General features: G+C 36.3%; 1 protein-coding gene across 1 annotated transcript; it reads right to left on the reverse strand.

Annotated features, from left to right (window-relative positions):
• Nucleotides 1-4,172: 4,172 nt before the first annotated feature.
• Nucleotides 4,173-210,470, reverse strand: SNTG2 (syntrophin gamma 2). The gene is made up of 16 exons (XM_030945918.1): nucleotides 210,027-210,470; nucleotides 119,709-119,846; nucleotides 106,239-106,295; nucleotides 106,094-106,151; nucleotides 95,575-95,618; nucleotides 95,424-95,465; nucleotides 79,862-79,949; nucleotides 76,477-76,568; nucleotides 64,278-64,405; nucleotides 54,521-54,650; nucleotides 46,752-46,790; nucleotides 37,877-37,993; nucleotides 27,632-27,703; nucleotides 24,033-24,242; nucleotides 8,496-8,588; nucleotides 4,173-4,418 (listed from the first exon to the last, which is right to left on the reverse strand). Exons 1-16 carry the CDS (start codon nucleotides 210,096-210,098, stop codon nucleotides 4,176-4,178), a joined length of 1,623 nt encoding a protein of 540 aa, XP_030801778.1. The 5' UTR covers nucleotides 210,099-210,470; the 3' UTR covers nucleotides 4,173-4,175.
• Between the last annotated feature and the right edge of the window lie 77,888 nt (nucleotides 210,471-288,358).

Consider the following 288,358-nt stretch of genomic DNA (forward strand, 5'->3'; position numbering starts at 1 on the left):
TGAAAGTTATTACAGAGCTGAAAATCAAAATGTGTGGCATATATAAGCATTCCTCATGCAGTTTAGCAGCTGGTCCACCCCTCTTGTCTCTCACATCTTCACTATTTTATGTTAGGTTTGTGCAGGGATGAGCAATCCTCAGGGATCATAAAACAGGAGCAGAGCTCTGGAGATGTCTTACAGGCCTCAGCTAGATGTGGCCGCCCATGGTGGCATCAGAAAGGTGGGGCTCATCTGAAGCCTCATGCACCAGAAGCTTCTAGAAATGTAGCTTATAACAGTAGTATTTGATAGTATTTGATCAAGAAGTCCACTAATGGGGTAAGGCTGTGGAGCTTTGTGTCTGAAGGATGTTTAATGCCTGTTCTGGCTGCCTTTGCAATCCTGCAGCCTGCTAGTCAGGTGTAGATAATGAGGAATGGTCGCACATAACCAAGGACAAGCTGGGGTAAGGATTTGCTGATATGTTGATTACAACAGGGAAAGGGAAAGAGGGGGTTAATTTGAAAATATGGATTTAGTAAAAGATAAGGATGGCTTTTTGACTTGGGAAAATGCAGCTGTTGCACAGTCTGAAGACTGGGACACAATATGTCTCTTTGCTATCTTGAATATAGTTTTATAGATGGAAATGAAGCCTCTTTAGCTTTGGAATGCAATATGAATTCTTCCTAGAAAATAACACCAATGACACTTCTTTCAAACAAATACATTGCTCTGATAGTTTATTTTTTTTAAAGTAACATTTGTCTCTGTAGTCAGTCAGGCAGATGAGTAACTGATCATTTTTTTTGTGCTATACCATCTAACAGCACCCTTATGTTTGCTTTCCTTCTCTGAGCTTGCTGCTTTTTTCTTTAATTGAGATTGTCAGTTTTTAAGGAGAATCTGTGCATGTCTAATATTTCAATAACCAAAGATCTTTCAGTTTACTGTATGTACCATAATAAGTAGATTAAATATAACAAAGGCACTGGAAGGAAGACCCTGGGAGAAGAATACAAAAGATTGGATTAAAGCAGTGGGAGGACAAGATTGCAAAATTTCCTGCTGGTACTGAAAATACAAAAAATGAGCACAACGCACTGACCTCTTTCACTGCACGCGCACAGCCAAGGAAGAAAAATATATGTTCTTATTTCATCTACCCACTAGGAGAGTTGGATTTATTACATGTCATAAAGAGCTTGACAGGCCTGCTGCATTATTACCATGCATGCAATTTTATTGAGAACTTCTGAGAGCTGTTGAATCACTGTTTGAACAAGACATGAGCCTGTATCACATGAAAGGCAAATAATGGAGATGCTGACAGATAGTGTTGTGCCCTGTGCATTTCATGACTTTAGGGACACTGGTAAGTCTCAGTGTATGTTATTTGTTGAGAACTCTTACAAGTTCTGGTATTGCTCAAGATATGTTTTCCAATCAGATTGATTTTTTTTAGTTGTTGTGGGGGTTTGTTGTTGTTGTTTGTTTGTTTCTTTGTTTGTTGGTTTGGTGTGGTTTGCATTGGGGTTTTTTTTTCAGGTTAAAAGCCCAAATAAAGATATTCAGGTTTTAGCTGCAGACAACATCAAAATGGAAACCAAAATTCTAAATTTGATTCTATATCTCAGCAAATATAGCAGGGCTTGGTTGCCATACCATGAATGAGAAGAATATGCAGGGTTCTTAGGTTATCTTCTCGTAATAGACAAGAAATTTATGAGACCAGCAACATCTAGCTGAGACTTCAGTATGGCTCACAATACTCTATTGACCACAGTGATTTCTTATCGTTCTTCAATAAATATTTAAGACTAAGTAAGGTGAAAAGAAAAGGGAAATGCTGAATTCAAATAGGCTTGGTTAAAAAGTCATTTTTTTCAGATATATAGCTACAGCTTAGCAAAGGGAAATAAAGCATCAATGCAAACATGGAAGTGTTAATCTTATTTTTTTCTTTTTTATGAGAAACCTTGACATTTTGGGTAAAGAATATCTACTGTTAGTAAGATTACTTGTAATTTCTCAATACTAAAGGCAGGGTAAGTTCAGGGAAATACTGAAGTAGGAAACTATAAGAAGTTGTAGGGAATATGAAGAATCTGAAGGAGAAAAAACTGTCAGGAATCTTTTCCTTATTATCTTCTTTCAACAGAAAACTTTTTAAATGGAGGAATGTACTGTTCACCTAAAACTAAAGTGCACAGGAAGAAGTGCTTGGCTTAAGATTTAGAAGCCAAAATAAGAGAAGAAACATCACATCTGGCTAGTAAATAAGATACAAAAATAGAATTCCCAAGTGCGATTTTTTTTTACTCCCAAGAATTCATAATAATATAGAATTAAATATAGTTTGGAAAATTCTTGTGCAACATTGACTCTGTTTTCCACCAAGGGAATGTAAGTCATCTGCATCAAGCTTCTTTTGTGCATAGTGGTTCATTTACCCAGGAAAAATGAAACTTCTATTATTTGATAACATTTTTATTTCTTGTTATTGGCTGCATTTCACCATATAGCACCATCTGGCCCTATGAAATCTCTTTCAGTGCAATAAGCAGAGGCAAACACTGGATTGTACTATGAGCATTAGTGCTGGGAATTTTCCAGCCAGCCTGTAACTCTCAAGTCTAAGAAGTCATTCCAATTAGGTGGTGGGCATACAGTTGATGATATATACCAGTTATCTGAAGTGGAAAGGCTGCACAGCTGTGTTCCAGTCCCATTAAATGTGAAATCCTAGTGGCTACATTGCACTTTGCAGAGGCAGTTGTAAAAGGTGTAATCACTGAAATTCTGACAAATCCTCAGCTACTTAGTATCAGCCTTTCCTCTGGCCTTTAATGAGCTTTTTCTGGGATCTTCCAATAGTTGCAACACATATGTACTTTTGGGTACATAGATATTAAGAATTCTGTATGAACCAATCCCATATCAACTTCCATCTGATACTTTCAAGGTGAATTTTGCCAAATGCAAGATGTTTTCATTAGAGGTATGTAAAAGAATAATTTTTAGTGTTTTAACAAATCTGTCTCTTGAACAAAATTTACTGCAAAATTATAATAAGGATTCACCTATAATAATTTTACAGATAACCAAATTTTAATAAAAAATACTAAAATTTACAATTTTTCTATCAAAGAGTAAAATTGGGTAAAACCAATTAGAAACAATCTAATTTGCAAAAAAATAAAAAGAAAATAAAATTTAAAAAATCAGATTGTTTACCACAACAGAAAGATGAATGATAGAGTATTAAAGGAATAGAATTCCATTAAGAGTGATGGAATTGCAGCCCGTAGCTAATCACACACTGGGACTATCTAAGGATTTAATGCACAGAGATACACAAAGTAGTTTATGCATGAGTACAATCTTCCTGTCTGACCTGAAACAAGTTATGTAAGCTCTCAGCAACAGATGATCACATATGAAATGAAGACACTAGTCCTTTTCTGTCTCCAAGGACTACTGTGAGAAATGAAGTGGAAATGGCCTGCTACTGGATAAATTATTATACATCGTAACTTTTGTAGCAGATATTATAATATCTTTTACAGTAGAGCCAAGAGGCAACTCGGGTCAAGCTTGCTGATCAAATCCTGAATAATTTACTAATACAGATGTATAAAGAAAGAGATATTGCATGTACTGTAACTTTGTGACAAGTAAGGAAGGTTATGGACTTCTTCCTTACAATTATTTTAAACATTAGAAGGATAGGTAACATATATCTTTTGTGTATGGTCAGTATAGAAAAAATATTACTTTATAAGTGACTTTAACCTGTACAACTCCAGGTAAGAGTATTTGGAAACTTTCATAGGTCTTCAGATACTTTTCTCTTGTTTCACTGGCTTTTGTCAACCAAAACCCAATTGAACCTCAGCCTTATCTTCCTTTTCTATGTCATATCATGCCAAAGTTCTCCTTCTTTTTAAAACCACATAACTGAAAAACTGTCTTTTTTATTCAACAGCAAGCTGGGGATCAAATTTTATTTTTACTTTATCTTTTTGAACACAATTTTTTAGACATATCTACTCTATGTTGACAGAATAACTTCAGAGAAATTATCTTTCTGAAAAAGTAAAATACTATCATAACACAACTTAATAACTGGCTTGTAGAAATAGTGCAATATATCTATGGGTATTACATTGCTTCCGTTTATTGTGGAGTTTCTAAAGAATTGGCAAAAAATGATAAGCTGTGATGTGTTTACCATATCTGTGTCCCAGTAAATGGGATTTCTGATGCCTTAACGGTAATTTTGTGTCATGTTTAACTAAATTGAAAAAGAGGATGTTGCTTACCTTTGTCTCAATTTGTTTGGTGTCTATATTTTGAAAAAGCAGCTTTACTCTCGTTTTCCCATCATCTGATGAGCCTTTGAGCTGAGAGAATTTAAACCTCCACAGCACATTCTAAAGAAAAAGAAATTTGATTAAGGACTCTGCTACATGTTTTTAACTAGAAGTATAGAAGGATGATCGATATCCATGCACTAAAATAAAGCACTACAGCAGTCATGTAATACATGGTAACAGGCTCTTTGCAGAGCAATTAAAATTAACATTCCTGTACCCTTTGTGATAGCAAAAGATGCAATATTAAAATTCATTAATTAAACTATTTTGAAATTCTCTGAGATATAAATGTTTCAATTGCCTACATCACATAAAGTTGGCAAAAGCTTAATTCCATAAAGATCCATGAGGACATTTGTATCAGTTTCTTTAGGAATACGATTCCATGCCATATCTTGATTTTCATATTTCAGTTGGCTCATTTGCATAATGTAGATAATTGTGACTTGCACAGATATTGCAAAGCTGAACTTACTGATGTGTGAAATGTGTTGAAGTTCCCAAAAAAGCTACAGAAATGCAAAAATATTATTATTGAACATAGTCTCAGAAACCACAAAAATGTGTCTTATATTACATAATGCTTTGTAAAATATATGACTTCTAAACTTCTTGGTCTCCCACAGGTTTATCCATGGCATCGTAGTAGTGCTGGCAAACCCTAGATTGACAGATATGCTTTAATATTTATGGAGATATTTTGTAAAAACAAAAATTGGGAAATTATTTTTGAAATCAAGGTTGTTTTCTGTATTTATCTGAATGCTTTCTATTCATCACCTGAAAATGCATCATTAAAAAAACCCACAAAGGTTTTAAAAAAAACCCTTAAAAAAAAACCCCACAAGGGTTTTTTAAAAAAAAAACAACCCACAAGGTAACAACTTGCACTTGGACTTCCTGTTGATGTTTCCTCTAATACCTACAATCTTAATGAAAATTCTCTGCACACATTGAGGTGGGCTTCAGTTCCTGGACACTGCTGAAGAAACACAATTTAAATACTTGGGAGCTTATTTCAAAAGCACTCATGGAAAAGTTTACTCTGTTCCATTTTCCAACATGCCCCTTCTCCCCCTTCTCAAAATACTTTTGTCACGTAGACCGGTGCTACCAGTGGGCTTCAGAACCCTATTCCTCGTTTAAAATGGAATGTCCTATAAAAAAACCTATCTCCTGGTTCCCTGCAGACATAAATGTCACTGAGTTCTTAGAAAGATATAACAGAGGCAGAAAAACTGAAGTATGCTACAGCACCATGATGGTGCTTAAACTTTACATTCATGAACAGATTTTAACTGGGTCCAGAGGGCCTAATTACAGCACCTGAAAAGTGTTAAAAGCTTAAATGAGTTTGGCTCTAAACAGGATAGATGAATGTTTGCTATGTAAGAACTGCTAAGGTGGAGATGAATCTTAGGAACAATTTAGTAATAATAAGCATTGCTGGAATCATCATCTCTCTCAACAGTTGACACCGAGTGGGGAAGAAGAGAAGCAGAGAGAGCTGGAAGATGGCAAAAAATAAATGCACACTTTGGGATCCCTTCATATTGGAGGAGTGGCTGCAGGCACAGGATGGGGAAGGTGAACCAACCAAGCTGACAAGATAAAAAGAATCTCTACAATGTGATAAAAAGCAGATGCAGGCTACAGAAGTAGCTCGGTGACGAGCCCAAAAAAGATAAAAGCTGAATGAATTAAGACCATCAAGAGCCTGGAATAGAATATGCAGGAAAATAAACTGTTTGAGAAAAATTCTTTGAAGATATTTTTCTTGTGCTGGAGAGATGAATGAGAATATGGGAGAGAAAAAGCTCTGCAGACACCATGGTCAGGGAAGAAGGGGGAGGAGGTGCTGTTCCTGAAGGACCCACACCAGAACAGTTCATGAAGAGCTGCAGCCCGTGGGAAGGACTCATGCTGGATTCTGGAGGGGTGTCTCCTGTAGAGGGGACTCCATGCTGGAGCAGGAGAGGAGTGTGAGAAGTTCTCCTCCTGAGGAGAAACGAAGGACAGAGACAACATGAGGTGAACTGACTACAGCTCTCATTTCCAACCTGCCAGTGCTGCTGGAGAGGAGGAGATAAAGAAAATTGGGAAGCAAAGAAGTTTGGGGGGAAGGTATTTTAAGATCTGGTTTTTATTTCTCATTACCATACTCTGATTTGACTGGCAATAAATTAAACTGATTTGTCCAAATGGAGTCTGTTATGCCCACGATGGTCGCTGGTGAGTGACCTCTCTCTGCCTTTATCTGGACCCACAAGTCTTTAGTTATATTTCCTCTCATTTGCCTGACTCATGAGGAAGCCAGGATCAACCCCCCACACTCCAAAGAAAAAATTGTTGTGCTTTTTATTTACATTTATATACTTGATAATAAGGCCCTTTTAAAATTGTTTTTCAAAGTGTAAAAAAGGCTGTTTTTCAATGACTACACGAGCTGGTTGCCCAAAATTTGAAATCCAGGTTTAAAATCATAGAGCAGACAGGGGACTAACCTTTATTTTAATAATCCTCTTTGACCACCTGCTGGGGTGTAAGAAAATTCTTTACATCAATAGAAGACCTTATTTTTTTCATTAAATTCAAGAAAAAGATTCTTCAGTAAAATTTCTATGTCCCTAATGAACTGTTAATTGCTTGACCACTTTAAGAATCTTTTTTGCATTGGTAGAAAATATTCTAAAATAGCTATGCATATGGGAAAACACAGTAAACTTCAGCTGACAATTATGGGAAGAAAGATGAACTGCACGAGTCGCCCATTACTGCCTCACTCAGGCTTGAGGATGCAGAGAACATCTCCTTCTCTCACACAGATGAAGAATAAATGTACTTGAGCTCTTCAGAATTTTTACTGTTTGGCAATGGAATCAGTCTATCTGCTGATATTCTATGTTTCTCCTTAGGTAAGAAACAGTAATTCACCTAAATCCTCCTAATTATCAATACTGAAGGTAGGTACTGTGACACAGAGTCCTATTAAAAGAGTAAGGTTATAATTTTAAACATGAGAGTAACTGCAATCATTCTTCACATTCAAAAGAAACCCTTTCTATAGGATATAGAGCTTACTTCTTACAGTTAATTTGTGGTTACATGCAAAATATGTACACTTGTGTAAGAAGCGGGATTCCAGAATGCAGTATCACCTGAGGGAGAAAAGTGTATACAAAAGTGTGTTCTGAAATTCTATCCTGCTACATGGGATGCACACTTAATTAGTCTAAATTCTCATGCAATTTTGGTCATTATTTTTCTGCACTAAGATTTCAATAGATTTGAAATTTGGGGGCATTTTGGTCCCAAACCCACAAAACACCAACATGCAAAAACTAGATCCTGCATCACTATTTCAAAATGCAGTGCGTTCCCTATTTTCTCAGAATGATTGACTGAAATTTTAAAAAATATTTGAGAAGACCAACTTTCTACTGAACAGTTCTATTAATGCAGAAACATTTTTTGTATATTTGTTTTCTTCTACTATCAAAAAATGTTAAAATCCACTTAGAATAATATACATTAAAGTACTACTAAATTATACAGAAAATAGTAGCATTATAGACATAGCTTGGAAGTTGGCATGTATCATTAGCCATTCTCTGTAAGCACTTTCTATATAGCCACTCTTTTGCAAGATAAGTGCATGTAATCTTTTAGATTCTGACTTTGAAAAACATTTGCCTTTATTCTGTTTATTTTAGACATGACCTAAATTTCTTATGATGGAAGAATAATTAATCCTATTTTATATTCATAGCTTCAAAACAAATAGAATCAGGCAACATTTCATTTTTTTCATGACTTGTAATCTTTTATAAATCTTTAAGTTTCTTCACTAAACCAACTTCTCTGCTAAATATGATTTTCCTTTCCTTTTATTACTTGAAAAGGAAGTTACTTTTTTAATCTTTTTCTTTAAAGTGCATCTTTACATGCTATACAACTAAAATCGCCCCTTTGAAGTCCCGAACTGACTACATTTCAGTAGGGGTAAATAAATAATTAGTACAGTATATTGGAGGAATAAATACTGGACATAAACATAAAGAAAATGCAACAGATTATTACTTCAATAACTATAAAACAATACAGAGTTATATTTTCCTTTTCTTTTACTCTTACCTTCGTTTTACTGTCAAAACAGGTAAATCCTAGAGCAAAGTCGACTGTGAAACAGAGGGTATCCCCTTGCCAACTGCACATATATGTTTTAGACTGAAAAAAAAAGGTATGATCTTTGAGAGGACAACCATCACTGTAAATTATCATATTCAAATAATATTTAATGCAGGTATCTTTGGCTGGGAAGACACTCAGCTGACAACACTGGTACTGCTTTATATTATTATGTTTGAAAATGGTCGTAAACTTGTGACTGTAAATCAGTGTCACATCTGTCAGCTAGACATTAACTGGAGGCCTTTTATATTTCAAGTCACTCTTCTACAAAATTAATATACTCTTTAAAACCAACCCTTGCAAAATGCAACACAGAACAAACAAAACCAGATCTGACTACTCTAAACTGCTTAGACCTGAACTGTTAATGACTTCTGATATCACTTCCAGCAAATGTGCATACAACAGCGCCTAAATGCTTAGTCATTGCAACCTAATTATAGAAAAGCATTCCGCCTGCTTGACCTCTCCATCTGACTTTAACTTTGTAGAGAATCTTTCTATTTTACAACACTTTTTAATTTGGGTCTGGTGACATGCTGGCGCAGCCCTATGCTAAAATTAGTTAATGTAATTTCATAGTAAGACCTAATAGCTATCATGTCTTGGTTAGCACTGATACCTGCCAGACACTGCTATCTATTCACCAATTCCATTATAAGCTTTCAGATTAGAAAGTAAAAAGATTTGTTTTACTAACAAAACTGAGAAGTTCTGGTTAAAATTATGAATCAGCTTTACAGTAAAAAGTCAGTTAACTCTTTCCAGGCATTTTTAAGGCTCACTAACTCAGGCATGTGACAGATTCTGGAAAGACATGAATGAGATTTGCTGTAATATGGAGCAGCCTGATGACATTCACTGTTGACAGCCATAATAGCAAAAAACCCATTGCCTTCAGCAGAAGTAGAGATCAGATCCTGTCTCCAGGCTTTCCTTGCCGCATCTTACTAGCCATTTTTAAGATTATACCCTCGTGCCTTATGAAATTGGGATTTTTTTGTTTCTTCCAAGGAAGCTTTACTTCACTGTCCCTGATATATCATAAATCTCAATGTTGCCTCATGCTTAGACATTTGTTTACACAGAAGTTTTGTATCTGGATAAAAATTTAATTATTTTAATTAAAAAAAAAAAAACCAAACCAAAATGATTTTACACACAAGAATTCCCTAGAGGAGACTGAAAGCATTAATAAAACCTGATTAAAATGCAAACTGCTATTTGAATTGGTTTTTTAAAAATTTTTACTATAGTCTAAAACTTCTGGATGATTGCAAAGGTTTCCTCACTCCAGTATTAATAAAAAAAGTTAGTCATACTAAAATAAGCTTTTTTGAGTTACAGTTATGACATTTTAAAAAGGATTTTGAAAGGGCTATGAGTAATATCAGTTTATAAGTGCAGATTAGTATTATAATCATCTCCATAATAATGGAGATGTATAATACTTCTGAATAAATTAATTTGCTCATTGGTGTTCAAAGATCATGTTATTTGGCATTTAAAAATATTTCAGTGATTGATTTTCAATTAGAATGACATTTACATATCCTTACATTTCATTCAGTAATTAAAAGGTGGCATTAAGCACCAGCCATAACTTATTCTCCATTATTCTCCAATTAAAAAGGTCATACTAGCTGAGCTCTGACTGAGCAAAGCAATTTTTAAAATGAATAAAATTAGATTCCCCTAATGGGTAAGCATCAAATTGCTCAGCCACAAATAGTGAATACTAAAATGAACTATGGACTCTCGGGGTCGGCTGCTTGTTCTCTGCCCCCGAGGTGAGTTGGGTGGTCCAGGGAGCGACCCCAGGCTCTGAAGAATGAGACTGGACTCTCTGTTGTTCAGTCTTCAGGTTGTTTATTAAGTCTTATCTACAAAATTTTCTTCCTGGCAGACAGAGGTCTGACCAGCAAGGCAGCCATGACGCTCTCCGACCGCTCCCAAGGCTGCGCCGTCTCTTATACCACAAATTACGTATATCATATTTACCTTTACCTCCCAATACCTATCACCCATGTTGGACAGTGCACCCCTTCCCCAAACCAATCCCTGAGTGCCAACATCACAGCAGAAGATGGAGAACAAGAAGAAGAAGGAAGAAGGATGAGACACGCCTTGTTCCCTCCATCTTGTCCCCGTTACCTTTATACAAAAATTTTTAAAACTTATATTTTCACCCTGTGTACACCTTATAAAAACACCCTTTAAACCTGTGACACCTTCCAGCCCTCATACCAAACTGGCAATTCATTTGCAGGATCAAAATCCAGCCACCAAGTGTTCCGGGCATCATGCCAAGATCTCCGAGCCCCCTGACGGGGTTTCGGCTCTCGACGTGGTCTCGGGGGACTCCTCACATCCGGAGTGATGTGCAGAGTTCCCACAATGGACAAATAATGAGCTTGGAGTACTTTAAAAATATTCACTACTGGGAAATAATGGAACCAATTTTGAAATTATTCTTAAATACTAGAGAAAAACATAATATGCTTCATTTTCACTGTTATTAAAAATATATATGTGTTTTGTACTTACAAAACTCACAGGGTTTTCTTTACAACAGAATTAGTTTGTATTTTGCCATATAAATTTAAAATCCTGCTCCTGGCATCTCCTCAGTGACTTTGAACAGATTCTGAGAAAGCTCTATGGTAAGAACCTCATCTTGACTCATCGACTCTAGGAGAGAGCCTTATTCCTTTCCATTTTTGCCTTTGGAATAAACTTCCCATACACTTGCAATTGTAGTCATCCTTGGCTATCTACAACAATTGTTTACAACAGCTGTGGAAATTTAACATCAGAGGTCTACGTTCAGGTGTCTTTAAGTGAATTTGAAAAAAAAAAAGCACAAAAAGCACTGAATATCAGCCAGCTTGCTAAATCACAATTTAACCAACAGGGAGAAGAACAGGCGTCATAGTGCAATAGCTAAGAAAATTGTACTATACGACCTAGATCAATCATCTGATGTTTCTGAGCAATGTAAAGATCCATAGAATTTTATATTTGTAATAAAAGACAATAAAAAAAACTTTTACCTATGTAATGTTCAGGTATCAGCATCTCAATGTATATTCTTTTAACTCATAAAAGATCATAAAGTTGATAATACCACTGCTCAAATACCAAAAGAACATTGACTCATTTACGACAGAATTCCTCAGACTGCCTGCCTGTTGCTGATCAAAAGCATGACTCCTGTCTGTCTCTGGCTCTGTCATCTCTCCTCCAAGACCCTGAGAGGGCTTAATAGTTGCAATGACCACGCATACACACTCATTCTTATTCCCACAGACAGAGATTTCTCTGAAATAATTCAGCTTTGAACTATGTTTGGTGGTCAAGAAGCATCCAGGCATAGCACTTGGTCTATGTGGTTCATGGTCTAGTTAACAAGGGGGTGATCAGTCTGGCTGGACTTGATGATGTCACAGGTCCTTTCCACCAGTTTTTACAAAAGGGCAAGGACATGGAACAATTTGCTTCAGTACTCTAAAACAAAGACTGATATAGGATTCTGTCTAACAGTAAAAGACACTACAAATATAAACAATGACAAGCCAATTAATTCCAAAACCAGCTTTTATCTTTATGAGTTACTATGACTCTTTCCCTCATGAGAGCGAATGTGTTTGTACACGAATGTGTTTAGATCAGCTAACACAAAAAGAAGGGCTTTGACTTGGTTTATGGGTGTTAGGGACCCAAGACATGTTTACATGTGAGTAAACATTCAAACTGGAAAGTGAATGCATGGGAAGAGATAACAAGAGGGATTTATTTCCACTCAGAGAGGAGAGCACCAATATACCTCAGATATGTGTGAGAGACAAAGCCTGAGGGACAAACAGAGAGAGGAATCTCTTCATGGGGAGTCACCAGGCTGTGATGAGGCTGAAGCACAAAGACTGGGTGGGTAGTAAGCACCACTGCAGCCCAGACACAGAGGTCTGGGGAAGGAAAGGCAGGAATAAAGAGGAACCCTCCTCTTCCTCAGCTTCCTTCTTTGTGTTGGTGTCCTTGTCCCCTTTAAGCTGAAGTACGATGGCATAAGGAAGCAAGAAGGCCCCCTGGATCACAGAGAGGCCTTCTGATTTCTCCACACATGTGGGTCTCCCATGTAGGGTAAAGCTGTAAGTACATTTGGTTTCTTCTGGGACTGGGAAGTCCAAAAGCTTCTAAATAAATCATGATATGCAATAGATTTTTTGGCAATAGACTTTTGCTGGAATATGAGTTTATTGCAGTGCTTTGGATGGAGGGCTTAGATTTGCCCGTGCTCTGCCACAGGCATCCAGTGTAGTATCTCTGGATTCTTTTTTGAAGACACAGAGTCCTAATGATGTGGGATTGTATTCTGTCCAAGAAATAGGGGTTCAACTTGCTTTTGTTTTTCAGTAAAATTATTTAAAGTCAAGATTAATAACAATAACTTTCAGTTGAGATAGCATATTCTGAGATCATCAACAAAGATTCTTAGTAAAAAATACCATTTCACATAACTTTTAAGAATCAGGGCACCAACCTTTTCAGTCAGTACTCCTTTTCCTAAGTTCATGGCAGTAAGTTTTCTAAGGATCAAGTGAGACTCAGTGATGTTGCTCATCTAAGTGTAACACAGAAAAATGACACAGTGTATATTAATTTCAAAGGATATTACTTTTACAACTCAAAGGGATTTGTAAAAGTAATGTTGCTGTTGGTTCAAATGTCTCATCAGATTTAGAGTTCCAAAAATTCAGCTGGTGATTGGCTACATTGCAGTTAATTATTTTCTTGCATGAAGGAAACCCTCATATTGCTTTAACTACGGCACTGATATGCAATGTATTCATTAATTTTGGACTCAGCGATGTTCTACTGAGCAGGAATTTTAGTGTTTTTAATCAGCCAAAATGCAGAAATAATACCTACCTTCTAGTCTAAGTGAATACAAATTGGGCATGTACATGATTTTGCTTGTTTATTTTCCAAAAAGCAATTAGAAAGTTGGCAGTACCATTACACTTTCCTGCTTGAACTATATGTTTTCCCTGCTATGCTGTTAACTATTTTATAGATAAAGATATACATTTGCTCTAAGATGAGCTGTAAAGGTTTATTACATGTAAATGGGATTACAGACATTATTTCTCACTATAATCATGATACAGAATTTAACACACATTTTCTAAAACTAAATTCTAACCAGACAGAACAGCATTTAGGCAATAGCCATATCCATGCAGTGCACATACTGCAAACTGCATTCACTTACTCACTTTAAGTTAATGTGCTATGCTTCTGTGTGGAAATAATATGTCATCAATGTAAAAAATGCTAAATCTTTCTGAAAATTTGCCTTTTCTTAGAAAAAGTATTTACATTAAAATTAAATTATACTATGGAGGCAAAGAATTTATTTTTGGAGTAGAAGACTCCAGCATTGCCAATTTGAACTGATAAAATTTTAGCATCCTCCAAATATCACTTCTATTTGTTTCTTTTTATTTCTAAGACCAAATCTCTCATCACCTTACATTTAATATTTTTCTTCATCTTTCTGCCAATGTCAGTAAAAACTGGAAGGAAATTTGTAGGACTTGTTAGAGGAACTTAAATGCATGAAAGAGAGAAGGACCTAAATGATGTGTTTTTTTCTGCATTAGAAATAAAAATAATGTACACCAGCATTTAAGATACAGTGACAGAGAGGGAAAAAATTGTTTGAAACACAGGTTCTTGCATTAAGACTTTATATGGCAGTTTTTTAAAAGCTTCTAAATCATACAGGAGCGACAGGAATACGGTGTCTTAATACATCCCATGTCTTTACAAAAATATCAAGTTTGGTAAAAGCCTTAATATGGGACCAGGTATATCAAAAAAGTCTTTCTGAAAAGTCCCCTTTTAGCATTAAAAAAAATCCAAGCAGGATGTGAAAATAAAGATAAGATCAACCAGACTTATTATGGTAGTACTGAGAAATATATATCAGCCCACACATAGAGAGAGTACTTAAAGGCAAAATTAAACCCTTTAATCCTGAACACAGACTGCAAAACCTCTAAGAATCTTTTTGCATAGAATGAATAGTGCTAAACTGAAATGTTTTTTAAACCCTTTGAAATAGAGGAATCAGTGAATTAAAAATGTAGATGCTTTGGCTTTCTCATATTTAAAAAAATGGGTTTTTAGCATAAAATATTTTATATATAGTCTTTTTTTTTAAAACGAAAACTTTCAGAACATGTTTATACAGTACACCAAAAGCATTGTTACTCTGAATTCACATTAGACATGAGAAAATGAAGCTACAATGAAATCCATCATTCACCAAAAGCATGAGAGTTTTCAGAAATTTCATCTAGAACAGACTCCCAAAGCTCAGGTGTATTCCTGTTTCATATATCAGTAAAAAAGAATCAGTGGAATAATTTCAGTGAGAGTGATGAAATTAATATAATCTTCACTTAAAAACCATGGCAGATCCACTCATTTGCCCAAACTTTTATGGAATTCATCATGTCACAAAAGGTTACAGAACTTTGATAAATATGGACAGATACAAATAAAACCACTTCATCTAAACAAATGAGATCTGATATAAAATCTTGTATATTCTTTCAAGATCTGCTGTTCCTGCTGCCAAAGAAATTACATCTTAATATCCTAAAATTACTCTTTTTCGCATTCCTTGCTGGTATTAGTATGAAAAGTGCATTCTCTTATAAAAGATGAAACTGTAATCTGATGATTTTAAGAAGGTTATAGTTGTTTTTTTAAAACATTTATGCACATTTGTGGTTCAGCATATATGTATACAAGAGACACTCTGGCAGTAAAAGTAAGATTTTTCAAAGTACTCAAATGATGGCTCATTATATTTTCACTGAATTTTAAAGAAAGTTTCTATTTATTTCAGTAGAAGTAGGACTAGCTCAGTGCTTTAGAAAATAATAAGTGGGTTTAATACATCCATTTTTTAAATGCTAACTTTCTTAGGATACTGCTCAACTTGAAACTTTTCCCTTTAGGTCATCTATTGAAATAACTATCTGATCTATTTGTAATTTTAAATTTTTAATGCTCATGACATTATAGCAGCTAACTGCAAAAATGGTTGCTTAGAAGAGCACTCATTGGACAGACTGTCTTTTCAGTAACTTTCAGCATCACTGAGATAAAGCATTAAACCAGCATTCAAATATTAGGATCACATTAATGTGGGATTTTAGGATTCAAATATTAGGATTACATGTATGTGTGGGATTACATGTACAATTGAATTTTACTCCACAAGGAATTGTGTTCCTGTAGGAAGACTGAGGTGAACCCATAGGTTCAGCTATATCTTGGCAAGACAGATAATGCAGTGGTGGATGCCAACTCTTGGCCATGGCACTCGGTGATATGAACCTATGGCTAAAGTAAATCTGATAGAAGAAAAGACTTGTTGACCTCTTTGCTGAACAGACAATGGATTAAAATGCTTGTAGGAAAAACAACGAGCAAAATGGATGCAGGAGGACAAAATCTAAGGGTAGCAACTAAGAAATGGTTATCTTCTAGCAGGGAAAATTCAAATTGTGTTCTTTAGCCTTCGCTTATGTCAGAAAGAGATTGTGCTTCCTCATCTCTGTGTCTGAGGAATACCTTCATTGTTTTGCAACAACTCATCTTTCCATAAGGAAAAGCAAGAATCAACAGTGACTTCAATGTTGAGCTTCCTACATGTTTTCCTACATTTCCTATTTGTTTCCTACATGTCCGAAACATAATTTCATAAACCTGAGGCAGATTCTCAGTGGTAAACACAGTAATCAAGCTGACACTGCCTGATTTAGGAGAACCAGTAGACCACTACTGGCTTACTTCAGCAAAGACAACGACCTCATTTTGACGCAGTTTGTTATTACATAATAATTAACATTTTTCTTCTCTGGTGATCTGTAAATTCTGGAATTTCACTGTTGAAAAGGGAATTAATCAGCAAATATCATCAAGAGACATTCCTGAGTACACAATTCAGTTATGAATCAGTGGCACTTTCACTGGGATTTTCTTCTTCTGCCTGATTCTTATAAATCATGGGTGGAGAATGACAGGGAACACAAAAATTATAACCATAAAATCCAGCATCAAAATTCTAAGGTAATATTACTCTATAAATTTGAAGTTCCATGAAGTAAATTTCTAAGGTAATATTACTCTACAAATTTGAAGTTCCATTACAGTAAATGCTTCACAGCAAATTCTTGACAGATTTAAAAGGACCACAGAATGGTTTGAGTCGGAAGGTTCCAAAATGGGCCCAGCCACCATAGGCAGGCACACTTTCCAGTACAGCAGGCTTGTCAGAGCCCCATCCAACCTGCCTTGGACTCCTTCAGAGACAGGGCATCCACAGCATTTCTGGGAAACCTGTTCAGTGTCTCACCACCTTCCTGTACAGAATTTATTCCTAATAAATTCCATGTAATCTAAACCTGCACTCTTTCAATTTAAAGCCATTCCCACTTGTTCTATCACTATGTGCTCTTGAAAAAGTCCCTCTCCAGCTCTCTTGTGGTTTCTTCCTTATTCCAGTCTATAAGATCCTCTGGAAAATAATAACAAACCTAGATTCCCATGACATGATTTTTATCTAAATATTTAGATTTAGAAATAAATATATGTAATATAAAAATATTTATTCTTTTAATATAAATAAATGTAATTTTAAGAATACATTATATTTTCAGAAATAATGGTCATTTTATACTAATCATGTCAAAAATACAGAATATAGAAACAAGTTTGAGTTCAATAGCCTTGAAAATTGGTACATTCTCTTACTGTTTTAAAAATTCTAATAAATGCATTGTTTGACTTTCATCTGTCATGTGAATGGTTGAATTATTAATAATTATTGAAAATGTATTTATTATTAATCTGTATGGTTCTCAGAACCTTTCTTTGTGCTAGAGAATGGTGAGTTTTTTGCATCAGTGTGGAAATGAATTAGAATCTAACACCATTTCTAAAGGTGACCAGTTAAATTGTAATTGTAATTGTAATAAGCTTTCTGTGCATAATGAAAACAATCTAAAACTTAATTGTGTAATTAAACTGAGTGCTTCTTGTAACAAACTGGAGAGTATCTTTTAATGACACTATAAATCTCACCTAATCTAAATGCTATTTAATATCTCGCCTGAATATAAGGAGAATATTTCCTTTGCTTAAATGTTTGTCTCAGAAATAAGTTCTGAAATTAGCATGTGGTGGAATTTCCATTCTTAAAGGGACTCCTACATGTAACTCTGTTTCATATATGCTTGGCAATCATCACAGAATAAAACAAAAACAAAAACCAAAAACTTGGCCAACTGTATTTAATATTTTTGCAATTCAATAGAGTATTTGCAGCTCACAAGGCTTACACTGTGATCAACCAATCATGATTTATTCAACCTCCCAGGTCACCATGAAGAATTAATAAAATCATAAATGTCCAATAATGGGTCATAGAAATGAAGATTACTTCCTATTGAGATTACCTCATTTCTGCTAGGTTTTGTTTATCTAAGTGGACTTCTTTTGGCTCAGTCTCCAAGGGTGGTTTAGTCTCCTATTTCTGCAGCACCACTTAATTCCCAAAGATGCCCAGAAAGGAGTGTGTTTGTTTTGATGTCAGCCTTACTGAGAAAGCCAAAGTTCTGAGAATCTCAGGAGTCAGGTAGTTGGAAGACTTAAGTAAGCTGTGGTAGATAAGTGGAAACATAACTAATCTCTGAGTAAGTTTCAGTGGGGACACAGTCTCTAAAATCTGTATCATTTCAAAATGCCACTAGTGAATGACTAGAAAGCAAATTATGTAAAATGTTGCAGGAAGGAGACACAGGAACTGAACTTCTTATATGCCATCTTGATAGGAGTATCATAAACTCTTCTGTTTTCTCTAAATCCAAAATCTTCAATTGAACTTGTACCTTTCATGCTAAAAAAATAATTTCAGAAGGGGTTAATTCCACATTTCCATGCAGTGTGGCTTCCATACGCTGGGAATGCAAGGAAACCATAACCCTGACCAGCACACATCACTATTTATATTGGTGACTTGTTGAACACTCAGCATTAAGCAAATATGAAGGCATATTGGTACAATATGCATAGAAATTCAGTTTACAAAAAAAATTTATTTAGAAGCCATTTGAGCTTCTATGTAAGGGATTTTCTCCGTCTGGCTCCTAATTTTGAAATCATGAGGAATTTATAGTTAACTCCAGTGGACAAAGAATAAATGTCTAACTAAATTACTTTTAGCTCTTTCTTGAGCTGCTCAAGATATGGGAGCTATTTATCCATTAATTTTGTGAAAATGTGAAGTCTTAAAATATCAGTGCAATTTTGTGCAGCTCTTTCTTTTTGATCTTTCAACATTATGTGGTTTTACATATCATAGAAGCAACTATGTGATTTGAAATAGAAACACTGTTTTTCATGTTTGTAACTGGTTAGTAAGTAGCATATATGCATACAGTCACTATTATACTGTTATTTTGTACAATATAGTCAGCTGAATGCTTTTAAAGGGAAATTATGACAAAAAAATGATTTCCTTGAAAGGTTGTTGAGGTCAATTGGAAAGAACTATTCACTTCTCTATGTCTTAAATTAATTGTAGTGAACCCTTTAAGAAGATTTTAAACAGAGATATGCATCTAAAATTAAGTAATGGTCTTGAACAAACAGCAAACATGGGTTGTAATGAGGAGGTTGCACAGATTATTTTCTGAGCTGAGAAGGAATGATGAGAAGGAAGCATTACATGGTCAAGTTTTATTAAAAAAACTTTAAACCCATAAATCTTTACTAGAAAGCCAAGAGGTGAAAATCAACACCTGTCAACAGTATTCTGAAAGGATTTGTACAATGAACAATATCTTTTTCATGGAAAAAAACCCTTCATTTTCTCAGATGAACATATTATGAATACATTAGAAATTAATTCAAACTGATGAACTTGTAAAATCTATGACAAAGTATTATAAAGAAATTAAAAAGATGGATAGAAGAGAGGATACCAAAGATAACCAGGACTAGATAATTAATGAAAAATAGTCCATCAAACAAAAAGGCAGAGACATATAAAGCTGAGGAAAGGTTTTTGAGTCAAAATAGTTATGTGACTTTTTGGTAGATTGGTTGGTTTTAATAATCAATAACATGATTGCGGATTCCTTAGGTACTTCATACCAATCAGCCAGAAGAAGACACGGTGTCTAGGGGGAAATGTTAAAGTGGAACAGGAAGATGGTGAAATAAGCATTGTGTAAGCTGTGTCACTCTCATGTCTGTCACCTTTTTAAGCATGGAAGACTCAAGTTCACAGAGGAAAGCAGTAACTAGCTGGAATAACTAATCTGCAAAAGCAATTAATTGTTGCTTACAAAACAAAACAAAATTATCAATTGCGCTTATCTATTATAAAATATTTTAGGAATTTTCATCGTGGTGTTTTAGCAGCACAATATTTGTAGAGAGAAAATTAAAAGTCTAATATGAGAATCCTATAGAAAAGAAGCTCTAGGTCTGCATGCACAATTATACCCAATAATTATTTTTGCTTTATCCAGGAACAGACATAATCTGTTTGAGAGCAATTCTGAGTCACAATGATTCTGAGTCATATATGCAGCATCAAGAATCCTTCTATAGAGAATGGTTTGGTGTTAACTTCTCAGAAAATAAAGACATATTAAAAATGCATACAAAAACATAAAACATCCACAGAATATGTGATTTAGGTAAACTGATTTTAAAAGAGGGAAAACACAGGAAAAATGCATCATACATTTATGTTCATTATAAAATGATTTCGGATTTCCAATTGTGTTAACTGAAATAAGTTGCAACATTCATTAATCTTCATTTGTTTACTTTGCTTGTTTTGTTTACTTTGATTTTATTAGTAATGTATATTCTTCACACGAGGAGCCCGTATCATTCCAGGAATATTAATTTCACTGCTAACATTTTTCTATATATTCATATCCTTGACTTAAAAAATAAATAATAATTGTATTTCAAGGGTTTATTTCTCTGTTGATGTTAGTCACTGAATCATGGAACAAAACAGAAAAAAGTTAACTAGAAGTACTTACCTTAAGGCATGGAAAATAATGAGGTACCAAAACTTCTTGATTATTCTGTTATAACTCAATGGGATCCAGCCTATTTTAATTCTTGGAGTAACTCATATTAACCAAATATTTTGTCCAACCAACAAAAATGGTTTCAATACAGTAGGTTATTCAGCTGTATGAGGATTGGAAGGAACTTGCAGCATCTTCATCACAGCTGGAAGTATGAACGGAAAACTTTCTTTTGTGTTAGAATTGCTAGTGAGGAGAGTATGCAACCATGTCTTATCACTATATACCCACTGTAGGTACTTTAGAAACACTGTGGTAGATTATTTTCCCACTGCATGGTTTTTTTTCAGTCTCCTGATACGTCTTTCATGTGTAAAGAAGATTCCTCTCCTCTGTCCTCTTCCAGCCATCAAACAAAGCTTACATGTACAAAGTTTCAAGATGACAAAACTGTTGGTCTAGTTTTTCTAGAGCTAACAGTAAAATACATTACTGTCACTCTTTCCTCTGTCCACTATTCCAGTATTCTCTTCCATCCTCCTACTGAACAGAACTCATCCAAATCATCCCTTTGAGATGTTTCTGCATTAATTTAATAACCATATCCAAGACTCAGATGAGTCAAAATAATTTCCTTTGGAAAAACTAGTCTGAGGCAAAGGAAGAACACTGATTTAGAAATTTAAAAAAGATGTCATTGAAAAAAATGTGGAATAATATCCTATGCTACTGATAAGACCAACCTGAAGGGTCAAAGAATTAGTAAGAGCTCTGGAAAATGTACTAGTCTCTTATTTTTGAAGATTTTCTACACCATAAAAATCTTGAAAAAAAAAACCAAAACAAAAATTACCTAATATGAGCATCATTTATTCATCTTGCACTGTTTAGGATGTTCCATGTGAAACAAGCATTCATGCTGGGATTTGCAGGAGATGATTTAACTTCAATACATGACTGAGAGGATTTCATTGCTTATCTTCCACTATTGCAATGCTGACTTTTATTACCTGCCTCGTGCAAATACTTTTCAACAAAACTTTTTCTCTCTTTCAATTGCCTTTCTGCCTCACTTCTCCTGCATTTTTATAGCCCCCATCTATCCAAGTTATGCCATCAGCAACCACAATAGCTTTTCTAGGAAAAAAACCCATGTATTTCTAGCACATGGATTCAACATCTGTTTGTTTTCATTGTCTGCAAATAGATTAATTTCACCAGGGTCACTGAATTTCAGAGTTTCCTAGTAAAATTTTTGTAAACAATTGCAGTTAGAAATAGGGATTTAAGATAGCTAAAAGGGGAGCAATATTTTGAGGGGTGTTTCTTCCTGCTTTATTGCATTCTTTCTGTCATCTACTGCTGCTGCCATTTTCAAAAGAAATGTAAAAAAATCACACAACACCAGCAGATAAAATTCAAAATGACCACCTCACCTTAACATTTCTCTTTATGGACTGTGTAAGGACAGAATCTTCTCAGAAATACAGCTCTTATTATAGAAACACCAAATACAAAGGGTATGTATTTGGAAAGGGTTAACAAAAACTCACAGGCAAGATCCTAACTACACTCGACATCAAACAGGACCAAGCCCCATTTAAATAAGAATGGCTGAAATGGCACAATGCAATCCAACAGCTGCCATGAATCTTGCCCAATCATTTATGAATAAAAAATAATTTCCAAAATTCTCCAAAAGAAAGAACTTTTACAGACTGACATACCAGTGAAAAGCTTGAATTTTCTGGGTACTGGAATGCCAATTCTTTTTCTAGGACTTGAAATATTCTATGTAATATTAAATTGCACCTCATTCATGCTGCTCTTGACATCGTTCTGAAAAGAAAGGCACTCACAACAGAATTTATGCTTTGAATGGAGAAAGAAAATAGTGCAGTAAAAAGACTTCACTGCTGGAGACTGACCACAGTACTCTGAACTCTACTGACATAGTAGTTTACAGTAAATTTGGATGTATCCAACTATGTGAGAGAAAATGAAGACATAGGAAAACACATATGGAGACTTGAGCACTGTAATCAAGATTGTATTCGAATTACTTTCCTGGAGGTTTCAGATAGGTTAAACCACAGCTGCAGGAAATTTAATGTCTTTTGTGTGAAATGAGTCTCGATGACTGATTCAAATGACAAAAGATCATTCCACAAGCAAAGTATCATTCCGTAATTTTAAGGGTGTAAAGGAAAAGCAAGCTTTGAGATTTAACAATAAATATTCAGAAATTTAATCAGATGAAGAGACAGCTAATCTGCACGCTTGTTATACTTAATTTCAATTATGTTATCTGCTTTTATATGGATAATATATACAAGTATCAATTTTTTCCTGAAGAACTGCATTCCTTCTCAGGAATTCAGTATTAAGAACTGTTACAAAATCTTTTTGTTCCTTCATCAGTCTAAAGAGTCAAATAGAAAGGTTCTAATTAAGTACCTTGTAAGAACCCAGAAACCTGTTTAGAATCCCAGAGATTTGAAAATTTAGATGAGCTGATTAACCACCTGCGATAGGACTCCTGCTCCTTGCAAGTCATGTTAATATAATGCTGTGATCCAGTGTTCTCAGTGTTTCAAATGTCTTTAGGAGGCTCACAGGACACTGGAAACCTGAGCACACCAAATCAAGTTCGCATTTGTGTTAAACTGTGCAAATATATTTTTAATTGGAGGAGGTCTATAGTCTCAGTGAATACACTTCCATAACATTCATCCAGTTCACTTGAGAGTATGGATCTAGATTTACTAGCGAGCAGAAAGTGAAAATCTGCTGTTTAATTTTGAGAATTCAAGACTATTACAAACTTCTTTTCACTTTTATACTGTCTTCAAACTCTTCCAATGTTAACAAGGACAATCCCAATTCACAATTAATGATATAAGAGCAAAATATTTCTTCTTTGAATGCAGAAGCATCATGTAAACCATATCATATTTACCTTATGTGAGAAGAAAATTAGCTTTCTGGAAGAAAATGTTCAAGTTGGACTAAATAAACTCCTGAGAGTTTTCCAGTGGTAAAATATATTAATTTCCAGTGTTTAATAATCAAGGTGAACTTGATTATTACTTTCAATTAAATTATTATTAAATTATTACTTTCAATTTTCAATCTGTCATAACATGCTCATTGACTGGTATTACACAGTCATTTACAGAAAAATATTGTGATGATGAAGCTTTCAGAAGTCTTCAGTGTATTAAATGTACTCAGATCCTTAGTCATGGAGGACATCAATTGAATGAAATTATTAAACATAAAAATAATTAAAAATCTTTTTATACTTATTTTACAGATTAAATGATTTAAATTGTTCACTACTTACCCCTGTTCTTTGAACTTCCAAGAAAATTGCTCTTTGGAATGATTTCTCCCACACTGCCAATTCACTGCCCAGCTCTACGTTGAAATAGTGGCTCTTGCCATGTCCAACCATAACACTGAAACAATATGGTCTCTGGTCTTCAAGATCAAAGTCCTGGTGAATACCTAAATACAAGTTTGCTTGTAGCCAGCAATCATCAGCAAGCCAGAGCTGAAAGATATGTTTCAGTATATGATTCTTCATCTGGCAAAACCAAACAATTGAAGCAACAGTGTCTTCGTAAGTGATGGGTACTTGGATATACAATGCCATTATGTCAACAATTGTGCTGAAGAAATGTTCTAGGAGTTAAATAATTATGTCAAAGACAGCTTCTCTCTTTGCTTCTTATTTGCTTTATTCCCTATCTTTTAATCCAAGCTACTCCTGCAGTTCCAAAATACTGTCAAAATTACCTAAGGAATACATACATAATCTAAAGGGAGTTTGTACAAATACATTGCTTACAGTGAAAAAAAGAAGGAAATCCCTGAATGTTTCAACACTCCTGTGTACCAGCTCTACAGGAGACTATAATTACTCCATTCTACTTGGATTCCAATATGCTAAACCCCAAGGAATGCAGTAATTTATCAACCACCCCAGGGTTAATTCTAGAAATGACAACAGGAGCATGTCCTCCAATAGCTGTCAATGCTGTTCTGTAACTACAAGGAGACTAAAACAAGATCCTGCCATCACCTTCAAGATAAAGCAGAGAAACTTTACATTAAACTTTCATAATACCTGCAATACAATGTTTTGTAAATGTAAACAAATTAATACAAGAAACTTCCCTAATATTTCAGGACTTCATTGATTAACATAAATATAGAGGAAAATAAAACAAAATTAAAAAGCTACAACTTATACTTCTAAGTACTTTCACAGCTTGAATTTTCAAATTACACATATTTTTATTTTTCTGTTTTTCAGATAGAATCCTTCTGTATCCCATTTCTCTGTGATATCATGGGGCAGAAAAGACTGAAACCCCAAAATAATTAGCAATGATTCATGGGGCATCTTGGGAGCACCACATATTGCCACCAGGGTACAAAGCACTGTGTTGTCAAAATTGGCCCTGCTACTACCTGAGGAGAAAACAGACTTGATGAAGCTCAGTTATTTTACAACACCCCTTTGCACTATTGAAAAGGAAGTTGAACAAAATTCCTGCATATATTCTGGTGTTCAGTAGCTATGGAGTGACAGATATTACATCTGCTTCAAGACTCAGTGCTGCATATCCTGGCTTTTAGACTACTATGTTAGCATTTTTTAAAAATTTTCGTGTGAAAATACCAGACAATAAAAGAAAATAAAATGTTTTTAAGACAAATTACTTTTAAAAATGTACAGGATTACAGTAAGAGTTTGAATTATGAGACAAGCTATAAGAATAAATACATGCAATGCAAGACATTACATTTCAAATCATCTGGCTGTTACCACCACATGAACAGAAATATGCAAAGGCATATTATATATATGAATTTTAATTCATATATTTCTGTATTTATATTTATGTATACATACATCCAAATCTAAAATATATCAAATATTCTAAGTTCCATATTGGATTGATATTTTCCCTGTTTAACTCTTGCATCATAATAAACATAGATGAGAAGTTTACAATTAGGTGTGTAACAAGAACACTTCTCCTTAAAATCCATATTTCGTGAGAAGATACAAAACACACTCTCCCACAGTTTTGCACTAGTTCTAACCAGCTTCTGAAAATCCTTAAGAACCCCCTCCCTAAATGGCAGCTTTTACAACATAAGTCTATCATATCTAATGCAGAAACCTTAATCTCTTAATTTTTTGGATTTGTTCTGTCTGCCTCATTGTCATTTATACCAAAGAATCAACAGAAAAGAGGTTAAGAAGTTCAGTTTGAGCTTTTGCGCTTTAGCTTACGTATTCATGAAGACTGGCAATTAAGCATTCATTTATTAAAATGTCAAGAACATTAAAGAGTTGAACCATGAGTAGTTTATTTCCCAACTTCTTTTTCTTAATGAAAAAGTATTGCAGAAGCTGCAGAAAGACAGAATATCCTTGAAATTACCATAATATTCCAGGAACAACTGAGTTTTAGCAGCAACAACTATAGAAGAAAAACCAAAACCAAAACCCAAGCCACAGGAAAATCTTCCCAAAAGGCTTAATGTCTATATATTTCACTGGTGCCTGACTTATTTATGAGCCAAAAGTAAAATTATAAAAAATATGAAAGAGACTAAATAAATGATCTGTGACAGAACATCTACTTTTTGTTGGTATGTTAGTGTGATGGGAAAGACCTGAATTTGCCCATATGTTCCCAGCTGGAGACATGGTCACACAAAAACAATGCCATGACTACAAGAATATGGCTTTCCTCCTGTGCATCTGGAGCCAAACTCTAGTCCTGAACTCCAGGACTACTGTTTTCCTGGTATGGCACTGCCAAAACACTTCCTTCCCATGTCCTGAAAAACCTGCATCAGAAAAAACCCCAACAAATAAAAAACCCCTACAACACAAAAAACCCCTACACACCTCAAACAAAACCAAAGTGAAACCAAAGCAAAGCAAAGCAAACCAAACCAAACAACCCCCACCAAGACCAAATCAAAAACCTTAGGCACTTTTGCTTCAGTGCAGGATCTGTTACAGGTAACAGCAACAACCTGCCTTTTCCACCACATCAGTGTGTGGTCAAAGAGAAACAGCAGAGAAGGGCAGCAGCTGGTGAGAACTAAAGATGAGCTTTAATTTTTCATTGAAATACAATTTTATCTGAAAAGATAGGTTTTCTGTCGGAAAATATTCTTTACTCTCCTAGACAAATAGGCTCTCACAGTAGCCTTATCTCACCCGCAAAGGTTTTGTTTTAGTTGGAGAACAAAATTAATCTATCTGATGCAATTTATTAGACTATATATTCCATAAGTTAATTACTTACATAAAGTGCTAATATTTTGATGCAAATCTTTAATTGGAACAAGCTAGACAGAAAACACAACTTTTTCTAGTTGGTGAAAGAAAATTAATTCTATGGGAAACAAACCTGACATGTTGCCCCTTATAAAGAAAAAAACACTACAATACTTGATACAACAATCAATACATATGATACAACAAGGACATAATTTTATATTTCTAATTTCTAAAATGAAAATATCTTTATATGGATCAAGAATTACAGCAAAGGTATTTTTCACCATGTTTGCTTGAAAATCTGACCCACTAAGAAAAAACTAATATCATTATGCTTAGCAGTGTGTCTCACTGATACTTCATATTGAAGTATCATATCCAGCTCTAATACCGAAAACTTTCTTCAATAAGAAAATGTGTTAGTAACTTGTTCACTTGGAGCTTAACCTATTTTACATATTTTCTTATACTTGCACAGCTAATGCCCTAGCAATTGCAAATAGATTTTATAACAACAGATGAACTATTTGAATACCAGTTATTCCTAGTTAAGATTAATTTGAGCTTATCATCAACAGGAAAAGGTTAACTTTACTAAATAAAATCACTGGAACCATTGGGAAACCTACCTTGTGAATTTTAAATAGAACCTCACAGAGGTTATAGATTTTTTCAGCTCGTACCCAATCTAGTGTGCTCACCTATAATATAAAAAAAAAATTATTAACACATTTTTTTTATTTAAAAATAATGTTCAGATAAAAAAAATTGAAAAGATTTCACCCATCATTATTCTACTGGATCTTTTAAATACAGGCACATCACTACATTTAATATCCAGCATTTAGAAAAGACGTCAAATAGTATTAAATTTTTGCAGAAACAGGAATTAAAAGGTGTTAAATAATTTACTTTTTCTTTTCCTAGTATGATGGAAACGTCTTTGTAATCTCTGTGGTTAGTTACATAAGCATTTTTATTTCTCGAGATGCTAACACAGAGAACTCAGTCTCAAACACAGTCATTCAGCTTCATGTCTCAATATGAAAAAAATCTTACAATCAATAGATCAAGATGTATTCCCAAATTCAGTTTTGAGTTTACATGCACTAGGGAGGCAATAACTCAATACATATTCTAAAACTGGAAAAGGACTATGTGACTGCAATATTTAGAATCAAGTGTCACAGTTTGACGCTGGCACAATGCCGGTGCCCCTATGAAAATATACTCTCCCTGGTGTCTGCTATGACATGTGACCAGGAATAGAGCAAAGCAGGTTCCAACTTAGGAATGAAGAAGAAAAACTTTATTAACCTACTACTATATATAAAGAGAAACACACACAGAACTCGGAATGAAAACCTTCCAAAAAACATTCCTCCCCCCCACCAAATTTCCAATACATCCACCCCTCCGATCACCAACTCCTGGTCCATCACCACCCTTTAGATAATCAATTCTCAGGTCATCAAGGAGTGAGGAGTCCCTCTTGTGCCATAGGCTTCCCCAGAAAACACAGTTGAAACCTCTTGTGTTTCCACGTCACACGTGGCACCGCCCGGAGATCATCTGCCATTGTGACATCTTCCTTCCATGCCCAGAGCTCTCACCACTGCACATGGACCAGAGCTGCTTCTAGGGTTTTCCTTTTAAGGGTGCTTTGCCCAGTTCCAAAAAAGAGCAGTCTCTCACTTTCAGAACACCTGTCCCCCCCCAGATTCACCCCCGAGGGGTCTTGAGAACAGAGATCTTCTCCTTCATTGAAGATCTAGGGCACCACCACCCTCCTCACCCGTTGTCTCTGTTCACACACTCCTTCACATAACATCACTGCACTCTCTTGGCTCCAAGCCATTGCCTCCCCCTAAATGCAGCCTCTGTGTCACAGGAAAAAATGGTTCTGTCCATGGCTATACAAGACCAAAGGCCCCTCCATCACCTCCTCCCACCCAAGATTCTTCTCTACTTCTCTCATGGCCCATTTCCTCTTATCTCATCTCTATCTCTCTTCTCATTCAGATCCAGGAGGATCAGCATTTGTAAGGTTTCCATCATCCAAAGAAAGGGTTAAAAATCTCAGGCTCTGCCTGTCCAGAACTCCCACGGCTGCCCTGCCAGGCACCTTCTAGCCCCACCCCCCTTATCCTCCTCGGCGGGCCATGTTATCACATTTCTTGTCTCTCTCTCTCTCTCTCTCTCTCTCTCTGTTCCTCCACCCTTCCATCCTGCAGGGGCCTTTGGCCTTTACCTCCCCTCTCTCTGTCCAAGGCCCGGCCTACCTCACCCGGCCGCATGGCTTCCCCTCCCCCGCCCAGCCAGCAGCCGGGCAGGGGAGCTCTGACCTCTTTCCCCACCGCAACCCAAGAGGAGTTTTCCTGGGACTTCTCTGCTTTTAACCCTCCATCATGCTCTCAGAGGTGTATCCAGGTCCTCAGTGGCCACACCAGGTGCCAATATTCAAATTTGAGCGCCTATTTGTTTGACCACAGCATCCCAAAAAACCCACTTCCTCTCAAACCAGGACATCAAGAAAAATATCATCAGTGTGCTCAATAATATGAAAACACCTATATTTTGTTTTCTTTTGATTTCATTACCTAATCCTGTTGACATGACAGGCTGTTAAAATCTGAATAGCAAGAACGATTGAAGTTTTTACCAAAATTCTACTTAATGATATGATGTGATAATCTGTTTTCTTTTAAAAACAGTACCCAGCCTACATTGTTCAAGAAAAAAAAACAACTCACACATAGGAAAAATTCAATGGAATTATGTATCATTTTTGCTTATATGTTTTAGATTTTGTACAAAATCCTAGCTCTTGGGGAATGCACAGGAGTGGCTGCATACATAGTTGAAGGATTTGACTAGGTTGCACCTCTGAGGCTTTTAGGATACGGAAATAAGTATTATGGTAACTTTAATAGTAACTTGAATAATTTAAAATTCTAGGGCTTATACAACTTTGTCCTATTTCCACATCCCAACCAAAAGGAAGAAAGCAGAAAAATAAATTAAAAGAATTAACATAAAGGAAAAGCTTTCTGTCAAACATCTGGCTTATGTGGATGAAACTTAACTAGAAAAAACTATGCAATGCAATCACAGATTCTTTTTCTCTGTGTTCATAGTAGCACATAATTTTTTTTTAATGTAGTATTTCTCCTGATGATTTGCATGCAGATATAAACATGTTTTCGTTCTTTTAAAATTTATTTAATGTTTCATTTTCAAGTCTCTTCAAATTCTAAGTTAAACAGAATTGTAATAACTTGATGAGAATCCAAACCACTACAACACTTACAGGCCCCTAATGGAACATCTGTTAGCTATGAAATGTAACTTCAGAGTCCTTTGGAGGGGTAATGTGAACTTGGATTTAGTTTTTTTCCTAATCTTAACAAAGTTAATTAATTCTTAATAATCTAATTATTAAGAATTAAATCTAATAATCTAATCTTCTCCTTACTTCTCTTAGGTTTAGATTGGTTTGTTTAGATTATTAAATTTAGATATTATGAATCACCTACTGAAATGGGACTGAAGAACTCCAGAAGTTCTAGCACCACATCTTTTCAGGATATAGAGGGACTCATTCGAGGATTTTCCATTTCATAGTTTCTATATCTTAACAATCAAATGGCAAACATCACTTGAATACAATACATCCACTACGATATGTAAAATATATTATGCACTTTGTTTTACTATGAGCAATGTCTCAAAAATTAAAGCTCAAAACATTACATACAGGTAATTTTAAAGCTACATGATAAAAGCACATAGTAAATCTTAAACTTTTTCAAATTAAATCTGATGTCAGCTGGTTTAGAAAAGAAATGAAAAGAAATTTTAGGTACTATCTTGTCCTTCCATCACTTTATAAAAAGGTAGCAATTTTTAAAGACATATCTTTCTATTTTTTAGGTTTCCATTTCTATTTATCTTCTGGTAAGTCCATTCAATATTATATTTGAGTTTGCAATTTAATTATTGTACAAATAAGAAATTACCTAAGTTTTGAAACAATTGAAACAGAGGACTTATAAATTTAATTCATAAAGAAATGTAGATTTAAAGAGGCTCAGAATAGAGTAAGCACTGCAGGTCTTTGCTTAATCTTACATCCAGGGAGATATTTTGTACTTTGATGGCTGTTTTGAAAAGAAAATAATTAAATAATACATGTTTTGACCCATTATTGGTGATCCTCCAAAAGGATATCCATGCTTCTTGGAAAATAAGGTTTAGACTAGAATGGAGGCTAGTTCATTATTTGGTCTTGAATTTTTCAAAGGGAAAGGATCTTTTCCATCTCAGTTAACAGCAGGAGAAGCCTTTATTGCTGTAAGTGGCTAGACATAGAAGCATAAGCACTGATTCATTTGCTGTTTATGCCACTGCCTTTGGTGACATAGGCTATGACCTCAAAGCTGTTGAGATATGAATGGACTTTCATTTGCTCATATATATTGTTTTCATTCCTGAAGAACTATTTTAACTGTTGGGGATCTTTGCACTATTAATGATGGATGGAGGTGACACTGCTGTGCCATTAAATTTACTCTGAGTACTTCAGATTTCTTCCCATTATTCCACACATCTCTTTCATCTTTTGATGCTGTGTAACCTCATATGACTTTTTCAGCAGAGGCAGGCAGTGATAGTGACAACTGTTGTCACCTATATAAGCCAAGGTTTTCTTTACCTGTGTATGTCAGAGAAAGGTTACCACACTTAGAGAGGGAAACAGTCTCAATACCACTGTGTGCAAGGTGCTCAGAACACAAAAAACATATTGAGAGAAATTTTAAGGAGGCAAAATAAACATATTACAAAGGAATACTAGAATCTAAACAGACAGCTGACATTATTTATAGTTTTATCAGCACTATCATAGAATGTCTAAGTTTAAAATGTTACTGTTACAGACTGCTTTACTTTTAAAACCCCACAAATAACCATATACTCCTAGCCAAGAAGAAAAGCTGGAAATAATCAGGAAAGTTCATGAAAATTGCAATATCCTTCATTTTATTTAAAGAATATTCCAGTTTATTGCAGGATATCCATCATTACACATGTAATAACTGGGTAACAAGTACCTAAGATAAATGAGATACCCAATTATATTTCTTAGTCAATAAAGTAGTTTTTCCTCATTATTTCCCCTTGGACTTATTCCTGCAGGTATTCTGTACATTGCAATTTCTTGGCATGACAGTGTTATTATTTTTATGAAGCATTTGACAAAACAGTTCAAACAGCTCCATTCAGAATAGACATGCTTGCAGTCATATGAATTTAGTTCAGACAGTTTCAGAAAGAGTGTCAAAGCGCATGAGAGTTTCAATTAGAATTCAGTAAGCCTCTACTTTAATTTGTGTTCATATACTATATGAATTTATGACCAAGAGGAGCTGAATGTTGTTATTTATATTATTGGCAGACCACCTCCATAGCTAACCCAGTGTAGTATGTGTTGAGTGCTTGGTTCTGTAGACATTTAGCTGTATTAATCCTTTCAGGATAAATACATTGCAAAACATTGCAAATGTTGCAAAACCAAGACATTTGTAAACTCACAGCTAACACTGAGCTGATCAGAAAGATAATAAGACAAACAGGGTTACAAAAAATAGGAATCTGAAATTACAATTCTAAATCTCTGATGAGAGACTAAAATAGGTACATAGAGTTACAAAAGTTACAAAAGTTCCAAGTGTTGCAGAAGTACTTTCTACTTTTGCACGAGTTTTCGCAATTTCTTCATGGTTTAAAAACAGGCATTACAGTGGAGTTCTGAAAATAAACAAACTGAAAAAATCTAGCTTTACATAGAACAAGTGATCTCATCATCAGTTCAAACTCAAATTCCAAATATACTTACCTTTAAATATGTGAGTTAATCATTGGCTTTTCTTAAAAAGTTATGATTTAAAATAGAGAGAAAACAATGAAGTTAAACTCATTTTGACACACACAGTAAACAATTAGCTTATAAAATTACTCCCTAAAAAAGAACTCCGCAATTATAAAATAGGTGTTGGAGTTCTGGATGCTGAGAATTTTAGACTTTCTATGCTGACAGACTCTGACTCCCAAGAGAGCACTGCATTTGACCTGAGGCTGTGGAGAAGGCTTCCAAAATTGATAGCACTGAGATTACGGGTGTGTAGTTTGATTAGAAGTGTGTAACATCACAGGGTGTAAAACTTAAGAGTTTAAGGTTTTAGAATACAGTAATATATCTGGAGAAAGATGGAGGTTTTAGGGTAGAGGCTGGTCCTCCTTCTTTACCTTCTTCCTTCTTCTGTATGGGTTTGGGTGGTATTTTGTAATTGGACGGAAAAGTCTGCGTTGCAGACTTTGAGTGATTGGTTATTTGGATAAAAGTGAAGATAATTTAGGTACCATTTCTTTAATTTGATAGGTTAGCCTTAAAAGACCTTGTAACAAATGACAGTTAGCCATTTTGCACCTTGTTAGTGCAATACTGCAGAACTCACTGCCTGTGAGACTGTAACATAGATAAGAAAAAATAAACACCTAAGTCTGAACACAAAATACCATCTCGAGTGCCTTCAATCCTGACCCCAACATAGGCAGAGAAAAGAAACCAAGAACTGGCAATAGGCATAAAAGACTCCATGCCTGCTCAGAGATCACCACTAAATAAAGAAATATGGTGTGAATGTAAAAGAGAATCATACTTCAAAAATCACTGAAATCAAATTAACACAACATACTCTTGGACTTTCTCTGAACACAGAATCTGATTCTAGAAGTCTCCAGAGCCCCCCAAAATATTAAAAATATTTGAATAAATGTAAAGGGAAAAAAATTAAAGTGCTGATAATATTTATTACTGGAATACAGCAAAGGCTCCATTATCTGAGAATTCAGCAGAATCATCCCACCCGCCTAGAAGTATTAAAAAGATCTAAGGAGAAGACAAAATACTTCTAGGTAAAGAGTAATTAATTTCACTGGTCTTTTTGCTCCTTAATGGGAAAAAAAAACCAAAACAAACAAAAAAACAACAAAAAAAAACCCAAGAATTTTTTTAAAGGAAAGATTATTTTTAGTATTTAGAAATTACATGACAGCATTAAAAACACTGTTTGTCTTAATTACATTGTGCAGGCTTCTCTATACTGTCAAATGTGGAAGTATTTCTGTTACTTTCACAATATTCTTCTATTTGTTCTTTTCTTAAAATTATAAACAGCCCATGCAGTGATTGTCTAGCTGCCTTTATGTTAAATCACAGCAGTGCTATTTATTTAATTACATTAAAAAAGATAGTTTTGCAATTAAGGGTTACGCAACAGATCTAAGGTTATGGCTAATTCAATACTTTAATGTAAAAATCATAATGAACTATAAGGGAAACATAAAAAAATCAAATAGTAGAAATCTCCCTTCCATGTAGCCCATATTCCATAAAAACACTGAATTATTTTCTGGAAATTTTCAACGATATAAAAAGTGGTTTGATTTTGAATGATAATTTAGAATATTTTTTTCCTCAGTTTTTTCTGGGAGACGAATTTAGAACTTTTCCAATACCTGAAAATTGACAGAAATTTTAGAGATGCTTTTAGAATGTAATAAAGTACTGCTTGTATATTAAAAATGACACAAGAATAATTTCTATTGGTTCAGTGGTGTTTTTCAGATATTTAGTTTTTAGAAATGGGTCACATTTGTAATATAGCAGTGTGTAAATGAAATCTGTAAATTTCTTAAATACAATCAGATAAGCTACTTCAGGGATGCAAAACAACCCTTCTCTGTTAATCACATGATTCTTGATATTTACTTCTGTGGTGAAGTCTCTACATTTCTGGAATCACCATCTGAGATATCTTAGAAATAGCATATAAATAGAATATTACTTGCCATAGTGATTTATTTCATAGTATAGTATCCACTTTTTTCCACAATTTTCTTTATTTTTGCACATATATAACTATGTTTTCCATTCTTATGAAAATTAGCAGCTGTATTTACAATCACGTCATCTTTTACACACAATGAAATAGAAAAAGAGTGGAAATTGTACTCCATCCTTTTACAAGCAGTTGTAAAATTATGGATAGCAATAAGTGTAGAATTTATAGATCATCTGCTCTGTGCACACTATATTGATACACTGATATGTAACTGATTCAGATTACAAATAGCAATAGCAACATCTCTGAAATAAAAATGTTAAACTTATATCTTCTAAAGATCAAGCAAGTTGAAACATTTTTATTTTGGTGATTGAACAATCTTTCTTTTTTTTTTTCTGCTTAAAATAGTAAAAAACCCAAACCATGGTAGGAGCAATGGGAAGAGCGGTAGCACCAAATATATCTAAAAGCAGTGGAAGAGCTTTATGCACAGTTTTGTGGGGGTACCAGTGTTTCCAGCTACAGAGCTGGGACATGTGGCACAGAACCAGGGCCATGGGAGCTGTCCAGGGTCTGTCGGGGCAGGGACCCTGCCAGAGAGGTCCCAAATCATGGTCCTGCAGTGGATTGACCTTGTCATACAATCAAACACCCACACAACCCCTCACTAACTCCCCAGTCCCCTGCTATGGGATGGGAGAGACAATAGGAAGAGCAAAATTGAGAAAATGCATGGGGCAAGAAGACAACAGTTTAATAAGTGATGGAAAGGGGAAGAAATCAATTCATGCAAAGACAATTGCACACTGCTCACCCCAAGTAGACCAATGCCCAGCCATTCTCCAAGCAATGGCTACTTTTGAAGACCAAATCCTCATTTTTTATTGCTGAGCATGATGTTTCATGGTACAGGAAATCCCTTTTGCTCTCTTTAAATCAGCTGTCCTGGCTGTGTCCTCCCCAGCCTGTTGAGCCCCAGCAGTTTGCTGGGTGAGCAGAGAGAATGGAAAGGCTGCGCCAGCCCTGCTCAGCATCAGCCCAAACACGGCTGTGTTAGCTCTGCTTTAGCCCCAGGTAAGAAACCACTGCTACATGGGGTGCTCTGAAGTGGTGACCTCCATCCCAGCAGGGCCCAGGCAGCAGCAGGGCAGCCATGGGGACTGGGGCAGCCCCAGCTTGGGGCACCAGCTGTGTCCCTGGGAGCAGTGACAGGCTGAGGCTGGGCTGGACATAGGCCCCTGGGTAGCCCTGACTTGTGGGACCATGGCTGGGCAGGGCAGGGCTGTGGAGCCCGAGACTGGCCCTGCTGCACTGCAGGGCTGCACTGCAGGGCTGCAATGGGATCGTGGAGTGAGCCACAGGGAAGGGCATCAACAAAAGCCAGGGTTGGAGGCCTCAGGAGAATGATAATCAGCTTCAAATTGTGGCTTTAGATCCAGGTTTGAAGTCTCCAGATACGAGGTTGCTGGAAACTGTGAATTTGGTCTTTAGTTTTTGGGGGTTTTTCTCTTGATGAGAGATGTCTGGGGAATGTTAAAAGAGCGAGAAAACCAGTCAAGTTTTATGATTTATAGACTCTTTCACATTTACTGGTGCATCATAATATTGAGGTGACACAACACATTGATCAAAGGGATCCCCCATCTCCTTAGTTCATTTTTTGAAAGCCAAGGCTCCTACAAAAAGATTTGTAAGAGGATAATAGATTCTGTCAGGTAATTTCTACTACCAGTCATCCCCACTTGTCCGTTCTTAGTAGAGTGCTGAAAATAGTAAATGAAGAAGTTTATCCCAAAATAGTATAATGTAGATGTACAATTTTAATTTTATAAAAATATGTCCTAGAAGCAGGTCTGAAGACAACAATTAAAATTTATAGATGAAAAATAATTCATGTGATGTGTTATTTATTTCTTTAATACTTCTGCATAGTTTTCACTTTTTAATTAAATTGTTGTAATTTCATGAAATTTTAGTTCCTTGGCTTAACATATGAAACCCCCAATTTTCAGAGGGAGAATGCCCTGCTTTTCCCACATGTGTTGTCTCATTTTAAAAAGAATACTATTGGCCGTTTTAGAATGTTTGAAATTAATTGGAAGCATTGGATTAATAATGTCAATCTAGAGAGAGGGAAATTTTACTTATTGCATTTCATTGAGGTTCACAAATAACTTTTGAAAAGTTTGTACTTCCCAATGGTACTGCAGAGAGTACACATATAAAGGATCAGATTTGCTTTGGACCAGCAGACAAATTTAGGAGACTGAGCAAAACTGTAAGCAAGTTGTATAATTGAAATATCATGCTAAGTCCACATTTTATTCTTTTATGATTTGTTTAAAGCAATTTTTTTTCTGGTGAATAAAGAAAGGATTAAATATTACCATATGGTAAGTATGGGTAATTTTTAAGCAGTTTAGAATTCTACAGCTCATTTTCATTTCAACCTTCTAAATTAATTTTTAGAGAAATATTAGATAAGGCACCTGTTGTGAAACAGAATTCTTGTTATGAGGTATATAAATTATCAAAGCAAGACTTGTCCAAACTGTACACTTAGCACTTTAATCCCTTGCTTGTGTGAAAAATCCACAAGTATCATCTAATAGTATGGATGGTTTATTTCATGATGCATCTTGACTTTCAGAAAGCAGAGTAACTACCAACTCATTACATCTACAAAATATACCTTAAAATAAATAAGGGAAGAAATATTAGGCCTAACCAACCAAAATAAAACCTGACCTTGACAACTTCAAAAAACAAAACATACAGCAAGCTTTTCAGAGGACCTTGAAAGAGGCTAAATATCTACAATTTATTGAAATTCAGTGGCATCTGTGACTTTAACTTACATTGAAATCTCAGCTGAAAACTTCACTTGATAAAGGAAAACAAACCCAGACGTAACAAACAGGTTTCCATTTACAATGAAACTGATACAAAAATATCAATTTTTTTTACCGGTGGAGTGCTGAAAATGTAGAAGGATGAACCCTTCAGGGCCAGAAACTTGAATTTGTAGAGCTGAGATGAATCAGTTCCTTCAAGTCTCTCATTTACCCATCCCATATGTATGACCTGTAAAAGAAAATAATTGAAAATTAAAGTTCTCTTTCTCAGCGGATCATGAGTGGTTTTAGTAGCATGGGATGCATCATCTATTTCACATTTGCCTTGCAACCATTTCCATATTCTTGAAGCATACAGTATAATGCCAGTGTGTCAGAAGTCCTTGAAGAGACTTAAACTTGTAGTAGAGGTAGTCTGAATCTTATCTGAATCCCTGTTTTAAAAGCCACCTATGCAGGTCAAAGCAGACTCTCATTTGAGCCAGCAGAAAATCTACACGTACCGATGTAGTTCAGTAGTTCAGCAGTTTATAAAACCATAATACCTTAACTATAGCAAACTTGGACATACTGATATTTCTATTACACAAACGTCTAAACAAATCACCAGATTTATCTGAAATCAAACAGCTTTCACCAGGCTCATGTTTGCAACTGTTAAAGTCTTTGTCACATTTGTTGTCGTTCAAAGTTTGTACATTTCCATCTATGCTTTATCACATTTATGTTTTCAAAGAATTAGGTGTCAAATCCAGTAGGTACACAACGGTAGCAGTGTTGCAATGCATGCCTTTATTTTCCAGATAAATTAATGCTAAGAAAAAATGAAATGAAGAAGTAAAATTGTATGCTTCCTTTCTGAGGAAAATACAAATTTATAACAAAATGCCATAAATAAGAATGCCATGGTATGGTAGCAGAATATCATGAATGTCTTTACTGAAAAATAACAAAGCAAAAATATTCCAGGCTCCATTTTGCATACATTAAGAGGAATATATTGCTCTTGAAACAGGTACTTAAATCTAGAGTGAATCACCAATCTGAGTGTACAAGTATTGCTGAGCAGCTTGCTCATTTTCAACTAAGGCTACATTTACAGAAGGAAACGATTTACAGGGGGAAGGAACGTCAAAGCCCTCACTAATAGTATGGATGAATTTTCATACTTATATTATGAAGACCTCACAAATTGTTTTCTAATGTTGGTATTTAATGTATAAATTATGTCTTTTGTCAATCAATTTATCAATAAATGAATAATAAATCAGTATGTTGAGCCAGACAATCCTTCTCCATACTGTTCTTCTGAGCTCCAGCACTAACATTTTAAGGAGATGTAAGAAACAGCAAAATAAACACAGTAGTCCTTCCAGTTCTTGATTCGCTGTTCTGTAAACTGAATAACTCTCACCAAAACATTGTTTCTATAGTAGTCAGCAAAAGTGTTGAAGCAGGATATTCAGACATCACATTGCTTTAAAAGAATTACTATATTATTGTTGCTACTCTACTACAATGATATTATATATTCAGTTTATCAGGGTCTTAATATCAAATCACACAGATAAAAAGAATTATATCCAATATAGTTTTAGGGGTTTTTACTTTCTTTCTACATACTGACTGGTTTACTTAATGGTCTTTTAGATTTCAGAAATGGAGAAAGAATTATTATTCAGTTCAACAAAATCTGTATGGAACAAAAGCAAACAAGTGTTGGTACTTAATTACAAGCTGTCTGTGGCTTACTGGGTTACTAAGATTTTCATATGATCTTAGTATGTGGGTGGGAATGTAAGTCTGGGATAAAAAATATTCTGGTTTTTTTTTGATTGAAACCTGCCATTTGGAGTTTTCAGGAGTGCTCACAAGGCATTATACTAGAAACTGTCCCTTCTCAGCACTGCTTTAACTACATCATACATCATTGATATATTATTAAGTTTCTAACATGCTTTAATACACTTTCCAAAAGTTCCTGTAAGAAGAAAATGAGCAATGGCACTCATTACAAGGAGATAAAACAAGTCACTAACAAAATGTAATCCAATCACAGCAGATAAATGAAAGTTCTTATTTGCACTTATTGTTTTCTTGCAGCAATAAAGCATCTAGATGCTGCAATTACTGGAAATTTAATGTGTTAAATTTAATAAAGCAGTCAGTAAATTTTGTATATAGTATTTCAGTTAAATACTTATGAAAAGTAAATGATGCAAAACACTCAGGAGGGAATTGAAGAAAGAAAATCAAATAGATGTCTGTGTATGACACATCAGAACAGACAGATACACTTATGTAATAAAAGTGGGATAAGAATCTACAAGAGATGCCAGACTGACCTGCAAGTTAAGAACCAGTGTCATACCATGAGGTACACTGGAACTACAACAAATTAAGAAAGCAAAGAGAAGTACATCTTGAGGTATCCCAAATCATTTTGGGGGGTCTTTTCCAAAACAAGTGGTAGATGGTATATTTTGAAGAAAACAGCTATTGGGGAAGGACTGGGAGGGGGGGACAAGCAGTCCTTACACATACATAAAGTTTAACTGAAAGTAAAATAAAAGTAAAAAATAAGATTGTAATGCTGTAAGTTTTGATATATTACATTATTGTTTTCCATTGTACACCAGTCGCATTCAGTTATGTCTGAATGGCTACTATTCAAAACAAATGTTCTAGAGAGCAAAGCATAGAGGAACTTAGAAATTATTACACAAGTGGTTTTTGTGCTTTAGTTCAAGAACAAAATGTATAACTCCGAGGTGGGCACAGTTTAAACACCACAAATAGCAACACATCCACACTATGCTGAAGTGAACTATGAAGATAGGTATGTACCTGAATTCATGCATCTTCCCAGGCATTTTCTTCCCTGGCAAAATTTAGATTACAAGTCCTTTTGGGTAGCAATAAGAGTTTCTTCTCTTTGTTTTCTTGTTTCAACAGGAGGCTGATAAATTGGACTTGATGTCTCTCACCTTTACTCATTACAGCCTTCTTGTTCAAATTAGGATGCCAAGCACAAAACTCTATCTTGAAGACAGCTACAACCAGTAAATTGCCTTATGGTTATGCATTCTTATAGCAGATCAGTAGCACTATTCATGCAGCAGGAATTAACCAAACTAAAGAAAAATTGAAAACATCCTTCACAACTTCTTTTTTCTTATATGTCTGCTTTGTATTTAAGCAATATTACAACAATAAGTGGAAAAATAAAGAAGAAACCATTTCAAACTATAGCTGTTTATCTCACAGAGCATCTATATCTCACAGCACTGCATATCAGCTGACTAGGGGTTTAAAAGCTCAGTATTTTTAAGTGATTCTTCTTCTGTTAAAGTTTTTTCAGTTGAGGATCTGAGGTGCCAGAAAAAGTCTCTGAAGCTAATCAAGGCAATTTCATTAGGAAATAAAAGCTGCCCTCCCACATAAATAAAGCCAAAAAACCAAAGATCTAAATTCTATCTCTATGTGGTCTCTTTATGCTTAAAGGAATTTAGTCCTGCTCCCTTTCTACAGGTGTAAATTGTAAAATTGTAGTCTTCAAGAGCCTAACTTTTCCAGAATAACCATTAGGATAAAGTAATTTTATTGCTATATGTTATATTTTTAGAAACATTTTTCTCTTTTTTGAGAAAAAAAAAAAGAGAGAAAGAAAAAACTTTCAAGAGTGGGTGCAGGGCCTCTTGTATGCTGCAGGATGAAGTCAGGCAAACGTGTTTATGGCACACCTGCAGCAGCAGTTCTTCTATGAGGAACAATGAGAAAACCCTTCATATTTGAAAAGCTTCTTATTTAAAATTATGATTTTATAATTATACAACATAGAGTAGAAAAGAGGCTTGTGGAAAACTTATTATCCTACCCTCTTAAAAATGCAGTAGCCCTGATACCTATTTTGTTTCTAAAAATGCTTCCTTAATGTTTTCACAACCTCTCCTATAGTGGAGGCTGCCTATTTTCTCTCAATAATCTATTCTAGCACTTTATTTCTCATGTCAAGCATGAATCAGCCTCACTGTAATCATAATTACTGCCCTATCCACTAAAGATTCAAATGGTTTTCACCTTTAAGTGGAAGAATTAAAAAACTTAGTTCACAAATGGAGCAAAAATTGACACACAAGGATATGTAGCTGGTGTAGCCATCATTCTTTGCTGCTTTTCGCATGTTATTCTCTGAGCAAAAAGTTATCATTACTGCATATTTCTTTCATACCTCTGTATTTTTCTCAACCTGTCCACAGAGGCCATAGAAAACCTCTGGTCACTAGCTTTTCAGAAACACAGTGCACAAAATCAGAGGCAGTATTCCGGCCAAGGCCTTACAGCAACAGGAAGGCTTAGCATGTTCTGCAGTAGCTGGCTTAGGTACAGCCCACAACGCCTGCCTTTCTCAAAAGCCACCATGGTTGTTCTGGCATGCAGGTGAGCAGCCAGCCTGGCCTGATGTTAAACTGACAGGTAACAATGTGAGAAACTGCTGGACATTGCTCGTGATGTGAAGGGAGGAGTTGGCTGGAAGCTGAAGCCAACAAGAGGGTAAACATCAATAAGGGGGTAAACCAGAAGGTGAAATTCACTAAAAGAAAGTGAATAATGGGTGCAGAATGCCAAAAGATAATGAAAAAGGGGACTGATAGGCAGAAGCTGTGGTGCTATCACAGATTAAGGCTGAAATAGCCAAATGAGCATGTAAAATTCAGAAAAAATAAGGGCCAATGGAGAAGCAGTACAGTGTGGGTGAATTCCCTATTTGCAAGGGGAAAAAGGTGGAGAAAAGGAATATTAGGAGTACCAGAGGAATGCAAGTTTTTGGGGTGTCTGTTGGTCAACCCTGTACTTGATTACAGCATGCTGATATAATAATAAACTGTAATAATAAACCATAGTAGTAAGTCTTTAAAATGAACCTGTCTTTCATATTATCTCTATCTGACTGGCTCCTGCAGATAAGGTCATCTCTCAGTTCTAGTAAAACAATGGGGGATGAACCAAACCTTTCTAAAAGAATTTATCCCTCCCCCAGAAAACCATCAAGAATTTTGCAGCAACAACCTCTTCAGTTTTTCCGAGTCTTTTACATATACTTAATTGTTCTTGCATATATGCCATGTACTAATTGGCTTCAATCCTGGTTTTCAGACTCACTCTTCAATATGGCAAGATCATTCATATGTTTAACATGGTGTTTTAAAGCCTAATGTCTGCAAAATTAGTAGGCTTATTTTTGCTAATGCACCATAAAGGCAGTATTCAAGGGAACTGGATCCAGGTCAACTCTTCAGCACTTCTGGTCAATATGTCAGTTTGGAAAGTGAAACATCTATACCTAATATTGGATTATCCAACAAAATCTGTACAACCAAATCCATATAATACTTGTTTAAAATATTTTAATGTCAGAAGTTGTCAAAAACCTTGCTGGAATCAAGATATGTTGCAGCAACATGCTGTCACACATCCACAGGATATGTTACATGTTCACAAGAGAAAATTAGATTGGTTGTAATGATTTGTATTGAAAAGCCCTTCAGGGCAGTCAGTTGTCAGCTTTCTGCTCCACACAGGTATTTTGTTTATTTATTTCAAATTTCTTTACAGGGATTGAAGTCAAATTGAGTAGTATCTAATTGTTCAGTTTCTCCTTCTTTATTCCATTAGCAACCATAACCTTTGCCCTTTCCTAATGTTTACATAAACCACTTGACAGACACAAATCCCCTGAAATAATCATGATAAAAGTTTTTTATGTTCTTTAAAACATAAAAAACTATCCAGCAAACAAACCAAAAAACATTGCAAGTATTTTTATCTGTACAGAGAGAGAATTGGCTAATTTACTTTCATAAAAATTAAAAGCCAATCCAGCAGCATGTATTTTTTGAAAATTTAGTCCCAAACTTAACAAAGAATCAAGTGCTTTCAAATCTCTAGAGTATTATAAAAAAAGGATATCAAGCAAAATCAAAAGTTATGATGCTTAGATGTTGTGTGTTGCATCATTAACACAGGTTACACAGACACTTAGAACCAGAGCTTCAGCAGTGCCTTTCAAATTTGTGTAACCCCTGAATATTTCTTAAAATCTTGTAGTCCTTGACTTGGAGTAACTATCATGACATGTCCTAGTATAACTAGAACTTGCCAAACAATTTCCACAGATGGTCTGGGATTTTGGATTTGGTGGAAATAATTTCCAATAGGCAGTTTAAATGCAAACACCCTACTTTGGTGGGAAAAAGGAATTTAGAAGTGTGGAAGTAGCCAGACCAATTAACTTCATAAGCTGGTACTGTCAATATAAATTGATATGTTTAACAATATAAACATATCAATAATAACTACAACTTCTACTACCTTGCCTAATACCTCTAACTTTGGGTCATAGACACAAAGCAAAGTCATAGAATCAGAGAGTCATAGAATATTCTGAGCTGGAAGGGATCCACAAGGATCATCAAAGTCTAAATTATGGCCCTGCACAGGCTAAGAATCACACCATATTTGTTTGACATCTTTTGGCAAAGAGACCCATAAAAAAAGCTGGTTTAGACCCAAGAACCCATATCTTAGTCCTTAACCTTTTTCTTTATTTAAATGTGTACAGAATTCATTATGTTCTGGAGATTCAGTTTGCAAAAAAAAAAAAAAAAAAAAAAAGTCAGAGGCAATATAAAAGACAAAGAAGAAAGCCAGGTTTAACAAAATAATTTTTTACATTCTTGATAACCTTGTATCCTAGTTTTTTAATGGCCTATGAAAACCAGGATCTGAATGAATCTATCCACATCCAACCTTCTCCCTTTACGAAAGATTAAGTTGGACTCTAAAAGCAATGGAGAAAACTCACCGCAGGCAACACAGTAATGAAACTCTAAGGACCTGTTTAATTCTTCAGGAATGTCCATGCTCAAAAGGAAAGATAAATTTGCAGCTATCAAAAATTTTACTTCAAGGCAGTTCTTCAAGTGACCTTCAATCTCTTAAGGTTATACTTTCTCTAAATTTTAAATCAATTGCCTTAATAAGAGCTATTTGGGTCTGTACAAATATTATGTAACTGACACTAATAGGCTCCATTAATCTAGGTCAGAAAAGGTTCTCTTCTGCTTTCAGTTATCATTGCCAAATTTTATATGATGCCTTTGTGATATGTATATCTGAGAATTCAGATTTTCATTGCTTTTAAAGCAAATTTTAACAGGACATATAAAGTCTGAGTTGATCACAATTGCTCTTTTAATATTTTTATGTTTTCTAGTTTTGTTTACTTGATCTGCCCAAATTCATTACAAACTTTCCTCACTTTTTGGCAGAGAACAATCAAATGTTTGTAGCTCTCAGTTGTGCCTTAAATTTTCAACTTCTGAAATTAAGGTCCTAATTGTCCTTCTTCTCATACTCGGAATGGAAAAAGTGAGATAGATTTGTACTGCCTAACTTTAGATGGTAGGCCGAGGCAAGTCAAGATTAGCAAAAGTGACTCATCTAAAGGATGATTTAAAGCACTGATACCAAGTTTCCCACTTAAACAGTTCTCTGGAACAGAATAGGTTTTAATCCACACTGATTATTTAGGCAGTTTGTGGAGACTAGGCAATTAATTTAGGAAATCAAATTATGTATCTAGTGATATGTATATAGTTGTATGACTGTCTCCAAGATTTTTTGAAAATTGAGGGAGAGTATGTCTTTTTTTTCAACTGAACTCATTATGTGTGCCCAAACTGATAAGGAAAAAACTTTGAATAGTTACTAAAGCACTTGCAGTAGATAGTTAATCCAATAAAAGATATACAAATCCAATACCTTTTCCCCTGACATTCATAACCACCTGTTTTTCTTATTGGTTTAATTAATAATTAAAAGCCATGACAAAGAGAGCAATTAAATCACAGAATTATAGAACAGTTTGGGTTGGAAGGAAGCTTTAAATGTAATGGAGGTCAACCCCACTGCAAAAAGCTGGCACATCTTCAAATAGATCAGATGGCTCAGAGCTCCACTAACTTGACCTTGAATGTTTCCACAGATAGGGCATGCATCACCTATCTGGGCAACTTTTACCAGTGCTTTAATGCCCTTAACGTAAGAAAAGCTTCTTTTTATGGCTAAACTAAATCAACACTCTTTCAGTTTAAAATTAGTACCTCTTGTCCTATTACAATATGTTCTGCTAAAAGTTTGTCCCAGTCATTCCTATAGGCCCCCTTTAGATACTGAAAGGCTTCCATAAGGTCACGCTGGAGCCTTCCCTTCTCCAGGCTGAACAGCCCCAGCTCCCCCAGTCTCTCCTCACAGGAGTGGTGTTCCATCCCCCTGATTGTCTTTGTGGCCCTCCTCTGGATCTGTTAGAGCATGTCCTTCATATTTTGAGAGCCTCAGGGCTGGATCCAGAGGTACAGGGGTCTCGAAAGAGCAGAGCAGAGGGGCAGAATCACCTGCCCTGACCTACTGAGTCTACTTTTGATGCAGCCCAGGACACAATAGGTTTTCTGCTCCCCAAGTCCTTCCCTGCCCTTCAAGTGCCTTATCACAACTTTTAGGAGGATCTGTTCCTTGATCTTCCCAGGAACATGGATGAGGCTGACAGGACAGTAGTTTCTGGGTTCCTCCTTTCTACCAGTTTTAAAAGCGGGTGCAATGTTTCCTCTCTACTTCTCACCAGGGGCTTCACCTGACTACTATGGCTTTGCAAACATCATGGAGAGTGGCTTGGCAACTACATCAGCCAATTCTCTTAGGATTCTGGGATGCATCTCAACAGGTCCCATAGACTTAAGCATGTTCAGCTTCCTGAAGTGGTCACAAATCTGACAGTGGGAGGGACTTTGCTCTCCCATCACTGATCTTGCAGTCCACCCACTAGTCAGTTTTAAAATTGACCAGATGTGTATATGCAAGCTCTACAAATTTTCCAGCAATGTAATCACATGAATTAAAAAAATTGGATAATATAATGGAAATCTTACCTGGTCAGAGGGAGAACAGCATTTATTTGCCATTTTCATCTATGAAAGAGAGAGGGAAGAACACACAGAGTTATTGGTATGCTGAAGAGTTTCTGTGATGGAATTAGCATTGATTGACTTAGTTATTGAATACTATATTAATACTTCCAAATTATATTTGTAAGAAATTTTATCATTCAGTGCTTAAATAGTAGATTTTTATTATTATAGCGAATTTGCAAAACCAAGGACCTGAAAGACAAAAGCTTTCAATCAGTTTTCCTTAAATACCTAATCAAGATTTGCATTTATGAATTTAACTTTGCCAGTCTGAGTGAAAATACTATACTGTACTGTAGATATCTCACTTAGGTCTAATTAAACAATTGCTTAAGCAGATTCTTAAAAGATGTCTGCAATTAAGTCCTTGTGACCATAGAGTGTAAGATGTATTTAAAGATGAAATGAAAATTGCATGGGCTTTCCTGTTAGTTTACTCTCCAAGACAAAGTTTTTCCTTTTTGTTTAGGTAATGAAGAGTTTTGATAATTTTGATTTTTGTCTGGCAGTCATAGTTTGCACATATGAGTGGTGGACAAATACTGACATATATAGTACACAAATACTTCTTTAAAGTTTAACATTTTTTAAAGTGCAATTTTATAAAGTGTAGATAAGAATTTAGAAAGAACTATATTAGAGTGTAAAACCAGACTTCCCTACATGCTAGGAGGAAGCTGAAAACTGTCGTAGAGTTGATGAGTACTTCCAAAGGACCTTGTTGTCAAAAAGCTTGTTTTATTGGAAATTAAAGGTTTGTGATGGAAGACCGAAACCCTACACCTGTGAACAGGGAAAACTCCAATTGCCATAGGAAATGAACAGAAGAATTCCAGGGCTATTGTTTGTATCCTGGGCACACCAGATTTTTAAGATCAAACCTGTGGATGTAACTCCTGTTAATATGGTGATGCCATTGACTGCTGTGGTGGGTTGGCTCTGGCCAGAATCTAAGCACCCACATAGGTGCTCACTCCCTCCTCCCTGCCAGCAGGAAGGGTCAGAGATTGGGAAAAGCAAAAGCAAGAAAACTTCTGAGTCAAGATGGACAGCACTTAAGTGAAAGAAACAAGAAAAATTCAAGTGATGTAAATGCAATCACTCTCTGCCTCCCACAAGCAGGCTTCAAGCAACAGCCATCTTGGAAGACAAACCCACACCTCTTTTCTCCATGATGTCATTTCAATTGCTGGGCACAATGGTCTGGAATATCTCTTTGCTCACTTTCCGTCAGCTAACCCATCCGTGTCCCTTCCTAATTCCTTGTTCCATCTTCTGCTGAGGTGGGTGGGGTATGTCAGAGAGAAAAAGTCAAAGCCTTCATCCTGTACAGGCACTGTTCAGCACCAATCAAAACACTAGTGTGTTGTTAATGCTGTTCTAGCCACAAATACAAAACACAGCACCTGCTGCTATGAAGGAAGCTCCCCCCATGCCAGCCAGACCCAGCACACCTGTATGGGCCAAGACTTTGTGTTATGGTAGTGGCACAGGCCTCAGGGTTTATACACACACACTCTTGCAGCTAACAGAGGACAATAACAACTCATTGAGTGAAGTATATATGATCATAAACAAAATAGCCTTAGGAAAAAAAGGCAATGTGGAGGGGTAGGATGACAACAGGAATCTTGACTGTATGGACAAGAGGGCGATAGCAATGCTCAGGCTGTAGGAATCAGTCCTAAACCATCATGGGCCATCAGGGTTTCTTCTCCCTCACACACTCACTTTTGCAGCCCTTTAGAATTGAAGTGTGCAGTGAAATGGTGCAGGTGTGCTGGTGGGTCAGACAGCTGGGGGTGACTGAGGGTCTGAGGTACAGGTGGCCAAGCTGTTGGGAGCCTGGGGCATCTGTCAGGCTTGGCTGTGTGTTGAGAGATCCTGCCAGGCTCTTGAAGTGGCTCTAACAGCTGCTGGCCACCCTAGAGGAGGAGCAGGGATTACCACAACAGCGGTGGGTCACAGGCTGCAGGGCTGGCACCCACTGCTTAGCACAGGCAGGGAGCAACCAGGAGGATGGAACTGGAATTTGGCTGCTGACTGGACAGAGTGGCCCCGGCAAGTGGCAGGTGTGTCCACGCCAGGTGTGCCTTCCTCAGCCTGGCACAACTGCAGGGATGCATTGTTCTGGAGCTGGCCTGGAGCACTGGCTGGGAGAAGAGTCCCCCACGGGGCTCCATCAGTAACAAACCAGCTGGAACTCAAGAACCTCACCCTGTAACTTGGTTAAAGCAAATTGGTGAAATGGCCAGTGTTGCAGAAGGAAGCAGTCAGTAGTCTGATTTGGTGGTGAGCTTAATCCTGCTAGAAGAATTGTGCAGGACATAATGAAAAGTCACCTGGAATACTGCAATGTCAGTAGAAATGCTGGTACACCCTGCCCATAGTCAAGACCCACCTTTCTCCTGTGCCTCAGACACAAATACATACACAAAGTAACTACAGAAAAGCCATGTTAGACACACAGAAAATATAATTTCCTTTCAGCTGTCCAAAACCATACTCAATAATATGATTATTATAACACAAACCAGTGCAAGTAAATGGGTTCAAATGTGCTTGGAAAAAAGCGTGTCAGACTGGTTATGAAGGTTTTCTGCACCAAGCAGGTAGAATATTTTGAAGAGCACCCTAATAACCAGCTCAGCTTCCCATTGGAAAGGATAATAGGGAAGAATGCTTTGGACTCCATGGTTTTTCACTGCACAGGCAACTCATTCCCTATTCCAAGCAGGATGGCTGCAGCCCTGATGTTTCTGTGGGGAGAAGAAAAAGATCTGCTTCTATATCATATTACATCCCAGTGTCACAGGGCTGAGAAGTACGAACTCTTCACTTCACCCAGCACCATGTGTGCCCTTCACATGTCTCCACAGCTGGTGCAGACAGGCAGGAATACAAATGGGATACATTTACCTTGCTAGCACTGCAGTATCGAACTGTGAGCTGGACACAGCAGGGGAGATAAAACAAAAAACCCGGGTCTGCAAAGACTGCAGGCTACCTGGAAAAGGAACTATTAAGCAAATTGTAATTCCTGTGCTCTGTTCTAAATGGCAGGAACTAAAATTATTCAGAACCATTCATAAATCTAAATGCCTCCCAGGCTGGGATTTGTTTCACATATAATATACCTGTGTTCTTTTTCAAGAAAACAATAAAGGATCTTGACAGGCACCTATTTTTTTTCCCTAGCTATATTAGCATCCTATGTGACTGCTTATTGCTTGGCCAAGTTTAGGGGACATGGGTCCTATCCCTACTGACTTCCTTTTACAACCTCTACAGTTTGAACTGTGGTACTTTCAACTGGCAGTTTTGCATTTAAAACAACAAAAAAGCAGCAGTGAAGAAATATTATGCATTCTCACCCTGGGAATAGAACTGTTTGTATAATCATTGAGGCAGTCGAATTTGTATACTGCTTCCTATACACAAGGATTTTGTTTCCATCTACATGTACCCCACAATCTGCTGTGTAAAGAATGCAAGACCTCCTCAGTCTTCTTTCATTTTTGTTAATGTATGTTTAAAGCTCATATTTCATAAGTTTCTCCCTATTACAACAGACATTTCACACAACTGCAACGCAAAATATCCCCAGATACGTGTTTACACAAAGAAATAAAAGAGAAGGTTTACAGACTATGACATATACAATTAAAAAAGATGTCATGGACATAAATGTGATCTGGATTAATAACCCCACTTTAATATAAAATTTTAAGTCTCTACCATCCTCCAATGAAACTGCTGGAATGATTTATAAAAATCATAAATAATGTTTAAAGTGGAACAAGAGCATCATAACTTGTTCTCTGACCTGTTTATGACCTACTCATTTATTTACAAATTTTTTTAAAAACAATAACACCATTAGAATTTACTGTGAAAAACCACAAAACCTTGAGAAAGTTTTATATATAAGAAACAAATCTCTATAATGTAAATGAACTGACAGCATTACGTTTAGGTGCTTCTGCTGATTATGACTGAAATTATGCTCAGTGCTATATTTCAAAGACAATAATTAAGATCCATGAGAAAACCTGCATAGATCTTATAGCTGTCAATCTGAATGGTGAAAAACAGAGAGAGAAATACAAATTATCCCAAAGACCTTTCTCCTAGAAAGTCATAGACATTACAGCACTGTCACTTCAGCCTACAAAGAACCCTTCAGCTGAAGAAATTAAGAACAGGAGCAGTGAGAAGCACAGGCAGAATAATTTATTTCCTGGGCTTCTTAATCATGGAAGATTCACTGCCAGTTTCTGTTAGTTGTCTTCCCTCAGTTTTTTCAACTGCACCTCCTTCTGCAAGAAAAGAGGTGTATGAAGAAATAAATCTGAGGTGCTGATTCACCTGCATTTATTTCTGCCAAGGATAAATGCAAAAAGCTTTGAGAATATTGAAAATGAGGACTGAATCACAAAGGAAGATGATAGGGTAGTTTCATGCTGGTAGAAAAGTATGTGAAAAAACAGAATATGTGCAGAGAGATGAATAATTTGGGGCAAGGGTCCTCAGAAATGCATGCTGCTTGTAAAGCTGACTGTAACTAGGAGATTTTCTGAGCTAAACATACAAAACGTGTATCAGCAATGAGGACTGAAAAGACACTCTTAGGTTTTTCTCCACATTGCAGCATTCCCTGTGCTCTTCTGTCATCTAAGAATTAAGTCCAGGCTGGTACCAGAATCATTATTTCTCATCTACCAAGTAACACTCTCTAAGTATGTACAGGGACAGCACTCCTATGCAGTGACAAGTTCTCACATCTCCGCTGCTGAAAGATGACTCCTCCTATACACTTGATCCCCAGAGAGCTTGCCTTTGTATAGAAGTTAGATGTTTCACTAGTACTTCAAAAGAGTAGTCTGACATTAGCAGAAGTGTCACATTGTGGCAGAGCTATTTTTGCACTACCTACACTAGGAGTGTCTCCTGGCATCATCAGGAGATCTGACAAAGAGCTGCTGAACATGACTTTATTAGGGTAAAATAAAAAAAAAATAAAGTATATTAGGGTAAAGTGATACAGGAAAGATTGGGTGCACTGTACAAAAAATCCCTATTAAGAGCTCTTTAAGAACTAAAATTCTAAAAGAAATTATTTAAAACGTCATGCAAATATGTAGGGTAAAAAATGTAGATAAGAGTAACACAAATAGGCACAGTTTAAGTAAGAATGACTAAGGTACAAGAAAAATTGCTAAAGTCATGAAACAAGTACCAGCAAAACAAAATGTAAAAATGTGTGGAAGTAAAACATGAATAATGGTAAGTATTGCTTAAAAACCTCATAATAGCTCGGGTAAGAATGCTGACATTATGCCAACAGTGTTAGCAAAAAAGTCCATTGTGACCACGTATCTAGTAATTAATTTCCATACTGAGATGATGGTGTGGGACAGAATAGGAAATCAATAGTTTAACTATTTGGTGAAGCAACTGAACTTTGAGTCAGCAAGTACTCATGAAAATAACCCATAACCAGATAAGGAGTTCTCTGAAATAATTTCTGAATGAGTAATGATTATCTGTGGTCCTGGAGAATGGGGAGATACTCTACAGAAGTGGAGAAGTAAAGAAACAGGAAGAAGCTCTGAAGGAATAACAGATTAATTCCCCAATGTCAGTGTCAGAGGTTTGATAAGAAAATAATCATTTTTTGAAATTATAAGACAAAGGTAATCAAAAGGATTCCAAATGGACTTCCAAGAAGCTGGATTCAAAGGCCTGTCCTAAGCACTGTGGACGGTGCTCTGTGTTTTCTGGCTGCTCAGAGGCAGAGAGCTGTCCAGCCTTCTGCTGTACTCCAGCCTCTCAATCCCCATCTTAAAAATAGTTTGCAGCAAAAAGGATTCCCACTGACTACTGCATCTCCCCTTCTGATGATCAATAATTAAATAAATGCTGTGGCCTGACCTTTCCAGTTGTACCACAGGCTGCACGCCTGACAAAACCTGGAAAGCCACTGTCCAAGCAAAAAAGTTTACATGCTTCTCATATGAACTCATATGAGTTTGCTTTGTAACTCACTAAGAACACGAAACATGGATATTCATCATGACTGTTGCTTCTCAGGTCCTCCCTGGGAACTGCCAGTTATATGAACACCAGATGGACTATTTTATTGACAGAATTCACTAGTAAAAGATAGTGGAGAAGACTAAGAAAGTCCTCAGTTCATAATAAAATATTGCAGCTGACAGGTCACAGCACAGTGAAGATACTGTGTCAGGACACATAATTACTGCACATAATCCTTTGGAAAAAACTGACTAGCACCCTATGACTAACAAAAGCTGCCTGCATTTATTTTTATCCTTATTCACTTATATCATTGGAATGGCTTTTATTCGGTGAATTTCTCTAGAAAGAAAAAAAATTAAAAAAAGGCTTAGTAACTATGAATTGGAATTTCTCTAGAAATATTACCATACATTTTCTTAGAATCATTACATAATAATACCCTGTACGTTATGTGAGTCACTAAATAGTATTTAAAAAGTACACGTCATAAGCAAAAATGTCTGATTTTGGCAAAGAGATTGTTTAAGCAATTGAATATTTTAAAAGAATTAATGGAATAAATTAATATTTTAAAAGAATTAATGGAATAAAATGTGATTCATGTAGCTTTTGAAGAATAGGAAAACAAATTAAATTTTAAGTCTGTTTTAACCAACAGACTTAAAGATTTATGTTGAAATCTAATACAAATTCTCCACAATATAATCTGGAGACCTAAGCAACAGTACATTTAGAGTACAAAGCACAAATAAAAGTCAGGCTACTAAATCATAATTTATGAAAGAAGTTAACAGACTATGCACATGTAGAGAAAGAAAAGATTAAAACCTGCACAGGCAATTTTTTCAGGGACAGCTGTGCTATTGCATTTTCATCACTGAATTTTATCATTTCTTAAAGACAAATATACTTTCAAAATTGTACATTTTTGAGTTCCTTATTTGACTTCATAGTTAATTCCACAATTATCAATGTTTTTAGCTGCTCTTTGATGGAATAATAGATGTGCTGTCCAAATAGTAATTTTCTGTTTCTCTGGGGATTAGTTAATACTTCTGCTTGCAGAGGCAATTGTTACTTATTAATTTACAGGAGTAACTTAAAATAGCATAAGCATCTTTATACTTCTAGCAAGTGAGATGGAATAACGTGCCCTTAAATAAATCAACTCTTAGACAACTTAGAGATGTAATATTACTGTCTCCAGTAAGTCTCAGTAAATCATTCTTCACTAGCTACAGAATTTTCACATGCTTTTTTCAAAATAAACAAATCTGACAAAGAGCTCCGGAACATGACTTTATTAAGGTAAAATAAAAAAAAATTAAGCAACAAATGCTAATTTCAAGCACGGTTTAACTACAAAAATGTGAAAATGAAATATTTGGTCACATCTAAAGCTCTGTGAAATGACCAGTACCGATACATATTTTGACCTAAAAATCTTTAAAATAGTAAATGTAATCTGATTTTTTACTGGTTTCTGTTCTATGCTAACACTGCAAGCCTTGAAAACTTCTTGATACTTTTGATCAGGCAACCTCTCCCTATTTTGTCCTTTCTCCTTTTTCACCCCATACACAAGCATTTTATATATTGTACTTAAAGGTGAATTGTTTTTTACCCTTTGAAAACTAGAAATAACTTTACAATAGCATAAACAAGAAAATATGCAGAAAGTAACATACATTTTGAAGTGTCAAATCACTGATGTTAGTAGACATTGCTCTCAGCCAGTCAGCACTCTCCTGGGCTGTATAAAACTGAAGTATCCCAGTACTAACTCCATCGAGTGCCAGCACTTCAAATGCATTAGATCTGCAGTAAGAAGAAATATATCCGTAAAGGAAGATATGTCAGTTTTCTGAAACTGCCCAATATTTATCAGTGTTCAAGTGATGTTTATGCCTTTTGACAAGTTTTTGAGTGTTTAATTTACCAATCAATAGAAAGGCAACAAACCCAAGGATAATAGGGCAGTACCAAGAGTAACAGATACAATAAGTACTTTCTCTGTACCAATATATACAAGTGCTGATGATAATTTACTTCCCTGGGTATACATATTATGTTCATAATTATTGAACTTAAGGTAGTGTATTCAGGAAATATGCATTGGGCCTTTTTGAAAAAAAAAATAGTGTTTTTTAAAACTAAAATGCCAATTTTATTTATTGCATTTTGGCTTCATTTACTGGGAATGTATGAAAATTCAAAGCACTGTCTTCCCTAGCTTCCATTTCTTGGATTCCTAAACATTTTTTATGTAGCATTCAAAGCAATGCTTACTTCAAGCACTTTTATGTCATAGGAATTTGAAAAGCGTTCTTAGAAACTTCTTCAAAAATTTTCCCTGAACAGTCTTGTCAAAACAGCATTGGCACAGGCTAATTTGCAACCACATTTTGTTAACTTTTAATGCAACTTTTAGGTGTTTATAGCAACTTTATTCTGCAAATACCAATGCTTTCCTTTCCTGACATCAGCAGGAAGTTAGGCACTGCATATATAACTTTGAAATCCCCTACATCTGAATGCTGGTGGGATATGCTTTTTTAACTCTTAAAATTTTCCTATAGGAACCACAAAAGCTCATTAAGTAGTGGCGTGAAAGTACACTGGTCTAAATTTTAAAAAAAGTGACACACAATAGTTGCAATAACTAAACTTCAGAAAGATAACCAGATTATTTAAATGTCTATGATTGCCAGGAGAGTTAGATTTTAGTTATATACTCTTGTGAAAGACAATTATAATTAGCTCAATGATTTTGCATATGTTTGTTTTGTGTATAATATGGAGAATATCACCACTACCTTATACATTTGTAAATTAGATATTTATACTTATATGCTATATTGCCCCATTTTTGGTACCAACCTAGAAGAAAGCTAACCAATGAATCAGAATACTGGTCTATGAAGTTGCTGAGTCTCCCTGGGGATCTCTGATGTAAGGAAAAATCCTCTACTGTTTAATTGATGATATATGTCAACATTCAAAATGACATATAGTGGTTAATGTGCAGTTATTCATTCCTGATTTAGGGAAAAGGTTATTAACATAACCTTTGTCATTTGTAGGGAGTTTGATGATGAACATGAATACTGAACTCTATATACTTGCTAGAAAAGGTAATATAAACTTCCCATCATACACAATATAAATAAGACAATGTATCTGAATAGATATATGTGAGATGCTTTGCTTTTAAAGGAGTTGTAAAGCATTATATCTGCTGTTTGCAAAAATTAACATGCTTGGCCTGAAGACTTAGATATGTATCAGCCAATTGTCTATTTTCCTTTTGTGATTGAATAATCATGGGAACTACTAAAACTTGATGGCAGTGGCACAATTCTGTGTCACTTTCATTCCAGTAATCTCTTTCACCTCTTCAGAAAGAAAAAAAAAAGATTTTAAAAATCCTTTTATTGCCTTCAAGTAAACTGAGTAAAATAATAACCTCCCAAACATATTGTTCATTTTACCTAAGGTTCTGACAAAGATCCCAACAGTGCTGTAATAAAATTACTTATGGTATGATCTGCCCAACATTCCACTGAGACAGTGAGAATCTGTCAGCCCTTATGCATTGATACACACTGGTGCCTGCAAACAGACTTAATTTAATGCTGTGAGGAGAAGCCCTTCTCAATGCCCAGCTTAGATATCCCATTCAAATATCAAAGCTAAGATGCTAGGATCCTTACACAGCAAGAGGGCTGTCCAGAGCATTTAAGAGAGCCAAGCAATAGTATGTGCTCTCCATGGAACCACAGGGTGTCTAGATACTAACTCAGCTTCTGCAGACACACAAAGACCTGAATGCCTCATCCCAGTGGCACAAAGTTCCCTAAGTGGCTGATGAAAGATCACAGAAGGGAACTCCCCGATTAACAATGGAGGCAACCAAAATAGGCAATCAAAATTAAAAATAACAACTTGTATTATAAAAATTACCGAATATTTTATCATTTGAAACAGGGTGCTGGTGGTAGAGTGGATTACACTAAAACTCCTTTTTAAAATATGGTAATCAATTACAGACAGTTAATAATATTCAATATTCATGTAGAGATCTAACACTTCACTAACACGATATTTGCACAGAATCAAATAGGGTGTGAGGGATCCTGCAAGTCCCCTAGTCCAGCCTCCTCACTAACTTGAAATACAAATCTTTTCCACAAGAACGCCAAAACTGGACACAGAGGGAGCTACCTCAGGTGTGGCCTCAGGAATGCAAGTACATGAGAACAGATGAGAACAACCATTTCCCTTGACTATGTTATTGCTAACACAGCTCCTTATATGGGACTTCATCACTGAACCTGTGCTCAGCTGACTCCTGCTCAGTGGAGGAGTCTGCCAATGTCCCCAGGCCCTGCTTGCAGAGCCTGTTCCCTTGCTTCAGCACACTGACACCAGGACATTCTTTTCCCAGGGCTCAGGCTGGTTCAAGGCTTCTGATGGGCCAGTGGTGGTCACATTGCCTGGCGCACAAGACTGAGACCTTTGGGGCACCGCTGTCCCCACTGGGCTGGCTTGGCAGGAAGGTGGTTTTACCAGAAAGCAGCTCAGTGTAAATGACATAGGATAAAAAACAGCCAGTGCTTTTCAAAGTTCACATGTGGGAATCTACAAAATTAGAGGGTTTTAGGAAAGCTGCAAAAGGCAGGCTTCAGAGACAGTAGAACTGTGACTTAGTAGAACTAAGCAGCAGCCATGAGACAGGTCAGCAGAAGAATTATTTAAACTGTAGAAAAGCAAAGACAAATAGAACAATGATCTGTGTATTAACGTTTGTCTAGAATGACTCCCTAAGCTACAGAAAAGTTTATCTAGCAAGATATTAGGAAAGTTGAAGCTTAATAATGGAGCTCTGTGCGTTGTGTTTTAAGGCTTACAAGTAGGTATTGTATTTGAAATAAGCAAGCACTGTTTTAACCAAAGGTACTTGTGCTTATAGTGATTGGATAGAACTACTGTCAATATGCTTTTGCTTTGTGTGATTGGTCAAAAAACTTATAAAGTAAGTTGTAACATTAATATCTTGGTCTGCTGCCTAAGATGTGAGCTGCTGGCATCTTCCCATTGTCATAATCATGTAATGAGACTGATGCTGAAAAATAAAGCAGCTCAAGGCACGTTCCACAGCAGCCCCGTCTCGTTCGTGATTTGTACATAGCCCTTGGCCAGTGTCATTTACATATGCCAGTCATGGTAGTAACACAGTGTTTTTGCCCTGAATCTTAATCAACTTTGCTATCAACTTTACTTTATTTCTCGCTTTCAGTTACAAAAGTTTCTCTCTGAAGATCCCATAATATATTGATATTGTTCCATGTACCACACTGTGTTCTAAAAAGCATAGTGTGCAGAAGGCTACAAGTAAAAACAGATATCCAAACTAAAAACAAAAGCTTAACAAAATAAATCCTAAGGCCTTTGTTTTAAGTGAAACAATCAAAGCAAGCACCAAGATGGCACTGGAATTCACAAGAAAATAAATCCTACAGGCTTAAGTGACATGCATTTCTCTCTGTTATTTCCTCAAAACAGAGAAAAGAAAAAAGTAGACACAACAAAGCACCTACTCCTGTTAGCTGTCAAGGAGCAGCTTTCCATTTAATACCAAATAAGTTTGAAAGGTTTCAAGATGCTATAAAGTTGCTGTAGGTTTTTTATTTTCTTTGTTGGTTTGTATATCTTTTTTCCCTGAGGCCCTAAGATGATTTTAAAACACAGACAGAGGAAATTTCTACATCTTCTATTACTGAAGTTATGCTACTGACTACTGCAACTAGAGCAAGAAATTAATATTTGCATTCCCTAAATACTAGAAATTTGTGTTGCACTGCCATCACATTTCTTACTTTGAGATTTGTCTCCCTATCTGTAAATTTGTTTCCTTCAAGCATTTCTGCTAAGGAGCATGAGGCACCATTTTCAATACTCAGTGTCTTTCTATCTCACTTTCATGGTGAAATTATGAATAGATATGCATTCCTGGTCTCTTCTGGAGTTTGTTTATGGCATTAATTTCTTGTAAAAAAATAAACACTATCTTTGTGAGCATGGCAGTCAGAATAACAGATAAGACTTTAGGTTCTCTTCTTGAAATTGACACCTTTAAACAAGTACTACTAATTAATATTAGTAAGGAAATTTTTCCATACAAGCAGTTTGCTACTACTGAGGTGTTAAATCCAAAGACTTTTCTAAGATAAAAAGTATTTTCAGAGCCAGCTGAAATATGAAGAGCTGAACTTTTACTTTACTGGAGGCTAAGAATTCCAGCAAAGCATATATTTTTATTTTTTAGTATCTGTGGCATGTGAAATCATCTCTCTTAGACTTATATAGGTATTTTATTATATAGATATTTCTACAAAAACATAGATGTAGGCTTGACTGCAAGTCTTTTATCTTTACTACCAGGCTGATACAGACAGATGGATTTGATCAGCTTTGCATCTTCCCAGGTCCTGAATCAGTACTCCCTCCTGTTTGTATAATTTCTTTTTTATGTTTGAGTTAGTTTTTATTGCTTTTGTTACAACATTTTATTGTGGCTTGTTTATAATACTACATGGCCCTCTTGCCAGAATGTCTACTTAGACTGAAGTTTTAAGGACTATGGGTAGATCTGAGTGGAAATTCTCCAAAAGGAAGGATCTGAATTACTTAATCTCTTTGAAATGTCATGTTAGAAGTAATGGGATTTTGTGTTGTAAGTGTCACAGAACCTTGTACCTTACAAAATGTTTAAATGTGAGCATATAACTGGACTATCAACAGCAACCATGTAGCTCAGAAGATATCAAAACATTAAACATAAACTTGATTTGCATTTTATGTTTGTGGTTTTGGGGGGAACATTTTGATTCCAGTATTGTAACTTTTATTTTCATTACACTTATAGAAACCAAATAAGATAACTGAAGTAACACAGACATATATACTTCTACAGATATTTTCTAACTGATGTGTCAGAAAACTGTGAGAAAGTTCATTTAGTTTTGTAACTCAGTGAGATTGTACTTAATTTCTAGATTTTTTCAAAGTGGTTCATTCAATTTCCTAGTTTTCAATTTATTTACCTAATTAAAGGCATTTTGTTAACTTACTAAAATGATAAATGGAAAATACCACTCTTCACAAAAAAATCTATTAAGAAACCAGTGAACACATTAAAAAACATTAAAAATACACAATACTTTGGAGTAATTGCAATGGTCAGAATATCAAGAAATAAAAATAACACTAAATCTAATTAGGTTGTTTTGTAATTGACATCACAGCTACATGGGCTCATAGCTACTGGGCGTGAATTACTTCCATTCCACTCACTATTTCAGTCTCTCATATTCAAAATAAGCATTTTTTCTTTAGTGTCTAAACTCATAATGTTCAAGATGTTATATGCACTGTACCTTTACTCAAAGCTTCTGCCAATACACTGTATAAAAACTATTATACATTACTACCAGTATCAGCTGTAAGGACTAAAAATATCAATATCTGCTTTTCCCCAAATAAAAATTCCATAACAAAAATGAAAGACTACAGTACATGAACTGTGTTCCTCACCTTCTAAAAGACTACCTATCTTTACTTTTCTATCTTAAAAAAGAAAACCACTTCAAACTAGAATATGAACCACAAATTCCTTTGGGTGAGAAAAACATACTGATATTATTTCTCTGTTAAGCTTACATCACATTTATTGATCAATTCAATCCTCAACAGTCAAAAAATGTTTCCATTGCCAACTAGCAATTAAGAGTATTCACAGCAATAGCATTCTCACTACATTTATATTGCCTTACTTCTTACAGAGAAAAATTACATTGATGGATTAGTGAGAAGTCTAGAATAATAGAAGCTGTAGTGCTATATAATAAAGGCAAATGAATAAAAAAATTATGAATTTCCAACTAATCAAAAAGACTAATTAGCATGCTACATATATAAACACCTTCAGACAGACTCCAACCATATCCAGAAGGCGAAATACACTAATTCAAGCTGATTTCAGTAGTTGATACAAAGTTTAATCTTTCATTCAGAACAGGAATGACATCTACTATGTTTCTTATCTTTCCTTTGAAATATTAAGAGGAATTTTTTTTGCTTTTGTTTTGTGGTATTGATAAACATATTTCACATGCCCAGTGCGCAGTATTTTCAGCCATTCCTTTATACGGAAGGAAAATACCTATCCCATTTTTTCTTGCTTCTGTTAATACATATGGTATTAAAAGAATTAAAAATATATGAAAAAATATTCTTGTGTCATTAAGTCAGTCTAAAGACTTCCTGTGAAAAGTACAATAAAAATTCAAGTGAAATGAAAAGCCAGACGCAAGTTGCCTTTCTTTTCACATGAACAGCAAATAAGAATCAAACAGATACATGTGATCTTGACCATCTCATGACACAAGAGTATGCTGAAAGTATGCCTTTTTTTTTAGGCAAAGGTACTGGAAAACTCAACTGAAGTACAGAAGAATTTAAACTGCACAGTTTAACCACAAAGGAAATAATACAGCCTAAGAACGTGCAGGAGACACGTTACAAGTTATGACAGACTCATGGACTCATGTAGTACAGGAAAAACAAACATGCTGTCAACCCATGTATGAAAATAGGCTCCAAATAAATACTCAGGTTATGGTAAAATTAGAAAATCAGTCAGAAGAATCTGTGATCCATTCATGGAAATTAATTTGGGCTCACTCCAATGGCTTTAGACTGATGGCTGCAATGTAAAAGGGAACAAAGACATGTAGATATGGTTGAAAGTAGGATTTTTATCTAGACTGATCAGAGGTTTTATTTCATGCAGAGAAAATATTTGATTTTAGAGACTAATTACAGAAGACATATGTTGGACACTATGCATATATGAACATGGGGAAATGCAAAAAAAGGTACAAGTTGGATAATAGTAAAAATACATACATGCATTTCACAGCACATGGTAAGAGCAGTCTGGTGTCCCTCAGGCACAGAAATCCCACTTTTAGTAAGAATATGGGAAATGCCTCATCCACAGTTAGCCTCAAGGCAATCATACAGCTGATTTGTTGGTTCACCAAAGAAAGCAAGGAGCACTTACTCTACAGGTAAAGTATCATGGGATGACAGTAGGCTTTATGGCATTATTTCATACTCCTTCAGAGTGTCTACAACAATAATAAAACACCCACTAATAATAGAAGAGAGGAATATATACTAAATATACATGGGAGTGAGATACATCAGAAGAGAATATGTCTCTCCAAGACAAAACTGAAAGCACTAAGTTCCTCAAATCTTACACAAAAAACATATCTGTGATGGGTTGATCTCAGGCCAGCAGCCAGGCATCTACACTGCCATTCATTCCCCTAGCCCTCTCCAGAGGCATAGCAGAGAGGATACAAAGAAGAAAAAAACCTCATAAACTGAAATAAAGGTAGTTTAATAAACAAACAGAAGGGGGAAAAACCTAACTAATTAAATTACAACAAAACAGGTGATGCAAAAGCAGCCACTCACTATCTCTCACAAGCAGAATGATGGATGTCCTGTCAGTCTCCAAGAAATGGCTCCCTTTCCCCAAGCCCTCTCTGCTCAGTTTTTATTGCTGAGCAAAGATGCTACACCACATGGAATATTCCTTTGGTCAGTTTTGGTTCACTGGTCCTGGTTGTGCCTCCTCTTAAATTCTTGCCTACCCTGGGCCTATTTACTGTGTAGGAGCAGACCAAGAAAAAGAGAAAGTCTTGATGAAGTGCAAGCCTTGGTCAGCAACAACCACTATACTGGTGTGCTATTAATATTGCTTTAGGCACAAATCAAAACACAGCACCATATGGACTACCATAAAGAAGATAAGCTCCATCTCAGCCAGACCCAGTACAAAGTTGAAGGTGTTTTATTTCAAAGAATTCTCAAAATTCACGTGCCACTCTTCTGAGAACTGGAATCCCTTGGGATTTCTCCATCTAATGTGTAAAGTGCACAGCATAGGAATGAAAGTGCTTCAAACTATCAGGGTGGAAACTGAAGTCAGAGGTTTAAATGTTCTATCTTCTTCTATTTATCCTTTAGATTCTAGAACACTGATGATAATTTGATGCCTAAATGTGAACACTGAGATTTTTTTACTTAATTCACTGAATGTCTAAGCCTTGAATGTTTGGAAGTCTGTGATTGGATAAGTCTGGACAGCATGAACTTGTCAGTTGAAGTAGGGAGGAAGAAAGTGGTGGAGGAAGCGATGAGACATTAAGTAGAAGAGAATTAAGAGTTCAAAGGAAGTCTGTGGAAGAAGCTAAAACTTTTCTGGAAAATTTATCATTATTCACCTGTGATGCTTTAACACAAAGTCTGGGAGAGGACCTGCCAACTGCCTTAGAAGATGAATTGCTGTAAGTTAAAGCAGTATATCTGTCCTACTAGAAAAATAATGCTTTTCAGGTAATTTTGAGGAAACAGGTAAAAAATCTGGCATAAATCAAGAAAGGTATTCACATGAATTTCTGGTACCTCCTCATTGCAGGTGACCTGTATATTGATTCTTCAATAGAGATTCCAACTATCTCCTTAATATGTATTAAAGGCAAATAAAAATAGGGCAACCCATAAAGACCATAGAAAATAATGACAGTGAATGAACTCCTGTTCTGATACATATGGAGAACTATGGACTGCTTAGCCTACAACTACTGGTAGGTTTGAAAGAGTTGTGCTACAGAATGGTTTGCAGAAAAAGGTTATGTATGCTGCAACGTGTTAAACTTTCTCAAGCATATTATTTATCGAAGCTTTATTAAATTTCACTTTTGCTTTTATATTTCCTGAAGCCCAGTAAAATAGCCTCTGACATCCTATTCCACAGTTGCTTTATGAACCATTAGTTATGTCTCTGAAATGCAAGAAAAATCTATGATCAAAAATACAGTATTTTGTACCATGTACTTTGCCAAAATCTCATCAATATGAGTTTCTTTATGACACTGATGAAAGCATATCTATATGACATGATAGCACAGGCATGACGATTATGCACTGTGTTATCATTTATAATGAAAAAGGAGAGTTAATTGACAATATTAGAATTGGGGAATATAGAAGTATCCTATTAGGTACACTGAAGGAAATGTAGTAGCTTCAAAATTCATTCGCATAACACCAGGATTAACTTTTGTGCTAGCTGCTGATGCTAACTGAATTCCCAAGATACAACAGATTATAGAAATGTATTTGTAGGAGCCTTACTTTATCTTTGGTAATCACCATGAATACCATTAATCTTAGGAGAAGATGAACTGCATAGCTTTTAATAAGAAGAATTTCATATCTCCACTCAATTCTTATAAAGCCAACAATCCACAGCAAAACACTAGGTACAGCTAACTAACCCAGTGCCTCCCCTTTCAGATTACAAACCTTAATTTATCTGTTCCGGTTTTGTACCTTGAGATTCGAGCCATCGACAGAGGAACTGATAAGGCGTCTAGCCAGCGCTTCTCGTATTTTTGTTCATTAGCTATGGGTGAAGAAGGTGATGATGGAGCCTGTGCAGAATAAATGAGAAACAGTAGGAGAGCTTATAAGACAATATAGAGAAAAACCCATGAATATGCATCTCTGCCTCTGTTTGTCTCAGAAGTGAATAATCGTCACAATAAAAGTATTCAAGAAACTCAGAGCAGGGTAGAGAAATGAAAACCTGTATGTTACCCATCTTAATATTTTGCTCTTGATGCAATTTCAGTATTACTTTAACATTAAACACATCTAAATTTTTGTTAATATAGATAACTGATACTAGAAAGTAAAGAGCTTTCAGTCATAAATGCCATGATTTTATTCTAAATGCAGCATAATATACATTTGTGGTTTAAATTACTTTGTTCTGTATAACTCTTCTGCATCCTTCTATCTTCAGAGAAAAGGACATAAATAATATCCTAATTAACTACTACACAGAACATTTATTTGTGCATTGTGCTCTTATATAATTTAAGAGTAGATTTAAAATTCTAATTCCTGTGTTATCATACTATAGATGGATGACTTTCGAAATTTTATCTTTGAAGTCTTTCTTCAAATGCATCTACTAGAAAGGCAAGAGTTGAGCATTTCACTCTTTTATAAAGATACCAGTAAAATTTACACAAAGTTGGCTGAGAAAGGTTTACAGACATACACATTTAGGTCAAAGGTAGGCATCTGTGCTCTTTCTGAACCAAAATTTTTTATCCTGCACTGAGTGGAGAACTTTTCAGTGAAAACAGAGTTGAAAGTTAGTTATTTTTACATGAGCTGTAAATAAGCACTGAGTAGTATTTATGAAAGCAAAGAAACCACAGAATGACCCAAATTCAGTTCTGTTCTGCCAGGTGTTCAAAAGCCATAAAACTTACACATAATAAAAAGCATTCTGGGAATTGTCTATTTCGTTTTCTCGCTCATAAGGATTTAGGATTTTTTTCCCCCTTAAAGCCCCTTCTTACAGTCAACAAGGGCTGATCTATTTATTTCTTTAAATAAATCAAAATAGTGAGTTTCAAGTTCTAACAGGATGACTGAGACTTAATGACAGAAGTATAATTTCCTAGTAAAAGAAAAAATTGTAATGAAATTGCTGGAGTTGGTTTCACAAAGGAATGTTTTAGACAGAAATCATTTTGGGGACAGGAATTTCATTTAGAGCATTTACTGTCCCCTAGAACCATACAGGTCTCATTTGACTGAGATGTACTGGTGTTTTTGCAGTATGAGTATTTCATAATGAAGTCCACAGACTAATTTTGTTTTATGAAATTAGACACAAAAGGCTAAGGTGTCTTTAAAATCTAGAATAAATTTATTAGTATCACAATGAAGAATCTGACACATATTACAGAATTCTGCATGAACTACAATAATTGAGAGAACCCCATGCAATCTGAAGTTGAAAAGGATCAACATAATCTAACATTGTCTGTCTGGAAACCAAAATGTCTAGGAATAAAACAGAAGGTAGCTTATTGCAGTCAAATATAAATACTTGATTATGATCGCTGAATCCAAGAATGAGAAAATAAAGTAACATAAAAATTCTTGCAACAACATCTATTGTTCCCACCCTCTAAACTCTCGAGATGCAGAATACATCTAGACAATTTAAACATAAAAATATTTTTCTTATGAACTATTGCTTTTAATTCTTTTATCAGGTTATTGAACAACCTGATAAATATTCTGTAATATTCTAGGTAATTTAAGAGCATTTGGCAGGAAAAAAAAAAAAAAAAAGAGTAGGTCACATAGGCAATTTAATTTTTTCCATTTGAGTCCCTTACACTTCAATCAAATGCTTCAGTAGGGTATCAGCATAAAGAAAAAGTATCTCAATGCAAGAAAAAGCTAGAATTTTAGAAAATGTACATCACAGCTATTCATTAGGTTAATGAATGGAAGGGGGAATTTGGCCAACTTCACTTGGTCAAAAAATCTATTAACCCCAAAGCTATGAAACTGCAGCATAGAAATATTCATGTCAAAATGCTAAACTGTTAAAACTGCTGCGAACTCCTAAAACAAATGGGTCTTCCCCAGACAATTTCAAAGATTTGATATTTGAAGAGTACACTAGAAGGAGTAATTTGGTTTTTTTTCCCACAGTTCCAAACTACTTATATCTGCAGAAACCCTACTGCATGATCTGAACATTAATGGCCAAGAACAGCAAAAGGGTAAGAAGGGGTCAAGCTAGTCTAAGTTTCAAATATGTATTTCTTATGAAGCCATACTCTACTAACCAGTTTATGGTAGAGGATAAAGTTGGAATTACCCCTCTTCATCTTCTTAAGGACAAAACAGGGAATACGTATGTCCGTAAGACCATTGCATCAAAACAAAACACTACCATAGGAACAGCAGCTCATTTTGTTCTATTTAACCTATAATCTATGAATAATTCAATCTGAGACTCCTTGATATATTCTCTTCAAAACACATGGATAAAAATAAGAAAATGAGAAGGAAGAAGTAAAAAAACAAGAGAAAGGGCTGTGGAAGAAGCTCAATATACTGAATGAGAGATAAAAGAACTGCTAAAAATATAGTAGATAAATGTATAGCAATGCACATGAAGAAAAACAATATTAACTTTTCCTACACTGTAATGGGATATGAACAGGTGATTACAACTCAAAGTTTAGATCTTGAAATTTAGACGTTGAACAGAATTGTTTTTTAACAATTAGATTAAAAAAGATTCATTGGTCTGGAAAAGAAACTGCTGAGGGAATTGTATGACTGAGATATGTAAAAAAATAAATAACAGAGAAGGGGTTAAGAAACAGTGGTTCACTTGGCATTTTCACATAAGAAGCAGGGGTATTGATTAAAAGTAAAAGACGTAGGATAAAAACAGAGAATGAACGTGTTAGTTTAGATAACAAACTGGTTCCGGAAGCACCTATGTCAGAAGTCACCAGATGTGCAGGAAATATTCCCTAGAAATAACTGTACATATTTCCTCTGTTCTTGCATTCTCGTGAGGGCATCTTCTGGGAACAAGCTTTTTGGCTGGATGGTTCTTTGGTCTGACCAGTGTAGTGAGCTGGCTGACCTTCAAGGCATTTCTCCACTAAACAGCTGCTGCTGCTAATCTTGAAAACTCTTCACATCATTCTTCCAAAGCACTAAAATAGAGCTCATCTCTGTAATCACAGCTTTTACGCTCTCGATAATTTTATACCGTCAGTTTTTGCTGAGGTCACCAACAATGCTGCCAATTAATGCCAATTTGCTTCTAACACCTGCCCATTAAGAAATGGATTGAACACAAAAACCTCGTTTTTGACAGAACAATGAACAAGAATCAAGTTTTAATGACACATAATCACTACCTACCTGGGACAGCTGTATACTGCTGACGTGGAGGAGGGCCTGACTCTGTATTCCATTAGCAATCACTGACCTATGAATGACACTGTATGCAAGTGCTTTAGTGCTTTCTTAAACAACTATATAACTACTCATTTTGGAGCAACCAAAAAGTCTTCCAAGAGGTAGAATAAGTCCAGAAAGTCCACCACTAATGGGGAGATGTAATCAGACATGTCTCTATAATTAAGTTTACACTAAGAGCATAGGAAGGAAGGGAAAAGATCCCAGCTGGCTGGGACTGTCAATTTTTCCTCTTTTTGTGACATATAATTCGCAGAGTTTGGGAAACTCAGTTATTTTACCTTTCATTTAAACTGTCATTGATTTTAAATCTCTGCAAGAAAAATACCATGTCATCGGAAGAAAGTCCTCCTGAACATTCTCTAGTAATTTAATTTCCAGCTGCTGCTAGGGCCCTACCTTGAAAGCAGCCATAGTGTTATTTTAAGTTGACACAGCTTTTACATTAAAAAAAATGGCCTTCAGGAAGGCTGAAGCTGGGTTAATTTACTTGGAATCAGCAATACTCAGGGTCACATTATTCAGCAAGGTTAAACTTGGTTTTAAATGTGTTTTTAACCTCCTATTACAGTCTCTGCTTTGCAGAAAGGCAAATGATGCCCCATCTTTGGAAGTATCCAAGGTCAGGCTGAATGGGCCTTTGACCAGCAATCATGAGTGCTACCATGTGGCACATGCAGAACAACCAGCTGATCAGGTACAGCCAGCATGGGCTTAGGAAAGGCAGGTCCTGCTTGACCAGCCTGATCTTCTATTACAAGACTGAGTGGATAAGGGAAAGGCTGTGCATGTTATCTACCTGGACTTCAGTAAAGCTTTTGTTATTGCCTCCCAAAGCATTCTCTTGGAAAAGCTGGCAGCCCATGGCTTGGAGAGGCACACCCATCACTTGCTAAAATCTGGATGGATGGCTGGGCCCAGAGAGTGCTGGTGAATGGAGTTATATCCAGCTGGGAGGCAGTCACAAGTTGCGATCCCCAGGGCTCAGTATTTGGGCCAGTCCTGTTTAACATCTTTATTGGTGATCTGGCGGAGAGGATCAAGTGTACCTCCAGTCAGTTTGCAGAGGACACCAAGCGGGGTGGGAGTGTTATCTGCTGGAGGGTAGAAGGAACTGCAGAAGGATCTGGACAGACTCTATCCATTGTATGAGGTTCAACAAGGTCAAGTGCCAGATCTTCCACATGGGTCATGATGGTCCCCTGCAGTGCTATAGGATGGAGGTAGAGTCCCACAGTGGGAAAAGGACCAGGATGTCCTGTTTGGCAGCTGAACATGAGCCTGGGTGTGCCTGGGTGACTAAGAAGGCCAGTGGCTGGAGAAAAGGCAGCTTTGGGGCATCCTTATTGTTCTCTACAACTACCTGAAAGGAGGTTGTAACCAAGTAGGGATTGGTCTCTTCTCTCAAATAACAAGTGATAGAACAAGAGGAAATGGCCTCAGTTCCACAGTTGCACCAGGAGAGGTTTAGGTTGGATATTAGGGAAAACTTCTTCACAGAAAGGTTGTCAAGCATTGGAGCAGGGTTCCCAGGGAAATTATTGAGTCACTGTCCTTGGAGATATTTAAAAGATATATAAACAGGACACCTAGAGACATGGTTTGGTGTTGGACTCAGCCATTCTTGGTTAAGTTCGGGTTGGATTTGATGATCTTAGAAGTCTTCTCTAACGTAAATGTGTCTATGATTATACCATTTTATGAAATAAGAATCAAGTGTGACATCCATTAGGAAAAAATATAACCTTTTACTGATAATTTGAACTTTATCAATTTTCTGCTTTAGAGGATTTAATATTTCAAAGTACATCATTAAAGCCTTGATCCTCCTCCGTAAATTTATATTTCTACAGAGCACATGTAAGAGGTATGACTAATCTTGATTACTGCCTTTGTCAATACTGGTTCAAAAAGAGATGATAACGATGACGCTGTTATTTATTTCTCAAAGTAATTTTTGCTGCTTCCATTTTAGTGAGCATTGCTGAGAATTTCTGAAAAGAATATAAAATATCTCTCTGTAAAATATGTATATGAAAATGGTAGCAACATTAACATATTTGATATTTATATATTGATATATTTTTATGATGTAAAAACAGCTCTGTGGTTTAAATTATAGAAACATAAAACCACAGAGTATCTCAAGTTGAGGGGTTCCATAAGGATCACTCAAATCTCCTCTCCTCACAGGACTACCTAAAATTAAATCATATGACTAAGAGTGTTTTCCAGACATGCCTTAAACTCTGAAATGCTAAAATAGCTTGGCATAGCTTCATTGCCTTAAGCTATAACTGAAAACTTTGGCCATGAAGTTTCAGTGGATTTCATTACAATCTCTTAGATTAGAAAATACTAGCTTTCATGCATCTTTTTGATGCCAACTGGAATGTGTTTTGTCAAAGCTCCATTACTAAAAATGTTTCAGCATACTCAAAAATAGCCTTCAATATAATATACTTTTCAAATAGACAAATTTGTTGTACACTTATTCTAAAAAAAGAGAATTAGGGTCACATAATTTCTTGCAACAACACCCAGCAACATTCAACTCAGAGTGAATTCAATGTGGTCTCTCTACAGTTTTTAGTCTGATCTGTGATTGAAACATATGTATATATACATATATTGGCAGGTTGATTTTCTGTATATCAATGAACCTACCTGACCTATGTATGGCTGAGTGTTTGCTAATACTTATTACAGGGACAGACAGAAAGCAGGGTCTCTCTGTTGATTGGAGAAGAAAACATGACCGCTCCATTTAGCAATAAGAATCTCAGATTAGCTTACTTTAATCATTGAACAACACAAATACCAAATTTATAGCTAGGAGTAGAGACATGAATGAAACTCTTGTGATGCCCAAACAACAAAATAAATTATGGTGATATCTACTGTAGATAGGAGTCAGAGCTTTCAACTTGTCTCAGAATTCAGAGGGATTTAATTACGATATCAAAATACCTGTGCATCCTTCGATGCAGCATGAATTCAGAAGAGGGTCTGTATTTATTTATTTTTAATGGAATTCATAGATGCAGGTGCACAATTCTGTGACAGTTTTAAGAAGACAGTAATTATCTGGTAAAGTATGCATCACCAAATCATTTAATAGATAAAGGCTTCTATAGAGGGAACATGCTGTTTCAGGTGAAGTAACAATTTGGAGGTGTAATATGATGTCTTCAAAATTCACTGAAAGCACCTTTTAATTACACAGATCTATCTACAATATTTTAATCGACAGATGTTTAATTAAATGGAAGGTGAAAAAGCATGTGAAAAACTCCTCTTTTCCTACCAGAGAAAATAAATACTTTTAATTCTAATGTTGCATCAGATACACGCTTTTGAAATATAATGACTGCTCTTTAAGACATGTAATTCTTTTTAATTAATAAATGAGTTTCCAGACACTGAGAACCTATATATGATGTTTACATAGAGCCTGTATAGCAGTACATGCTGGGGACTTACACTGCTTTATTCACTACAATAGCTAGGCATTTAAATCAATTGGATTACTATTCTACCAGTGGGGAACAAATGAAAACCCTTTCAATTATATAAATTTCTTTAGAGGTGATTTACAATGGAAATACTAATGAAAATTTCATTACATCTGTGCTGCTAGCTGCTAATACATTATTATTTTTTTAATGAACCAATGGCATAAAAGCTTGAGTAAGATATTTTTAGAGAATACATATGGACTATTTGTCAGAATCTTGCACCTTTTTCTTTGTTTCCCTTGAGCTAGTATGTAATTGGTTTCTGAGTAACCTCAACAACCTTGCCTGGAACACCTTTCCAGATAAATTCTTCCTTTGGGGGTAGGAGACAGAGACCAGAGTAGTTTATATCAAATATCAGCACAAAAAGTAGAAAGTAATTATGACTGCTCAAAAAATACAATAGCAGTCTGAAATCAAAACCTAACATTAAATGTATATAAGGAAAATAAAAGATACAATGTTGAGATCATTATAATTTTACACTATAAATGCAAGTTTACCCGAACTTCAGCTGTTAGAAACAGCTTTTGGCAGCCTTTTATATCCCCAAATGGGGCATGCTGTCCTTGCTTAGAAAAATTAGCTCAAAGTTTGGGAAACTCTTTGAATTTCACACAGTCTGCACACCCCTCAGGATAAATCTGAGCCTTGACTCTTGCTTCTCTCTCTTAGATCAGTGTCAATTTGTTGCTGGAACTTGTGGAAAGACACAGCTTAGAGGGAGAACTTGTTACCTCAATTTTACTCTCAGTTTTCTCTATAAGCCCATACATGTGTACCTGGGCTGCCAAGGTACCTAAGCTAACATCAAATTTAGAAACGTTTTCTTTTTTGCTGCTGCTGCTGAAAACTTGAAATGAGAAAATTCATAAGAACTGTAAAAAACAATGTATTTACATGCAAGGGCTGTGTATGGGTAAAATATATATAATTAAGAACTAAAACCAGATACCTCACAAACTGGGGAATTTCTGTGCAGAAGATCAAGCTGATCAATCAAATGTTAATTTGATTAATCAAATACTGGAAGAAATAACTCTGCTGAAAGGATTAGCAGTGACTGTGGACATTTATAAAAGGAAAGGATGAGACTTTTAAAGATACTTTTTATTCACTTCATTAATATCATAGTGAAAGTCCCAATTAACTCTAATCACAATTAGAAAAACTGTACTTCTGTACAGTTAAATCTAAACAAACATTTCAATCCAAAAGATTTTCCTTACAACTCTGTTGTAGTAAAGTAGGAAGGTGTTATTTAAAAGTTTGCTTCCAGCTTCTATTGCTGTGATTTCTGAGAGGTATAATCAGAAACAGAAAATCTGGATTATCCTTCTCTGAGTCATTATAATAATTTCATATTTTATTAATTGAGGAAAACTTATTTTCAGTGTGTTCATCTCATTTCATAAAGGTCTTCAGCACAGCAGAAGTCCAAACTACTGAAGTGCAGCTGGCTGTGTTTAATCTGTTTTATCTTTCTCTTCCGCAAAAAATGGAAGACATGATGACAATTCATGAGTAACAATTGTGTGCCTCTATGTGAGATATTTTTGTATTTATTACATTAATAATTTTATGAATTTACATTGCCAAATGATACACTGTGAACTGGAAGTCAGTTCAAAGTTACCTTGCTTTCATACTACATGAGAAAATAATGGATTTTCAGATCGAGAGTTGGCAGAGGCAACTGAAACCATGAACACATGAAATCATTCCAAAAGAAAGGATATTGAACTGAAATTCTGAAGTTTCTCTTCTTAAAGCAAGCTACAGGGTGATAAAAACTAAAGAATAAAATAAGCTTTAGGAATAGTGTGTTTATACTAAAATGGAAGACACTACAGGAATCTTCAAAAAAGCAAGAGTGTTGAAGCTTTCATACGTAGGACATCCATTCAATCTCAATTCAATGTTCTGGTCAGACATTCCCCAAGGGTGTCCACCTCTCTGTCTTGAATCCTCTTCTCTTTTTGTCATTTAGTGCTTGGGATTGAGTCGTATAATTTTCTCACTCTTGAACTAGGACTACCATAGACATTAAAGATGTAGCATTCTACTGGTCCCATCAAGAGCTGAGCATTTGTATTTTTTTCTTTTTTAAAAACTTGATGATGAAGTAGGCAATGTCTTTTTTAAAGCAAAACTATTTAACTTAGCAGATAAAACAAAGGCACCAAAGAAAAAATATTTTAAAGCAGTTTAGAAAAATGTAGGTGCCTGTTTAGCTTAATCTAACCAACTAACCTTAACATACACTATCAAAATTAGAGTTCTCAAATTACACAAACACACAGAAAACAACAATTTGCTCTGGTCTCACTTCAATCATTAGAACATCACTTTTAGACATTCAAGGAAGGTGGATTCTCAAACAAATGAAAACATAGTATATTCTGCCTTTGCATTGTAACTGTCAAATTATCCCATGGTGTCTTAAATAGTAATTTGTTTTATTTACAATATTTTTCTCTACCACTAATTTCTCCAGAAAGCTGGCCTGGATGTCTAGGATATTTGGACATCTGGTAGGAGATCTCTAAAGCACTTTCTTTGTTTTAGAGTTAGAACTCTCCAGGTAAACAACCTGTACTCACTAGCCTTGAAACCACCTCCTTTGTATGTTTTATGTTCCCTTCTGGAAGCTTACATTGTGTTCAATAAACTCCTTATAAGGTACAGATGAATGTGACTGCCACTGTCAATCCCTGTAGCATTTGTCACAGTAGTGCCCAAGAACAAAATAATCAGGTGTGAAGAGAGCACTTCAGCTCATCTCTCTGGGTTTCAGAGAACCCTGTTAAAGTCCTGTACTGCAAACTGCTCTGATATTACAAAAGATGTATATAAATCCTGAAGATGGTATCACATCACATACAGCAGATGCTCCACAGCAGAGGTGACAGAGAATGGTCCAACAGAGGCAGGACAGCACCAGAACTGAAAATGGTACAATCGTATTAGGCAGAAAGAGCTTGCTGCTAAGATGGCTAAACTACCGCCTCTATGCTACAAGCCATCAAAAATGTCAGCTTGGTAAACCTGGAGTAACAGTAATTCTTTAGCTCTCATTCCTGTCCTTTCCTTTACATGGTGTGCTTTTTAGAGTAGAACTTCCACTTATAAATACAGGTGCATTGTCTATTATGGCATGGATCTGAGTGTGGTTAGGAAGGTACATAAAACTGCAACACAAACTTGCAAGATGCAGTGTTCAAAGTGAGTCAGATCTCCCCTACCAGGGCAATGTAAAAACAGGATTTAAATATCATTAGTCTTATTAGGCAATAGCATTACAGGAAATGTCAGTTCTGCTTTTACTTTACCATGAACCTGAAAATATTTAATTGAATAAAATAGAAGTGCTCACTAGATGGTAGCTGAAACACCTTCATAACCACTTTTCAAGATATGATCACAGCTCAGTTACACTCACACTTTGAGAAAAGTTTAACCATACAATGCATCATCTCAAAATCCAGTCATTCCTGCTCAAAATACATAGGGCCTTGCTTTTAAGTTTCACAATAAGATTCTAGCAATTTTTCATTTTGTTTTCTGTGAAGGGGGATCATGACTTTTACAATCTATGGTGTAGATTGTCCCGTTTATTCCACTTCAAGGTCATAGTGTCTATTTTATACATAGCTCTTCACATGAGTTTATGTCAGGTTTCAGAAAAATTAAGTGCTGTATAAAATCAACCCAGTACCATACTATTACATCTTTTTTAATTTTTGTTTTTCTGCTTATATTTCAAGCCTATATCCAGTCTTTTGTGTGCTATCTCTAAATTACTCTGTTACAGGTCTACAAAACTCCAGCCACGTACTTATATTTTTATAATATGAGAAGTCACAAGTGTGCAGTTCCCACAGCAGACACAATGATTTTTAAAATTCATCACAACACACTCATTCTAGCATTTAGTAGGCACGAATTTACTAAAATGTGCTAATGCAATCACTGCCATAGCCCTTTTCTTATCATGTAAGCTCTTTGCAGAAAGGACTTTCTTTTCCTGCAGAGAACCTGGTAGACAGGCATTGCAGAATGCTGGATCCTGAGGTTTGGATTCTTTAGTAAGACAACAGTACAAGGCAATCCAAATTAATAGTCATTTGGAAAACTGCAAACAAATAAACATGAAACCTTTCGTATCTATGGCCATTTTGGACACCAAACACTGAGGTACAGGTATCAGCACAGAAAAGCATGTTTATTTATTTATTGTACATTATGCCTTTATATACTATCATACACGAATATATTTTTAGCAGATGAAAACAAGGTTTAAGGAGTAGTATAGAGAGAGACAGTGGTCGAAGACGTGCAAAGCTTGAGACAAGTACAGTAAGCATCAGACAATTTTATTACTGTCTGAGAAGAGAGGAGAAGCCTTCTGTCCATTCAGTGGGTATTCTGTCTGTATAATTTAATATCCAAGTGAAAGACTAGAGCTGAGATTTTTTAGGTGTCAAACAAGTTTTGAGCATGAAGGTCCATGTCCTTGTACAGCCAGTATTTATATCTTCAATCTTCATTACTGAAAGGGCAGCACTCTTGCTTACTAAGACACCCTATGTTCTTTGGTGACTACCACTTCTCCTGGAGAAAAAGTTTTTTTCTTTTCTTTCCCGACAATGCTGCAGTTAATTTAATCACAGTTGTTCATGCAGAAAGAAGAACTGAATATCCTCTGGGTTAAAGAAAGAGACTTTTTTTTCCTCTTTTATTTCTTTCTCTTTCTCTCCCTATCTTTCCTATTAAAAAAAGTTTTCTTCAAGAATTCAACCTTACATTATTTTCTTAATTTCACCTGCATTTCAGCATCTCCAGGTGAATTAAATTAAACAGTATAATGCAACAAAGTATGACAAAAGTTCACATGAAATCATGTCTAAATAATGATTAAATCTTACTGTGTTGCCTCTTCCAAATGTCTCAGCTGTCCCAGAGTAAAAACCTAGCAGTTCACAGCCATGTGTTGTGGACTTTGTAAGTACAGAATTTTACAGTATAAGCACTTAAAAATCAATCAAAGCAAACAACAAAAAGAACAAAGCTAAGTTAGTCTTACTCTAGCATTTTGAAGCTCAAAATGGGAAAACAACTTATAGAGCTCACACCCACCATGCTTTTATTATTCATTTGCATACCGTGTTAGTTGAGTTTCCATTTAAATGTAAGCCACTGTCAAAGAGAGGTGATGAAGTTCCACTGCTGTGATCACTGGATGGTCCAGGGGAACCTGGAAATCAGTTCAAGAAAAATACCTGCTGATGTTAAAAATATATGTATATATCAGACAATATCTATTACAGCTGTAAAACACAGGAAGAATTTTTAATATAATTCCCCAACCAAGACAGAAATACTACTTGTATTTCAGAAAGGCAGACAATTAAATATCCATATGCTATATTTAAAGTCTAGAAATGAAAAAGGTTTCTAGATGTCATCTGAGAGGGGCTGTGCTTGTAGGGTCTATTTGTATGCTTAACTGTCTTCAGGATTAAGCCTTTTTTCACTGAGAATGAGATATTCAAAACAAGCAGTCCTTGTCTCATCCTTAAGTGATACTTAATCAGTATCTACAAATAAACCCATGTCAAATTCTGGGGTTTTTTGTTGGCAATAACAAAGGAGTTGAATAGAGAAAAAATGCTGTGAGAACTGTAGGCAGACATTTCCATGTTATGACATTTTGCCATGACATGAGATGGTGTAGGGAAGGGAGATGTATAAGAAGGGAGCAGGGGAGGCAGATGCTACTCCTGATGCTGTGCTCATGGTGAAGATATGGGTTGATGGGAAGAGACAGTATGATTGCAGTTAAAGTGAACTCAGCACAGCATTAAAACTGCCAGCACAGCAGCTGGTCTGACCAAATGCTGGAAGGTAAGGGACCAAGTGCCTGAGCCTTCTGGGATGGCCAGAGTAGCCAAGATACTTCAGAATTATGCATGTATGCACTTAAATCCTGCCTGCAGTATGATTTGGGAATTTTTTTATTGCATAATGGAATTGCTACTTAGCTTTCTAAATGTGTCATGATGCTTCATGACTGGAATTCCCTTTTGTGCACGGACTTGTGAAAAGCTCTTCTTGAAATGGGGTGCTATTCTCTGTAACCCATTACTATTCTCTGTAACTCCAGTTTATATATTTTATTAAATCATAACTATTTTCCATCATTTTATCCACCTTATTTGCTCATTTTCTCACTACAAGAATGAATATTTATAGCAAGCCATTTACCAGCGATCACTTGACTCATAAACCTTGGTTTCAGCCTCTTTTGAATGGCTAAATTCTAGAGAGGTGAATATAAACTCCTGTGGAGGTCCAGGTTCAGTTTAGGAGAAGGGTCATTTCTTAAGTTTCTTACATGTCCAATCATACCTAATAAGTTCTTTTTTTGAGCATGTGGTATAAGGTTGGGGTCATGCATGGGACTGGGGCAGGAGTATAATGCTTGCAAAAAATTTCCTCATGCTCTGCATAAAGGAAGTAAATCTGATAAGCTGCCCAAAATAAGCAGTTTGTGCACAAGATGTCTCATTTCAGAAGCACTGCTGCGCTCCTTGATAGTCTAGTAGCTTGTCTAAAAATGGCACTGTCATTGTTATTCCAGAAAAGGTTTTCTTTGAACAGTAATCAGGGGCAGAGCCCAAAAACTGCTAGCTGGTCCCATTGAGGTGGGAGATGGCCTCCCTGATGATAACTGCTTTCTGTATTTAGAAATGGCACTTTATGGAAACAGTGCCATGATCTCAGGCTCCCAGACAAAGATGCTGCAGTATCTCCTGATGAGAAAGCCAAGATCCCCATGATGTACAAAGAGGGCACCAATATTGCTGGACCTACTTGTGAAGGGGGCAGCCAGCTTGTGTAGTGTGTACTAAGTCTTAGTGGCAAGGGTTTATGGGCTGGGATGTCTCCAGAAGTGGGAAGTGGTTGGAGCTGCCCTGTGCCAGACACAGACGGATCCAGCCAGGTCCCACATCACCACCAGGCTGCGCAGCTGAGCCGGTAGCACCTCTGGGAAACTAACAAAGGGCAAAATGCAGAAGGGCAGAGACAATAGTAAGGAAAAGAGTGACACAAAAATCAAACTGAACCTCAAGGTCAGTGAAGAAGGTGATGGACAATATATTTGTATTTGTTTCTCATTGCCTGATTCTATTTTAATAGGCAATACATTTATCTAAGTTTCCCAACATTGCCTCTGCTTTGGCCATGATGGTAATTAATAGCCAATCTCTTTTTTTTGTTCTATTTGCACACCACGTTCTGTCTGAGAACAAGGAGTGAGAGAGTGTCTGAATGGGAGTTTGGGTCTTAGCTAAGGTTAACCAATGACGGGCAATACAGTTCAAGTGTGTGATGTCAGTCTACAAGATGAAATACAAGTTCTAGTAGCACTGTCATAGTCACAAATGAACATGCCCAACGACACAGACGCTACTGGTAAGATGCAGCTAATTTGCCAAAATCATGTTTAAGCTTGGACACAGTTATCCAAGGTACAGTCAACAAAATTTTAGACTTGCCTGATGAGCTATTAGGAAAAGTAGGAAGACCAAACCTGAAGACTCATTATAAGAAAGACTGATCATATATTTTCAAATGAAAATGGTAAGCAGTATGCAGTGAAAGAAGGGTTCTAGCATGATATGCATAGTTCAGCTTAGTAGAGGCCTGTCAAGTTGGCTTTTGACAGGTATAAAAATCTAGATTAAATGACTCACACTCTTCTAGTGGCAAGGTCTAAACTATGACACCTATGAGCCTGCTGAAATTAGGAAAAAACAAGTATATAGTTGAGTGCAGTTTAAAAAAATAAAATCTAAATCAATCCAAAGAACAAGACACATTTCAAAACTTTTTGCTTATTTTGGACAGAAAATAATCTGTTAAAATAAACTGGGGCAAAATTATTAATTTGATTAAATAAAGTGATTTATTATGAACACTTTTCTACCTGCAACACTGATCACAACTCCGCAACTTGAATATTTTATCTGATAACCAAAAGAGCCCCAAACTTCCCTGATCTGTATTGTTCATACACTTTTTAGTATTGCTACTGTTAAACTACTCAGCTGTCTCAAAATAATTCTGCTGACAAAACCAATCAAAATAGTAAAGTAATTTATGAAATATACATAATTAATGTTATCGATTTGTTTGGTAAGTGTCCTCAAAGTAACTTTCAGTGTAAATGTATGATTCAAATGTTTGCAAACACTATTTTATTGTATTCAGGCAAAGCTTCTATTGAAAAACTTTCAGCTATCATCCATTACTGTACTGCATTTTAATGATTTTTTTCAGTTTTATTTTGAATAAATTATACGTAAGCAGTAAGGCAGTATGCATTTGATTCTTATATGTTAAACAGTAAAGTAGACAGACAATTTTCTATTTCTTCCTGTGAAGCACTCAAGGATTGAATTTCTATTTCTGTCACTGTCAGCTTATTACAAGAATACTGCAAAGAGGAAAACAAATTACTCCCATTCACTAATTTCCTCTTACCTAATGGGAGCTTTAAAAATGATGGAGCTTCCCTGAGGTATTGAACTGTGATGGTAACTTCATCGCCAGCATTTCGCAGTAGGTGTACCTGTCAAGTGTGACAAATAACAGCTACTTTAAACCAAAGAAGAATCGCTCATGGAAAGCACATTACTTACAATGAAATCAACATTCCTGTTCATCTATAATAAACTCAATGTAAGCATTTCTGACTTAGAATGTAGAATAGTTGAGGATCAAGCCACAGCAACAATGGAAAAGAGTAGGCAAAGACCAGTGTAGAACAACCTGAATAAATAATTTGCTGGACAACCTGATATTACATACCAGCTGAACACAACTTCCACTAACTGATTTTATAAAATTGACATAGGATAGTAGGGAAATATGTGTTTATGTAGATATAATACATTACACAAACAGAAAGACACATGGAAATACATTAATACATCATACACATCTTGATCTTAAGTATTTGGTTTGGTTGATTTGGGTACCAAATTAAGCACACTTCTGTGTTTTAAATAGAGTCTTGAGTTTTGTGTCTTTATTGTTTGTAAGCATTTGTTAACCAAAAGGGAACACATACACACACACACGTGTATAGACATGTTTTAATCATCAGAATTCACTTTGGGGAATAGCATGCTATCGCATAAAGTGTTTTTTAAAATGCAGAACTACAAATATTATCTCTGATGAAACTCAGTTCTGATTACAGGGCAAAGGTGTTCTCCAGTTTTATATCTATGACTCTCAGGAAACAGGTATTGTGTTTGGTTTGTATGTGGCCTGTACCCACAGGGCCTGCATATCCCTGATCCAGTTTGTCAGAAATGGATGCTACAGCTTGTGACGTCTAATTTGAGCACAACCAGTGCATTCATCCACCAAGCAGAAAAGTAACTAACTGTAGCAAACTGACTTATATAGATGTATTTAATGGTTTAATGTGCTGGGAGGAAGCTGGTGGTTGTGTTGTTCCAGACCACTGTGTTAGCACAATGCCACATTGGCCAACATAATGAGATTCAGGATTACCTCAAACATTTTAAGTTTTCTACTTGTGTACATAAAATAATGCTTACACCAGAAACTGATGTATTCACTTACATGAAAACATCAAGCTTATGTCTGATGGAAACCAAGAACCTTTTTTCTTTTTTTTCTCCCACCCTCATCTCCCCCCCTCACTCAATCTGCTCTTAAATGATTTACTATGAAAAATTCAACAGTCAGTGCTACCTACTCAACCCCAGAAATCTGAGTGTTGTGCTTTTGTGGACAACTGACTATAAGAGAACCTAATTTTTCCCACAATGAGGTCTCATTGTGGGAAAAACACTGGAGAAAAATAATATGATCACTGATTTCTGACTAAACCATTTGAAGATGGTCACAACAGGAGCAAACAAGAATGACAGTGTAGCAAACTTTGCATGCTTTTCTAAGGTCATACAAAAGTATGTTAGGGCTGCAAAGCAAACCAGTGCGTCCTAAATTCTAAGGTGCAAGAAAACTATGTCTCTTGAAATCCTCTGTCCCTTATTTCCTGCAGGAAATTTCCTATTTCCTAGTTTAGACATTATTTATTACTTAATAAACACTGAAGATTGGTAGTTTTACTAGCCTCACTCTACTGTTAGAAAGATAGGACAACCCTCTACTGTTACAGGGATATTCCCTTCCAAATTAAAAATGTCAGAAAGTATCAGGGCAGGGAGAAGTCACAGTTGGCAAAAAAACCCAAGATCCTATTACCAAGTGCTGCTGTTCTTGTAATACCATTTTACTTTTCACTGCATGGTAAATCTATTAAAAATGCCAACTTTAGTTTATAATCAGTACAGAAACAACAGTGTTTTGCATAATTAAATAGAAAATTTCAAACCCAACAAATTTTAACTGTAGTCCTGATATATCTAATGGGAAGAAATATAAACCAAATAAAATTAATACTGAAAATTCACATTTTATTAATGATTGCCTTTTAAAATAAGGTAAAGAAGTGAAGTAATTTTATTTTACCTTCGGAATAACAAGAAAGAATTTTAATTTCTTAATTGAAATAAACCTTTCGCAAACACAGAAGAACAACTATGTTTCCTCTTAATTAAGCAAGGAATGTTTGCACACAAACATTTATATTTATCAAGAGATGACAGGAGACAGCATGACAGACATATTGTCTAATGTACTTTTGGAAGACATTAGTCAAATTTTACAAAAATAAATCCAAAAATTGTTGGAACAAAACAAAACAGTAACTAGAAACTGTTGCAGAGTATGAGATTTCATTTTTTATTTCAAATTATACTTTGAAAAGGAAATAACTCAAATATTAATGATTTGGTTTAAAATTTCCAAGCATCACTAGTCTCTTAAAAGATATTCAAACTGTATCATACTCTCTTCAAGCTGCTTAGTATTCTTTGGGTAGTGCCTGAAGAGGCCAGAGTGTTGAACCACACACATACTAACAGAACTAAATCAATTTCAGTGATCACAAGAAGGTCTTAACAGTCAGAAGGTCACTAAATAATGCACTGCTCTGTGATGATGAAGCTTTTGCAAAAGTCCACTAAGTCCAAAAAAGACAAAACCAGTATCTATGGAGCAACATTCACTGCTACACTGTTGTAGAAAAATTATTAAAAGAGAATTGCAGAAGTGAGTGAGTTTGATGTTTTTTAAAGGTTGATTAAATGCATTTAGTGCAGCTGACTCTGTGTGGGTGTGTGGATGTGTGTGTTCACGCACTTACTCGTGTTCATGTGTATAAAGGAAAAAAGGGCTTCAGCTGAAATGCTTGCTTTTCATGCTGGCTCCAGTTTGCAGGCTTTGCTTATCTCTAAGAACATTTATCAGCCCAGGGTTTATTATGCTTCTCTTTCTCACATGCATTTCTCAGGAACAGAATGAAGAAAATGTTACAAATATAAATAGGAGATTCTATATCTCAACTAACTACAGCAGAGAGTCTGTAGAGGAAAATATTACTTATATCTTAGAAAAACCTGAAGACCTTTGTCATCTCATTTTTACTGTCAACACCCAGTTAAGGGAAATTCTATATACTTCTATGCAGACAAGCCAATGGCACAATACAAAGCTGCTGGCATTCTTTTTAAATTCTGGTTCTTTGTGTTTACTGTGATTTGATCTAAATCTTCAAACATATCTGAACATTAATATTCACACTGCTCAGAGATTTAGAAAAGGTTTTGGCTGTTTGAAACAGGCTCTGTTTTATTAAGAACAGCACTTAAAATTGAAAATGAGAATGTTTTTGATTAATTATTTCACCCATATGGCCCCTTAGCCAATATCTGTTCTGAGTGCAGATGTCAAATCATTTCACTGCGGCCATTTAAGAGATTCAACTCTAAAGTATTTGCTAATATATTTTCTAGAAATCAGTAAAGATCTTAGGATACAAAGAAATCCTCATTTACAGATATGTATCTCTAAATACAAAGAATCTGGATGATAACCTTACACTTTAAACATAGGAAGTTAGATGAAATTAATCTTATCTTGCATGCCTTGAAGAATATTTAGGTACATAAATCAGACTAAAAGTCTGAAGCAAAAATTCTGAAGTAGAAGGATATGAACCACCTGATGAATGCCTGAGCTTGAGGTACAAGCATTTCCCAAATAAAACACTTGAAATTCACACAAAGTGCAAGTTTTGGACTTGAAAAGTATCTGGGTGGAAGGTTATGTACAAGCCTGCAACAAAGCAGACAAAAAACTGAGATGTGGTAAAATATACGAAGAATTAGACCATAACATATCATTGTAAAAAAACCAAACAAAAACAAAACAAAACAAAACCCCAATGAAATATAAAAAACTAAAAGTTTTAAAAAATTCTTCACTTTTCAGACAGAACGATAATATTTAACACTTAAAAATGCCTCCTAAGCAAAAGTATACTTTGAGGCACTTTAGGAAACTTGGCAATTTCAGCTCAAAGCATAAATACAGGGCTAAAAAATCTGGTATTGTGCTTATCTGTCTATGAGTAGGCAAGGGAGATGTGTGACAAAGAGACATCTTGCAGTACAGGTAGATTTTAAAATGATAGTAGACACAAAATGGCTTTAAAAATAGTTTTTAAAATTAAAATTGGATTTCAATTCATATTGGAAGATCATGAAGCAGAATTAAGTTACTTCAAGAAACAATGATTTCTTGATACTTGTCTCTTTTCCAATGGTGAAATATGGAATGGTTTCAAATAAATATTTTTTATTCTTCTTTTCCTTAGCTTTGCACTATTCAATGAGCAATAATCTCTTTCTAAATGCTTAGCTGGCTAATACAAAGCAAACCTTTGTGTCTGAACAATTTATACAAATATGCTAGGAAAAACGGCAGTCAATGTAGCCTTTGGAAATTTTCACAGATTTAAACTAAACTGCAACTTCTTAGCTTACTCATGTCTTAATTCTAAATTCTAAATTAAGTAATTCATTACTTAAACTTCTTAGTTTACTAATTTTTAACTTTTCTCTAATTTCTGCCTATAAATATAGTAAAAGATATTTTGACAGATAGCTTCAGTATCCAGTTAAACAAATAATGCTGCTTCTGTATGATATAAATACCAGGCATTATGAACAAAAAATAATTTTTTTCAATTTTTTTTTCATTATTCTGTACATATTTTTTCTATTTAATCACACATTCTAAGTGTAATTAGCATTGTGGAAACAATGCTTGCAAAACTATCTGGAAGATCAAAGGTGCTGTTACATGCTGTGCATTGGAAAATAAATTTTGAGTCAACTCGGCTGTTCCCTGAAGCAATAAAAGTTTAAATAACATTTGCTTAAGGATAACTATTACCTCAAATATGAAGACCCATTCCTAAGAAAGTAACATTTTCAAAAAAATCCAAGAATATCAGAGCATTACGGGGACTTCTTTCTGGAAATGAAGGTCAGTCTCAGCTGTGATCAGTGTGCTATAAACAAGAAGGGTTCAAAACCACAGAACTCAAAATTAAAGAACAAGCAGTATGTTTTACTGCTTATGTACTGTTTTGCTTCACTTGTAAAAATAAAGAATTGTCTCAGGTATCAAAAACTCACAACAGAGAGATGCACATATCTGACTACATGCGATTGCAAACGCATATGGTAAAGTGGAATCAGTAGCCATAGAATTGCAAACATTTCTGTCACAAAAACCCATTTCTGCAGTCCTTTTCAAGCAAAGAAATTGGAACAGCCTAACCCTGCAGGTCCATAATCTTCAACTATATATAGAAATTTTTCTAGATGATAGTTAAGTGGTTGAGTTTATACAAACTCAAAGGAGCATAGATTGAGCTAAAAAGACTAAATGCAGGTTTTCATGTAGCCATTACTTTCCAATTTTCTTTGTTGTTTGCTTGTATCTGTAACGCCTGCACAGCTCTCAGAAACAGATTTTATCTGACCTGAAGTTTCTGAGGAGAGAGGTATTCACCAAAAACCCCTGCCAGCAATGGTATAAAATGATGATAAAGGTAACTTCAGCTGAAGGATTGGCAATACTTAATAAAGGCTGTCTTGTGCTATCAAATATAAAAACAAAACCAGAAGGTTTTGGAGTTGTCAAACCCAGCAGGTCATATGCTGCATTCTCTGATTTAGAAATTACTAACAATTTGGACACGTCTTCCTTTTCTCACAGCAAACTTTTCCACGATGATCCCTTTGATCTAGGTCTTCTAGCCTAATCTAGAGTTAATACAGGATTAAAGATAGGAAGCACCAAGAAGTGCTTTTGTTGCCTACACGTTAATTGATGAAGTACAAGCTAGAAGACCCATGGAGTGACCAGTCTAACGGAGTGCCCTGCAGTTTGAATCAGCCACAGAATTTCTTTATAATCACTCATATGTTCATCCTTTCAGAGTTGAAGAACAGAGGCACCTAGAACACAAAAACATTTCTCCTTTACTAAACTCCATACTGTTAGAGAATAGATTGTGGGAGAATAGAAATGGGGTTATGGCAGAGCCTCATCCCTAATGGGGTGCAGCTGTATAAGACAGATGAACAGCATTAAAGAAGTGTGGAAAGCTGATATGTATTGACCCATCACAAAAGACTAAAAGAGCCTGCTAGTGCTATGCATGTGAGAAAAGAGGTATAAAAAGTGGTACGGGGGAATAATAAAGGGCTGATGCTTGCCACCATTTTTGGTGTCAGTCATGTGTCCACTGCCACCTTACAGCATGTAGGTGAACATAAAAGAATAAGAGGAATACCTACAGATAAAGTTCAGCACTATTTCATAGTAGTAGTACCCCTCTATGCTAGTCGTTAATGCTTTTGTTTCCCCAATACCACAGACATGAAAGTGCTACTATCACCATAAACCTGCAGATCATCTGCAATATTCAGCACACATCAGAGAGAAATCTTTTTTAGGGAAAGTCCCATACCTGAAACTTCTTTATACTGTCTCAGGACTGTAGTCCTGAGAACGATTATAGACCTGTTAATGATTCCTTGTACTTTTGCTGCTGTATAGGCTTATATTTATTCAGCATAGACCACCATAAAGTATATTATTTTATTCAATACTAAAAATTTCCTTCACTGGGAAAATAACATGCTATTTGGTAAGGGGAATAGCATTCAAATCCCACTGTCATGTTACAATCTTCTGAATTGGTTTCTCTTCCCTCAGAGTACTGATTAAATTCAGAGCCATAACTGTTTAAATACAGGGCTATACTTTTTCTACTAGACATTTTTGTATTAGACTTTTTAGTGCCTAATATCATATCAGACAGAAAAAAAAACCACCAAAAAACCCTTTTGATTTTCTAATCCAATCCTTTAATACTTTTTGGATGCAGTGTGCTAGAATATTTGGCACTTGAAGTGTATGAATACGCTTCTGCTCTATGACTGTTTTGTCTGCTCTCTACAATAAGGAACAAGCATAGGTGCCATTATTCATGCTCAAGTCAGCAGCTAAACATGAGTCTGAAATATTAGTGATACCTATAAGATCTATTCACTTATTTAGATCACAATCCTATTAAGTCAATAACTTTTTGAAGAGAAATAGTACTTATGTACAATATATACTGTGATCTCAAAGGAGTTAATCCCTCTTGTGATCAGAAATACACCAATTTTATTAATGGGTTAATTTTATGTGGTTGTAAGGCCTCTATATAACTTATATTTCCCTTTCCATTAAAAAACAAACTTAAAAAACCACAAAATAACTGAGTTTCACTTATGTAACTTATGTAAACAGCCTAAGTCTAATCTTTCACAAACATTTATTTAATTAATCTTTTTGGAATCACCAGGGTGCACACTAACTCTTTATTAGCCTGCAGCTATGTTATGTTGATAACATTGAGCTAGAGCACTTCAAAATTCTCTATACCTTGATGAAATACTGAAGGTCACCTAATATAAGGCAGTAAATTAATGAAAAGCAGAAAACACTGTTTAGATAGGAAAAGGAAGGTGTAAGAGAGAAATGAGATGGAGGTGATACTGCTTAAGTTAGTTTAGCCAGAGTGGAAACTGAGCAGAGTGACTAAAAGGAAGAGATAGAGTACTTTGGGCACAGGAATAAGGATCAAAGGAAGCAGGAATCTTCATACTAATTACCAAGGATAACAAGGAACATAATACAATATTGTTCATAAAGCTATAAAGTAGCTTTTTCTTTTCCTACCAGCCCTTCCAAAGACAATTCCCCCCCATCTCTCCCACCCTCCCCACTGATTTACCCACAGATAGCTTACACCCTTTTGTTCTTATATCAAGTCCGTTCTTTGTTCACGTATTTAACCTACCTCTATGGTACTCAGTTTTGTACAGGTGGGAGGTAGAACAGGAGATGGAAGAAAGTGCCCCTCTACTTATGAATGTGGCTGGTATAATTTCTCATAAATCCTTTGTATGTCTTTCAACACTTATTAAAGAAATAAATAGAAATTTAAAAGGGTTAAAAGAAACGCCTTTTAAAAAAAATTTAAATATCTTAACTCCTTGTACCCTTAGAAATTACCTTAAATTGTAGCTCTCCAGCCACACTGTTGTGCTTTACCTAAGTGCTACATTTTGCATCCATAGCTTTACAAAGATTTCAATTCTTCCTAAAGCTCCATTGTGTGAGGTATCTGAATTCTTCCATCAGTTTTAATTATAGTAATTCTGCTTTTGTGCTCAAAGATTATGCACATTGGAAATGCTCATAATGCCAGCGTACTTGCTGCTTCTCTAACGTAGGAAATGAAGTTCCTGTGCAATGATGGAGGTAAAATAGCAGTGCTGAAATATGAACCACTTAATGTAAATACTTTCTTAACATATTTAGAGCTTGAAATAAAGTTGATTTCCACAATTACATTACAAAAGTTGCATAATATTTTGAGGTGTACATTTTACGCAGGTACTTACGTTACTCCATTTAAAAAAAAAATCTTTCTCTGAAATTTTGCTATCTCCTACAAAAGCACAGTAAGGGGGCAAATGGATGCAAATTTAAATGGCAAACTCATGTTTTAAAGCATGTGAGTTTTATCATTTGCATGTGAAAGACACTGGAGACCAAAAGTATCCTATAACTTGTTTCTTAGTGAGAAACGTTGCCAGATGCATTCAGTGAGAAAATAATCACACTTCTTAGAGCACCTGGAAACAATGAGGATGAATTGTACATTCCACAAAATTGTAAAGTTATATTACAATTTGATGATTTTATGTAGCTTTATCTTTATGTGGTGCTGGGATACAGAATACTTATGGGAATTTAGCACCTGGAGAAAGGAAATTAAATTTAGATAGTTTTCATCCAAGCAAGGTGAAAAATTTTTAAAATTATTTGTCTCACTGTCATGATAACTCCTGTTCTGCTGTGACTAAATCTCCATGAAAGAAGATCAGGAAAATTCTCTGGGGTAATTGAAAGAAAACTATGTCCAACAAATATCACATATTAGCCTTTTTGCTATTGATGTTTATTTCTGCCCACCTACATAGCAGCAGCAAATTTTCTGAAATATACAGTACTTAATGAAAGTGACTACACTAAACTCATTAATAAATGCTGTTCAACAAAAGAGTTTGTTCACTTCTCCCAGTTCCTGCCTCAGGTCTGATTCATGCAGCTGTTCTGCAGATATACATTCAACATTAACAGGTATTTGCTGTCCACATTATAGATGACTAAAGCATTTTTTTAGAACTGACTGAGGCAATGACAAGTGAACAATGAGAACTACTACTAAGATAAGGTTAAGAAAGTAAAATCTTCAAAAGATTGATAACTTTTCTTTGATGTGTCTGTAGTCCTATAAATATATAACAATGCATTAACTAAACATAAAGTTAATGAAAGTTTCATGTGTAAAGAGCTTCTCAGTAAAAACCAGCCTACAGAAATGATGCAGTTTCTTGAACAGCTGTGTGTCAAAACTGCATTGTGCTTGAAAGTAACCTACAAACAGTTTCAATTCTATATGCTCACAGTGGCTGATACCAAATATAAGTCTCCTAATAATAAAGAAAGCAAGGGGTCAGTCTGAGATTGTTTCAGCAAGCTCCCTGTTAATAATACTTCTGGGTGATGGATTCTACCCATGAGCTTTCTGTTCACACGCCTTTGGGTAACTGGAGACACTCTCATAGTCTGGAGCACATCAAAACCCTAAGCCAATCGAGATACCCTTACTCCACACCCCAAACTGTCTATTTAAAGAAAATGATAACAGCACCATATTGGGAAGGCAATATGTGTAACCAAAAACAAGTGAAAGTTCCTTACACAGAAATTAGTGATAGAAAAATTGATATGTAGAATCCTCTGAAAGTCTTTTTGAATACCTAATGACAATGTAGGTCAGTGTTGGAAATTAGCTAGAGAGAGAAAAGTTTAAGCTGTTAAAGGTTTTGGCTTAAGCTCTAAGCAGAAATAGTTTACTATAATCTAAACCACCTAAAAATCCAAAAGCAATCTACGCAATCTAAAAGCAAACCCTGGAAATTACCAAGAAAATGTGAGAGCCACGCAGTTGAAGAAAGAAATCAAATGGTTTCATGACATGCAGGGGAATCACATAATCGTCACATGAGGTGAAAAAACCTCAGTTACTGGTTCCTCTGAATCTGGTAGAATTACCCTTCCAAAATTAATAGAGTACTTCTTTTATGCTGAGAAAACAAAAAAATTGTAGTACAAAGGACAAACTCTTGAAGTAAATCATGCAGAGCATTGCTAAACGTACTGTGAAGTTTCAATATTACCATTAAGATAGACTTCCAAGAAATGAAACACACATAGTTTGTCTACATAGAAAAATATTAATTTTACCTTCATTTAATATCCATTTTATACTTGTTGAACTTGAATTATACTCTTCCTTTTTTTACTTATTAACATCTTTTCTGTTGGGTGAAAAAGCATGTTCATACAAAAAAACACCCCACAGGAAAAACTTCAGAAATTCAAGGAGTAATTTAAAGTTAATAGCCAGTCTAGAGTCAGAAATATGTGTAGGTCAGTAAGGGCATCTATACATGTTAGCAACTACCTGGGCAATTTAGCTAAAAAATTTCCTTAAGCTTTGATCTGTATTACTGACTATTTCTAGCAGTAATCTGAAGTTTTTAAACCTTCTGTATATATCAAATAAAAACTTTTTTTTTCTCTAAATGTCACAAAGCTGTTGCCTCGAATATTAATGATTACATATTCCAATATTAACATGTGGTTTAATCAACAGAGCATAACACTGTAATTTTCACATTGTAAATACATATCTTAATTTGTTTGAAGATTAATTATTGTAATAAATCAATAAAATCTACTTATTAATATAGTCATATTAGTAAGATATAATTACACAGTAAAATTTGTAAATAAAAATTATTTTTGCTACTTCTCAAGCATTTATCTGAAAAGCTATTTCACAATTATTTTCTATAATTATAGTTTATATATATATAGTTATTTCATAATTATTTTAATAATCCATCACTAGCTCTATGTTTTTTATTATTTTATTAGTTTTGATGTATTTGTTGAGTAGTTAACCATTATGTGCCTATTCTAGTTATGCATTCTCCTCTGTTTTTCTATTTGATCTCTTTTTTTCAGATATTATATGGATAAAATTCATAATCTGTGCTCCACCATTTGGAACTGAATTCCAGAAGAACATGCAGAGAACTTCAATTCCAAAATAGCTAATTCAAAAATGAAAATAAAATCTCAGTATCTCAATGAAGATAAACAATTTTCAGGTTCAATTCTTGTATCTCAGTTAATCAGTTTAATGAAGAACATGTTCATCACTGCCAGCCAGACATGTCAATGACATATTTAGTAAACATCTGAAGTTGTGGCATTCACCTTCTTGCAACAGAGAGAGACATAATTCTCTCAGGGTTTTTCCTGGAGAAGCACAGAGAGAAGAAGAGAAAACAATTCTTATCTTTACTTGCTGCTACTGTTGTTTTTGCGCATGTGGAATGGGTTATGGATATTTTTTACTGAGAGTGAGTTCTTAATTGGATTCTGGTGACGGTTGTTTATATTAATTGGCCTATTAGGTCCAAGCTATGTCCTGGCTGTCTCAGACAGTCACAGGTTTTTCTTTAGTATTCTTTTAGTATCTCTAGTATAGTATCTCTTTAATATAGTATAGTATTAATGTAATATAATATAGTTTTAATAAAGCAATTGTTCAGCATTCTGAATCAATGGAGTCAGATGCCAGTCATTTCCAGACACTGGGGTCGCCCTGAATTCGATACGAAGTATTAAATATTTTTAAAAAATTAATTACTATCAACTAAAATCTGTTCAAATTCTGAAAATCTAAAATTATTCATACTGAATATATTCTCTGTTTTAATGGATATTGTTTATTTAGCAATGTCCTTTGTAAGAATATTCATAAATAAAAAGAAAAAAATGTTTCCAAGTACTTTCCTGGATCACTGATCAAAATTCCAAAGAAATTAACATTTGTGCGGAATACTAAAAATGCGTCAAAAATACTAATACTATAAAATACACGAATAAGATATAGTAAGAAAAAAATAACATGCAACACCTACTTTTCCATTTTATATCTTAACACCCTTTCCTGCATTTTCTAGTTAATGGAAATGATCAGTTTATTAATCCTTGAAATAGGATTAATTTCATACAAAATTACATTTGAACTAATCATAGATTCATCTAAAACAGTCTTCATGAGAGATTATGTAGAAACCTGTCCAATTCCCCTTTGAAAGGCAACAGAGATGGTTTTTCATCACATTTTCTACAATTTGGTTATGGTGGAAACAAGCAGGTACTTCTAGTGCTTTGCAGCAGAGGGCAGTGCTTACCTCGGGGACTCACAAAAATCTTTCTCAATCTTATTTTTCTCTTTCACTAAGAACAGGGAGAGAAAAGTACTCAGACTCACGCCACAAAATGCCAAGAAGTCTGCTCAGCCCTGTGATTATCAGGTGGGCCAAGAAGATGCTCAAAGGACTGGAGCACCTCTCCTATGATGACAGGCTGTGGGAGTTGGGGTTGTTCAGCCGGGAGCAGAGAAAACTCAGGGGAGACCTTCCAGATCCTAAAGGGGGCTACTAGAGAGATGAGGAGAGACTTTTTACAAGAGAATGCAGGGATAGTTCAAGGGAGAACAGTTTTAAACTCAAGAAGAGGAGGTTTGGAGTAGATATTAGGAAGAAATTCTTTACTGTGGAGGTGGTGAGGCACTGGAGGAGGTTTCCAGAGAAACTAAAGATGTCCCATCCCTGAAGTGTTCAAGGCCAGGCTGGATGGGACTTCAAGCAACCTGGTGTAATGGAAGGTGTTCCTGCCCATAGCAGGGGTGTTAGAAGTAGGAAATTTTCAAGATCCCTTCCAAACAAGCCATTTTCTGACTCTATGAATCTAAAAAATTCTGTTGAATCAGAAAACTGCAACCTCATGTTTCATTTCCCTTCACAGTTTATTGTATTTATATCCTGAAAATTGAAGTCCCAGCCAAAGAACACCAAGTGGTATATCTTTGTGAACTTCAACCAAAATATTCCTTTATCTTTGCTTCCCTTTTTCTCTCCACTCAGGAGATCTGACTGCTCCTTTCATGTTATGCACATTGACAACCTGATTAGCCACCAGGGAAAGAAAATTAAATTGTCTCTGATACACAATACAGAAACTATATTAATCTCTGAGTTAACATTTTCTGCATTCTCCACACCAGTAGACTATTTCTAAGAATAAACTTAAGTTTCTGGGAAAAGAAATTATTTTCAATTTTCCACACTATTGTATTACCTACTACAAAAGCAGAATTTTTCTTGGCACTGATTCTGAATTATTTATTCTATCCATAGCCTTAGCTATGATAGAATAGTGATAGTAGCAGCTTGAGCAATTGTGGAGAAAACAAATTCTAGTATCAGAAGTGAAAAACAGAGAGCCAGCTTGTTGTTAAATTGTTGCTGACAGAGTAGCTAATTGTTTGGCTTGCCCAGACGTAATCACCTTTTAACACTGCTGAAGTTCAAGGGTCAAGAAACAAAACTCCCTATTTGGTACAATCAGGACTAGCTAACTCCATAAACATCTCAGGAGGGAAGATGGTAGGTAGCAGGCAGAACAAACTGTCCTCCTTTCCTAAAGTTCTCAGATTTTGTAGCCTTCTCTCCCATGTATTAACCCCAATGGGTTTTAGGCCTTTAACACCTGTGAGCCATACTGATGTACAATTACACTTAAGCTTCAGTTTTGTAAAAGAAAGGTTTTCTGAGTGTGTGCTGACTGCGTGCACCTCCTCACATCCTGCAAGGGTGAACCAGCAGACATTCTAAAATGGCAGAAAGTAAAAGAAAACAGAGAAAAAGTCTGAACAGCAAGGAATGCCATTGTGAAACAAACAAAATAAAAAACTGAAACAAAATTTTTGAAAACATTTGTTAGAGTTACAATTTAAAAAATAAAATAATCAAACCACAACAAGGCAAACAACAAGAAAAAAACATCAGTTCAACACCAAAAAAAGTAAGAAACATATTTGCTTCTGCCCCTTAATGCCAGATGCATATAGAGCAAGCCAAAAGAATGACTCAATAATCTTTGACAGACTTCCATTGTATTATGTTAACAAGGTTGTGTAAACTTGAACCCAGAGTGGATTAAGAATACCCAAGCCTCACTGATGAATGTGTTTTGAACAAAAGTGCTGGAGCACCTCTCATTTAACCTGACTGACATTTAGGGCATCCTTTACAGAGAGAGAAGATGTAGGCATGATTTTCTAAAAGAAATGAGTTCTTCATCCTTAACTTCCTGTTTTTTGGGCAGCTACCCATAATCACTACATTACTATATTACTAGCTTAATACATTGTAACAAGCTTAATATGTTATATACCTTCTTCAGTGGTGTTTCTGGTGCCCAAACCTTCTTTTTTAAAGCATTTCCTTCAAATTGCAAACCTACCACGTTCAAATAAAGAGAACTTTGCATTTTTATGAAATAATGGTTGAGATAAAGACATAATTTTGATAAAAGAAGAAATAATAAATCTTCCATTCTCTGAGGAGCTTTGTCAACAGCCCACCTCATCAGATAGAACCAGTTCTTATCTCTACTGCCTGACACATTCTTCAAACCCTATTCTCATCATAGTAACAGGCTGTGGTAGTAGCAATTATGCTTAATGCTTCTACTGAATTCCCATGTACAGGGAAAGGAGCAGCACTATGCATTTCTCTCTCATTCCTCATCTCTGTTGTGTTACACTGACAGTTCTGGACCACTTCTTGGTTTTTACAAACAATCCTTAAGGGAAGTAGCTTACCATTTTGTGAGGAGTAGCTTTCTGGAAGTTTAATTTTTTTTTTTTTTTCTGTGCAGTAACAACACAAGCAGCAGGAGGGCAGTTCACCAATACACAATAGATCTAGCTATTACTGAGACTGTCTGTAAGAGAGTCAGCTTGATAGTATTAATCAACACCAAGAAAAGGACTGCAAAATCATGCAGCTGCACTTTATCTTGACCTAGAGAGATCACCTTCAAGTAATAAAAGCAAGTTTAGTTCCTTTGCCCATGTAATTTCTGCCCTGCTGATAAGACTGCCAAAGCCCATGTCATTTATGGTTGCTACAGATGTTATTCCGAGATACTGCCAATAAACAGGAAACAGGGGTAACAATTTTTATCTATAAGGCCTTGCACTGCAGACCAGAAAAGCACTGCACATCGAGTAAATGTGAACTGGCTTTGTCCTCATACAGTCAGTCTGATAAATGAAGCAAATCCGTAAAACCTGACCACTGTTCAGTAAATTATTTTGTTTTAGGTTAGACCAAACATCATGGCAAATTTGATTTCAAAATGGAATTAAATAACTGGAAAAGTTTTAATAATCAAATATATGATAAATTGATAAATAGCACTGTCTTTATAGTAAAAAAGAGTAAATTCATTTGAAACAAGACCAGAGACAGAACAGTTTGGACATAAGATATTTTGTACACCAATAAAAAATCAAAGTGGAATGACTTACCACTTCTTCATGGGTAGCACTTTCTACATTTATACCATTAACCTAAAAACAGATACAATAGGGAGAAAATTATTTGTAATGCGAAGTTAGTCACTGAAATAAAAGCAAGTAAGAAACAAATGTCTGTAGAAAAAAGTGAATCTTTACTGACCTGTATTATTGCATCTCCTATAAATAACATTCCTGTCTGTTCAGCTGTGGGATTACAGAAGGAGTAAATTTTAATTGATAGTAGTACTGAAAAAGCTATATTCTCTTCCAGCAATTCTTTTAATACACTCTTTATAATCCTCATTTGAAACTGATTTGGTTGTGAAAATACCAATGGCACAGCAATCAGTATTCATCCAAAAAAGATAATAGATTCCTAGCAATTTTAAACAAATTAACAGAGCTACTTTCTAAGCATAAAGAACTTGAATAGTATGGAATACAAATGTCAATTCTCACTAATGAAGGATTTCAATAAATTATGTGGAAAATGTGATTCACACTTTTCATTATTCTTCCACAAAAGGGAAACAGGGACTGCTGTAATTAAAGAGGTTGTGACTAGAATTTAATACAACTCTAACTTGACGTTTGAGTTAGTTTTGTCCTAAAGAATAACATTATTTTGATCTAAAATTTTCATATTTCCTGCCTTACAGAGTTAATGAGGATAATGTAATGAAATTTCAATCAACTCTCCATAGATACAAACAATGACATTTTTGAGGTCTATTAACTAACTTTCAAATTTTTAACTTTTTTTTGGTTGCAATTTGAGGATGTTTATCTCATGAAATGCATAAATTAATTAAAATTAAGGCTCTTATCCTTAAAAGACTGATAGTATTAAAGAAAGCCTATTAGTCTTATACATGACCTTTAAGGTCGCACCTTGAGGCTTAGAAGAATGTCATCAATGTTAACGAAGAGAGTATTATGAGAAAAGAAAATAGAAGCAAAAAAGAAAGGACGGAATAAAATATTCTTGATTTCCGCAATTTAGCTGTTGCTACTGCAAATGTGCCTTTGTTACAAAATAGCACTTTTTAAAAAAGAAATTGTTCATCACTCTTTTGGCAGATAAAAATTACAGTTCATTAGTAAATACTTAGGAAATATTTCTCTATTTATTTTAAAAATCATGTTACAAGTTGCATCGGAGGTCATTACCCCACTTCTCATCCTACTTTTTATATAAAATCATGCATGTAATTTTTAATAGCTGGCATAGAAATGACATCTAAGTACAGAAATTTAACAGAATTAAAGCAGTTCAAAACTGTCACAAAGCAATCTGAAGCAACCTGTTCTGGGTACATGCATTAGTAGAGGCGATGAACATTAGCATGGGCACCTCAATACTAAACTTCTATTTGAGATGTTAGTAATACATACACCAATAGTGAAAAATGTGAACAATTTTTAATTCAGGGCTTATGTTAGGGCCATTGAACTATTTTTGAAAAGTGGAAGCATCTTTGATTTGGAGATAGAAGGAAGAAGGTGAGTTGAAATTCCAGCTGAAGCAAAGAAGAAAAGGATTACTTCAAAGGGTGCATGCCTTGTCCACAGTGTCTGATTGACTCAGAAGTGAGTGGAGAAATTTTAAGCATTTTTTGTATCAGCAAGCTGCCATGGTTTAACCTGCGCAGCCATTTGCACAACCCTTCCTTCCAACCCCGTTCTTCTACGCCATGCCAGCCCCCAGGGATAGGGAGAAGACTTGAAAAAAACCCATAAAACCAAAAAACACTTGTGGGTTGAGACAAGAACAGTTTAATTTTTGGAGTACAATATAATAATAGTAACAGAAAGGAGACAGTGTGCAATAAAACCCAAGAGAAACAAGTGATGCATAATACAATTCCTCACCCCCTGCTGACTGATGCCCAGCTCATCCCTAAGCAGCAACTGGCAGCTCCCAGCCAATTCCCCACAGTTTATATTCCAAGGATGATGTTCTGTGGGATGGAATATTTCTTTGCCATGGAACATATTTTTGGCCAGTTCGGGTCACCTCTCCTGGCCATGCTTGCTCCCAACTTCTTGAGCAATTTGTTTGCAGTCTTTGATTTAGGGAAAGCACTATTTAGCTAGAACTAAAATATCAGTGTGTTATCAACATCATTCCCATACTCAATCAAAGACATAGCACTGTACCAGCTACTAAGAAGAAAATTAATCCCATCCCAGCTGAAAACCAGGATACAAAAGGCATGTTTGAAGAGGCAGAACAGAAAGAGATCATGAATGAAAGCAGTTGATGAGGAAGCTCCTTATATCCATACTGTAGGTTTCAGGGGTTTTAAACGAGATCAGACTGGTCCTCCAGTCTAAGTGCTCTCAAGTAAAGAGAAGCTGACCAAGGAAAATTAGTACAAAAAACTTCTGTTTTGTGAACCTCTAAGCAGCCTATCCTAGGGCACACCAGTGCCACACTGTGATGCACTCCTGCTGCCACTAACACCTGCAAGAGGCCCCAGCAGGCAGAAGCAGACTTTGCTTACAAGTACTGCAACAGTCCCTGAAACTGGAATCAGTGTAGAACCTGGACAGCAACCAAACAAGGTGAAACACAGGGACAGCGCATCCTCAGCATCCTTGAGGAGGAAAATCCTAGCAAGCCAATCCTCAGATACTACTCTGTCTCTGTAGGGGTCACAGTCAGATTCAGGCTCCAACCCCTGCAGCAAGGCAGATGTGCTTGTTTGCCCTCCAACAAGTACCAGTCAGCCAATCTGTGGGCCACAGACGTGATGAGGACAGCACATGTGGGCAGCAGCAGTGCTGCCTCCCTGAGGCCCTGTGCTGTTGGCTCTGCTGGGCAGTCAAAGCTGTTGCTTTTGGGAAGATCCGCAGGAAACAGCAATATAGGAAAAAGCACAGTAAATAAGAAATGTGGAAATCTAAGAAACGAATTTGGAAAAAATTCCTGTAAGACGTGGCAACTGAAAAATATAGGGCAAGAAAGCAAATAATACTGAACCAGAAAATGTTTGTGTGAAAGTTGAGATCCTGATGGAAGAGTGCATGATGAAGATTTGTGGGCACGTAGGTAGGTACATTTTCCCAGATGTTCAGGTATCTGTGATCCACTGGATAATGACACAACAGCACAGTTGTGCAACATTGTCTAAATCTTCTGAGAAAATTGCTGCATTGTAACAAAAGTTATAAGAAAACACATAGAGTAGTATTCATGCAAAAAAGGAAAGACTAAATTCTAGAAACAGCTAAAATTCTTGAAATAACGCTATTTAACACCTCAAGGTTTAAAAGGAAAAGCAGTGATATGAAAAGGTATAAAACCTCAAGGAAGAAAACTGGGTAAATGGAGGATTGTAACTTGGCAGCATAGAAGACAATGCCCTTGTCTTCTATGGAGCAGTGAAGGCTGAACCTTTCCCCCAGGACTGTTGGCTGCCAGATCAGCAAAGACCCATTGCTCATTCACAAGGGTGTTGAATACTGCAATACCCCCAGAAACCTCATGTGTGTTAGCCAATACATTTTATAGTTTAAGAGCACAAAGCAATTATATCCTGCTTGCAGAATCTTGAAAAAAAAAATCAAGGCTGTCCACACAAGTAAATGAGAGAAGGAGCATTATGTGGTCAATACCAAACACTCTATGAACTGAAACAAGCACAGCATTTGGGACAATCAGAAAATTTTCTCTAGAAGTGCATTATGTTGCATACTAAACCAATAAGCTGGACACCTGCTGCTTGCTTTCATGTCTATGATGAAAGTCTTTGGGTTTAGGCAACGGTCTATAATTTAAAATCAATGATGGTTACTCAAAAATACGTTTATCATACATGAAATTGTAGAGGGTGTGTCACTACAATGCAGAATTTACAATATAGTTTAGAAATATATTTTAAAAAAAGTGACTGGAAAAACTACTTGGACACAAAAAGTCAGTCCTGTTTCTGTAAGGCATATTTTAAACCTGAAGACATCTATTGATGTTTCCATGAAATCACATTCTCCCTACATGACAAAAATATTAAGTAAAATCTTCCACACTTCATGAAAGTTTCTCCCACTTATATACAAAGGTGCTTATGAAAGGCAACTCTAAAATTATCAGTCACTATGTGTAAAATAAAGCAACACTAAAACCAAAATACTTCAAAAAGAGCTTTGGGCTACCACAGAACATATAGCCTTATTCACTGAAAAAATAAATGCAACTTTTTCAGATTCCAGTTTGCCTCTTGAAGTTTTACTTGAAAAACAGTGCTAGATCACCTTTACTCTTCATCTCTTTAAAGAGGTTTAATGCTGATTAAATACTGTACATTGATTAAATTCAAAAGTAACACTGAACAAAGGAAAGCAGGATGGAAATATAAAAGGGCTTATGCTGAAGTAATGGTATGAAAATAATCATTAAAAAACCTAAAATCTTATTTTTGTGTATATTAGATTTGAAAAATTTTCCCAAATGTAAATGATCCATCATTCTAATCTCTAAAAAAACCCCAACCTCTAATGGTGGCATGAACTATTAAAATTCTTTTGCACTCAGTGAGAAGGGAAAAGAACCAGTAATTCTGGCTTTGCTTTGCTTAATTTTCTTATCCACTAAGACTGAAGAAGGGCTGTATCAAATTTGCCAAAATTTCCAAGGTAGTGAAATGGTAAATTTACTGAACAGTCTCTGGAAATACTTACTTACAACTAGTTAATTAATGCACATCTCTATGCAGATTTTGATCTGTAGATAATCTGATGTCTTTATATTTTTCAAGATTGGTCACAGTACATATTTTCACTCAATTTTTGTTGAATTCCTGAATCACACAGGAAACATACAAGGTACTATGTCTTATGACAAAAAATGCTGCTTAAAGCACACAGTGAGCTGCACTGACTTCATGGATTTCTCAATTCACAAGCTTAACATTAAACATATGCATAAGTATTTAACTGCATGAAGAAAATACAAAGGAATAGTTAAGAAACAGGATGAAATGAAAAGATTGTGAAAAATTAGTATTAAGGATGCAAAAGACAGCTTCAATATATCCAGATGTATTTTTCCCCTCCTCTTCCATGAATTGCACATAATTACACTCCTGACTGTAAAGATATACCTGCTGCAAGCAAGACCTTTAATCTGTGATTTAAAACACAACTATATCAACTCAATTATTGACAGACATTGAACCTTAAATACATTCTTACTAGGCTGAATAGAAAAAAATTCCTGAATCAGGGATCAAAGTACCTTACTTTTACTTGTTGATCTTCAATAGTTCATTAAGATTTTCCTTCAATTAACAGGTACTGCCTTTCATGGCCTGTCTAGTCTTGAGAAGGCAACAGTTAAAAAGAAATCAAAAATGTTGAGAATGTTCTTCCATGCCTTCTGAAAATAAGTTTAGAGATGGAAGCATAGGTCCATGAGAAAGAACAATAAGTATGCTAACTTCATATATCATTAGCTTCCTAATAATAAAGAAAAATAACAATGTCAAAGACAATAAAAGATTGATAGAAAATAAGATTAATGCTAAAGCAAAAACCTGAAGAAATTTTAAAGTGATATTAGGAAATAATAGCCAAAAATTAAACACCACCCAGCTTCAGCTGTCTTATATTCTAATGAGACCTTATGTTCTAATGGGGCTATATGTTCAAAGATGGCCTTGTATTCAGTCTTCACCTTCATTAGCATGAGGTGTAACAAATTTTTGATCCATTCTGGCTTCCTTATAAACCTAAATACCGCTGTTTACCTTTAACTCATCCTTAATATTGAGCTGGCTGGCTCAGTGGAATCAATCTCCAAGGCTGATGAAGCTAAGGTGAATACAGCAGGGATGAAGAGCATCAGCTGTGGATACAACCATGCTGTGCAGCTCAGTGCCATCTCACATCATGACCACCAGCTTGTTCAGACTGGGCTGGGTTACTGTGTTTGTACCCTTTTGGTGATGAGTCAACACCAAAACCCAGAAATACACCCATGCAGGAGGTATCACGGACAATTTCACACCGAACCATCTTTGGCATGGGAAACTGTTAAAAGCCCTCATCAAACTGATGCCATGTCCTCCAGACAGTCCTGAATTCAGGAACCAGGATGTGATATTTGGACACAGTCTGTGTTTGCAGAGCACATCAGTTGCTGAATGTCTGGAGTTCATTCCAGTCCTGGACAGCATCAGTTAGAAATGCACTTGGCATAAAACAGAAGATTTTCCAACACAGCAGAACGTGAGTTATGAGTCAACTTTTGCTACAGAAGGTGGGGAAATGCATTCAAAATAAGATTTTGATTAATTTTGGCTCTTAAGGGAGATTTTTTTGAAACTGGTACAGTGCAAACTAATCCTAATCCATTGCACTTTATTTAATTTTATTTACGTATTTTCATCACGCCTCATGAGCTGAACCCACTGCCCTGTTTCATCATTGCTGCTTGTCTGACTTCACAAATTACATGAGCTATGAGCAGAACTAGCAGCAGTAGTCAAATTATTGCAAGAGCTCTCATAAAATGAAAAGTTGCATCAGATGAAAATGTGATTGTTAACTGGATAATTCTGCAACAAAACAGCACTTTATTGTTTGATGTTTTAACAACCAAAATTTCCAATATTATATGTGGTAAATCATTTATACATAGGATGAACTTCGATTTCAAAATCCATTCATTTTTACAACCTCCACCATCTAGATTCCACAAACTCAAAGAATCTTCAGTAATTAAAAATGGGAATACACAGAGAAAGATGTAAACACATGAAATCTTGTATACTTTATCCCCATATTGCATCTGGCAGATTCCCTGAAGTATTTTTTATGGATCTGATGAATTCACTGTACAACAAGAAAACCTGACTGATATGATTCTTTTCCAAGTTCTGGACATTACATTACATAGCTCTAAGAATAGGACTCTACATTTATTTGACTGTAAGTCCACAGCACTATTTACCTTAAATAGATTGTTAATATGATTTTACCACAGATATAAAAATATAACACACCTAGAAACTAATAGCAAATCACCAATCAATGTACAACAAGTACCATGTACTCCATCTTAAGCCAGTTTCAAAAGGAAAAAACCAAAACCAATACTGTATTAAATTACATTTAAAAAAACCTCACAACCCAAACCAGCCTGAATCAGGCTTATAGAATATTATTTGGAAGTTTCAACATCAATGATCTGGGAGATTATCAGCAATGTTGTTAATACCCTGAGTCAACTGATGATTTAACAAGCCTGGTTTTGGAAGTGAAATAATTTCCTATGGGATAAAAATTACTCTGTGGCTAATTATATCATTTTACTCTCAAGTTTATAACTCTACATTATATTTTAAAGTTTGCACTTACTTTTTCTCATTCTGACACAAATTTATTCCCTCTGAAATTAACTTTAGCAAAAGTTTTAGAGGTAGGAAAAAATTTTCTGTGATTTGCAATAGATTAGTCTCCAGCACTGAGTGACCAAATAACCTTGTATTTCAAAAATGTAGAGTTATGCTCTTGAACTGAGTTTCTGTGTACGTTTCAGTGAACTTGTTCAGGAAAGAAGAGATCTAGAATAACTTAATTTGAAATTTATAAACACAGTGATCACAGCTGAGAGGTCAAAACTATAGGAGTAGTATTTATAAACACTGCTGCTAAGGATGTGCTTCTGTTAAATAACGAAATGAAATCCTATTGAAATGTTCATCCTATTTCAAAAACTGAAGAAGAAATGCTGTCAGCCGATGCTTAGGTCAGTGCCAACAAAATCACTTATCACTGTTTGAAAAAATTAAACAGTACAAAAATAGACAAACTAATTACTTTATTTAGATAGCACAAAGGTTATAGCAATCTAAAAGAGAAATAACTGGGATTTTTTATTATGCTTCTACCTTTGGAACTAAAAATATTACTATATCCATACAAAGTAAGGTTGTAAACGTTATTTTATAGTGTTATCATATAAAAGGCATTAAATTTCATGAAAAGTATCAAAAATTATCAACCATTTTAGGAAATCAGCTTTTTAGTTATTAAGGAGAATTTTACTCATGTACGTTCGGGCATTTTACTCAAGTACAGAAAACAGTAAAATGCCTGATAAGAAATTGTTTTTTTATCAGGTAAATTATTTATTTTCTAATCTTACTGCACAATACAGCCTTTTTTATTTTTTAAAATTCAGTTTATTTTCTTGAAACAGCAATGAATCTTACTGCTTAACTAAAGACCACTCTTAAAGCCAGCCAATCAGTTTCACTGTTATTAGCACCTTGTGAAATGAAAGTCCATTGGTGATTTATCTACATTTTGAATATACAGATTTTCAGTCCAAAGCTTAGTTTTAGATAAATCTGCACTGGTCTCATCTCTCTGTCATGCATAACACATTATAATAACACATTATGTTCTCATTACATTAACATTATATAACACATTATAGTCTCATTATATTAAACTTCTTACAGATATTCTTTTCTATGTAAATACATTTGTTTTTTGGTATGCATGTCTGTATCAATATATATATTATATAAATGGAGAAGAGAATGCACATATTTATAGAACACATCTTATTTTCCCTTCATTCCTTGCCAGATTGTTTTCTCTTACATTAAAACATTAGAATCTAAAACCAGAAATATTGCCTCAATGTCACCTGTGAGATAAATTTAGACATGTTCTCTTACTTAATTTCCAGTTATGTATAATACTAGAAGAATAACACTGTGAATAGCCTTTGTTATTATCTTCCTCCTGTACTGAATAACAGCACCTCTCTGAGATCTGTGAGATCATATATATATATTAAAAAAAAAAAAGATTTGCAGTATAAGAATGTTGAGCACTTCCAAAATTCTTCTGAAAATCTTTTGATGCTCTTTAGAAATATTTATTTTCTGGAAGAAAAAACCAAACAAAAACTCCACTCTATTTTCTCTTGCACAGAAATTCAGTAACCGGAATGGAGTGCTATAAGCCATGTGCCCCAAAAAGCATTTCTATCTCAGATCTCTGATCTGTAGCACCTGCAGCAGTACCTGAATCACAGACTCACTCAGGCTAGAAGGGATGCAGGAGCTAACTGGAACCTGCCTGACTACTTCCTTCATACCTTGCCAGGTGTATCAATGTCTTTATTCCATTCACTGATCCAGCCAGGAACATTTCATACAGGCTTAGTGTGACACAGCACTGCCCCTGGTTATAATCACTACTGATTTTGGAGTTTTCTCAGACAAAAGATTATAAGATTTTAAAACAAGTACATTCTGAGGAGCGATTTTCAAATTTGAAGTAAAAAGCTGACCCCATAAAATTGTTGTTGCATTTGTTTCTCTACAAATAAATACAGATAAAGAATAACTACTCACAGTGTACAAAACTTTGAATGTAAGTATTCTACATACAAACTCACTACTAACCTTGGTTGAGAGTACTATGCCCTAAGAGAGCAGGACATAGCTTTCCTTGCTGGTGATTAATTTCCTGAATTACTTCCCTTCAATCTGAATGCTTACATTAATTTATTGTTATTATTTTAATGCACATTTTCTTGGTATTGTTATAAATACTGTGTATTTAAGGAGCATATCGCTATTCCATATACAGTAATACAGTTGATATAAAAACACCTTCTCTTCCTCACTGCAGAAACAATGTTATAAAAAGAAATGTAAGTAGTGTACACAGGAAACTTGAAGCAGTGTTTCCAATAGGATACAGGAATAGACAATCCATTCAATATTCATTAGGTATCAGATGAAATCAGGTATTCATTTCAAGTAAAAAAGGACCCCCTGAAGAAGATGCAGAGGAGAAAAATCAGCACAGTATGTGACCTAGTAAAGCTTGAGTCTAAACATGGTGTCAAGCAAATGTGCTTAACCATCATTACAGCAAAGCAGGAAAAGTGCCTGATGAGTGAAAAAGATCATGTCAGTGGCTTTGAGACCTTTAAGGAGCAAGACATACACTGAGGATCACAATCTTTGTCTTCTTTTGAAGGAAAGATTACATGAAATGGGTAGATTTATACTAGGGAAGAGAGGAAACACATAGAAGCTTTGGAAGACAACAAATCTTAAAATATGTAAAAGAATGCCACAGAAAACAAAAGAACAAGCTTATCCCCATGTCCACACATCCATCAGAGAAGAGAACATGACTTTGCTTTTGGTCATCTAAGACCCTTAGTTCATGTTGCAAGGCACTGCCCACCCACATGCAACTTTTCCTCACTAAAAAGCCCCTTTGTTTTCCAGACCAGTTCTCCAACTTGCCAAGTTCAGTTTCAGGTATGAAAAGGTCTCCTAAAGGTTCCTTTTGCTAGATAAATGTCAATGTAATACTTAACCAAGATAGACTGTACTGATTTAGGTGTTGTGTTATCTTCACTATAATAAACATTACAAATTACTCTCTGGGGTCACCTAGGCACAGTTAGTCATACCATATAGTAGTGAATTACTGTGTGGGAAAAAAAAAAGTTGGTTTGTACTTTTTCTATCCTTTGCATTATATAAGTACATCAATAGATTTCCTCTATCATACTTATGTTTTTTCAAGTCATTTTAAATATTTTTTTTTATAACATAACTGTCTTACCAAAATAAAAACAGATTCCTGAAACTATTAGTATCTACAGCACTATATAAGTAAATAGCATAAGTTACCTGCTTGGTTTTTAAATATTTTTGATATGACGACAGGCACTTTGTGCTCAGCACCACCCTGTAAGAGAGAGATATTAACCATGAGATCTCAAGACTGAAGTGGTTATACTGAAATTTAAAAGAAGAAAAGAGATGTTACCCATACCTTTATGCTTAAGCCCAAGCCACCAACTGGTTGTCTATGAAGTGTAACAGTTCTGTGCTTTAAAAAATTGTAGAAAAAATAAATTTAGGTGAAAATACAATATCTAAATAAGCATAAAAGATTTTCCTAGGTTCTCATTTACTTATAAAAATTCCTAAAAGTAGTCTAGAATCTGAATAATCAGTTCTGAAGTATCATTCAATATTGATTTATAGGAACTTAATTAATTCTTTATCACAGAGAGTGGAACTTGTGAGTTGTGTATTCAGACTTTAGTATGATTTTCTATCTCTGATGTGATATTCTTCCTGAACAGAAATTTGTACATACTTTTCCTTTGGCAAGGGAAAACTATATGAAGAACTCAGATATGTATATTTTCATAGCTATTGTGCATGCATATTTGTTCTAGTTTTTCAACCAAAACTACCAGTGCTTTCTATTCTATATCTTCAGATCTCTATATTTTTTTGGTAGCATTTGCTGAAAACTTTCAGCGATAGTCTACTTCAAATGTTTATTTTTTCATTTCAGTTTTAGGTGTGTAAGGAAGAAAAACCTTTATTAATATTTTTCTAGAGAAACCTATCATATGTTTAACTCTATGCTGAATTTGACGTTTCAATAATGTGTAACTCATGGTGCCTGACAACATAATAATAGCACTTCATCTGTTGACAATAATTATAGAGTTGATGGGAACTTTTTTTGGAACATATTGAACAGTAGTGCATAGAATGCCATCTTTACAATAATTCCTGAACATATTTTTTTTTTCTCTGTGTGTGTTTTACAATTTCACCAATTCAGATAAACATAAATTTTTATTTCAGTAGCCAAGACCAGAATCTTATGATAACAAGCTATTTTAATATATACAGATTTTTTTTGTAACACTCATAATGCTAGACATATGTTCATATTGACTCAGGGGAAAACGAAACAAAATATATCTGGAATATCAGTTTCATTTTAGGTAGATAATAATCCATATTCTAAATAAAATAGGAATTGTTTCATACATTTTCAAAATTGCTTCTGTTCCAATGAATACTGTACTTCAATAGTCTATGCTAAAAATTGATAACTGCTGTATTTTGAACATGGCACCTGACATGTCAAAAGATTTATATGATTAAATTTCAGCTGATATAAAGCAGTCTCTTTGAAATCCATGCTAATGCAAATTTTTTAATAGGTTTTTTCTTCATTTGGAACTGCATCATAACTTTTGATCAAAATTATCACACTCACTGACAAAGTTCAGATCCAATCTGAATCAGAATACATCCCTAACTTTGAATTCAGGGACTCCCAAGAGATGCTTTCCAGGAACTAATGGCTGCCTGCTTACTTCTTCTTTTACTCCACTTATACTCACACCTTGAAAATATATTATCCTAATATATCCCATCACAAGAAGGAGACGATGGAACAAATATTTTCACTTTTTTGTGTGCTTTAGCATGATCATACAACAAATAGAAAGCTGCTATGTGAATAGCTTTAGAAGTTTTATAAAAAAGACAAGTAGGGTACTACTTATTGGCATCTTATACTTTCAAATAGAGCTAACATGCATTTTTATATGATTGACAGGCAGTCCTATGAAGCAATATACCAATGCATAACATTGGTATAATATTGATATTTCTATTTAAATGGTTCATAGAATACCTATTACCTATAAATAGTTCATAGAATACCTATTACAGGTATTCAAATATTTCCATTTAAAGAAGATATTAAACTCATATTTAAATGATTCCTACATAACAGCTTAGTAAAGGCTATGTTTAAAAACTGCAAAAACTTTCTTCTTTTCAAGATATTCAAATTGCAAAGTAAAATGCTAAAAGCTGAGCATGCTTAAGTATCATGATCAAGATAATTTACATAAATTAATTTCAATTCTATGATCATATATAATTTGCTATGACTAGAAAAACAACTTTCGTGCCCTGTCTGGCTTTTCTAAGGAAACATTAATAGCTGCTGTCAGAAAAAGGACAATTCGTTCAGTAGACTTTAGGTCTGAATCAGTCCTGAATTTGTTATGCAAGGACAAAATTTCATGACTAAGAAATTTGGACTGAAACCCACAGTAGCATTGCAAGTAACTATGAAAGAAAACTCTGCTCCAAAACATCTTGCCAAAACTGAACTGCAATGTTTGTGGGGAAATAAACAAACCTATCTTTTTGTGACATTAATGTCATGCGCATATGCAGCTGAAAACCCAATGTGTATGTCTCAGTCAAACAAACAAACAACTTATTTCACTTTTTGGTTGCCTACAGGCTAGATATAATTTTTCTTTCCAGATGAATTTATTTATGATTTTAGAGTGAAGTGAGACAGACATTTGTATCAGTGTTAGAAAATAACAAAAGCAGTGCTATAGCTGACTGTGTAATTTTATTTCATTAAAGGCAAGGAAAACTCTTTAGACAGTCTTACTAATTATAAATCTGAACAGCAAAGCTGAAATTAACATTTTTTAAATTAACCTTTTTTGCTTTTAAAATAGCATTTTGTTTTGTTCAATAGTATCTACAGTTTCTTGAAACTCTTTATCCTCATGGGTTCCAAAGCACCCGATATGTACCCTGTAACAATCACTCTTTACAGGTGTGCTACCAAGCAGAAGCAATTATGTACCCCCCATGGCACAACAGCCTGTTTTGTTTCCTGTTTCTAGGAGATTACAGGACAAAGTAGTACCCCACATAAAACTTCAGTATGCATTTGAATATACAGAATGTAAGAAATAAAGCTGTAATTGGCAGAATACCAATATAAAATATTGCTATATTTTTGAGACCTTTTATTGTTGCAAGCTGTGAACTGGTGAGGCAGAAAATTTTAGGAACTCCAAGAATGATGTCAGAGAGGGAATATATTGAAAAGCAGATACAACAGAAAATTTTATCCGTATAAGATGCAGACACCATTCAAAAGAACTCTATTTCAACAACTGTATAAAGAAGAGACTACTTGGTAACAGGTGCAGTGCTGCTTTTAACACCTAAAATGAATAATGCAGCTGAAAAAATTGCTATACTTTTATTAGCTGCAAACTGAATGACACAATTATGGGGAGAACTATATGGTCAAATACCCATCTTTTAGGTATGAGGTAGCTCTACACAAAAGACTTACTAGATTCTGTTAAAAAACAATGATGAGAGAAATTTTATCTCTGGGAGGGTCTTTTATGTCTTGTTATTTGCTCATATGAAGTGGTATGACTGAAGCTTAATGGGCAACATGAGAAGGCAATTGCAGTGCTTATTTCTGTTACTGTGTTTTAGGAAGATTTTATATCCACCTATGGGCCAATGCCTACCTAATATGTCATTAGTACCAGGTTGTTAACACCCAGGACTGGTACTTGTGGTAAGAGACCTCTCATCAGAAAAAAGTATTATATTTATCTGTCTATTTAGCTATTTATCTATCTATCTATCTACCTAAATGAATAATGTGCTATGGGGATTTCAGAAGAAGAATCTGCTTGAAGCACTCAAAAATCATTGATATAGAGAGACATTTTTGAAAAAAGACTCTGTCTGTACAATATTTTACTTTTCTGTTCCAGTCTGCATGAAAATATTAATGAATACAAATATTATTTCCAAGCATCAAAGTGAAGTACGCAGCAGAAAAGGCTGGGACACTTGACATAGTCCATGGCTTCACTGACCAATAACATTACAAGGTTAAATTCCTGGTACCAACTCCACTTGTTAGCCTGAGTCTGTGCCCATGGGCTAAAAGTAGCTGGGCTAAGCTCTGCAGTCATCAAGGGGTGCTGTGTGCCTTATACTACTTCAGACAGATATTGGCAAAAAAGGGTCAAACGATTATTATCAACAGTAACATTCGTAACAATGGCCACACCAACAAATCCCATGGAATTTAAGGGCACCACCAGGCTCAGGACCATGACACATCATCAAAATCACCAATTCAGACAAAAATCACTGGCTTTCACTCAAGGGGACTAATCACCTCTTCTTAACCCAGAAAATGAACATGGATACGTGTTTGATAAATGACCATGACTAAACATGGCCCCATGCTCAAACCACAACAGACTATTACCTTAATAGATAGCAGACCATTCCTTAAACATAAAAAGTGGATAAAGAAGATAGGAAAAAGTGAACAAAGAGAAGGAAATCATTGCTGCATTGTTTACAGGATTTTTTTTAAAGTAAATTTATTCCAACTTCTAAATTTGCATCTGGTATTTATTGAAAGAAGCAGTATCAGAAGTTCTCCTTACTTGTTGAAAGAAAGATGTCAAATTAACTACAGATACTACATGGCAGGTTTGCAATAGAAAAAAATGCAGTTTTCCACCCAGGCCCTTGGGAAACATACAGGGGAAAGGAAAATGCAAAACAAGTGCAATAATAAGACTTAAAAGAGAAGCCTGTAACCTGTCCTGTATAGATGCAAGGGAAGAAACAGTCTGATATCTGAAGGGGTAAGAAGATAGCTTGTCCTGGTTTCACTTGGGATAGAGTTATCTTTCTTGTTACAACTTAACATATCAGCCATATGTTCCTTTTCTTAGCAACTCTTGACAGGTAACATGATGAATTTATGAGATAGGAAATGACTGAAGAATCAGATCTTGTAAGAATGAGAGAACCAGTAAAATGTATTATAAAAGGCAGACATCCTGTTGGTTGTTAAACATCCCAAAAGATGAAAAGAGGATGTGGTGAGCAAGGATACGTTGAAATTCTTCAGGAAATTTTCTCCTCAAGATGGGGAGTACCCATGATGAGGGCTTTCTCAGCTCACAACCTCCACCTCTCCAAACCTTGATCTTCCTGAGCAAATTGTTCAGCATGTATTTAGCATTTTTTCAAATACATATTTCCACTTCTGCTCATACAACCCTCACTTATTGACGGCAAAATTCCACCTACCCAGTGTCTGGCTGCAGGTTGCCCAGCACCTACTGGCTGACTGTGGCAGGAGTCACCCCCACTCCTCTCTACCACAGGTAGACAAAAATCAAAATATTATTTTGAATGTGAGAGTTTGAAGCTTTACTTCTTACACTGCACAGGTTCTCACCTTCTCCTAAAAGGACAGGAAGAATGCGCTAAAAATTAACTAAGGCACGTCAGCTGATGTTCAGTTTTGTATAAAGTCAAAGCAGATCTTTCCATGTGCTAAAACAGACCTGGGACATCTGCAGATTAAATATAATAACATTCTTATCAGTTTACATTATTATCTTACTGCAAATGTTATATTATCTTATTACTGTAGGTAAAAGTTGATTGGTTTTTGTTTGTTTGTGTGGGGTTTTTTGTGGGTTATTTTGGGGTTTTTCTAAGGGGAAAGTGGTTTTTTTGGGCGAATTTCTGTGGAGATTTTAGATGAAAATGAAGTCACTCATTCTATTACAAACCTAGCCAAGTTAAGGGAGGGTTATACAACAAAATCCAAAAACAAAACAACAAAAAACCCCAAACAATTTTTCTCACAGGTGTACAAAGAACAAGCATTAGACACAAGTCACAACTTGCAAGAAAGGAAATTCCAGCTGAGCATAACAATAGGAAAGAACTTCACATGGTTAAGCATCAAGAGCTGCCCAGAGAGCTGGCAGCATCTCCATCCTTGGAGATATTCTAAACATGAATGAACAAAGCAATGTGGAAGCTATCACCACTTTCAGCAGTGGGTTGAATTAGATAACCTCAAGAGATCCCTTTCAAAATAAATTATTACGTGATTTATTCTAGTTAAGACAACTGACAAAGCCCATGGTGTTTTATTCCTCTGAGGGAAGGAATCGTATTAATGTGCCTGAATGAAAAACAGTCTCAATATGACTTGAGAATAATCCTCAGGTGCTCCTCCACTGAGTTGTCAAATATTCAGTTTTGGACAAGAGCTTTTTTCTGGCAAGTGGTGTGAAAAGACCCCAGACTCTTCTCAGATACAAATTACATCAATGGAAATCATCTAAAAATAAGGATTTCCAGAATTACTAATAACACATATAAGGCCCTGTGTATAATAATACTTTTGTCATTGAAAATTAGCTGATTACTTTCAATTTAAAAGGCATCCCATAACAACAAATTATAGCTAAATCCTGCCAGAATACAGCTTTTCTTTGAGTAATGCCAATCTGCATTCAGCTTTGTGCAGCATTTCACAGGCTGGCTATAGTGAAGATGAACAACAGAGGCTGATCCCAAATACTGATACTGGAAAGCCTCAGGCTTCCATCACAGTCAGACAGTTTGCTTGTAACTGTTGAAAGTTTTAAACTGCTACAAGATCTCTCACAATGTGTATAAGCTACAATTTACCAGTCCTGATACTGTCATAGCTTCAAGTGTAATAGATTTATTGAAAATTCAAATAAAGGACACATATATTTATGTGTATGTGTAGCTTATCAAAGTTGTGATACCTTTCTTTTATCTTGTTGGTATGAGTACTCACCTTTAGCTGGACTCTTTCCACATTTCAGGATGAGATTGTTTTTCAGGGTATTCAAAGTGTCCTTTGCATTCTTCTGTTCTATTTAGCAGTCTTTTTTAAAGCTACTTATTATTTCTATCTTTAATAATAAATTTTTTTGTCATGCTGAAAAATACTCATATTTATTTTGTGATGCAAACTTCTAACTGCTCTCAGATTGGCAGCAAGACAAGCATATGACCTGTCATACTAAAGTTCCTAAGGAATTACTTGATAACTTTCTTCTAAGTATCTAGGTCAGCTTTCCAGAGCATGGAAAACAAATCATAAACTGTTAAATAATGTATTTTCTCCATACAAGTGATCTTAGTTTCAAAAGGAAGACTCTTAATCATTTACTTGATGCTTAAAACAAGATATTAAAAAAAAGATAGAAATTGTTAATTATTGGCTTAAAAGAAAAGCAATTTTGGACTAAAATACCACACCAGCAATGGTAGAACAGTCACTGGGCAAACTGTAATATTAGCAGTTCTTGAGAGAGAAATTTCCTTAGCTTAAATTAAAAAAACCTAGATTTTTTGCAGATTTGTTCCCTAGAGGTTTTCTAAGGTAACATTCTTCTGTGTCATTATTAGCATCTGAGGTATAAAGGAAAAGCCATAGAAATCTCATCAGGGATCTGAATAGTATTTTCAGACACTGCTTCTATTCTTTTAATCAAAACAAGTAATCTTGCTGCTTTTCTTCCTTATTCACCTACTTTACGTCATACTAAGACACAGCTTGTGAAGCTGGAACATGGAGTATCCAGAATACAAAGGTTTTTGTTATACCAATGCTATTAGACCCAAACCTCTGAGGAGTCCTCTTCCAATCAAGATGCCATCCACTTGCATTCAAAAACTCTTTGCCTGACCCATGACCAATTCAGAGACAATTTAGCTCTGTGAGAAGGACCAATCTGATAAAAAACCCAGATGGATTTCTGCTCTTTTTCTTAGAAAAATAAAATGCAAAATAAAAGAAGAAAATGCTTATGAAAAGAGGAGAGTGTAAAACTGTGGGCTATCAACAGGAGAAGGATGAAGCAATATACATGGAAGAAAAAACAAATATTAAAGATGAGGTACTGTATGTAAGAAATGAATTTTAGAATGTAAAACGAGAAAAAGTTCAAGCACAGTAATACGTTCATGGAGTAGAAAGTTTAAAAATTAATGCCTTCCTGGTTATCCTTTAACTAAAATTGATCATTCTCTGTCTGCCATGCACTTAATATATTTCCGTGAGTATTGTTTAACTTTAAACCTGGAGGGAAAAACATCTTCTGTTAAAATACTTGACAGGTGGAGAAAGCTGTCTATTTATTTTTAATTCACCATTTCTGTCAATGCTTTTGTGTTCTTTTGGATTCTATGAGCATGCACCACTTCAGAGAATCACAGAATAAGTCTGTTTGGAAATAACCACAGTGGGTCATCTGGTCCAATCCCCCTGCTCAAGCAGGGACATCCCACAGCACATGGCACAGGATTGTGTCCAGACAGTTTTTGAATATCTCCAATGAAGGAGACTCCACAAGCCCCCAGGGCAATTTGTTCCACTGCTCAGTTACCTGCCCAGGGGGATATGGTGAGAGACAGTGACAAAAGCCTTCCTGAAGTTGAGGTTCAGCTGTTATCCATCCAGGTAGGTGTTTCATCATAGAGGGCAATCAGATTGGTCAATCATGATTTACTTTTAGTGAATCCATGCTGACTGTTCCTGGTGACTTGCTTGTCATCCATGTAGATAGAGATGGCCTCCAGAATGAGGCATTCAATCACCTTTCCAGGGATTGAGGTGAGGCTGACTGGCTGGTAGTTCTGTGGATCCTCCTCCTTTCTCTTTTTGAAGACTGGGGGGGCATTTGTTTTTTTCCAGTCCTCAGGCACCTCTCCTGATTGCCACACCTTTTCAGGGATGGTCATGAGCAGCCTTGCTGTGGTATCCAGCATCCCTCTCAGCACTTGTTGATGCATCCCACCCAGGCCCTTGGACTTGTGGACAGTCAGGTTTACCTAGGTGTTCTCTAATCCAATTCTCCTTGACCAAGGGAAAGTTTGCCTTCCAACAGTCCTTCTTCCTGGTTTCTTGGGTCAGAGATTCCAGAGGTCTCATCTTACCAGTGAAGACCAGTGCAAAGGTGGCATTCAGTAATTCTGTCTTCTCTGTATCCTCTGTTATGAGGGCCCCTCTCCATGTAGTAATGGGCCCACATTATCCTTAGTTTTCCTTTTGTTACTGATGAATTTGAAAAAGCCTTTCTTGTTGTCCTTGACATCTTTGGCCAGATTTAATTCCAGGAGAAACTTGGCCTTCACTTCATTTGTACTTACTCTGACAACCTCGCTACATTAATTCCAAGTGGTCTGACTGCTTCCCTCTCCTCTGCATTTCCTACTTACACTTGAGTAATGACAGGAGATCCTTTTTATCCATGCAGGTCTCTTGACACCTTTTCTCAATTCCTTGCTCACTGGGATGCTTTGTTCTTGAGTCTGGAGGAAGCGATCCCTCAATACTAACCAACTCTCTTGGACCGTTCCTCCCTGAAAGGCCTTTTCCCATGGGATTCTTACAAGAAGATCCCCTGAAGAGGCTAAAGGTAGTTCTCTAGCCCTGAAGAGGCTGAAGGTTACAATTTACTTGCTGCCCTGCTTCTCCTTGTTCTATACTGAACTTCACAACCTCAAGGTCTCTGCAGCCAAAGCTGCCCCCAACCTTCACATCTCCAACAAGGCTTTCCCTGTTTTTTAGTGAAAGGTCAAGGAGCACACCATTCCTTGTGGGAACTTCCACTACCCATGTCAGGGAGACGCCATCAATGCTTTCCAGGTTCCTCCCATCCTGTTTGTGCTTCATGGTGCTGCTTCTCCAGCCATGTCAGGGTGGTCGAAGTCCCCCAAAGAACCAGAACCTGCAACTGTGGGGCTGCTCCGAGCTGCCTGTACAAGGCCTCGTCCACTCCTTCCTCCTGCCCAGGAGCCTGTAGCAAACACCCTCAACAGTGTCACTCTTGCTACTCTGCCCTTTTACCCTAACTCATAAGCTCTCAATTTGCTCATCATCCACCCCAAGACAGAGCCTGATGCATTCCAAGAGTTGCCTCGCTTAGAGGGCAACTCCACTGCTGTGATTCTGATGCACCCATACACTTATATACACCCTTCATCCTTGAAATCTGAACAGCCTAAACGTTACACCAAGTCATGAAGACTTGCTTAGAACAGTAGAATTTGCCAAGTCTGAAAATCTGAAATGCATCTTGATGGAACGATTGCGTGTTTAGCGCACAAATTTAAATTATATAAAAATTTATGAATAGTTATATAGACAATTATTTTCATAAGTGTAATATTATATAAAAAACACTGTAAAATATTACTTCCCTAATGAACTCCAAATCCAGAAGAATATTTAGAGATACTTAAAAGCAGCTTGTCTACTGTGAAAAAATTTAATACCAAAAAGAAAGCAGCTGATTTTACATTATTTTGTCTATATACACCTTGAATTTCAAAATCGTGTTTTTCTCTCATTACTCTCTCATCAAGTCCAAGATTGCAAGAAGTGAAATGGGCTGAACTATCGTTAATTACAGTGAGCCAGGTATAAAATTTCTCATCAAAGGTGAAGCTTTCTCAATGCTTAAAAGTAGCTCTTAAATGAATGGCAAATGACAAAATATGAAACAAGAACAGACCTAGATGATGGTAGTAAAATGTATTTTATAGTAAGAGTCTTTTATGCTTGGGTATAATCTCTATCGCTGAAAGTCCCACTCATCACAGTAGCTTTAGTGATCACTGATGTCTTTACCAGTCCTCAGTGTAGCATTCAGAACTACACTGGACTAGCAGAGCTAAATATGCACAGCTGCAAATCCTGTCCTCAGTGTTCCTCAGGATCAACCTGTCAGTAAAAGGGAGGCTGGAAGCAAATGCATCCCACAAATGCTGTCCCACGTTAGTGGCAGAAGAAAAAGTATTACTACAAGTAGAAACAGAACTTTCCTTTTCAACAATTTTCCATTCAAATATCCCACCTAAGAGGAAAAGTCATTCTATGTGCAGTTTTTTTTCTCCTCCCATGCATTTGAGGTGAATACAAAAAGAAGGCCAAAGCTATTTCTATTTTTGTTGAAAATGAACTAATTTGATGAATGGCCATGTGTAAAATAAAGATTAACTAGGAGTACCTGAGAATGAAAAAGTACAGAGAAAGGAGAATAAATCAGTAAGACAATGTGATCATTTATGACTGCTGTAGCATTGACTTTCAGGTTACAATTTTCTATTAATATTTTGAATCATACAGAACAGGGAAGAAAACTATTTTCTTTAATCACTTGAAATATAAACCATTTATCTCTGGAATTTCTGTCATGTAACTGGAATTGTAAAACTTACCAAACTCAGCGCTAGACAACTACCAGCTATTTCAGCCTGATTTCAAATTCTGCTCTTGAGCTCCTATGTACTAGAAATTTATATATGATAAAGAAATGTTTATCTTCGTGTTACGCTCAATTTGCGTTCATATTAAATGCTAGTTTGTCCAGAAGTTTTTATTTGGTTCAAAGCATAATGCAGAAAAAGTGAATATGGCCATGAAGACAGTCTAACTCATTTTTCTCATTCAAGTTTGACAACAGAATCCTGTGAGAACTGCAGATAGCACTTTCAGAAAGGGATCTTGGGGAGATCTTGTAAGGGACACAGAAAAATAGATCAGACCCTTAAATTTTAGTTTTCAGAGTCTTCAGTGAGAAAAATTAGGGAAAATAAGGATAATGTAAACAATGTTTTCCAGGAAAGGGCAGCTTGGCAGAACTGCCCAGTCTTATTTCTCAATAGTATGAGGTAGGAGAAATCCCTTCTGAATGAGTGTCATACCTAGAGCCATGTTAATACTCTGCAACTCTAGTCTAAATTACTGTCCAAATTATATTTGAAATTCACTTACTTTTACACATTAACACTACATCTACAACCAAGAAAAAACTCTCTCGCTTTGCCACAGTCCTGGGAATCACTTCCTTCTAGACTCTACCCATTACTGTGATCACAACATCACCAAGAAACTTGGATTCATTTTATATGCAGTAGCTGCATATCCCAGCTAAGCCTCCTCTGCAAGGTCTATTACTTTCCAGAATTTATTTCAAAATTCAATTGCTTAAATATTATCAAAGCTTGCCTCCCTGCTGTGTCTTCCATCAGGAAATACTATTTAGAGTACCCATAAAATGTAGGAGGAAAAGGCATCAAAATCAGCCCAAATCTTGATACAAAAAGGAAGCGGCAGACTTGGTTGTTCAGGGTGGGTTTTTGTACTGCTTTAGGTTGGACATTGAGAATGTTGAGTGGGGGGTGACATGCTGTATTTTGGGTGTGGATCAATACATACACAGAGTTGATACAGTATTTTCTCAGATGCACCTAGCTTGTGTTAATTCATTTGAGAAATAACCTACGATAATGTAGGATAGAATTTTGATTCTTCTTCTATGAGTTTCATACACAAGGCATTTAAACACCATCAATTCCATAGCAATCACTTATAATTATATGCACAGACACTATATACTGAAGTCTCATTATATTTTACTATGACTCTTGCAACTAGTTTGCATACAACTTATCAGCATTACCAGCAATGCCTGGTAAAAAAAAAATACAACTGTGTTTTTTCATGCTTCTCAGTGAAGCAGAAAGTATATGCAAAGCTGATGAATGAGGCTTATACTTATCTCAGCAAACCAACCACAAGTGGACATGCCTGTCACTGATCAAGCTTTTAAAACCTTTTAGAGAGTAAGTCATGTTCCACAGAATTCCATGGACAAGTACTTAATGTTTTGAATTGCTAAAAGCGACTTCAAATTATTTTATGTGTGATACTACACAATTTATATAAATATTTACTGCAGCAGGAATGGAATATTTTTATTTATATATTTATATATAAATATTTATATATAAATATTTATATTATAGAGGCAGACTCTCTAACATACTCACATATACACACAAATACCCATTATACGCTTTTTTGCTTCCAATTCTTAGCAGACTACCACAAACCCATTGGATGTCCCCAAGTGTCAGATTTTAAGTTTACAGGATGTGATACAGCAAGCAGACAGAAACATTCTCCCTTGGCCCACTCTGAGGAGGCTGCCATGAATTGTGCACTCTAAGAAACACCAGCAAAGTTAATGAAATCTATTTTACTCAGTTAAATTAAGTACATGTATTCCAAATTTAAGAGCACTGTTTATATGAGGAAACGAAATACATCACTTAAGGATGTTGATAACTTAGATACCCTTGCTGTACTGCTTAAGAAAAACATCACCAATTTATCTAGTGACATTACCAAATAGTCACACAGAAGGTTCCTCTATAGCTTAGAGGCACCACAGGCTTTGAAAATGCGGGATAACTGAATTTTGGTTAAAAAAAGCACCACATACGTGCTGGCGCTGATTAAGTTCCATCTGTGCCTGAAAGAGAATTACAGTGAAATAAGTGCCCATCAAGTGTTCTCTCAGTCAGCTCAATGCCCTTGAACAGACATCCTGTCTGATACACAAATGAAGAAAACTTTGGTGCATCAGTTTACTCTTGAAATGCTTTCACTGGGAAACACTTTTTCCTTTTCTCCCTTAATTTAATGGCCCAGGAATATTTGGTGGAAGAATGCTTTAATCTTGGTATTTATAGATGTTTCTTGCTTCTATTAAGATTATAAATGCCATCATAAAGTATGTACAGCACTGGTCAGAAATGCAGTTTTTATACTTATGAATGTAGGTATGCACAGAAGAGCCAACAACTGATAATTACTTGTATTTGTTACCCAATAAAATCTCTTGCACTCCAATACAATAAAGGTGTCCTCTGCAGAATTCATTAAAGTGGGCAGCCAAAAGCACAGAGATATAGAAGCACTTACATTTGCACTGTGATCACTTCCACTAACACAGACGACATCTTGTTTTTGAATTGTTAATACCTCTTTTGTAAGCTTCAGTCGGATGTCATAAGCATTTTCAGATACTTCATCATACAACAATGCAATACCAGTTTTAGTCTGCAAAAAAGAAAGGCATACACAAAAATTTAAGAATATAAACATTTCATAATGGTGAATAACAAGCTGTATCCCATTCAATAAATAAAAAAGCATACAAATGAGCATTATTTACAGAAAGCGGAAAACTGGTCTGCTTTTCAGTCTTCAAATGGATTAGACATAAAAAGCCACTTTTGTACTGGAAAATACAGGATAAGTGGTCTTTGAAGTAGACATTAATATGCAAAGAGTAAAAAAAATTATAAAATTTTCTCCGTTGTATTGTTACACACAGAAATGTTGCCAATAATGAAGTAATGATGTCCTGTTTGGCTTTATTTATACAAAGACTTACGAAAATATATTAGAAACAGATAGGTATGTATAAATGTATGTGAACACATTTTCCATTTTTGGCAAGAAGTGGGGAAGTGAAATATTGTTCTTGTCTTGAAGATGTTCATTCCACTTTGTCAGAAAAAGAACTGTACCCTTCCTAAAAGTTGCCATTAAGATATAGAGTTCTGTTACAGTAGAAAACTATGTTTTCACAATGTAAAACGAAATTAAACCCAGTTGTCACAGAATTTATTTTGTTTAGGATAAGATGAACATACATTTCTTAAGTTACATCATCACTGGACTAATAACTCGTAAACTCCATAGGATAGTCAACTATTTGGTATAAATAATGTTTTCTCCATTAGTAGTAGAAAAGAAACTTTAATTTCTGGCTTATTCCCTTAACATTCATTCAGATATTCATTCATTCATTATCCCCTTAGCATTCATTCAGATATTTCCTCTTCCAAACAAAAACTGTGGTATTAGGACTGCTTGTCCTAATTTATGAAAATATGCAGACAAATGAAATTTCAGATCTTTATATTCACTGCACAGAAGATAAAAACATGTGTTCTGAAATGAATGATCATATTTAAAAGTACTATTTATTTATTAATTTGTAATGTATATTACAGCATCATCACAGCACTGCACTTTACATAAGTGAAGAAAAATCAAGCATGATTTAAGTTTTAGCTGCAGTATTTGTTTTTAAAAGAAGATTTTAAATCAAGTTGTTCATCTATGTTTTCTTAAATGGTAGATGGTATAAAAAAGAGAGTAATGGAATTAAAAAAGAAACATGTCCTGTGTACTGAATGAAAGCTTGAGGGATTTAAAAATAAAATTAAACATGAAAAATTAGCTTCATAATTTTATATTTTTGTAAAATGAGGGAGAAAGGTCTGTGGTGACTGCCAATAAAACCTTTCAGTCTTTAAAAACAGGATCAGGTTAAGCTTAAGGCACTTAGGCTACACTTTGGTGTAGCTCTATGCTGCAACTGAGTGTCAAAACCTGCCTTACAGTAGAAATAGAAAATGCAGCCTAGACAGCAATTATGTTTGTTCTGAATTATATACACAAGAGTTGTTTAGGTGAATTGCGCATGTAGTTGGGTTATCCCTGGGCTCAAAGCAATTGTCCCCATGTAGGTCACTTCTGCCATCCAAGACACTGAGATATCCTAAGACGTCTGAGCATGTAAAGCAGACACAGGCTTTTTAGGATATCCGGGTCCTTTTCTAGGTGGAGGCAAGACCAGATTTCCATGTTTGTAATGAGATACAAACATTGGTCATGTCAGCAGACATCCTCATGTAGGTATCTTCAGCCTGTAATGGATGTCATGAAAGGTTCACAGTGCAGAAATCACAGAACAGCTTGGGCTGGGAGGATCTTTAAAATCATCTACTTCCAACACTTTGGAAGAACACCTTCCAATAAGCCAGGTTGCTCAAAGCTCAAGGTCCAACCTGGCCTTGAGCACTTCCAGGAATGGGACATCCACAGCTTCTCTGAGCAACCTGTTCAAGGGCCTCACTACCCTCATAGCAAAGAATTTCTTTCTAATATGTAACGTAAACCTATGCTCTTTCAATTTAAAGCTATTTTGCCCTGTCCCATTACTACATACCCTTGTAAAGAGTCCCTCTCCAGCTTTCTTTAAGGTGCCTTTAGATACTGGCAGGCTGCTCTAAGGTCTTTCTGGAGTCTTCTCTTTCCATGACTGAAAAACCCCAATTCTCTCAGCTTGTTGTTGTAAGAGAAACCCACATCTAAGACAGCTGTTTAGAATCTGTCCAGGCAGCAGTGAGCAACAGACACCTCTGAAGCATGATTCTATCTGATCTCTTTTATACATCCATCTAGAAGGGAACAAGTGAGTCATAGCTCCCTGAGTTATAAGGTAAATATAAATAACAACTCAAATATAACTGTCTAATTGTGAGAAGATAAACCTATTCAGTGTTTTTGATGGGTATGTCTAAGGGTGAGAAAGTTCAGTCATGGTATAAAGCCTTAATCATTCTCACTTGTTTGGACTCCAATATTTATTTTTCCAAGACTTTCCACTTTATTTTTCCAAGTCTTTTCACATTTTCAGCATGTGTGAATGTCTTATCAATACATTTTTGTGAATGACAACATATGAAAACTATGCCAGTACCATCTGCCTAAAAGCCATGCTGCCAGCAGGAAGTATTTCCAAACAGTGGAACTACAGACTTGAAAACCCACTGTCCCTGATTTTTGCAGTTGTTCAGATGTTGAGCATCACTGTCCCATCTGGACTGGTGACTGCTGTTACTTTTGCTGTGTACCAGAGCATGCTTTAGAGAAACACTGCAAGAATGGAGCTCTGGAGCACTCTTTATACAGCTTACACCCAGAACAACCCTCCTGCTAGAAATTGTTACATATGTTTAGAAGAATCCCAATGAAAAAAACTCTGAACTTTCATTTGTAACAGATGATCGGGTAACAAATGAAATATGCAGAGTGACTTGTTAAGTAGTTTAGCATTTGCCATCACACTATTTCAAATGAAGTCCCACTGAAGCTCATCTATTACTATTAAAATCCAATACCTACACTACACTTTGTCTGACTGCTGATGTGATCCAAGATGACGCGCAGCAATACCTTATTTGCTTTCAGAATCAATAAGATTAATCTGGATTTCTCTCAGCCTTTCAAGGCAGCTTTTTTGACCATTATAAATAGCTTTGAATCAAAGTTCAGCACATTCCCTTGTTCATTCTTTGTGTTAAAAAGATGGCATACATTACTCTAGTGGGCAAAGCCCAGTCCAGACAAAGGGTTTCTTCAAATAAGAAACTTGAAATGAGAACTTAGTCTCTGCATGTATATTTATACTTCACATTTTAACCAGCTATGTTCATCTTGATTTCTCATTTAAAAACTGTCTATACAGTGGCCATTCTATGTAACTGATACAAAAAACTGAGGACTGAAGAGTCAAAATAACTCTCCAAAATTATGTAGTATTGTTAGAGCTCATCATTTTTGTAATAAAAAGCATCCAGAAAGTTCATAGGGAGTTGCCTCTCGACAGGATTTTAATGTTTATGTTGAGAAGTAGGGGAATACGAATTTAAGTTCACTTGGGCAGAAAAAGAAATCAAATACTGATTTTCATATCTCTTAGTTTTCTAGACACTGGCTTCAGGAAGAGGAATGTGTGGGTGTTCATGTGCATGTTCACCATGTGGTGGGAGGAAGAGAAAAGATCAGTAGTAGAAGCATCACGGTAGCTGTGACTTTTATGAGAGCATAGACATGTCTCTGTTTTTGAAAAAAAGAAAAACACAAACCTACTTTCTCAAACCAGCTCAAAAACTGTCAGTACCACAGAAAACATTCATCTCTAGAGGAAGCTAGAACAGAAGATGAATCTTTTTATCAGTTTTATTGTTGACTTCTTAAGAAGGCCCCTAGCCAATGTACTTGCCTTAAAGTACTCCCTGTTCAGCATAATGTTTTGGACCCTACTCAATGTAACATGATTCTTTCAATGTGCCATATCTGCAGTTTAAAGCTCACAACGGTAAATTATGTTTCAAGATAGGCATCTCTACAACAAACTTCAGTCTTACTGGCAAAAAAATACTCGTTTTCACTGCTTTTTTATTTTGAAATAGCTTGCAAAAAAATTCGTCTGCATTGGGTTACTTTTGTTCTCCAGCACAAAACACCATTTACTGATCCTTTATAAATATATCCATAGCTTCAAGGGCAGTGAAATTCAATTTTATCTGCTAAAATTCATTCATAAATGACCTTTCTTTATTGGTACATAAAATTATTTAAGCACTATATTTGAACTTTTTTTCCCCATTGAAATGCCACATTATATTTCCAAACTAATATTTTATCAGCAACATTTATACCTCGTAGGTTTAGTGATAAAATTCTCTAATCCAATTTCATTTTTTTAATGAAATGAACTCTTTGGTATACTTATAGTTGGAAAACTTGCTGAAGACACATAAGAACTGGAGTCACTGATTTTATCCTATATCATTTAAGATTAGGAAGAAATAGAACTTCAGGGAGTCTCACGTAGTGCCCTGAGCACCAAATTATAGCAGGCTCAAGTCTACCTTCTCTCTCACAACTTGATAGGAAATATGTTCTAAAAAACATCAAACATGATCAAAAAAGAAAGATACTTTCTCAGAGAAATTAAAATTTAAAATATCCTTGACTAACATAAAAAGATTTAAAATGGGATAAAATATAAAGGGGAAAAAAGTGCAAGGTGTTACACTATAGGAAGAACAGTCATCTGTATGGAAGAAGAAAAGCTCTTCTTCACCATGTCTTGAAATATGGAAACAGGTATGTAGGGCTGAGGATTGGCAGTACAATATGAGCATTGATATTTTGTTGTTGCAATAAAGGCAAACACTTTCTTCACATTCTTTCCTACTGATTTGTTTTTTCTTAATCGTACAAGACAGTACCTAAAAGTACAAATAAAAGTAAAGTTCTTTAGTTGGGTACTAGAGAAGGTTCCTTAAACACTGCTGAATGTGAGGGAACAAAGATTTCATGCCCATGAAGTAATCCATCACCAGTGTTGCATTAAATATATCTTAGTATATTGTTTCCTTTTATACAGTATTATGTCAGTGTTGTTTCACTACTCACTACATCAAAGAGGTAATGAGCTAAAAAGGGTCATAAAAGAAACAAAAAAATTAAAAGCAGTCAGAGATCTGTAAAATAGGATCTGTAGGTAATTCAAGAAAAATTCAGGTTATTTTGTTTCAAGACAGCATATATGAGAACATAGCAACAGTTTTAAGTACTTCATAATCTATTACAAATAGAGCAATCAGGAAGAAAATAATTCAGAAATTTCCTCCTCTGAACATATTCCGGTTATGAGGAAACAGAAGTCCTCAAACAGAGTGCTTGGATGAATTATGGACATCCATTGCTAATGGATTTTGAGAGAAAACTGAACAAACATCTGCCCAAATGGTATCAGTAATCCTCTCATAGGGCAAAATCCCAGAAAAGAAAATCTCCTTTAGATCTATTTCATGCTAATATTCAAAATTATGTGACTTCCTGCATATGAATGAACTGCTGAATCCAGGAGAAAATCTGACTGGCTTTACAAGGACACCTGGAATGAATAACTTGCAACTGCCATAGGATGGGTGAAAAGTAACAATTAAGGCCTGAAGAAGTTAATCACTTAGTTGCCTTGAAAATGGATGAGTGACATTTACAACATGTGTAAATAATCATAATTTTCATAGCACTTAATCTGAAAGATGACTGTAACCTAAGAGGAAATGTGCTCGTGTCTTTCATGATGAAAAGACAATTCCAGGCTAAGGAGCCTTGAGTAAGAACATAAATACACACTTTTTAATGGACCAACATGGGAAAAATGGATAAGGCAGTAGGTAAGTGAGAGCTGTAATACATCTGTGGAACACAGAGTATCAACAATTCCATTAGCACCACAAACACACAAAGAACCATTGATAAAACTAAAAGTAGACAGAAATCAACTATAACTTGCTGAAATCAGTCATACAGAGCTCCCATACAGAGTATGTTTTTTCCTGTAATAACACATGGAGTTGTCCTTATTCTCAGCTTTAACATACTACAAGTTTTACATCTAATGACACCGTTTCACAAATGCAGAGACAAAAATACTTAACCTCAGTACTCCTTCCTTTAAGAAATTTTGACTATAATGATAATGAAGCCATTAAACAGACTATTTGGAGGATAGGTTATGGTTCCCCAATACTATGAGGGTGAGGAGTTCTGTGAACAAGTTAGAAGAGGCATCTCAAAAAATGTTGTGGAGGAGAAATGGTATGGATTTGTCCCGTATCTCAGAAGAGTAGTTCAAGACTCCTATATTAGGAGAGAAAACATCATTTTACCATCACATGTAGGAAAGGATCTGGAAAGGTACGAAGCCTAACTTCAAAGCAAGGAAATTCTGTGACCAGCCCAGCTGAAAGCCTCTAAGGATGGAGGCTGTTCCCCACTGCTGGGCAACCACCTCTACTGCTTGTCTGTCCTCATGAGGAAAATCTTTTCATTGTGTCCCATTTCAAGTTCCACTTATTGTCTCCTGTCCAGCCCGACACCGTTACAAAGAGCCTGGTTCCATCTTCTTGATCTCCTCATTGACATGAGGAAAGACTCCATTTAGGTCCTGATGAAGCCATCTCCAGGCTGAACAAGCCCAGCTCCCTCACAGGGAAAGTGGTTCCAGCCCCAGTCAGCTTGGTGACTCCCCAGGGAACTTTCCCTGTATTATTAATATCTTTTTTGTACTGGAGGAATCTAAACTGGATACAGTTTCCTGGATACAGTCTAACAAGCACTGTGATGAGAGGGACAATCCCCTCCCTTAATCTAGTTGTGCCCCTCCTAATACAGCTCAGGATAATGTTCACTTCTCTGCTGCTGGCTCAGGTACAACTCACTACCCATCAGGACCCCCCCAAGACTCTTCATATGAGCTGCTCCCCAGACACGCAGGCCCCAGTCTGTATCACTGCCAGGGCCTCTTCATTCTGAGATGCAGGATGTGGCACTTGTTGCATTTTATGAATTTAGTTCAATAATTTCTTTAATTTCTTGGCAGTCTGTTTGTTAGCCTGTCTAGGTGTCTGTCAATGGTATAGTGACTGCACCCTCCAGTTTGGTGTCATCAGCAAACCTGAAAACCAAGCCCTCTGTGCCTTCTTCCAGGTCACTGACAAAAATGTTAAAGAAGATGGGCCGCAAGACCCATCTGAAAAACAACCCTTGCCACAAGAATCTAGACAGAGGATACCCCATTAACCACTATCTCCAATCTGAGCATCAAAGCAGTTGTCCACCCACTCATCTAGATGGAGGCTATGGCAACAAAGTAGCAAACAATCATATTTTTTTCCTTACACTAAAATACTATTAATACCAATAACAATGTTCAAAATAAAACTGATTCTTTAAGACACAAATGCATAAAAAATGTTAATTTTAAAAAATTCAGGAAAAAATCATCAGGCTTATTGCCTGATAATTCAGATATCTTTCTGCTCTAAAGTACTACTGCCCGCTTTCAGCAGGATCCAATTCCCATGTACAGAAGGATGCAGCAATGCCTTTACATCCATTAGGCCCAGCAGACCTGCTCACCCATCTCAAAGTCCAAAGGCCAGGACACACCTACAGTCATGGCAGCGGCCACAATCCCCCTTTCACACCCTCCACACGAAGCCCCACACGCAGTCCCCCCCAGCAGCTGCTTCTGCCTCCCTTCCCAAAGGAGAAGCCTCGCAGCTGGGAAGCAGCACCAACACCAGCACTGCTGCACATGATGAAACCCGTGGCTGCCCCAGTGGTCCAGCCCATGCACTACTGCTTATGTCTCAAGGGAAATATTTCAAATTAAGATAAAACCAAGTTAAGTCAGAATTTCATTCCAGTTGGAAAGAAACTGCCAATGTTAATTTCTAACACTGGATTATTTTTAGTATCACAAAATCAATAAAACCCCCCACCTTGTAAACTAGAATAATATACAATCAAACTGATCTAATAGCTACCCAACTTTTATGATGTACTGGGAACATACACAGCTTCTTTCAGCTCCTATTCAAAATAAGCACACCCACAAGCCAAATGCACAGGAAATTACAGGAAAAATACCACAACTGCTTTATAGGTTTAGTAAGAAGCCAGTAAAAATACTTATGTTTGTCATACCATCTTTCAAGATGTATAATAGATCATGCATTTTTATTAGAGTTGTAACTCCATTTCATAGTTTCATAATGTTCATTCTCAGTGAAGAAAACCACAAATTTCTGACAACTACTTTCAGAAAGGTGATTCACATTCACAACAAGGCTAGTGAAATATTATTTGATGGACACCATTTATTCTCATGCAAGTCAATTAAGACTAAAGACACTGAATTAAAATGTACTGTAAATTTTAAATGCACTCTTTGATAAGAATCAACACCAGAAATAAAGATGGTCTAAACTAGATATTTAGGAAATATTTGAGTGAATTTTTCCCAAAAGCATTGGCTACATCTGAAATTTGCAATTTCAATAACACTATTTTGATAAAGATTTTTTTTACATTCACATTTATTAATAACAATATTATGGATTGACATTTCAATATACACAGTTGTAAAAGATGTATTAGCATTACAAGTCTTTAGAAGATTTTAACTGCAGCATGACAGCACCACTTTTGAACAACAGCACAATTTTTCCTAAACTTTCAAGGGCCATACTCAAAGTAATAGAAGTTTGAAAAGATGCTCTCAATATATAAAATTTAAAAGTCTATTTTGTTCCTTACATCACAACCCATTCAATAGTAAAAAATAGCCTTAGGGATACATATCTGATAATAACATTAGCCTTGCAAGAAAAGTGATTAACAGCTGGCTCACAATATCTGTGATCTTAATCAGTAAGCACTAATATCTTGTTTAATTACTGCAAGTTCAGTGTATCATGAGCTAATAAGATATGACTGATTGTTGTCATTCTCATGCACCTCTCAAACATCAGACACAAATATTTGAATTCTGTATTGCACATTTAAAAATGAACTTCCAGAATGTCATGTCAGAATAACAATTGCCTTCTTAAAACTCTAACAAATGCTAATAGAGACATATAGTTAAATATGTTCTAACAGAAATTCTAACCCGAAAAATTGCCAAGGCTCAAACTATTAGAAAAATTACCTAGTTTTATTTTGATTTAGATAGTATCTTTAAATAAAAGAATTAAGAATTTAAAGAATATAAAACCTCAGAATATAAAGATGCTTACAGCAGTTTCCTACCTGCCAAACAAGAAAGCATAAATTTCACACTTCAAACTAAACCACTTAGCAATAACTGGAAAAAACCTACAACATTCCCTTTGGAGATTATTTAAGAAACAGATGATCAGAAAATTAATGTGATTATTTCTATTGCTGATACCACGAATCTTAACCTGGTGGGGCTTCAGCTGATTAATAAATATTCCTGCTGTTATATCAAATGGCAAAAAAATCTAAGAGCACAATAAAAACACCTCATCCATTTTCTTAACCTAGAATAGCCAAGAAAGAGCACTATAAAGGCATAACTTTTTTTTTAATAGAATACCAGATTATGATTCATCCTGCTCTTGCTATCCTTCCCCTTTTGGCTGATACAGGTCCACCACATTAATTCTTTTTCAGGCTTTTGCATAAAATTACTGGGGTTTTTTTTTGTTTTGTTTTTTTTTTTTTTGTCCTGTTAAACTGTTGTGTTACCCTGACAAAACCAAAAAGAAAGCCATATCTAACTGCTTAATTTCTGAATAAGTTGGAAAAGAGAACAATTCCAACTAGGAAAAAAGTACTAAAGCTTTTTGCAGAAGACAAAAACAAAACAAAATAATAATATATAATCAGTTTATATATAACCTTAAGCAGTTATCCTTCAGAAACTGGAAGTATATAAAGAAAATAGCACAGAAGATACAGGAAACCTAGGAAGAAGTGAAGGATTTTTGCAATGCCCAGTAAATGAATAAAAACTGCAGGTAATTTAAGTACTGAAAATTCAATTATTTATTTGAATTCAGACTTCAGACAAAGATTTCTTAAGATAGAGAATATGTATTCTAAACCCCTTTTCAAAAGCAAGAAAACACGTAATCAGAAACAGCAAGTAGAGATACAGATTCAGCTCTCATTTTAAAAAGATACATGGTCTGGGATGAATGAATGTTTGTCCAGAATTCAAAGAAGCTGCCATTTTTAAAGCATTTACAGTATAGTCTCATTAACATCAGTACTAAGAAAAAAAAATCTGGAATTGATGTTAAGCCAATTGATTTTGGCGGCTGCATATAAAACTTGTTTCATATCTTTCTCAGTTTCAATAATTTGCTCATCAACAACCAGTACATGCAGCTGACTGATCCACTGGCCCTGTAACCATTTGACTTCAGCCTATGGAGGTGCATTTACACATTTGGATGCATGTATCACAGAACAAAAATAAAGCTAGGAAAAGAAACTAGGTAGGAGACAAACATTTCTGAGTAAAAAGGATTCAAAAGTAAGATGCTTGACAAAAAAGCTGGACATTTTAAGGTTTTTGATAAAATGTTACCAAAAATCTGTATTTCAGAGTGATTAATGTGCAACAGAATTTAATTTTATCCACTATCATCTGTCCACTGTCATCTGTCCCTTGATGCTGTTGGTCACAGAGCACTGGACTGCCACAGTGACTAACACAGGGAAAGTCTCATTCCCACAGGCTGGGGGTAAAGCTGATCTCTATCACCCACTGCAGACCATGGCACAGGTCGCTGAATGAGCTCTGATGGACTCGTAGGTCAGCAGGGCACAGTGAGGGCCTGGACAAGGCCTCTGCTGGGCCTGACAGCTTGGGGAGAGCAGGCACCTGAGGAGAGGAGCGCCAGCTTCTCCAGCACATGTGCAACAGCAGCAAGTCAGGAAAAGAGAGCTCCTGCGTAATCAGCAATCAGTGCTCAGCAAGGCGGAGCATTAAATACAAGCCAGCTGGCAAAGGGACACCAGAATTTTTAACCCAAGGATTCACAAAATCTTATGATAGCCCTCCTGTCCCAGAAAGGTATTCACCAGAACAACAAAAGCAAGCTCCTGTCCTGAGGAATGGCAGAAGAAAAGGATGGGACTGAGGGTATTAATTTTAAGTTCAGAACCTGGAACCAAAGAACTAAAACAGGCAAAACCCCTGACAGTTAAAGGAAGAGAAAACAGAAATTTCAATTGTTTCTTTCCAGACAACATCAACAGCACCATGAAGTCATACCAGTACCATGGCAGAACTACTGTCAGTTTATCCCAGTGGTATTTCACATGGAAAGGCTGAAGGAAATAATGTCCGTGAGTGCACAAATATTTTGGTGATGAGACACTGAGAATACAAATTCCTTTCTTGTGTATGTTTGAAGCATATTTATGAAAGGCCTGTGTTCAGAAAAGGTGCATGACCTTAAATACACTATCAACAGTTTCACAGTTTTATGCAAGCATACAAGTCAAATTTGCAGGGTAAGAAACATGATTGTATTGTGTAGGAAACCAGGAGTAGGGAAACAGATGTAAAATGACAGGGAAATAGTTCTTGAGATAACAAAACTTACGTAGGGAAGAGGAAGAGAAGATTTAAAATAAGAGCAGAAAACAGTAAGAGAAATTACCAATAATAAGGGGAAAATACAAAAATGAAAGAAAAATAATATTAAAAAATGAAATTTCTAGAAATTGTATGCTTAAGAAAAAGAGTAGCTGTCCACTGAAAACACATCTATCTTTTGCAGCAATGATCACCATAGGTTATTAATCTGTCAAAGGATCTGAAATATTAGCTCTACTCAGAATATTAAAAATGTGTGGAAAATGTAAACAAAATTTACAGAAGCTGTGTGCAATAAATGTGATCTCCAATATTTGAAAGTGCAGCTAAACAAGAAGCCATAAAACACAGCTGGTGGTAAACAGGATCCTGCCTGAGGTTTACCACTGCTTCTTCCACTATCACACAGCTCTCCAGGATGACCATTAATGGAACTTTGCACTCTACTACATCTTCTCATGTTGTGCCAGCCCAAAGATGGATGAGCCAACTTAATCATCACTGATCATTGCTTACCTAATCCCATTTTCACTGCCACACCTATACTTATATGTGTTTTATATCCCTTTAACGCACTGCCATACTTTCTATTACCCCTTTTCTGCACAGTAGAAAACAAGAAAACTATGTGCTTTTCTATGGAAGTGTTCAGGGGACAAACAGTAAGAATTTTACTGCTTCAGTCTTTCTGTGACATACTGGTTTCAGTTGAAAATTTACTGTGCTGCTTTTTGGGGTTTTTTGCCTTTTTTTTTTTTTTTTTGCAACACCGTAGCACATAAAGCATCACTTCTCAGGATTTTCTGTTTTGCAGAAAAGGATTTTTAGATTAGAAGGTGCAGTATAGGGCACCTCCCCTGCTCCTGCTTAGGTTCTCTTCATTACATGAATGTCAAAGGCTTACTTTAGCCTTTGTTACCCTCCTTTGATTTCTGTACTACAGGGATACATTTTCTGTGTTCAGATGATTCTCACTGGTGTTAATGGGCCATTAAAAATCCTGGGAGTAATCTTAGATAATCTCTCTCCATTGCTTGCAGCTGAAACTCAGCTATTATTTTATTCTTATAAAAGAGGAACAGCATTCTAGCTCAAATGGTCCAAAAATCCTAGGGATTTAATTTTAGTCCCAATGAAGCTGAAGTCAATTGAAAATTCTCAGTCAAGTCAGGCTTTCATTGTAAAAATAATTAGTTTAAACTTTGTCACAAATGTTGACAGCTTTTCAAGTTGCAACATTCATAGCATAGTCATTACCATAATTATAAAAATTAATGTAGAAGGACATATCTCAGGATTCTGCAGTTTTCTTACATAAAATCCACCTAAACTATTTTGTCAACTGCTATCAAGACCCCCCAAACTATGCTGGTTTTCATACCCATTTAAAATTCCTTCATGTTTCTGAACAAGAAAAGGGTACATTAACAAATTATAAACATATGCAACATCATCATTTAGAAATAAAAATGACACTTAAAAACCTATCTAAATTGTACAGTTTTAAATTCCACTATTTCCAAGGCAATCTATATAACAAGGGCCAAATTACCTACTAAATACTTCAGGTTAATACAATGAAAATATTTGTTAATAAAGAATGAAGAAACAATCATACACAGATGAAGATTTAGTAATTGTGTTTTAAAAAAGACAGTGAAAACTGAACATAAAAATGAAAACCTAATCAGCCAGTACAGGAACTTTTCAAAAAAATGAAGTTGAACAACAGAATAGATTTCTATGGAGATGTTACAAAAAAAATGAAAGAGAAACAAGGATTAAAAAAAAAAAGAAACCAACAAAAAACCCAGTCACAATTATACCATATAATCTACTTTAAGATATGCAAAAAAGTCATATTAGTAGCCCTCTTTATTGCTTGTTTTCCTGATTGTGCTAGGGTTTGTTTCATTTTTTAAAGAATTATCAATTATTAAAACAAAGAGCAATGTGGATCTTTTTTTCTGAAACCTGGTTATTATTATAAGCATGGAAATGCTAATCATGTTCATTCTTCTGCTCTCACAAAGTGAGGGTGTTTTGTTTGTTTGAGACTGTACACTTAATAAAAAATTCTCAAACTTACAGGAAAACACTAGGACAGAAACACTGATGGGCTAAAGATGGAAGGGGCTTCTGGAAATCATCTAAATCAAAGGCCCATGCAAATCACAGAATTACAGAACGTTAAGGGGTTGGAATGGACCTTAAAGATCATCTAATCCCAACCTCTCCTTCCACAGGCAGGAACATCTCCCACTAGACCAGGCTGCTCTGCTCAGGATCATGTGCTATCCCAGTTTGAGTCTCTCCAATGATGGAAGTCTTGGATAAACCAATGTGGGACCTTTTCCAGTGTTTGATCACCCTCACTGTGAAAAATAAAAAATAATCCTCATTAAACAGAATTTCCTGGTTTCCAATTTTTGTTCATTGCCTCTTTGAGTGGGCACTTCTGAGAACATTCTGGCTCAATCTTCATTGCCACCTGCTAGCTGGGAATTTTTCCATGTTGGTAAGACTGCTCTGAGCCTTCTCTTCTTTAGCTCTACAGTCACAGCTCTCTCAACCTCTTCTCATAAGTCAGATGCTCCCTTTAACTATTTGGGCCTTTTCTGGACTTGCTCCAGCATGCCCATATCTCTCCTGCTATAGGAAGCACAGGACAGGACCCAGATCCTGTCTCACAATGCAGTGCTGAGCAGAGGGGCAAGATCACCTCCTTGCACCTGCTTGCTGGCAATGCTCTGGCTAATGCAGCTGAGAGCTGCTGCCTTTAGCCACAAGGCTGCATTGCTGGCTCAGTTCAATTTGGTGACCTTTTCTGTAAAGTTGCTTTCCACCCTGTCAGCCTCTACTATGTCTGGAGTTATTCTTTCCCAGGTGTAGGACTGTGCACTACCCTTTCCTGAACCTCCCCTCAGCCTGGAGAAATTCATAAGTCAGTTTGATAAAATAAGTGCATAATAGAATTTATTTATTCTATATATGTCGATAAATCTGAAAAACCTCAAGTGACCTGGTGAATTAAGTGGTTCCATGAGCAGCAAAACTGATATTGCTTGGTTTTACAAAGATTTCTATCCAGTATCCTCATAAAAAACCTTTTCTTATGTTCCCAGTTCACCATGTTCTCCCCAAGTGTGTTCCAGCATTCCTCGGATTCCACTCCTTCCACAGGACTGGACAAGCACTGGACACAAGTACATGCACCAGGGTATCCATGAGAGTAGGTGCTACCAGCCACACCACAGCCATAAGAGGCTTGTAAATGCATTTTAATGGCGCTGCTGAAGTAACTAGTTCAGCTTTCTCTAACAAGTTAAATTTTTAAACAGGCTTCACTTGTTTGACAGTACACAATTAAACAGTCACCAAAGGAAAACAAAGGAAAGAGGAAGGTGGACTAAAGGACAATTAGATAATGGACTCAAAATTGGCACATGGAGCTAATATTTAGGTTAAAATAAAAGGCTAATAAAATGGCTTGTAATAAACAAAACTTAATTGAATGATTAATGAAGGAAAAACCTTCATTGGGGAGTTATAATTTAAAAGTGTGACTTTTGATAATGGATATAAGGAGCTGTATTTCAAAGAATATGTACAGAAGAATCAAAAAGATACTTTGTGAAGAAGCAAGTTAAAATGATTGCCCAACTCAACACTGCAATCCAATGTAACATATTATGAGAAATCTTTCTTATAAGTGACAGCTAAAAACTACAGTGTCTCTGCACAGCACAGGTAAACCGTAGAACACATCAATAATTTATGCTGTTATGTGTTAAAAAAATCAAAATTAGAAAACTGAGAAAAAACTATAAAAATTGCCTTCAAGAACTTAATAATGAGAAAAATTTGAACCCTTTTAATTTTAATCTATTAATTAAGGATAATAAATAATTTGATGTGGATATTTATCTAAGTATTGCCAAAATATAATCTAAATTATATTTTTTTTATTAATGGATATTCCTGAGCTCTTGAATGTGTGGGTTCGTTGTTTGTTTTTTTAGGCTTTGGCATCCTTTTCATTTAATGTTAATCAGTATTGCTTCCCAAAATTGTATCATTACATCTCCAGTCCAGTCATCTAAAAAATACTGCCATAAATTTTTAATTAAAAAAAACATTTCATTTATTGATTCAGTTATGGATAGTTAGATAAAATTTTGCAGAGCTTTATGAAGTGGAAGATGCAAACAGGAAAAAATGTTCCTATTCGCATTGAATAGCCAGTTCTGTACATTTCATACAGGTTGTTTGTCCTGAAAGCTGCATTTTGGTGAATAATGACTATAAAATCCTGGAACTGAGCAGGATATTTAAAATGAAAAAAGTTAGGCACTTGAATGAGCTGTGTTCCACTGCCTTACTGCCTCTCTTACCAGGGCAGACAAAAAATATCCAAGTGCAAGGATGCAAACGTCACTCTTCTTCATAATTTCAATTACACAAACATTATCCCATTACTGCAGGAAAATAAAAACTCCTTTAACTGGTAATTTTCTATTCTGCATATTTAAATTCACCACTCAAGATGTCCAGGATGTCCTTGAGGACTTGGCAAGAGTCTATTACCTGAAGCCAAAAGAAACAATTTCCTGTGAGAGGACAAGGAATGAGATCTTCTCATTTCTCAAATTCCCTGGAAACTCATGTGAAATTCTCACTTGTCTGCAATACTGAGGGAAGTTTAACTTGTCTGTGCTTTAGCTGGCTGCTGACTGCTATCACAGCCATTAGCCTTCAAAGCACCTGGCTTTTCTCATGGGCACAGGGATCTTTGAACTGTGGGAGGAACAACAAAAGGAAGGAACAACAGCAAGGAAATGTATCACCACTCCAAATTTTAGTCTGCACAAGGAGAGAAGGCATAGCAACCTGGGTTTATGTGCAGATATTCCCAGATAACACCCACTACTTTCACAAGCCTTTGGCGAAAAAGTCTTTTTCATCAACAAACATCGTGGTCAAACATAAAATATAGGAAAAAAAAGGAAAAAAGAGTCATGTCTTTGGACTATTGTCCTCTAATTTGTCTTTCTACATTCACATTTTGTTTTTTGTTTTTAAATTTATATGATATTCGCTGGGTTAGACAAGGAAGTATGATAAACACATTCAGAAGAGACAGACTAGATATATTCAGCTGTTGCCAAAAAAATTAATGAATGGTTTATCGCATAGAATGCATTTAGTCTGGAAGAATTTGCATTATTTGCTTAATTTAAAAATGCATTTTCAAGCAGCAGCTTCCCACATTTATAATGAGCCATTTAAAAAAGAAGACACAAATCCAATGAACCCTGTGGACTTTCTGAAGTTTTCAGTTGTGCTTTACCTTTACATACACAGAGACAATAGTAACATAGTACAATATCTGAGTATGAGAATAATTTGAGAATAATTATAACAAAGTCCAGAAAGAACTCTCAGTATTTAATAGAGTTGAACATAATTTGAGACTGTACACTTGATTTTGTCACTTGACCAATTTGTAAAAGGTCCAACTAAATCACAAAGTCATTCACAAAATATAACGAAGACATTAGAGCAGGTAAAAAGAGAACTGTCAATATTTCACTGCCACTGTTACAGCCCTATGATTGTCAGCACTCTTACTCTTCCCTTCATTAATCTTTCTCCATCTAGAATAAAACACTTGGATTCCTCTATCTTCCACCCATGCATGATGACAGCTTGGTAAAGCCCTTGTGCCTGGCTGCCCATATTTCCACATTTTGTTCAAAAAACTGTATTAGATATTTGTAATGGATTTATCCAATAAAGTATTATTATAAGCTAGCTGTCATATCATTTGGACACATGACATGGTCATCTCATCCTTCTGTGCTTGTTTTACTACCCTTTCATACTGTAAATCTCCACTTGGGATCCCAGGAACATTCCCAGAAACAGAACCGACCGACACCAAAGGAATCTCTTACCCATGAAGATTTTTCTTAGATCAACACTAATTAGCCTCATGATATTTGTATAAATCCATCATTCAATTGAAAGCACTTTAAAGGGCAGTATCCTTTCATGATTCTCTATGTGAGCAGAGATCAAAGTCTAGAAACTACTACTGCCAGCACCACAGTTGGAGCTTTCCTTTCGGTGCCACTGTGCAGCAGGACACTACTCTGCACGAATTACTCTGCAGTGGTAGCCCAACTAGATGGCATTGTTGTCATCTGATTGCAGGGGTTCCATACAGTTGTCTCCTTACCACAAAAGTTTCATACCTTCTTGGTGTTTCTCGTGGGCATCTCCTCAGAGCAATAACTCTTTCTTCTTCACAAAGTAACCAACTAGCTCCAGTTCCCTTCTTAACCAGCCACACTGCTCTTTTATAGCACTCTTCTCCTCATTGGTTACAGCTGTGGCCTGTTAAAGTCAGGCCTGTTCCTAATCTTTGATAATTGGCCCAGCTGCAACTCCTTAGCGGTAAGATTGCTTTCTACACTATCTTTATTTTCTTATATTCTATCCCCCTACATGGCATTATTTACATGCTTTAAAATGACATTCTATACTGAAAAGGAATTATTTTATTTATATATATATATATATTATTTTATATATAAGTATATTATTTATATATACATATGGAAGAGCTCACTAAATTAGTCAAATACGCTGAGCTTGAGTGCCTCCAGTAGTAAATAAACAAACAGATTCAAAGACTAAAAAAAGTATTTACACAGAAGTTATTTTGTTAGCAATATAGAAAGGAATTGTAAGAAAAAGTTATGTATAGACTGAAAAGAGCATAGTGTACTTCTTGGTAAAGTGTACTAAATCCAACCAAATCACTCTTCTATAAAAACATCACTAAGGATCTAAGAGACCATATGCAGTAATTGATATGAGTCTACAATGAAAAAAACACCTTAAATCACAATACAAAGTTATGTGCTGTGTCACAATACAATAGACAGACTGAGTATCACATACCAGCAGACTCTCTCTACCACATTTTTTTTCTTACTAACTGTGGATACCAGGATTTTCAAAGGTCTAATGTGTAATTAATGCTGCATTCCTCCAATTAAGGTGAACAATACTAATTATATTGGATTGTATCACAAACTTTGTGGTTTTAGTGTTTTACCATCTAGGGTTAAAAATCTAGCACCAGCAGTAATAACACATAAACACAATAATATAATTCTGCATATACAGAAAAAAAAACAGTATAGTGTGCTCACTGTATACCCTGGCAAAAAGTAAGATCGTTCTGTGTTTGTGTTTTACAGCAATGCCTGAAGACATTCCAGTATTATACTGCATTACAGTTCACAGAAATGCAAATATAACAGTTTCTGTTCTGGAAAACATACTCTGCAACACCATTAAAGCTGGAAGAAAGAAAAATATCAACAAATAATGAATAAATTATTATGAAGAGCATCTCATAAATTATACTACCTCTTCCACATCAACTTTGTCATTACTGGAATGACGACAAGGAAAGCCTTTAATTGATTCATTCATATTATCAAATTAAAACCTGCTGAATCAGAAAGCATGATTTAAACATATTGTACTCCTACCGAAACAAGAATGGGTGAAAATGTCAATAGAGAGCCTGGGAAGAAACAGAGAAAATTCAGTCCTAGTCTTTAAATGTCTTATTCCACAGGAACAAAAGACTAAACATTAAAACCCACTATAAAGTCTCATGCTGTACTTCTACATTAGATACACACTTCATCTCCACCAATTTTATTTCAGTAGTAAAAAATTACTTTAAAATTGTCCCTACCAGCCACAGCCTGAGTGCTGCTATTCTCAGCATGTGAAGATATAAGTCTAGATAGGAGTGTGCAGTTTAACAGCTCCTCCACAGCAGTTTGCTCACTGTGGTCTACCATTATCCTCAAATAAACAGTTATATTATGAAAAGAGATAAGGCAACAGACATTCATCACACTGCAGACTGATGACGAGACAGTTACTATGGAATAAATGACCCATTTTAAATGCACATAACCTTGCACCTTTGAGATAAAAAAAGAAGTGCATTCAATGGTAAACAATGGTAAACAATGGTAAACAGCTGATTGCATAACACTTTCACTAGAAAATAATAGGGAAAGAACTATTCAGATCTTTAGCATTGCACAGCAGAAACAACCAATGCTGCTGTTCTCAAATATTATTTCATCATTCATCATTCCAGATGTAACCACCCTTTGCAAAAGACACAATGCTATACCAGGCACTATATTAAAATAATTTATTTAAAAACCAGATCTTTGTTCATATTTGGCATCTCCACAAACAATAATTAACCTTCCTATTTTTGACATAGGTGTGAATGCAGACATGTAAACTCCATTAAGCACCTCTCCCACAATACAGGTTCATAGAGTCTTCAAAAACCTACATAACCCAGACAGAAATTCATTGTTCAGAATTTGCTGGATTCACCAACAAGTTATCTAATTTAGACCTAATAATGTGAGGCTCTAACACAGAAATTAGCATCATTGAGAAGATGATTGACAGAAGAGAACAAAAGCAGAAGCAGAGCAGCCTGACGGAGGGAGGAAATGAGCAAATTTCAAGGTCAAGAGAGCAGCTCAAGCTTGTATGGGAGCATCTCCTACACACAATGAAGTTGTAAAGAGGTTCTGCACAAGTAATTTATAAAAAGCATGTCTAAATGTAAAGTTTTAAAAATTATTTTTGATTTTGCAATAACAGCATAAACCACGCAGAGGTTCTTCTGCATAACTCTCCCTTTGCATGCTAAAATAAACTAAGAAGCAGTTTTAATTTCATTTCTGGTAACTGATTATTGTAATGCCTCATTAAGGAAAAACCCCATAATACAAACATGAACTTTAACTTCACAGAACAATCTTAAAATGCCTTGTGTTTCACCAGCCAATCAATATGTCTTCATAATCCTTGAAAGATACATGTAGAAAATTTAGTTGAGTGTGCACTGAGGACTAGGGATCCTGCACATGGCAAGTAGTTTATCTGTTTAAATTTATAGAAGTGTTCAATTTTGAAATTTTTATTTCACATTTGCTGTGTAAAACTGGTGTCACTTCTGTCAACAGCAATATACTTACTGAGTCATAATCTTGCTTTGAGGATGAATTTTGCTGGAATTAAGATTTTGCCATTGGGGGAGTGGGGGGGGAAGCTGTTTGATTTTAGGTATATTTGCTATAAGTGTATCCCTTTATTTCGATGCTCATTTTACAGGAGTCACTTAAAAGGTACTTACTGAGCTGTGTGTGTCATCTTCCACCCTCCCCGCCCCTCCAACCCCCACTTAGCCTCTGATTTTTAGTAAATTCCAATCCCTATTACATAAAAAATCAATATTGAAGATATTGCAAAGGTGAATATGCAAAGGCTTGTAAAGTCACAAGGCTATACTCAATTGAAAAAAAAAAAGCTGATCCTAGATGGAGCCATCTGACATAGCAGATATCTGTTAAGGCATTTCTGAATGAATCAGCAAGTACTTCAATTTTTACAAGATCACATAGTGTTAATATATATACATATCTATATTTAATTACATATATTTATGTGTATAAATAAATTCATAATCCTAACATAATATCTTTTCTGAAGAAATCAAAGCGGATTGGCGAAAAATTTAGACCAGAATGTGATCTGTCTAAATTCTCAGGTGTGGGAGACCTTTTTTACTTTTGAGGCTCAAAACATGTTGAACCCAAATAAAGATACACCAGAGAGGTGAAACAGAAACCCCTGAAAAAGGCAGGTTTAGCAAGCTAAATCTTGTAGAAGCTGTGATGCCAAAAGTATCAAAATCCAATTTTCAACATCTTTCCTTGAAGTTCATATCTTAAAAATTGCCCCAGTCCTTTGATCCTTGCAAAACATAATTATATTAACTCTCTATCCCCATTTGCATCCTTTCAGAAAGAAGAGTAACCCTGCACAAAGCAAAGTTGAACTATTATGGCTACAGATTATGGTGTCACCCACATTTAACTGAATCTCATTTCTTAAAAAATTAATTACTTCTTTATACACTTAATACACTTAATTTGATGTTCTTTATTGGTAAGACAGCTGAAGAGAATTAATTTTGTGTACTTATATTTGTATTTCTTGTGAACCCCAATCTCTGGTTCCATGGCATTAAAGGGAGACAGTGGAAAATACAGATCAATTCAAGAGGCAGCTGAGGGCACTACAAGTGTAGTACACTTCAGAAACTCAGCTCCATTTAGCATGGTTATGAAGTTTGCCTCCAAAGCAGACAATATAATGGAAACCATGGCAACTGCTCAACTATGGCAAAAGAGGCAAGAGCATGAACTATAAATATTCAAATTGCATGCAGCTTATAATTTTCCTTTTAAATATATGATGAACAGAGAACTATTTAACTTTATACAGAGTATGTTTTTGTGTAATTTCTACTAGTGCTGAAGTCTCAAAGTTTTCAAAGGCTTCTGTGGCAGACACAACAGCCACAGTGCAATGAGGAGGTGGCAATCAAGTTATGAAAGTTTTAGCCATGAGTCATACTAAACATGTTTTATAAATTAGGTTCTTATCCTATTAACACCACACAGCACAGCTTAGACACCCCAATCAACACCTAGGTAAGAAGTTAGAGTTTCTCCCCATCAGCAGAAGGCAGCAGTTCAAGATGCCCTTCTCCTTCACCCTGGTCATTTGCTGTAGAAGATGAATTCTTCCTCTGAATTCGAACTAACTGCATTTACCTGGCTTCTTCTAGTTCCTCAATGTTCTAGAAATAAAGAACCTCTTTAATATTAGTCTTTTGACTCCATTATTTAGAAATTACATAACAAAATAGCCAATTGCATCTCTACAACAGCTTAAATGTATCTAAAGCAAGAGGTATCTTTCCTTTTCCAGTTCCGCTCGCATATTCCCACTCTTGTTTAACATCAGACTGATGGAAGATCACTCAAAAATTTTTTAGGCTTAATTTTCAACAAGAGGAATGCCTTAGACTGGACCACCAAAAGGTTTTACAACTTGACTGCAATAGTGATCTCTGAAAATATCTTCATTGAGTAAGATATGATGTTCTCAGATTCTAACATTATATTTTTAAATTGTGAATATTTTTTGGTGTTTTATACAACTTCAGTTGCTTTAAAAAATAAAACTTAAGCAAAAATTACAAGAATATAATCATGCAGGTTGGGAAAGCATCCTGCATTCTGCAGATGCTGATCACTACAAAATGAGACTAATTTTCTTTTTACAGGATGAAATGGCAGATCATCTATTATCATCTATTTTTACAGATGGCAATTCATTGCTCAAAGGTATACAGGATTATTAGTTTATCTTTAGAGAAAGCACATTTATATTCCTAATTATGCTTGGTGTGAAGAGTTTTCAATTCAAGAGGTAGCATTATCTTCAAATCATAGAATCACAGGATATGCTGAGTTGGAAGGGACAGGACACACAAGGATCATCAAGTCCAACTCCCTATCCCCAGACAGCATTATCTCCGAGAGTCACATCATGTGCCTGAGAGCTTCGTCCAAACCCTTCTTGAGCTCTGTCAGGCTTGGCGCTGTGACCACTTCCCTGGGGAGCCTGTTCCAGTGCCCAAACACCCTCTGGGTGAAGAACCTTTCCTGATATCCAACCTAAACCTCCCCTGACACAACTTCAGGCAATTCCCTTGGGTCCTATCATTGTCACCACAGAGAAGAGATCAGGGTCTGCCCCTCCTCTTCACTTCACAAGGAAGTTGTAACTGCAGTGAGGTCTCCCTTCAGTCTCCTCCATGCTGAACAGATCAAGTGACCTCAAGTCACTCCTTGTACGGCTTCCCCTCAAGGCCCTTCACCATCTTTGTTGCCCTCCTTTGGACACTCTCTAATAGTTTATATCCTTCTTACATTGTGGTGTCCAAAACTGCACACGATATTCAAGGTGAGTCTGCACCAGTGCAGAGCAGAGCGGGACAATCCCCTCCCTTGCCTGGCTGGTGATGCTGGGGCTCTTGGCTGGTGATGCTGGGCCTGATGTACATCAGGATAGGGCTGACCCTCCTGGCTGCCAGGGCACTTCTGACTCATGTTCAGTTTGCCAACAGGACCCCCAGGTCCCTTTCCATGGCACTGCTTTCTAGAATCTTATTCTCCGTTCTGTGTGCACAGCCAGGGTTGCATTCTGCCAGTGCAGACTCCAGCACTTTTTGAACTTCCTATGGTTGGTGATTGCCTGGCCCTCCAAGCTGTTCAGTTCTCTCAGCAGGGCCTCCCTGCCCTCAGGGGAGTCAACAGCTCCTCCCAGTTTTGTATCATCTGTGAATTTGCTCAGTGCCCCTTGAAGTCCTGCATCCACATTGTTCATGAACATGTTGAAGAGCACAGGGCTGAGGACTAGTGACAAGTCCCCAGTCTGATGTCACTCCATTCATGATAACCCTTTGTGTCTAATCTATGAGGCAGTTGCTTACCCATTACATGATGTGGATGTTTATTCAGCTGTGTGTCGGTCATTTATTCCAGAGGAAACTGAGAGACAGTACTGAGAGCTTTACTGAAATCCCAAAAGATGCTATCAACTGGCTTCCCTTGATCAAGTAAGTGGTTTACCTTGTCATATAAATCAGGTTTGATTAGCAGGACTTTGCTGTCATGAAGTTTGCTCACTCTCTACAACTCCCTGAAAGGAGGCTGGGTGGGAGTCGATCTCCTCTCCCAGACAACCAGCAACAGGATTAGAGGACACAGTCTTAAACTGTACCAGAGGAAGTTTAGGCTCAACGTTAGAAAAAAAAAATTACAGAGAGAGTGGTTGGGCATTGGAATAGGGTGCTCAGGAAGGTGGTGGAGTCACCATCACTGGAGGTGTTTAAAAAAACACTGGATGTTGTACTCAGTGCCATGGTTCAGTTGATAAGGTGGTGTTAGGTCATAGGTTGGACTTGAAGATCTCCAAGGTCTTTTCCAACCTAGTTGATGCTGTGATTCGGTGATTCTGTTCCATCAGAGTACTGGCCAAAATATAAAAAACAGTCTTTCGCTGGTTTTTAAAATAAAAATTTTCAGGTTAAATAACATTTATCTACAAGTTCTGTTACCTAAATAAATAAATTGATACCCCAGAACATGAAACATGTGGAAATAATTCTTCAATGTAATGAAGTTATCACCAGCAATTCTTATTATTGGTTACTGTCAGACCTGCAAGAGTTCTTTCACTAGATGCCCACTTTTAGCAGGAATGGCTTTCTAAATATAACTTATTTTGAAGTACACTCTGCCCTCAGCAGCCTTCTCTTTAAGTATACTTACACAGAGATTCTATCAGATGAACGAAACACCACAGTACATACAGTGATTTGACATCTAACTGTCCAGTAATTAAATATACACATTAGTGTTCTATAAAAATGCCTGCAAGATAACACCTTAAATTGTCAAGAAAAGTACCTCTGAACACGAAAATTTTAAATCTTTTTCACAATTCCTAATTCAGTATGGAATTAGCCGTACACTCTTAAAATACCATATGCAGTTAGACCTGAAGAGAAATATCACTTAATTCTTCACCTAAAAGGCTTCAGATACTTCAATACTCAGATTCTGCTCAATAGTTCAGTTACAGGTTACCATTAAAATTGAAGTAGATGACCCCAATCAACTTACATCTTCAATCTGCTTTAATTTGATTTACAATGCAAATAATATAAACATCATGTTGTTTTTAAGTACTCTTATCTGTTATTTTTCTCTTAATACTCCTACTACATCTTACAGATTTCCTTATGTGATGTATCACACTCACCTTTCACTCAGAGTCACAATAGTCTACAATGTAGTTCTTAAATATTATTATAAGGATGTCTACCTACTATTGTTTGATCACTAATAATCCTTATTATACATCAGACATATCATGTTCTTAGGCAAGAGTCACTCAATAAATCAATCCATGATATACCTCTAAATTACTTGGCTATAGCACAGGAACTTTAATGGCTGGCAGTTCAGGAGAGTTTAGGCTATCTTCGGCCAGTGAACAAAAATCAAACTTCTCTTAGAGGACTCTAGTATTTCATATTAAGGACTCATTACCTGTGCTCCTGAATCAATGTAAATTACTATCCTATTGCTATAGAAATGATAAAAGAAATGGCCTTCATTAAAAAAACCTCCTCAGAACTGATGAAGCACTTATTCTTCCAAACTTAATATTCTCTCTATGCTTAAGACAATTAGGATCTACATGCACAGAGGGTTATTTCTCTTTTTGTTTGCCAAGACTGCCAAACAGTAACCTACCTTGACTGAAGGTGGGATTTGGCTGCCTTTACTGAAGTGTTGTATTCAAAACCTTTCATCAAATTGGAAACTGTTCTTTGCTAACAAAATTATACTGATTGCATAATGAAGCTGGACTCTCTTGACAGCACAGACTATAGATAATAGCAACACATATTTATACCCATTTGTCAAATGCAATTTCAAAAAATCATTGGCCTGCCTTCACAAAGTGACTTGGAGACCTTGATTTTAACCTGTGTCAGTTTTCAATTTCTTTTTTGTATTTCCCCAGCACTCTAATTGATCCTAATATGCAAACTCCTTCCCAGCTCCATCTTTGATCCCAGTGCTCTGAATGAGGAAGAAGAATCAGATATTGTGCAGACAGTAAACAAAACTCAAAGCTTCGTTCAAAACTGTAGCCACCTGAGGTAGCCACACAAAGCACTAACTAGAAAAGGCATTAAGATTTTTTTTCCAATACTTCAATTTTCACAGTACCGATTCACCATCAAGGCAGAAACAGTAAGATGAAGACACAGACAACTTCAGACACAAATTTGAGTGCTTTATGCTAATGCTTCCTGCCTTGTACTCTTGTATAAAAGCTTGTTTCTTATCAAGTTTATTCAATCTTCTGCCTACATGTGCTTCATTTTCCTGTCCCATACTCCAGTGAGAGTCTGATCCTTAAGGGTGATGAACTGGCAGTGGATCAAACAGTTGGGAAATGCTGACACACAAGGTTTCTGTTTCTACAGAAACAGAAATGTGGCTTTCAGAAGCTTGCAGTGGGTCTTTACACATATCTTTAATATACTAAAGACAGATTCTGAAGAGTATTTATCTCCAGATCAGTATAACGCCTTTTTTTTTCATAGTAACTTTATGAGGGGGTAATGTAAATAAAAAAATAAAATAAAGCAATTGAATTCCAATTATTGCATATTTCTATACATGTCTATACCAGTATTTACACATGAACACAAATATATATGTTTTTGTGCCTATGTGTACACACACACACACACACACACATATATATATGTGAGAGTGTGCGTGTTTGTGTGTGTGTGGAGGGGGGCATGGTAATTAAGCAGAAGGTCTAAGATTTTTCTAGTATATTTACTCAGTTTACTGTGATGAGTACCATGTTAAGAAATATGAAATGAGTATCCAAGTCTGTTAAACCACCTTTACTCCACTTGCACTTTTGCAAGGATGTATAATTGATAACTAAAAGCTCTTTTGACATACAAGCTTGCATTGCTATGGGATGTTTCAGTTATAAAAACTAAAATAATAAAATAATTACAAACAGGACAAATTATGCTACCCTACATATAATCTTTTATATTTCTCTGTGTTTACTGCAAGCAATTATTTATTTCCTTCATGAAGATTTGGAGAGACTACTGTGTATGTAAAGTACCTGCATTACCTTCAAGAAGAAGGTAATTGGCAAGGATGATCTCCTACTCTGACTTTACTGATCATAAAAAGAGACAGTACAATTTACAAAAGCAGTAATCAAAGGACAGTGTAAACACAAAACATGATTAAACACATTATCATTATAACAATTGCCTTATACAACTTAATTTGGTATTGACCCTGTCCTTATAGATAGGAAGTTAGATAGAGCTAACCTATCAGAGATATCAGTAAAACAAGTAAATAGAAAGCAAGAGACAAGTCTTAGAAAACATGGCACAGTTTACTCAAGGAAAAAGGTATGAAACAGAGTGTGTGCTTGGGGAATTCCCCAAAGGATACTCTTCTGCCTAAATGCTCCTAAGACTGCATTTATAATTTATTATAATTTTTTTTTCAAAGAATATTGGTAATGGCAGAGGGATACAAGACAGCATCAGTACAAAAAAAAAGTGTAAAATTCCTCTTGCTCAATAAAATTGTTAAGATTTGGTACTATGTTAAGAGACTGCGAATGTCAAGACTAGAAATATTAGCATCTCCATGGCTGGAAGAGAAGAAATGCTGCACAGAGTTCATCTGAACTATTAATGTAGTACACTCACTGTACAAAAAATGTCACAAAATGACTGCAAACTGGAGCATGATAAAGATTTAAAATTGTGCTTAATTCTAATGAGTTCTCTTATGAGTTCTCTTCAAGGAGGACTGAATTAAAGATAAGAACATTACAAGGAAATAGCTTGCTTTGCAAAGCAAGAGAGGAAAGAAAAAGAAGACAATTGCTCAAACATGGCTCAGGTTGAGGGAACATGTGAGAGGCAAGATCTAGTCATCACAATAAGTGATACCAAAAAAAGCAAAATTAAGCAGCCAGAATTAAGCCTATACCTAAATAAACCTAACAAAACTGTTTAATGTGTAAGTAGGAGCAATAGAAAAGACCCACTGATTAGGAAGTTTTCTTCTAATCAATGTTCCTACCTATTCAAATATAGACATATTCAAATACGGACTGTCAAATTCTTTGCAGTGTTTATAATCCCTGGCAGGAACATAACTGCCTCTAGTACAACAGAAACCTCTCACCAATTCCACTAAATGTCTGTGAGCTGGACAGAACAGTGTGCACCTCTGAGGTCTTCAAGGGATTTCTTGAAGGTTTTATTCTAAGAAAAATTGTTTTCAGAGTTCTTCAGTTTAACCTTGTATGAACAAGAACCAGTTTCAAATAAACAAATATTTCTACTTTCACCATCAAAGTCTACAATTTTTAAATAAATATTATTTGACTTGAAGAAGCAACATCTGTGAATAAATAGACGTTTCATTTTTGGACACAAAACATTTGATAGTGACATCTTAATGAACTACTATGTGAGGACACTGAACAGATGTAACAGTAGGCAACACTGAATACACCACTAGTTAAAAAGAACAAAACATTACACAGAAACACAGAATAGCTGGAAAATCTTTCCAGCTATTCTGGAATTATATATTCATGGATTATAAATGAAATATAATTAATTAATCTTTATTTTGAACTTAAAGAAGAAAAATACAGATAAAATTTAAATACATATTCATGGATGCTAGATTGACAAAATAAAATAAAAACTCCAAGAGTTTTTTTTACTCCAGGATTTTTCAAGTATTTCCTAATCATGAATACTTAGATTTAGTTAATAAAATATCATAGAATGGTTTGGCTTAGAAGGGATCTTAAAGATCACTTAGTTTCACCCCCCAACTCTTTTTATTATTTTATAAAGAAAAGAAACTAGAAATTACACTCTAAATCTACATACAGCAAACCAAAAAAATTGCCAAGTAATACAGTGGCCATATAATTGTCACTGTAGTTTCTTAACCTAAAGTTTCATCTTTTCTTTCACCTAATAACTTACCTTACACTAACACTCTGTCTTCTCTTTTAGTTGCAATGCTGAGAGGCTGGCAAACAGAAGGGATGGTATTCACTCATCTGCAGTGCATTTGTCAGTCACTTGCTGGCAAAAGCCTCTGATTGCACCGCTCTGTCCACACTGGTTCTCAAACGTTTCTCCAATGTTTTTACAGAGCCTGGATGCAGTTTTTGTAGAGATCCTGTCACATCAAACACACTTTTGGCATGATGATAACAAGAACTCTTCTAATTTGTAGATATAACACCTGAAACACCATTTGCTAATTCTATACATGCTATTGGTGATGTCTGAAAAGAAACCAGCTGTCCTGGATGCCTCTTTCCTCCAGGAACTGCATCCCATGGGATGAATCAATTAATGTTGATCCCTGAGATAACCAACAGGTTCCTAAACATGAAAAAGGATTTGATCTTCATGAAAGCAGACGAGATCCTTCTTCAATGCCTCACTTTATCATTTTCCTTAGAACTCCTTAGAACTCGGAAGTTTTGTATCATTGTCATTCTAACTCTTCAAATTTCAACTCTTTTTTTTTCCTGGAAAAATTAAAACTCATTCACTGAACTTCACCACTGACAAATGTTTATTTATAGATTAAACCATTCTCACTAAGAAAAGATGACACAAACACTCTGAATTAAAAGGACATCTTTTACAAGGAAAGGCTGAGAGAGTTGGGCCTATTAAGATCTGAGAAACCACGACTGAGAAGGGACTTCCTCAAAGCCTCCCAATGAAGGGAGGGTGTCAGAGGATGCTTCCAGGCTCACCTTGATGGTGCCAAGCAATAGGAGAAGAGGCAATGGGCAGAAATTGATGCACAGGAGGTTCCACCTGGACATGAGGAAGAACTTTACTGTGAAGGTAACTGAGCCCTGGAACAGATTGCCAAGTGACCCCACCATGGTCCCTTCCAACCATGCTGTGATTCTGTGGTGTGTGACATGCTGTCCAACTTGAACATAAAACCTGTGAATATTCCTGTCTGCATAGAGCACAATACAATAAGACACTAGGTGTAAAAAATCTTTGCTAACTTGAAAGGCAAGAAATAAATTCAGACAATTTTTAACAAGATAGAATATGGAAGTAAATTTCTAAGAACTTTAAAGACTAATTTCAAAAATCTGGTTACTTAAATGATTGCAACAGGTACTTAAAAGACACAATTTAGTATATATTTTCCACCTGTTCTTAGTCATAAACAGAAATATCTGTAGGCACTCATACATACAGATATACCCACATTTCAAATATTCACAGTACATCTGTTTATGGCATATGAATATTCATAATGAAATTACAGGGATGCTGACAGGGAGATGTGTAAATGAAATAGTTTCTCAAAGATATTAAAGCAGATAGTATGCAGAGGTATAAATACACTGAAATTTCTGTGCTTTCATTAGGACTGCTGTCTACTGAGCCTACATCACTTCTCTGTACAAGACAAAACCTCAGCTCTTCAAGCTAATAAATGCATATGAAAACAACCATTACAAGTTTCCATTGCTAGGATATTTTGGATAGAAAAGGGGAAATTCCCTAAAACACAGGTTCTAGCTTCACAAAAAGTCAGATTAGTTTCCTGTAGGATATTAAAGCCCCTAAAAAGAAAAACAAAAAACAAACAAACAAAAAAACCCCCAAAACAACAAAACCTCAAAAACAAACAAATAAAACAAAACCCAAACAAAAACCCCCACAATAAATCCAAAATAAGGTCAGAGAGCTGAAGCACCTCTTCTATGAAGACAAGCTGAGAACGCTGGAGTGGTTCAGCCTGGAAAAGACAAGGCTTCACGAAGACTTTACAGCAGCCTTCCATTACCGAAAGGGGGCATACAAGAGAGCAGCAAAGTGACATTTTCCTAGGGCAACAAGTGAAAGAGACAAAGTTTAGATTAGATACTAGGAATAAATGCTTTACTGTGAAGGTGATGAGGCACTGGAGCTGGTTACCCAGAAAAGCTGTGGCTGCCCCATCCCTGAAGTGTTTAAGGCCAGGTTGGGTGGGGCGTTGAACAGCCTGGTGTACTGAAAGATGTTCCTGCCTATGGTAGAGGGGGCTGGAACTAAATGATCTTCAAGGTCCCTTCCAACCCAAACCATTCTATGATTCTAAGGTAAATAAAGATCAATACATTTTAGGTTGCAAATGTAATAGAAAAGATAAATAGTTTGCCTGACAGTTTCAAACCACATTTAGTCTGATAAATGAAATGGATACAATTAGATAACCCATTGGATACAATTAGATAACCCATATGCTTACTTATACACTTAGCATTGATATCTTTCTTGAATATATCAGTTTTTGAAGAAGTATTTTCAACTCTACCTGACTCCAAAATAATTTAAGTAAAACTTACATGTATACTGCCTCAAAACCTTTAACACATAATTTGTAATTGAAATAAACATTACATTAATAGTGTAACAATTCCACACCATAACAATGAAAAGTATATTTGTCTTTACATTGATTTTCTCTACAAAAAACATTGAAAGTAACAGATACGTCTCATACTTGCTTGACTGACTTAAAATTAAGTTCCTGGATCTGTTCTGAACAGAAATTAATGAAGTTTTGCCAAAAAACATATTAGGTTCTCAAATTACTATTACATGCCATGGCTGTTGAGCTGGTAATGAATTGGTGTACTATCTCCTCCAATTCTGGGGTTGTTGTGAAATTCATGCATGTGAGAACAGTCTCTACTCCTGAAGCTGAAGTGTTGTATTACTCAACTGCACAAACAATAGTTCTGAATACCAAACTTAAGATCATCCACACCAAACAGCACACAACAAACTACACCAATCTTACTCTGGAATCTCTCTTAAACTTCCAATGGTAAAATTCAGGGCATCCCTTTGACATAGCACAATTTTTACATGTAGTTCCAGTCTCTGGATCTCTGAAGTGCACTGCTATGGAGTTGAGCAGCTGCCCTACACATAAACAAAGAAATTTGGAACTCTCAGCAGTAAAAGTCTACAGAGAATATGAGCAAGTTTGTAAGACTGTAACAACAGTGGGTTAAGGTGAATACCAAAGGGCTTTTCATCAAGCTCTGTGCAACACCAAAACACAGCATCAACCCAGTAAGTAAACAAAAATAACTAATTTAGACAGCAGGTAGTGAACCTGCGAAATCTGTCATCACAAGGGTTCTCCAGGTTGACAGCATTACCTGCATTATCAGTATTACTGAAAAGATAAATTGGATACAATAAAGGAAAACAAAGTTTCCAAAGTTATATGCTTTAGCATCTTTCACCATCACTATCAGAAACAGACTGGTGGGGTCAGACTGCAGCTCTGATCTCACTAAGAACCTGCTTCCATTTGAATTCTTAACTTCTATTTTCTTATCTTGCATTTGAAGTGTACTTAGAGGCACTGCAAATACTGGCCACACAAAGATCAGTTTCCCATCCTTGACTTCTGGCCTTCTTTGCAGGAAGACTGTCAGAAAAGCTTGATAGATTAATTTTACTACAATATTTAAGAAGCGAGCAGCACTATATGAAGGACTTCATTCCATAATGCAGCTCACAATAGAGAAACTGGAAGCTTATCTGCATCAGTGTTTGCTGAGCCTAAAACATCACCACAGTACTGTAGCAGTGCTCTTTGTGACATCCTGACAAGTGATTTTCTAACTTGAATTTAGGCAAAACCAACTTCAGTTGTCAGGGTTGTTATGTCAACTCCTACAAACAATTTTCACAGGATTCATTCAACCAACTGTGTGGCAACTCTGTGCAGCAGAGGTTAACACCTGTAAGAAACTGATCTGCTTGTACAAGCATTCATATCATCTACTACTTATGTTACCTCACACAGAGACCTATGTATCAAATCTTGATCCTCAATCTGTTCTCCAGGCTGCTTTATCAGATTACTTTTTAGTCTCAGGAAAGTGTTCCATGTGGGGTTTTACCTGAGGGCATTACTGCAAAAGAGGATGGGAAGTCTGCTTCTCATTGAAAACTTTGCAACTACAAAGGTGTGAGAAAGCTCATGTAGTCACTATAATCCTAATTCCTTCCAAGAAATTGGAAGTTTATGACATCCAAAAGCCTTCAGACAGTGGGAAGGAGCAAAAAGTGCCAGCTTCTTTGCTGTGGGTTGAACAGACTGAAATGTTGATTAGATTGACACACCAAAGATAAAGCAAGAAAGTAAAATATTTGGAAGAAATTATAAAAATTACTCCCCGTACTCCCAACTATTTGGTATGGAAAATGGTTCCATTAAAAACATTTGACCTCATATTAATTATTATTCTGAAAATGCCAACTCCAACTCCATGAAAGCTAACTAAACTAAAAAAGTTTCAAAGATGCCTTTGAAGAAGAAAAAAAAAGTCAACCAAAAAAACCAAACAAAAACCCCAACCAGTAATGCAAGAGAAATAGAAACATTCAAGTGTCCTCCACAGTGAAGAACATAATTTTTTCAAGCCATTATTAGTATGCTATATAAAATTTGTGAGGTATTCAATTTTCCACAATAGTCCCTTTGTGGAAGAAATATCTCTGTGGATCAAAGAAGACTTTCTATGTGAAAGCTCTGAACTTCTGCATGACAACATCAGAAAAAGAACAGTCAATAATAAAGATGTTTATTAAAGATAGGTTTTGCTGTGTAACAAAGAGCCAATGAATATGAATTCACTACCTTTCAATAGTCAATGTCTTTTCTAATTTTTTTTTAATTTCAGTTTATGCTTATGGCATAGAATGTAATGTTTTTCAGCTGGAGGCAAGATGATTACATAATTTTTGTTCCTATTTGTAGTACAATTCACAAAGTCTCCACAGTAAATCTAATTTGTAGCAATTAAGCAATTGTGAAGATTGATTATTTCTTCTTTTTCTCAGAAATTCATAATTCTGAGAATATTCAGAGCACAGATTACATTTCCTTTCTCAGCAAATATTCCAGCACTGCAGGATACTCTTCACATTTTCACTTGTTCCACTGAAACAATAAACATTTTACAGGGTCATTTTATTCTCCCCTAAGTTTGTATTGACAGGTTGCATACTGTGTGCCCCTGTATTATGTATATTATCCTCCTAAAAGCATATCTATGATATCATTAATTCTGAATAACATACCAAATCTATTAGTCTTTTCTGATTACTGCAAGGCACCCTATGTGCAACATGTATAATAAATATAGCTATAAAATACTTATTACAAGGAGTTTTACTCACACCAGCATTCAATCTGCATTACCAAGAAGTGATACTATATTCCCTTACTGAACTAACAGCTATGATAAAGGCCACTCAGAGTGAAGCAGAGATTAAACCATCAACAGGAAGCAAAAATGTTGAGCAGAAAACTGATTGCCAATCTTCCCTCAGGTCTTAATGCAAAACTCAACAATGTTCCAGAGATGCTTTTGTATATACCTATTCTGGCTTAATACTGTAATTTCATAATGAATATACCAGATGATACCAGCTTGCCCATAAGGAAGATCCTTGTATCATACTGCATAATAAACATTTTTCATAACATTTGTCATCATATCCTAATTATACTATGTAGAAATTTCCTGCAAGGATTTCCATCCCTCTTGCAAGTAAGCAATTAATAAGCAAACCATTTCTACCTGATCCATCTTCACTTGAAACTTACATGATTATACCTCTTTTCTAGTCCTTACTACATACAGCATCAAGCAAAAATACTCAGATGTGATCAAAATTGCAAACAAGCTAAAAAAATCCAACATGTCATTAATGGTATAAAACATCCTACAGTAACCGACATCACAACAATGCACCATGTAGCTGTTAGAAGATGCATGGTACATAGGCATGAGTACATATCTCCTATCCTTCTGCTACAAAATGCTGCAAAAAAAATCAATAATCTCACACAAATGGTTTCTGTTTGTTTTGTTGTTTTTGTTGTTTTTTTTAATACACAGCCTGCATTGCATGCAAAGCAATTATCTAGGACACTACTAAGGCATCCAGGTCTGTACACATAACCTGTGGCCGAAACCAGCAGCTTTAGGTAAACTCCCACTTTTTAAAGTATCTGATTACCATTTTGTCTTTTTTTCTCAAATACTCTCCCTCCTCACTGTATTTTCCATTTCTTCCCCATGCCCTGCAAGCTCTCACTGTCTCCACTGCAGACCTTTTCCACCTCTTTGACTGTTTGTTACTTATTATCTCTCTGCGTAGTCTTTCTTTCTGAGTCCAGTTCCACCTACCTTACAGAGGAATTATCACAACTTCTTGTCCTACTCTTAATATCTTTAGATAGCAATAGAGAAAACTTGTAAATTAAGACTATGATGGCCAGCCCTGCCTGTCATCCAGATTTACATAAACTCATGGCCATATATCAATACATACCAATATTTTAGTGAATTTAGAGAAGACAAATGTGACTGCACAATATCGAGCTCAACTGTTTATCAGATTTTTTTCTAGTACTCCAACACTTGATTTTTGAGAAAAAAAATATTATGACTATATCCAACTTCAAATATGTTTAGGCCATATTACAGTACACTAAACCAACACTACTTCTAAGTCAGTTGCTCTATGGCAGAAAGCACATGAGGCAAATTTAAAAATTATTGGCAATGCAATTATTAAAGGTAACTGTACATAACTGCTGCACAAATTATTTGGGTTTCCCTAACACACTGACTTTTACAAGGATTTGGCCCATAAAATACCCTTAAGAAAAGCTGAAACATTTTCCCATCAGGTTTCTTTCACCATAAAAGCTTTCTCATTTGCTAAGAATATTTTGTTTCTCAGTCTCTGATAGAAGTGCCTAAAGGAATCTGGAGAAAAAAAGATGGAATACTGCAAGCACTTTTTTATAACAAGTCTTTCCATAAGGTTTTATTAATAGGTAAATAAATTACAATTTATGAATATATCCTGAAATTATGAGCATACCATTCATAAATTAATTAAGTATTTCAATGCTAGCACACAAAGCAGAAAAAAAATCAAAATTGATAGATTATTAACAAAAAACACTTGGAAAGAACATGGTAGTGTTGTGTCCTACACAAATGCAAGATGGTGAAAAAGTAATAAGAATACACCACCAAAAGTGGTCTTTCCAAGCACTGCAATAGGATACTCAGGTAAACAAGACTTCAGGATTTAATTAAACCTTGTTTGGTGGCAGAGGCAATCTAAGAACCCAAACCAGCTCTCCAATCCCCCAAGTCTACAACCTCTTCACTTATTTAAATGAAACTTTCTATGGGGACAGGCTGTAAATTATCTTAATTACAGGAAGTGGTCAGCAAAACTTAATTCCATTTTTGTTCCAAATAAAACAATGAGAAACTACACCCTTATGCTCATATTATCTTATTTTTATATCTAGGCACATTCTTCCATAGCTGTGCTGAAGTTAAGCCAAGTCTGAGCTACTGTCTTGGAATTTTTTCAAGCATGTCATTGCACAGCCAACTTTCCTGCTGTCTTTTTCCACAGAGCAAGAAATTAACTACAATCAACCCAAACAGAAGAAAACTAAGATCATGAAGCACTTAGAGATGAGGAAAAAAAATCTTTTTTACTTCCTTGGTCTGCAGTTCCACCTACCATTTAACTTTAATATAATAGTATGCTTTATTATATTTTATATCTTGGATGTTTTTTAAATTCCTAAAGTCAATTTTACTTCATTTCAAAGAACTCAATCCCTCTGTGATCAGTAACTGAACATTTCTGAGCTGTTTATAGCTCTGGGATATGTTTGTGTCATCTTCTGTGCTCACAACTTAATTGCTTTGCTGTCACTCTACGGCCCTGGTCCTCTGAGCCATTCCTTTCTCCTATGGTCATAGCTCATCTTACATGGAGTTTGCAGCTTATTACACTATTAGTCATAGAAGAGCATGAGAGTCTGTGGGGAAAAATGGCTTTTCAGCACACAATCCTACAATACTAAACTAAAATCAAAACAGATAAGGGAACAATTTCTTGGTCACTATGCGATTGCTATTACAGTTGAAGAAGCTGTAACAGAGCCCCAGGTAAGCCTAAGAAAAGCGCAAAGTATGTCTGACAAGCCTTGTCAGAAAGCTAAGTAAGGCAAGACAAGTCTCTAGTCAGTGACAGACAATGAAAATATTTCTTGTGATATATGGTATGAGTTTGCTACCTGAAAAGGGCTCCTGATTTGGAACCAGCAGCTCTGGGACTGCAAATAGCTGGTCTGTAGGCAGAGCAAACACAGAAAATTACACCAGACATTTTCAGCAGTCCTGCTGGGCCAGAATCAGCCCTACCCACTTTTTTCACTGGAGCTCTGTTAGATGTCCCATAGCTGTAGTTAGCTGGATGCACACCAATCCCTGGCCACTGGGTGTAGATCTATTTTTTTTGGCCAATATTCAAAGCTCAGCATCTATTCTGCCTGCAACACAAACCCCAGAGCACTTCCAGCTTTAATCTCCAGTAACAACCAGATTTACACATCAGGTTCACTTTTTTATTTTATTGCTTAAAGTGGGAATGTTTCCATAACCAAGGTTCTCTTCCTACACCTTCTTTACCACTGGTGTCTTTTGAACGAATTCACCTTTTACCCAGGTATCTATTTGAGAGTGAATCAGCCACATAAAATATGATAAAATATTTCTTGATAAAGAGACAGGACATCACATTTCCTTACTAATAACACTAATTCATTCCAAAATCCTGTTAGAAAGGTCTGACAACAGTCAAGACTCCTGGAATAAAGAAACCCATAATGGGAGATGAACATCTCTACTATTTCTTTGAAATAAAGTAATATAAGATTATTTTTTTTCTTTCAACCACTTATATGGGGAAAATTATAAAATACATATTTTGTAACCAGAAGTTGACAAATAGAACAGCAAATTTCAAGTGAGGATGGATGCCTATGTATTCCTCTAAATCCAGAATTTTCCAGAACTTAATTTCTCTGCACTGTCTCTGTTGAATAATATATATATATATATATATATATATATATATATAGTGTTTGCTGCATGGATTTTGGCCCTCCTGATTTTTTTAATCATTTGATTAAAGGAGCAATGTACCCTTTTTTTAAAATAAAATAAAATAAAAGAGTACTCACTTGAACTACAAATAACAGATTCATCAGAAACCTAGTTCTACACAGAGAAAAATTGCCAAAATCTCATTAATTCACTGAGAGCTAGGTCTGAAAGGAAAGAAAAATCATCATTTTAAAAGATATTATTTTTCTCAATCATTTAAATGTGCACATTTCACTTTTAAAGCAGTTATGTTTTGTCTTCCCAGAAACGCAAAGTAACAAAAACATCTAGTTCCATATACCTGAATAATTTTTTAATATTTAAGACAGCCAGTTAATATACTTGTGAAACTAAAACATATATCTGTTTATAAACTTATAGTTCAAGCAATCAATTACTAGGTCAGCAATCGCACACATAAGCAGGTGCTAAATGAATCATTTTCCATATGAAAACATTGTTCAAGAAAACAATTTTTAAAGGCTGCTCTTAATACAGCAGGTTTTCATGTTTCAGTAATTTAATTTTATCTGTTAGAACCATGCAAGTTGCCAAGGATTAAGTTCTTTCCTTCTGCATAAAATGAAATGTATTTTACTGAATGCCTGAAGCCTTTTTATATTTATCTGTTATTCAGAGGAGTTATTGCTCAGTAGTCTGTGGTATACACCATTGCACATGTAAATCAAAAAGTGGGCTCTGAGAGGGTGCACAGCCCATAAATTTGGATAAGAAATAACAGAACAGATGAAAAAAGTTACATTCTTTTTAGAAGCTAATATTTTCACTATTGGAAATGTATTCCTCCAGATGATCAAATGACCTCATAACCCCTTGCAGTAGCACAGGAGACCTTCCTGCTCTCAGTTCCCATGCCAAACATTAGAATAAAGTACTGCAACACCAGTAGATAAAAGCACATACAGATAGTTCCTTTAGATTTCAAGACTATTTAAAACTTCAAACTGACATTTAGAACTGAAAAAAAAATCCTATTAGAACACTTTTTTTCACCCAATTAGATTTACTTTCTCATCATTTTCTTTTCCAGTTCAGAGATTTTGCTGATGTAAACACAAGCCATAACTTGTGTTTTGTAATTCCTGCCCATACACACTCAACCATAAAAACAAACTTTGAATTCTTAAAGCCTTCTCTTTACCTGTCTGCTCTTGATGTCTACATGCTACTGGTTTGATGAATGGATTCTTCAGTATTTGCAGTTTGCTAAGCAATTAAAGAATATTTTGCTCAAAATATAAATTGCCAGCAACCAAGAGACAAAGCAAATTATATTTAAGAATGGTATTTATTCACCCTTCACACAATTGCGTCATGCTTCCACAGGTGTCCTTTCTGAAACTATAAGCCCAGTAGTGCCTTACCCATAAATTCCTGTTACTGCTCAGGCAGCAACAACCAAGGGAAAGTCAGACCAGGCCACTAGCAAATTGAAAAAAAATAATGAAATGAACTTATTTTCTACTGGAAACATTGTAAGTCTCTATAAATCAGGTGTGATAAAGGAGCATCTGGGATTACATGGCTTGGAAGGAGAATGACCATGCTGGGCCCACTCCCTCCCATAGGAGGCCCTTGAGCAATAGGCTGAGTTGAGTGACCACACAGCAGGAGCCTGCCTGACCCATTCCAGAGTCAAGGCACAGGACTGTGTCAATAAAAACCTCTGGAGGTGCCCTGTACAATGTTGAGATTTAAGCAGGAGAGTATCCAGCATTAAGCCACCCATTCAGGTGTTGCTCTGTCTAGCTAAGCCTTGAAAATCATTCTGGGAAAGGTGTTCTGTGACAGTGGTCACAGGGGTTCTTGGATGAGGGAAGAGATGAGAATGGTGACTCCATGTTCAGAAGGCTTGATTTATTATTTTATGATATATATATATTACATTATAACTATACTAAAAGGAAATAGAAGGAAAGGTTTCCTCTCAGAAGCTAGCTAAGAATAGAATAGGAAAGAATGATAACAAAAGCAGCTGGCTCGGACAGAGAGCGAGAGCCAGCTCTGCTGTGACTGGTCACTGAATCAAAACATCCACATGAGACCAATCATGGATCCACCTGTTGCATTCCACAGCAGCAGATAACCATTGTTTACATTTTGTTTCTGAGGCCTCCACTTCTCAGAAGGGAAAATCCTAAAGAAAAGGATTTTCACAAAAAGATGTCTGCGACAGTGTTCCATAGCCTTTAAACAACCTGCTCTCATGCTGCAGTACCCCATCCTCCGAGGGGAATTTGCTTCCCTACTCCTAAGCCAAACAACCCAGGCTGCATTTTGCACCCTTGTTATAATAACCAGTAGTACTAAGGTGATACTGTCTCCATCAGCCTGGCAATTGCGCTTCAAATACCTGGAGACAGCTACTAGATCACCCTTCTGCTTCATCTACGCCAATGTTTAGAAGTACAACAGCAACACGATGTTTTTCATGAACTTGAAGTTAGAACCTTCAGAATCTGCCTGTTACAGAACCTAGGAACTTGTAAGTTATTTTAAAAGGTTTGTAAACACCAAGTCTAGTAGTCAATGATACCAAAAAAAGGAAGGTATGTATCTCTCAGAGTAAAGGCTGCACAGTCTTGGAAGAGATTCCCGCCAGAGCCATGTGAAAGCATGAGAGCATACAGCGGAATAACAGACAGCAGATGGTTTTAATTACTGGACAGTTGAACAAATTACCACAACAATTTGCTCCAGCCACACAGGCTGTGCCTCCGTGGGGATCACCCTTCTCCACACTGCAGAAGCTTTTGCTGATTTCTTGTACCTTACGAAGTCTTCCCCTGAGATCCCCTGCAGAGATGCAGCTCTGCACTGCAGCTAGAGTAAGGCTGTACTGAACATACTGCAAAACCTTCGGGCAGTCTTTTCCACTGGAGTCACTGGTAGAGCTTTTTAAGTAAAAAGGAGTAAATAAACACATAAAATCATTGTTTGAAATAAAAAGACTTTATATTAAAAAATTTTAACTCTAAACTTTGCAGAAAAGCTTACCAAAGGGTATAAAAGCTCACCGTTTAACTAATAACTGTAGCAGATGTATCTAAAGCACAGCAATATTTTATCTTTTTGGGAGGGAGCGGACACTTTTGTCAAAGCATAAACAAAAGACTCAGCACGTGTTGCTATGCTGGCATCTAATTCAGGGTCTTTGTCACAAAGCGAAGTAAAATTAATTTCTGTAACGTAATTAAATACCTATAAACTCAGGACCAAATGATAATTACTATTGAAAACACTACTTAATGAGAGATTAAAAATTCCAAATCTGAGCTGACTTTATGTAATTCAAATTAATATAGTATTAACTATGTAGCATGTACTAACAAGTTTGAGAAAAGTATTTCCCTTAAATGTCACTTGATGTTCTCTTTTTGCTGTGAAGGCTGTTTACCTGGCAAAGAATGGTTTGTAGCTAAATCTAGAAACACCAGATAAAAGTGGAATCTTTGCAGCACAGACTCTGATATTTGTTATTCTAGAACACTTTGGCACTCCTAGTAGGAGGAAGGTGATCCCTCAGTCATCTCTTCCATGGTAAGAAACTTTCTGAAGGAGTAGGGAATAAAGGTTAGCTGGCAATTAGCTGTACTTGTTCTTATCTTTTGCATCCCTACCAGTCAATTTCCCTGTGCAGAATTAGAACAGATTTATTAAATTAGTATTCTTTCACAACCCTCTTGCTGACCAGACATTTTTAAATTATAGCAACTTAGCTGAAATTCATAAGTAAGATTCAGATATTCTACTGAAACTAATCCAAATTAATTTTTAAAGAACAAAATAGATTAAGAACTTACATAATCACAATATATTACTTTTAGTATAGAATTAGAAATATAGTAAAGATAATTTTTATTCTTTCGTATTACTGTATTTTTACTGACTTTACTAGAATGCAGAAATAGAATTTTGGGTCACTAACATCATAAGATGTGATATCTCTGAGAAAAGTTGAGAGACATGAAATTACATTTATTGGATGGAAACATAAATTGGATAAATGCTCAAAGACACTACTCATTTTAATTCACTGCCTGACTTTTGTTGCCAAAAAAGAGAAGTATTAATGTGATGAGATTTTCAGAGCATCATAAGGGACACTGGACAGGAAAAACAATTGCTGTAGACAAGAGATGCTACCCTTCCCCTATAAGAAGAACTATTTCAAAGGAATTTTTAGCATTGTCTAATTTACTATAAAGTTTTACATAAAGCTTGCAAAGATCAATGACACCAATTACTGCATTAATCACAGTAATTAACTGATTCAGTTATTCAGCCAAAACCTCTTGAACCCAACACCACTTTTCCTTAAGATTGGAAAAAAACACATAAAAAGCATGTTCTGGGTACTTGAATTTAGCTTCTTTAGATTTTTAAATGCATTCAGTCATTTATGGAATTCAGAATATGGGTTGTTTATATTGAGTTAAGGATATATGAGATCCGAATACTATTATTTCCTGAGAAGCATAATTCTCCTGTAGTTTCTATTCCACTGTATGTTTTGTGGAAACAAAGAAAACAACTCAAATCCAAGGGCTTTTACAGAAATGTGAGGCAGCTCCAGGACAAGGCATTCCAGCACAAATGCAGAATTCCCTGCAAGCACCAAGTGCATGCCTCTAAAGACAAAAGAGGCACACTTTTCCCCTGCTGCTGAGCTGTGGGATGCCATGGTAAAGATTAAGATTGGAGCAAATTAAGGCATCCAAGTACTTTCTCTTTGAAACCAATAGTCCTCTACCAGTCAATAAAATAATCTAAATATTTTGGACAACTAAACTACCCCAGAGAGAACGGTTAGTATCAAATAGCCAGCAGCCCTTTCAGGATGGGATACAACATTTTTACTAATTGTTTTCTTCTGAAAACAAATGCATCAGCACTTCAAATTCAATTCCTAGGCTTCTGGCTATTAAACTGAGAATTTTAATATGATCAGAAAAACATCACCCTTGTGTATCAACCAAATCTGCTTAGCACAGAAATAGGTGTTTAACATTCTGCAAATATTTTCTACAAACAATATTACTAAAGATCAATTCAGAACCTAACAGAAAAATAAATATAATTTTAACAGTGTAATGAAATATTTTAGTTGAATGCAAAGGTTGTCAGAAGCCAATAATGTGCATTTGTATTACTCTCACACACGCTTTAATATCACACACCTCTTCTGCTCAGGAACACGAACGATGTAACAATGGAAAAATTCTGTTTTCGCCATACTAAAAAGATTTGTTATACTCATGAGTGGTATCATACAGACCCTAAATCAGGTTAAATATAAATAATACAGTGCTGATATTTCATGAGAGCATACAGAGCAAAAGCTCTCAGGGACCTTCCCACCATTCCCACAGCAAGCTAACAGACACAATGGGATAAAAAACCAAAATAATCCAACAGAGCCACAATCATCCTCCATTGCTGAGGCCAGTGGGAGGAACAGCTCAGGTCCAGCCTGATGATCTATTTTACTGCTCAGAAGAGGAGGCAAATACACCTGTTGTGTACTGGGGATGGCCTCTGATCCAGTGAACTTCCACAGGATGAGAGATGGAGAAAGCTGCATAGTCCACAGCAAAACCAATCCCAAGAAACCTACAGAAACCCTTTGAGAGCAGAGGGCTGACCCATCTGACCAGAAGCATCTCCTGGGCCATCTCACCTTCCTGCAGTAGATGATGTCAACAGCACAGAGAGGTGACACACTGTCAGAAATCGCATGATATTTCAGCATTTTGTTTGGGAGTTACAAACAACATCCATAATTTATACATTTTTCCTTTACCACAGTAATGGTTTCTTCGTATCTGTCAATCCATATCTTTTCTACCATATTATTAAACCACCTGTAACTCTTGAGGAAGGGAATTTTAAGTCCATAATAACATCAGCTGGCTTCCCTCTATAAACTACGTGGGTTACCTTTCATAGAAGGACAATAGCTTGGGCAAGCAACACTTTCCACTCATGAAGTTGTGCTGGCTATGACCACTGATTACATTGTCTGTAAACATGTTTCAGTATCTCCCAGAATAATCTTCATAATTTTACTAGCTGCTGAAGTGAGGTTGATAGGCCTGTAGTTTCCAGGGTCATATTTCTTGCCTTTCTTAAAAACTGGGAAAAGTCCAGTCAGCTTCCAGCTGGGGTCTCTCCAGATTCCCAATACCATTCAAAAATTATTAAGAGGGACCTCACAAGGACGTCAGCCAGATCTTTGAGTATTCCTGGATGAATCCCATCTATTACCTTTGGGGTGGAAATCGCCCAATGTTGTAATCTGTTTAGAGGAAAGCTGTTTAGAAAATATGCCAGGTGGTACAAGAGCTTCATCTGTACTTCCAGGATACTTCAAATTATTTTCTTACTTTCATAAGTAAATTTGAGTGCTAGGACATTTGAGATGAACACTGAAATCTGATCTTTCAAAAAAGTTCTATGTCTCTCCTTGAAAATGATCTAGGGTTTTCTGAAGCAGATCTTACATCTACATCTACATTGATGCCTGTGTTTCAAAAGGATGTTTGAAGCAAGAGAAGATTTTATGAAGATGCTTGTATACACTGAACTCACTTTGGAACAGGTTCAATGGTTGCCTCAAGCTTCTCACTGTAATAAAGACACAAATTAGAAGATGCCAAGTATCAAAATGTGGCATCCGCAGTGCTAGATAAGACATCTTACCGATCTCAGATTTTGTAACGTAGGAACATCTTATTTAATTCCTGGTGCTTTCTCTGAGCATCACCAGTGATAGAGAGCTATAAGCTGAATTCAGACAAATCTTTGTAAGAACAAAGTAGCATTTAACAGATGTAAAAGAATACAACCTTTCTCTGAGAAACTGACTCAAAAAGATTTTGCCATTCACCTAAATAAAGTCAGGTTTCATTTGAGAAATTTCACTGTTTATTTTTAGTCATTTTAGCAGCACAAAAACCTAGCTCACAAAATTTAAATGTTCATACAAAATCTTTGTCAACTTCCAAAAATAACCAGAAAAAATGCTAACACACTGTATGTCTAAGTGCAAGAACATGATTTACAAGACACTCTACATTAGCATCCATATTCTGAAAGTTAACCAAATATCTTAGAAGAAGATGCAAGAAAATTTAAAATTAGTTAAGTCATACAATCCACTTCCTTCTAAAAATGCTGCTGTGGAGATTACTGGATAGAGCTTCATTGCCTTTAGAAGAATTAATTATTAACTCAGTCTATGTATTCCCGTTATCTTTAAAAATACAAGAAACAAGGGCCAAACTGGTCTGCTTAGGGACAAAACAGAAAATTAGCTGTGTACAATTACAAGCAATGATATTAACTGAAAAGAAATGAAATTTGCCATGCAGATCCTGAGTTCCAAGACTGTAGTAAGATATAATATTTTCCACTAGCAACAAAAAATTAATGTGGTCCTACTCTTGCAGCACACAAGATATCGCAGAATCATTTTAGATAAATTCTCTTAGCTTACCAAGTACAACTCTCAAAGTGTTTCACATTACTTACTTCCACATATTAACACCTATTAAATAATGTACATTACTTGAGATATGACCAATAAAACACCACTGAATCATTTTGAATCCATTCTCTGATGGAAAAAAAAAAAAAAAAACAAAAAACAAACATGGCTTGACATTATTTTCATCCATGCTCCTCAATCTATTGACCATAAGATCTCAAAAGGTAAGTGAAGAACAAGGGAGTTGTCTTCATAATTTTACTCAAGGAACACCAAGCAGAAAAATATTCAGCAACTATTTCTACAGAAATCTAGTTTTTCACATCTCACATTTTGTTTGTTTTGATATGCTCACCTAAGAGATATAAGTGGGCAAAAGAACCATACATCAACATTGAACTTCATGACATAGTGCAACAGAATATCATCTAAGGTGCTTCAGATTGCCTCCCACATATTCTTTTGTCCTATTAAATGATCTGTTAATAATAATAATAATAATACATAATAGTTGCACTTCTAAAACTTGTAAGTAGTCTTGGTATTTAAACACAAAACAGTAAGGAAAAGTAAAAAAGATTGACACAGAAGACAACACTCTTCTACCAGTTCTTTCTTCCATTCAAGAAAAGGTGCCTACAGAAATGCACATTTCTTCAAGAGGCAACAAAAATGTGAAGAAAAAGGAAAAGGAAAGGAAAAGGCTAAAATAATACCATTATCTTAACAAAGAGTAAGCCAAAACATACTCAAAGAGACTTAATTTAAATTAGTTAAAAAATATCATGTGGAACACAGAACATTAATAGCCTGAAAGAAGATCTTAAATATTTTTTTCATTTAATTGGTCAGAGTAACAGCAGAACCTAACTTCCAACACAATTCAAAAGCTCTAGGACTTTTTCCCCCAAACTGGAAGTAGTTGTCATGTAATGAAAGGAACCCACTGTACATCTTGCATTAGTGGTCAGTGAAATAGCTGGTTATTAAGGAACAAAAAAGTATGTAAAGTGAAGAAAGATTATTCTCTCCTATAAGGCATGAATTCCTTTCTTCAGTGTCAAAACAATTAGTGACAGAAAATACTTATGAATTGCATTTGTGCTACCAAAATGATAGAGTTCACAGTATCTATTAGACATTTAAAAAATTAAATAACCCTTTGTCAAAACCAGTATTATTTTCACCAGCATCTGGCAAAATGGATTACACAAATTAAAATATATAATCTAGAATTAATGAAATCTGCATAAGTAGAAGTAAGTAAATTCTCCACAGAGATGCAATTTATGATCAGATTTGAATATGAAATATGGACCCTTTTTTTTCTCTTTTTAATGACTTTTAGTAAGCTTTAGCTTAAACAGACTTCTTTTATGGCTCTATTTGTAACTTCCCTGTAAAGACTATGCTCCAGCAGAACATGCAAGGCCACAGGCAACCTTCACTGCAGCGACCATGAGACAGTGGGGTTCATGATCCTGAGAGGAGGGAAGAAAGCAGAAAGCAGACTCTTAACACAGCTTCAGGCAAGACTTTAGCCTGTTCAGAGACCAGTTTGGAAGAATTCTGTAGGATATAGTCATGGCAAGGGAAACCCAGAATAGCTGATTGATTTTTCAAAGATAACATTTTTCAAGCTTAAGAATGGCTGATCTGAACAAGCAAGAAGTCAAAGGCAGCAAGATGCTTGCAGAGGTAAATAAGATGTACCTGACTGGACTGAGACAGAAGAAGGAAGTATTCAGAAGGTAGAAGCAGGGACAGGTAATCTAGAAGGAAGAAAAAGACACTATCCAAAGGTTAGGAAAGCCAAAGCCCACCTGGGTATCTGATATTAAGAGATGCTGAGAATCTGGGACTATCCAGCCCAGAAAAAAAAATACTCATGGGACCCTAGATACTGATGGGTGCAGCAAGGAAGACTGACTCAGATGCAGAAGAGACAAGAGGCAACATGCACAAGCTGAAATACTGAAATATGACCCACAAAACGAAGAGTAGAAAAGAACACTGATTAGGATAAAGGACTGTGAGGTGGACCGAAATGCAGAGGCTGAGTTCAAAGGGAAGTGATGAGCAAGCAGAAGAACTTTAGCTGCAGGCCAGTCAGTAGTGGAATATCCAGGAAGTAGATACTGGGACCAGTACTGTTTAACATTGCAATTTATGACCTGGTAGTGGGACAGAGAACACCTTCCAAAAGTTTGCAGACTATATAAAGCAAGCAGAAAGGGCGATACGAAAGATATTTTTGTTTCATTCAGATGAACCTTTAAAGGCTGGAGAAACAGGTCAACAAGAGTTTAATGAAGTCTAAAGTGCTCAGTCCTGGGAAGTAATAACCTCACACACCAATGCAGGTTGGGGCAATTGCTACTGGAAAGTAACTTTGCAGAAAAATATCTGGGGCTCTGGGTGGACACCATGTTGATCATGATCAAGGATTGTAAGCCAGCAATACACCACTGAAGTAAAGAAGGCTGGCAGCAGCCTGGGCTGCATGAGGGACATTGTTCTCTGCAGGTCAGGGAGGTGACGCTTTCCCTCCCCACAGCACTGGTGTGATGCGGAAGTATTGAAGGAAGTGCAGGGATTTGCACAAGGAGACAGACAGCTGGGACTGTCCAGCCCAGAGAAGATAAACTCTGGTGACATCTGCTCAATATATAGAACTACCTGGAGACAGTAAAGAAGACTGGTCCAGAGAGGCCCAGAACAGGCAAGAGTCAATGAGCACAAATTTAATACAGAAAACTGCATTTAAACATCAAAGAAACTGTTGTATTGACAGGGTAGTTGAACACCCGAACAGGCTGCCCTGGGAACTGGGGAGTTTCCACTCTGGGAGATACTCAAAACTTAACCAGCCACAGCCCTGAACAACCTGCTGCAATCAATCTGTTTTGGAGCAGAGGGGTTTGACTACATGATCTTCAGAGGTCCCCTTCCAAAATGAAAAGTTCTGTGATCCTTTTTATTGTGTGGGTGTTTATTCCGTCTGTTACCACTTAATTATGCTTAGGCTAGAAGCAGTATTTTTTGAATCGGGAAGCATGATTTTTACTATAGCACCTATGGTATTTTGAGGTGGAACACATACTTTCTATATTCTTTATGAATATTGAATGTATCTTTTATATAAATTATTCATTTAAAAATTTTTGCTAGGATTTTCAATCCAAGCCTTTCTGAAAAAATCATGATGCCAAAAAAGAACTCTACAGCTACTGCTTTTGAAATCCTCTGTTACATTGACCTTAAAAGATGTTGGAGAGATAAATCTGCAAGGAGAGTTTGCTCTTTAGTATATAACAATTTTTAAATATAAATCCACTGAAAAAAAAAACCCCAATGACATAGACCTATTATGCAATGTATTGAATAAATATCCAGTTTATAATTATCAGCCACCACTACACTAGTTATTTCCTTGTTGTTTATAGCTATCTGATTTTTCTCACCTTGAAGAATATTTATGTTGTTCACTGTTAGAGATCCATAACTTGACCTGAAGAAAACAAGCCCAAAGAAAACCCTTATCCAAACAATTATTGTATATTTTGTTGCAATTCAAGAGCATGTATGTTCTTAGCATGAAATCAAATAACAACAAGCATATTTAAAGTGACAAAAATGCAGTAAGTTACAGAAGGCCTGTCATCATAAAAGAATATGGCTTTAGCCTGAACAGTCATGACAGGCTGAAATGATCCAAGCCAGGTACATGCTAAAATGGATAACAAACTCTAAGAAAAGCCTGTGACTTTTCCCAAAGCATATTCATTGTTAGAAACAAGCCAGACTGGGACATGGACAGAAATCATGCACACTAAGTCAATGTTGGCTTCCTCCTTGGCACAGTTTGGCCTGTACTTACTAACATTCCCCAGCAAATGCACCAGAGCAGGTGAGGAGACAGCAGTGACCAAAGACTGTCTGACAGGGGGTACACGTGGGGCAGAAAACTGATCAGCTGCTTTTAACTGAGCTGTCCTTGGGTAGCATCCTCATCCTCTGCATCCCTTTCTACCTGCTCAGTACTTTCAATTTCACCTCATATCCATAGAAAATTCAGCCCCACACACAGTTGCATCAGCCCTAAGCATAAGATAGTGAATAATGAATGTAGTATCTCTCATTCTTAACAGAAACTGTAAGTCAAAAGTGTGCACTAACACTTAATAAATTACAAAGCTAATTACCATTTTCAACAATTTTTAAAGAAATAACTGCCATAAAAAAACCAAGAAAAACCGAAATCAAAACAAACAAAACAAACACCCAAAAACCCAACCAAAACAAACAACAACAAAAATTTCCAAACTGCACCAGAAAACAGTAATCTATGCAATATTAGTAACACTGCCCTTCTGTGAAGCAGTAATGATAATAAACTGAAATTATAATCTTTAATATGCTATATAGCTCAATAAATGTTTGCATGTTACAATTTAGATTAAATGTTAACAAGCATTATGTTCCTTATTTATAAAAAGCCCTTGTTAGAAAACAATTACATCAGAAAATATAAAATCTAATTGCAACATATTGAGAAAGTACATCATGCTTAAAGATTATAACAATGAACCAAGCAATTTTCAAGTATCAGCATGACAATTTACCCTGAAGAAATCTAGCAGGAACCAAAGCTAAAAAAAAAAAGCCCAAACACAACAAACAGAATGCTAGTCAAAACAGAATCCACTTGCATTTTTAACATCTCATGGAGTTTTCTTCAAAACCCCAGTTGGTATTAATTAACATATTCCAAATGTTCCAAAGTCACCACAGATCCAGACTGCTACACAGTTTATTTACTCATTTAGTAAATGCATTCCACAAAACTGCATCTAAGAATTGGGCTAGAAGAATGCATTGGCTGCATTTGCAATTAATGTTTTATTGAGGAAAACTCCAGCCCTTATGTTCTACTTCATTTTAAGAGGAGTTTGTAAGCAAGGATCACTATTTAGCTCTCAAATAACGCGAGATATGCATATTTTGATGAAAAGGGAATTCAGTTTACCAAATAGCTGTGCAAAAGTTCATCTGCAGTGTCCCTTTGCCAATCAAGGGCAAGATACCGCTCATCTTTTAGTCTGCTTGCGGACATTTTCATGCAGTCCTTACAAAATATTTATTAATATCTCAGTTAGGTCAAATATTTCTTTTAGAGTCCTTTACTTCAAAGAAATTAAAAATTCCTCTCCTGTACCCTGAACAACACAAAGTACGATACAAATCTCCCCATCAGCCTTATGCTTCCAAACCTGTCCCTTCTAATAATAATCATATTGTTATTATTATTAATAATAATGATAATAGTAGCAATGCCACCCCAATAGTGGAACTTGCATTCTGAAGCACAATATACAAGTCTTTCTTGTCTCCATATCAGCTGAGCAACATATGGCATGGGTATTATCATTCTGAGATTAAAGGAACAGATGATGCCTGCTGAAAAAGCCAATGAATACAATGAAGCATCCATTACAACAATATATATTCAATCTTTTACATTTAAAATAATGCCACTCCTAATTAGTACCACATGTTTCCATATGTTACAGATGCCATTCCAACATATGATTCTACATCACTATGTTATACCACCTAACTACAGGCTGTTATCTAATTCTATAGGACTCCTCCCTTTCTTATTATCATCTGCTTTAATTATCAGCTCTGTGAACAGAATAGCACTTCAAAAAGCCCTTTGAATATCTTAAAACTACACTGTAAGTCTAGAAGATAGAAAAAGCCTTATCTATTGCTGCAGGGATTATGAAACCCAGAAATATGGTCTTTTCATTGCTAGTACCAGGCTCAAGAAAATAGTTTGCAAGCACATTCATAAGGACTGCTCAAAGTATCCTACAAATACCTTTAGTCTACATGATCTTTAAGAAAAGAGTGTGTTACCAAAAGAACTAATTAGTCAAGAAACAAGCTAGACACTAGTTTTATTGTGAGTGGCTGAGTAAAGTACAAGAGTGCCTTGGGTTACAATGAAAGGTATAACCAAAAGTATGTATTCTATTACCACGTACATAAGCTGTTAAAATGGGTGGTGTCCTGTAGTCCTTTATCTTCTCCATGACTCAGTCCTGATAACTGCCTCTGGGGAAGCAGCAGCTACCCTGAGGGGACCATCTCCACTAGTGGGCCATCAAGGTCGCTCATTACGTCATCCCACTGTGAGATGCCCTGCCCTTGGGGGCGAAACAAGCATTCCTACCTGTATGTAATCTGAGACCAGAGAAGCACTCCTACTGGATTCACAGAGGACAAGAGCTCCTTAACTACCACTGGCCCTCCAGAGAAGGGCCAGGCCTTGCTAGAGGATCACCCAACAAAACCACATCCACCACTCCAAAAGGACTGTAGCCACGCTTTGATCAGACTGCTACCACCACCCTGACCAACAGTGTGTCAGGTTATTCTGACTTAAATCAGTGTTTCTGTACTGTTACTTTTAATTTAATTTTCCTATTAAATTGTAATTCTGACTTGGAATCTCTCCCAAGATATTTGTGTTAATTCCTCCTGCTGGTTTGGCTTCAAACCAGATCAAAGAGAAATATACATAACTCAAGACAGTGTTAGCACATGACACCTGTCCTGGGTGGCTGGGCCAAGAGACCTGAAGAATGATCCAGCACAGTCAGAGCTGATCACCTTGGAGTCCCTTTTTCTAGGCTCTCCTCTCAGTCCATCCTGGTCCCAGCTTAAGTTTTGCTCCATGATCCTTCCTCACTTCACTACATCACCAACAACTATTTTCTCCTAAGGCCTGAGCTCCCTGCAAAAAAGCGATCTGCAACCTACAGATGAAAAACTTAGCCCCTCTATATTCAGACCATATCTATTTATCTTGCCCAATGCTTTTCCCACTTTAGCTGGAACAAGCAACAGCTGACATTAAATTAGCAGCTCACACTCTCAGCAGTTCCTAATGTGTTTCTGCACAGGGACACCATCAAACAGAGGTGAGGTGGGCAGGTGCCTATGCATCTCTACCCTCTCCTGGGAGGAAGGAAGAGATTTTAATCAGCGATGAGTAAACCCTCAGGACATGTTACAGAGAAATTCGCTGTGCCAAAAAAAGATTTTGCTTGGCTTCCCAGCTTTCTGACTGCAGTGCACCACTTCCCAGTGAATAGATTCTGTTTGGCAAATAGGAGTTCACTTGCTCCAGTTCCCCAGCCAAGTACTTTGCAAGGTCAAGAGTGCAGTCAGTTCTCAGTCGAAGCTGGAGCGACATTGCACACGTCTGTGCATAGCATATCTAGTTTGCTGGCTGCTGCCCCTAGTACAGCTTCAATCCAAAAACTGTCTAGACTCATGAATTTAATGTGCCAGAATCGTTCTCTGGCCTGGATCCCTCCTGAGAGCCCATGTCATGACTGTTAACCTTTCCCTCTCCATCCCTAACAAAGAGGCCTCACTCAACTCCTCTGGTTCTTCCTAACCTGTGATTCTGCCTGAGGAGGCTTTGAGTCAGTTGTAGTTCTTTTGGATCAAACAATTCTAGGCTTCATGGTGACAACATCCCAGTGTAGACCACCAAGGTGCAATCCCCTGGAATAGTTATCACTGCAGCACGATGCTGTACCTTGTACCCAAGCAAGGAGTAAGGTGTGCATGACTTGGCCAGATATCAAGACACTGCCTCTGCACTCAGTATTATACTCAACAAAGCAAAAAAACTAAAATGACCTTGCCTGAAAATGTTGCTAGCTTACAGTTTTCACCTTGATTGTCATTCTGTTTGGTACTTTTTTTATAACACTGGTATTACTGAGCCAGTGTTAAAAATAAAAGTAAATACGTATAAAGGCAGCACTTTTCAAGGCCATATATAAGGCTTGAAAGTCACAGGGCTTTGAAAAGGAGGATAGTCTACATCCAGCCGTAGTGGCATCACCAGCTGAACAACTTTGTTCTCTGGCCTGAATCCTCTACATTGAGAGCTCATAAGCTGTAAAGAGACAAAATGAAACATTCACTGTCTGAGACCCATTAACCACCCTTCACTCTCCTGGATCTAGAAGAATTTCAAAATGCTACAGTTTTCTGAGACAGCCCAGGAAACAGGGTTTTGCCTTTCCTTAGACGGTCACAGAGAAGGTCTACACTAACTGATGGTGTTTAGTCTCTGCACTTCTAAGGATCTGGATTTGTTTTAGCTGTACTTACTGTCATCTACCATTCAGGTGAATACTGCCCTACTTGTCCAGGTTAACATGGAATGGGTGTTTACAACCAAGATCTAACAAACAACAGAATCAGCCTTGGTAATGGCCAGTCCCTGAGCAGGTGGGTGAACACATTCATGGGACCATTCCCAAGAGATTTCACCAGCCTGGCCACCCCAGGGTCACTCCAGGCAGGGACAATGTCACAAATGCAGACACAGAAATGGTGTCATGATCTTGAATTACCTCCATTGCTTTGGAATAAGAAAACTGGGGAAAAAAGCCGAAATATCATAAGGAATAATTTGTTCATATTTTAGCTACAAATAAAAAATTGTTACATTATCACAGAGAATTTTTCAAAGACCAAAATCATGACAACTAATGGTTTTAAAAAATCCAAACTCTAGTATAAAAGACAATATGCACCTCTTCACAGTCCTACATAGTGACACATTCCACAAATTAGAACATGCAATAAAAACAAATATGGCCATACCTTCATCAACACCCAAGCAGACATGCATTCTTTATCCCTTTTAAAACCATCAGTAAATCCCACCAAAGTATGAACTCCACAAAAAATGTGTCCATCTGACACAGACAAGCCACTTGGATGTCTACACAAAAGCAACAAAACAGCTTACACTAGTGTTGGAATGTAAGGAGCAGCTGACAAACTAAATAATTCAATAAATGAGTTTTTCTTGACATTTTTATTTCTTATTTTTTCAGTTTTGAAAACAATTCAGAAAAACACTTTGTGTCTAATCTTGCTATATATAGAAATCACTGAGGTGCAGTGACAGCAAAACCCACTTAAAGCTCTGCAGAATGAGGCATTACTGCAAACTTGCTCAAAATGCAAACTATGCTAAGCATCTTCATAAAGATCAGAAAACAGTCAAAATCATGCATGCCAGTCGAGAAAGATCTGTTTGATTTTAACAACTGTTCTCTGTTGGAATATATCCCAGGGAATCATTTTAATTTCATAATTACGGAGAGCAACATAAGTGCTTAACTGAGAAAAGATTTCCAAAATATATATTTTCAGCACTCAAGGCATGATTTTGAATATAAGACCCTTCAAAACATGTATTTGCTATTCTAGCCAAAAATGCTGCCTTGGAATAACTAAAAGCCAATACTTGTGCTCTCAGTGAAACAGGAGCGAGCTACTTGAGGTAGGTTGGCTCTGAGAAGCACTACAATATTAGAGTGGCTCCAAAATGGCTGGAGCCTTCTTCATTTCTCAGTAGATAACTGGTTAAAGGACACTAATGTATCTGTATTGCTTTGGGGGGCTAAAAATACCAGATTCAGTTAGGCCAAGTAGCTCTTCAGCAGACAGCCTTCCCTTCCATCAAAAATTCTTCAGAAGCGTAGTCCAGACAGGCTTTCCTGAGCTACACCAAGATGCTATAGACTGTTGGTGTGTCAGCATTTACAAATAAGTGCTGTCTCTAAAGCCTGATCATTTTTAACCTTCAAAATTTCTTCTCCTAGCTTCAATTACGCTATTTTGTTCCCCAAAGAAACAGAAGGCTTTGGTCTATAATACATTGAACACACAGTTCTAAATTGGTTGGAAATATGAATCTGAACCTTAAATACATGGATGTGCAAAATACGCTCACACAAACTCAAACTAAAAAAATTATTTAGATTAAACCATTTTTTGTACACCTTTATACTTAACAGCTGATAGTTCTATCTCATCCCAGTCACTTCTCTTGTCACTTTTCCCTGCTATTTTTCTTTCTTTCTACCCTGCTTATCTTCATATTCTTATCATTAATCCAGATGAAAATTCAAATAACTACTTTTCTCAAAATCAGTGATAACAATGTTATTCACTTAGTTACTGTCTTTTCACTTACTGACAAGATTTTCCCTATCCTTCTGTGTGTAGAGTTGTGTGTTAATAATCACTTTGCAGTACAATGATTTTTAATCATTTGTTCAAACAAACCAATTCAAACTAGAGAAAATCTTTTCACTTAGTACAGTTGGCTGAAATCAGGTGTACCCAAATCAAATACTTTGGACTAATCTATAATAATATATTCCAGAAGGAAAGAAGCCTGGTCTGAGGTCACCAATTTCTTTATTTTATCTACTCCCAACCATGTCATGGAAAACCATGCATATCTGGTCCCTGTTTAGAACTGCCATACTGAATAAGGACTTTATTCACTCATTACAAAGTAATTTGTCTGGCACAACCATCCTCTTTGTTTTCAGTTTTATTAAGCTAATTTTTGAGAATTCTAGGGAATCAGAAGTATTACCTGTTCTATTGATTTAGTGTGGTATATAATTTGATTCTTTCACATATTTCTTATTTAGAATTTATTTTATAATGTGTATGTGTATTACTCTTCTTATGTGTCTTCAATATCTTTTAAGGGGTTCTGAGTAATGCAAAAGAAAAAAATTCTTTGTTTAGAAAAGAACAGTGTAACAGCTTAATGGTTTTTTTTACATGCTATTTATTCTATGGTACTATTGCTCTCTGTATACTCCCTCTTCTATTAGCCCTGGATTTCTTTTAGTTAATATATAATATAGAGTTAAACATATCCTATTAAGAATTCCCAGCCTTACTTTGCAGCTGTCATGGATTGGCATGACAAGAACAGGTTTGGCAAGAACAGCTGAAGGAATGGCACACTGCTGTAACTCATTATTACATTTAGAAATCCTAGGCAGTTAATAGACTGATTTTCTCTTCCCTCTGGAGGTTTGACTGTTTTCAGAAGATAAATGAAGATAAAAATAAAATTAATACATTGGATAAGGCATTTTTCATTAGGATTGCCTGGAAAGACTGAACACGAACTCAAGAATCCAGAGCTTAGGCATATACAATGAAATTTTCACCTGGGATAAAAATCATGGGAAAAAATAGCAAAAAGACTTACAAACAGACTTTCTTGCTGAGAATATATTTCACATTACACTGTAATTACTTCAGGCAATAATCATTCAGCAACCAACACAGACATTTCTAAGTTTCAGTGGACTCATTCTTTTAAAGTCACACTGAAATTACATTTTTAACACTGACAGACAACACTGACTCGGAGATCCACAGTCAAATCGCAAAAATAAATCAAGAATATATGTCCCTTGTGGTCATGTTCAGCATCACTTTGAGGCTGCTCTCTCAGATACTTCAATACTGCATTCACTCACAACTGTCCCACACAACACTGACAATTAAAAGGCAACATACAGGTTTGCCCACCTATACTGCAATCCTTTTAACACAAAGATTCTCCCCTGATGAAAATGGAAAAAAAAGAGTAAAAGTGGCTTGCTTATTCTGGTTTTCAAAAAAACAGGGTATATATACCTCAAACTCTGAACATAGACAAAATAGCTGCATGAGCAAGGCTAGATGAACTTCACTCCAAGCTGTGTTTCAGCCTCCTGATTGCTCAGACTGCAAGTTTACAAGTAGGTACATAACAGGTGTTCTTTGTCTGACACAACTTGCCTTTGTGATTAGCTGCTCTTTAAAAATAACAGAGCTTCAAACACTGATATTTTTGGAAGGTTTCTAGGAGTGTGAAGTTTGTGAAAAAAAAATTAAAAAGAAACATCATCCTGTCAGAAATTTTGCATTATCCTTCCTCTTGAAGAGAAGGGCAGGGTTTTATAGAAGGCCCCACAAATACGAAGAATAATTGAAAACATACAAAAATAGCATGCAAGTTTGTATCTTTTCCTCTTCCATATACACTACTGTAATTAAATAGTTTGGCTATTGCAGCTCTCTTTCTTTTTGAGGTTCTTGGCATCCCAATTCCTTCCCCCAAGCATGTTGGAAACATTGTCTTTAAAGGTTTTTGGCTTCCTTTCATTCTGACTTCCAAGTAACATTAAACCTTTTTTCCTTGGAGAAGAATAAACATTTTGTCCTTATTCTTTACAATCCTATTTTTTTACCTTCACAAACTCAGCCACTCAGACTTCTGTGCCGCCTCTCCCTGGTCTGCTCTGACAGAGCAGAAGCAACAATACACTGTTTGCATCCATGAGCCCAAATGTCATGTATTTTCCTATCTTATTCACAGGAAGGTCTTTCTGAGCATAGCTGTTGTTCTCTGTTGATGACTAAGAATATTTGACTAGTTTCACATTACTGAATCCACTCTGTGGACATTAAATAAAGCATGAGACCCTGAGCTAATCTAAAAACAATGTGTAATCCCCATGAGGATTTACAAAGCACTGCACTCAGACCAAATGTTTTGAATGGCCTATGGAAGAGAAGACATTTTGCTTAGGAGAAAGGGACAAAAAGTTCGAAGCAGTGCGACAAGCCACACCTTAGACCCCCACCTAAACTTTAACTGAATATAGTAAGGGGAAGGCTTATCCTTCATCAAGAGGAGTAGAAAGCAGAGTCATAAATTGCTCTGGCTCTACTCTTGGTCATACTAAGATGTACCATTGAGAGGATTTACTGTGAGGATGGGTCAAGCACTGGAAAATGTTAAGAAGCTGTGGAGTGCCCAGCCTTCAAGACCTGACTGGACATCACCCTGAGCAACCTCCTCCTGCTGAGTCCACTCTAAATACAAATATGGGGTTGGGCTTGACAAACTCCAGAAGTGCCTTTCCAGCCCAGTGGTTCTGTGACTCCAAGAACTGACAAAGGCTGCCTGAGAACATTCACTGGAATGTCTCCCCGCTGGGTTCCAATGGCCTTCAATTCAAATAAAGGAGCTATAAGGAGCTCCTTAGACACCTTCTTTCTACAACACTTCTAAATCCTGAATCTTTGCATCATCCTTTTGTTCTTTGTCTTCTTAAAAGGTTGTTTACAGGCCACTAAGATTAAAAAATAACTACTCCCATGACCATATATTGAGAATTTTTCCTTTCCATACTAGAATTTAAATTCTCATCTGTGAATACATCACTTGGTAGTGAAGATCAGATTTTTATGGCATTTACATATAAACAACATATAAAAAATTTTAAAAGTAACAACACAAAATATAAACAAAACTAGTGCTGCGCAAGCAACATGAAAATGCTGCTGTATAACTCAAGTAATACAAGCAAATAAACAGCTAGGAATAGACATTTATTACGTATCTCAATGCAGAAAGTCTTTTAATCAGAAGTCACTCTAACTCAAGCATGGAGTTTCCAGAAATCTGACCCACTTTCATTTTTAGAACAATTTGTGTAATGTGCATACATTTCAGTGCCTCATATTTAAACTTCACAATGCAACCTAAAATTTGCAGATTGGCTTAGAAGTTTGCAAAAAGTTGCAGAGCAAGGTGAGAATTTTTTCTTAGTTTTAATTACTTATGATTACATTCTGCAGTTGCATATAGGTGATGAGCTATCTTAAAAGTGTTGAAAAGTCAATAACAGAAGACCTAAAAGCAAAGCAGTATTGTGAAATATTTTCTTAGGAAGCATGAAGATGTTGAATTTCGTGTTTGATTGATAGAATGGTCACATGAAAAAATGTAAACTAGCAACTTTCTTCCACATGCATGTATTTTTATCATTTAGCAAACTAAACAGAGCCCACGTGCTCTTTCCCCAACACTCAAGAGAGACTGTTTTCTGGATTGCATTTTATGTCTTGGTGAATTTTAGAGAAGGTAAACTAGCATTGTAAAATTTGAAGCAAATAAAATTTGAGCACATCAGTTGCTTGACTGCATTTTAGTTCCGTATAATCTCGGCAAAAATCCCAAACAATTATATTTAGAGATTTTGATAATGTCACAAAGGCATTTACATATAACATGTAATGATACATTAATGGTTTTATAGAAGCCTCTAGAGATTTTATAGCAGCAAGCATTAATTAATTCTTCCTGACAATTGTTACACAAAAAATACATTGAACAATTTAATGCTCCATAGTTTCTCATTGTGCCTCTCCTGGTTAGCAGCAATCCCTTCAGTTCCTGGGGTTCCATAATCCCAAGTCTCTGCCATCTCCAGGTATTATCAGTGTTTGTGGCACCTGCATGCTGAACTTCACATTTGACTGCAGCAAAACCTGCATTGCTCCACTTTATTTTTCATTATGCAGCATCCCAGGAAATAGCAGTTATTTGTCTGTTACGCTTTTATACTTCCAGATAGTAATTAAGTTTTCATATCTGAAACTTCCTTGTCTAGCAAGATGGCCAATGTTCCTTCATTTTCACAAAGCCATAAAACATTTTGAGAACATCTGCATATACCTCTGCTTTCTGAAAATCAATGGTTATTTGAATCAACACTAAGATTTATGCTGATGTTAAACTGGCTTTAGATCAAATCTGCAATGTTGAGTGTATCAAGCATCAGCAGTTGCAGATATCTAATCTTAACATAAAAAATAATGACTTGTGAATACTGGAACATTTGGTGTTCCGTCTTGTTTTTTGCCTGCAGTTTGTGCTGTAGTAAGAGAACCACTGGTCGTTAGGAAACAGACAAAATAATAAGCATTTATTGCAAGTGAAAAAAAATTAAAAAGATGCTAACTTTTGTAATAGTCATTCTTTTGAGTTGCCAGTAGAAATAAAAAAATTCTGAAACATTTAATCTAAATATAAAAAAGCCAAAGCAGAATGTGCACCAATGTTATGTTTTAACTGACTTAAAATTAATTTAAAAGGAGCATTTTCTTTAAAACTGACTGAATAATAAAATATTTGTTCCACATTCATGAAATAATATAATTTTGCATGTTTAAACTGTTTTAAGTACAACTCTGCACATCCAAACTTCTATTCTGAAATCAAATTCAGTGGTGTTTGCAAGCATCTTAAAAAAATTGGTTTTCTTATAAAACTGTGCACTTAAAAAATGGAAGTATTTAAGTTGCAGAATGTTGCTAAACATGTTTTCCCTTTCTTCTATAAAATGAAAGTTTAGTAGAAACTACGTAAATAAAATGAAACCCTACTCTTTAGATACCATTTAACATAAGTGCTTTTGGAGTTGTCCAAGCTGAAAGAAAACCAATCCAAAAACCTGCCTTGCGTGAAAAAAAAATACCCTTGAAATTTCTTTTCACTAGAGACACTGAGTTGTCAAAGTTATAGACTAGTCATACAGAACAGAACAAACAAAAATCCCTCCATGCCTTCTCTTTTTAGCTCATAGTTTAATATTTTCATCAACATAACACAGGAGCTATCTTGGCTTATTTTAATTCACCATTAAAGAAAGAAAAATTGACAACAACCGTTCCTGAACTGACAGACGCCTTCCTTTCCAGGAAGAAAAAGAAACAAAACTGACAAGAAGTGACAGAATGAAGTTGTTTGTCATGCCATTCCCTGCGATAGAAAAAACTCTTTTTTTTGAGAAAAAGCTTAGTTTTTAAAAGCTTGCAAAAAACTTTAAAACCTTTTTTGCTGGCATGAACTAAAGCAGGTTCAGAAACAGAGTATTTGTGAAATCAATGTGAAAGTACTGGTTTCTACAGCAAAAATACCAAGAGAAATTATTCCTGACAGAATATGTTGTAAGGCAGTATTTTGGTGTGTATTAATAGAACTATAGCATCACTAAGGTTGTAAAAGACCTCCAAGAGCGTAGAGTCCAACCTGGGGCAAAAACAGTTCTCTATGAACTTCTTCAATAGGAGTCCATCCCATGAGCAACAGCTCTCTGTGAACTGCTGCAATGAGAGCCCATCCCTTGGGCAACAGCTCCCCCTGAACTGCTGCAGTGTGGGTCACTCTTCCATGGGGTCCAGTCCCCTAAGTACAGGCTTCTCCAGCCTGGGAGCAGGGCCCCTGTCTCCACAGGCCTCCCATAGGATCACAGCCTCCTCCCAGCCATCCAGCTGCTTTGGTGTGTGCTCCTCTACAGACTGCAGGTGGATCTCCATGGGCTGCAGGGGCACAGCTACCTCACCATGGTCCTCACTATGGGCTGCAGAGGAATCCCAGCTCTGGTGCCTGGAGCACCTCGTGCCCCTGACCTTGGTGTCTGCAGAGCTGATACTCTCATGTTATCACTGTGCTTTTCTCTGGCTGGAATGAAAACTGCTTCTACAACCTTTGCTTTGATTTCTTCCTAATTACGCTATCAACAGAGGGGCTTCTGCCATCTCCAGTTTGCCCAGCCTTGGCCAGTGGCACATCCATCCTCAGAGCCATCAGGGATTCTCTCTGCTGGACATGGTGGAAGCTTCTGGAAGCTTCTCACAGAAGCCACCTCTATGGCCCCCTGCTACCAAAAACCAGGCCATGCAAACCCAATGAACGTGCTAATGGGATGAACAGAGCTTAATATCATTATGAGGAATAATACTGATCCCAGTAAAAAATAAAAACTTTCACAGGAGTAATGTGAAATGTGTCAGCTTTCCTTTGTAAAGGAAATCTGTTAAATCTCTGCATATTTTGTTTCAGTTTTCTGCTCTTTAACACCTACCCAGGACCTCTGTCAATTAGGAGCAGAGGATGATTTCATACACTGTGCCTTTCTTCCATCTCCTCAAGAACTGCGTTGATGGAAGACTAGAAAAGTAATGAATTAAGCTATGCATCTTATTATTAGACTTTTTTTTTGAAAAGCAAACTGTTATTAAAATTTTCCAAAGTATTTCTTTATGAAAATATTAATAGCATGAATATATATTTTCTTGTATAACATGTACATTCTACTACTTTATCACTCTTGAACAATACAAAAATTCTGTTTATTACAAGCATCTAGAGGATAACTCATAAGCCTTGAGATGCATATTAACAAGTTTTGCCAAGACTTTATTCCTCTGTTCTCCCAAAAAGTACTATGATGCTTCCTTTCAAAAATAATTTAAATATAAAAGGAAGTCTCTTTAAAGCATTATTCACTAGAGAGATTTATTTGCTGCTAAATGAAAAAAATGCTTTCTATTAATACAAAACAAGAATATTTTCATAACTAATTTACTTTTGGTAAATATGGTCTTAAAGGATTGCCAGAGGTATTGTACTTAATCATAACAAATTAAGTCTTTCATTGGATTTGCAGGAAAAGCCTGAGTGACAGCCACAATAGTACAGCATTACAGAAATTGAAACATTCATATTTTTCATCTTCTTGGAAAAGTAAGACTGACCCATCAAAAATTAATTTAAATAATTCTATTTTAAGCTGATTAAGACTCATACCTGGAACAGTCAGTTATTTTTCTGTCTACGCAATATCAGAAGGACAGTTCACTAATCAAAAAAAATCTAATTAAATGGATGAAGAAGGCAGAGAATTCAGTAAGAAAGATATTCAAGTATCTTCCTAACAATGTGAAAAAAGTCAAAATGCAGTACATGTCATCAGTCCCTCATGTAAAGTCCTTTATAATTCCCTTTCACACAACATCTAATTGTTTTAGAGTCTTGGAAGCACTGCACACAATGGGCTCATGAGGCAGAGCACTGCTTGCTGGCTGTTTAGATATTCAGACAAGTAAGGCAAGGAAGGGCATGACTGCAGGCTACCAAGCAGGCAGACAGGAACTTCCTCTGCCTTGCTCCACAAGGACCTGCCACAAGCAAGTTCCAAGCACAATATGGTGAAGATATGATTAATTTCAGAGCAATTCCCAAAATTCAAAATAACCATGGTTTTTGTACAAGCACTAACACAGCTCTACATAAATTTTTTGTAATGAAGAAAAACCTGTGATGAATAAAGCAGTTAACTCACAGTTCTCTGAAGACACACTGAGCGAGCTGCAACTGTTCAGCCTACAGAAGCAAAGGCTCCCGGAAAACCTAACTGCAGCCTGAAGGGAGCCTACAAGATAAGCTGGAGAGGCACTTCTAAATGGGTATGCAGTGATAGGGCAGGGGGGAATGGCTTTAAGATGAAAGATGGTAGGCTTAGATTAGAGTCTATGAGGTACCCAGGCAATACCTTCACCAATGGGGCAACATTCTCACTTCCTTTTAAATAGAAAGACTCAAGACCCCTACACAACTATTACCAGATTTTATTTTTAAAGCTCTTTCCAATGATTTTCAGACACATATGACTGGCAAAACTGATATAACTGTTCAATGTGAAAAACACTAAATTATTTGACAGAAATTGTATGCAAGGAGTACCGGAATTTTCCATTGTACAAGTGATAACGATTTGCATGTTTTGGTGCTCCTTTCACAAAATTAGTTCACTCAACTGCACTTAATTTAAGATCGTTGCAAACATTTTTCCCACTGTTCATCTCTGCCAATCAGATGTTCATTGCTACTGGATCTCAGTAACCTGTTCTGGTAAGACAAAAAAATCTTGATAGGAAGGCAACAATGGTTAACCATACAATTTTGTCTGGTGTCTGCAATGGCAGTTGAAAATTTATTCTCTGCATTAATTTTGATTACGAGTTCCAGAAAGCAATAAATCCAATTTTACCAGTAGAGATTTCTTAAGTAAAAAATATGACATTTAAGGCTTATTCTGTCTTTAATTTTCTTCCAAACAAAAATTCTTTCAAAGTCTTTCATGTTAATAGCACTGCTGAGAGGCTAATCCTAAAGGATGCCAACAGTACCTGGGAATGTAATTGCCTATGAATGTCTATGCACAACAGAAAGACAGTGAGAACGCAGGCTGTTCATGCAGCCACGAGCAGGACCTCCCTGTGACAGTGGCAATGAACTTCTGCATCTCACAGAAGCACCCTCAGACACTTAATGCCACCACAGTCTAAAGGTCATTTCTTGAAAATGACAGGTGAAAAATCTGCAGCTGTACATGGCCAAGGTGGGAGGTATTGGTGGGAAACTTTTGATGGCATGTGAGGATACGAGGATGTAGTTGGCCAGGGATATTTTCAACAAGCAGTGTTAAAAGAGAAGTAACTGATGGTGAAATAGAAGAAACTCCTAGCAAATTACCTTAAATAATCTATAATTGTATTGAAATTGGGATTATATGACTAAGACAGAAAATAATGAAGTGTCCTAATTGTGCCACAAGACATTTAAGTAGAATTATATGTAGGGCTTGTAAAAATGTCACTTTATCAGATGTTATAATTTTCATCAAAATTACTCTTTTAATTGTCTTACTTCCCCTGCTCCCCACAAAAGTGCAGTTCCCAAGTGACTATGTGAATATCAACCATTCTTATTTCACTTCATGAATAATAAAGTTAATCTATGGATATACATTTAATCAGTTAGAACTAGTTGAATTCTAAGATGTGTATTATGGAAAGAAAATGGCTCTCAGGAAACACAGCTTAAAAACATGCCCTGCTTCTTTCAATAGCCTTCAGCACAAGCAATTACCCAGCAACTCACTGGGGACAGAAGACAAAGAGAAAAAGTTTGGAGCATTCTTGCTTCAGTTGCCTAAAAAGTTATTTCTTCCTAAGAAATTATTTTCACTTATCAACCTTTGTCTCTTTATGTAGTTGCTACCTGTGTTAGTATTACTTGCAAGTATTCTCCAAATAACTACAAAACATAAGCACACCACCATCCCTTATACTTCTGATTTTGTGTTAGCTACTACGTAGTACATATGTTAAGAAGTCTCTCTAAAGACACTGAGCCACCTTTAATTGTTCATGTAGAGTTTTAGTAAAACACTTTGAAGCTAGACAGCAACTCTTTGATCTTTAAAAGCTTAAGGGAGAGACTCAAGTGTATATCCTCAAACTTGCAGTTAATCTGAATTAAGACCCAAAATGAGGGACTGATTCACATTTCAGATTAATCAGACATCTTAAGATGGCAGTGGCTAACTGATTAGTGCCCAAAATATGTCATTCTTATAGAGAAATAAATCCTAAGAAACATTTACCCTGCAACTTTTATTGGTAACATTCTGATATGAAGATCACACTCAATGTGCAATTCACTCATAGACAAGAAATTTCAATTCTTCTTGGAGTCAATAGGCACTGTACTTAACAATTCACATGACAGAGAGATTTAATACCTTCAGTTTTGCTCTCAGAGCACAGCTAAAAGAAGGTAGTATTTCAAAATTACATCACTGAGTTTCACATCAATGTAGAAAATTTCATAATAACTGAAGAGTGAAATGTAATACTAGGTGGGTTTTTTTCTTCGCATAATGGTGGTTTGATTTTCTCCACCTTCTTTCCAAAAGGAGAGGCATTTGTTCACATCTTTCCCCTTTCACTTCCGTAAGTATGTCCAACTGTACTCCCAGCACAAACATACAGACACACACACCTTTTTTAAGTGATTAAATCAGAGGATTGAAGAAGGATGAAAAGAATACTAATACAGTAATTCCTGATATTTCAGTAACATCATGAAACACTCTTCCTTTAAAAGGACAATGCACTTAGAACAGCTGTTCTAGTCTAGTTAAAATTATGCTTGGTAGTCTCTAAAAAGGTCACAGAGACACCTGGATTTACAAAGAGACTGTGGTTAAGCCTGAAAAAAACCACAACTTAGTACAAGAAAGGAGAGCCTAAAAGCGTCTTGCTGTGACTCAACTCTTTATGGTTGTGGACCCTGCAGTTTCTAATCAGTATAAGAAGGAGACAAATATGTTAGACTTTGCCAGGCAGCTGCAAACCAAGCCCCCACACCCACCCAGCCATCCAGCTGAAAGTGCAGAGATTCTGGCTTTCTTCCAGAGCCCAGAACTTGAGCAAAGTCTCTCTACTCAACCATATGAGAAGATCATGTTTACTGCCTCATACTGAACAACAGGAAAAATACAAAAACATTAATTTTAATATGGATTCTAGGATCTTGTGATGCTAAAACATAAAAATAGTTCGGAAGAAGGAAGAGTAGGGGTCTGTGAGACATCCAGCTTAGAATGCTTTTGAGTCTTTCATCTTCACTTGGCAAAACGTCACAGGACTTCTCTCAGATGCATTTAATAAACCCGCATCTTCTTAACCACATTCCTCACTGTGAGTGAATGTTGCTTGTTCTTACATGCAACATGGGACAGTAATCCTGAAATCCTCAGCTTAGTGTCAGCACAGAGCCAGCAGCTGACACTTATGTGTGCTACTGATGCCTTACATGCTCAGCACTGGCTGTAGTCTTCAGCTTTTAATCATACCATGACTGCAAAGCCATGCTAATAGAAAGTGTAGCCTTCAAAATGAGATATAGCTCCTTAATTTGTCATTTATTGCAAAAGTCCTAAGGGGTTGCTTCAAGTTTTCCTCTGTTATAGCTAGTTTCCTACTTTCTCCTCTTTATTTTAATATTAAAGGTTTATGAATCTGACAGAGGGAGATAAAATAAATGCTCCAATTGATTATTCAACCAAGTTCCATTGACCACAGGAGGTTATGGTTGCATGCACAGCACAAAAAATAAGGTTGCATTATCAAGTACACGAAACATTATTCATACTTATACATAACTGATTTCAAAATATTAATAAACTTAAAAGTGAGAACTATATAGCTTCTCCACACAGAATATAATAACTAAGTCATTTACTATCCTGTGAGACACTTTTGGGACCTCTAGACTGCCAGCTGACAGTCAAGCACTGCAATCACATGGTGTAACTATGGCTTCAGATTCAAGACTTCTGTGCTACATCCCACAGTGGAAAGGAACATCTTTTAATCCAGTGCAAATACAGATGTTCCCTGGATCACAGTCTTAAAAAAGAAGTTTCAAAATAACATAGAAGCATGCACTGTAATCATCGATCTTCTTGGTGGAAGAAGAGTTGGTAAGACAATATTGTCACAGATATTACTAGGTTTAAGAATTAATTTTCTGCTAAAAAGAGTGAGATTATACATTCTAGCGTAATTTTCAGCTAACTTTGGGCTCCAATGAGAACCAAATACTGCCCTATATTTGCCCTAACCTTTCTCATCTGCATTTTCCACCTCACAACCTATTTCATGATGAACCTGTAAATTTTCAATTTAAAGTGTTACTACATATGGAAACAATTTGAAATTACCAAAAGAGATATGCTATATTATTTTCAAATTTCAAATTAGACCAGTTCCCACTATTTTAACCCCCCATAAGTATTGCTTTCTTTTGAATTTTGGTCAAGCTTCCTCCAGAACACAGAAAATTTGCAATCAAAAATCACTTCTTCATGGAAATACATAGATTAAATACTCCTCATCTGACTCTTTATCTCCAACTACTTTTGTTATTTTATCAGACCCTTTACTAGGCAGTACAAACATATTAGAAAGAAAATTCTGGTGGTAGAGATGACAACTATTTTGTAATGTACCATTACAGATTTGAAAGAAGATCAGAATCAATTAATTTCATTTGTTCTTAATGACAGAACAAGAGGCAACACTTCAAGCTGCAGTAGGGTACATTAGCCGCCCTACCAGAGGAAAAAATTACACTCACCAGATCATTAAGCAAACTGCCAAGTGAAGTTACAGACTCATTATCACTTGAAACATGACACCTATCAGAGAAGCCAGAAATAATATATTTGCCTTGCCAAAATGGTAATGGGTCCTCCATAAATTCCAGAAGAAATACATTCCAAAACTAAAATGGCTTGATTACATTACAAGAATTACTTGTCTGCATCATTTTGTTTAGTCAGTAAGAAAGAACATGAGAAGTGCCACAGCAAACAGCCTCTTGAAATATTACTTGACTGGCAGTACATTTAATGAAGCTTTTTGTTATAAACCTTCACTTCTTTTCTTACTGTTTCAAAATTCATAACTTTGCATAACATAATGCAGTTTGGGCAGAAAAATAAAATCCCTTCAGTTTTTTGCATGTATTTTCTGTACACATAAAACACCTTCTGTCACCTGCTGTACACCTGCTTGTCATTTATCCCATTCAACATCTTATGTGAGGAAAACCAACAGGTATGGGACTAAACACAGTCTCGAACAGCCATTGTGGCAGGGGCCTGGCTGTCACAGGCAGCTCTGCACAGAGGGCACTCAGTGTCCAGGAGCAGCCAGAGCAAAGGCTGCTCCTGAGGGGGCAGTGAGCCAGCAGCAAAGGGGGTTTGGGCACCAGACTCTCTTTGAGAACCAGGCAAAGGGGCCAGACAAGGCCAAGCTAGGAAGCCCAAACAAGTTGTAAGGAAAGCTGGTGCCAGTGTGGGCCAATCTGGGGTAAAGGTTGTCAGGCTGGGCTGAAATGGGCTCCCAAGCTTTACTTAAGCAGTGAGGCTGCAGCCCAGTGATGTTCTCAGACAGTCAACCTCCATCATCAAAATGCATTGGTTCTGGTTTGGAAGGCACGAGGCTTTGTGAAACGACATGCTGTAATTTAGATTTTACATTCTGGTTTGTTTCTCAGCTTTAAATCAAGTTTTATTTACCATGATCAGCTACTTGTGAAAATTCAACCCTTTCAGTACAGGTAGGGTAAGCATGGTACAGCTCTTCCTGTGCAGAGACGGGCCATGCTTAAAATGAGCATCTCTGCAGATGTCTGCCACACTGGGAGGAGGCTTCCTGCCAACTTTAGTGACTTAAGTGAATGACACAGAAGTTGAAAAGTGAGATCTGTGAAAACACTAGTTCACTAGCATGCATACATTAACTTAGAGCCAATGAAATTAGCAAGGACAGTAAAAAGCACTAAAGCAGTGACAAACACCACACTTCTTGATTTGCAAGCACTGTCTTTGAGCAGGTTTCCACATCTTAGGAGAGGGAAAATGAGGCCTAATATTTAACCCTAACACTCACAAATTTTCTTACAGACATCTCAAGCTACACATTAAATTCACAGACAAAACATCAAAACACATGCACTGAGGATTCAACAAGAGTCCTCTTCCAAACAGAAAAGTCATTGTCAGGCTGACAAAGAATTGATCTTGATCCAGAAGGTCATGCACTTCACTTTCAAGGATAGCCCAGAATAACATTTTGTAAAGACCATGAAAAGGAAATACGTCAAAAATTAAAAGATAGAATCTTGAGCATAGAAAAATGCTAGCTGTGAATTAACAACTAAAGTTAAAATGATTGACAATTTAGCAAGGTTCTTTTTTTCTTCTTAGATATTAAAGTTAATTAAAATTGGTGAAGTCATCAAGTCATTTGTGGCTTATCCTAAATGTCATATAATCTCATCTGAAAAGCATGAAATTGCTCTGCCTATATCTATTACTTCAATTCTTGGTAACTATTATAGTCATTCAATAATCCAATTACTATAAATTACATTGCAGAAGTAGGTCTATGCAATAGTCAAAATAGAAGAGAGTTGTGACATTGTCTGCACAACATTAATTGACCAAAAGAAAACTTATTAGGTAAAACAAACTGAAGAAAGCAAAGCTTGTTTTGACTTCCCACACTATGTATGTCTGAAAGTCTTCCAGCAGAACACACTATGAACATATATACATTTTCAAATGCAAGAGTCAAAATGTATATCGAATATAGAATATAATATTAACATTTGCTTTCAATGCAGGTTGGAATGTGCTGTTTGACATCAGTAAATACGCAATCTTGGATGCTGATCAAACAAACATCCTAAAATACAAGAACATACTCATCCATGTAAAGTTCCATTTTCTGGTGCCTGATACAAAGGGGTTTAGCCTAATCCTCATAAGTATGGAGCCACTGAGATTCAAGATTTGCATGCAAGGAAAGTTCCCAGAGAAGGGATATTTAATAAATAATGGTATTCATCATCTACTTCCACTGGTTTAAAATCTGTTTTCAGTTCGGAGCTTTTAAACACAAATAAATATTTATCTTAACTTTATAAACACAAGGAATAGTTTACCTTGGCTAGAGTCTTGCCAAAATGTCCGATAAAAATCTAGCATTTCAGTGTCAGCTCTGGAATCAAAGCCAAAACCACACACGTTAAGGGAGAAAAGATTATATAATCTAAAGAGTTCAAGGTTGCAAAAGGTTTGACTGAAGGAGCGAATGGAGAGTAAATCAAAACTGTTTCATTGTCCAAACATTTCTAATAAAAATTTTAAATTTAAACTCCACTAAACTAGATAGTGAAAATTTGCAATATAAGCTCACGTCACAAAGAGTGAGTTTAAAAAATCATTAGCTGTTATGCAAAGTTAGAGAAATGCTACATGGGTAAGACCCAACATTCGTATTTATCCTGTTTTATACTCCAGTTTATGAGGATGCAGCATTCAAATGAGCAGGTCACTAAGCCTGATGGAAACCTACTGTCACTGATGTTCACAGCCAGTTGGGTTCTGTGCTCTGATGGCTTCTATCTATAACTAGGATCAATACAACCCAGTGTCCTCACCCAAAGCTACACAGCACTATCTTTCTTCATGATACAGAAAAACATATTAGAATTATCCTAAAAAAGTTAAATCCATTCCCAATTTCCTTCTTCACTTGTATTTACAGAAGAGAAACACTTTTACAGAACACTTAAAGCAGTACTGCAAAACAAAAAGCATGGGGGGTTATTTTGCAGATAGTTGGAATATAATGATCACACAAATAACTTTTCACTACATATTTCACTGTATGTAACTAACGAGTTTTGTAAAATCCATATCCAATAAAAGAAAACCTCTAAACAAGGAAAGCATTAATTATCATCATTTGCAACAGAAAAAAATATTTATCTTCCTTTTTGAAATTACGAAGAAATCAGGCAAAAATCTGAAGTTTTTGAAAAATTAACTTTTCAGAAATTGTTGATATTGTTTTCTTCTATTGGTCTGGACTAAACAGCCCAGAAAAAATACCTGTTCCCATACATTTCTTTAAGGTATTTAGCTTTCATATGTGTCACAAATGAAATCTGTTTCATGGAACATAAAAGCATATTCTCTGAAATTCTTCCTAAGTGCAAAGCACAGTCTGGCTCTTTAGATCTCCAGAGCTACCAAGAAGTAGCGTGAACAAGTGAAAAAAAAAAGAATATACAGACTCATGCATAAGGTGAAATAAGACACCATCCCAATTCTGACAGATTAATTATAAAAGTTCATATTGATTTATAAATTGTGCACCCTCACTCAAGTTAACGCATCCCACAGAAACTGCACTTGTATGAATGAGATCCAGTGGATCTAAAGTTACTGTCATAAAAGTGTAAAACCTTATGAGGAGTAAAAATTTGAAATAAAAAATAAAAAAAAAAAGAAATAATTAAGCTACAGTGCTAATATAAGTTGTGAAATAACTGCAGATGTGATTTATTTGAATTTCTACATGGAATTTCATATAGAAAAGAAATCTGTTTACTGTTTTAGTGTTTGAGATAAATAAAATATTTCAGTTACATCTAGAAAATGATGACAACTACAGCTGTGGAAGAAAAAAGTTTTACTGAAAATAAATAGTATGTTTCACTTTTTCTTTTTTTTCTGATATATCCCCTTACGTTTTGCTTGGTACACTTCCTTCTTTTTATACCTCTGCATGCTTTAGTTAGCTAGTATTTCATCTTTTTAGTACATATAATTTTTCTCCACGGTTACAAACCAGGTTTGCTGATTCTCTATCCTGGTTGAGATTCCAATTTCTATTCAGCTGGTTCATGACCTATTCTAATGAAAATCCTGAACAGCACAACACATTTTTCAGCTACTCTTCATTTAGTTTCAGCTACTTTTTAAAAAGCTCTGATATTTAGTAATTAAAAACTGCAAAAGGAAAGCTAAGTTTGAATTTGAAATGTATCTGTGTCTGACCCAGTAATACATTCCTAGTATTTTGCCTATTTTAAATTGGTAATTTGCCATTATTTGCCAACAACACCAAGCTGCGTGGTGCAGTTAGCAAGCCGGAAAGAAGTGATGTCAGACAGACTTGAGAGGTGGGCCCGTGCAGACCTCACGAAGTTCAAAAAGGCCAAGTTCAACAAGGTCCAGCTCCCAGACTGGGGCAATCCAAACCAAAAATATGGGCTGAGTGAAGAATGAACCTGAGCCCTGAGGAGAAGACTTGGGAGTGTTTCTTGAAGAGAAGGTCAGTGTGATCCATCCATGTGTACTTGCAGCCCAGAAATCCAGAAATTCAAACAATCCTGGGCTGCATCCAAAGGAGCATGGCCAACAGCTCAAAGGAGGGGATTCTGCCCCTCTGTTCTGCTGGTAAGACCCCACCTGGAGTGCTGCATCCAGCTCTTGGGCGTCCAGCAAAGAAGGACATAGACCTGCTAAAGTGAGTCCAGGAGAGAATCACGAATATGAGCATTGCGCTCCCCACAGAAGACTCTGGGGAAACCCGAGAGCAGTTTATCCTAAACCTACTCCCTAAAAGGGTCCTACAAGAAAGTCAGACTTTTGACAAGGCTTAGTATGTGTTGAGGTTTAGGATTTTTCCATTTGTTTCTTTCTCTTAGGGAATTTTCTCCCTTTTTGTTGCTAAGAAACAATAAAGACTGGTACTTGAGAGACAAAAGAAGTAACCACAGAGAAGGGGGGGTAGTCCAGCTGGCTTTACCATCCTAGCAGAGGGACATTCTCCTGGGAAGGGCAGAGATACCCAGAGACTTGGGCTGGGGGAAGGGGCTGGGTGCAGCTCCCAGCCCTCTCTCACAGTCAGCTTTGGAGGAGGATGGTTGAGTTGCTCTTACTGGGCTGGAATTCGCTGCCACCACCAGAGCCCAGCTCTGTCCTGCTTCTTCTGCCATGGAGGAGCCTTTGTTCATGAGAGCAGCCACTGAACTAGGACCTTATTAACACTCACCTCACTAAAAAAGGGACTTTCACCACCTGCTGGGGTGCCTCAGGGGGATCCCCAGGATCCCAAGTCCTTTCCCCTTCAAGAGAGACTCTCCCTGCTGTGTTCAGGAGCTGGACTGCCACTACCCTGCCCCGCCATGCCTCTGCTACTGATCCCAATGTTTTTCCTTGGACCAGCTCCTGCTACAGCTGCGGAGACTCTGATACACCTTGTCTATCACGCCAGGATTTTCCACATCCCTGCCGTTCCAGCTTGACACATCTGAGGCTCCTTTTGCTATCCAGAGGGGGCACCAGGATCAGCTGCCCCGGGGGTTTGTGAAGGAAGCCCCTTATCCGTCCATTCCTGCCGGCTGCGCCCACCATTGTTGCGTGGAGAGAGACGGCCCGAACTCGCGCCACAGCGCCCCCTGCAGCCACGGGGGAATCACTGCACTGCCCTGCTGGGAGCCCCCAGCGCCCCTGCTGGCTGTGCCTGGAACTGCACCAGATGGGAGAGAGAGGGGCTGTAGCTGGGATTCTGGTTCTGTCAGTTGTTCCTGCTGTTGTTGTTGTCATGTCATTTGTTTGCATTGTTACACATACTAGTAGAGAACTGTTATTTCTTTTCCCATATCTTTGCCTGAAAGCCTCTTAACTTCAATGTTATAATAACTCAGAGGGAAGGGGATCATATTCTCCATTCCAAAGGAGGTTCCTTCCTTCCTAGGCAGACACCTGTCTTTCAAATCAGAACAGCATGATAGGACAAGAGAGAATGTGTCACTTTCACATTTTCTGAAAAATCCTTTCACCCAGAATTTCTCTCCTGGGAAGCTCAGAAGCCTCAGAAAAGGGAAACAATTATTATCTCATTTGATTCTCCTGTGTTTTGCTTGTCTGGAATGTGTCTGGAGATTCTTTACCACAGGTGATTGTTTCGCTGGATTTCTGGTGTGTTTTGACTCAATGGCCAATCAGTGCCAAGCTTTGTCGGGACACCGGAGAGAGTCATGAGTTTTCATTATTATCTTGTTAGCCTTCTGTAAATATCCTTTCTGTATTCTTTAGTATAGTTTAGTATAGCATTCTTTAATATAATATAGTATCATAAAATAATAAATTAGCTTTCTGAGAACATGGAGTCAGATTCATCATTCCTTCCTTTGTCTGGGGGCAATGCAAATACAATAAGAATGGACTTCAAGGGGAAGACAGTAGATTTAGATTACTTATTAGGAAAAAAAAATTCTTCACTATGAGGGTGGTGAGAACTTGCTCAGAGAAGCTATGGATGCCCTGGAAGTGTTGAAGGCAAGGTTTCCACACCATTTTATGATTCTATGATATGAAAATAAAATCCATTACTGGATGCTGGAAGTTCCAAGCTTTTAGTAAATCAATTGTTGCAGAAAGGCATTTTAAGTGTCATATTAAAGAAAGAAGAAATCAGAAGTATAACATTAGCTTTCAGAAGTCTCCTAAAAATACTTTCTCTGTCTCACTGCTATATATCCATTAAGTTAAATCTTCCTGTTAGAAAACATAATATTCCTAGCTGTTGTTTAGTAACACAGTGTACCATGGCCATTTTACCATGTGGCTTTCCTGTACTTTGTCCTCCTTAGATCTCCTTCTGCCTTATTTAATTTTATATTCAGCATCTTCAGAGGAACAAGAGCTTTAATGTGACCTGTTTTTCTTCCCCTGACAAAATTCAGACATTATTATACTAATTAGTACATTATCTGAAAAGAAAGTAAGTACTGGATACCGATTCTGTAATTCCATCCTGGTTATCTTACTTACATTTCACTTCTTGAAGTACCACAGAGAGACATCAGGTCCTGGCATCAAACTACTCATTGCAGGGACCCCTGGAGATATCTACTGCAGCCTTCTGCTCAAAGCAGGGTCTGATGTAAGAAGTAGACCCACAACCACTACCTCCTGACTCCAGATATTTAACTTATGTCGCCTATCCAGATCATAATGTACCTGTATCCTTGCTATAAGAATACTATAGAAGACAGTTTCAAAAGCCATACTAAAGTACAGGTAAACAAAATCTGCTACTCTCTCCTCATACACAAATGCCATCATTTTATTACAAAAGGCAACCAGGTTGGTCAGGCATGATCTACCCTTGCAAAGTCCACACTGACTGTTCATAATCACCTTTTCCTTCATGCGCTCATGAAATCTCTGTCACATTCTAAAAGGATCCAACTCCACAATACTGTGAGAGCCCAAGCTGAGACTGCCGGCCTGTATTTCCCCATATCAAACCTAAGGTCTGTTATTAAGATTGGCACAAGGTATGCCCTTCTCTGTTTATCCAGAATCGCCCCTAAAGCCTACAATCTTTAAAAGATGATAGAAAATTGTTGTCTTATATATCAAGAGTTCTATTATCATTGTAGTGCAAGGATTCCATATCGCCAGAGTTGTGTACCTCCTTGATATTTCTCATAGGCAACTCTTCTAAGCACTGACTCCTCCTGGTCCTTGCAGTAGCCATCTGACTCCAGTTCCCACCAATCCACTCTTTTATGATACTGTTCTTATTTGCTACAGGTGTGGCCTGTTAACATCGGGCCTGCTCCTAATCTTTAGTAATTGGTTCAGCTGCAACTCTTTAGGGGATAAGATTACATTCTATACCACCTTCATTTACCCATACTGTATCCCCCTACAGAAAGTGGCCTTGCAAGGACATCACTCAGTGGTCTCAGCACTCCTGGATGCAGCTATATCAGGTCCCAAGGAGTTCTTGCAAGGCAACTGTATTTTGATCCTCACCCACTGCTGGCAGTTCTTCTTTTCAGACTGCCCTAAAAATCAGAGGCCTGGGACACCTGATAGCTGAAGACTGAGAAAAAGAAGGGACCAAGCAGAACCATAGAATCATTTAGGCTTGAAAAGGCCTTTAAGATCAAGTCCAACCATAAACCTAACACTGACAAGTCCAGCACTAAATCATGTCCGTAAGTGCCATGTGCGCATGTCTTTTAAATAACTTCAGGGATGGTGACTTCTCTGGGCAGCCCATTCCAGTGCTTGACAACCCTTTCAGTGAAGAGCATTTTCCTACTAGCCAATGTAAACTTCCCCATGTAGAACCTGAGGCCATTTCCTCTCACATTAATTTGAGGCCTATTTTTCTCTATTTTTCTCATTCCAAAGTATCTCAGTTTTGCATCAGCTTTCACCTGTCCTACTCAGTAACAGTTCCACATTTCCCTTGTTCAGCCTTTAAATACTAATAGAGTGATGGAAGCTCTTCATGTTGCCCTCAGTGTTCCTTGCAAGTCTTAACTCCATCCGAGCTTTGATTGACCTGATGCCATTCCCACACAGTCATGCAATATTTACAATTCCCTCCTTTGCAGTCCACCTCTGCTGCATTTTTGCATCACAGCATAGCCATGAGATTAACAAAGTTTCTATCCCGCCAATTCTATTTGACATCTTGATTATTGTGACAGACATTCTTGCTCATGAAGGAGGTCTCTTCATGAGGTTTCTAGTCTGTCACTCCACTCTGGCTGGAGAGATGGTTGGACCTAATTACCTACAAATTTCATCGTGAAATAAAGTAATCTCACACAGATAGGTTAAATCACATCAAGACAGAATGGAATTATCTCTGTTTATTAGTATGAAGTTACACTAAAATCTTACATCCCTTAGATCCAGAAGTTTCCTTGATCAAGAAGATAAATGCTATGGCCAAATATTGACTTAACATACACTAAAACAATGTCTGCAACTGAGGCTTCCTTTATTCTCTGTCATAAAAGAACTCTGATAGTCAAAATACTCTGGATAAGAATAGAGACAATTAAGAACATTTCATAATCCTCAAAATTGTAGTCTTTGCCAGATTTTCTCCTTAAAGTAATAGATACTAAGTGGTAAAAGACACACTTCAGAAAGATGGCCTTCATCTGCTTGTGCTTCTTCATCTCTTCTTTTTAGAAATAATTTTTAGAATTGCAATTGGAATGCATAAAGAACACCTTCACCATGAAACTGCAAAGGAACAGATGGCTCAAATAACTTTGTTCATCTTTAAGGATGGAGATCCAATGAAATATAAAGCTGAACTTTGGATCTGGGAATTGTGATATCTGACACATCACCCAGATATTCTGGAAATCTTACTTTCAAGAAGCAGAGGCTCCCAGCTCTAACTGACAGTTTTAAGGTCCAGCCTAGAAAACCGAAAACCTAAAGTACAGAGACATATACATGTGGTTGTAGGTAGCTTAATATTATGGCATATCAACCCTGAAAGGTTCCTGATTCCTGAATCACAAATTTCCACTTTAAGTGCAGAAAGATGAAATAGCAATTTAAGTAAAATTATTATTCTATAGAAACACAAAATAAATGCAATAGCAATTAAAATTCTATTCTTACATATGCCAAGCAAACAACTGGTAGAAGATCTGTGGACCTGGTTGTTGTGTATAGCTCTAAATACTCTTTGTAGAACAAGCTACACAGAAATCACACAAGTAGCTCTAACTCAAACATTTAAACTGGTTATGACTATTTGGTTTGAAAGACAGGTGCCTGCTAAGGAATGCAAGAGCCTCCCTTGGAATGAAAAAATGTAGCCCACTTCCCCCTGAATCATTATAATTTTGAAATTAAGGGGCTCTCAGATGAAAGTGTGATAATAGGAATAACAGTTCATTACTAGTAGGTATAATAAAGCAAACAAAAATAATAACTACGGCATTAACACCAAACAGAACCCAGAGCCCACCGACAGCCGCTCTCTCGGCCGCAGCACTTTCCCCTGTGGTGCAGTTCCTGGCACGGCCAGCAGGGGCGCTGCTGGCTCCCGGCGGGCGGGGCAGGTGCGGTGATTCCCCCGCGGCTGCAGGGGGCGCTGTGGTGCAGGCTCGGGGAGCACGTGGCAATGGCGGCTTGGCCGAGATGGGAAGGGACGGAAGAGAGGCTTTGCCTCACAAACCCCTGGGGCTGCTGATCCAGGTGCCCCAGCAGGAACCTCAGAAGCAGCAAGCTGGGATGGCAGGACTTATTGGCAGGCAGAGGTTACAGGGCTACAGTGCAGCGAAAGCTCAGAGCAGTGCCAAAAAACCAGTGGGGGCGGGGCAGTGGCAGCCCAGCTCTCAGCAGGGCAGAGAGAGGCAAGCTCAGGATCCCGAGCGCCCGAGCAGACGGGGACAGGTCCCTGATTTAGTCTGGTGGGTGTTCATAAGGTCCCAGTTCAGTGGCTGCTCTCACGAGCAGAGGCTCACCCCGTGGCAGAAGAAGCAGCTCTGGGCTGGGCTCTGGCAGCCGCAGTGAATTCCCTTGCCCAAGCAGCAGCTCCGATCATCCTCCTCTGAAGCTGAGACAGAGCCAGCCATCAGCTGCCCCAGCCACATCTCCTATCAGCCCAATTCTCTGGGTATCTCTGCCTCTCAGAGGGAAACTCCCACATAAGAGTGAGAGAAGTGCAACATTTTAACAGTTATGATCCAATGCATTTAGTGCTTGCCACTCTGCCATGGTCATTTCATGTACTCTTACTGACTACATCTTGTTAGTGTAGGCAGTAGTAATTCCCACCCACAGAAGGGTACCATTTAAGTGGAATATTAATCTACTTATACAGCAGTTACTCAAGATCCAACAAAACTCCCAGATCCCAAAGCAGGAGTAGACCTTTAAGTCATAGGTTACCCTATACCACCAATGGAAAAGTTGGAAACTATTAAATATTGAAAAACTAAGGCAAGGTGTTGTGTTTCAATTAACTGAACCAGTCATAAAAAGTATCTGCAGAAGTCATTAGTGAAAGCACCTTAATTTCACATAAGAACATGAATTAGTTCCATAAGATATCTGATCTGTAAATATTAAGCAAGCTGATGAAAGACTGCAGTGTATAACTGCAGTGTATCTATTTTTTTATTCTGTGCAATAATGCTCAAGATGACAATTTTTCATTATATTTAAGCAAGAAAATACTTTTCAGTATCTCTTGCAGATTATATATAGAGAACACAGAATACGACTTTGATTATTCTTTCAAGTCACATCCAATTAAATGTAAGATAATTAGTTCTCAGTGAGCAGAAGCCCTCCTAATGAAACATCAACACCACAAATAAAACCCAAGATTATAGTTAGACTAGTCAGTTACAGAGAAATATTATTCTTACACCTAAATAATGTTTCCTCATCTTTCAGTTTGGAGAATACTTAATTTAAATGGAAAAGATACCCTCTCCATAGGACAAGAGATTTTCAATTTATATTGATAATACTCTCTTAGCTGGCCTCTATTTACCAAAGTTTCACAGACATCCTTAAAAAATAATGATGCTCTGCAAAACAATCTACCTTTTACCAATTATAAATTCCATCAAAAAAGGAATTTATAGAACATCATCATGTTAATCTCACACCTCAGTGCCATAAACTGTGGCAATAGGTTGGTGGATTTGTTTTAGTTTTATTTCTTAGTTCTGCTAAATATGCTGGGCTAAGCCGTAATTTTTTTAAGGTTGAATAGTCTGCCTTGCGAAAAAACTTTTTTATAGTTCTCCCAGAGGAGACAACACTAACACTAATTGCTTAAAATTATACATGAAGCACTCTCTGTACTTCTTTGTGGCACTTGGCAATGAATCACATATTGGATTAATAGAGGGGAAATTTTATAAATTTTAAAAGATGAAGGCTTCATTTTATGCTATAAATTGATGAAACAAGAGATTTTTACAAAACAGAATTAGGTTGAGCCTGGTCGGATTAAAATGACACTGGTATTATGAGAATTAGAGAGTCAACTCAAGGAGGTTTACTACATTTAGGTATTTTATGTTGTGTAAACTTCAGCCAGTTGACACTAAGTTAAGCTCAGCAACATTCATAAAAGTCTGTCAAACTGCTAAAAGATGTAAAGAAGAAACAGAGATAGCAGAGATGTAAGTATGGACTTTCTCTACTCATAAAAATACAAATAATCCATTAAAAACAACCCAGTACTCCCTGAGGTCTAGGCAACATGTGTCTGCCTACTCACCCCTTTCACATCCATTCTCTTTTTATAACTACCCTATAATGTTTCTGATTGTAGGAAAAAAAAAACTCTTCTGTTCATTTTTTTCATTACCAGAATGGAGGACAAATGGAGGACCTACAAAAATACATGTTCAGCTAATGAGAAAGTCTGATTTATTTTTATTAGATCTACAGCAAAGATTATGAAGAAAGAGCACAAACTAGTGAAGTACAGAATTAGAGTAAATAAGCATGATTAATCACAATAAACTAAAAATTGAAGAGATGATAAAAAATCCCTGTATCAAGTCAGCTTGTCAGCTGTGGTTGGTTTGGGTTTTTTCCTTACTGTTCGTAAAATATTACACTTTTTTTTCCTCTTCCGTGACATTTAAAAGGAATATTCTTGAAGATTTAGTCACAGATGGGTCCAACTGCTACAAGTCTGCCCTCAAGAAGAATTACAAAATCTAATTTTTGTTTTCTTATTCAAAAGGTTTAATTACAGGTAGTAAAAGTACAAAGAAAGAAGCATTCCTTCAAGGTACAATTTATATTATCTGACTCTGTCACAAATAACAGAGAGCTTCTTGGGATTATGCATACAAATCAGATTTAAACTATTTCAGGGTAAGTTGAACCACTAGGTTATTGTGGTAGCATTTTAAAGATGAGAGGACATAGTCTACAGCTGCACCAGGGGAGGTTTAGGTTGGACATTAGGAAGAAGTTTTTCACAGAAAGGGTGATTGGGCATTGGAATGGGCTGCCCAGGAAGGTGGTGGAGTCACCATCCGTGAAGGTGTTTAAGAAGAGACTGGGTGTGGCACTCAGTGCCATGGTCTAGCTGACAAGGTCATGTTAGGTCACAGCCTTCATGATGTCAAAGGTCTTTTCCAACCTAGTTAATTCTGTGATTTTGTGATTTTGACAGCTCAGACTTCATACTTTCTTCCTGGGCCATCTTCCTAAACCCTCTACCTTTAGGAGTATCCACCTATTTGAAAGCCAAATATGCTTAAAGCAGGCAGCTTTTTTATTGGATTAAGCAAGTTTTCTGAAAAAAATGTTGCTTTTCAAAGTCCTTTGAGAACAACATATTCTGCTACATCCCCAACTTTGATTGTTTAAACAGAGTTGTGACAATGCCATGCTTTTGTTAATGTCCTGTTTAACAAAAAACCTACAGCTGTTAAAACTTCTGAATGTCTAATTTCAAGGAAGAAACTAATTTTTTGTAAATGGAAGGTACACTGAATAGATTTAAGTCTCAGCTTCTGAAACTTTATAAGTAGAAAGTATAAAATTTTATTTGATTGGGAGCAAAGATGTGTAACTCTAACCAGTGAATAAATTAGCCCATATACAATTTCTGCCATCCTTCTCCTGATACTGTGGAAATGACACTATGGAATGAAGTGGTAAATCAGCCTTAAACTAATGTCAGTCAATTATCTCATTTACAGTACATTTCAGTAATTATCCAATGTAAAATGAGTGTGAAGTTTGTCTTAAATACATGAAAGAAATTGGATGTTTGTGTAGAGTTAGATTCAGTGGGCTGAAGTATATCTATTGACTGCAGGTTATCTGAAGACTAAGAAGGTTTTTGTTTAATGTTTGATAACATTGAAGGACATAAAACTTCTATAGATCATAAGAATAAAAATTTCTTGCTTTATAAATTGTAAAAGGTACTACCATAACACATACTTCTGTGATTATCAGTCACAGAAGTGGAAAAAGTATAATATAGCTGGCCCATGTATATTACAGTCTTTGTCAGAGAATAATGTCTTTTCTACCCCTGTACTTTTCAGATATTATGAATACAGACACATACAGCTATGCACACATGTTCCACTAGAATCAAAGATTCCTTTAATGATCACAAAATCCTGTAAAACAGGCTTGGAGATTTTCGAACAGTAAAGTTACTCTTCAAAGCACACTAGGAAGCCTAATCCTTTTATGTAGTGCATTTTTTCCCTTATTATTCAAAAAAGAGCATTCTGTTTAGCACACCCAGCATATGAACCATATGATGCACCAGATGCCTTAGTAAATAATTCATCTCTTAATGAAAGTACAATAAATAACTGCATAAAACTGTGTGACGATGCAACTGATAACTACCCTTTCAAAGCTAAAAAAAGAGGAGATTTTATAAAGAGCAATAGCTATATCACAAAACAATACTGTCAGACTGAACTGGAAACATATGCTTAATTATGCTTCAACGACATTCTGGAAATGAGCAAACAGCCCAGATTACTGCATATCCTTATATTGCTGCTCCATCAGGGCTCATGAAGGGTGGCAGAACAATGTGTAAATGCTGCATTTACAATGCCTAAGACAGCAGGATAGGTTGAGAAAGAGAGGAAAAGACACATGACATAAGATTGTAATGCCTGCTTAAAATGAGCATTTTACTGGTATAGAAGACACTAGCATTTTATTAACACAACAACATCTATGAGTAATTCCTAAAGCCTTTCTAAAATTGTGACTTAATACTGTTAAGATAGGATTTGTGTGGAAAGATGTGCCCATGAATTTCCTTGCAGTATCTATGTCATAGCTGCAGCCAGTGAAACAAATGAAAAACCTATCTCTTTGCCTGTTGATTTAACAGGCTTGCTGGAGAGGAAGATGGCAACATCTGTGTGACAAACAGCTTTCAAATATGCATATGCCCTCATGCTGTCCCATATGAGATCAATTCTTCTGACACTTTCCTCCAATAAACTTACTATTTACACATATACCTAGATGAAAAACACAGCCTCTTATAGAGGAAACAAAATAATATTCCTTACTATCTCCCATTTTGTTTAGCACTGTTTTGAATGTGTATTTTTGTTCTTCTCTATTTTTCATGTTACCTATTGTAACATGATGTATCTGTGTTCATGGTAATCCTAAACATACTAGTCCTTAGACAACTAGCAGCAGCCAATAAGTTAAATGAATGAGATTTCTCCAAAGTCTACATCTGTTACTAGATGGGACAGGATAATGTGGGATATAATGAGAGGGAAAAAGAAATCTAATTGAGATACAAAAGAAAACTTTGAAAAACGTTCTCTACATAATATATGGGGAAGTTCTGTCAGATATTCACAAAATGTAAAGTACTAAAAGACAATTTCCTCAATCCAAATTCACAAAGAAAACCCCAAAACCAACTCAAAACCTTAACTGAAATCTCTTTCCCTCAGTTTTTCCACTGATAAAAGTAGGAACAATAATGCTTACCAACTTCACAGAGTGCTTTGGAACTTACCATGTTACTATTTACATTTTCTCTGGTGTACAGATAGATATTAACATCAGTGAGTAAGAACCAGTGTTGTGTCACTGTAGAAATGCTGTCCACCAGCATGCACAGTGTAGCCAACACACTGGTTTTTCACTGGCTGGGTGAGAACAGACCACCACAAAACAGAGGCTGAGCCACTCTGAGCCCCATTTCAACTCATTCCATTGTAGTCAGGCCTCCTGCAAAACCTGGGTATAAACAAGAATTCCCAACAAAAGGTAAAACCAACAAACTATTGTTTTGTGGTACAGAAGAATCATCAAGAGCTGATGATACAGATTTGACACCAAAAGGTTTTGATTCCAGCCCTGGGTAAGACTGCTTCTGTGGTCCTCAAAAAATCAATTAAGCCTGTCTGCTGCACCTCACTGTAACTACTGCTTTCAATCAAGGAAGTGCTATGGAATTCAGCCACTCAGACTCTGGGAAGTCACTGTGCTTCCAGTGAGAATGTTAAGCACCCATGAAAAAAAGCTACTCCAGATGCACTCTGCACAGCAAATGGCATTACAGAGAATTTGCCTGTTTAGGGAAATGGTTTCTCCTTAGCTGTTAATCATCTGGTGACTTAGAATTCTCAGATAAGCTCTGCAAAGGTAAAAATCACAAAACAACAGGCATGAAATAGTCTTTCAAGTTTGGCATGGTGGAGGGAAGCATTATAAGGGTAATGATTTTAGAGTATCATACAGCATGAGCATGTACAATGCCTCTTTAAACACAGTACAAAAACCCTTGATGTTTTGCATTGATTTTTCTGCCCACAATTTCTCTAAATATGAGAAGCGCATTTTGTTCCTACAACAATCTGAACTTCACAAGGAGATGATAAATGAGATAATATTGATTAGATTGTGCTAAAGGGTTCCAGCTCTTCAAGGTTATATCCTTTAGAGAGTTAGTAAATCTCATTATAGAAATCTGACTGTTGATACACATAAATAAAGAGTGGCAGAAGGGTTCCAGTATGACAGCTCTCACTGGAGCCACGCTGTTCTTCAGACAGAAAGTTCACACAAGCAGGTACAGAAGAGCTCAATAGAGTAGAATAAGCTTCCCTTTTTCAAAGAAAACAGACCAATAAAATTTAGATCAGAACTGCTGTAAGAGTGTTACTGACAAAGAGTGTCTGTAGTGAAACACAATCATGGGCCTCAGTTGGCTTTAACCAGCAGCTTCATCTGCAATGTGAAGGATGAGTAAGTCTACTAAATTTTTCCAACTAGCTTTACATGCAGTTCTTATAGTAGATGAATCTTAACTTCAAGAGAAAGTCAACAAAAGCGTTTTCTTCCTTTTGGTGGTGAAAAAAACAAAAAAAAATGTCAAGGAGTACACCAAAAAGAAAGTGCAATAAACTGCTAAATTCCCCTGGAGTTCTGCATTCACTCTCAACTAAAGGAGGACAAGAAGAGGCACTTAAACTGGCCATCTGCTTTTTAAAAACTTCCGATTTCTCCCTGAGATGTGGCAGGAGAGAGGGGGCCGGTAGGTATGTGTGAGGTGTGGGGAAGACTATATACTGAAAAGAAGCGGGGATCTTTCTGTCCTGATGGGCAGGAGTCAGCAGTGCATGATGCCAGCCACAAATGCTGACAGCATTAGCCACAACAGAGAGCAATCCATGTAATCATTTCCCTTTACTTGGCACTCATTACACTGCACACAGGTTTGGGCGCTGCAACACAAGAAACACTCTGACAAATGAGAGCGAGTCCCATTCAAAGCCTACTGAAATGGGCCAGGGGCTGAAGCACTTCCCCTGTGAGAAGTGGCTGAGTAAGCCGGGCCTGCTTGAACCTAAGGAAGTAGGGGCTTCGAGGGAGGAGCTAACAGCACGCCCCCAGCTCACCAGGAAAACAACCCAGCAGGGAGCAGCTTGTGCAGAGAAGCTGAGCAGTCTCCATCCTTGGAGGTTTTGAAGATGCACTGGGAAAAGACCTGAGCAACTCAATCTGAATTCCACACAGTCACTGCCTTCAGGGGAAGGTGACGCTTGTGGACCTCCCAAGGTCCTTTTCAACCTGAATAAATCTGATTTGTGTTGCTGTCTCCATTATTGTGATGCCACTGACAAGCAATAATAGGTGTCAGTTTTGTAGGAACGTGGTCATGCTCTGTTCCTTTCTGCTGACCTCTACTACCATTTCTATTCTAAGCAGTCTCTCAACTCTCAAGTGAAAGTGATTCTATTTATATTCATCTCATAAAACGTTTAAAACATCAGAAAAAAAAAACCCTGCCTACAATATGAAACACAGATCTGAGGTGTAAAAGGAATACCAGTGCTCTTCTTTTTCTGAGCAGCAGGCAGGCACAAGTCTTATTTCCATTAAGATGTTAAAGCCAGAAGCTTAAATATGGACTTTTTATCACTTTGATAAGTGTTTTCATGAAGATATGTACAGGTAAAAGCCATATTCAGATTTGGTTTGTGAAAGCAAGGAATCCAAGTGAAGGAAAATGAAACGTTTGATCACTCTGATATTTAGTAACTGTTTGGTAAAGTCTTTAATAGGAGCTTGAAACTATTAATTTCACAGATTTTTTTTTTGAGGGGGGAAAAAACATCTTCCCAACTAAGTGAGAAGACAAAAAACTTTACAGTAGAACATAATTATTAGGCTTCACACAACAGAGTACACAGACACCTCCTCCCTGTCATGAAGTTCCACCATCTGTTATCTTGTGTTTGCCATCCCCAAATCAGAAGACAAATTCTGTTCACTTTGCAGCAAAAGTTTCTGAAATCAGCTTTTGACAAGCAAGGAATTTTAATAGAAAATTAGTATCTGTGAGAAAAAGCTTCAATTAAGTATATCCTATTGATTTGTATTGTGGCATAGATGGATCTTGGAAACAATCTTGAAATCCATGCCACCTCAGTACTGATAACTTCTCATAAAAATTAGAGGAAAATTGAAGCTTCTGACAGTAACATACAGTATGACTGAATGGATCCCAAACTTACTAAAATACTGGTGTGGAATAAAATAGTGGTCATCTATTTTACAAAACCGTCAAGATTAACCGTTGACCCTGAAAAGACAGGGAGAAGACAAGACACGGAGGCTTGTGGTAACATGACACCTAGTGTTCACTTTCCGGAAGCTTCAGTATTGGTGAGTGCCAAATGCTGATGAAACATGCCCCAGGACCTCTTTCCAATAAAAAGGTAGATATTTATACTAGCATCTCTAAGCAAGTGCCTAAATACATAGACACAGTGAAAACTGAGAGGAGGAAAAGAAAATCTGCCTGTGCTGCACTTGCCCTTCCTACTGAGTACACAATTTGGGTAACTGCAGAGAAGAGTGCTATCCAAACAAGTTTTATGTTGCTGGCTTTTTTTCTTTGGGTTTCTGCTGTAAAAAGAAACAGTCTACCTATTGATCTTTTTCTGGTTGTATATGGAAGCTAATAGAAAACTGGATCTACTACATATAATATGCCCAAGTTTAAGAGAATAGTGCCTATTAAAAAAAATAAACAACAAAAAAGGTCTATTTCTACATAGCAATGAACTGTACATTTATTTCTTCTTTCAAAATCGTGGTGTATCAACAGTACAAGTGCCTCTTACATTATCATTCCCTTCCAAGTTTCTAGCAATGCAATGAAAACCACGGTAGATAATGCATACTAGATCGATGAAACCATAAAATCCATGTAAGAACATGGCACAAGCACTCTAACATAGTAACAATTACTAAGAGATATGACCCCTTGAGTATTTCCAAGGGCAAAGGGTGAAAAGGATTATATGAGTAATTAGAACAAAAAGTTCACTACAGATAGAGGAAACATATACTGATTTTTGAAATCAGATGAATAATAATCATGTCTGATACTGAATGAAACAGGTGTTTCATTACACTGAGATTGGCAAAACTTTAAAGACAAGGTCTGACTGAAACTTCAGTACTACAGAACTAAGCATAAACAACTGCACTTCTAGAAATTTATAGATACATTGATATAGATACATACAGATACATGCATGCAAAACAAATTAGTATTGTATTCCAGAATTGTCTTTAAAAGTATGCTGAGTTATTTTCCAGTGGGTAGTATTTAACTGCTATCCTTCTGAAGAGAAAAAAAAACCACAAAGACAACCCATCTATCTTTTAGTATTAATATTGTCTAGCTACCAGAATCCCAAACAATTAATTTGACTCAGTAAGCAATAGTTAGTAAACACTAACTACTGTTACTATATCTTATTTCTGAGAAAAATGTGCACACAGTCAATACACAGGCATTAAAATACACATTTTTCTTTTAACAAGGTAAACAGGTCTAGATTCCAATACTGCTAAATAACTTAAGAAGATGGAAGTCAAGCACTTGTCACACTGTGAATTATAAATCAAGTTCTTATTTTTCAATACATTTTGAGCATAATTTTCTTCAGAAGTTTTGTGTGTGGCATATCTGGGGAGCCAAGCAATTATGAACTCACCTAAATAAATATCTGCCATAAGATGTCCCTGTTGAACTTGAGTCTAAATGGCTTTTTTACTAAGACTATTTATTAATTCCTTCTGTCAATCACATACCTCTATCAGAAATAGCCAGGAAAGTGAGGTTAAATTTGTCTGTTTGTTTGTTTGACAGCTTGCCAAAGCCTTAGATTCATAGCACTGTTTCTCATTTAGGGTCAAGGTAAATTGTGTAGTCACAAGCCTTTAGTTCCTATTGCTCTTGTCCAAGAGGTCAGCTTCATGAAGTGCCTAGTTTGGTCCCAGGCAGAAATCCCATGAGTAACAACAGAAATGTCATGTCCTATTGGTCTTAAACATACACATTTGGCACAAGTACAAGAATACCAGTCATAAATTTCACCTAATGATAGTGATTATCCCTCACCTTTAACACTGAAATATCCTGAACTGACATACAACCTACTCAGCTGTTAACATTTTAGATAATTGCTGCACAGATTATTTTTACAGTTCCTGAACAGGTTTTACAAATTAAGAACTGTGAAACAACTTTAAAAGACAGAGGATTCCACTGTAGGCTTAATTCCATTATTTCTTTTTGAATTAAAGAAATTCTAAAAGCTTAAAGGTAAAAATTAGGCATCTCCTCACACAGAGTCAAAAGACATGCAAATACAAGCTGCAAAATCTTCTCAGACAAGACAGCAGTTTGCTTCTGCAGATTTATGTGCAACTGTCATACATGCTTATGATGACAGGTATCCTCTACCCTTTTCTTCTACGCTTGAAGAATATTTCCAAATATTACTTTCATTTTTATGATTGCAGAAGGTTGAAGTAGTTACAAATTCACTGAGAGGGAGAACGTGTCTCTAAGTCAGCTTTCATGCAGCTGAGGCACCTTCTAAACAACACTCTGGATAAAACATCAGGAAGATAAACCCAGTTTTTCTTTTAAAAATTGCAAGGTTGTGGTCACCGAAACAGCTCAAAAGGACAGGGGGCAGAAAAAAAATAGTTTATTTTAGCACTGGTACATATTTGATATAAATACAATGAATAATTTTGTAGCTGGTAATCGAAAACGATTGCAATGACGCTTCAACAAAACAACTTTACCAAGTTGTTTTGCTAAAGAAAAGCAGCGTGTTAAACCACAGAGTCTGTAATGATTTTAAAAGGTCTGCAGGGCAGACCTACTACATTTGATATAAATCAGGACAGCGGAGAACCGCCGTCAGAGGGCATCATTCATGAATGATTTGCCAAATACGCTGCCGTGAAGTAGCAAGTTATTTTCTAACTCCCTCACGGGCTTCTCCTAAAAGTGCATGAGGTGCTCAATACATCCAAGTAGCTGACCTGTGGGGGGGGTTTTGTTTTGTTTTTTGGTTTTTTTGGTTTTGGTTTTTGGGTTGTTTTTTTTTTGTTTTGTTTTGGTTTGGTTTTTGGTTTTGTTTTTTTTTTAATTTATCGCAGGCTTGCAGCTGGGTTTCAAACTGAGTGATTCAGCGCGGTGCCCGGGAAACTCGACCCTCACGCTGCAGCCTGGCACGGTGCGCTGAACATCGCGACCAGCATCAACCGGGACAGGTCCCGCCCGGCTGCGGGAGGGAGGCGGGATGGGCCGTCCCGCCCGGGGAGCCGCGGCAGCTGCCGCCTCGTCCCTGCGAGAGCCCCGCCGGCAGCCCGAGCCGAGCCGAGCCGAGCCGAGCCGAGCCAAGCCCGCACCGCCCCGCTGCCGTCCCTCCCGCAAGCGCCTCCCTCCCGCCCTCCGGGCAGCGCCGCCGGCGGGACCCTGCCCACCCCCGCCCCGCCGCGGGAGCTGGCACCGGGACGGGCTGAGGGGGAGCGGTACTTGCCCAGGTGGGGACGAGGAGGCTGCCGGGCCGCTCGAGCGGTGCTGGAGGAGGCTGCTTCCCCGCCACGCTCATCTCCTCCCATGCAGCTGGCGTAGTCCTCTCAGTCGGGCGGCTCGGCGGGACGCGGCGCCTCCGGCACCGACTCCCAAGCGCCCGCCCCTCCCGGCAGCGCCGGCGTCCCGGCTCGTCCGGGGCAGGCTGGCTCCGAGGGGCAGGCTGGCTCCGCGCTGCCCTCCGCCGCCCGCGGCCGGGCGGGGCGGGGTGGCACGGGGGCGTTCGCCGAGAGCTCGGAGCCGGGAGGGAAGAGGAAGGCGGCGACGTGGCGCTGGCTATTTAACTTGGCTCTTCGCCGGGGGAAGGTGCCGCTGCTCCCGCTCCCCTCCCCTCCGCGGCCGCATCCCGACAGCCGAGCTCTGGGTGCTCCTACGAGCGCTGCCGCGCTCCTCCCCGGCACCGCACGGCTCCGCTCGGCCCGCCCGCGCCGCCCCGCGGGGCAAAGGCGGGCGGGGGCTCCGGCCTCCCGCGCCCCTCCGTGGGGCAGGGGCGCTGCTGCTGGGGAAGGTGGCCGACGTGGGGTGAGGGTGCTGCGCACCCCTCTCGCCTTGTCCGCGCCCGTAGCGGGCGGTTGCGCCTCGTGTTGGGTCACAAGCGACAGCAGCACATAGCCCTCGCTTGCTGATCTCTGAATCAAAACCAATAGTTTGACATGCCTCGAGTATTCTTGGTACCCTTGGCATTGCATAACTCCTGGCCAGGAAAAGCCCCCCTAAACATTGCCATAAGATTTATTTTTTTTCCATACATCTTTGGCTTTCATCCAATTCCTAACCATCAGTTTTGGGAGAGCTTCTTGCAGTCCAGTGGTAGCAATTTTGAAGCTGATCCTGAGGGAAAGAAGTTTGTCCTGGTCCTTAACATAGTACTTTATTAGGAGACATATATTTTGACTCTTGAGGAGAAAGAAGGGAAAGCTTTTCATTTTTTCTATCAGTTGATTTAAAAATATGTGTTCCATGCACATACCTTTCTGTTCTTACCTAAATGTAATTTGAAAAGGCATCTCTGTTCCTTTTTGACACATCTACCTTTGTCATGCACAAATAGATAATCAAAGTATGACTGGACTATTGGCTAGACTTTTTATAAAGTTACTTTTAGAGTTCAGATTTTTTCCCCCTGCTAAAGCACGAGTAAAGCAGGAAAGAAACATGCATCATCTTTCTCTTGGAGGTAAATCCATACAAAATATTGGTGATCACTGCTGTACTTTACCCTAGAATTAATTCCTCTCTTCCCAGGTTTTCCTGGTCAAAAAATACCTGACGTCATCGTCATCCCTGTTTACTGTTTGATCTTCATACATTCCACAGCCCTGGAGAAGATGGGGAGGGGTGGACAAGAGGACAGTTTGCTATGGGATTTCATTTGTCCTCCAGTGCTGCATGGGGCCTTCCACCTGTGCCTGAATTGTTTTATTTACCATGCACAGAGGTGTGGAGTTCAACATGCAGCAAGGAGTCAATGCTGTTCTGCTAAAGAGCTGGAGTTCGTACTCAAGCCAATCTGCCCCAATCCATCCTGTGCGTGAAAAGGCATTTATCTCACTCTGTGCCTGCAGAAAAGTGCATGACAACACACCAGAGTGTGAAATGTGGAAGAGATGAGACTGGGCCACTGCCTCGCATGACCATCCATACTTAGGTGCATGCTGTGAGAGGTAGGAGTCTGCTTCAGGCAGATGAGCTGCACTGGCTTTGGAGGTGGGCTGTTCCAAGCTCCATGGGAGCTCCCAGGAGCCAGCAAATAACAGCAGCAGTCCTGGTGGGTATTTGCTAGTATGGATGATAGTTTTCCTGTGACTACAAACTTGTTGCCTCATCAGCATCGCTTCTCATGGTTCTTCTTCTTCTGCCATAAATATGGCATATATGTGGGGATTAAAAAGTGGAGATACAAGTTAGTGTAAATATAAAATAAATGACAGCTGTGTGATAATGTACAGGGAATATATATGGGAAATTACTGGCAGAGATAAGTAAAGTAGAAAGAATTTACTTTCTAGAATGTTTCTCTTTACCTGCAAGCTGTGCTTTTTAAACTTAAAAACCTTTGTCAGTTGATATAATTAAGCCTTGTATACAATATATGACTTCCTGAGTGGCGTATCTTAACACTGACAATTGCATAAATGATTTCTGGAATTCATCAGAAACTGAAAAGACTCAGACAGCCAAGGAACTATTAATGTTAATTGCTTTTTGGAATTAACAAATGCCCTTCAGTGAATCATATTTTCCTATGGTATTGCTGTACTGAACATAAGTGGGGGAAGTATACATATACATACATAAGTATATAACATATAATTTGGGGAAGGATTAGGAAAAAATAAATATTTTTACTTAAGTTGAGCTAAGCAAATTTGTGATAGCCTCATCTAATGCTTTATTTCAAGGGGTGATCAGGTTTAATAGCTTAAGAAACCCATGAACTTCTTTAGGAGTTGATGTCTTGTCCAGTTTGTTTCTAGTTGAAAGCATATATGCATTTTTCCCTTTCTTCTTTTGTACTTTTTCAGTTTTACTGCATCTCTGATCCTGCAAAATCTTTTGCTTTTGCCATTTCTGAAATAAAGTAAATGGAAGCTAGCTGTCACATAGCTATTTTAGTGATGAGAGTTCTTGTTTTTCTGGATTACATTAAATCCTATAATCTGAAATAAGGCAATTATTTGAAAGTTTCATAAAAATCTACAAAATATCAAGAAAGTAATCATGCAAAGAGACAGACGGCAGTTCAAGACAATGCGGAATGTTTTCAATAAGATGACTTTAAGCCAAACTCATTATTTTAGGGTGTTACATTAGATACTTGCCAAGAAGTTTCATTCAGATCTGACTTGGCTCACAACAGGAAAATTGAAAATTGTGCAAAAGATTTGAATAAAATCATCATGCATGAAAACAGATGCAAATTGCTGAATCTGGAAGGTATCATATTACAGACCTGTCTTTATTTCCTTCTGTTTTCATAGAGATGCTTTGCATTTGTACATATGAGCACACACACACACAGATGATACATGGCTTAGAAAATAGAAACAGAAGACCGTTAGCACTAAAACGATAAATAATTTATTTTACTAAGATGTAAAAGATTAAGAGTTTTTCCAGAGAACTGAAGGAAAGAGTATAATTTGGTTTTCCAGGAAATGTAGGTATGCAGACATTAAAACATAGGTCTGTCAATACAAGAACCTTCAAAAAGCTGTTGAAGTCCATTTGTCTTAATACAAACTCCAAAGTTTGCAGATGCCATCTTAGTTTTTAGATGTTAATATTTTCTGCATTAATCAGGAAAGAAGCCTTTTGTAAAACTTAATTGCTTTGTGAACTTCATTACACCTAATATTTTACTACCAAAAAAATGCTCTGCCATTTAATTTTGTGTTGTGGGAAGAGATCAAAGATATGGGGAAACAAAGAATACTTTTTAAAGTATATTGGGTTTGCATGGCCAAGCTTTGGTAGAGGGGGGGCTGCAAGGGTGGCTTCTGTGAGCATCTGCCAGAAGCTTCCTCTGCATCCAGCAGAGCCAATGTACGACAGCTCCAGGATAAATGTCGCCCTGGCCAAGGTTGGGCCAATTAGAAATGGTGGTAACACCTATGAGATAACAGAGTTAAGATGAAAAAGAAAAGTGATTGTGCAGGTGTAATTTTGGCCACAGCAGAGCAAGATGAGAACATGAGAGGAACTCTCAGAGGCTCTGCAGACACCAGGCTCAGTGTGGAAGGAGGGTCAGGAGGTGCTCCAGGCACCAGAGCTGAGATTCCCCTGCAGCTCGTGGTGCAGCCCATGGTGAGGCAGCTGTGCCCCTGCAGCCCATGGGGATCCACAGGGATGCAGAGATCCACCTGCAGCCCATGGAGGAGACCCACACTGAAGCAGGGGAGTCCTGAGAGGAGGCTGTGACCCTGTGGGAGGCCCGTGCTGGAGCAGGGTCCTGGCAGGAACCTGCATACCTGTGGAGAGAGGAGAAACAGTGAGTAATAAGCTGACCATAACCCCCATTCCCATATCCCTGCACTGCTGCAGGGAGAAGATAGAGCAAGGAAGAAGGGAGGGGTCGGGGAAGGTGTTTTTAAGGTCTTATTTTACTTCACATTATCCTGCTCTGATTTTGCTAGCAATAAATTTAATATGTCTAATAGGCGTCTGTTTTGCCTGAGACAATGATGAGTGATTTCTCCCTTTCCTTATCTCAAACTATAACTCTTTGTTGTATTATCTCTCCCCTGTCCAGCTGCAAAAGAGAGATCAGCTTTTGGTGGGTGTCTGGAATTCAGCCAGAGTCAACCAACTAGAAAAATAAGTTTTTTACTGGGAAATTGTAGGTAAGACATTATAAAAATGCCAGATGTCCCAAGGAAACTGATACCTATCCTGATGAGGATGCTGCTATTTAGCCACGTGTATTTTCCAATTTAGGAGGAGTAAGGAAGGCACTAGTATGCTGACTGTCAGCCTTTGATACCTATCTCAATCTGCTCTCCATTTGCAACTTTTACTGTGTCATCAGGCAAATTACAGGAAATAACCACTGGACAGCCTATCAGAGGACAGTGATGTTTGAGTCTTCTTAAAATACATACTGATAAATCACTAAAATTTCACAGATATGTTCATTTTCTTCAAAAGACCAACATTCCCTTGCTCTTCAAATTATAATGTGCATCAAATACCCTATAAGTTGCACCAGAAATTTCTTCAGTTCATTCAGTAGGGTTAAAAACTGTAACTGTAAAATATGACAGTAGCAAACTGGAAAATGACAGTAAAGTTTTCTAACATAAAAAAAAGAGACTGCTGTATTTCAAAGAAACAAACAAGAACTTTCCTTGAACAACTGTTCATTGAGGAAGGGTGACTGAAATAAGCGTCTCATGTTTTGGGGCAGGCAGCTTGAGCCACATATGGGAGACACTGTTAAAATGTTTGCTGAACTGTCTTTCTCCACCCTTTATTAAGGCACAAGTACATGTTACCAGGGCACCCTGCTGCCAAAGTTAAGGATTGGCTAGGGCAAGCCAGTAATATCTTGGCTGTCACTGTCACATAAGTGAATATTGACTGCATCAATCAGGAATTCAGCAGTCCAGACTATTCAAGGCAGCAACTCATCACTGGTGTCCTAAGCAAGTTATTACAAAAGATGAACAAAAATGGGTAACTGAGTGAGTGGACATCTAAAAGATATATTCCCAGTGGGTGTTTACAGAGGAACATTGAACTGATCAGTATGTATTGTTCAAAATCAGACAGTTTTGATAAAATTGAAAACATCAGTATAGACTTCCAGTTCTTATCACCACCTGAGGAAAAGTAGCAAGTGGCAAGCAATTGACTAAATGGCACTTTGGAACCAAGTAGGATTTTAGTCCTGCTTCTTGAAGCTGCTGATAAAATATTCATTCTTACCTGTCCTTGAAATCTGCCTTGTACTGCCAAGTGGAGGAGCTGATGTTCTGCAAACTTGAGTATTTTGTGTGTGCTAGTTCTTTGCAGACAGCAGTGTGCCAAGACATTCTGTGCAAGCTCTGCCAATGTGCAAAAGGGAATATGATATTTCATGGCCAAAGGAAGCACAAAAAAGTATCCACCTTGTGAGGGGGGAAGAAATAAGTTCTGGAAACCTACAGTCATTACTCAGTTTTAGAAATTGCTTGGCACCAAAAATAGTTGCCAGTTCTGGGAGGAGACAATAGAATATAGAAGTCCCTGCTTCTTGGGAAGTGTCTATCTCGCTGAGATAGGATGTGATGCTGTTTTCAGCTGTTTCACACTGGTTTCTGCTCATTACATTTGGTAACCAATGTATAAGCATCTCTGTAAGCTATTTATCATATCACATAGTTTGTTTGCATAGATTTTTTGTTTGTGCTTCAACATTACTTGACCAAAATCTCTCTTATCCAATAAATTTATGCAAGTAGCCAAGACTCATTTAATTAAGAAGGAAAATATGTTTCACAAAGAAAGTAAACATGATTGTATGTCAAAGCACTAGTAAGTTATAATCAATGAACCAAGGCAATGTTATGTGGTTTGTGTCACAAATAAATAAATCAGATAGGAACTTATGAGTACATAATTCATGACCAACTGCTGTCAAAAATTCCATAGCCTTGTCTATTAATAATTTCATTACAGATGGACATGATTTTTATGGATTTGTTGCTTCATTTGTGAGTAATTCATTAGCAGAAGCAAGGGTACAGCATGGTTCTTGAATTGTTCCAGTAGCTGCATTCCTATCCCATCCCATCCCATCCTTATACTATTTTGAATCAATTTATAGCTAATTTTAAAGGGGTTTCATTTGAGACAGACATTCTTTGTTGAGAAAAAAAGTAAAATGGACGATTAAAGTAAGAATTTTATTGCTGATTCTATTGCCTGGAAAATGCTAGGAGAGTATATACTTAATAGTCCCCATGGAAAATAGAATAGGAAATACAAGAAAATGTTCATTGCAGTGGTAATATCCCTTTTCTCTCATCTTTCTATAACAGTACAAAAGTCTTCTCTGTGTTCTGGCACCACAAAATATTAATTGTTTTAAACCAGTTTTTCTCTAGCTTTTAATCTCCTAAGGTTTAGTCATACTTGTGTATTAAAGATATAGGAAAAATGTGCAAAATCTTAATACAAAATTAATTTTTCATAGACATTTAGGTACCAAGTTATTTTTAATCTTATTTTATTTCTACATATTCAGTCATAGTCATAGATTGGACAAAGTGCTGATTAAGGTAATTTCCTCTCTTTACAGGGGAATTAAATGCAAGTATTAAGTGAACCTAAACAAAAGCAACCAGTGGTTTTTTATACACCCTTGACCACAGACCTTCTAATAAACTTAACAACTGCCTTCAGGAATTTTCATTGATGTCTTGGTCAACTATGGGTGTATAACAGCAAAGTGTCACAGGAGGCTATTGCCCCACTGTAATAGGTTTTTCATTAGCTTAGCACTGACTGCAGTTGTATGTGTGGCCTCAGGAAGTGTAGCAATAAAAAAGTGGGTGGATGTTGTATGAGTAACCTTAGGGTAATAGGAAGAGGCAGGTCAATCGAAGGGACCTGTATAAAATAACCCTAAGAAGACCCAAGAGCAGAGAGAACAGCAAGAACAAACTTCCCAGCAAAAAACTCAGGTCTCTGGTGACTCAGCGCAAACCCTTCCTCTTCTGGAGTGAGGCTCCCAGTAGCAATTTTAATATCCTGAAGGTCATGGGGAGGGTAAGCACAACACAAGAAGACAGGGTTAGATTGCAAAAAATCAACATACAACTGAAAGAAATTAATGGGGATTAGCAATAATTGGATAATTTGGAATACATGTGTTAGTATCATTGTAACTGGATTAATATATGTCTTTGTTGTATTGGCTGCCAAAACACTAATTAGACTACTAATAAATTCATGGCTCTGCATATGATGAGTGTTCTGTTAAGCCAAAACAAATTGCTTGTGGTTAATGCAACACAGTGGTGGTGTGTGAGGACAATGTGGGAAAATGTTGCTGAGAGGACTTGCTGAAAATTTGAGAGGAAGAGGAAGCCGAGAGTGAGGTGTGGGAAGTTTATGTTGTTGATGAGAAGGAGTAATCTGAAGAATTCCCTTTAAATGTTCATAGCCAAGCAGCAGTCTTATTCTTCTTCCCTAGAGCAGAGTAGTTCTGAATTTATAGGGTAGATGTGAAAGGTCAAAGAGATAAGGAGTGAAACCCCATAGCCCTATAGAGGGCATAAAATATAAGAAGGGGGAAGGGAAGATGAAATAAAACCCTGTTGGATTAGGATTTCTAAAGAAGTTTCTAGGAGATTCACTCTGTCTCACATCCACATTTACCCAGGCACACCTGGATGACCCAGTTCAGTCCGGGTTTGGTGGGGGAAGGGATGGCTCTGATTATGGAGAACAGGCTTTTTCTCTGAAGTGGGGTAAAGACCAAAAAGCTAAATGCCAATTGAAGGCACTAAAATGTCTTGTACTGGTAGTAATTGGGGATGCATGTGTGGAGCTACCAAAATAAATTGCATGTGAACAAGATGCATTTGGTTTAGATGCCTTTAAAATACCATAGGCCCAGTATGTCCCAAATGACCTTAGTACCTCAGTGAAGTTATTCAACTAAAACTATGTAAAGTGTAAATTACTTTGATACACTATCAGGAAGAAAAGGCCTGCTCAAATTTAGAGTATTTTAATTTAGTTTATGTTCTCAGACTTTTACTAGTTCAAGTGCAAGACCAGTATCTAATATGCTACAGATACCCTGTATGAAGAATATAAAATTATGTGAGTTTTCTAAATCCCAGGTAGGATTTATGTAGTAGAGGTAGGGATTAGATACAATTTTAAGTGCATATCACAGCAGAAGTTCTACATTTAATCAATATATAGAAGCGTGTCTATAATCCTGATGCCTGTTTCCCCCCACACACGTTTTTTGTGATTTCTTTTATCAACTGACATATTCAATAAGAGACTTGTAACATTAATTTCCCTCAGATTTTCTTAACAGTTTTAACGTACTGAAAGACAGTGCAAAAACCTAGCCACTGATTCAGTTGCTACTCTTTCTGTCAAAGGTGAGCTATTTGCTCTAAATACTTATTAACATCTCTGTCCAAAGGAGTTTGCAATGAGCTTCACTGAGATGCAGGTCCAGCTGTAAATGTCATACTTTGTGTAAAAATGCTGTTACTATTCTGATCAGGTCAACAGCCTCTTCTCCATATGCTCAGATCTAGTTTTTATTAAGCAGGGACAATAACTTAGTTAAAATCTGCATATAACTATTATGTCATGTTTTATACATGCTTTAATTGATCAGTCATGTCTTTCAATTCTTCTATTTTTTCTTGTAATCATAATTAACTCTTGTGACTTCTTACCAGTTGTTAACCTCCTTCTGTTTTTGATACCAATTGGCATTTATGGTTTTAGTTGGATCTGACATTCAATCCAATTAGATAGATAGATAGATAGATAGATAGATAGATAGATAGATAGATAGATAGATAGATAGATAGATAGATTATACACTGTAAAAAAAATCAGCAGTAGAATTCTCCACTCACCAAGGTTGTATTGCAAAATACATTTTAAATTTTTTATGCAAGAGGATCATTTGGGCATAACATAATTAATATAAAATGGAGGGTTTTTTTACTTAAAATTTATCTACTGAAGAATGAAAGAGGATTGTTTGGGTTGCTATTTGTATAGTAAGCAGAAAAAGTATTTCTGCAAAAGTGTTGACAGGTCTTTTTTGTTTGTTGGTTTTCTTGCTTCTAGCATTCTTCATTCTATTTATTTTTGTTTCTTCTCCTTTGAAAGTGAACTATTCTATTTTAGGCTCTATAAATTAAGGAACTGCTTTAGTTTTCTATTGCAATATTTAAAAAGAATGCAGTATTACATGTACGTGCATTATTTTTGTGGTGGAAATAGAAAGTGTTTTTCAAAAGCTCAAATATATTTTTGGCACTGAAGATACCACTGTTTATTATGACCGGAGAAAAGCAGCATCAAGAAAAAGGAACCTGAACTTTAAAATTAACTATTTTAATGCCATTTTCAGTACAGAGTGTTTTAATATTATGTTTTAGTATACAGTATAGAACTCGAGAAAAACTCTAGGTTACTGAATAGTTCAAGAAGATCTAGAGACTCCAACATCATTTCAACATGCCAAAAAAGTGAAATTCAGATCTAAGCTCTTACAAAGAGCAAGAAAGGAGACTACAATTCAGGTATTAATACAGAGTAATGAAACTGTATCAAATTTGAATTGGAATTTTTGTGTGATGTGTAAGGGTGGGTTGAGAAAATAACATTGCAGTGCAAGGAGAGCTGAAGAAGAATAACAAAGAAAGCTCCCGTAGAAAAGTGTCATTGACTTCTTAAGTGTCAGTGGGCAGACAGCTTATTGTCTCTATTTCCACTATTTCCCCTCATATAATTAGGCTTAGTTTTTATTAGAGAAGCGTTTTGGGACAAACAAACTAGAAAGATTGAGAAATAAAACTAACTTCAGGACATAATCAACAGAATTAGCTCAAGACACTTATTCCGTTTACTAGTATAGAAATTAATCTGGTCTGAGGCAGTGCCTGAGATTTTACATTTGTGGTAGAATGGGAAAAAATCAACAATAGATTATATAAAAAGAAGAGGCATTGGCTTAGGCTGTTTAAAGTTTAGGAGTAAAAAATACTGTTAAATAGGATGAATCACCAGATAAAATTATATGATTAATTCAAAACTGAAGGAGGAACGTTTTTATATTAGCAATTGATTAAGAAACTTTCATATCCCTCCTGTGTGTGCTACCCCTTGACTTGCGCTGTAGACTACATCCATGAACAAATCAATGTTAAAAATTAGCTAGTAAGGAGAACGAGCTACTAGGGTAGCAGATGTAGCAGTCTCCAAAGCCAGTATTGCTTGTAAATCCCTCATAAATCAAAACTTGAGACAAATTATTTGAGTTTGTCCCAGGAAACAAAATACTTGAACTGCTGAAAATAAAAACAAACACCCAACCCAAAATATTCCCTAATATTCCATCACTCCTTTAATTTAAGAGCTATGACTACCCAAGCAATAATGTAATTAGTATGGTTCAAAAATATGATGTAGAAAGAGAGAACAGGTGTGAGGACCTTATGCCTACACAATGCGTGTTGCAAGGAAAGTAATTTTTGTCTGGCCTCCTGAGCTGAATACTCCAGCCTTTCAATTTATTTCCAGACAAAACATTATCATTATCCTGGAAGAATACCCAAAGGCAGTTTAAGCACTGAGAGTTCACTCCACAGTGCCAACCTGTCCATGATAAATCAGGAGATGAACTTCAAAAATTAATCCAAACTAAAACTCTAATGTACATGTATTTTTTTCCTTCCAGCTCTCTTGTGAGAAAGTGAAAAGATCCTAAAATTTGCTTATTGCTTCCCTCTGTGGTAGGAGCAAAGACCCACAGGAACAACCCAATGTGGGGAACACATGAATGAGAACAGTTCATGCTTAATATCATCTCAGTTCAAAGACCTTTGATTACTAAACCTATGAGCTTTTCTGAAAATTTATGATGACCTAAAAGCCAACACTGTGCCCTCCTCTTGATTTGGAAGAAAATTCCAGACAAGAGAGTCCTGTTTTCTGTCCTCTCACAAGTACAGCATTTGACCATAGGCCATCTCCAATTTTGCAGTGTTTCATAGGAAGCATGAGATGTGAGATGAATTGATTCTGTTACTTAAGGCTTATAAATATTAGATAATTTAATAAAAATGCTTGAGGCAAAGTCAGGGTGTTGTCTATGACTTTTAACAGCACAACAGAAAAAGATGTTGAAGAATCTTTCTGCTCTGATCTGTATTGTCTGCAACGGGTATTTGAGTTTAAAAATATGATACCACACTGAATGAAACAGAGATCATCACTTCAAAGAAATGGTAAGTCACCTCCTAAAAAGCCATGTCTGTAAAACTACTTCCCTATATATATGTGCAGTAGCTATAGGGTACTGATTAGGCAACCTACCTACCCACGTTAATTTAGCAAGAATTTACATGAACCATAAATTTATTTGTAGTAAGCCTTCTGCACTTTTAAGAAACTGTTCGTGCAATATGGTAATTCATCAACACTATTCCTGTCACTGGGATTTTCCTAATTTATTTGTGTAACTGCCAACATCAAAGATTACTCATGAAATAAAAAATCATCCCATTTCATAGCAGAAATAATTTAAACATCAAAGTTTGCTAATGGTTCACTGAATTTGTATGTTAATTTTTAGTTTCTGACAGAAATGCCTCACTAGGTCAGAATTATAAAGCTTTTCAGACAGAAGCAGTTTGCCTTACAGAAATATAAAATAATTAGTTCTTTCATAATTAACCTATTAAGTAAATATTTTACCTGAAAGAGTTGATATCAACATATGCCAAGTGCTTTGATGTACTCAGAAAAAAATTTTTAATTTTAAACTAAGAAAAACTTGTTCTGAAAAGCACATTATTTATCGCATAACAGGATCCTCAGTGTATCCATAAAGTTCAAGACACAAAGACTGTCTTCTTATAGAAAGGTCAGATGCTTTTTTAATAGCAAAACAGAACAAAACCAAAACCCACAGCCCCAGCTTTTCCTCTGATGTAAAGATATCTATCATAGTCAAGTATATTTCTCCACTGTATCATAGACTGGAAGCCCAACCATAGTTCCAACATATGGTAACCTGGTTCATATTTTTTTTCCCTGCTTATGTTTCAAGATCACTTAAATCTAAGAACTTTAAAGCAAACTGCAACTAAAATTGTCAAGTTTTGTTTCCCTAACCCACTTCTTTGTATTTGAAACTGTTCTCATTTGTTAAAGGATCCATCTTCTACCTCACTGAGAGTTCACTAAGAAGTAAAAACTAAAAATCTGATGCCAATGATCAGCTGCTACTCTCTTTTTATCAAAAAGCTTTGGAGGGAACTGGTATTTTAATTATTAGAAACATATTAGAAACAAATATTAGAAAACAATATTAGACCATTCTACTAAAACTCATGAAGCTAGAACACTATGAATAGATTTTAAAGTGGGCCAGATTTTTAAAAGGAGTCTCTAATTTGCAAGCCCAGTTTTGTGTGTACCATTGATAGTATGTCTGTTTGAATCTGCAAATTATGTTTTGAATTGTCACAATTGAAGTCTTGTGTCTAATTTGTGCTATTACTCTTTTCATAGAATCATAGAACACCAGGTTGGAAGAGACCTTGAGGATCATCTATTTACACCTTCCTTGACAAAATTACAGTCCTTGGATCACCTTTTTGTTCCTTGTCTGGACTGTTTCCATCTGGTCCACATCCTTCTGCATAGTGTGAGCCTAAACCGAGCATCATGTTCCATGTGTGGCCTGACAAGCGCTGAGTGGGACAATGACTTATGTGTCCCTGTGGAGATGCCCTTGTTGATGCAGCCCAGTGCCCTGCTGGCTCTCTGTGCCACAGCAGCACCACTCACACTGAGCTTGTCATCCCCAGGACCCCCAGGTCCCTTTCCACTGAGCTGCTCCACAGACAGGTAGGTCTTTGCCTGTGCAGGACTTTAGAATTTTGGGTAAGTGGTCATAATATTGGTGATAAACCTTCCAGGAGTCCTGTTTGGAGCAAGGTGTGCTATAATGTTAGAGGTAATTAATTTAATATTAACATTTCTTACAATTTTTCTTCTACTTACCTTGAAATAGGCCTTTCATGGTTAAAAAAGTATGAACAGGTGCCTCCTCTTTTGAAATTTCAGTGTTACTTTTGAAAAATACTTTTGGGCTTCTGTGTTCATTTACTGACATTATCACAGTTCAGTGGGAATTACAATTTAGATTTAAAATGTAATGACCAGTTGTCATTTTTCTATTGTCCACATTTTGCCACTGCCACTGACATAGTGAATTAATTTGAATAAACTAAATGAATGTGTCTAACAGAAATTTACAAATAGGCCTCTAAACTATGTAGATTTAAAACAATCTGGATATTAAAAGAAACACCATGAGCTGTCATCATATTGGCTAGCATAGTTGAGTAATCACCCCAGGCAAGATTGCCTCTGTGATTTAAGCAGGTATTTTCTGTGGACATACTATCCCACCTAGCTCCCATTGCCTGGACATGGTTGTTGGCAAAGAGAATTGCAGTCCCTCCAAGGACTTTTTCCTCTTCATCCTTGGTGAATGCATGGCACCTTGACCTATGCAGGTGGAATCATAACTATAATTTTAGAGATGGGTAAAACTGGCGCTAAAAAGAGAATGTATGTGCAATCTCTGAGCCTTGCAGTCTGTTCCTGTGGCAGAATATTTAAAAAAACACTATCATTTCTTTAGGGGAGATAGGAAGTAGAAAACACCAGGGGGTTTGTGTTTTCCTTTTTTTTCCGTTTTTACATGGGATATTGCCTCTGCTTCTGCTGATGATGATAGTATTTCATCTTTTTGGCATCATAATAGCATTTTTCTCAATGTTATTACAAGTGGAGATACTTAATGATAAATACAGCACCCATTAGTGACAAGAATTTTAGGCCTCTATATCTGTAGACTACTGTCTTTTTAAATCTATCTCATGTGATGGATTTAGAATTGTTAAAGTCTTGTGGTCACCTAGCTAAAACCCATTTCTTGTTTTCTCTTCTTTCAGCCTGCTCTTCAGTATAAATATTTGTGTGTGTGAGAAGATTTGCAGGGAGTTTGCTTTTCCCCTTTGATACACAGAGACTCAAGTAAGGAACACCTGTGATATCTGACTTTCTGTGCACAGATTCCCTAGTGTGCATAGAAACATCCAACCCCCTTGTATTTTGATCCCTAAAAGTGCAGGGATATGCCATAAGTAAATCAAAATCAAAATATATAAATAAATTCTGAGAATTTTAAAATTAAATAAAAGAAGTAAAATCCATGGATTTCCTTACATTTTCAAAATTTGTAGCAAGTTTTAGAAAGGTCTGCTGAAAATCAACTTCTCATTGTAGAAAGCAGTAACTGCAATGAAGTTTCAAAGCTCATATTTCACTTGCCCTTCACTTTCCTAAACTTTAAACTTTGAGGAACAGTTTTCTAGATCTGATCTCATCCCACAGGCTTGTTGTTTCTCTTTAAACCTAAATTAGCCAATTTTTAGAACATTGTGATAAAGAAGAGTGAAAATGTTTCTCTCACATTAAAGGAATAAAACAAAAAAAAAAAACCCAGTTGCTACCTTTTTTTTTTTAACAGAACCACTCCCACTGCTGCTGGTATGAAGTGATGGAGCCTGGCATGGAAAGACCTCTTTCTGTGGAAAAGTGTGTCTGCATATTCTAGTAAACATTTGTTTTGAATTGAGTTCACAAATCACACACTAGGTATGTACTGTCAGAACTCAGTACATCCCTCCGGGTGTCCAGAGTTACCAAGGACCCCGCCAGGGGGCTCAGAGACCCTGGCAGGCAGCCCAAAACACCTGGGGATTTGATTTTGACCCCTGGAGCAAGTTGCCAACCTTGTCTGAGGATCTAAAAGTCACAGAGGTTTGAATAGTGTAATAACAAAATGATCACAGGCTGAAAATGTAGATTTTAGGATTTTTGGTATGGGGGTTATGGGGACAAGATGGAGGAGCTTGGGCATGTCAAGCCTTTCTTCTTCTTCTTTTTGTTCTCCATTTTCTGCAGTGATTTTGGCACTTTGGGATTGGTTTATAGTAGAAGTGCACTGTCTAACATAGGTGATAGGTATTGGGAATTAAGTGTAAATATGTTATACGTAGTTTGTGGTATAAAAGGACAACACCACCTCAGGGGCGGTCAGAGTGCCTGTGGCTGCCCTGCAGGACAGACCTCCGCTGGGCAGAAAGAAAATTTTATAGATAAGAATTAATAAACAATCTCAAGACCAGAAAGTGAAGAGTCCAGACTCGTTCTCCAGTTGTGCGGGCCGAAGCAGAGACATCCTACGCATCTCTGGGCAGCAATTATCAACAGCAACCCGAGAATGTGCAATCCATTTACTTTGCACATTTTTGCTAAGTTTCTAATATATTAAGGCTATCTCCTGTGCTGGATAATGAAATATGTTCTGCAGGTGCATAGGTCTGAGGAAAAACTTCAGCAGGAGTCCTGCCTGCTGTTGATAACATTCATCAAAGAAAACCCATCTACTGCAATGCAGAATGTGAGGTCAGAGATTAGAAAAACATAGAATCATTTAGATTTGGAAAGATCTTATTGAATCCAACAGTAAACCTAACACTTTCAGGTCCACCATTAAACCACTTCCCTGAATGCCATATCCACGTCTGAAATACCTCCAGGGTTGAATACTCAACCACTTGTTGGGCATCCAGTGCTTCAGAGTCCTTTCTGTGAAAGGCACAACTTGAGGACTCCTCTTCTTGTTACCTGTGAAAAGAGACTGACCCCACCTTGCAGAGAGCAAACTCTGTGCCTCCTTTTCTCCAGGATAAACCCCTCATTTCCCTCAGCTGCTCCTCATAGTACCTGTCCTCTGTACTAATCAAAAGCTCAATTTTCTTTTCTTCCCAGGAAGCCTTAAAACTCACAGAGCTATCATTCTGCTCCTTTCCCCTCTTACATAATTTGGGAGTCCTATGCATGAGCACTGGACTTGGGATCCTTTGCTCTGTGGGAATAGTTTCCATCTTTTGGGCATGAGGGTCTGTATCCTCACTGGGTATGAATGGCTTAGGTTTGAGGGTTTCTTAGAGATCATGTAATTCAAAACCTATCTGCTATGGGGGGGATGCCACCCACTACATCAGGCTTCCCAGGCTCACATCTGGGCTTGAACGCTTGCAGGGATAGAACATCCACAAGATGCCTCCAAGTGGGACACTCTTCTGCAAATATGCCCACACAAGCCAAGGCTGGGCACCTGTTTCAGAAAAATGGAGTGAATCCAGGTATTTTTCCTCTGTTACATTAAGAAATTCACCTGAAGCCTCTGCCTCGGGGTAGTCTTCCTTCAAAGCTACGTGTATTCTCTGATAACAAGTGTGATTCTGAGACAATATTCAAAATATATTGTAGTGATATCTGACACAAAGGCAGGGGCAGAAAACACTATATATGCCACAGCACTAGTGAATGTTTTTAATTAATAAGCATTTCCTGTTGATGGTTTTATTCTGCAAGATTTCAATTACAGAACCTTTAATTCTTTGATATATCTTGACTGGAATTCATTTTTTTTATACACAACTGGTGTTGTGAGGTAGTTGAAAATTTTCAGTAAAAACATATAAAAATTTTAAGTAGCTGTTTGAATGTGTGACTTGTTCAAACTACTTTAGACATTCTCATATTATTTTTTTGAGGACAGGTAATGTTTAGTAAATGAAGTCTCTATTGAGTGAGAACATACGTGAGAGATGGACGACATGAAAATATGGAAAGCACTGAACACGTTTTTGGTGAATATTCACTGGGAATTTTTTCATGTCAATTTTGAAGAGTATGCAGGTATTTAATAAATTTTACAAAAATGTTTCATCATTTTAATTTTTAAAGTCCTGTTGAGACAATATGTACTGTAAGGGAATGAATACCTCTGTTACTAAAAGTATAGAAGGAATTTAATTTTATCTTTTGTAAACAAAGTTGCAAACCTTTTATTCAGCTCTAAGAACAGACACGTTCTACAAGATAACTATAATTTATGTGGATATTAAGATTTTATTTTAAATATTTCTATTAAGATAGTGTATAGGAGATCCAAATCCTATGCATAGACATGTTTTTAAAAATATCATATGGAAAAATGCTGCTCTTGAAACTTAAAGAAAAGGCAGACAGACTTGGGAAGAAAACTCTTGGCAGAACTTTCAGTAAGCACTTAATTGACTTAAGATGAGAAGTCCATTAGTAGTGAAAGGCTTATGCATTCTTGGAAATTACAGACATGGCAATTCCCCTAAGGTTAAACAGGGATAAAAACGTCGTGAAGTGTATCTAATCCTTTTAATAGACATTAAAATGATACTTTGACTGGAAAACTCAGATTATCTCGTATTAACCACTAAATTTAAATAGGTGCTATCCTTATATCTCTTTTTCTTGTTCACATGATCTATAAAAGCCACAAAGAATCTTGTTCAGATTTTTTTCTAGATAATCAATCCTTCAGCCTAAATTGAGCTGGGTTCATGGCAGCTTTGTACTCCTGGAGTGGGAATAGAAAAAACAGTGTTTATATTCCTGACCTGTAATCCAACCCCGAAGATGACTGCCCACCAGTAAGTCACATGCTTGGGGCTTTTTGCAAGTCCTTTTTTACCATCTGGAGAGCAAATCAACAGTCCAGGGGTTCTGCATTTTCTTTATATTGCTACTTCTATTGCAACACACATAACATACACATTGTATATTAATCAGGTATTGAACTGAAGTGATTGCAGGCATTCACATTTTCAGGCATCTGTGCTGATTCACTGGGGGCTGAATCAGCAGAAACTGTCTACAAAATTAGCTCTAACATGTTTAATGCAAAGGTGAAATTATTAATCTTGGAGGCATCAGCTCCTCCCTATGTAACATAGCTCAGAAAGCTAATGAAATAATTTATTACCACATGAATTATTGTCTGTAACTTTTCAAACTTGAAAGCCTGTTGTAACAATATATGAAGTTATAAGGAGAGTATATGATCTGAAATTAATATAAAATTTTATCTAAGGAATTTTTATATATGGTATTAGGGTTTTTTTAAAAGATAACAAAATCAAATATCTCAATGTTTTGTATAAAGAAACATTTTCATTTTGAGAAAATTGTCTTAAAAAACAGAAATAGAGAAGCAGAAACAATAACTGAATCATCAAAATAGCCTAAAAAGAGCAATCATAAAGCACCATCAATGTGAATTCATTTTAACCTCAGTGTCTCAGCAACAGGATGCCTTTACTCATGTTGGGATAGGTGCCATCAAGAGATTATTACTCACACTCAGAACTGGGAAGGCTAAAGTAATGTTCAGAATACAAGAAGGTTTAAGATAAGGAAAAAAATCCCAACCAACCAAAAAGAGGCAAGTGAGATTAGTGCTATGAAAAACCTGCATTTTTTAGTTTTGCAATGTTGATGCTTGAGGAAGCATGAACTGCCCAGAGAATACACCAAGAAGAGGAAAACAGAAGGAATTAGGAAAGAAAGATGAGATATAGTTATTTTAATTCTGTGACCAGTTTTTGGTATTTACATTTCCATTAAAGCAAGCAGCAAACAGGAGAAAAGGTAATGAAAATCACAAAAAACAGACTGAGAAGTGTAAAGACTTTTAGAATTCTAAGACTGTAAATTAATTATTTTTCTGATACTTTGGACACAATTAAGCAATTATAAATAGTTTTGAGATGTTCTGTTTAAATATTTGGAACTGAAGGACTCTTAAATACATTGGAAAAACTACACTCATCTGAGAGTACTTTCACATTTTTTGTAGATTTATTTTTAAAGTTGAATGCTTTCTAAAAGTATTCCTAGGACTTCAACAGACCCATACATGATTAAATTTAGCTCCTCTCTGCCATAGTTGATACTGTAAATAGAATGACATAGACAGTTTAAAACAGTAAGACTAAATTTGAAAGCCAACTTGATTGGATTGAAAGAAAAACACAAGCACTATCTCACAGTTCTTCCCTTTCAAATGTTTAGCTGTCTTCTACCTTCTCTGTCCACCAGCTTGCTCTAATCTCTTACTGGTTTTTTATTCTGGAAAAAAATTAACTCGAAATGTCAACTTAAAACAACTGAGTAGCAAAATCCAAGAGCTGCTTAGTTCAAAAGTGTATTACCAGACCAAAAAGAGAAGAAACAGAGTGAAGGTTATAGTTCATGATTTACAGGCGGACAAGCTATCCAATTTCATGGCACCTTTTAATGTTACGTTCCACTGGAACTACTAAGACACGCAAATTTTCACATCAGTGTAAAAAGTTGGATAGTTCAAAGCATATTCAATATTCAAAGGTAAGTGATGTGAATGTTTCACTTGATGTTTTGACTATGTTCCTGGTTGTATGGTAGCTCTTAGTCAAAAGAATATTAAAATCCAGGGATGTAGTGATTTCGTTAAAATGTAACTGAAATGAAATTCTCTAAATTGCTTCATTCATTGAGGATTATGTACAACTAAAAAGTTTGGAGTGCTCAGATTTTTAATTTTAGAGCATTAACTGATTCTCAATAGGATTTGCCTTTAGCAAAACTCTTCCTTTGTTCTTTATCGGTGTGCAGGGAAATGACGAATCTTCGAAGACAAGTAGCTCCCTAAGAAGTAATTTTTGGATATAATTCTTACATGTGTGATTTACGCATATCTGTTCTGTGGAAAAAGCAGTGTACCTGAAAGGTTTTTATGTATTGCTTTGACAGAACATATTTTGTCAAGGTTTCATCCTGCTTCAAACTTCTAAAAACTTGGTATTTATTCCAGGCCTATACAAGCCATTTTGGTAGGCAAAAGGGAAAATACACCTAAGTGCCAAATGTATGAAACTCCTTAGAAGTTAACACATTTGGTGTTTGGCTGATACAGTCTGGTGTTTGCAGAGTCTCTGGAGAGTTGCCCTGAGATAGCTAAAGCTAGACTGGATGGACCATTTTAAACTTCCTTCTCAGGCAACTAGGGGGACACACAGATCACAACCAGAATTTTTTAGAATCTCATTAAGTTAGTATGAACAAAATCAAGCTGCTAGATGCTCTTGTTAGTGTCAGGCAGCTGTTCACACACTTCTTTGCTCACTGCTTTCACCAGCGCACTTTGCACACTCGCTCGGTTACGCGCTGGTGCCCAGCAGGGAGGACAGCCCCAGCTGTTTGCTTAGAAGCTCAGAGTTAGGTTGTTCTGTAGCCCATAGCAGAAAACAGCCTTAGTAATGCAAGAGCACTTTTCAATCACAAAGATACCACTCATGAAAAAAAGATGGAAACCTACTCTTTTCTTTTGCTACCTGCAGAGTATATGTGTACTACCATCTATGTATTATCAAGACAAATGCCTGATCACTGTTGGATGAGTGACAGTATCTTTCACAGTCAATATTATATAAAGAGCATGCCAGATTAATGATCCAGCAGAGGTAGTCTATAGCAGCTGGCCCAAACTTATATTTTCCTTCAAAATCTGTGTAGTAATTACAATGCTTTTATATAAGCGTACTTTGGGAGGATTAAAGGGTGAGTGTAGGGTTCTAAGCACCAAGATTTTCCTTAGGAATCTGTTTACCTTGTTGATACAGGCACAATGTACTTCAAACCATCCTCTTTTGCAAAATATTTTAGTTCTTAACAATTACTTGTGATTTCCGTCATTGTCAAAATTGGAACCCATGTCTAGTCTAGATATCAACAGTGCAGAGTGGCTTTCTTGTTTCAGGTTCCTGAAACAAATGGATGTAATAATGGGAATAATAATCCAGAAGTAGGGTATAAATATTTCTTCAGTATAAATAAACCTATGCAAAACTTGCAGCATAAATTGGACCATTCTTCTTGGGCAATGCGTTTCCAGAGAGAGCTTAAGATTCTGATTTCTTCTTTGTTATGCTTTGTCTTTATATATTTTTAGGCTTTAAATTTCTTTCATTTCATTAATTTTTATTCATTTTTTATTGTTCATTTATTTTTAGTTTTTACTCTTAAGCTGCATTTTTTGTGTTCTTTATATATGGTTTTTTTTTTTCTGTCTTCTTGAGTGCTTGTGATGCCTTATTTAGAAAACATATAACCAACATTGTACAACTTACCTGAGCTACATCTGAGTGATTCAGATGGACTTTTGCAGCTGAGGCAAAAATGGAAAGAAATTGACTTCGAAGGGAGAATTCATATTTTCATAGAATAGTCATTTAGAAGGAGTCAAATGAATTATATTTTTAGGATGAAGTATTTTTCTGCACTGACAGCCTGAGTAGCTTGTGGGAAGCGCCTCAGATATCTATCAAGTATAAGCCTAAAATTAGATGAGATAGATCCAACCTTGAAAGTTTCCCAAACAAATTCTGTGAAGAGGTGCTGTTTATGCTGATGCATCTAAAATCATTCCTGGTGATCAGAATCTTCCTTGATTGCTGCTGCCATCTTTATGCAGCCTGTGGCTGTTCTGGACTGTGTTGCTTCCTACATATTGCCTCGTCAGGTCCCTGAAGTTGCCTAAGCTTACTTTTCAAAAATCCATTATCCTTATTTTCTACGCACCATTAAACAAAATTACCAATTGCTATATATCTATGCATTATAAATACTTGAGGGATTATTTCTTCAGCACAATGAAATGAAAATACTTTAATTTTGGGGAAATACAGTATCTCTGTGCTTTAAGCAGCTCCAAGAATATTAAGCTAGCTTATTTAACTCTGGAGGGACAATGTTCTGAGCTCACTAATGACCTTATTTTCCTTTAGTAATAAATTTAAATTGTAAGTATTAGTAAGCCTATTGCTGCTTTTGTTATTGCCTTATGTTTGTATGAGAATAATTCATTGGCTGAAGTACAATTAAAATCTTATCCTTAAAAATATGAGCATGATATATGGGACATGTACTTACAATGATATAAAAATTTCTGCAGAATTACTGGACTTCTACTTTGTTTTACTTTAGAGCACCTCTGCTTTATAATCAATACATATAGATTTTGAAATAAATCAGTAGAATACTTTCAAGCCATACTTCACATTTGCTTATGTAAAATTACTGGCAGTCTGTATTACAATCCTTATGAGCCTAAAAAATCACAGTAGTTCAGATGATGTCTCAAATCTGCTGTGCTCCTAACAACACTCTTCATAGACCCTCTGGCTATATCAATACGAGCAAATGAAATATTCCAAGTACCATTCTCTGCCACTGAAGCTGTTAGCAAGCAACAATTAAAAGTTTAGCCTTGAAATTTGGAGGGGCGATGGCAGAGATGCACTTCTTTCAAGCAGTCATAAATTCTTTGGTTGATCTCTTACGTGAGCTGGACCCAAAATCTGCTAGGATCTGATAGATAGTTCTCTCCTGACTCGTATAGAAACACAGAGACCTGGAATATTTTCTGATGTGGTATAGATTACAGCTCTGAAGTTCAGCTGCAAACATGTTGGACCCTTTTCTTGGTTTCTCAAAGCCAGAAAATTATTCTAATCTAAATGTGTATGGCTTTTCCCGGGCTTTGAGGAAGGGTTCATAACAGTCTGTTTCTCTTTAACCTTCTGCTCAGGAGGGGTGCCAGTGGCTGTGCAACATGGATTTTGCTGGGGCTGAATCTGGTATATTCAGAGTTTTTTACATATCTTTGCAGAACTGCTCTGCTCCATCCTTTAGCAGGTATAGACTCCTGAGGAAGCTATAGATGGCAGGATAGAATCTACTTTCGGAAATTTATGGTATATGCAGCTGTTGTACATACATGCAATACTGGTTTGGCAGGAGAAAGTGTGAGCTTGGATGTTTTACCTCATATAGTCATGCTAAGAACGGCAGAATCAGGCATTAAAAACTCTAAAAATAGGAATTTCAATTGAAAAATTGATATAATTCTAATCACACCGAGGTAAATATCACTGAAACTTTGACTCCAGACATCTTTAGCTGGTGGGGATTCCTGCTAGGCAGTACAATCTACATTTGTCAGTGTGAACATCATGTCTTGCCGTGTCTTGGTGCTGGGCTCAGTGCTGACATGGGCCGTCCATGTATAGCAAGGAGGAAAAGCAAAAAGTGAGAAAGGTTTTATTAAAGTTTAGGAAGCTTCTGTGGGACTGGACCCCACTGCTGCCTAGGGGAGAACTGCCCCTGCATTTGTGTGAATTTCAGAAAACTATTCCTGGAGGTTCCAGTGAAACATAAACAATTTACTGTTACATAGGCAGCTAACTACTGGTCTTGAAGCACAACAAATGGTTCTCTTAGGCTACCTGTTTTATTCCATATGCCAACTCACATATAATGTGATGGTGTGTTCTGCAAAAAGGGGAAGTGCTGAGGAAATCTTGTGGGAATTGCACATATAACAGGCATTACAACTTTACCATTTCGAGCACAGCCATTGGATATGTCTGTCTAACTGCTGGTCAGCCAACTTCCAAAAATGCCAGTGCTCTACCAGTGGCATAAAAGTATTTGTATTTTTACATTCATCCATTGCAGCTAATGTTAAGTAGCAATTTCTCCTAGAAAATCAACTGTAGAGCAAGTATCTAGTCTGAAACTACCCTAACTCCAAGTAGCCCTAGAAGAATGATTCTGAATAGGTGCCCTGGGGACTCCCCCTCTCTAACAAGTCCAATTCTGCTACAGATTAAAAGCTCTTTTGTGGTAATGTCAGTCCAATCCTTCAAACACCAAATTTGAAATATATTTATTTTGAATATATTATACACACATATATGCACAGATATATTTCAAATATATTTGAGATGTAATATTGAAATATATTATGTATTTCAAATTCAGTGAACAAATTTCATATAGTCCACAAATATATATGCACATATATATACACATATATATTTCCATTTTTATATTTATCATATTTATTCAGCTTTTTGTCTAATAGGTGTGTATTTCTCAAACAGATACAGCAGCTGGTCTCTTGAGAAGAGAAACACTACGCTATTTATAGAAAAATATTAAACAGCAACTCCTTTCATTTAATGCCCTTGGCTAATTTTTGCAAGCATCTCTGTTTTCAGTAATGGGATTTTCTTTAAAAGAGCAGTGTCAAAGCAGAAAATTTTCAAGCCATTGAATTCACAGCTGAACAGAGAAACCTGCAGCAGCAGCTCAGAAATATGGGTGTAAGGAGGATCCTATCTGCTGCTAATTCTCTAAAAATAAAGTACACAAGAAACATCTATGAATACTTATTTTAAGCAACAGAAGCACACAAAAGTGGCAAATATGTAGAAAGAAATAGGAAAGCTTGTTAAAAAGAATGCTTTTTTCCTAATGAGGGATTTGTAATCTTTCTGCCTCTAAATCTGAGACCAGATGTTTCTTTCTTCTCCTGTTCCTGTTTCCTCATTTCTCTTACACCAGTCTGTGTGCTTTGCCCCTTCCTTTCCTTGCCTGCAGAGCAGAGATGTCATTGCCATCCCATTCTCTGCCTGCCTTACACTTCAGCTCACATCGCTGCTGCATGTCAAGCTGCCACATTAAATTCATATTGGTAGCACAAATTTTTTATTAAATGCTTTTTATGGATTAGCAATAAGTTTCTTTGAAGTTTTTTATGTATCTTGTTTTTCTTAATTGTTGCAATATAATAAGATGAATACAACAACTGAAGGGGATTAAATGAAATTTTAGATCACACTCTACAACTGACATTCTCATGTTCTATAAAAGAAAGTTTGGTAGGTAGTTTGGTCATCCTTTTAGAAGCGAGCCTAATTTACTTCTATACATCTGTAATACTTAAATGCCATATTGTATACCTGCCAATATTGCTTATTTTTGGTGACAGTTTTGGAGATAAATAGATAACTTTTTGTCTCATTACTTATTGAAGTCCTCTTTTTCATCTTGGCAAGAAGCATAGGCAAAATGTCTATAGCACCTCAGTCAAAGCAAGGATTAATTAGATGCATCACTGGTTTGTGAAGGGGTAGGAATGAGCAAAACTGAGGTCTGAACAAGCAATCCTAAACAACAAATCAGATTGCATAACAAACTTGTACTAAGAAAAGCAGTCATCTGGGTTTCTTCTTTAAGCAGAAAAATACTCCATGTTTCAAAAATCTGTGGGGAACGGGTGAGAAACCACAGCAGGCTTCACCCACTGCATTTGGTCCCAAGATCACGATAAGGAATGAGACAGTCAGAGACAGCTTCTCCTTATCCACATAATTAATTCAGGGCAGAATGAATTGCAAGAAATTACTGACCTGAATTTCCTTTTTCAATATCACAGGAGTTTTCATCAGTTCTGGCTTTTCACAAGCTTTGCTGGCCTGACCAGCTAAACTAATCCAAAGCAGTTTTTATTTCTTACTGAAATAATTAGTTTGCAAATATGTCAGTGACTGCAATAATAGTTAAATATAGTTGCCTGTTCTGGAATTATTTAATTTATAAAACAAGACTAAATGTGCTCCCATTTAACTTCAGACTTGAAAAAGGATTTGATTCTTAAACCTTATGAAATTTCTCTCATGGACTGTGACTACCTCTCAACAGCCAATATAATGCAATTTTTTTAATATTCTAGAATATAAATTAAAAATTGTACAAATTTTTAAGAATTTTTTTCAGCACCTCTTGTTATGAGTCTCAGAGGTTATATATGAAACTGTACCTGAAACTATAGACTAAGAGTGAAAAAACATAATCAAAGTTGCATTATGTCCATAGAGACACTTGTTTCAATGCAAGTGTCTATGGTACAATACAGTGTATATTGCTGCCATTTTTCCAGTGATCATTCAAAGTTATAAATTTTTACAGGTTTATTTACATTTTTAATAGGTTAATTTTTATGTATGTTTTTGAGTACTACAAAGATAAGATGATGGAGGGCCGATAGCAAAGGAGGAAAAAAGCCTGGAGAAATTAATGAAGGCTTGACCATGTCTCCTCCTTTCAGGTTCCTTGAAGTGCTCAGTGAATCCCCTGCCTTGACCTGCTCAGCTGCTGTCAGGATGGCAGCAGTAAAGCCATGCTGGAATGATCTGGGGTGGAGAGTTCTTCACTCATTTCTGGAGCATGAAACTGTTATCTATCTCATGGCCTATTCACACCACTCATCTCACAGCCTCAGATGCAAAGTTTTACAATTTTTTTCTGAAGAAAAATTATTTCATTGTGTAGCACTGGAGTTGAAGGAGGAATAAAGGGAGTACTATCAATGCCAAGCTTTGATAGCTTCCTCCTCCAAGCAGGAGGAAGGAGTTTGGCTGGGAAAGGGTAGCTGCAGCTCTTGCCTTTTTCCTCTGAAATCTCCTTCCTTCAGGGATCACAGGAAAGGGGTGAGCATAAGCCTTAACTGTGCTGACTAAAGTCCCATACAAGGCTGTGCCTCAGCTGATCAGAGCACATAGGAAGGCAGTCATGTCTCTGTTTTCTTCTCCAGTGAGAGCAGCTGAGAGCCGCTGAGAAGTGAGGGGACACATTGCTGCCAGCTGAGCCTCACTGTGGGTCTGCCACAAATTGATTCATTAGCTGGGATTTGTGGGTCTTGAATGATTAGCAGTATAAAAACTGCTCTGCAAGCTCTCAAAAGGTCCTAAATTAATTCTTCTGAGCAAAATTGTTCTTACTTTGACTTCTAAGCTCTTCTTCACATAGACCTACATGGACCCAGCCTAAAATAATATAATTTTCACTGCCGCTTTCATGACTGCACTTTACTGCAGGAAATACCTAAAATGCAGTCATAGTGATTCCAATATCAGGAAGATCTCATTTGGACCAGCAGGAGACCACAAAGAATGAAATAAAATAAGCAAAGACATAGTACAACTGAGGAAAATTGGCTATTAAAGGTCATGCACTTAGCACTGAAAGAGATTATCACTGAAAGAGAATTTTGTTCACAATATTTTCTTGTCTTTTATACATGTAGTGCCAGCTGAGCGTTTATTTACCAATACAGCTGCCAGAATAAACAGAAGAATCTTCTACCAAAAGGAGTTATTTCAGCAAGACATTTAACTGTCTAGCAATCTTATCTCTTCGGGTTTCAATATAAGAGTAAAATAAGTTACATTTATAAAGAGTAAATTCTCATAAATCGATATAATCATCTTAGTTCAGGCAGGAGAAAACTTCAGAAATCATATCCCTGCAAAACCAAAAATCTCTGAGCCAAACCTGCCTGGGAGCACATATAAATAGGACTAATTGTATTTCCTTTCATTTTCCAGTATGTTGTTCAGTTTTTCATAAAATAGAATTAAACATTTCTGAGTCTTTGATGAGAGCAAACATATAGCTGAAATTTAGGGTACTCCTATATTTGTCTTACTGGTGTGCTAATTCTGCAAACAAATAGTGACAGACTCACTGCCAGTATTGCTTATGCATATTAGATTGATTTAGTTAAAAATACATAATTACTAAATGTTGAGAATCATTTAAATGATATACAAGTCAATGAAACTGAACATACAAATCTGTTTCAAATGGATATAATTTAATATTGAACTGTTTTGTCTTAAGTGTGATGGGATCACCATCTCTGTTTTATTTGTGTAGGGTTGTTTTAGAATGTTTGAAATACCTTAGATATCCAGGTTGTGAACAGTCAAAGGAAAGAAAAAATGTTAGATATGTGTCACTGAGCGGTTGCTGCAGATTATTACAGTAAGCAAGAGCCGAGGATGTTAGAAGGATTGCCACAGCATAATAATAATGAAAAAGAACAAAGTAACAACAGAATAAGGAAAAGAACTACTACTGCCATAACTGAAAAACAGTTAGACATCAATGATCTGATGTGTTATAATGCCACAAGGATAGCCAATATTTTTTCTAAATTCAAAGTTGACCAGGAGGAACAACTCTAAAGAAAATCAAACATCAGTAGTTCCACTGTTTGTGGAAATATATATTTTTATTCTAACAAAAATTGAGGAAAATAGCTGGTTTTATTGGATCCAGGGGCTACAAATTTAGGGTATGCATCTGCAGCACAGAAGTAAAATTCCTGAGGTTCAGGCTTTCTCTGGCTACATTCCCCAGCTGTATTCTCTAGCTACAGCCTTTGATCTGTACAGGTAGGTCAAATACCCTTACAAAATACTTTTTATACCACCTCAGATCTGGTCACCAGCAGATATTTAGGGATAGAATATAAGAACTGTGTGATATCTAGAACTCAATAAAACTTCCTGTCTTTGAGCAAGTTGTGTTTTAGAAAATTAGCAATCCAAAGGTTTCTCTGGCCCATTATCCTTCAGAGACATGACTGAATCCCATCTTGTATGAGTGTCCCATCCCCTTAAACAGCATATATACTTTTGAGTGAGATCTTGTAAAGGAGACAATTTAGTCATGGCCCATTTGAAAAAATAAACAAGTAAGGAAACTTAATGCCTATTGAACATTTTAAACTTACTCTATGACCGTTTCTTTAGTGTCACGTGCTTCTGCTACAAAAAAAAGTTTTTTTCTTCATCATTTGCATTTTCTATATTTTCATTTTATCCCAGATTTAGGGCCTTTTTCTTGGTGCAGAAGTCTGTTTCAATGATGGTGTTTCCACATATTACTAATAGTCTTTCCAGCTATTGAGGCTGCTCTGTAGCACTGACCACTCTTGCTAACATTTTCATCACAAAAGTAGGTTTAGGTTTCAGAAGCTAAAGAATTTTCTTTTCTATAATATTGATTGTCGAAGTTTCCCTTTTTTGTAGAGGGTTGGATTAGAGATTGGCTAGACAGACTTAACACCCATAAATCCATGGGTCCTGATGGGATGCACCCATAGGTGCTGAGGAAGATGTTTTTGCTAAGCCACTCTCCATCATCTTTGAAAAAGTGTAACAGGAGAGGTGCTTGATGACTGGAAGAACAGCAATGTTATCCCTGTCTTCAAAAAGGGCAAGAATGAGGACCTGGGAAACTCCAGTTCAGTCAGCACAACCTCCACTCTTGAAAAGGTGATGGAACAGATCCTTCTGGAGGTCATCACCAAGCATGTAGAAGAACAGAATATCATGAGGAGTAGTCAGCATGAATTCACCAAGGGGAAATCATGCTTGGACAATCTGATAGCCTTCTGTGATGGCATGGTGGGATAGGTTGACAAAGGGAGAGCACTGGATGTAGTCTACCTTGACTTCAGCAAGGCTTTGACTCTCTCCCATAACATCTTCATAGGCAAGCTCAGGAAATGTGGGTTAGGTGAATGGACAGTGAGGCGGACCAAGAACTGGCTGAATGGCAGAGCTCAGAAAGTTGTGATCAGCGGAGTAAATCCAGTTGGGAGTTTGTAGTCAGTGGCATTCCCCAGGGATCAATACTTGGTCATCAATATTGGCCTTATTAGACTTGTTCATCAGCAGCTTGGATGAACAGATAGAATCTGGGGGGAGTGGCTGATACACCTAAAGGGGTCTAGAGCATCTTTCTAGTGAGGAGAGGCTGCAGGACGTGGGCCTGTTTAGTCTGGAGAAGACTGAGAGGGGATCTCATTAATGCCTGTAAATATCTCAAAGGCAGGTGCCAGGCTCTTTTCAGTGGCTCCCAGCAGCAGGATGAAGAACAGTGGCTGTAAACTAAAACTCGAGAAGTTCCACCTCAGCATCAATGACAACTTTTTTAAACTGAGGGTGTCAGAGTACTGGAACAGCTGCCCAGGGAGGGCATGGATCTCCCTCTCCAAAGACGTTCGAAACACACCTGGATACATTTTTTCCCCTTCTCCAAATGACCCTGCCTTGGCTTGGGGTTGGACTGAATAATCACCCTTCTAACTCTAATTATTCTGTGATCTAGCTCCTGCTACTTTATACAAGAGATGTAGTAGGGAGAAATGAGAAAGATGAAAAATGTGACTCAAAAAAAAAAAACCCTATGGGCCACCTGCCTCAGAACAGAAGCAAGGGTAGGGAACCTGAAGTTTCTTCTTGAAAAATGTATACTTTCCAGGCCCATTCATCTGGATGTAGGTGAGGTGCCATGGAGTACTTACATCTTCATATAGTCACTTGGCTGAAAGGGAACTGGAGTCCAGGCGTCATCACTGGCAAACATAACCAAAAATAACTGGCCAAAAATAACACTTGTTCTTGTTATCAAAAGTTTACTCCATACTGCAGAAGACAAGCTTTCTACATGAGATTACTTTTGGTCACTAACCAAAATAATTCATAGTTCTGTCTGTCAATAGCTATTGTATTTTAAACTGTTGTGGTTTATCTTCTATTTTTATCTGCTTTGATTTGAAATAAATATTATTTACCCACCTTGGTCCCGTGAATTTGTAACATTTGTACAGTTATTACAGCATAATTGGCCAAGGTATTATTATTACCATTGAAATGTCTGTTATGTTTCATTCAATCCAAAGTGGTACTATGTCCCAGAGGAGATCTTTCTACACTTATCACCTGTGACAGGATTTGTGAATCTAGAGCCCATAAGAAATATTTAACAAATCATACAAAAAGCAGCTCTAATTAATTAATTAAAAAAGAAGAAAATATAAATATTTGAAGCACTGAATACATTTGCACAAGAGCCTAGAAAATGCTTCAGTGACTTTAATTTGCACAGCAGTTGGCAGTACAAGCTCCCCAGCTAACTACAATTTTATTTGCCATGAAACTTGCATTCATGTACACCCTAAAAAATATGTGTATGAATTAAGTTGCTGATGATTTGCTGACAAGCTTGTATTTGCTACTGATGACATTTGCAAGACAGTAAGAGAATGAACATAAATTGAATTATAGGAAGTGGCAATGCAAAATCTCGCTACTATTCTTTTTACTGCAGCAAAGTTACTTTTCTGGACAGTTCAATTATAACTTTTCTAGGCGTGGCATTAAATCTCCTGTGTTCTGCAACATACCCCCAAAATGAGCGACATTTCCAGATCATTTGAGTTCATTTAAAACAAAATTTCAGGAGCAGAAAATCTGTACTAGAGCTATATAAATATCATTAATTGTTATAGAGCAAAAGAGTATTTATATTGAGGTTTTTAAGATATTCTAATTAAAATACTAGAATTAGCTTCTACTATACTTTTAAACTGCTGAAAACTTAACTACATTAAGTACCAAGGCGAGGCCCTTACAAAGCTATAACACAATTTAAGACTTGTCATAACATTCACATGTTTTCCAAGGTAGTGATTTAAACTGAAATTGATTTGTCAGACTATGTAGCTTTTAGGAAAGCTGACTGAATCACAGACAAAACTTATGCACGGTGAAGAAAAAGGACAGGGAGTAGTTAAGAAAATCATTGCATAATTTAGTTTGTAAGGCAGCTCTGGATATTGTCTAATAAAACCTCCTGCTTGAAGAGAAGTCAGAGCAGGTTGATCAGGGCCTCATCCTCATGAGCTTTGGTTGTCCCCAAAGGTGGAGATCCTATGAAACTTCTGGACCATCTGTGGCAATGCTTAAACATACTGGGAGTGAAAATAGGTCTAGTCAAAATTTCCTTTGTTGAAGCTTGTGTCCATTGCCCTCTGTCACATTGCTACAAACTCTAAAGAAAGACCTGCCTGTTTTGCTCTATATTCTCCCATTAGATAAAGGAGGACCAAAGATACCACTGATTGCACAGATATTTATTTATAGTTGCATTGCAATAACTGCAACTGCTTCAAAGTTTTTTATTTTATATTTGTAATTTAGTTTCTTGGCCTTTGTTAGCCAGAGATACTATGAAATTTGCAGTTCAGAAATCACTCTGCCTGTAAATTAAGAAGGTAAAATAGTCTTTCAGATTCTTTCTGAATAACTAAGTATTCTGGGGTAGATACCCCAAAACAGCACCTTTTCTGGTTAGCCCACTTGCATCCAAAATGACAAAAAGTAAAAAGTAGGCTGCTCTGGAAGGCTACATTTAAAAAACAAAGTAGACTGGAGGATAAGAACGAAATATGGGAGACCTACATACCTCTTAACAGTGAAAACGAGCCCTGTCTCCTCACCAAACAGCTATTAGTCAGCCACAGCAAGCATTTCTACTATTGCTATCCCTTAGGTGGAAACTTCTAATCATGTTTTTTGAAGATACGTATATCTAAAAACCTTGTTTATATATGATAACCTTGTATACAAAATACTATTGCTCAATTATAGTGTACTCCTAATAATTGTTGGCAAAACATTCCTCTATCTGAAAAAAACTCGTCCTTACAGCATGATTAAACAAACATTATATTCATTATAAAACAAGGCTTATACATCCATGGATTAGCAGAAATTCTTCCTAAAAACAAGAACCCAAATATAAATAGGCAAAAGTATATGCACATTGTACTCTGAAAATAATATGATATTTGAAACTATGCTAGAAGCACACAGGCGAAGTGTATTGTAAGTCTTGTCCTTTGTCACATATACTCAGTAGCAATTTAACACAGAAGTCATCCTTTTCTCAGAAAAGAAGGGTTACAGCTTTGCAGCCTGTGCATCTCTGCCAACTTGAGCCTATTGTCAGTGTCTGAACATACAGTGATTTAGCAGATATAGATACAGCCCAGGAATCAAGGCTGTCAGGGTATATAAATGAAATAATTCACATATGATGTCCACCAAAGATGCACTAAAATCTCAACTCCGCAATGCACTACAAAAAATTATATCAAATTTCCATTACCACCATCTTGCTGGTAACAGGTATACTTTGGGTGGATGCATGATTCATGAAAATGAGTAATTCATTATAAAGGACTCTCTCAAGATGCACTTAGCAGATGTCATCACAATTACTTAAGTGCTACTTTGAACTGAGTAACAGCAGCAGTCTAATTATGCCATGGAATAAAATTTCTGTATTAAACTAAGAAGTACCATATATAGAACTTCATGGAGCCTAGGTGCTGGGTTGTGTGTTCTTCCACTAACATTTAGATAGATGGTTGCATAATGTACCTAGATGCTACACATAATGCTGAGAAATCTGCACCTTGGAAATGTTTTTCAGGAGCAGAGGGAAGAGGAAAAGGTACTCAAAATTCCCTCATTCTGAGCACTTGAAAAATATTGTGGCACTTCAATATAGTATTTTTTCTGCCTTAATACAAGAAATTGATGAAACAAACAAATGCTGCCTACTAATTTTAGTGCCTCTGTGATTTGCACTGATTAGATATCATGCCACTGTTCTGTACTGGGGTGAGGGTGGTGGGTGGGGAGGAGAGGAGAGAGAGAGAGAAAGAGAGAGATAGAGAGAGAGAGAGCAAGCATGCTGGTACAGGGTTCCTAATGATGCTCAGTAACAAAGGCCCAGTGCCACTTTAGGTGCTGGGCATCTATTGAGGATCTGTACTGGACATCTGTATTGGGCATCTGTGCAGCACCAGACAGACCCCATGGGGACTTTCCCATGTCACACTGCAGACCCTGTCCATGGGGTCTTTTTTGTTGTTTGAGGTATTATATAATTTTGTTAGAAAAGAAATAACTATGCATAAAAGATGTTCAAAGGAGAACTTCCTGCTGCACTTTTAGATAAAGGCAAAACTATGGAGGTGGGATAATTGCTGGTACAAAGTGGGAGCTGCCCCCATGTTCCTCTGTTGCAAGGAGACAGCTGAGGCTGTCATGCAGCCACAGGACTTGTGCAGCTCAACATAATATGAAGGTGCCAGAGACTTTGTGTGGATCACTAAATCAGGCTTATACAAGGGTTTTCTGGTCAGGATCACTGCAATCACCTTATGGACTTTTATTTTGTGCAATAATACAAGAGGAAAACCCTGGAACTGCAGTCAGACAACTGTGATACAATAGTGGCTATTTCCTGCTTAATCACCAGAAGATCAATTTAAGACTTTTGGGATTGTGGAGCATATGGATGAAGGCTGAAGAATTGTCCCCATTATGATGTTAAGCGTTTTGTCTCCTTATGTATGTCATGTTGATGACACATTGTCTTGTGTTATCAAGGTGTATGCATGGAAGTAAACCTCTTGTTCGGGCTAAACATCTTGTATAGTGATCCTAATTCTTTTATCAAGAAGCTATGAAATAAGACCCAGAATATTCCAGTGTATTGAATATTCAAGTAAACATCAAGTGCGTTAATGAATGTCTGAGAAATAGTGAGAAAATGCACCGCATTGAATATTTCACCATTAACATTGTGAGGAAAATAGACACACAGTGAAAATTACGTTTTCATATATGTAAAAGAAATTCAATTAAAAAATTTACATAAAAAATGCAGCTTGTACAATACATTCATGAAGAACAATTGGTGAAGCAATACTGAACAATTCAAGAGCACATATTATGAGACAACTAAAGATGGCTGCTGATGACATATTGATTATTAATACATCTAAAGAACCTGCAATGTGTGGAAGTTATTCAGAGAACTGTTTCTGACTCCAGGTTGTTTAAGAAGACAATTGTAGGGTATGATGATGTTGTTTCTATAGTAGATGTGCCTGCACTAGCTTTGCCTGTATTCAAAGCCAGCATGGGGGTGTGCTAGCAATGAATTTTCTGGTAACCTGTTTCTCAGGTTAGTTATGCTCAGTCACAGGCATGCAGCTTCTCATTTTGATCTGAACCTTCACTTCAAACCATGGCGGCTTGCTTCCACTGGAAAGCAATTTTAGGAAATACCAGTCATATTTCCTTAGCTCATGATGCTTACCCAAGTATTGTGAGTATCTGTATTTCCTAACAGTCCACTGTGTCTATGAGGTGAACTGTTCACTGACCCTTGAGCAACAATAAGCTCATCAAAGATTAGTTACGTCTGCAGCAATTCACCTCTTCAAGGCTGTGTAAGGAAAACTAGAGAGTACAAAAGGGAAAGTCTAAGGACAGGGTGGCCATGGAAGTACAAGATCAGGATAACGTGAGAGGACCTAAAAGTAAAAGCTGAAGTTGTAATTGATCAATTACTGATCATTTTAAAAAATCCAAATCTTTGGGGCTGGATAGGATTGATTTTAGGGTATTACTTCAACATGTGTAGAACTGTGTAGCAACCAAATACGACTGGCAGAATAGGTAGAGCCATCTTTATTTTGAAAATAAGAAAGCCATTAGTTGTGCATGTGCCTTAATTCAGAGCCTAACATGCAAACCTTATCACTCTCGTATCTAGAGTTGTGATTTGTAAGTTTTGTTCTGAGCATCAAAGGGAAATACATATTCTGTTGATGCTATTTGGTTTAGTCTTCAGTTGCTTTGTTTGATCTGGCATCCTACCCTGGTTTGATGCTCTGTCCTATAGAAACACCCTTAAATTTGGCAGTATAGGTGAAGTTAATAAACTGGCAAGAGACAATCTTATGCTGAAGTTCAAAAACCAAAACCATGTTTTCAGATGGAGAGTACCTTTTTTCCCCAATAAGAGAATCATATGTGGCCATTGTGAACATAACTGGTCAATATTCACTGCATTGAGAGGAAATACATGCTTGTTTATTTTAATAGTGCACTTTGGCTTGCTGAAAAATGAGAAAGGAAAAAGAAATTGAAATCTGACGTAGGCAAGTTTGCATAGCTTTGCCACAAAGTCTATTAATGAAAATGAATTTCCTCTAGTGCTGTTTCTGACTGAGTAGAAGTCCATAATCTAATGAAAAAATATATACTAGAAGACAGCCTGAAGGCTGAACATTACAAGAGCACTAAATATGCTAAATTCCTTCTTATTCAGTCAATTTATAAGATTAGACCTTGTCACAAATTATGTCATGTGATGTTACAGATCTTTCTCACTTTGTTTAAAGTAGTTCCTTTCTCCCTGTCTCTCCTTGTCATTTGTTTATTCAGAAGTCATACCATATTATTTTTAACTGCTTAAGATGTCCAATGTAATTTAAAGCTGCAACACCAAAATATCTTACACCAGCCTAAAAAATTATTTAAAAAACAAGACCTATTTTACAGTATGGAGGATAAAAAAGGTTATCTAAGTTCCAGAGTAGTGAGTCCTGGTGGAGCCAACACTGTGCCCTTGCCACAAGGAAGGCTTAGGCTATCTGAGCTGCCTTAGCCAATGCATTGTGACCAGCTCACAAGAAGTGTTCCTTCTCCTTTATTCAGCACTGGTCAGGCCTCCCCTGGACTGCTGTCTATAGTTCCAGGCTCCCCAGTACAACAGAGAAACATACTGGACAGTCCATGAAAGGGCTGCAAAGATGATGAAAGGACATGAGCTATCCTGTGAGGAAAGGGTAGGAGAGCTGGGACTGTTCAGCCTGGAGAAGAGAAGGCTCAGGGAGATCTCATTAATGTATATAAATAGCTGAGGGGATGGAGCCAGCCTGTTTTCAGTGGTGCCTCCTGACACGACCACAAATAATGGGCACAAGTTGAAACACAGGCGTCATCAGAGCATCAGGAAGCACGTTATTACTGTGAGGATCCAGCACTGTCACAGGTTGCCCAGAGAGGTTGTGCAGTCTCCCTCCTTGGAAGATACTCAAAAGGCATCTGGTCATGGTCCTGTGGAACTGGCTGTAGGTGGTCCTGCTCAAGCAGGAGGGCTAGACAAGCTGACCTCTAGAGGCCCCTTCCAATCTCAACCATTCCATGATTCTGTGATTTTGTATTCCTAAACTGAGTATCCACATTGAGACAAATTCCTTTGATGAACAAATTCCATATGTATTTTTTCTTCAAGATATTTCCTGATCCTATGCTAATGCCACAACGCATTGAAATGTAATTAACCACAGATTTTGTATCTAAAATATGGAAGAGATGGTAAAACTCACATGTTGAGTGACATGAGCATTCTATTGATGGCAGCAACCCTGAGTCCAGACTGAAAACTAGTATCTTTTTGAATCGTTTGTTTATCTTTTGTTTTAAATGGCTCAGTACAGAATCTGTGTGACTGAAGTAATAGCATCATAATCATATAGCATCAGGAATCTTCTGTCACCTGCAAACTTAGTGGTAATGCCATAGGCACCTTCTTTGGAGGTTCAAACTGCCTGCAGAGGTCAGTGCTTTCCAGTCTACAGACTCAAGGAGGTGGATATCTGTGTTTTGGTTTTTGGCTCTTTAAAGGACATAAATGCAGCATGGCTCTAGAATATACTCTTGGTATGGGAGGGCCTTTTTTTCTGGTAAGAGTTGCACTGTACCACCACAACATGAGTAATAAAAGCAACAAGCAGGGAAGCCTTATCACGTATTCATTAAACAATATCGACATATGAGTGGAAACCAGTTTCTGCATACCAGCTACTTTTACTTGCCATAAATTGCCTAAAGACATAAGGCTTTGTGAATTTCTGAAAAGTTTGCATTCCACTGATGCAGAAAAAGCCAAATGTATAATTTTCTGTAATGATTCAAGTAAAAAAATGCCCTGTGTGTGTCAAGAACAGAATATCTGCAAAGGCATAAGCAGTTGCAAACTGTAGTCCTACCACCAAGTTTCACACAGCAATTTGCAAATTTTGTACCTTTACTGTGAGAAGTCTCCCAAGGAAATCAAAAGGAGAGTAGAATTCTTGAAATCTTCATTTTCCTTTGAAAAAGGAATGCTTGTTCTAGAAGATTTATTCAAATACACCTAATTTAGTGCAGGATTTGTGTCAGTCTCTGATTTCAGACAGGAATGTAGTCTCAGTCAGTCATTATGTCTATGTGCACACAGGACATTCATAATTACTTCAAGTGTTTTGCTGAACTGAGGTCACATAACAGCAAACCAATGAGACCCCTACCTTTGGCAGGTCTTAACTAGAAACTCTTTAAGAGTTGATTTGCAGTTACAGCTGACAGAAACAGGTTAGAAACTGAAAAATCATTAGTGAAAGCTTAACATTTTTAAAAATAAAATTGAACAAAATCCCTAAGGCAGATAACTGTGGAAACAAGGAGAATCGAAGACATGATTCTGTTTCATCACTAAGGACAGCAGTAAAACTGTAAGCCTTGTGCTGGTATGGCATAGCATAATATATTAAAAAGAATTCTAATGTCTTTTTCTCTTTCATCTTTTTTTCATGTTTTCAAAGATAAGCACTGTATGAGATTAATATTAGAATGACAGGGACACTGAATTGGAAATTCATCAGGGGTTTGAAATACCACATTTCAGAATTTACTGAAGGGGGTGAGGACAATAAAACAGGAAATGGCAAATTCAATGCCGTAGAGTAGTGAGCTGCTGATATATCAATATTTAGGTTGAAATAATAGGCAAATCTAAGTAGAAGTTCCTAATAATAATAATAATAATATAATAGTAATAAAGGCCTCCTGAAGGATGTTAAAAATAATATATATTATTTAATTGTATTTCTAGAATTTATTCCCAGAATAATTGGAGGAGTGATAATAATTCAAAGTAATTGAAGAAAACCTTTCAAAGAAATCAGAAATTTAGATTGCCTTTGAATAGACAAGATGCCTTTGGCTTTTTCCATAGGTTGCAGTACTTTGTTTTTTTACAGTTTCTTTAACAGTTTTCTGGGGAGGAGGGCATTTTAAAAGCATTCATAGAAATAGAGAATAATAACCAAGAACAGTGGAAGAAAAATGAACAGTGGGGCCAAATAAAGGAACATATGCCTATATGCAACAGCTCTCGAAACTGTGTGGGAGGCATAAGGATGAAACAATATGAACCATGCTCGGCTATGTCTAGATAATTAATGATTTTCATTCTAATGCCCATCAGAAGAGAAACAGAAACTCTGAAGGTAACTCAGCTTGGCTTACAAGAGCCTCAGCTTCTGCTCATCATCATCACTATAATCAATAATTTATGGCATTCTGTCTGCCCTTACTGCTGACTTACACTGTCTGTAATACAGAGGTGCAAAAATATGCTCGCATAAATTCAAGAACTTTATTGTTGGAGTTCTTAATGAACAATAGTTTGTAACCAGAGATCTGTAGGTTCTTAGGTAGAAATTCTCTGAAGATGTTAAAAGGCAAAAAGAAAAATTATAAATGAAATTAAAATATCTAATAAAAGCTGAAGATATATATTCCATGAATATATTCGGAATTTATATATCCGTACATATTTGTGCATATATACATGCTTAAGGGTTTTGATAGTGTTTGAACAGACAAATGTAACACTCAGCGGGGACCAACACTGAATTACAATATGCTACAATTCTTCAAATATTATTGGTGCTTCTGGTTGAACTATTCTTTGGAAACCATTTCTTGGCTGTATTTAAGTCTGCTTTTTTTGGTCCTGTTTATAAAGATTGTGGAAAACTACCCTACTCTTTCTGTCTGATGTATTCATTATTCAGACAGACAAAATGAATGACTTCTCAAAAATTTTCCAGATATGTATTCTTTACAAACTATTAATGTTGACTACTTGGTGAGTGCGATATGTCTCATAAATCAAATTGTATATTGTTTCTTTGGTTAGATGACTGAACCTCTTTAAAAAACAGAGAATAATAAATGGCAGATAGTGAAGGAAAGTAAAACATAGCTAGGGCATATTTTTGACACACCCTTGTTTGTGCTTAACTTTGTAATCCTTTAAGGATTTATTAATATTTTCATGAATAAATAACTAGTCATAAATAACAACTAATATGAGCTTGCATTTAACAGTGAGTTATTTATTTTATATAATATTAGTGAATTAGTTCATCCTGTATTTGACCCATCCAATTTACACACAAAAAATGAAACTTAAAACCTTTAGGCAAAAACTGTTGTAACTGTTGTGACTGTGGTATATAAGGAAAGCTTACCATGATAAACAGTGACTATTTTTTGCATTGCAGGTATTTACCTTAATTTTTAACTTCTCAAAACTCCACATTTAAAGTTTATAGCACGGGAAGTCTTCCCTAAGATATCTTTAACTGGTACATTGGATCAATTAAAAAGTTGATGCCATGATATCTTTGGCACGTTTGCTGTTTTTTATGTTTTGGAATTGGGTTTTGATGTTGAGTTTGAGTTTTGGCTTGGATGGGGGGGGGTTGATTTTTTTTTTTTTTCTTGAAATGCGAATTCCTGGACTACATAGGATGATTCTTCAGAGCTATTCTTGAATTGCTGGATCAAAAAATAGCACTGCTTCCAAAAATGGAATGAATGTAACAAAGAAGGAAAAGTGTATATCTGTAAAATGCAGTTCAAAGATTGAGCTCTTCATGGACCAGTCCTTCACAACTTCAGAGATCACTTCTGTTTCCATTCAGCTCTATTTGTTGGCACAGCTGGAGAGGTCATCCAGTCCTGGAAGCCTCATGATCTTCTGAGAACTGAGCTTTCATTTTGGACAAGAATTGATGCCCACTGATGCAGCAAAAAAGGATCACTTAAATTTTCACATGTACTCTAACAAAACCAGCATTTATTTCTTTTGCTTATTTTCCCTTTGTAACATCCCGTCATGGCCATCCAGCTGTGTCTCCTTCAGAAGAGAGACAAGAAGAGAAATTCTGCTAGATATGTCACTCTGTTTAAAGGGTTGGGAAGTAGATAAATACTGAGATGATAGCAGCTACACAAATGCTTACACATACAAATAGGTGATACTTTAAAAATTATATATTTTTTTTAATATTTGGGCATAACACTGCTCTTCTTCCCCCTGAGAGTTATAGATCGAAAGAGTTGGGTTCAAATCCTGAATCCAGAGTAGCAGAGCTTTTTGACCTCAGAATAAAATATATAATGCAAGATTTTCAAACTACAAGCTGTCTGTTAAGTAGACATAAAACTGATCAGAAAAATACTAAAAGGATAATCGGGGACACAAAAATACATTTGTCATTGAATTGCAGAGTGCTTTTCAGCTAATAGTAAATTGTTCTGCAAATATATTTACGGGAGACTGAAGATAAAATGAAAATTGCTGCGCTGAAACCGTAGCTGAAAAGGGATAGAAAGGATAAAAAACCACCAGATTTGCTGAACTGATGCTTTATTTATGTCTTTTCAGAGGAAAATGAGGATGGAGCACAAACAGAGACAGGAGTCATACTTCTTGATATAGCAAAGAACTAGGGATTAGACACAGTGTAGGTAATAATAGAAATCATGTCAGATATAACATAGATGACTTTAGAATTTTCAGATTTTTGGTTTTCTTATTATAGATACATATTTTACTTGCCACTGTCCTTCAAAACCTTCAATAATTTAATTGTGATTAATATTTTCAGCTGAAATAATGGTCAAATTAAAATTTTTATAAGCAAAGACTTGAATGGATTATATAGATGAAATCCTAATGAAATTTTGAAAAAAATATGAATAGTAAAATTCCAGTTTTTTTATTTGATAACATTCACATATCATTTCTTTTTGCCAGGATCAGAGTAAAATGCACATGCATAAAGACAGTTTAACATAATGCAGTGCAATCTTGGGGCCTTTGAACAAATGATTTGTTGAATTTGAACTGCATCTCATTTTAGGTGAAAATCTACTCTTAACTTATCCTTCTGAAAGATAGCAAGCCTATGGTTTTGCTATCAACTTTGAGAATAAACATGTAAAATTGTAACAGTATCTTCCTACTTATCAGATAAATTAAGAAAACAGAGATTAGTCCCGTTAAAAGGGGCACATAAGATACATAAAATAATCGCTATATAATTTTTAAAGTGTTTTTTCTCAACATCTTTTCCCAGTTTTTGGTTGGTTTGTTGATTGGTTGTTTGGCTGGCTGGCTGGCTGTGGGATTTTAAATTTTTTTCCTCTGCTAAAATAGAGCTCTAAAAATTTACTTTTGGCTGGGGAATAGTGTCCTGAATTCAATTTAGGCTTGCCAAAGGAAAATTACTAAAAGTACCAAGCAAAATATGGTTCGATGGTTTCAACTGCCTTGTTTTCAGAGAAAAATTTAGAAAAAGGTATATTATTTAGATCCAAACCAGACCATCCTGCACAGTAAAATCAGATATATATCTTGTATTATACTTGCTGATAAAACAACCTTTGATTTGTTTCTGTTTCAGTATAACACCACTGATTGTATAGATATGGAATTGTAGAGATAATGAAAAAATATCAAACATATACAGGTTGAAAAAATATTCTCCAGAGCTGAACTTCATACTTTATGTGTAAGTTTCTTACATGTGTCTTTAGCAATGTAAAGCATAGGTCCAAGTCTTTGCTAAAACAGATTTGCAACACTTTTTTTCTATTATCTAGTATAGTGCACCTGTTGTAGCAACTTCAGTATTAAAGGGATATCCCATAGACGAGAGGGAGGAAGGTGGGGAATGTTCAGAGGGATGGGATTTGTTTTCTGAGTCACCACTACATGTGATGCTTTCCTGGGCTTGGCTGAACACCTGCCTGCTCACGGGAAAGCAGCTGGTGAATTCCTTGTTTTGCTTTGCATGCACACACAGCTTCTGCTTCACTTATTGCACTGTCTTTATCTTGACCCAAGAGTTTTGTCACATTTGCTTTTCTGATTCTCTCCCCTATCCCACTATGGTGAGGAGAGAGCAGATGTGTGGGGCTGAGATACCAGCCAGGGTTAACACACAACACTGCAGAAAAAATATTTTTATAGCATCCATTCACACAGGGTTAGAGTTTCCTAAAACAGAGATGCTGAACTCTAAGTTTTGGGGGGTTTATTTAATGAATTTGTCCAATAATATGCATGTTTCAGAGCCAAAGTTTGTTGATAATAATGCCTGGCTAAAGTCTGTATCTGGTCCCTGTCATGGCTTCCTGAACTCTGAGAGGAGCAGAGCATTTAGAATCATGGCTTTACCTCTGTGTTGGGATTTGTGTCTTTCTGGTGATCATCTTGGGGTAGGGACATCTGTGGGGATGCTGTATGGTCCTGTATGTGGCAGTGCAAAGTGAGGGGTCACTGTAAGTGCGTATTTGTGTAGAATGCAAATAGATTATTTGGAGAGCTAGTAGAGATTTTTGCACAGCAACAGGAATTTGAAGGACGAGACAATGAATATAGGTACACTTTTCTGAGATTAAAGAGCCTAGAGTGTGGACAGGAGTTGTGAAGGATTGTTGAAATTTCTATAAGATTCTGTTCCTGTAGAATAGCTGAGACAAATGTTAAAAAATTTTATGGCAAAGAATAACTTGTTTCATGTTCAAAGACTTTATGAAGTATTTATGGAAATACAATATATAATGAAACATGACTATGAAACATTATTATGACTAAAGAAACATTACATGACTTGTAATCATACAAGTTTCAAAGAAAAAAAATAGAAAAGCTTTCGATAATGATGAAGACCCCTGAAGAACAGATATAATGAGCACTGAAGATTCTGGATAGTTGTCCAGGTTATCTAAATTCTTAGAGTGGAAGACCTTGCTGAATAGATGGTGAAAAAACTTTCCGCGACTTCTCATTTCGCATTTGCATGAGCAACATAATAAACTGGAAATAATTGTGGGGGTTTTATTTTGTTTTGTTTTCTTGAAAACTGGTAGAATACAAGGGATGAATAAGAGATTTAAAATAGTAGATAGACTTGCACTTGAATACGAACATATGCAGAGCAATAAAGTGAACTTAGAGTACCCTGGATAGCATTAAAGCTCATCAGCAGTCAACAGCTTATGATATTCAGATTATGGCTGAACAAGGTGTAAAGATATTTCCTATGCAAAAAAATTGAATTTTATGATGACAGCTATGCTTTATTGTAGGTAAGAAATGAAACTCAAGGAGCTGTGTCATTTTAGGTGTGACTGCATGGTGAAAACTTTTCGTAAATATTGACTGTCCAAATTACATGCTCTATTTAACTGAGAAAGAGAGTCTCAGAAATTTAAATATGTATCTCCTAGTCTTTTATTCAAATTGATTTTAGTGCAAAGGAGGAAGATATACTTAGGAATAAAGATCACATTTTGTTATTAATTAAGCACCTAGATTTAGTGTAGGGTTATGGAGTTCTAGTGGCTCTTCTTTTGGCTTACTGTGGGACTTTGAGAAACCACCTAATTTATTCATTTTCCATTCTGCTGCCAGCTGAGTTAGATTTAACTGGGATCATGCGGATTTTCACCCCACTTTTTCCAAAAATCCATTAATTCTTTTGGCAGCTCTTCAATGTTCAGTGTTCAGTATTTCATATTATCTTGGGCTCCTAAAACCAGCGAGGAGCCAGGAAAACCCTGCAACCCTGTGTAGAGAACACTTTACCAAGTGTGGAAATTTAGAGATTGTATTGAAAATAATTCACTAGAATTTAATCTCAAATCTCTTCTCCCAGTTTTCCAAGAGAAGAATTCCATTTAAATTAGTTTAGATTGTTTAGAAAGGGTATTAGGTATACTATATGACCTTTTAAATGAAAATTTATTTTAATTAGAAGTGTTACAACTTCTTATAAATTATATTTTTCAATAATATGGCTGTAGTATGACATGGTTGATACACTGCTGGATGATTCATTTTCTATTAATATCTTTAAAGAAAAATGTAAAAAAAGCCTAATAAAAAACCCTGATTATTCATATTTAGGAGCTTTGAAATCAGCGTAGAGTCTATGAATTATCTCAAGCCACATAATGAATACATTAAAATATTTTCCTTCTGAACTTCATTGCCAGAAAAGGTGCTAATTTCATTTGATACAAGAGATGAACTATCCTTGCATTATAATACACTACAATAATTTTCATGACATATCATATAAACTGGAATATATTTTTATCTAAAATGTTTAAATGGATTTATTTATTTTATATCAGGCCTTGATCAAATTACTAACATTCTTTCATTTTTATAATTGTGTTTCACTTTTATAATTGTGTTTATTGTGATTAAAAAAAAGTCTAAGAATGTTCAGCTCTGTTTCTGTTTTTTTTTTTTTTTTTCCAGGAAAAACAAGCTTGAAGAAGGAAAAGGAATGCCAAAACTTGTTTAAAGCATAGTTAATGCTCCATCTCCAGAATCTCTGTCTTTTTTTAATGGCCAAATATTATGCTATATCTGCAGAGAATAAATCACACAGCTGCTCATTTCTGCACAGTAATCTTTCCTGACAGTTCAACAGGAATACTTTCAGAGAAAGATAGGAAGAATCTTTCTTTTAACTTTCAAAACCAGTGGTGTGTTACACTCCCAAAAATATATTCTCATCATGCAGAAACAAGGACATACTACACTTCTAGTGCTGTTCAAAGAATTTTTCATTATTTTCATAACAGATAATAATACTAATATATAGTCCAGCTTGCACATCACATACAATAAAATTGCAAATTGGATAAAAATTGAGAGGAAAATGGATAAAAATGTGCCGAAGCTAGTGCCCTGGATTTTGACAATGAGGAAAATCTCCTTCTTGGCTTAAACATCTCTCTGTTGCAAGCCAAGTAAAATGCATAATTTTTTTCAACTTGGTGCAAATATAATATTCATCCTATGAATTTTAGGAATGTCCACTGTCCACTGTCATTTCAAATCCATTAGTATTATATCTTAATAGAATAATTAAGGTAAAATTAATGAAGAAGTGTGTGCAGGAAGAGATCTCTGTGGACTTCTTATGATCAGGTACATGACGTTTCTTTTCATCACTTTTTAAAGAAAAAAGAATCAGCTGCTATTGAAAAAGGTGCAGACATCAACATTAAAATTATTGTTGCTGTGAGAATTTAAAAGGATTTTTTCTTTCTGAAGACAGGATTAAAAACTCTCTGTAATGACAAAATCTTAGCTGTTATTTTATTCTAATTGGTTTTTGGGCTATGCTGAAAGATGAAAAATTGCTTCAATTTGAATTCTGTTAATGAGAGGAAATTTTTAAAGTCTCACCCTGCACAGAAAACAAGTGAAGACAAACTAAGTAGTTATAGGATCTTATCACTTCCGTGAGGATTGCAGTTGGTGCCTGCAGTGAATGTGAGACTAATGGGAGATCTACCAGGTAGACTGGGCAGCATTTCAATATCTGAGACACCTGTTCTATGTGAGGGGTTGCGTTTTGGGCCCTGTAGTAGCAGGGTAGCCCAGTAGTAGCCCAGGTCTTAGCTCTGACCCCTTTTCTGATTCATATGTACCTCTTTGCCCTTGGGACTTGCTTTCCAACATCTCTGAGCTCTCCTACAGTGAAACGCTGCTGTTAAGGGCTCTCTCGTGCTCTACAATCTTGAAAAATGAGTGAGGAATGAAGTAAATGAAGTAAAATATAGTGGAGAAAAATTTTAAAAAAGTGAAAAAGAAGTTGGAGAATATAGACAGAAAGGACAGCAGTGACATATGGCTACCTAGGCTTCATGAGAGGCATTGTCGCTGTGTTTGGCTTGGGCAAAATGATCAAGGAAGCAGTGTTTCTCTGGGAAGGTTTTATGTATTACTGTAATTCACTTGCTGTATGAAACTGTAAATCCTTTTAAAAAGATTTCAGGGAAATGTTGATAATAGTATCTGTATAATCTATGAAGCAGTTAATATGTACCAAAAAGGACTGCTTGCAATTAAAGCAGAGAAGCTTGCAATTAAAGACCAAACATGAATATGGATACTAGAGACCGATACTACACAAGCTAGTAAGACCTTCATTGTTTTTTCACATTTGGCACTTTCTGCATTTGTCAAACAGAGATGTTCAGAAATTAAATGTTTTTCTTTCCAAAAAGCTTGTTGACAAGACTATTAATATCTTAACAGCCTCAAGTAGCATTTCTTTTGAATTGAAATGTAATATGGTATAATAAGTACCGTCTTAACACAGACATTCCACTGCTACAGCCAGAGCAGGCTGTGCAATTAAAATTGTATTGCTCTTCCTTCAGTATTTCTTGCACCCTGATTAGCAATCCAGCTAGTACTGTGTGACAGGTGAGTTTGTTATGGCTTATGATACTGTGAAGTTGGTGACAAAAAGAAATGTAAGCATATGCTGCTTAAGTTCAGCATGTCACTTAGCATTTTTCAACTATCTATAGAATCTAAACAGAATTAGGGATCAGTTTAGGCAGAAATTATATCCTCAATACATGAGCTTCTCTTGACGCACATTATTACATGTTTCATATATCAGTATAATTACTTTCAGCTGAGAGGGAAAACCTTCACTGCCTCATACAGGCATGCAGTAAAGAGCACATAAGTGATAGAAAGGAAGAGCAGTTGCTTGATGAAAGAAGTATTGCCTGGGATAAGCAGTATATACAAGCACCAATATGCCATAAGACTACCAAATATTGATTTATATTGCTCCTATTTGCAGAGATGCTATGTCAGATCTTACTATACTCAGGAAAGTGAGAAATATGTGATAGATATCATAAGCAAGAGAATATTTCCTTGTTTTTGTTAACCAAAAATCTAGGGGTTAGGGATGTATACTTCGTAAACCATGAAGGCAGGTGGATTAAAACTTTGTCAGAGAAGTAGCCTGCAGTTGCTATTCATGTCTTTTATGGGATGCTAAGGGCAAATTTACTCCGAATAATCTTTCCTTCAGTCCTAATTCAGTCCTTCCCTCTTCTGCACTGGGACAAACCAGAATATTATGCGTGCAGTACCAATAGTAAAGTGTATGATACCACACTTTAACCGAAGGGAAGAATTTCTGGTGTCAAAGCTAAAATTCAAGCCATAGCAGAGAATGCCCAGCTGGTCTCAGAAGGGAATGTGCAGTGACATGTCTCACCTACCCAAAGAGTGCAGCTGATCCTGCCATTCCCTTTGCCATCCTCTCTATCCAATCTGTAGCTGGGGGAGACAATGAAGAACTGTGAAAAGAGAGAGAGTGTCCTTTGGCTCCTGGAGGTTGACCATTCCTTCTTCATATTCTGCTTACTTTCCAGAATTTCTCACACCTACAGCCACCAAAAAAAAAAAAAAAAAAAAAAAAAAAAAAAAAAAAGAAAAAATCATTAAGAAAGAAGAGTAACCATCCTGTTTATCTTACCCCACAAGGCCATTTCAGAACACGTCTGGGTTACAAGGGTAACATGCTGGGGGAAGAATTTCTGCCTCTGGAGATACCAATAGAGGCTCTTACATTACTACTCTAAATCCTTGCAAAATATGTTGGATCTTTTTGTTCCACAACTTTGAGCATATTCTGCTTTATTGCCTTCCTACTAATGGGAGCAGCAATTAAAGGGAAACTGTGTAGAAAACTGACAAGTACAAGTCACTAGTGTTAAGCGTGGAATGAAGAAAGGTTCTTTGGAAAAGTGAAAAACAGCAGTTGGGAAGTGATAGAAAATAGGTGCAGGAAATGGAATATTGTCCAGAAGGTAGTTTTGGAGATAGGACATTTGAAAACAGCACAGTAGGTAAGAGGAAAACAGGGAGAAGACAACACCTAATTAACATAAATCATGCAGATTTATATAAGCTGGAAATGACAAGAGATTTCAGTAATGGTCATCAGCAAGAGGAATTCTAATAGACTAAGAAATAAAATAATAAAATATCGAGTCATAATGAATTTTATCTGGAGTTTCTGCATTTCCTTCATCCATCTTATCACATTTGTCTGTCCTACTTTTAAAACAGCTTATTTAAGAATACAGTATACATATCCTCAACCTTCATTAACAAAACTACTGATTACCAGTAAGTAAAAGAGTTATTAGGAAATAGATCCATTCTTTGAACTGGGCAGAATTCTAGGAAATACCTGTCTTTTATGGAAAACTGAAAATTCAGTGGAACAAATGCAAAGATGCATTTTTGTGCCTTGAAGACAAGATAACTTTATGCTGTCTCATGGTAGTGTGTGGCAGAACAGTAATCAGGATTAGCTGATTTTGGAACAATAACATGACAGTTTAGCTTGTAAAAGGCAATTGCTTTTAACCAGTTTCACTTCAAAGATGAAGAAAATTAATGAGTATAAATAAATTATAAAAGCCTTTAGAGAGAAGTAATGTATAAATATGCTACAAACCTGTAAACCTCACATATCAAATCCGGTTTTAGCCTGCATTCTACTGAGATACTGGAGACCACAGATCAATGTTCCGGAAGAAGAATAGACTTGGCCACCAATGAATGAAGGTTGTGTGTCATTCCATTGCAAAGGGATATTTGAGGGGTAGTAAGGGACTATTGGCTGAACAGGGAATCTCTCTGTGTTGCCAGAGTGCAAAGGAACTTTAGAACAGGAGAACATCAGGAAGAAATAAGTGATATACCTTTTTTGATTACATCACTACAACTATTTCATCCAGTTCTGAAGTCTAAAGTTGGAAAGATATTGAAAAAAAATTGGAAAGGATTCAAAACAGGTAGAAAAAAGAATATGAAAAAAAGTGAGAGAGGAGGAAGAGTAAGATGCTCAGCTCAAAAGCCAATATGTGAACAAAATATTTCCACAGAGAAACATAGAAAAGTCAGGTATCAAAATGTTTTGTGAGGAACCTAAAAATGACTGTTGGAGGAATAAGACAGCAATAGACCTGAGGTGCTGACAAGGTTATCCCTAAATGTTATCCCCTATGGCCTCTGACAGGGAAGCACTATTGTGCCAGAAGGACACTTGTTGTGAGGAGCATGGTACTCCTTGTATCTACATGTTCCTTAATATGAAAAAGGGGCCTACCAACAAGGGATAGCACTAGAGTGATAAAACAAGGCAGTACTAAAAAAAAATTCAGCATAGCTTCTAATATTGATGATAATAAACACAACTTGACCTACATGGGAGATCACAGAGATTCGTTTTGTAGCAATTACAAGTCATTAAAGAATCATGAAACTGTAACCCAGTAATCAGGTTGCAGGTGGTCAAAAAATAAGATAATTCTCAAGACAGCTCTGACAAAAGTTCATGTGTGTTCTTTTAGGCTGCAGCAAATGAAAGAAAGTTGATCTGTCATATTTCTGCTTTGCTGTTAATGAGTAGAAGTATAGTAATTTCTTCTTTGATTAGATGTAGATAACTTTAAGAGAACACATAAGGAATTAATATTTGATGGAGTAGGATAATAAAACATGCTTGTGTTAGGAAAAGTGGGCTTTCTCCTACCTTGTTTAATGCTTAGAATTGAAGAAAGGAACCTTGGGGGGATTAAATTAAAAAAAAAATTGTCTCTCAAATTCTTTTCATTCAACTCTGTAATGGTCTTTTTCTTCTTGTTGTATCTTTACCAATGAGATGTCATCACTGGTAGATGCTCTGGCAGCCAAGTGTTGCAATAAATTCAAGAAAGTAGTGCTTTGTGTTTTGTTATGGCAGTACATTTCAACTTTATAATGTACTTTCATAAACATGTGGGTTTAGTTCATATCTACCATTTGCACCATTCAGCTAAATCATACCAGTCCTGGACAAACAAGGACCATCTCCTTTTTTGGCTGGGGGAGTTTTCACAGCTTGATGCCATGAACAGCAGTATAGAGCAGTTATCTTCAATTAGGGAAAGCCTAATAAAGTTGATTGTGAAGGAACTTCAGAGATCTACAAATGTAGAAGTGAGAACCATTAATCCACAAAATGTGTAAATACCATTTACAGGGATTATAAAAGTTAGTCTTGTTGACATAAATCTTTAATATTTGGATTAGATTGCCGAATGCCTTTGCCATTTGATTACAAGTAAGGAGAATTTGTTGTGTGGAGTACATAATTTATGTGGAGTAATAATGTCCAAGAGCAATGCCTAACAGGTTGAATAAATTACTGAGCTATTAAATATATGGTCTATTAAGACACTAAATGAGTTTGTAGAATTCTGCTAAAGTCAATTAAAAGAATCAATATACATAGAAACAAGCTAATTAGTGGAACTGATGAAGGTGTCAGTGAAGTCAGTGGGTATATAATATATTACGGATGCAAAGCACTATTGTGTAACAGTGTTATGCACTATTTTAAGAGGGCTTATTCTATATAGGCCATGTTATAACACATTGACATTAACAGATCGACAAAAAAAATGTAGTCAAAGGTAGTCAGTTCTAAAAACTAAAAAAGTGTAGTCAAAAGTAATATCAGTTCTAATTAGACAAACTTGTGCATACACAGCATGTACAAAGCATGCTGATATGCCACTTTAGTGGTGACTGCTGTTATGTGAAAAATCTGAAATTGTACATGCACAGCCAGCATTCCCTTCACCTTCACATCTGGAGTGCTGAGTCCAGTTCTGTGCTCTATGGTTCAAGGAACATACAGAAATAATAAAGTGTGTCCAGCACAGAGCCAGAAAGGACTGGAGCATCTGCTCGGTGAGGACAGTCTGGGAGCTGGGACTTGTGGTTGAAGAGGAGTCAGGGGTATCTCATGGATGTGTGTAAGCACCTGGTAGGAGGGGATGCAGCAGAAACCAGCCCCTTCTCGGTGTGCCCACCGGCATCTCACTGGGCATTGGGCACAAATGGAAACACACCCCTGGGGATATTCAAAACCTGACTGGATATGGTCAGCTGGTGACCATTTGGTTCAAACCAGCTTATTTATGTGAACTGTATAAGTTCTTATTCCCTCTTGAAAATAATTGCCCTTTGAATGGCAATTATAGTTTTAGATCATGATTTCATAAAGTTTTGCATGTGTGCTGAACATTTTTCTTGCAGCTTATTTCCTTCCTTATTTTTGTGGATGTCCAACAGGCATTCAATTGAATCAACATGTGAGGTTTTAATAATTTTAGTCAAATATTGTTTCTTAGTGTTGTTTTATGCTTTATACTATTCAGTGTCTGCTGCTAATTTTCTTCACAATTCAATGTGAAAAAATAATTTCTTTGAAGTATAATTAATTTTTCTACAGTAAACATTTCAGTCTAGTTAATTAATGAAGAACCAATCTCCATACACTCCTTAAGATGACTGAAAATAAAAAGCTGGCATTGCCCAACAGGCTTATTCATTTATATTTGACTTTGTCAATGAGTAAGCATTATCAATTATGTATAAAGTAAATATAGACTGTGGCTCTCCACCATCACAAAAAATCAGCCTCAGTATTGTCAATCTCTGTATTATACTACACTGTTCTCTATATCATTAAAATAGGACCGTAGAGCTCATTATATGGACCTCTGGATCTTTGAATGTTTTTTTCTTTGAAAAAAACCAAAACAGCACATTATTTTTAATCCATTATACCCCAAACTAGCTTTGAAGCCACTGTTAAAAGCATTCTATTTGTAATGGAGACTGAAAAAAGAAATAAACTGTGAGCTACCTGGTCTTGCTGTGGTTTTACTTGGTTTGTGACTCACTGTCCTGTGTGAAGGGACAGGGCCATTACTCTGAGAGAGAAGGAGCACAGTGAGTGTTAAAGATCTAAAAGTGGGAGTGGGGCAGCAGAAGGCATCCCACCAAAACCAATGATACCTTTCGGCAGCCTGGCTACCCTATGTGGAGTTGTGGGCTGCAGTGACCACTAGTGAGAGGATTAGAAAGGTGGCCCTGCAGAAGGATTGTCCTGAGCAAAGCTAACCAAAAATCTTTCAGGAAAATACAAATTTTGTACTAGAAATGTCAGATGACTTTGCACCTCAGGGCTCTAACATGCTTCAGCTGAGACACAGGTGGGCTTCTGATAGAAGCAAGTGTCTGAAGACCAGGCACCCCAACCCACCTTGGCTGGCCCTGCAGTGGAAACAGTGCATCTGGTCATGGCACACCAGGATTTATGGCTCCAGGATATGTTTGCCATATTTTATGTAGTTACTTCATGGAAATCTTTGGATTCAACTGTCACTTGAATTGTCTCTAAGGAGCATGAATATTTATAAAAATAATGCATAAATGTGTCTTTCTGTGTATGAAAGGAATATAGAATACAATTATATGTTCATTTATTGGTAAAATGCTGCACTAAAAAGAGCATTTACAATTGTGTCACGAACTAATCATTATGGTCCTTCAAAGGACAACCTTACTCTAATTATATTCTTAAATATATCTATACAGCTGCAGTTCAGCAAAGGGTTTTCAAATGCTTTCAATTTTTAAAGTTTATAAGAATGCACTGTTTTTTAAGAATACTTGTTTTGAGGTTTTTTTGCATGATTATTGAGTGCTCTTCTGGAATGAAGCCGCTAGCTTTCATGCAATTCTATCAAAAGCAGCTGTGATTATCAGTCTTCTTTCAACAGTAATAGAATTAATTCAGAACAAACAATTGATTAAAGCAAAATTAGATTTTTTTTCATAAGTTGTTATGGAATCAGAATTGCTTTTTATCAATAGGTTTTGTTGAACATGTAATTACTTTGTTGAACAAAGAACAGAGTAAATAATTTTAGGTTTATCTATCTCTCTTTTGATCATTTACTATTTATTCTTAATTTTTTTTTAAATGCACTGGACATATTCTGGATCTTAGCTAATAAATATTTCTTTTGTTAAAAGAAGAAAAGAAAAAACAATGAAAAATCTGTGTGAGGAATGCATGATGAATTATTTATTTTGATCTTTAGTAAGACTTATCTATTGCCTTAATTTATTCCTATGGTTGTACCAGTGGTCTGGCCACCTGTTATATACTATTTTGGAAATAAATCAGATTATTCACTCTTAGATAATTATTAACATTTTTTGACCAGTCCTAATTCCAGTTCGGAAATTATGTCTGGTTTTGTGGCTAGATGGATTATTTCTTGATCTTTGAAAAATTTCTGAACCTTGGCAAAGAATGAACACTTCCAGGCAGAAACATGCAATGATCATTTAAGTGACTTTGATACTTATCATCATTTTAGTTCAATAAATGTATGAGGCAGGGACATGCACAAGTCTTTATAGGACATCCCTAATGGCTTAAATAGGAAGATAATGCAAAGTTAAAGCTGATATCAGTCACAAGCCTGGAAATGACAAATAAGAGATTTTAAATTCTGTAGTTTTTTACTTTCTTAGATCATCAATACTCATTTTTCATTTATCTTTAGTAAATTCTCTGGGCTTGGAGGGATAGTGCACCTGAAATTCAAACACATTCTATTACAAATAACTGTCATCAACATGATGCTCTGGGAATGTGACATTGTGTGATTTTTATAACAGAGTAGTTGTCCATTTGTAGAGCAGAAACCATCCCACGTGGCTGAATGAACACTGCATCTCACTAACAGCAAACACCCAAAGCCTACAAGCCATCTCTGAAAAACACTCATCTAATATTTTAGTGAATGCCCATGAATAATGGATACAATCAAAGACAATCAAGCCTGGCATAAGTGGACTGCATATGATTTTCTAACCAAAGGAAAGGAAGTAAGTTTATAAAAAATAATCATCTCTGAAGAACTCAACCGTTTGCTATCCTTTCCCTCAGAAACTAGAGATGGAAAACTTGTTGAGCATGTCTTCTAGTCTCTTGGCTGTCTTGATTGCTTTTTTACAAGAAGCTCTTCTCTGCTTAAGCGAAGTGAATTTCTTTGAGGGCATGAAATCAATCCACCAAGTAGAGAAAATGGTAAAAATGTGGGTTAAGAGTTAATTAGGTGAGGTTCGGTCATTTTATTCCGGCTACAGCTCTCCTTCAATACCTTATTTCTAAATCTTATATGAAGAACTTCCATGTTCCTACTTAATTTTTAGCTGTCTGTCCTAAAAGTTTCAATACTTTGTATTTTCAACTCTTACTGGCTTCCCACTATTTATAATCATAGCTCATCATCTAAACCTGGCATTAATTTCATTATAAACAGGACTAAATTAGAAGGTAATCTCCATTTCCACATTTTCCAAATTTCTGTGAAATTTGCATAGGAAAATGGGAAATCTCAATCTAAATTAATTATCTGGCTTCTTAATGGGAATTTTGAAATTTAGAATCCTGAAATTTCTATAGTAAAACCTTCAAGAAATTTTAGCTTTCCTATAAGACAGATGTATTTTTTTATATTTCATAACAACAGAGAGCATATGTGGAAAACCTGCTGACTCTTCAGATATAGAGATGTAAACAAGTGATTGCATGGGTTACTATTAGAGAACACTAGGACAATCTAACAGCATTATAAGTTGGTGGATTGTTTGTGTTTGTTTTCTTTTTTTAGATAAAGATGCTTAGGTTACTATAAACAACAAGAAAAACTCCAGACTCCTAGAATTATAATGGATTTTTCACTATTCATATTAGCTAAAGCAAAAATGCATTCACCAGTGTTTGTTATTACACCCTTCCTAGAAACCTGAAAGTTTTTTCTCTGAAAATATTTCTCATGAACTCATTATGATTGAAAAAGAAAAAGAAATAAACGTCTCTCAATAAAAGCAAAAGAGAAATGTAAGCATTGTAATATGTTTATGATCACAATTCATGCTTACAAGTCTGTTTTTGCCAGTTCTTGTGGATGAGGAAGATAAGTTCTTTAACTTTTTTCAGACATTATTGCACAGATGTGGATATAATTACTTGGGTGATGAAAGATGTTGCGATTTACTAATTGCAACCTTTTTAAAGTTAATAAATAATAAGAAAGTCAAACTGATATCACGTTTTACCAGTTGACTGCAATTGAACCGATCACATTAATTAATCTGCCCCTTTTACTCTGAAATACTATTGATTCAAATTTTTACAAATAGTAAAATTCCTGCTATTCACAAGATAGAATGAAGAAAATTGCGTGCATGCTTGGCAAAGAAATAAAATTATAAATTAATAACTTGTCTAACAAAAACTATTTGGGGTGCATAAACAATATAATATCGTGTATCCTTGCTTCCTCCTCAATCATCTTGCATATTCAGAGACTTAATTGCCTACTAGTATTATAAAGGAACATCTTGGTCATGCAATTCATTTTCTTTGAGACTGAGTTGCTTAATATATTCTATAGGAGTGACTGCCATACTCTGAAGTCCTTAATGATAGAAGGAACCATAAAAGCTGTGTTGGATTTTGAAAGATAAACTCTCCAGCTTTGTAAATGATAAAGTGTTGAAAACACTGTATTCATGTAATATTACCCATGTTTATATAACGTATGATGTGTATTAAGTTTGAAAAACTGTATGCTACTTCTACATGAAGAACTGAGTATGTGCAGTTTGAAGGGAGTGTGGAGCTCATTTGAGAATATCACTTGAGAGGAAGGGGAGACATTATTCAGAACAGGTAAATACAATATTTCTATATTCAGGTCATAGAGATGTAAATGTTTATTGCAATGTGTGATTCTGAATTCTCTGTGGGTATGTTTACTAGTTTTTCAGACATGATTTACAGACTCTCCCTTTTTTTTACTTTTCCCCTCATAGGATAAGCTTTTTTCCTTAAAATGCAATGTGAAACAATTTTACTCTGGTCCCAAAGACAATTCACTGTTATAGCAGCATATACCTTTCATCATGAGTTGAACGTGCAGAATTCTCCCAGTGTAATTTGATGAGCCCCTTTGCTTTTGTGTCCCATGGAACTTTCCTCTGCCAGTTGCTGATTAAAGCTATTCTGGCTGAATGAGAAAAAACCAAACTAATTATAATAATATAATAATTTTATCTTTTAGTTTTCACAGAAACTGTCTGGAATACTTTCCTGGTTTTTAATGAACCTTAACAGAGCAGATGGAATTCTCCAACCTGAGCAGAAGCTACAAAAGAGTCTCTGAGGTTTATGATGTGTCATTTGGTTCACATCCGGCAGAGTAAGCCAGAATAAATCTAAAAAAAGGAGAATGTTGAGGAGCTTTGATTCTGTTGCTGAGCTATTCCCCATATAACATGTGTTGTGTTGCTAATTTGCTGACTTGGAAACACCAGTAAGGAATTGTATTGGGAGTTTTAAATTTTAAGTACTGCAATATTAAAGAGGTAGTATGATGAGACACGAAACTTTAAAAAAAAAAAGTAGAAAATCTCCATCTGAAATGTAGCTTTAATGCACTCTAAAGGCTAATATCCAAAATCACTCCAAAGGCCAGTTGCCTTTGTAAATAGCTGAAATTGCTTTATACTAAAGAAAATAAAGTAGTAAAACTCATTTTGGGAAATTCTGACACTTCCAAATATTATGACCTCAAAATCATTGTGGTCATAATCCGTCATTGAATATAGACCCAGATTCTTCATCTGTGTCTGCCTTGTTAGATACCTAGGTGCTTAGACATCATCCATAATATAACCTCTATGAAGTTCTGTTTTTAAAGACCCATGTAACTAATTTCTCTAGGCAGCAGCTTTTCCCTTTCCAGTCCCAGAAGATACACAAATTTTCTATGGGCCATAAAAGAAATCTTCTTGAAGAACTATCCTTCAGATCATGAAGAGAGAGATCTCAAAATTAGGGTTTCTGCTGTGTTTGGACAAGCCCTATAGGCAAGCTTGCCTGTTGGTGCATCTTATCCAACACTTCCCTTTCATTCATCTCCAAACATATCAACAGTTATAGATGTATTGAACCAAACAGAGAGCCCAAGACTCTTTGTATTTTTTTCAGTGTTTGGCCATCCTTAGAGTAAAAAAAACCTTTTCTTCTGCTAAGACAGAACATATATTTTCACAAATGTGTTTTCGTTTGTTCCTGTTGCTTCTTGTCCTGCCAGTAGGTACCAATGAGAAGAGTGATTTCATTCCTTCCCATCTGGAGTTATACAAACTGTTAAGATCCCCCTGACCTTTTTTGTTATGAAGCTGGACATTCTCAGCTCCCTCAGTCTTTTGTCATGTGGGAGGTGCTCCAGTCCCTTCATAGCTTTGTGGCCCTCTGCTGGGCTTGCCCTACTAAGTGCATCTGCTTACTGTGGTGGGGACACACTAGATACAACCACATTAGGGCTGAGGGGACTGATCCTCTCCCCTGACCTACTGGCAATGCTCTGCCTAATGCAGCCCAGAAGGCTGTTGGCCTTTTTTGCCAGTTATGGCCAGTTGTCCACCAGGATCCCAAGGTCTTCCATTCAACTGCTTTCCTAGTGGTCAAGCCCCAGCATGTATAGCCATATAGGGTTATCTCTCCTCAGGTACAGGATTTCTCATTTACCCTTGTTGAATGTCATGAGAGAAGTCTCTTCCCAGTTCTCCAGACTACCCATTTGAAAAGCAGTACAACCATCTGGTGCTTCTTCTACTTTTGTGTCATCAAACTTGTTGCGGGTGTACTCTGTTCCCTAGCACAGGTCATTAATGAAGATACTGAACTATACTGGATCCAGTACTGACTCCTTAGTAGGTACACTGTATGTGGTTTGCCCCCACCTGCACTTTGTACCAGCAATCACAACCTTCTGGACTTGTTTTTTCAGCAAGTTTTCAATGTACTTCCTGTCCCCTTATATAACCCATACTTTATTTATGATGATTGTTAAGGGACACAGTGGCAAATGACTGGAGGCAGCGTCAAAGCCTTCACCAAACTCAAGGTAAACAATAACCACTGCTCTGCCCTCATCCACCAATCTATTCACCTCATAATAGAAGGCTTTCAGGCTGGTCAAGCATGGTTTTGTCTTCATTTATGAAGACTTTTAAAGTATGTCTTTAAAATAGCTTTCCTCAGAAATTACTTGAGTATCTCTGATACTGAGCATTTGCAATGGTTTCCATTGGGGGTGGAGATTATAGACTTCCACAATAACATCTTCTCTTGTCACTTATCAGAGGAGGATGCTGCATCAAATAAATATTTAGTCTGGCCTTTTGTGTGTTCTTATAAATTAAAAAACCCCACTGTTTTCCTTATAGTACTCTTTAATCCAATTTTGTTTAGTTAGAAATTATGAAAAAAAGCGCTTTTGTATTAGGAACAAATCTTTATATATGTCACTGAACCTGAATCACTGCATCTTATTCTTGAATAAGGTACTTTTTCAACCAGTTACCCATTAAAAACTTTCTAATAATGAATTAAAATATATTCAAGGCCGAAAACCTGCTTTGTTTTCAAATGTGAGGCTGGTAACAGCTGATATCCTTAGCCAGAGTAATCAAGGCTTATAATAGAAATGTTAATGAGCCCTGAACTATAGCAGAGCAAATTGAAGAGTTAACTGTTATTGAAGGCAAAGTCAAAATACCATACCTGAGGAAGATTTATGCTTCTTGAATACCTCTCTGATAAAGAATCCTAAGTTACAAACACTTTAAGAACAAAGGATTTTGAAAATATTTGCTGTATGCAAAAAGTTTCTCTTTAAAATTTGTTTTATGTGACAGTGTTCTGAAGTAGTATCATGAACAACAGAGGGCTCTCTAAATCTGGCTCCAAGGTGAGAGATATAAAACTTCAGTTATCTGGAGTAGTCTTTGGTCTTCCAATAGTGACCTGGCCATGAAGATGTGAATCCTATTATTTTAAAATCTGAGAAGGAAGAGAGAGCTTGAAAAATCTAGGCATACCTGTTCCTGCTGTACAAGCTTTGACCTGCAAGACCTATCAGTGGGAATCTGTGTTGCTTCCTGTAGAAAGGAAAAGATGAAATATTTTAGTTTTTAATAATGCTGTTGTGAAAGGATGACTGGGGGGGGAAAAAGTGAGGAAAACAAGGAGTTATATTTACATCCTAAGAAGGTATAATGGTACAGGAATTTTGGGGTAAAATACAGTTGCTGTTCCCTGTATGGAATGCAGTTGGCATGCTCAAAACCTATTCCACAGTGATTACCCATGCACACACACCTGCCAAGGGGATGGAACAGAGGGTGGAGCAGAGTGTAGACACCATGGCCAGGCTCTGATGAAATCCCTGAAGGGAAAGGAACCTGATGGTACTTTGCAGCTGATAAACCACAGAACCCCTGTCAGCCAGGGCAGATAGGGGAGGAGATGTCCTGCTGCTGAGCAAACAGCTGCGGTGAAATCTCTCTCCTCAGATGAACTTGATTCACTGTACCCTAATTGTAATATCAACCCACACCTCCATCCCAAAGTCACTCATCGCCATGGTACAACCACTCCTCACTGAGCATGTGCTCAAAACTCTTTTTGACTGTATATTTAAAAGCAAAGCAAGAAAATTTTATACCAATCAGTAACAAAGACATGGATGACTGGAGTCACTCAAGCTCCACCTAAACATAGAGAAACAGTGTAAATTCAAGTTCAGAATGGGGAGAAAGTCAGAGAAGACTCCACTTTAACTGCTGGGTTCAGTCAATGCGCTGAACCTGTCTTCTGCTCTGTAGGGACACCTGTTGTGTAACAGTCACGGTCTGTGCAAGCTGGATATTTTTATCAGGGATTAGAGCTTGTCTGTGCATTGCTTAAATATATTTTTGCAACCAGATTCTATTACCTATCAGAACATAATCATACATAATGTTATGTTTGTAAAGAGTGTAGGTGTGAGTCGTTCATGGGCACTGGCAGTCACTGGCAGTAACATACTCAAATACAGTGGAACACCTGCTGAGGGGCCTTCCTTTTGCTCTTGGTGCATTTCTATGAACAAGTCAGTCCTGCCCTTCCACCCAGCAGGACTGCTCAGCAAAGGGTCCCCATAATGGGACACTGACAGACTGGTCAGGCACAAGGGACTCGACTTTCCTGGGGTGCTGACAGACAAATTAAACACTCAGGGTCAAGGAAATCTCCTCAGACTAAGGGTTGAAGAAAACTCCCCTTTTCACATGACCGCTGTTTAACCATTAAGTACTTTGAAAGAACAAGATGCTCATATGGCTCTTCTTCCTTCTCAGAGTCTTTTTGTTTGGAACCTCTAAAGGATCAGCTGGAGCAAAAACCAATTACTTCTGCCATTTCACATATTCTCTGTGTGACATCTCTAAATTCATGTCACAAGGGAATCACCTGGTGACTTACTTAGGTGAAGGAGACCTTCTCCAGAAGGTTTTTACCTGGATTAAAGGAATGGCTACAAAATGCTGAAGGAAACTCAAAGCCATCATGAGTTAAAAAAATTTCACACAATATTTTGTGAATCCAGAAGCTTAAATAACATCTCTGCAGGGAAATGTAGCTAACCAAGGAAGTTTCTCTTTTTCAAACAACTAAATAATAAAACCAGTATTATTCAAAATATGATGAAAATATTGAATTACATTTTTTTTTATTTCTCCTGAGCAAAAAATATTGCAAAGAAACAAAGGGGAGGTAAGAAGATAAAACTGTTAAACTAATACCCAGGAAACATCATCTGGTATTACACTCTCTAACATAAAATGCTTTCAGAAAAAAAAAAATCAGGTATTATATATAAAAAAATGGAGAAGGGAAGTAGATACACAGGAATAAGTGTAAAGAATTTTCCATGACTGTACAGGTAATTTCTGAAATGATGCAATTTTAATATAGAATATCAAAAGAAATATGCTTTAAAAAAAAAAAAAAACTAGTTTACTTTTCTTATAATATCTAGTAGCCTGAGGTCTGGGAATATGTGTACTCAATGTTCACAAGTGAACAGTGTAAAACATTTGTAGCTTGACACGACCTTTGATCTTTTAAATAAAGTTTGCTCTTCTTTCAAATAGCATGTATAGACATAAGTGAGACTAAAATAATGTAATTTCAGTAAATCTCTTTTGATGAGGAAAATAAACTTGCCTAGTGAGCCATATTCTTGAAGGGAACCAAGCAGAATCCTCTGGGTGATGGATTAGTGGTGTTGGGTAGGTGCTGGAAGGTGAGGAGGAGATGGCAACAGCTGTGGTTGCTGTGCAGGAGAGGAACAGTGCAGGAGGTCTACAGGGTGACAGTGCAATGAAATCCAGTAGGAAAACAAGTTTTCTATTGAAATGGAGCAGGAATACAAGAAATGTCTGTCTGACATTAGCCTGCAGCTAGAAGATGAGTCTCCAGAGACTCATCTCTGTCAAACTTACCTCAAGGATAAATTCTGTAAATTCCCCAAGGCAGGTTCTGTAGCTTGTTTTGTGCTCTGAGCACAATGGCTCCCTGATCACAGAACCAATTTTGATTGTAGTGTTTTTCAGTAGTTTATGGCAAATGACCCGGTTTTCACAGCATCCCTGTACCATGTAAGCAAAGTAGAAATATTTTCTTACTCTTCAGATAATAGGAGGGTAAAAGAATAAAATAATCCAGCACAATGAGAAAATAGGTTTGTACACACAGAGGTGTAAATAGAATATATCAATAGATAACATATGATCAATGAATATCAACATGCCCTAACTCTAGAGTAGTAAAAATATAAGTGAATCTGGCTTTTTTTAGGGCATTTTGTAATGTCTTCTTTCAGATTGTAAGTAAGATAAGTATTTTCAGTTCAATTTTAGAATGCAGAAGAACAGTGAACTTTGGAAAGCATGTTGTTTCCATTTGTCAGATATAGTGGCACCGTATCTTAATAGGTTTTGCTTCATGATATTGTGCAGAGCTGTCTGATAAAGAAAAAAGAGGGTCCTATGAGAAACATTAATTTTAGTAGACATATGCTTACCTGCTCTAGTCACTTAAAATAAAAATAGTTTAAAGCAACAGCATATGTTTGCAAATTGGTCAGTGAATAACAATGTTTTATATCTCTCAATAAAAGGCCTCAAAAGACTTTGAACTTCACAACAGCTCTGAAGCTGGTATTTTGATATTCTTTTTGCAGACAGATAAATGGTTCTCAGGGGTTTTCAAACCTATCAATTTTAGGGTCTCAGTTGAGAAATGCTGCAGCATTTGCTTGCTTACCTTTTTTCTTAAAGGAAAATAGAGAGGAGAAGAATTCTGATCTTTTGCCATTCTCCTGCTTTGTTCATAAACTATTCCCAGTCTAACAGTTGTCTCATGCCTCATTTAAAAAAAATACATACATTTAGAGTTTGCAGTTTTAAAAAAAGCATGTTCAATTAGGAACCTTGAACAATTTAACTAAAACTTGTTCCAGAAATAATTTTCATTATACCCTTTCTGAGAAAATTATGTAATGCCTTTAAAGGAAAAATATAATTAGAAATATAACAAAATATATATGCATACATATAATTAATGAAATTATTATGTAGAATTCTATATCTTCTAGTTTTGTTGGACAAAAAGAAAGCTTTCTCAAAATTATGCAGAGGGAAGGAAGAAGAGACAAAAAGTTTTGCAATCAATATAAACTATAATATGAATGTAAAGCAGATGATGAATAATCTGTTAAGCTATTGACAAAACCTGTAGTCCGAAAAAAACAGGTATTAAGGTCTGGAACATAAGGACAGAATCACACAATGGCTTGGCTTATAAGGGACCTTAAACAAAACCTAGTTTCAGCCCCTCTGCTGTGGGCAGGGATGCCTTCCACTAGACCAGGTTGGTCAGAGCTCCCTTCAGCCTGGTCTTGAGCACTGCCAGGGATGGGGCACCCATAGCTTCTCTGGGCAGCCTTTGCAATGCCTCACCAATCTCAAAGTGAAGAGTTTCTTCCTAATATCTAATCTAGACCTGACCTCTGTCCATTTGAAGCCATTCTTCTTTGTTCTATTACCACTTGACCTCATTAAAAGCTCCTCTCCAGCTGACTTCTAGGCTCTTTGCAATAATGTAAAAGTTCCCTGAGAAGTTTGTGTAAGGGCTATGTATTTTGTGCTTCTCAGTTTCCTTTGAACATTACAGAATTTAGCAACACATTTAGACATGTGGGTTCTTGCTGTCCATCCTGTAGTTGGCCCTGCTCTGAGACATCTAGATATTTATAAAGGAATTGAAAATGCATCTTCTTGAAATGTAGTAAATGTATCCTCAGTGCTCTGTTTTCCCACAAAACCACAACACATAGCATAGTATCCTTAAATCAAAAAACAACCCCCCAAACAAAACAATAAACTCTCCCAAAACAAAAAACCAACCAACCAAACAAACAGTAAGACCAAAAAAGAAGAAAAATATAAAAGAATGCTAATTTTTACTATAATTCTTCACTTTTGAATACCTCTGGAATGGACCTCTTATTTCTCATTCCACACTAAATATTATTGGGTTTGGTATTTTTCATTATCAGAGAGCCCTCCCTCTGGCTTTTGCCAGAGCCGATATTTTGTTTCTTACCATTTCCAGCTAAGAATTGCTAAGCAGAAAGAGGCTTTATTAACCATCATCTTGGACTCACAGACTCTGCTGTAAATACACACAGAAATGGTTCTTTTTGGTGAGAAAGCAGCAAATAGAAGTTTTCACTTCACTGCTTCTGTTGCTATTCTCCAAGGGGAAACATACAGTGTCCATGCCTCATTGAACATGGATTCAATGTATTTCTATTACAAGGAACAAGAACTTCATTATTCCTACTACTACCACTACAAATTGATGAGATAAAACACTGGGTTTCTGAAAAGATGCTTTCTAAAATGAACCTGTAGGTCATTACAAAATAAAAACCTCCGACACTATTTCTGTCAGTGAGTGTCAGCAGGCTGTTAAATATAATTGCCTTGTTTTTTGTGATGGCATTTATTATTTCCCACCTGATAAAACAGACTCCTTTCCTCTAGAGACTGATGATCCTCCTGGAGTTTATATTGATGTAATATTAAAGAAAATGATAAATGTTTCTGGTGTTCTGAATAAGAAATGTGCTACATTTTTGATAGCACAATTAGTTCATTTCCTTAAAAAAAAATCCTTCATCCAAGAGCTTTGAACTCAGCATATATGATTTTTTCCTTGAAAATTACATCCACTCAGCATTTTTGTTTCTCTTAACAGAACAACACCTTTTCCTTACTCTCCTGTGATGGGTCTGATTTTATAATACAGCAGTTCAAAGTTTCCTGTAAACTCTAATTGAAAGTCATTGATGTAATACATCCTTTCAAAAAGACACTATGTAAAAGTGTAGTGACTAGTTTGCTCATTACAGCCTCATTTACTGTCCCTTAAATTGGTGGATTGCATGCTCCGAAAGATGTAGGTTAAAAAAAAGAAATCCACAGTTTCATATTTTTGTTCAGATCCTCTGTCTCTACTATAGAACCAACATTGGGTGACATTTTATAATGAAAATTCTTTATGCCTAGAAAAGGGTCCTTAAAAATTTTCTCACACGTATAATCAAGCAGCATGGCAGAGGAATTCTGTTAGGGATTCAGGCTGCTGGTCCAGTGCCTATTTGCTTTGTGACTTTGTACACATTCCTCATCTCTAACTGTCTGTTCCTCTGTGCTGTTCAGATCAGAATCTCTGCCTGACAAGGGCTGTTTCTTGCTCTGTGTTTGTGAATTGACTGCTCAATACAATGGAGCATTGAGGTGCTTTTGCATATCTCCTGTACTGTGATACAATAATTAATTATAATTAGTCAGGAGTTAATGGTCCAAGAGATTTCTACAGCTCTTCCCTTGTAGGAAATGTCTTGGTAAAAAGCAAAACCTTTTATCAAAAGCAAATTATACTTTAATATGACAGGGGTATTATTTTAAGAATCTTTGAGATATAAAATCAAAAATATACTTAAAAACAAGGATTACTTAAAAACAAGGTTCTACTTAAAAACAAGGATTACAGTTTATAAGACTTGCTTATAGATGTTGAGATTTTAGTATGTAATTCACTTTCAAAGGCTTTTATTTAATCTCTGTTAAAGACAGAAGGAAAATAGAGTTTTAGTCATTTTTTCTGTAGTCAGATAATAATTAACTTTTCTTATATTGCATTTTTCATCCCATTTCTGGTTCCATGGATCTGAGATTATAAATACTGTTCACATTGCAGACTCCTCATGCAGGTTGGTGTTAATGAAAGGAAAGATCCCCATCCTCTTCTGTGGTCATCTTCAGCCACCAGTGATGAACCTTGTGAAGGGAGATAAGCAGGAATAGTCAGTGGCAAGTGAGGACACCAGATTCCTGGGAGAAAAAGCAACCATGGGAAAGGGGAATGTTGGGAGAAGGGCAGCTAGGGGGTGGGAGTATAAAGGCAGAGTCCTAGGGCTTTTAGAGGAAAGGAGGATAGATATTCAGTGAGATCTCTGAAATGCTTTCTCCAGCCTTCCCACAGCATGGGGTCATGCACAGATCTGTTTTTGAGTTCATGAAATGGAAAGTTAGTGCTAGATGTCTGGGTCAAATTTCTATTCATTCAGTCATCACAGCTCTACTGATGACAGTGGAATAATGCCAGATAACCTGTGTCCTACCTTGCTTTTGAATATCTCATGTTTCAAAAATCTTTATCCTACAGTGCTGACTGACTTCCCTCCCACCTGCTCATGCTTAGAAGACTCAGTCATAACTGCTCCATGTTACTCTTCCATTTCTATCATCTCATATAAGGGCAGTCAGTCCAAGGATAGGGAGCAAGGTGGATACATGGAATAACCACATTACTAAATAGTTTTCTTCTACATTAGCTCTCATAGAATTTTTCTCTTGTCATCTGCAAAAATGAAGTGCATTAAAACATTTTAGGAAACTTTTAAACATTCATTCTCACAGCAATGCTAATAAAAAGTATTGAACTTTTGCACCACATTCCATTTAAGGCTTGCCAAGCATTTTTTGAGTATCCAGTTTCCAGTTTTATTCAAATTCCAGAATGATAAATGAAAACTTTATTTCTTCCAAAAGGAACAGTTCCACAATAATCAAGTAAAGAACTATGTCTGAGGTTCAGATTGAATTTTTATGGTCCAAATGACAAAGGGTAGCACTCCAATAATTTGTACTGCATAACCATTATCTCCCCATCCAGTATATGGGAAAGGCATGTTCAGGATGCAAGTAGGATCAAGTCAATAATATTTAAGCAGCATATTATTTGTACAAGAAGCACTCTCTGTGTTGTTTGGGAAATATTCTATTGTATAAATATAAAGGTTAGTAGCTCAGAGAAAGTCTGTCACCGACAAAAGTGATGATATCTCACACTACAACCCTGCTTCCTTTCTTAATTTTAATGGAGAACTGAGAAACTGCAGTGAGAGACTGTTGGTGATACCAGCCAGTACTTGAAGGTAAGTGCATGTCATCATGCTGCTGGAGAGTGATGGAGGCTTTTATATTCTACACCCCAGAGAAATAATGAAGGCATCACTACCGTGAGATGAATTCTTTCAACAGTCCCTGGGATAGGACAACTGCTGAGATCCATGAGATATTATATGCTATGAGCTCCATTAAAGTGTACTTCAATATACTTACTAACACTTGAAAGGCTGCCCAAGGCTAACTGGACTGATTTATTTGTCACAACAAGTATTGTGTAGGTAAACTTAAATGCAGATACTGCATGCAAATAAAAACATGGGCACAGAAAGAAATTAAACTCCATACTCCCTCAGAGTGAAAGATTGCTTCCAGCAGCCATTTATATGTTGTTTATGAGCCTTAAAATGTTTACTGTTTCACGTGTTGTATTGACAAACTAGTCTGTCAGCCATGATCAGTCAGGTGACAAAAACTAATCTTCTTTTCTTCCACTGCATACCTTTCCTCAAGCCAGAGTAGCTGAGAGATGTGTTTTATAATGAGAATATGGGGTATTTACCTTGACAGTTATTTTTATTCTTTTCATGAAGCCACTTATGATACCCCTGCCCTCTGGTTTTCCTTTTTTATTCTTACTTTTAATAACTGAGTTGAGCTTTTTACTGAATCAATTAGCATATGAAGGATAAATTTTTCATTCAAGGGAATTTTTAAAACTAGTGATGCTATGCCCTCTGGAAACAAGCCTGGTTTTAGAGCTTCCTCACCTAAGATGTTCAGTGGAGTGAATGTTGCTTTGCTGCTGCTTCTGTAACAAGGTGAGCCAAACGTCCTGCACCTTCTTGGGCAGATGTGAGAGCCTGGCCTTCCTCTGTCCTTTTAATTTTAATGAGTTCTCCATTAAAAGAGAGATCTGATGCCTCCTTTAGGGTAACAATGTTTTCTTGTACTAATATCTGATTTTCTACTGTAAGCTAAAAAAAAGCCAACAGAGAAACCAGAAATAAATAGTGCTCAGCCACTTTTTAGCTTTTTCCCCTCATTACTCTGGTTCTTGCCTCTAAGATTCATAAAGTTCTAATTTGAAAGTTAGGGTTGCTTTTTAGGTCAAATATTGGAATAAACAAAATTAAGACATTTAGTCACTTATAAAATGTATTATTATTATTATTCAGGAGATCTTAAGTAGTTTGCAGTATAACAAACAAAAAAGTTGTATTCTTTCCCTTTTTTTTTCCATTTTTTTAAAGAGCTTGCACTTCTATATTTCTGTTCAAGAAATACCACTTAATCAGCAAAACTGATAAGTGTAGGATTAAGCCACTGGTACATTTTTAGAATTATCAGACTGTGTAAAGGAGAATAGAAAAATTGCTCTCAATACAAAAATTTCTTTTTAAAGCATCATATGTCATCTTCATAAAATTGTCAAATTAAGCCTGAAGCTATGGTTTTGGAAAAGGGTACACAGAGACATCAAATTTTATGCTTATTAAAGTTGAAAGCAAAGTAGTAATTGCTGGACACACTGGAAGGGTACATCTTGAGAAGCCCACAGGAAGGAACAAAGTTCTGCCTGTTAAATCAACAGTCTGTAACACAAAAGCAAAGAAGTAAGAATGAGGATGTCAATAGCTGTCTCTGTTACTGGAGCTGCATAAGTGTATGAGAAAGGGATCTGAAAGATCATCTTGGAGGTAGCAAGAATTCTGTATTTGAGAAACTAAGGAGGAGGTACAAGAGCTTTAGCTGCCTACAGTCAAGGAGATTTAAGTACTATGAAGCTGGAGGGATATTGAACAGACAGAACTCCATGTTGGTTTAATGTTGGGGAAACCTGGAACAGCTAGAGGAAAATCCAGTGGCTAAGAATAACAAAAAAAAAAAAAAAAAAAAAACCACAACAAACCAGCAAACGAAAATCAAATTCCTTGTTTTATTTTTCATTTTTCTAGTTTTCCAAAGTTTATTTGGATAATAGAACATTATCCAGAACATTCCACTCCAGAATGTTCAGAAACATAGCCTCTTCCTTCTAAATCAAAACATAGTTCAATTTTTAAGCTTAACTAGCATTTAAAATAAATCTGAGAAATCTAGACTTCTCTTCTATTAAAAAAAAAGAAAATCTAAATTAAGTGAACTGTGAAGACAAATAGACCTATTTGAAATTTTCAAGATTCAGTTGAAAATTTAGAGCCTCTTTGTGGGCTGGTTATACAGGTATTGATATTCAGGTGAATGAAATGTGTCCTCAGAGAATGCACTAGGAAATGCTAAATATCCTTTAGTAGTTTAGTCATTTTCATATTTAAAATTTACATCATAATTGTCTGCTGTATTTTGCACACGTGAAACTTAAGATATAATTGTTTCAAAATAGGATTTAATTGCAGTAAAAAATACTGCATGTGATGTGGAAGACTACTCAGATTTAATAGGTCCCCACAAAAAAATAAATTATTAGCAGGAAAGCTAATAAGAAATACCAGTTCAAAATTAAAATAACAACTTATAACAATGTATACAAAAGGAAATTTTTCTAATCTGTGCATAGTTTTGCTTAATCAATGTCACAGACATCTCTTTGTGAAAAATCCTTTCTTTGGGATTTTTCCTTCTGAGAAGCTGCGGCCTCAGAAACAGAATGTAAACTATATCTGCTGCTGTGGAATGCAACAGGTCTGTCTGGATTGGGCCATCTTGGATGTTTATAGTTAATAGCTAATCATGGACTGAGCTCTCTCAGACAGAGTCCGGGAGAACTGCTTTGTTATCATTCTTTCTTTTCTATTCTTAGCTTAGCAGCTTCTGGAAACCTCTCCTTCCTTTTCTTTTTAGTATAGTTATAGTATATGTATATATCATAAAGTAATAAATTAAGCCTTCTGAAATATGGAGTCAGATCTACGTCTCTCCTTCATCCTGAAAACCCCAGTGACCACTGTCACAAATCAAATGAATTTTGCTTAATCTAATGGAGTCTGTGGTAAAATTCATACTGCCTATTACTCAGTCTAGTTCTTTCCCTGAAAATATTTTCTATCTACTGTTAGAATGAAATACTAGCAAAACCTTAAATTAAAGATTCTTATATTGGGTTTGTATTCACCACCTCCTTTGGTTAGTCATCCAAGGAGTGTCTCATTGATGTGTTAAGCCACTGGAATGTCTTTTTCCTACTATTGAGATTGAGCTTGAGCCTTGCGTATTTCCTTGCCCACTCATTCTCTTAACTTCTCCAAACTTGCATAAATCTTCCAAAATGTTGAGGTTTTTTGTTTGCATTTTTTTAAGATCAGGATGGTTTCTTAATGGAGTTTTGTTATTTGTATTTTATTTAAATTATCTGGCAATTTTGCCTGCTGCCGTAAACTCAGATTTCTTCTTCCTACTGAAAATTCTTACTTATATTATTATTAGTAGTAGTAGGCCTATAATTCTTTGTTAGGCAGACAGGCTATCTTTAATAAAAGCTATTTATGGAACATTGCATAATTCACTTGTAGAGAATATTTATCTGCATCTTATCTATAGTAATAGAAATGAAAGGTCATATATATTTTCCTTTATTCTTATTTATAAAAGTTACTTAAGAAACCTATATCTGATCTTTAAAGTAAAACACTGGAACAGTTCCATCGTGTCCAAAATATTAGTTCCTTTAAGGGATTTATTTTACGTAATCTAGTCTGGATGATTTTACTTGTAATATTGTAAGATTATTCCACCTTTTGTTCAAACACTGAAGAGAGACTATTTTTCTAATATGTCATGGATCTTTTAATCATGTTTTATGGAAACAGTAAAAGCAGGGTCACTGAGCTATATTGAGCTTATATTTATCACATCTGTTGCAAAGGTAGATTATTATATTCAGTGAATGTGCTCTGAAAAAAACACTGAAACTTGTTTCTGTGCTAGTTGCCTGTTATGATAACAAGTCCCTGATAAGCTCTACAAAAATAGTATTTTGAATAATATATTCAGTACACTGCTTCCAGTTTTCTGATAGATCTAGCATAATTTTTGATGGACATGTTGCATTGAGCTCAAACACATATTTAATATTGTGTTAATAAATGGATACTCTATGAAATTATTAATATGGTTCTCTTGAAACAGAGAGTGAAGATGGCTTTTCTTTAAACTAGACATGTGATTGAACTAGAAATGTCTCTTTGGAACATCAGATGCTTTCATTTCTGTAATAAATGTTGTCAACCTTATTTCTTTAAAACATAAAGAAGTAATGTCTTTGTTAGTTGCAACATTGAAAATTGCAATTCTGTAATAATCATCTCCACATTCCATTTCTTTCCCAAACTCTTTTCAAAGAACAATATATAGTTTTTCAATTCAGATGAAGCTATTTCCATGGGAAAAGTTCTGAACAAAGAAATTTGTTGATAAGGGACTTGTGAATGTATAGTTCAGAAATTAACTTTCTGTCTTAAGATCCCATGGAAATGATCAATGATATGGATAAGTATTACATGAACTGAAGGCCTTTGCAAGATTTGACATAAGAAATAAATTGTCACTGTATTTTTGAGGTACTCTTTATGTGATATTGTTGCAAAGGATTGCCTGGGCATCTTATTGTCTTGAATATGGATCTTTTAAGACCATTTTACAAATTTGTTGAATTATTCTAGTTGCATTGAAAGTATTTTAAGAAGAAGAAAGAAAAGTAACTTCTTGCCTCTATTTTGTTAAAATAACCAAATTTGCTACTGAATTCAGTGATGAGAAGATGGAATTTGCAGACTGAATTTTGATTTTTTTTAAGAGACTGAAGTCCACTCTTTTATTACACCATATTTTACATTCTTTCTATCAATATCACGGGCATCATAACTGATCTGGGAAGTTGTAGTTTTCCCTGGGAACCATTTGAAGTGGGTGAATGGGGCTCTGAGCAACCAAAATTTAGTTGGCAGTGTCCCAGCTTATTGCAGGGGGCTTGGACTAAATGACCCTTCAATCCCAACCACTCTGTGTTTCTAAGATGGTTCTGCATTAAACAAGTAATTCCCCCATATATCTCAATTCACAAAGTTTGCACTAAAATTATTCAATAAGAGTTAGTGTAAAATGGACAGTATTTTTTATTAAGATACTTATGAATATGTCTTTTTTAGTGAAAGTAAAGTTAACCACAAATTTTTAGAAGAGAGAAATGCCGAAAATGCTCTGAAGGTGACCTGATAGATTGTTCTATAAAGGCAGAGGGGAAGTGTCTCTGCTCTTTTTGAAGAAAAATATTTTACTTCTGAGAAGAAGACAGTGTACATGAAGTTCAATGGTTCTTGCCATGGTCATACCAGCACAAAAAGCTGAGTCAAGAGAACTTTTATTGTGGTTGAAAAGCGTTTTTGACATCTAGGGAATGTATTCTGACAACTATACACTCACTCTATGTGATCCTAGGTTGGATAAGATTAAAAAAAAGTGATTGTTTTTATAAAAGTACTTTTACATATGAAAATGCAAACACTATGTTTCAGTAGCAAAATGCAACCTCAGAATTATGTAACAGAGTAATAGTCCATACCTCTTCTGTCATGACAATTGGTTCACATCTTTAAAAGTTTTGTTCTTGTTCACAAAGCAAATGATTGTTTTATTAAAAAAAATTGATTTTACTGAACTTGTTGCTGAACACAAATATAAACAGTTTAAAAATGTATGGTATTTTTGTTAACATTGTAGTGGACTTCAAGCAAATGGTGAAAACAGTAAGGAATTGCCAAAATAAAACAAGGTAAAAAATAAATAAATAATGTTTCCACAGAAAAGTGAAAATATTAGTTCCTTTTTGTGATATAAAATCATTAAAAATTTTAAAACTATTCTAAAATGTTTTGTCATGGGAATTAATAACATAACAGCAAAAATTTTCAGACATCTTGTTCTGAGTAATTTTTTTTTTTTTTTTTATTGCCAGCACTATGGCTTACCTAAAATCCTTTCCTCATTTTGAGCAAAGGAGACAGAACTGACTCCAATGGAAACAGTTTTTGGGTAATGACTTCACAATATGAGCATAGTAAAAGAACTCCTCTGGAGTTTTTGTTTTTTTTCCTGAAACTATGGAGCTTACCAGAACAATATTTATTATTTTATTTTATTTTATTTTATTTTATTTTATTTTATTTTATTTTATTTTATTTTATTTTATTTTATTATTTTATTTCATTTTGTTTCATTTCATTTTGTTTCATTTCATTTTTTTATTTTATATTTTATTTTATTTACTTTAATTCTCCCCCACCCAGAGACAGGTGCTTTGTGCACTCCCAGGATACCAGACTTATCAGTATTAAGGACAATGGTGCTATGCATCTTCTTGTTGTTGTAAGTTTGGGTTTTTTGGCTGGAGAGATGGCAGATCTGTCTCAGTGATACAGCTTTAAATGGAGCAACGAGTGTAAAATTGTTATGCTGAGTGAAAATATGGATCATGCAGCATTGCCTGAGACAACTATTAATGTTTTGTTTACTGGCTTCTGGGAAATGCAGCATCTCCATCCTTTCTGAAGATAGCCTAATGCAGAACATCTAAGACATTAACTAGGAAAGACTGGGAACAAACGCCAAATGACCATACAATGAGAAATGTAAGACAGAGCATAAAAATTAGGTCAGCTGTGAAAGAAGAAAGGGAAATAACTTAGAGACTTGGACTTGAAAGAGAAACAAACAGGGAGAGAAAGGCACCACAAATATTGAGAAGTCAGATATGCATTAAAACTCATAGGTGTATGCAATATACATTTATATCCTTGCTTTCCTTCAAAGGTTTCCACTGAACAAGCATGTTCTCTTGACTGTACTCTGCAGCTGACAGTGTTTCTTTCTTCTCTTCTGCAGCTTCTTTTTCTTTTGGCACTTAAAAGCAATTTTATTTTTAGTAAATTGAGGCAAGCAACTCATGCTTCTTTTAGCTTTTTTTTCTTGATGAGGTACCTTGGGATGGGAAAGACTTTACATCTCATTAGTGTTTTCCTGTCCTGAGCAGGAGAGACGAGGACAGCTTCTCAAATATCCCTTCAGCTATTTCAAAAACCACAATCAGAGGGTTACAAGTTCTTGTGCCAGCATTTTCCAGTTGCTACGCATGATTCATATAGCTCCTGTGCTTGGTGGACCTCGTGATTTTTGACATTTTTAGCCTGACTTTGTTAGGGTACGTAATGTGTGAGTTATAGAAAGAAATAATTTGTTGCAACAACTTACAAAGAGTTAATATGTTGTATCCATGGCCTTTATTTACAGGGTAAACTCCTATTCCCCTCCACCAGTGAATAACTCAGAGGAACATTTTTTCTTCTAGATGGAACATTGCCAGGATCGCCCTGGCAAAGCAAAGTGATCAGTAATTAACTAATCAATACACAATGAATGCACTGAGATTCTTTGTTTTAGATCTCTGCAGACATGAATTTCTTTCTTGATATATGTCTTTCCATAAAATACCTATAGCACATGTACATACGTGTATGTGTACACATTCACACATAGGTATAAACACAGCTGGTTACTAAATTTAACATTTAAAACTTTTTTTACATAATTATTAAATCTTTACCTTAATTCATATGCTGGTGCCTATATATCTCTTTTATTTAACTTCATGCTATCCACAACAGCAACTGAAGCAAGCTTTTTATTTTTTTAGATCTACAAATTCAAGCAAAACAGAAATTACCTAGAAAGCCAACACAAAATCTGATTTGTGGTAAACTTCATAGTAGTGTGTGTCTAGATAGCTGGAAATTTAGATAGCCCAGGACACTGTTGGCCCTCCTGGCTGCCAGGGCACTGCTGGCTCACAGGACCCAGAGGTTCATTTCTTCTAGGCTGCTCTCCAGCCTCTTCTTCCTTAGCATGAGGTTGCGTCAGAGGAGATTTAGGTTACAGTTTAGAAAAATGTTCTTCACCCAGAGGGTGTTTGGGCACTGGAACAGGATCCCCAGGGAAGTGGTCACAGCGCCAATCCTGACAGAGCTCAGGAAGCAGAGTAACCAGGACAGTGCTCTCAGGCCCGTGGGGTGGCTCTCAGGGATGGGGCTGTACAGGAGCAGGAGCTGATCTTGATGGTCCTTGTGGGTCCCTTCCAACTCAGTTTTTTCTATGAATCTGTGATTCTATGAAACTGAGTTGAAAATGAGGATGCTCAGAGATCTCAAGAATCTCTCTGAGTAGCTAAGGTTAAAAGTGAGTTTTGAAGCTAGTTCCCTAACCTGGTAGTTACATGAACACCTACGTGATATTTGGATCCCTGTGGTTCAAGAATGATTCAGTATAAATTCTCTTGGTACTTTTTACTGCAGACTTATATGTAGTCATAAAGTATAAAACAAAATGTCTTTTTTAGAAGTAATCAGTATTTTCAAAATTGTTATTCTCTAACTTATTAAAGTCTCAATCTGATAAATTATTTTCCTGATACACCAAACTAATTGCATAAGTTTCAGTAAACATAATATTTCATTTCACAGCACTAGCATCCAACTATCCAAGAGCAAGGAAGTCAAAGTCTTGGAGTCAAATTATTTTAAAATGTCAGTCTAATGAGAATGGCATGCTAAAAATAAACAAAAGATTGTTGATCCATGAGTTTCTTACTTTGTATTCAAATATTTTAAACTCCTGGGTACCAGAATTCTGACTCTAAGACGCAGTAATGAGGTCTGGCATAAGTAGACAGCTACATTGTTATGAGAAATAATTGGTCGTAATATGCACTCAGTGCAAACTGCAATTGTACGGAATAAAATGCATTTTGCATTCTACGGAGTATTAGCAGTGAAAAATATGAAATCTCTGAAATGACATGTAGAGCCACAAGACACCACAAACGTTAAAAAAACCCTTTGCAATACTCATTATAAAGAAAAAAATAAGTTGACACGAATAAATATAGTTGCTATATTAATCCAGTACATAATACAACATCTATATGATTTATGAGCGCAACTCTTTTGAAAATATGATCAAAGAAAACACGTGGATTATACTCTGCAATAAATCTCATATACATTTTTTAATCTGACAGAACAGGTTCAAAATACAATCAATACAGTCAAGATACTAGCATTCCTTTTTTTTCTTTTTACATACTGGACTACAATAACAGGATGTCTCAAGGTCATTGATGGTTTACAGTTCTGCTACCGCCAGTTCTGAGTTGCTTTCAGAGAAAGCTTGCCTGGCTCAGACCCTATTCAGTCATGTCACTGAGGGTGAGATTCATCTGGCCAAATCTAGACATGTCTTTGTACATGTGGCTAGTGATCTAAAACTCTTTATAATCAAAGGAGAGATTGACACCTCTAGGGTGCAATTCATCTCCTCTCAAAGTAGATGCCTAAAGTAGGTCATATGAATCATGCCCCAGAGTGTCTATTTCTTTCTACTAATTATGAAGATAACATAGAGGGGGAAGGTCACAGGTAGATATCTCTGCAGTGGATATCTAAAGATGTATTAGATGAAAAGCATCCAAATAAGTGAAATAAAAGAATAGATGAAAAGCACAGGAATAAGCAATTGTAGTAGATGGCAATGTATCACTCTTTCCAGTGTGAGCAGATTTTCAATAAAGTTGGTCCAGCCTTGACAATCATCCTGCAGAAGTCCTTTTGTGTAACAGAAGGTGTGAAAAAAGTGATTAGAAACACAAGTGCTTCTGACTATAAGCATCAGTTTAATGTAAGTGCTGTTGTGATGAACACTATCATAGTATGGGCATCTTTGAATACCAACAACTAATTGCTGAATCATGAAAGACTCAACCCTGTTGTTTACTCATGAAAGCTTTACAAGAAAGAACAATAGCTCTATAGCTCAAATTGATCATTATGTTTTCTAAAATGGCTGTTTTTTATTGTTTGAAACAGTAAAATTGCTTGCATTTTAATATTGTACTATATTCTCTTAAATACAGAATTTAAGGCCTTTTGCCCCTTCATTCCTTCCAAAGGAGAATAAATACAAAGGTTTATGGAAATACAGAAGTATTTAAAAGGTCAGTAATTCATTTTGTTCCCAGAACACTTAGTAAAATGAACCAAAGGACTGGTTGACAGCTGTAGATTGAAATTATAAGGATTTATGGATGATGAGAGACTCTGCATGTATTTGGCAACAACGTGTGGCTGTGGTTCTGCCACACATTTTTGTATTTCACTGGTGAATGATGTTAAGGAACACATACAAGCTCATAAAGAGTTGTAAGGTGGAATGAACTCCTAGCTCCCAATCTGCTCCACACTGTTTATTTGGTTCTAGAGGTTTACACTGCAGCTCTCTCCCTGTGTATATTTTCAGGGAGTAGTGCATTCTCCTCAGGGTGTCCAGAGGGCACATCTCACTTCCCACCCAGGAGCAGGGCAGCTGGGGCACCAGGGCAGGGCTGAAATGGGGCTCTGCATTATGGGGCAGAGGACCATATTAGGGGGTGTATGGTACTGTCAGGGCAGGGCCCTGACATGTTACTGTTATTTTGAACTCACTTTATTAATTTACTGCATTAACCTTTTGTCTAAACTCAGTTTTATATTTCCTGTAACTGATGAATCAGTTTAGCAACATGCTAAATATTTTTGCCTGTAATTATCTCAAATTAAATTTAATTGGCTTTGATAACCATAATGGAATTAATCTATTTTCTTACCCGGCCTTTAAATTTCTCCACCAATTTTTTTCCTTTTTTGATGGAGTTTGCACACACAAATGTTGAAGTCACTCAAATATACTAAATTCCGTCTATTGCTTATACTGAGGATGATCCTCAGATATTTTTCTACACAATTTTTAGCTTTCAATATTTACAAGGGAGAATCCTCTAATATTAATCTATCATTCCACAGGCAGCTTAAGAAAGCTCTGCAACGAGAACAGAGATGTGTTGAAGCCTTTGAAAACAAGTATTTGCAAAAAAGGATGAGGTCAAAAGGAGTCCTTGCTGGTTTCCATGTCACATTTGCATAACCAATCTCTTCTACATTTAAAAAGTCATGAGGCTTTTTTTCTTAGAATATGTGAAGTGCAGTATTTTCTTTCATTTGCTTCACAACTAATATTTTCTTTAAAAAACTTCAAGCATAGTGATATCAGATTGAAAAGTCCCACTTTAATTAAAAATCTCAATGTTAATCTTACATTTAATACTAATCTATTTTTGTAGATATTTAAAATTTAGTATTAATTGTATTTCCATAATTATTATGTTTTTCAATATTTCTTAGATGAATAGATTTCTAAATCAGTAGAGTAAAGTGTGACAGATAAGAAAGATTGAAAATCAGTTTCTCGGTAGGATTTGAAAAAAAAAAAGGTACATGATATCAAGGACAGAAATGAAGTCAGAAAATTAGAAATTTATACTGA

The sequence above is a fragment of the Camarhynchus parvulus genome, chromosome 3, assembly GCF_901933205.1.
Source record: "Camarhynchus parvulus chromosome 3, STF_HiC, whole genome shotgun sequence".
Taxonomy (NCBI): domain Eukaryota; kingdom Metazoa; phylum Chordata; class Aves; order Passeriformes; family Thraupidae; genus Camarhynchus; species Camarhynchus parvulus.

Coding starts and splice junctions, on each gene's coding strand:
- SNTG2 (XM_030945918.1), bottom strand. CDS start 210,098: ATGAGCGTGGCGGGGAAGCAGCCTCCTCCAGCACCGCTCGAGCGGCCC. Junction 27,704..37,876: donor ACATTTTCAGCACTCCACCG/GTAAAAAAAATT, acceptor TTTATATTATAG/GTGAGCACACTAGATTGGGT. Junction 24,243..27,631: donor TTCTATTTAAAATTCACAAG/GTAGGTTTCCCA, acceptor CATATCTTTCAG/CTCTGGCTTGCTGATGATTG.